At 31.2% G+C, this 282131-nt stretch overlaps 30 protein-coding genes, 2 long non-coding RNA genes and 1 pseudogene across 57 annotated transcripts; 15 read left to right on the forward strand and 18 right to left on the reverse strand.

Annotated features, from left to right (window-relative positions):
• Positions 1-35476: 35476 nt before the first annotated feature.
• On the reverse strand, positions 35477-36509 carry LOC107928311 (uncharacterized). The gene is made up of 2 exons (XM_016859504.2): positions 36414-36509; positions 35477-35683 (listed from the first exon to the last, which is right to left on the reverse strand). The coding sequence occupies exons 1-2, from the start codon at positions 36507-36509 to the stop codon at positions 35477-35479; spliced, it is 303 nt and encodes a 100-aa protein (XP_016714993.2).
• A 3898-nt stretch (positions 36510-40407) lies between these two features.
• LOC107928310 (uncharacterized) lies at positions 40408-41452 on the reverse strand. Its single transcript, XM_016859503.1, has 3 exons — positions 41360-41452; positions 41056-41249; positions 40408-40726 (listed from the first exon to the last, which is right to left on the reverse strand). The coding sequence occupies exons 1-3, from the start codon at positions 41450-41452 to the stop codon at positions 40408-40410; spliced, it is 606 nt and encodes a 201-aa protein (XP_016714992.1).
• Positions 41453-43660: 2208 nt separating this feature from the next.
• On the forward strand, positions 43661-45815 carry LOC107928309 (origin of replication complex subunit 6). Its single transcript, XM_016859502.2, has 7 exons — positions 43661-43760; positions 44545-44660; positions 44778-44810; positions 44991-45095; positions 45177-45239; positions 45344-45431; positions 45590-45815. Exons 1-7 carry the CDS (start codon positions 43661-43663, stop codon positions 45676-45678), a joined length of 594 nt encoding a protein of 197 aa, XP_016714991.2. The 3' UTR covers positions 45679-45815.
• Positions 45816-53390: 7575 nt separating this feature from the next.
• Positions 53391-56853, reverse strand: LOC107928307 (uncharacterized). The gene is made up of 3 exons (XM_016859500.2): positions 56641-56853; positions 56338-56540; positions 53391-53789 (listed from the first exon to the last, which is right to left on the reverse strand). The coding sequence occupies exons 1-3, from the start codon at positions 56734-56736 to the stop codon at positions 53483-53485; spliced, it is 606 nt and encodes a 201-aa protein (XP_016714989.1). The 5' UTR covers positions 56737-56853; the 3' UTR covers positions 53391-53482.
• Positions 56854-61459: 4606 nt separating this feature from the next.
• LOC107928402 (26S proteasome non-ATPase regulatory subunit 8 homolog A) lies at positions 61460-64265 on the reverse strand. The gene is made up of 6 exons (XM_016859626.2): positions 64053-64265; positions 63687-63765; positions 63009-63111; positions 62223-62486; positions 61930-62041; positions 61460-61826 (listed from the first exon to the last, which is right to left on the reverse strand). The coding sequence occupies exons 1-6, from the start codon at positions 64155-64157 to the stop codon at positions 61686-61688; spliced, it is 804 nt and encodes a 267-aa protein (XP_016715115.1). The 5' UTR covers positions 64158-64265; the 3' UTR covers positions 61460-61685.
• Positions 64266-64440: 175 nt separating this feature from the next.
• Positions 64441-67596, forward strand: LOC107912448 (uncharacterized). Its single transcript, XR_001688165.2, has 2 exons — positions 64441-65408; positions 66894-67596. It is a non-coding gene; the product is annotated as an uncharacterized lncRNA (long non-coding RNA).
• Positions 67597-69799: 2203 nt separating this feature from the next.
• LOC107928396 (B3 domain-containing transcription factor VRN1) lies at positions 69800-72928 on the forward strand. The gene is made up of 7 exons (XM_016859614.2): positions 69800-70155; positions 70269-70731; positions 70830-70969; positions 71047-71320; positions 71415-71570; positions 71645-71817; positions 72569-72928. Exons 1-7 carry the CDS (start codon positions 70081-70083, stop codon positions 72821-72823), a joined length of 1536 nt encoding a protein of 511 aa, XP_016715103.1. The 5' UTR covers positions 69800-70080; the 3' UTR covers positions 72824-72928.
• On the reverse strand, positions 71469-77011 carry LOC107928397 (uncharacterized). 3 transcript variants are annotated; one of them, XM_016859617.2, is made up of 5 exons: positions 76569-77011; positions 76411-76464; positions 75233-75358; positions 74440-74643; positions 71469-71799 (listed from the first exon to the last, which is right to left on the reverse strand). In XM_016859617.2, the coding sequence occupies exons 1-4, from the start codon at positions 76935-76937 to the stop codon at positions 74464-74466; spliced, it is 729 nt and encodes a 242-aa protein (XP_016715106.1). In that variant the 5' UTR covers positions 76938-77011; the 3' UTR covers positions 71469-71799; positions 74440-74463. The 3 variants fall into 3 exon arrangements, with proteins under 3 accessions (XP_016715106.1, XP_016715107.1, XP_016715104.1); XM_016859618.2 differs by lacking the exon at positions 71469-71799 and adding an exon at positions 72348-72625 and having other exon boundaries at positions 76569-76994; XM_016859615.2 differs by lacking the exon at positions 71469-71799 and having other exon boundaries at positions 74281-74643; positions 76569-77002.
• Positions 77012-78330: 1319 nt separating this feature from the next.
• Positions 78331-82014, forward strand: LOC107928246 (uncharacterized). Of its 4 annotated transcripts, XR_001692581.2 has the most exons (7): positions 78331-78502; positions 79263-79363; positions 79474-79551; positions 79670-79741; positions 79826-79923; positions 80972-81616; positions 81708-82014. XR_001692581.2 is itself a non-coding variant. In XM_016859430.2 (6 exons), the coding sequence occupies exons 1-6, from the start codon at positions 78479-78481 to the stop codon at positions 81553-81555; spliced, it is 957 nt and encodes a 318-aa protein (XP_016714919.2). In that variant the 5' UTR covers positions 78331-78478; the 3' UTR covers positions 81556-82014. The 4 variants fall into 4 exon arrangements, 2 of the variants coding, with proteins under 2 accessions (XP_016714919.2, XP_040931135.1); XM_016859430.2 differs by having other exon boundaries at positions 80972-82014; XR_001692583.2 differs by lacking the exon at positions 78331-78502 and having other exon boundaries at positions 79257-79363; positions 79479-79551.
• A 474-nt stretch (positions 82015-82488) lies between these two features.
• On the reverse strand, positions 82489-88734 carry LOC107928395 (uncharacterized). The gene is made up of 8 exons (XM_016859613.2): positions 88081-88734; positions 86881-86972; positions 86050-86750; positions 85890-85960; positions 85529-85618; positions 85215-85415; positions 84189-84306; positions 82489-83235 (listed from the first exon to the last, which is right to left on the reverse strand). The coding sequence occupies exons 1-8, from the start codon at positions 88447-88449 to the stop codon at positions 83072-83074; spliced, it is 1806 nt and encodes a 601-aa protein (XP_016715102.2). The 5' UTR covers positions 88450-88734; the 3' UTR covers positions 82489-83071.
• A 1707-nt stretch (positions 88735-90441) lies between these two features.
• On the reverse strand, positions 90442-98107 carry LOC107928398 (protein PELOTA 1). 2 transcript variants are annotated; one of them, XM_016859620.2, is made up of 16 exons: positions 97809-98107; positions 97656-97738; positions 96774-96846; positions 96564-96638; positions 96424-96480; positions 95401-95446; positions 94222-94297; positions 93498-93573; positions 93312-93344; positions 93151-93219; positions 92874-92980; positions 92311-92383; positions 92154-92192; positions 91382-91476; positions 90808-90914; positions 90442-90723 (listed from the first exon to the last, which is right to left on the reverse strand). In XM_016859620.2, exons 1-16 carry the CDS (start codon positions 97857-97859, stop codon positions 90650-90652), a joined length of 1134 nt encoding a protein of 377 aa, XP_016715109.2. In that variant the 5' UTR covers positions 97860-98107; the 3' UTR covers positions 90442-90649. The 2 variants fall into 2 exon arrangements, with proteins under 2 accessions (XP_016715109.2, XP_016715108.2); XM_016859619.2 differs by lacking the exon at positions 95401-95446 and adding an exon at positions 95276-95360 and having other exon boundaries at positions 97809-98106.
• Positions 98108-100958: 2851 nt separating this feature from the next.
• On the forward strand, positions 100959-104642 carry LOC107928347 (probable UDP-arabinopyranose mutase 5). 2 transcript variants are annotated; one of them, XM_016859543.2, is made up of 3 exons: positions 100959-101025; positions 102964-103021; positions 103185-104642. In XM_016859543.2, the coding sequence occupies exon 3, from the start codon at positions 103311-103313 to the stop codon at positions 104370-104372; it is 1062 nt and encodes a 353-aa protein (XP_016715032.1). In that variant the 5' UTR covers positions 100959-101025; positions 102964-103021; positions 103185-103310; the 3' UTR covers positions 104373-104642. The 2 variants fall into 2 exon arrangements, with proteins under 2 accessions (XP_016715032.1, XP_016715031.1); XM_016859542.2 differs by lacking the exon at positions 100959-101025 and having other exon boundaries at positions 102959-103093.
• Positions 104643-107531: 2889 nt separating this feature from the next.
• On the forward strand, positions 107532-110404 carry LOC107928391 (mitochondrial protein pet191 homolog). Its single transcript, XM_016859607.2, has 3 exons — positions 107532-107838; positions 107967-108071; positions 110002-110404. Exons 1-3 carry the CDS (start codon positions 107770-107772, stop codon positions 110041-110043), a joined length of 216 nt encoding a protein of 71 aa, XP_016715096.1. The 5' UTR covers positions 107532-107769; the 3' UTR covers positions 110044-110404.
• An 86-nt stretch (positions 110405-110490) lies between these two features.
• Positions 110491-118937, reverse strand: LOC107928390 (sterol 3-beta-glucosyltransferase UGT80A2). Of its 4 annotated transcripts, none has more exons than XM_016859605.2 (15): positions 118678-118937; positions 118463-118528; positions 117735-117838; positions 116812-117036; positions 115757-115868; positions 115026-115196; positions 114747-114810; positions 114468-114525; positions 114210-114387; positions 113305-113435; positions 112890-112992; positions 112717-112793; positions 111882-111929; positions 111654-111803; positions 110491-110913 (listed from the first exon to the last, which is right to left on the reverse strand). In XM_016859605.2, the coding sequence occupies exons 1-15, from the start codon at positions 118778-118780 to the stop codon at positions 110734-110736; spliced, it is 1770 nt and encodes a 589-aa protein (XP_016715094.2). In that variant the 5' UTR covers positions 118781-118937; the 3' UTR covers positions 110491-110733. The 4 variants fall into 4 exon arrangements, with proteins under 4 accessions (XP_016715094.2, XP_016715095.2, XP_016715093.2 ...); XM_016859606.2 differs by having other exon boundaries at positions 117735-117832; positions 118678-118917; XM_016859604.2 differs by having other exon boundaries at positions 117735-117946; positions 118678-118917.
• Positions 118938-122461: 3524 nt separating this feature from the next.
• On the reverse strand, positions 122462-126813 carry LOC107928357 (uncharacterized). 2 transcript variants are annotated; one of them, XM_016859559.2, is made up of 4 exons: positions 126486-126770; positions 126131-126171; positions 124613-124746; positions 122462-124496 (listed from the first exon to the last, which is right to left on the reverse strand). In XM_016859559.2, exon 4 carries the CDS (start codon positions 124404-124406, stop codon positions 122625-122627), a length of 1782 nt encoding a protein of 593 aa, XP_016715048.1. In that variant the 5' UTR covers positions 124407-124496; positions 124613-124746; positions 126131-126171; positions 126486-126770; the 3' UTR covers positions 122462-122624. The 2 variants fall into 2 exon arrangements, with proteins under 2 accessions (XP_016715048.1, XP_016715047.1); XM_016859558.2 differs by lacking the exon at positions 126131-126171 and having other exon boundaries at positions 126486-126813.
• Positions 126814-128271: 1458 nt separating this feature from the next.
• On the reverse strand, positions 128272-131875 carry LOC107928381 (putative F-box protein PP2-B12). Its single transcript, XM_016859592.2, has 3 exons — positions 131180-131875; positions 130239-130357; positions 128272-129179 (listed from the first exon to the last, which is right to left on the reverse strand). Exons 1-3 carry the CDS (start codon positions 131495-131497, stop codon positions 128684-128686), a joined length of 933 nt encoding a protein of 310 aa, XP_016715081.2. The 5' UTR covers positions 131498-131875; the 3' UTR covers positions 128272-128683.
• A 15749-nt stretch (positions 131876-147624) lies between these two features.
• Positions 147625-149748, reverse strand: LOC107928333 (uncharacterized). The gene is made up of 3 exons (XR_001692594.2): positions 149662-149748; positions 149136-149214; positions 147625-147676 (listed from the first exon to the last, which is right to left on the reverse strand). It is a non-coding gene; the product is annotated as an uncharacterized lncRNA (long non-coding RNA).
• A 3475-nt stretch (positions 149749-153223) lies between these two features.
• LOC107928247 (protein TRIGALACTOSYLDIACYLGLYCEROL 3, chloroplastic) lies at positions 153224-158667 on the forward strand. The gene is made up of 10 exons (XM_016859432.2): positions 153224-153715; positions 154367-154495; positions 155667-155762; positions 155876-155953; positions 156034-156095; positions 156469-156544; positions 156863-156970; positions 157210-157385; positions 157473-157557; positions 158292-158667. The coding sequence occupies exons 1-10, from the start codon at positions 153515-153517 to the stop codon at positions 158328-158330; spliced, it is 1050 nt and encodes a 349-aa protein (XP_016714921.1). The 5' UTR covers positions 153224-153514; the 3' UTR covers positions 158331-158667.
• A 979-nt stretch (positions 158668-159646) lies between these two features.
• Positions 159647-169841, forward strand: LOC107928258 (uncharacterized). 2 transcript variants are annotated; one of them, XM_016859445.2, is made up of 15 exons: positions 159647-159876; positions 161573-161695; positions 162911-162961; positions 163062-163157; positions 163850-163930; positions 164019-164137; positions 164272-164325; positions 164948-165064; positions 165233-165301; positions 165556-165622; positions 166370-166423; positions 166498-166620; positions 167801-167875; positions 169032-169064; positions 169444-169841. In XM_016859445.2, the coding sequence occupies exons 1-15, from the start codon at positions 159859-159861 to the stop codon at positions 169537-169539; spliced, it is 1176 nt and encodes a 391-aa protein (XP_016714934.1). In that variant the 5' UTR covers positions 159647-159858; the 3' UTR covers positions 169540-169841. The 2 variants fall into 2 exon arrangements, with proteins under 2 accessions (XP_016714934.1, XP_016714933.1); XM_016859444.2 differs by having other exon boundaries at positions 159650-159876; positions 164224-164325.
• A 603-nt stretch (positions 169842-170444) lies between these two features.
• On the reverse strand, positions 170445-177262 carry LOC107928267 (protein SIEVE ELEMENT OCCLUSION B). Its single transcript, XM_016859454.2, has 7 exons — positions 176986-177262; positions 176163-176264; positions 174286-174707; positions 173560-173666; positions 173065-173156; positions 172054-172527; positions 170445-171419 (listed from the first exon to the last, which is right to left on the reverse strand). The coding sequence occupies exons 1-7, from the start codon at positions 177172-177174 to the stop codon at positions 170805-170807; spliced, it is 2001 nt and encodes a 666-aa protein (XP_016714943.2). The 5' UTR covers positions 177175-177262; the 3' UTR covers positions 170445-170804.
• Positions 177263-185293: 8031 nt separating this feature from the next.
• On the reverse strand, positions 185294-192467 carry LOC107928240 (zinc finger CCCH domain-containing protein ZFN-like). Of its 4 annotated transcripts, none has more exons than XM_016859422.2 (7): positions 192063-192467; positions 190306-190463; positions 189569-189631; positions 188535-188654; positions 187694-187984; positions 186582-186902; positions 185294-185894 (listed from the first exon to the last, which is right to left on the reverse strand). In XM_016859422.2, the coding sequence occupies exons 1-7, from the start codon at positions 192145-192147 to the stop codon at positions 185613-185615; spliced, it is 1320 nt and encodes a 439-aa protein (XP_016714911.1). In that variant the 5' UTR covers positions 192148-192467; the 3' UTR covers positions 185294-185612. The 4 variants fall into 4 exon arrangements, with proteins under 4 accessions (XP_016714911.1, XP_016714910.1, XP_016714913.1 ...); XM_016859421.2 differs by having other exon boundaries at positions 192033-192464; XM_016859424.2 differs by lacking the exon at positions 192063-192467 and having other exon boundaries at positions 190264-190311.
• A 4079-nt stretch (positions 192468-196546) lies between these two features.
• LOC107928305 (pentatricopeptide repeat-containing protein At3g04750, mitochondrial-like) lies at positions 196547-197227 on the forward strand. Its single transcript, XM_016859499.2, has one exon. The coding sequence runs from the start codon at positions 196547-196549 to the stop codon at positions 197225-197227; it is 681 nt and encodes a 226-aa protein (XP_016714988.2).
• Positions 197228-197271: 44 nt separating this feature from the next.
• Positions 197272-198114, forward strand: LOC107928304 (pentatricopeptide repeat-containing protein At2g03880, mitochondrial). The gene has a single exon (XM_016859498.1). The coding sequence runs from the start codon at positions 197272-197274 to the stop codon at positions 198112-198114; it is 843 nt and encodes a 280-aa protein (XP_016714987.1).
• A 3019-nt stretch (positions 198115-201133) lies between these two features.
• On the reverse strand, positions 201134-201722 carry LOC107928383 (protein METHYLENE BLUE SENSITIVITY 1). Its single transcript, XM_041075211.1, has one exon. The coding sequence runs from the start codon at positions 201720-201722 to the stop codon at positions 201408-201410; it is 315 nt and encodes a 104-aa protein (XP_040931145.1). The 3' UTR covers positions 201134-201407.
• Positions 201723-203631: 1909 nt separating this feature from the next.
• LOC107928342 (RNA helicase aquarius) lies at positions 203632-212341 on the reverse strand. 2 transcript variants are annotated; one of them, XM_016859530.2, is made up of 14 exons: positions 211643-212341; positions 211045-211134; positions 210763-210825; positions 210419-210505; positions 210162-210314; positions 209892-210052; positions 209433-209667; positions 209207-209317; positions 207627-208685; positions 207285-207545; positions 206310-206495; positions 205034-206188; positions 204531-204881; positions 203632-204335 (listed from the first exon to the last, which is right to left on the reverse strand). In XM_016859530.2, the coding sequence occupies exons 1-14, from the start codon at positions 212060-212062 to the stop codon at positions 204045-204047; spliced, it is 4623 nt and encodes a 1540-aa protein (XP_016715019.2). In that variant the 5' UTR covers positions 212063-212341; the 3' UTR covers positions 203632-204044. The 2 variants fall into 2 exon arrangements, with proteins under 2 accessions (XP_016715019.2, XP_016715020.2); XM_016859531.2 differs by lacking the exon at positions 211045-211134 and having other exon boundaries at positions 211643-212313.
• Positions 212342-224045: 11704 nt separating this feature from the next.
• On the forward strand, positions 224046-230917 carry LOC107928345 (probable metal-nicotianamine transporter YSL5; annotated as a pseudogene).
• A 916-nt stretch (positions 230918-231833) lies between these two features.
• Positions 231834-239799, reverse strand: LOC107928346 (DNA-binding protein RHL1). Of its 9 annotated transcripts, none has more exons than XM_041075207.1 (12): positions 239281-239799; positions 239068-239178; positions 237945-238031; positions 237617-237828; positions 236875-236990; positions 236497-236714; positions 235063-235129; positions 234800-234870; positions 234615-234663; positions 233441-233475; positions 232572-232610; positions 231834-232279 (listed from the first exon to the last, which is right to left on the reverse strand). In XM_041075207.1, exons 1-12 carry the CDS (start codon positions 239596-239598, stop codon positions 232244-232246), a joined length of 1359 nt encoding a protein of 452 aa, XP_040931141.1. In that variant the 5' UTR covers positions 239599-239799; the 3' UTR covers positions 231834-232243. The 9 variants fall into 9 exon arrangements, 8 of the variants coding, with proteins under 8 accessions (XP_040931141.1, XP_040931144.1, XP_016715027.2 ...); XM_041075210.1 differs by having other exon boundaries at positions 239337-239778; XM_016859538.2 differs by lacking the exon at positions 235063-235129 and adding an exon at positions 234963-234999 and having other exon boundaries at positions 234821-234870; positions 239281-239778.
• Positions 239800-241386: 1587 nt separating this feature from the next.
• Positions 241387-244859, forward strand: LOC107928404 (uncharacterized). Its single transcript, XM_016859630.2, has 4 exons — positions 241387-241670; positions 242371-243205; positions 243860-244026; positions 244404-244859. Exons 1-4 carry the CDS (start codon positions 241459-241461, stop codon positions 244609-244611), a joined length of 1422 nt encoding a protein of 473 aa, XP_016715119.1. The 5' UTR covers positions 241387-241458; the 3' UTR covers positions 244612-244859.
• A 785-nt stretch (positions 244860-245644) lies between these two features.
• LOC107928354 (alcohol dehydrogenase-like 6) lies at positions 245645-249683 on the reverse strand. Its single transcript, XM_016859552.2, is given in 11 exon segments — positions 245645-245923; positions 246337-246498; positions 246602-246637; positions 246639-246698; positions 246779-246840; positions 246933-247008; positions 247111-247193; positions 247406-247728; positions 247939-247976; positions 249299-249435; positions 249519-249683. Coding segments are annotated over 11 exon segments (1143 nt in total). The 5' UTR covers positions 249568-249683; the 3' UTR covers positions 245645-245806.
• Positions 249684-254812: 5129 nt separating this feature from the next.
• On the forward strand, positions 254813-258449 carry LOC107928353 (26S proteasome non-ATPase regulatory subunit 12 homolog A). The gene is made up of 12 exons (XM_016859550.2): positions 254813-254969; positions 255082-255279; positions 255914-256021; positions 256123-256227; positions 256308-256364; positions 256477-256673; positions 257032-257131; positions 257205-257317; positions 257425-257578; positions 257667-257744; positions 257872-258117; positions 258210-258449. The coding sequence occupies exons 1-11, from the start codon at positions 254967-254969 to the stop codon at positions 258088-258090; spliced, it is 1332 nt and encodes a 443-aa protein (XP_016715039.1). The 5' UTR covers positions 254813-254966; the 3' UTR covers positions 258091-258117; positions 258210-258449.
• A 3735-nt stretch (positions 258450-262184) lies between these two features.
• Positions 262185-266675, forward strand: LOC107928358 (histidine--tRNA ligase, cytoplasmic). Its single transcript, XM_041075206.1, has 7 exons — positions 262185-263309; positions 263536-263715; positions 263852-264109; positions 264419-264553; positions 264767-265054; positions 265631-265765; positions 266053-266675. Exons 1-7 carry the CDS (start codon positions 262386-262388, stop codon positions 266356-266358), a joined length of 2226 nt encoding a protein of 741 aa, XP_040931140.1. The 5' UTR covers positions 262185-262385; the 3' UTR covers positions 266359-266675.
• A 370-nt stretch (positions 266676-267045) lies between these two features.
• LOC107928265 (pentatricopeptide repeat-containing protein At1g25360) lies at positions 267046-269803 on the forward strand. Of its 2 annotated transcripts, XM_016859452.2 has the most exons (2): positions 267046-267688; positions 267770-269803. In XM_016859452.2, the coding sequence occupies exons 1-2, from the start codon at positions 267307-267309 to the stop codon at positions 269671-269673; spliced, it is 2286 nt and encodes a 761-aa protein (XP_016714941.2). In that variant the 5' UTR covers positions 267046-267306; the 3' UTR covers positions 269674-269803. The 2 variants fall into 2 exon arrangements, with proteins under 2 accessions (XP_016714941.2, XP_016714940.2); XM_016859451.2 differs by having other exon boundaries at positions 267046-269803.
• A 723-nt stretch (positions 269804-270526) lies between these two features.
• LOC107928371 (isopentenyl-diphosphate Delta-isomerase I) lies at positions 270527-275573 on the reverse strand. Its single transcript, XM_041075212.1, has 6 exons — positions 275187-275573; positions 274237-274292; positions 272667-272758; positions 271627-271729; positions 271393-271530; positions 270527-271013 (listed from the first exon to the last, which is right to left on the reverse strand). Exons 1-6 carry the CDS (start codon positions 275450-275452, stop codon positions 270763-270765), a joined length of 906 nt encoding a protein of 301 aa, XP_040931146.1. The 5' UTR covers positions 275453-275573; the 3' UTR covers positions 270527-270762.
• Between the last annotated feature and the right edge of the window lie 6558 nt (positions 275574-282131).

The following is a 282131-nucleotide window of genomic DNA, read 5'->3' on the forward strand; positions in this document are numbered from 1 at the left end:
CATAAACAATCATTCTTTGATTCATTCATTCTTTGTATATTCTTTCATACCCCCACTAGTCCCTAGATATCAATGATATGAGCGCTGATACTACAGCTCCTAATTTCTCTGGCGAGCAAGACATGTGTTTAGAGGAACCTCAGGATTTTGAAGATGTTCAGGATTGTGACGTATCTCTCGATCTGTTAAGAATGGTTAAGCAGGAGGAGAAACAAATCATGCCACATGAGAAAGAGGCAATAGAGAATATAGTTCTAGAGGAAGGGAATGAGTTGAAAATCGGAACCCTAATTGGCGTAGACACAAGGCATGGTCTGATTGAGTTGCTTCGAGAGTTCAATGATATCTTCGCCTGGTCATATCAAGATATGCCTGGATTGAGTACTGACATTGTGGTTCATCGTCTTCCGATAAAACAAGATTGTAAGCCAGTGCAACAGAAGTTGCGAAGAATGAGGCCAGATATCGTTTTGAAGATAAAGGATGAAGTCAAGAAACAGTTTGATGCAGGATTCTTGCAAGAAGTGAAGTACTCCGAATGGGTAGCTAACATTGTGCCAGTCCCCAAGAAGGATGGAAAAGTACGAATGTGTGTTGATTACAGAGACTTGAACAAAGCAAGCCCAAAAGATAATTTTCCTTTACCCCACATTGACACTTTAGTAGATAACACAGCGGGATATTCATTGTTCTCCTTTATGGATGGTTTCTCAGGATACAACCAGATAAAGATGCATCCAGAGGACATGGATAAAACCACCTTTATAACCTTGTGGGGCACCTTTTGCTATAAAGTAATGCCATTTGGACTAAAAAATGCAGGGGCAACGTACCAAAGTGCCATGGTGAACTTGTTCCACGACATGATGCGTAAGGATATTGAGGTATACGTCGATGATATGATTGCCAAGTCCCGTACGGAAAAAAAGCATATTGAGGTCTTGAGAAGATTGTTTGTAAGGTTGAGAAAATTTCAGTTGAAGCTCAATCCAGCAAAGTGTACCTTTGGAGCCAGATCCAGAAAGTTGTTAGGCTTCGTAGCCAGTGAAAAAGGAATTGAAGTCGACTCAGACAAGGTCAAAGCCATACGAGAATTACCTCCACCACGTACTCAAAAAGAAGTTTGAGGATTCCTAGGAAGGTTGAACTACATTGCTCAGTTCATTTCACAACTAACCGAGAAATGTGATCCTATCTTTCGCCTCCTCAGAAAGCACAATCAAGGTATTTGGGATGAGAAATGCCAGAATGCTTTTGAAAAGGTCAAGCAGTATTTGTTGAATGCGCCGGTATTGTCTCCATCCAGCCGAGATAAACCATTAATACTGTACTTATCAGTGTTCAGTAATTCTATGGGATGTGTGCTTGGCCAGCATGATGAGTCAGGGAAAAAGGAAAAGGCAATTTATTATCTCAGTAAGAAGTTCACTGACTGTGAGATGAGATATTCACCAATCGAAAAGTTGTGTTGTGCGCTGATTTGGACAACTCGGAGATTAAGACAGTACATGCTATACCATACCACTTGGCTCATCTCAAAACTTGATCCGTTGAAATACATGATGGAGTCAACAGCTCTAAATGGGAGAATAGCGAGATGGCAAATTTTACTCTCGGAGTTTGATATAGTGTACATAAGTCAGAAGGCTATAAAAGGAAGTGCGGTAGCGGACTTCTTGGCTAGTAGGGCTCTAGAGGATTATGAGCCACTAAACTTTGATTTTCCAAATGAGGAGTTGATGTGTATAGCAATGGCTGAAAATTCTTCTTGGAGGCTCAATTTTGATGGGGCTTCTAATGCAGTCGGAAATGGAATTGGGGCAGTCTTGGTATCTCCGAATGGCGATCATTATCCTTTTATGTGCAAGTTGGACTTTGATTGCACAAACAATATGGCTGAATATGAAGCATGCATCATAGGACTTCAAGCAGCTATAGAGCGAGGTATAAAAACTCTAGAAGTATATGGGGATTCGGCGTTGGTTGTTTATCAGCTTAGAGGTGAATGGGAGACAAGGGACCCTAAATTGATTAGTTATCAAAAGGTAGTTTTGGGGTTACTTGAGGAATTTGATAGCATCACCTTCAATTATCTCCCACGAGAGAAAAATCAGATGACAGATGCTTTAGCAACCTTGGCCTCAATGATCAAGGCAAATAAAGAAGAAGAAATAAAGCCAATTCAAATGAGTGTTTACGAGGCTCCAGCTCATTGTTTTAACATTGAGAGGGAAGGAAATGACAATAACCCCTGGTATCAAGATATATTGCGATACGTGAGAGATCGTAAATACCCTGAACAGGCCAGTGAAAATGACAAACGAACCTTGAGGAGGTTAGCTTGCGACTATGTTTTAGACGGAGATATCTTGTACAAAAGACGAAAAGACCAAGTACTTTTGAGATGTGTCGATGCTGTGGAAGCCAAGTTAATTCTAGAAGAAGTTCACGAAGGTGTATGCGGGATGCATGCAAATGGGTTCACGATGGCAAGGCAAATCATGAGGTTTGGCTATTATTGGGCCACTATGGAAGGGGATTGCATCAGTTACACCAAGAAATGCCATAAGTGCCAGATTTATTGGGATAAAATTCATGTACCACCTTCACATTTGCATGTTATAACTTCTCCATGGCCCTTTTCCATGTGGGGCATGGATGTTATTGGACCAATATCACCGAGAGCTTCGAATGGACATCGGTTTATCTTTGTAGTAATTGACTACTTCACAAAATGGGTAGAGGCTGCTTCTTATGCGAATGTTACTAAGTCAACTATGAGTCGATTCTTGAAGAAGGAGATCATTTGTTGGTATGGAATACCTGAGAAGATCATATCCGACAATGCATTGAACCTAAACAACAAAACGATAGCAGAAGTTTGCGACCAGTTCAAGATTAAACATCACAATTCTTCCCCCTATCGTCCAAAAATGAATGGGGCGGTAGAAGCTGCCAATAAGAATATTAAGAAAATAGTGGGCAAAATGACTGAGACCTATAGAGATTGGCATGAGAAGTTACCGTTTGCACTCCTGGCCTATCGAACATCTGTCAGAACCTCTACTGGGGCAACTCCATTCTCGTTAGTTTACGGGATGGAAGCAGTATTACCTATTGAAGTAGAAATACCTTTTCTTCGAATTTTGACAGAAGTAAAATTAGAAGAAGCTGAGTGGGTTCAATCCCGGTATGACCAGTTGAACTTGATTGAAGAAAAGAGGCTAAAAGCCATTCGACATGGTCAGATGTATCAGAAGCGAATGATGCGAGCTTATGACAAGGAAGTTCGACCAAGAGAATTCCATGAGGGAGACCTTGTACTGAAAAAGATCCTTCCTATTCAAAAGGATTTTAGAAGAAAATGGATGCCGAATTGGGAAGGGCCGTAGGTCGTGAAGAAAGCTTTCTCCGGTGGTGCATTGATCTTAGCAAAAATGGATGGGAAAAGTTTACCTAATCCAGTGAACTCGGACTCAGTTAAAAAATACTTTGTCTAAAGAAAAAGAGAATCTAAGGTGAAAACCCGCAAAGGGCGCCTTGAAAAAAAAATCAAAAACGGAGAGGCCAAGGTGAAAACCCGCAAAAGGCACCTTGTGACCAAAAGGTTCTTGAGTTGAAAACCTGTAAGGGCAGCCCAAATTTTGAAGAGTACACAATGATCTTGCTACAAACTGGGGCATCAACAGAGTACTTGGGATCTTTTAAACATATTTTAAACTCAAGAAAGACTTCATGGAGCTGGTGTATAGGCACTCAAGCGGTGATATCTGGAGGATCTAACTTCTATCTTGTTTTCCATCTTTAGATTCTATTCCTTCCTAAAGATAGGCCTTCGAATTAATTTCCTTTGTATTCTTTCTTCTTAATTCATTCAAATCCAATTATTCTTAAAGATTTATTCATCTTCCATGTTGCATTGAAATAATGATAGATGAACTAAATATGTTTACAAACGAAGTTTTGCGCATTACTCTAAAATTTCTAGACAATAAAAGAAACTAAAACAGGACAATTGTTCGAGAAATTCACGTAAGTAAAGGATGAAGGAACTCGAGGAATTTCTTTCATCCAGTCTAAAAGGAAAATGAACAAAATCAATGATTCAATTTTAAGAAAAGATTGTTTTACAGACATCCTCAGTGGATCGTAGCATTAGAGGAAGGGTACAGGCCTACAGGTTGAGCAAGAATAATGCTTTGAAAAGATAAAAGAAGGAATGAGTGGTGACGTCTAAGATTGGGGTCATATTCGTAAAATTTTACATCATAACATGTTTAATTAGGAATATCCGACTCATTTTGATCATGGCATCCTAATTATCAGGCATAATCATTTTACAGGATGACGCGCCTTAATCCCTTAAGCAGTAGGGTAATAGGCCACACATAGCAGATCTCGCCTTCAGATGTTTATGCTGAAGCGGATTCAAGATGGTTTGGCATCCTTGTGGTTACAAGGAGCAAATCAAAGACATAGCTGATTTGGCTTTCACATGATTACGATGAAGCAAATCTAAGATGATTTGTCGTCTCTGTGTCGTCAGAAAACGAATCGAAGTTTGGCATCTTCACTTTGATGGAGAGCAGACACATAGCAGATCTCACCTTCAGATGATTTCGCAGAAGCAGATCCAAGATGGTTTGGCATCCTTGTGTTTACAAGGAACAAATCGAAGACATAGCTGATTTGGCTTTCACGTGATTACGATGAAGCAAATCTAAGATGATTTGTCGTCTCTGTATTGTCAGAGAACGAATTGAAGTTTGGCATCTTCACTTTGATGGAGAGCAGACACATAGCAGATCTGACCTTCAGATGTTTATGCTGAAACGGATCCAAGATGGTTTGGCATCCTTGTGTTTACAAGGAGCAAGTCGAAGACATAGTTGATTTGGCTTTCACGTGATTACGATAAAGCAAATATAAGATGATTTGTCGTCTCTGTATTGTCAAAGAATGAATCGAAGTTTGGCATCTTCATTTTGATGGAGAGCAGACACATAGCAGATCTCGCCTTCAGACGATTTCACTGAAGCAGATCCAAGATGGTTTGGCATCATTGTGTTTACAAGGAACAAATCGAAGACATAGTTGATTTGGCTTTCACGTGATTACGACAAAGCAAATCTAAGATGATTTGTCGTCTCTGTATCGTCAGAGAACGAATCAAAGTTTGGCATCTTCACTTTGATGGAGAGCAGACACATAGCAGATCTCACCTTCGGATGTTTATGCTGAAGCGGATCCAAGATGGTTTGGCATCCTTATGCTTACAAGGAGCAAATCGAATCATAGTTGATTTGGCTTGCACGTGCTTACGTTAAAGCAAATCTAAGATGATTTGGCATCTCTGTATTGTCAGGGAACAAATCGAAGAAATAGATCTTGTAATATCCCGAATTAGGGCCTAATCGGAATAGTGGTTTCGTGACCATAAATTCGAGATAGAAATAATTATTTTATAATTATTTTTAGGTTTATGATATGATTGCATGATTGTGTGAAAATTTCGTGATGAAATTCTATGCCTAAAGTGCTTAAATTGAAAGTAGGGACTAAATCGAATCAGTTGCAAAACTTGCATTCTAGAAGTTTTTAGTATGAAATTGTTTTGGAATATTAATGAGGAGGTATTAAATAGAAATTTGACCAATTTTAAGTTCATGGACAAAATTAGGACATGGAAGGAATTTTTGGAAAGTTTAGTAGTAAGGGTATTTTGGTCATTTAGTTATTAAAATGAATTAAAAACAAAATTAAAAGCCAATTTTTGTCCATCTTCTTCATTAGGCCGAAATTTCAAGGGTTCTCCATAGCTAGGGTTTGTTTCAAGCTTCCAAGCTCCATAGTAAGTGATTCCAAGCCCCGTTTTTAATGATTTTTACGATTTTGAGATCCCGGTAACTCGATAAAGCTTATGTTAGCAATAATTTAACCTAGGGTTTATATTTGGAAAAATACCCATAGGTGAAATTTGTGTATTTTGATGTTTTGTGATAGAATATGAAGTTTTAAATTATGTTAGACAACTTGTACTACTCGATTTTAAGCAAAAACGAGTAAAATGACTTAATCGGTAAAAATACCTAATAGTCACAAGTACATGTTAGAGTGAGAATTTGATGTTGCCATAGAAGAGAAAAGTGATCAGCATGTTGTAAAACATAAGAATAAGGAATAAATTTTAATCCCGAGCCTAGGGGCAAAAAATGTAAATATGCAAAAGTTTAGGGGTAAAATTGTAATTTTTCCAAAATTTGAGTTAAGGATTAATTTGATAATGTGAGTATTAAATAAGCTAAATGTGTTATTTTAGATCAAGAAAGACGTGGAATCGACCTCAATCGAGGAAAAGAAAAGATTGTGGACTAAATTGCAAAATCTTTGTATTTTGGTACCAAGGTAAGTTCATGTGTAAATAATGTAGCATAATTGTTATTTTTAAGTTATTGATATTAATTATGTGTTATGCTGAATTTCATTATGAAATGTATGCTTTGTGGTTAATTTCAAATAATATGTAAATTATGTGAGCTACTTGTTAAATATAATTGTTACCGAGTATTGATTTCGGCATTCTACGGAAGACGGCAAGGATAAGTGTTCGAGAAAAATCCCGTTTGAACCTTAGGAATAGATTAGGATACAAGTGACATGTCACTAGGATGATTGAGCATCCGAACTCGTTGAGTTGAGTCCGAGTTCACTTATGGATGCGAATGTCCGAACTCGTTGAGTTGAGTCCGAGTTCGTGAGATGTAACTAGGCATCCGAACTCGTTGAGTTGAGTCCGAGTTCACTTATGGATGCGAACGCCTGAGCTCGTTGAGTTGAGTCCGAGTTCGCTTATGGGCGGGTTACATGATTGCTTGATTGCATATATGGCACTTATGTGCAAGTTATCCATGTATCCGAATTATATTCCGATGTGTTCAACGGGTAAAGTTCTACTCAATGGAGGAATATTCGAGATGTAAAGAGAAGTATTGGTGAGTGATGTGAAATTGTTATTTTGGACAGGTATGTATTTAACCCTCGGGTTGAGTATTGATACAACCACGATAAGGTAATAAGATGATGAAAAATGATTAAAAATGTGATATGTGTTTTAGTGATACATGCTAATGTTGATTGGTATGACTGTTTGTTATGTTACTTATTATTTGCATATGAACTTACTAAGCATTTATGCTTACTCCCTCCTTACTCATTGTAGTTTTGGACAAGCCAGCTCAGGAGTCGGGATAGGTCGAAGGCTCAGTCACACTATCCGGAAGACTTTTGGTAATGGCTTGTAAATTTAAGTATGGCATGTATAGCAATATATTTTTTTTGTGTAAATGATCTTATGGTATGGTGATGGAATGGTTGAGGAAATGCTTGATAATGATAAATTATGAAAATATTTAGTTTAGATTATATTTGATGTTAAGGAAAATTATTAAGATACTTAGTGCATAAAAACTCATAAAAGGGATGAAATTTGCCATAAACAGAATACTGCAGCAACACTGACGCGAGTTTAAAAATTTACTAAAAATCATAGAAATTGAACTTGGTGATGGAATACATATCAAATTGAAGCTTATTATGTCTAGTTTCACATGAAACAAATGAAACAGGTAAAGGAATTATATGTTACAAGATATTTGAATTTTAGTGAAACAGGGTCATAGCAGTTTCTGAATCCCCTATTCCAACTTTATAAATTCACCATAAATTTTAAAGATATAATTAGGTAGTGTATTTTATATTCTCAGAATCCTTATTGAGTCTAGTTTCATTAGAAACAAACTTCATAGTCATATGGATTTTTTACAGAGAGAAATGTGGTTCGTAGTAAACAGAGGTCAGACCAGTCAAGTCCTGAAACAGGGGTAACTTTAACTAATAAACTGTACTAATTGGCCCAACCAAAAATTCTATAAAAAAATTAGTAGATAGATATATGAGTCTATATTTAGGGAAAATTTACGGATCTTGATTTTGAGTTTCTTAACTCGAGATATGATTTTTCTTGTGACTGTGATGCAAGTAGCTTAAAAGCTGTGAATGTAGAAATAAATAATCCAAAGTTCTAAATATGTTAAATTAAGCTTAGTAACACCTCATACTCGACTCCGGCGACGGTCTCGGGCGTGGGGGCGTTACATTTAGTGGTATCAGAGCAGGTTTAGTCGGTTCTCGGACTACGTGTTGTATGTACGGATTTTGCTATACATGCCATATGTATGAATTGTGATAGTGTGACGACTTTTGACCTTTTTAAATGATTTTTATATAGTAAATGGATCCCGATCCAGCTGTGGCAGATGAAGTAGAGAGTAATGCGCCAGCTCCGGCTGAAGGGGCAGTGCATGGTACTCTGAGTTTGTTCGTACGAACCCAAATGTACGACCTCCCCCACCTCCCCCAATTCCTCAACCTGTACCCCCGATGCCTCAAGGTATGGATATGATAAAATTTCACAGAACCCCCGTTGACAGAATTCGTAAACAAGGGGCTGAAGAATTTAGAGCAAATATTGATGATGATGCAGAGAAAGCAGAGTTCTGGCTTAAAAATTCTATCCGGGTATTTGATGAATTATCTTGTACACCTGAAGAATGTTTGAAATGTGCTACATCTTTGTTGAGAGATTCAGCCTATAATTGGTGGAAGACTTTGATTTCGGTGGTACCAAAAGAGAGGGTAACCTGGGAATTCTTTCAAGAAGAGTTTCGGAAGAAATATATTAGTGAAAGGTTTATTGATCAGAAATGTAAAGAGTTTCTTGAGCTGAAGCAAGGTAATATGACAGTCTCAGAATATGAAAGAGAGTTTGTTCGATTGAGTAAGTATGCAAGGGAATATGTTCCTATAGAAGCCAAGATGTGCCGACGATTTGAAGACGGGCTCAACGAAGACATTAAAGTATTTGTCGGGATCCTTGAACTAAAAGAAATGGTAGTACTGGTTGATTGAGCTTGCAAGGCTGAAGAACTACTTAAAGAAAGAAAAAGGTAGAGGCTGAGACTAGAAATTGGAAGAAAAGACCGATGAGTAGTTCATTTTCACAGCAACCTAGAAAGTCAAGGAATATGAATCCTCGTTCCCAAGCTTCAGCTGGACAATCATATGGGAATTATAAGAAGCAAAATGTGGGTCCTAAATCTCAGAATACTTCTGCAGCCAGTGTAGGGAACTCGAGATTTGTTAAACCCGAGTGCCAGCGATGTGGTAGAAATCATTTTGGTCCGTGCAGAGCAAATGAATGTTTTCGATGTGGTTCTCCGGATCATTTTATTAGAGACTGCCCAGAGAGAGCTGAGAAAGAAAAATTTCAGAATGTAAAAGCTAGTGGTGCAGACTCGAGGGGAAGGTATCCGAGAAAAGTTGGAAGTGAAACAAGCAGTAAAAATGTAGCCAGGGATGCACCGGTTAGACCTGAAGGAAGGGCTCCGGCTAGAACTTATGCTATTAAAGCGCGTGAAGATGCTTCCTCACCTGATGTGATTACCGGTACATTTTCTCTCTATAATGTTAATGTTATTGCTTTGATTGATCCCGGTTCTACTCATTCATATCTGTGCATGAAATTGGTGTCTAGTATGAATATACCTGTTGAGAACACAGAATTTATGATTAGAGTGTCGAATTCGTTAGGCAAATGTGTGACTGTTGATAAAGTATGTAAGAAATGTCCTTTAATGATTCGGGATCATTACTTTCCGGTCGACTTGATGTTGTTGCCGTTTGATGAGTTTGATGTTATTTTGGGTATGGATTGGTTGACATTGCATGATGCTAAAATAAATTGCAAAGAAAGGTTATAGAATTAAAGTGTGAAAATGGTGAAACTCTGCGGGTTGAATCAGATAAATCAGAGGCATTGTCTAGTGTGATTTCTTCAATGCCGGCTCAAAGATATCTGAGAAAGGGTTATGAAGCTTATTTGGCGTATGTAATTAATACAAAAGAAGTTGAAAAGAAAGTTGAATCAGTGCCGGTTGTGTGTGAATTTGCGGACGTATTTCTAGAAGAATTGCCGGGTTTGCCTCCAGTCAGGGAAGTAGAATTTGGAATTGATTTGATACCGGGAACAGCTCCGATTTCGATTGCTCCGTATAGAATGGCACTAGCAGAGTTGAAGGAATTAAAGTCGCAGTTGCAAGAGTTGACTGATAAAGGTTTTGTGAGACCGAGTTTTTCACCTTGGGGTGCTCCCGTGTTATTTGTGAAAAAGAAGGATGGTTCTATGAGGTTGTGTGTTGATTATCGACAGTTAAACAAGGTGACAATCAAAAACAAGTATCCGTTGCCAAGAATTGATGATTTGTTTGATCAGTTAAAAGGAGCGACATGGTTTTCAAAGATTGACTTGAGATCTGGGTATTACCAATTGCGGGTAAAGGAGTCGGATGTGCCTAAAACTGCTTTTAGAACAAGGTATGGTCATTATGAATTTTTAGTTATGCCATTCGGGTTGACAAATGCTCCTGCTGTGTTTATGGATTTAATGAATCGCATATTTCGGCCATACTTGGACAGATTTGTTGTGGTGTTTATAGATGATATTTTAATTTATTCAAAAAATGAGACAGAGCATGCTGAGCATTTGAGGATAGTTTTGCAAACTTTGAGAGATAAGCAGCTGTATGCTAAGTTTAGTAAAAGTGAATTTTGGCTCCGGGAAGTTGGATTTTTGGGTCATATTGTTTCAGGTGATGGTATACGGGTTGATCCTAGTAAAATTTCAGCCATTGTTGATTGGAAACCACCGAAAAACGTAACTGAAGTTAGAAGTTTCTTGGGGCTAGCTGGGTATTATCGGCGGTTTGTAAATGGATTTTCTATAATTGCTGCTCCTATGACTAGACTACTCCGAAAGGATGTTAAATTTGAATGGACGGACGAATGTCAACAGAGTTTTGAGGAATTGAAAAAGTTATTAACTGAAGCACCAGTGTTGGTACAACCCGAATAAGGTAAAGAATTTGTGGTGTATAGTGATGCTTCTCTAAATGGTTTGGGGTGTGTACTCATGCAAGAAGGAAAAGTGGTGGCTTATGCTTCGAGGCAGTTAAAACCTCATGAGAGGAATTATCCTACTCACGATTTGGAATTGGCTGCAGTGGTGTTTGCTTTGAAGATTTGGCGACATTATTTGTATGGTGAAAAGTGCCGAGTATATACAGATCACAAAAGTCTTAAATACTTGATGTCACAAAAAGACTTGAATTTGAGACAGCGAAGATGGTTGGAGTTATTGAAAGATTATGAGCTTGTTATTGATTATCATCCGGGAAAAGCGAATGTGGTTGCCGATGCTTTAAGTAGAAAGTTGTTGTTTGCTTTGAGAGTTATGAACACTCAGTTGAAAATGTCAGATGACGGTTCAATTCTAGCAGAGTTAAGAGCAAGACCGATGTTTTTACAAGAGATTTCTGAAACTCAGAAAAATGATCAAGATTTGCTAGCCAAAAGAAAACAGTGTGAAGCTGATACGGGATCACATTTCAGAATTGGTTCTGATGGGTGCTTAATGTTTAAAGATCGGATTTGTGTACCAAAGAATGAGGAATTGATTCAAAATATCCTACAGGAAACACATGGTGGTTATTTCTCGATTCATCCGGGTAGTACGAAAATGTATAATGACATGAAGAAAATGTACTGGTGGAGTGGAATGAAAAGAGATATTTCCGAGTTTGTATCAAAGTGCTTAGTTTGTCAACAAGTGAAAGCTGAACACCAGGTACCTTCGGGATTACTTCAGTCTATTATGGTTCCTGAATGGAAATGGGATCGGATTACTATGGATTTTGTTTCAGGATTGCCATTGACTCCGGGAAAGAAAGATGCCATCTGGGTAATAGTTGACAGATTAACTAAGTCGGCTTATTTTATCCCAGTACGTACGGATTATTCTCTTAACAAGTTGGCTGAACTGTATATTATAGAAATTGTTAAATTACACGGAATACCATTATCGATTATTTCAGATAGAGATCCAAGGTTTACCTCGCGGTTTTGGCAAAAGTTGCAAGACGCGTTAGGTACGAAGTTAAATTTCAGTACTGCTTTTCATCCACAAACTGATGGACAATCAGAAAGAATAATTCAGATTCTTGAAGATATGCTTAGATGTTGTGTATTGGAATTTCAAGGAAGTTGGGAAAGATACTTACCGTTGGTGGAATTTGCTTACAATAATAGTTATCAGACGAGCTTGAAAATGGCACCTTATGAAGCATTATATGGTCGTAAGTGTCGAACGCCATTGTATTGGACTGAACTCAAGGAAAATCAGATTTATGGAGTTGATCTAATAAAAGAAACTGAAGAAAAAGTGAAGATAATTCGAGATTGTTTGAAAGCTGCTTCAGATAGACAGAAATCTTATGCAGACCTAAAGCGAAAGGACATTGAATTTCAAGTTGGTGATAAAGTATTTTTAAAGGTGACTCCGTGGAAGAAAGTCCTTAGATTTGGACGGAAGGGCAAATTAAGTCCGCGTTTTGTTGGGCCGTATGAAGTAATTGAAAAAGTTGGACCGGTAGCATATCGGCTAGCATTACCACCTGAATTAGAGAAGATTCATGATGTGTTCCACGTATCTATGTTACGTCGGTATCGTTCGGATCCTTCACATGTAGTTTCACCGACAGAAATTGAACTACAACCAGATATGACCTACGAAGAAGAACCGATTAAGATTTTAGCTCGAGAGGTCAAACAACTAAGGAATAAAAACGTTGCACTTGTGAAGGTGTAACACCCCTAACCCGTCTCCGTCGCCGAATCAGGGTTACGAGGCATTACGAAACCAAGCTCACATAAACATAACTTTAATATCTAATTCCAAATGCAAGTCCAATTCATGAACATATATAATCAAATTCAAGCATGGAAGTTAAACTCTTTTCGCATTGCTATTTACACAATAGGATTCAAAATTATCCAAAACATTATCAAGCCTATACATGCCATAAGATCGAGTTCAAATATTTAACAAAATACCAAAAGAAGTCGATAGTGTGATGGACTGTGCTGATGATCCCCGAGCTCGTAACGCGTCTCCAAATCTATAAAAACGAATGAACGAAAGCAAACGAAGTAAGCTTTTATAGCTTAGTAAGTCTCCAGCATAACTAAATGTATAATTATAAACACATAATTATTATAACCTTTTTAATCTATTCTACTGAAATTTCAACTAACACAACCAACTAACATTCATACATTATTCTACTCAGACCATTTCATTTATAGTCAGATATGTATACCTGTCGGATGAATTCAGTTTAATATATATATTATACAAAACAACATTACAATTGAATGTATACCACCGAGCATATATATACATATTATATACATATCAAACCGATTGTATATGTACACTCATGGTAAGTTCTAAATCAATTCAAATCTAACACAAATATATATACATCAATCACATCTTATATTTGTTTGTATATAAATATACTCATTACGAATTTATACCTGAATACCTAGGTAACACATACATTCGAAATACACATATATATATCTCAAATGCATACATGATTAATTATCAAACACATAGGCTCAACATATATATGTTTAACTACCACATATCACCATATGCATTTATAAATTCAGCAATCACATATATCTAATGTACATATGTATTCATTGATTTCATATAATCACAAATCATAGATATATCCATTGTATATTCTAACACAATTTAAACAGATTCACCGGCATTTTGCTTGCTAGGCTTAAAGCCTGATTCAGTACACCGGCACTTAGCCTGCTAGACATATAGTCTGAAATGTATCACCGGCATTAAGCCTGCTAGACATATAGTCTGAAATGTATCACCGGCATTAAGCCTGCTAGACTTAAAGTCTGAATTACTTCACCGGCATTAAGCCTGCTAGACGTAACGTCTGTATTACATTCAATCACTTTATAATAATTCAAACTAACAATTTCATATCTTCACTACCATTCAAAAACTTTTACGTGAATATACATACAAAATCGAAACTTTCACATACATATATAATTCCATACCAAATTTCGATTCAAGAATTTATACATGTGCATTTATACATATTCGAATCTACCATATGAATGTATAATTTCATACTCAATTTCAAAACAAAAACTTGTACATATATAAATGCACAATCAATCCTCGCATACTTATATAATGACATAACTAAATTCAATACACAACACATACATGTATATTTGCATGCTTATTCGACTTTATATATATATATACATACTTATATAATCATTCAAACCATATATATATATACCTATATCTTATACATACCTTTGATTAATAATAATTTATACAAGATCATACTTGTATATTCGAACATGTTATATACAATATCTATAGTCCAAAGTTTATTCAACTATTATACTTTAAATTATAGCTCAATCATAAGATAAAATTAGTATGCATGTATAAATATTAACTTAATAACTTTTAGTTGCTAATAGACTTACCTCGGATATCAGCAAACACGATCGACTATTCGATTACCTTCGATTTCCCCCGATCCAAATTCGTTTTCTTCGTTCCTTGATCTAAACATAGTCAAATTTAACCCTTTTATTCATCAAATCATTCAATTTTATCCAAAAACACTTAAATGGGCAAATTACCATTTTGCCCCAGACATTTTACACTTTTTGCAATTTAGTCCCTATTGCATAAAACACAAAATACACAAAATCTCACAACACTATAGTTAGGCCGAATCTTCCTTGTATTCATACAAGTCCATACATTTCATTTATTTCACATTTTAGTCCCTCAAAAATTTATTTTCACAATCTAGCCCTAAATACTCAAATTCATCAAAATCCCAAGACAAAACATGTTAATCTAAGACATATCTTTCATTATTCATCATCAAACATCACAAAACACAAACATTCATCAATGGCATAACTCAAGATATTCATCAAAATCAGAAATTCAAGCATGGGTCAGGTAGTATTCAAAGCAACGATCTCAAAAACGTAAAAATCATCAAAAACCGAAACCAAACATACCTTAAATCAAGCATCAAAGATGGTCGAATAGCTTGGTTGTTCTTCTTTTATTTTCTTTTCTTAGTTTCGAATAGATGGTAAGGAAATAAAAGATGATGGTGGTCTTTATTTGTTTAAATTATAATATTATAATATACTATATATTATAACATTTGTAATTAATATAAAAACTATATATATTATACACATAATGCGGCCCACTATTCTTTTTAATGGTTAAATTGCAAAACTAAACCTCCATATTAAAAGAACAACCACTACTCAGCCCCTTTTAAAAATAACCAATAAATTTTTATTTTACGCGATTTAATCCTTTTTATTTAATCGGACACTCAAACGGCGAAATTAAAGCACGAAATTTTTACACTAGTAAATTCACACATAATAAACACAAAAAATAATATAAAAATATATTTTTTTTCAGACTCGGATTTGTGGTCCCGAAACCACTGTTCCGATTAGGGTCAAAATCGGGTTGTTACAGAAGGTGTTGTGGCAAAGGCATGGAGTAGAAGAAGCTACATGGGAATCCGAAGAAAATATGAGAAATCAATACCCACATCTGTTTACCGGTAAGATTTTCGAGGACGAAAATCCTTAAAGGGGGGAGAGTTGTAATATCCCGAATTAGGGCCTAATCGGAATAGTGGTTTCGTGACCATAAATCCGAGATAGAAATAATTATTTTATAATTATTTTTAGGTTTATGATATGATTGCATGATTGTGTGAAAATTTCGTGATGAAATTCTATGCCTAAAGTGCTTAAATTGAAAGTAGGGACTAAATCGAATAAGTTGCAAAACTTGCATTCTAGAAGTTTTTAGTATGAAATTGTTTTGGAATATTAATGAGGAGGTATTAAATAGCAATTTGACCAATTTTAAGTTCATGGACAAAATTAGGACATGGAAGGAATTTTTGGAAAGTTTAGTAGTAAGGGTATTTTGGTCATTTAGTTATTAAAATGAATTAAATCATTAGCCATTTGTCATTTTCAAGGGTTCTCCATAGCTAGGGTTTGTTTCAAGCTTCCAAGCTCCATAGTAAGTGATTCCAAGCCCCGTTTTTAATGATTTTTACGATTTTGAGATCCCGGTAACTCGATAAAGCTTATGTTAGCAATAATTTAACCTAGGGTTTATATTTGGAAAAATACCCATATGTGAAATTTGTGTATTTTGATGTTTTATGATAGAATATGAAGTTTTAAATTATGTTAGACAACTTGTACTACTCGATTTTAAGCAAAAACGAGTAAAATGGCTTAATCGGTAAAAATACCTAATAGTCACAAGTACATGTTAGAGTGAGAATTTGATGTTGCCATAGAAGAGAAAAGTGATCAGCATGTTGTAAAACATAAGAATAAGGAATAAATTTTAATCCCGAGCCTAGGGGCAAAAATGTAAATATGCAAAAGTTTAGGGGTAAAATTGTAATTTTGCCAAAATTTGAGTTAAGGATTAATTTGATAATGTGAGTATTAAATAAGCTAAATGTGTTATTTTAGATCAAGAAAGACGTGGAATCGACCTCAATCGAGGAAAAGAAAAGATTATGGACTAAATTGCAAAATCTTTGTATTTTGGTACCAAGGTAAGTTCATGTGTAAATAATGTAGCATAATTGTTATTTTTAAGTTATTGATATTAATTATGTGTTATGCTGAATTTCATTATGAAATGTATGCTTTGTGGTTAATTTCAAATAATATGTAAATTATGTGAGCTACTTGTTAAATATAATTGTTACCGAGTATTGATTTCGGCATTCTACGGAAGACGGCAAGGATAAGTGTTCGAGAAAAATCCCGTTTGAACCTTAGGAATAGATTAGGATACAAGTGACATGTCACTAGGATGATTGAGCATCCAACTCGTTGAGTTGAGTCCGAGTTCACTTATGGATGCGAATGTCCGAACTCGTTGAGTTGAGTCCGAGTTCGTGAGATGTAACTAGGCATCCGAACTCGTTGAGTTGAGTCCGAGTTCACTTATGGATGCGAACGCCTGAGCTCGTTGAGTTGAGTCCGAGTTCGCTTATGGGCGGGTTACATGATTGCTTGATTGCATATATGGCACTTATGTGCAAGTTATCCATGTATCCGAATTATATTCCGATGTGTTCAACGGGTAAAGTTCTACTCAATGGAGGAATATTCGAGATGTAAAGAGAAGTATTGGTGAGTGATGTGAAATTGTTATTTTGGACAGGTATGTATTTAACCCTCGGGTTGAGTATTGATACAACCACGATAAGGTAATAAGATGATGAAAAATGATTAAAAATGTGATATGTGTTTTAGTGATACATGCTAATGTTGATTGGTATGACTATTTGTTATGTTACTTATTATTTGCATATGAACTTACTAAGCATTTATGCTTACTCCCTCCTTCTTACTCATTGTAGTTTTGGACAAGCCAGCTCAGGAGTCGGGATAGGTCGAAGGCTCAGTCACACTATCCGGAAGACTTTTGGTAATGGCTTGTAAATTTAAGTATGGCATGTATAGCAATATATTTTTTTGTGTAAATGATCTTATGGTATGGTGATGGAATGGTTGAGGAAATGCTTGATAATGATAAATTATGAAAATATTTAGTTTAGATTATATTTGATGTTAAGGAAAATTATTAAGATACTTAGTGCATAAAAACTCATAAAAGGGATGAAATTTGCCATAAACAGAATACTGCAGCAACACTGACGCGAGTTTAAAAATTTACTAAAAATCATAGAAATTGAACTTGGTGATGGAATACATATCAAATTGAAGCTTATTATGTCTAGTTTTACATGAAACAAATGAAACAGGTAAAGGAATTATATGTTACAAGATATTTGAATTTTAGTGAAACAGGGTCATAGCAGTTTCTGAATCCCCTGTTCCAACTTTATAAATTCACCATAAATTTTAAAGATATAATTAGGTAGTGTATTTTATATTCTCAGAATCCTTATTGAGTCTAGTTTCATTAGAAACAAACCTTATAGTCATATGGATTTTTTACAGAGAGAAATGTGGTTCGTAGTAAACAGAGGTCAGACCAGTCAACTCCTGAAACAGGGGTAACTTTAACTAATAAAATGTATTAATTGGCCCAACCAAAAATTCTAGAAAAAAATTAGTAGATTGGTATATGAGTCTAGATTTAGGAAAAATTTACGGATCTTGATTTCGAGTTTCGTAACTCGAGATATGATTTTTCTTGTGACTGTGATGCAAGTAGCTTAAAAGCTGTGAATGTAGAAATAAATAATCCAAAGTTCTAAATATGTTAAATTAAGCTTAGTAACACCTCATACTCGACTCCGGCGACGGTCTCGGGCGTGGGGGCGTTACAGATCTGACATTCCTGTGCTTACAGTGAAGCAGATCGAAGATTTCAGCATGGCATCCCTGTGTTTATAAGGAACAAGTTGAAGACAGCGGATTTGGCATCCCTGTGTTTATGGGGAACAGATCGAAGAAGCAGATCAAGAACTCAAGACTCGGCGAGCCCGGGCAAAATTGGTCCTTTTATAGTCTTTGCTCTGTTCTTGTTACACAACAACAAGCAAAGAGGGGCAGCTGTATGGCCCAAATTTTGCCCGAGGCCCAATAAAACCAAACCCAAATAAACATAACTCAACTACCCAATTAAAACCCAATACAAACCCAAAACTTAGCCCAAAACACTAACCCAACCAAAAAAAAAACCAAAACCTAATCCCACCTACTCCACCACCATAATTAGCCACCCACCCCCATTTTTGCTCCACTTGCCTACAATGGAAAAGGCAAATAAATTAAAAAAAAGAAGAAGAACAAGTTGTAAAAGCTTATAAAAAGCCACAATCTCAATGTAAAAAGGGGGGAGAGGAATCTATGGTATTTTTGGAGAGAAAAGATTTTTTTGAGATTCAAGAAGAGATTTTTGAGATTCAAGAGGGGATTTTTCTTTTTTCGAGATTCAAGAACAAAAAATCAGTATATCAATAGCAATCAAAAAGGTTCAAAGGGTTTCATTATATTCACTCCAATCGTAGTAAGAAATAAGGGATAGAATCAAAGCTGCGCGTTTTGGGTCAAAGGGCTATTGTCCGTTTTAGTCCTTCCCGGTTATTTGCGTGTGCGAATTAATCCCCTCTTCTTTTATTTATTACGAATTTGCCCCAAAATATTGCTCTCAGATTCGATTATGTCCTTCCTATTGTTTTTATTGTTTCTGTTTACCTTATTTATATTATTATGTTTGCATTTATCTCTTATTTCATTCTAATACTAGTATTATTAGCACTTCTATTGTTTTTACTATTAATTAATGTATGTTTATTATACATGTACGTATGTACATTTCTATATATAAGTATTATTTTTATTACGTCATTTTAATATTACTATTATATCATATTTACTTTCTGCATTTTAATAATAATAATAATATTATTATTATTATATATTAGTGTGTATTTTTATGTACATATATGTATGTATATACTTTTATATATAGTATTGTTTTTTTAAATTTAATATTTTTATTTGCTCTTTGTATTTCTATATTATTATTATTATTATTATTATATATTAGTGTATATTTTTATGTACATATATGTATGTATATACTTTTATATATAGTATTGTTTTTTAAATTTAATATTTTTATTTGCTCTTTGTATTTCTATATTATTATAATATGGTAGTGTGTATCTACATTATATGTATATATATATTGATATATAGTATTATTTTTGTTTACTTTATTTTAATATTATTATTACCTTCATTTCATTATTATTATTACTATTATTATATTTTACTATCGTTATTTTTCATACGTATATATGCTATTGTTTATATTATTATTACTATAACTACTATATTTTTTACTACCTCTATTATGTATTACTAATATATTATTACTACTATTGTTACTGTTATTATCATCACTTGTTATTCTCATCACTATTATTATAATTTATTATTGTTACTTATTGCTTTACTATTATTATCTAATATATCATCATTACCATTATTTTCATTATAACTTAATAGATTATTATTATTATTATTATTATTATTATTATTATTAGCACTACTTTTATTACTATTATTTAATATATTTTTTGTACTATTATCGTCATATTGTTACTATTACTATTATATTATTATGTTATTATATCTTTTACTATTATTATTGTTGTATTTTTCTATTATTGTTATTATATTTTCCTTTATTTTTGTATTTACTTATATATTATTATTTTATATTAACTAATTTGATAACTATATATTTTTTAGCATATTTATTTTATTTACATATCATTACTTTTATTATTATTTCATCATCTATTCTATTTATAGTTTTTTTTAAATAATTTCAAACATTTAGCTTATTCATTATTTCCCTTTCTTATTATTTATTCGACTCATTTATCTTACGTTCGTATTTATCGTTAGTATTCATATTTGTGTTTATGTTTATCCTGTTATGGTTATCAATTTTTAGTTGTTATGCATTCTTTATTATCTCGTTTCATTACGAATTTAGGTTTTATCCAACCCAATAGTGATTCTTTCACTAAAGTAAATATTTCATATTTGGTAATCCGAGACAATCGTTCCCTAACTTACTGGATTTCGATTTTTTTTTCTCACGTTTAACCTAAATAACGACATATTCTTTTAAATCATAATACGAGTGTTAAATAAAATACTTACTCTCTGATATTTGAGGTGTTGTGTCCTAACTCACTGGATATGACATCTTATTACCTCGAGATAAGATTTTTTTTTCTTGCAAATAAAGCGATGCTTGGTGTTTGGAAATTTCGAGAAAGTAGTGCCCTAACTTATTGGGTTGCCACTTTTCTCGTTGAATTCGAATAATTAAGCACCCTTCTAAGTTTTTTTAAGGTTTTCTAAATGCAAGCCAGTATCTTAGAATTTCAAAGCAATATGTCCTAACTTATTGGATATAGCGTTTTGCTGCTTCGAGATAGAAATTTCAAAAAAAGGGATAACTTAATGTTAATACTTTGACGCTAGTGAATCCCAATTTTCAAAGTTAAAATATTTTAAAGAGGACTACATCTTAATTTTTTTTTCTTTCGACGTTAAAGACATTTGATAATCAATTAGGTACCAATTTTGGGGCGTTACGAGGGTGCTAATCCTTCCTCGTACGTAACCGACTCCCGAACCCGTTCTTTTACTTCGTGGACCAAAACTAATGATTTTAAAACAAAATGTTTTAAAGGTGATCCAATCACACCTAAAAAGATTGGTGGCGACTCCCGTTTTCATTTTTAAAATCGATTCCCATTTTCCAAAGCTCGATTTGAAAATGGTTTCGACAGTCACCGAAGAGCATTGGGTTTCAGTTTTTCAGAACCTTCGAGCTGAAGATGTAACTTGGAGAGCACCGTGGATCCGCCCTTCGGTTCTGTTATACAAGGTTGGAAACCAAGATTAGGTACCACTGCTCGGATTATGGGAAGGAGTAGGCTATGCCCCGTTATTGGCCCAAAGGCAGTTTTCTTCGTGACAATTCATACCCGCCACTAGAGGATTAGCACAGTCTGAATTTGCTTTCGCAGGCGAGGGTTATATGAAAAGGGTCCGAGATACGGCGAAGTCTTAGAAGAAAATTCATCTGATGGAGTTGGCTCTATACGCTGATACTTTCACCCAGGATTATGATGTATGGAGAAAACAACGAATGAATAGTCAGCAAGTCTCGTCAACGAATTATACCTTCCAGAATCTTTTTTTGGAAGAAATGCCATCCGAGCTAGAAATGGCAAGACTGGAATTTGAACGAGAAAAAGCCAAGATGTCACGGGACCTTAGTGCTCTTTAAGAGGAAAATTACCAGTTGAAGATTGATGTTCAAATTGAAAGATCCAGAGCTGAGAAAGTTCAAAAAGAAGCTGAGATCGTAAGAAATGACTTAAGAGATCTTCATCTGGAAAATAAGAAATTAAGAGGCACTATAAAGAATAGTGGGCTGGGCAAGTCATCAGCGGAATGGAAAGAAGAATTAGGCAACATCAAAGGCGGGATGGAATTCTAGAAAGGGAAAACGAAGAAAGAAGAGGGAAAAGCTGTGCGGGCTATGTTAGAGCTAAGAAAGAAGAATGCAGAATACGAAACTGTGTCTACCGAATTAATAGCTAGTCGATCTAAACGTCGAGAGCTGAAAGAGAAAATACGAGAATTAGAAGAGACGCTGCAAGCTCGTCAACAACAGCTAGATATTCTCCTAGAAGCCTTGCAAGAAAAGAATAGTCAGTATGACAGAGATACTCGTGCCTACGGAAGAACCCTCTATGAAAAGGACGAGAAATTGAGCTTTTTGATCAATGAAATTCGTAAAGCAGCCATGCACGTGGTATAACTATCAGATGAAGCCAAAATTCTCAGTTGCCAGTTCCCCCCGAGCCGAAGATCAAACATATCGAAATTCTTAGAATGAGTGAAGAAATATAGCGATATAGCCAGAAAGTTTGTATGATGAAGACAAAATGTTTTGTAAAAGACTCTTTTGATAAATGAAATGCCTAAATAGGGGTTATCTTAAAATCAACACCAAATTCTTGCATATACATTCATGACTAACATTCACTTGACATTTATTCATTCATTCATTCATTGCATGTACATATCACCCTAATCATTCACTGAAGCTAAAACCGTATAATCCGCAGCTGTGACACTACAAGCCTGGAATCACGTCACTCATATAGGATGCGTCGACAAGTTAGAGTGTAGAGGTTGAATTTAACGAAAGGATTGAGAGGATGGAAAGAATACAAAGGGAGTTACAGGAATAGTTGGCAAAGTCACAACAAGAAACCAGAGATCTGATGGTGAGATCTCGAGAAGAATCACTCGAACAAAGGGACCAAATGGCCAGGATGGTAGAAATGATGTCGGCTCTGGTAAAAGGAAAGGGACCTATGAACCCTGACGTTGTGGAACCACAGTCAAGGGTTAACCTCGATCAGGATCCGCCCCATCCTCTAGGATTTACTCCACCGCACGCCCACGCAACACAAAGAGGGTACGCTCAATGGGAACCTACAGGCCTGGAGCAACGACCTGCGCCATCTGCTAATCTGGGGCAAGGAATATTCGTATCAAACCCGGGGGCTAGTCCTGCTGATCCACCCGTTCCAGATTTGGACGATCCAGCAGAGATAGCCAGGTTGAAATTGGATGATCACGATGCAAAGGAGAAATATAGGAGCCTAGAGGAAAGGCTCAAGGCGATAGAAGGCACTGAAATTGGATGTTCATATATGTTATGTACATACATTTTTCAATATTTATTTTATATATATATATATATATTATGTATATATTTTAACATTACTAGTTATATATTTTTACTATCTTATGTATATACTTCAAATACTATATATAGTATATTTCTAACACTATTACTATTTATATATATATTACGTACATACTCTTAATATCATTATTATGCATATATATTCATTGTTTTTATTTCGTGTTTGATACTATTATTACGTTTAATATATCTCATGCATTGTTATTATTTTTTATATTATTGTTGTATTTATTATGTGCTTCGATGTATTTCTAACTCTTTTATTTTTTGTTTTCCGCCAATTTTATATCATTTTGTTATTCACTACCTTAAAGATTTATTTATTCATTTCAATAAATAAGGCAATGAACCGATTTAACATTAAGTCATCGATTTCATCGCTATATTGGGTGAAATTCGTCGGCTCGCGTTAAAAACGGGATATCCTTCTAAAAACTCGAAAACTAAAAATTCTCGTTTTTCGATCGGATCACAATTAAATGTCAAATTGAATTCGTATTTTTGAAAATCAAGACAACACATGTTTAATGAGATACCAATTTTGGGCGTCACGAGGGTGCTAATACCTTCCTCGTGCGTAACCGACTCCCGAACCCTATTTTTCTCTGAATTTTCGCGTAGACTCAAATTCGGCCTTCATTTTTGTTCAAGAATATATTTTCTTTTCTAAAAAGATGATTTATTAGGTGTCCGATCACACCTAGAAAAAAGATCGGTGGCGACTCCCTTTTTTAATAAAATCAAAAGTCGGTTTTCAAATTTTCAATAAATCGCCTCAATTAGCGACCAAAAGCGAAAATTTTACGTCGCTACACCCTCAAAATAGAAACAAATTAAAAAGTCGGCAAAAAGTCACCATTCGAGTAACTATGGCCAACCCACTCCCCCAAGAAGAATAGTTGGCAACCAATGCGGATTTATCAATGTCAAGCATCCGCATTTGTCCATCACAACTAGTGAAGACAATAAAGATGCACACAAAACATATATGCAAACTGAAGAGGGAGAATGCGCATGGTGTGAAAGAGGGAAAGAGGTGATGGAGGGCAAATGGCACCGGCCGGCAGCTGGACAGTCGCTCACACGGTACCGAAAGATTCTCCCATTAGAGCGACAATTGATGAGTTGAGAGAGAAAAAAAAACTAAATTAATATTGTTATTCTTATGTTGGTAAGAAAGAAAAATAAAATCAAACCATTACAATACTTACTACAAATTATATACAACATGATTTATGAAGTTAAGTTGAACATTGAAAAAACACAATTTTTAAAAATATATCGAATCCTAACGCTGAACCTGAATTTAATTATTGAAAACTAAAATTTCAAAATCATCCATTTGAATTTAATTGTGGATTTGAGGTCCAACTTTAATTTTTGGGTTGCTTTTGAGATTTTGGAACACATTATAGATATATTATATATTTATTCATATCATAATTAACTACATTATTATGGTCATTAATTTTGATTTAAGATTTGAAGCTAGAGGCATAAATTTAAATTTCGTAAACGCTCAAATCCCATCATATAAAAAAATAAAAATACTTCATATTAATATTTATTATTTTATAAAAATAATAAATTTTTAATCCTATCTTATAAAAAATTTAAATTTTATAAAATTCTTTTATAGAATAGGATGTTTTAAGTAACATATAATAATAATAAATATAATCAAATAATAAACATTACCAAGAAATTTTCATAGGATATATATATTTATTAAATAAGTGTGCTTAGAATAGCTTAATGCATTAACTTAAAAAAAATAAAATAAAACAACATAAAAACGATTACATTAAAACAATATATTATTAAGTGATATCAGCTAAGTAGTCAATATCTAATTTGAGTAATTTTTCTACTGAAATTGGGGCTTCAGTAAAAACTTGCATCTCATTGTAATTTGAACTTGTAATTTTAGCCATATGATCAACAATTTTATTGTGATCCCTGAGAATATGTCGAAAACATGCTTTCCATTCATGACTTAAGAAATGATGAATCAGTCTTTTGACATCCTACTATTTGCCGCACTGTAAGCTAAAATAAATTTCACTATTAGAGCATTATCACACTCCATCTCTAACTGCCTAAAGTCAAAATCCCATGCTATTTTTTAGGCCTCTTAAAATGGCTCTTACCTCGACCCTAAACACTGATTCCTCTCCAATTTGCATAGTAAAACAAGACCCCCCTCCAATTGAAGTAGATCCATTAGAGACTGAGACTGCTCCATCAGTATATAGCTTAATCCACCCTCTCTTTGGTATTATCCAACGTTCACCTCCCACTCTTTGGATACGATAAACTTCACTCGATTTTGAATTCTCAAAACTAAAATTCAAGCTAAATGGTTGCTTTTGTTTATGGACTCAATACAAACAATTATTAAAAAAAATTAAAAATAGAGTGGGATCTAAATTATAAATTAATAATACATAGTAATTCTATTATAATATATTTTATTTCATATTTAATTATTTATCTAAATATTACACATTCATTTTCGAGTCTAACAATGTATTTAACCCCAAATTTTAGTCGAGTATCAAATTGATTTAAGGCACAGGCAAGCTGAAGAAAACTAATCAAATGTTTTCCGATCAACTAATTGCTACTTGTTATTAGCATTGTTGTAGGCCAATTTTGGCCTATAAAATACCAAACTCCTAAACCCATTAAAACCCTTAACCCATTAGACCCACTTAAACCCACTTAAACAAATATATATTTTCTTTCTAGAAGATTTAGTATTTATTAGTATAATATATTTAGCATTTATTAGTATAGTTTATTTGACTTACTAATTTAGCCTATAAATAGGCTCTTTTACAATCTTAGAATTAAGAGACACCCATTAGATTAGAACTCATAACACATTCAGAGAATTTTGTGTTTACGTTTGAGGGTTCTTTGTTTTTCGGGTTTTCGGGGTTTAGTTTTTATCTCCATCTTTTGTACTCTTCATTCTTTTGCCATTATAGTAAATTTATCTTTGCCCGTGGTTTTTTATCCTCTTTTGAGGGGTTTTTCCACGTTAAATTTGTGTGTTCATCTTCTCAATTTCTTCTACTATTTTTACTTGTTCATTGCTTAATCGGGACGATCCTAACAAGTGGTATCAGAGCTAGTTTAACTTTCATAGATCAGCCCGTTCAGAGATGGCAGCAACAAGGTTTGAAATTGAGAAGTTCGATGGTGAGACAAATTTCAATCTGTGGCAAGTTCGGATGATGGCAATTCTAGTTCAAAATGGCTTGAAAAAGGTTGTTATAGGGAAAAAGCCTGAGAATCTAAATCAAACAGAATGGGAAGAGCTTGATGAAAAGGCCTTGTCTGCAATCCAGTTGTGCCTCGCGAATACAGTATTGCAGGAGGTATTGATGGAGAAGACCTCATTCGCCTTGTGGAAAAGGTTAGAAACTCTTTATGCGACTAAGTCTCTGGCTAACCGTTTAGTGTTGAAACAACGTCTATTTACGTTTCGCATGAACGAAGGTGAGCTTCTTAAAGATCACATCAGTCAATTCATTACTCTTTTAAATGATTTAAAGAACTTTGAGGTTCATATTGACGATGAAGATCAAGCTATGCTATTATTGTGCTCTTTACCCTCTTCATACAAGTCTTTCAGGGAGACCCTGATTTATGGCAGAGACAAACTCTCGTTCAAATATGAAGGGTCATTTGTTGAGTAGAGACAAACTCGACAATGAGTTTGATTTGAATAGCAAAGCAGATAGACAAGCTTCCGTTTTGGTAGCATCAAAGAAACAAGACAAAAGGTGTCGCTATTGCAAAAAGTTAGGTCACGTCAAAGCAGATTGTTATAAACTGCGAAATAAAAGAGCTGCTGAGAGTAACGAGGAAGATGTAGCTGGTGCTAATTTGGTCGATGAAGGCGGTGATGATTTCTTGTTAGTGTCAACGAGCGATAACTCCAAGCTTACGTCTGAGTGGATCCTAGATTCAGGATGTTCTTTCCACATGTGTCCCAATAGAGAATGGTTCTCCACATACAGTTCAGTTGAAGGTGGAGTTGTGCACATGGGAAACGATTCATCTAGTAAAATAATCGGTATTGGTACTGTTAAATTAGGATACACGATGGGACGATTAGGACACTCTCAGATGTCAGGTATGTACCTGATTTACGAAAGAATCTCATCTCCTTGAGTATTTTAGACTTGAAAGGATGCAGAATCAACATCGAGTCGAGCAACATTAAAGTATCTCGTGGAGCTCTCGTTTTGTTAAAAGGTAAAAGAACCGGCAGTCTTTATATTCTGGAAGGTTCTACAGTGACCAGTGAAATCGGGCGTCCCTCGTCCGTTACGGAGTCAAAGTCAACTCATTTGAAGCGGAGGCAACTTGGTCATAGGAGGGAAAAAGGTATGACCGTTTCGTTGAAGAGAGGTTCTCTTTTGGATGCAGGTTTTGAAAAGTTAGGGCACTGTATTCGTGAAAATCAGACCCGGGTTAGTTTTGATTTGGCAGTGCACAAGTCGAAGGCTAGAAATCTTCCAGCTTCTAAGCATAGATTCGACTCAGTTAATTCCCTGCATAGTTCAAGATAGGCCCGTGGCAGGTTTTGGCAAAGATGGCATTGAAAGAATTCGTGTCAATGTGGAGATTGTTAGAATTGTGTGACCCAAATTCTAAGAGATTGCTTGCAAGTCAAGTTAAACAAATATATATTTTCTTTCTAGAAGATTTAGTATTTATTAGTATAATATATTTAGCATTTATTAGTATAGTTTATTTGACTTACTAATTTAGCCTATAAATAGGCTCCTTTACAATCTTAGAATTAAGAGACACCCATTAGATTAGAACTCATAACACATTCAGAGAATTTTGTGTTTACGTTTGAGGGTTCTTTGTTTTTCGGGTTTTCGGGGTTTAGTTTTTATCTCCATCTTTTGTACTCTTCATTCTTTTGCCATTATAGTAAATTTATCTTTTCCTGTGGTTTTTTATCCTCTTTTGAGGGGTTTTTCCACGTTAAATTTGTGTGTTCATCTTCTCAATTTCTTCTACTATTTTTACTTGTTCGTTGCTTAATCGGGACGATCCTAACAAGCCCAAACACTAAAACCCAAAATCAGAAACAAACAAAAAACCATAAATCTAACCCTAGCCACCTCCTCACTTGCCTCTGACAACCTATACCAGCCTCTGCTCCACCGTTCAACTACCACCTGCACAGCAAACAGAACATGCAACAACAGCAAAAAAGATAGGAAATGGACAGCGTAACAAAAGGGGTTGTAAAAGCCGAATGGAAATTTGTAAAAGGGGTTTTTTTTAACATTAATAGAAAAAGAAAAACAGTTTCAAAATACAACAACAAATATTCATAAATCGTGATTCAAACATCACAAAGATCAAGAGAATATCATCCAAACAACAAAAAACGATTCAAAATCAGAAATCAAAAAATCAAGAGGCAAATACCCAAGGTGATTTTGGTTTTCTTTTCTTTTATTTATTTTTTATTTTTTATCTATTGATTTGCATGCATATTTACATTATAAATATATAAAAAACATAATACAAAAAAAATAAAAAAATAAAAAATTTACCTTTTCCGGCCACCTCTCTCCTTTTTTTTTCTCTCCAGCAACACAAATGAATATTTTCTGAAAAAAAAAGGGCCTTATATAGCCTTCCAAAACGACGTCTTTTTGGGGGTTGCCCTTTAACCCCAAAACGATGTCGTTTTGGCCTAAACTCGATCTGTCCGACCCGACCCGCTAGAGGATCCGCGTGCTTTTTATTAATGGGTTATTTATGCTCGCGGTCCTTCTACTTTTTCACTCTTTTGCAATTAAGTCATTTTTTTATTTTTAATTTGGCCCCATAATTTTTCGTGCTTTTCAATTTAATCCCTGATGATGCGCTGCATCTTGAGGGGAAGGAAATATTGCTGTTTCAGTCCCCTTACGTTTCTCGCTTGTTCAAATAAGCCCTTTCTCTTTCTTTTTATTTCAAATTCGCCCCAAAACTTCATTTTCACTTCGAATTTAGTCCTTTTTTCAGATTTAATTTGATTTTTACGTTATTTTTGCCTCTTTTTTATATTATTTATTATTGTATTTGCCATTATTTATATTATTATTATTATTATATATCTTTAATATATATATGAATATATTTAGGTAATATTATTAACAATTGTATTGTAACATTATTATTATTATTTCTAATATGTATATATTATGTATATTTCTAATACTATAGTGTACATTTCTAACACTATTATTATTTATATATATATGTACGTATTTATGTAGTGTATGAATATTTTTATTATTATTATCATTTATAATATAGGTATATATTCTAACGCCCCAATTTTCGGGAATTCTGTGAATGTTGGCAAAATTTCATGCTTTAATTTTGTCATTTGTGAGTGAAATTATGAAATAGGACCTATGTGAAAATGTTTGAAAATGCTATAGGCTAAATTGAAGTGGCCAAATAAATAGGAGTGCAAAATAGGAGGATTTGCATGACAAACCTCCCATTTTACATGAAGTGGCCAACCATCATGTTGTTGTAGACAAAATGTGCACTTGATATCCATAATCTATGGTACAAATTGATACAAATTGATAATGAGTTAGGTAAATGTTCCGTGATAATGGGTTAGGTAAATGTTTCATGATAATGGGTTAGGTAAATGTTCCATGATAATGGGTTAGGTAAATGTTCCATGATGGGAATTTCATGTCTTTTGTATTAAAGAATTAAATGGATGAAATATGAAATTTTATTAAAAAAAAAGGGGTGAAAAGAACAAAGTTTTGTCCATCTTTGTTCATCATAGCCTAAAGTTAGAGAAGAGAAAGGAGAGGAGAAAGCTCTTGAATGTTCGGTCACTTGGGGAAGAAAATTGAAGATAAGTTCATGGTAGTTTGCTTTTATTTTGAGGTTCATGAGTTCTTCTTGATTCTACCTTAACTCTTGAAGCATATTTTGGTTTTTAGTTGTGTTGTGAGCATTTAGTCATGAATTAAAATGAAGGAAATGGTTGTTGTTTCATGTTCTTTTAATGAAAAATAGAAGATAGGTGAAGTTGAGCCAAACAAATGAGCATGCATGTGCTTAGATGCTAAGGGGAAAAATCGGCTAATATGTTGTGCTTTAAAATGATGAAATGGAGATTATACTTAAGTAAAATCATAGATATGTGATGATTGATTGGTGATATACATGTTTAAAAAAAACATGCATGCAAGTTATGTGTGAAAGAGTGATTTGGTAATAAATCTGCTTGGGATAGCAGCAGTAACGTGACTTTGGAAAATCACCATAAATTGTGGGAGATGAGTTAGAAGCTGCATAAATTATGTAATTAAAGCTTAATGAGTCTAGTTTCAAATGGAATAAACGAGAACATATTTTGAATTCTGTACAATGAGAAATTTGATTCGTAATGAAGAGTGGTCAGATTAGTCAAACAGTGAAACATGCGAAACTTTGAGAAAAATCTGGTATTGATTGGCCAAACCAAAAATTCTGAAAATTTTATGGATATAAGATATATGAGTCTATTTTCATGGAAAATTAACGGCACTTGATTTGGAGTTTCGTAGCTCCAGTTATAAATGATTTAGTGACTGTTGCTCAGGAAGACAGCTTGCAGTGAAATTATGACTATGTGGTAAACATTGACAAAAATTTGTTAATGATGGTTGCTTATTGATTTCTTATAAGCTTACTATGATCTGTAGGTGTGGTTAGCCGAATATTGTAAGGGGTTAATATGTAGTTCGTATTTGAATAGTTAGATTAATGTGTTAGTAATCCAATTGTAGGCAGTTCATGTGTGGATCTCGTCAGCATATCGTCGCACACAGGTGTGTAACTAACACCCTCTTTCTTAGTCTAGATCTGCAAAAGTCGAAAATCCAAAATACTGAATACCAGTATTTTGTAGATTTGCGAGTGTGCGAATGTTCGTGAGGTAAATCGATTAATGTTTTTGGTAAGCTGCAATGTTTGGACTGTAAAGTGCATGATTTCTGTGCCCTCGATATTTTTGGGCTTAATGGGCCAAAATTGGAATGATGGGCCAACGAGCCCAATTCGGTAAGAACCCTCGGTACGTGATTCTGTAGTACGTGAAAGGTAAGAATATGCATGAAAAACCCTAAAATAGATAAATTACTGAAATACCTTTAAAAGTGAAAAATTTATAGTTTTACCCCTAGGAGATAAATTACCGAAATACCCTTAGGGTTAAATTGACTTAAATGCATGTTTGACTGTTGTTATTTACTGCATGCCATGTTGTTATTATCTGATGCATGAGATTGGGATATTGATGGAGGAAGTACTGAAAGTGGCTTGTCCACGTACTGGAGGCTTTGCCTCAATTTACTATTAACTGAGCAGCAAGGCTGCAACTGTGGAGTGTTGGGTTGGGTGGGTTGAGCTATTCCCCACATGGAGTGTAGGATTGGTACGGGTGGAGTGTAGTGGTTGGTGGGTTGAGTAGTCTCCCCAAATGGGCTTGCATATGTTATTGATGTTGCATGTATTTTGAAATGGGTTTATGGGCCATACTGTTATCTGAATAAGGGGCTAAGGCCCAGTTTATTGTAATCTGAAAAGGGCTCTGGTCCAGTACCACTGTTACCTGAATGGGCTTAGGCCCAATAGGCTTGAGCTGACTTGGGCTTTGAATGGGTTTTCCTTACACACTGAGTTTCCCCAAACTCACCCCTTTTATTTTCATCCACGCAGGAAATCCCCAACCATAGTGGGCTTGGAGCTGTGAGAGAATTCGGAGTGGCCACCCGTTCTGAAAGTTTGGTTTTCTTCTGGTGAACTGGACATCCTATTATTTACGTTGAGGTTTGGGTTTTTAAGTGTAATAAGACCGCTTAATTATTTTTGATGGTTTTAATATGTATTACTAAGATAGGTATTACTTATTTTAACTGTTGAAATTGGATAGCTTTAGGGCACGTTTTCAAAAAAGAAAAAAAAACAACAATTGATTTCAAAATAACACGACAACAAGCAAAGCTTCCGCAATGAAAGTATTTTCCAAAATTAATCACTTTTCCTAAAAATGACTTAATCAAATCGGTTTCCTAGAAATATACATGACGTTAAGGTGTGGCAATGGCGGTGTGCATGTCTAGGATTGGATCCGAAGGGAGCTTGGTACTTAAGTAGTCCGATAGACTCACCTCCTCTTTTCCGGTTTCCTACCTGGTGCACAGCTTCCATTCACTTTAACCTATAATGAAATTATCTTTTAAAACACTAAGTAGGTTTTTCTGGATCAACAATATAAAATGTTTTGAACGCTTCGATGTGGCATGTCGGATCCGGCCATAACGTCTAGGCCGGGTTTGGGGTGTTACATATATATTGTATATATTTTATATATATTATGTATATATTTTTAATGTCATTAGTTATATATTTCTTATACTATTCCATGTATGTATTTTTTATTATCTTATGTATACATTCTTAAATACTATGTTATACATGTATATATTTTTAATACCATATTATGTATATATTTTTGTACATAGTATTATTTTCTAATTACTTTATTTTAATATTCTTATTATATTATGTTGACGTATACATAGCGTTACTAATTTTCTTTTATTATTATTATTATTTTTCCCCTGTACATATTGTCGTTTATACGTTCTTATTATTACTATATCTATTATTTATTAGTATTTTACTATTACTATTATTAGTATTATTTTTTTAAATCAATACTTATATGTATATATTATGTTTTTATAATACTATATTTTTTAATACCATATGTATTGTGTATATTCTTAATATTATATATTGTATGTATTTTCTTAATAACTATATTATATGTATATATATAGTATGTACGTATTTTTAATATTATTATGTATTTTTATATATATATATGTATATATGTGTGTATATTTATGTAATATTATTAATAATTGTTTTTTAACATTATTATTATTTCTAATAGGCATATACTATGTAAATATTTTAGTACTATAATATATATACATGTTTTTTTATTATATATATTACGTGTATGTATCTTTTTAGTATTATATCTTTATATATGTCATGTATATATTTCTAATACTATATTACATTTTTTTTACATATTATCATACGTATATATATATTTTTAATAGCTATATTATGTATATATTTTTAATACTATATTATGTACATACTTTTAATATTATTATGTATTTTATTTTAATATATATGTACATATTTATGTAGCATTATTAATATATATTGTATATGTTCATTTGATATATATTATGTATATATTTAATATTATTATGTATACACTTTTCATTCCTATTATTACATATGTACTTTAATATATATATATGGCACTATTAGTTTTTTTAATATTATGTTTACGTTACTTCACCTATTGTTATTATATGTTTATGTATATGTATATGTTCGCCTCTATTTCGTACTTAATACTATTGTTATCATGTTTAATATCGCATACATTGTTATTGTTTTTAATATTATTGTCATATTTATTATTTGCTTCGATGTATTTCTAACTCTTTTATTTTTGTTTCCCGCCCATTTTATATCATTTTGTTGTTCACTACTTTAAAGATTTTTATTTATGTTTTTTACTAATTTCAATAAATAAGGCAATGAACCGATTTAACATTAAGTCATCGATTTCATCGCTATGTTGGGTGAAATTCATCGACTCGTGTTAAAAACGGGACACCCTTCTAAAAAATCGAAAACTAAAAAATTCTCATTTTTCAATCGGATCACGATTAAATGTCAAATTGAATTCGTATTTTTGAAAATCAAGACAACACATGTTTAATAAAGATACCAATTTTGGGCGTCGCGAGGGTACTAATACCTTCCTCGCACGTAACTGACTCCCGAACCCTATTTTTCATTGGCTTTTGACGTAGACCTAAACTCGGCCTTCTTTTTGTTTAAAAAATAAATTTTCTTTTTTTTAAAAAAAAAGAGGATTTGTTAGGTGTCCGATCACACCTAGGAAAAAGGATCGATGGCGACTCCCTTTTTAATAAAATCAAAAGTCGATTTTTAAATTTCCAATAAATCGCCTCAACTAGCGACCAAAGCAAAATTTTTATGTCGCTACAAGCATATCCATGCACAAAGCTAGGATTCTCGAATGCGAACTGAGATTGTGCCATGACTGTGCAACCTTGATTTAGATTCGATGCATTGCTAGCATCATCTTGTTTCGAGTTTAGGGTTAGATAATAGAAGACTCCGAAGCTCGAACTTAAAGCGGCGTAGACGGCTCTGGCTGCAAACAGTCCCGGTTTGATAACATAGCAATAGTAGCGGTCGTCACTCGTAGTTACTTAATCATCTTGGTTATTCAGTGCAATATCTTTTAGCAATAGAACAATAGCTATAATATATGTGATCCTGCATTTATATGTCATCCGATAATTTAGTCTTTGAATTTGGTAACATTTTTATTTTAGTTTTTGAATTTTTTTATTTACATTAGTTCTGAAATTTGGTAACTTTTTTTTCAATTTAATCCCTAAATTTGGATTCTGTTAAAATGTGATAACATGACACTATAATATTGTGTCATATCATCACTTAAAAAATTTTAAATTATTTTTAAAGAATTATAATTTCTTTAATATTTTAATAAATTTTATTGTATATTTTAAATTTTATATAATTTTTTAAAAAGTATTTAAGTGATGATATGACCTTTTAAGAGAGTGCCACGTCATTATATATTAATGGAATCTAAGCACTTCATGCGACGAATATACATATATCTGTAATTTGACCCACCTATTTTAAATATGCTCAATGATAGAGGTCTAAGCAGACATTTTATGCCAAAGCTAATGGTAAGGTTGATGAAAGAATCTAATTAATATGATATTGATACGTTGAAAACTCAATTAAAACGTATTTAAATGTAAAGACTAATTTAGAATTTTGGTAATAGTTTAGGGACTTCCAATGAGATTAACCCATAAAAGTTTAAAAAGAAATTAAGAAAAAAAAAGATAAATCTAGAAATAGCATATTTGAAAATTACCAAGAAATAATATAGAAGGTAAGAGCTTTTGTGTGGTTAGAGCTGTGAGATGGATCGGTTCTCCGGCAACAAAAATAGCCGGCGGTGGTATTAATTATGATTTTTCCGATCAAAAGCGTTCCAGCTGAGATTAAGCTAAGACCAAGCGCAGGGCTCTTAGGATATGAACATTTTCCCGAAACATCAACTTTAACTTGTGAAGCCTAAAAAATGAAAAAGAATCAAAAGACAAGAATTTGAAACAAACCCAATACAGAAAATACAATTAAAACCTTAATATTTGCAAAATTAATGTTTTAATTTACGTCAAGTTACCATGTATAGAGGTGTAATTGAGTCGAGCTAAGCTGAGCCTAGCCTAAATACTAAAAATTTCGAGTTCAAGCTCAAACTTGATTAAGCTTATTTATCAATTTTCGTACTCACATTTGATTAAGCTCATGTTTATCCAAACTCAAGCTCGATAATTACCAAATCATGTTTGAGTTTTTTTAGTCAGACTCGAGTAGCTTGCAAGCACTAATATTTAATTTATATCCCTAACCATGTGTTTTTGGTCAATTTAGTGAAATGTATTTCAATTGGAGTTAACTTTTTTTTTGTTAATTCTGTCAAATAATTTATTGTAGTTTTTTTTAACAAGTTGAATATATGTTTTGATAATATCTACTTTTTTTTTAAATAATACCTAAATCTATATTAACAATAATGTTCCTACCAATTGAGCTAAGACTCAATTGGCTTGTAGCTTATTTTTCTTTAATCAGATGATGATATGACATATATATTTTACCAACTTTTTTAACAATTAACCAAAATTTGAAAACACAAATAAAAATAGTAATTAAATTATAATAGAAAAAAATTAGGGTTTAAGATTTAATTTACATAATGCATTATTTTTTTTTATAGAATTTGACCTTTATTTTTTACCTTAACCCTTGTAACTTCAGCAGCAAAGCCAGCACCTGTTGATATTATCCCCAAAAGGACCACCACAGAGCATAAAATTATTCCCTTTTTCTCCATCTCTTAATCTCTCTCTTACACTTTTTCCTGGAAAAAAAATTGAGATTTTCTGTTTGGTTGATGAGAAAGGGAAAATATGTTAACTAGGAAAAAGGAAAAACCGCTGCTGATTCTGAATATTGTCAATGACGGGTCCTTACGCAAATATTTAGGGTTTTCAGCAAACACGTTATATCAAAGTAATTATTTTATTTAATGTAAAAAATATTTTAAAGGCATTATACATATATATTCTTGTTGTTATTTGGGTAACGAAATAAGATAATTATTTTTTTTAGTACGTGGGAATGAAATAATTATTTTTTTATAATAAATGTTAGGGTCAATCTAGAATTTTTTTAGTAGGGTATGGAATTGAATTATAAAATATTGAAACATCAAAATATAATTTTATCATTTATTAATTTGTGATTTTATCAGTTTTTAACTTATAATTCCATCATTTATGAAAGGACTAAATTACAAAATTTCTATTTCTAGAGGCCAAGGGCCTATCTGCCTCCTTAGATTCGCCTCTGATTTATTTTGAGATTAAAACATTGTCATTCTGATGGCAATGTTCTTTAAATCAGACTGGTGGTTGAACACGGTTCACTGATTCAATTAAAAAATTATTAAAAATTAAAAAAAAAAAAGAAATCAGGGTCAATCATCTTGTTCAATCGGTTTGTACTGTTCCTGAGTCCCCCCGGTTCAAAACTCCTATCCGGACCGATACCCTGGCAAGTTTTCGATCCAACTGGTCCAACTGGCCTATCAGTACCAGTTCAAACAATAGTGATTGACGAAGTCTTAACTCACAGGGGCAAATCTAAAGGGGACAGACAGGGGCATTGGCCCCCCCTCAAATGGAAAATTACATTTTGCCCCCTAAAATGAAAAAAAATTATGTTTAATCCCTTAAAAAATAATGAATAATATAATAATGTTTAATCCCTTTAAAAATTTGTTATTCAATTCCGACCCCTCTTAAAAAAATAATTCTAAATTCATCCTTATTAACTCGATTAATATTGGTATTATTATTATAACATCTTTGAACTATGCGACTTCGAATACACTTAAACATGTAATATTCTCACTTGGACAGTTATGGTTAATTAATATTACTAAGCAGTTCGGTTTTACATTTTCTTCTTTCTTTATAAACTTTTAGCAAATAAGTCCTAATGTCCTATGTCTATATATTGTATTATCTTCGTGTCTTCCAAGGCCACGCAACTGTATATTGTTGAGCAAAGGTCAACCTTAGATATCATCTTCTTATTATTCTTTTAATTTACTGATTACTTTGATAGAGTTGACTTCTAAAATTAATTAATCAATTTCCAATAATAGTAAGAATCAATCAATTCAACTGCTTACGGCAACTAATATTCAAGCATTTTGATAATTTAAAATTTTAAGAATTTTAAAGGGTTTAAATGAAAATTTTTCATTTTAGGGGAAATCGAGATTTCTGTCAGCTCCCTTAATTACGCTTTTGGTTAAGGGATTGATAAGTGCCCTTTAAAGGTATAGTTAAATATTAAAAAAATAAAATAGTTGATAATTTTTTAAGGTTACTTATAGAATAAAATAAGTACATTATTAGTGTACCAAATATTAACCATTAAAAAAACCCTTAAAATTTGTATAATAAAAATTATTAATGCATCAAAACAGATCAAACAAGCATGGACAAGGTTTTAAATTCTGATACTAATAGACCCAACTAACAAATTATGGTCGCTTGTTTTCATAAACTAGAAAGCATGAAGTTGGTGGGAATCTAAACTTGTTAATTGCTTTGAATGGTTTATGTTGAATCGAAGTGTTTGACTCTAGTAAGTATTTCAGTTGTCCTGCCTGATTGTAGTGTTCATTTCGGTTTTCAGTGTAAAATTAGTAAGCAAAGTAAACCATGAATACATAGGATTGTTTACGCAATTTGGATTCTTTATGTTTGCGAAGTCTAGCTTAGCGAATAATTCTATTGTCTTTAATCCACAATACAAGTGAATTATGTCCCATCACTCTCTAAGTAATTCTATTGTCCTAAACACTAAAACACTGCCTTCTAAATTTTCTCCGCAATAAATATAACTGTTTACAACAATTACATTTCACAAAATAAGTTCATCAATGAACAATACAATGCTCTTTATACTCTCATACAAAATCTCTACAAAATAATAACAACTACAAAATAGTAAAAAGAAAACAATATATTAATAAAGTTCAATATAAAGTGAACTAATGGACATTCGCTTTTTAAAAAAGTCTTCAATACAATCATGATCTGTTCTCCATAAAGCAATGGTGTAATTAATTGATTCGAGCCAACTTAATCTCCAAAGATAATTACATTAAAAAAATACTTAAATATTTTTTTTAGGGAAAAGAGTAGTTGATGAGAGAATTCATTGTTATAACATTTAAATTATTTTATTTATTTTTATGTGCATTTACCTCTCAAAACTTCTAACCATATACTTATGAACCAAATATATGCCATCATGGACTACACATTTTCAACATCGTTTACTTGGAAAAACCATGTGAACCACACTTAGCAGTCGAAACATGCAAGAGACCCCACAGGTAGCCATGTTCTTACACACAAGGCTTTCATATTTTACACAAAAACATGCTTCCCAACCTCACTTTAGGGGAAGCAATTCATTAAACTTATACGTGGCTAGTCAACTAGCAAAATTTTACATCAACCAATCAAATATATTAAAAATAGATAAATTTTATTTAATTAATTTTTAGTTGATCCATACCAGTTTGAGGGTCAATTGGTTCAACCTCTTTTTCTAGACTAGTACCCTAATTGATTCCCAGCTCAACTAATCCAACCAATTAGTCTAATTTTGAAAACAATGTATTGATGCTATTCATACAATAAGCATACACCTATTTACCATTTAGTATCCGTGTTTTAAATATGTTTCAGGTTATATTTTTATTAACATTTGACTAGAGCAAAGCCTTGTTTAATAACATGTAGCCCATAGAACGGAGGATGGTAACAGCTGGTTCCAAAGTTCATTTGAACAAGGCACGAGACAATCAAAGGTTACAACACAAGCCAACCCCTTAATAATAGGGACTACAATAGCAAAAACAATATACTAATAAAGTCCAATATAAAGTGAATTAACGGAGATTCGCTCTTAAAAAAGTCTTCAATGTAATCTCGATTGGCTCTCCACAAAGCAAGGGTGTAATTGATTGATCCGAGCAATCCAATCTCTAAGGATCATTGCATTAAAAGGAACTTTTCATGAATTCTTAAGTTTTTTTAGAGAATGATTTAGTTGGCGAAAGAGTTCATTGTAAAAGTACGGAAGTAAGATCGTAAAAATTTAAAGATTAATTGAGCTTAAATTATAAATTTAAGTGAGAGTTTATAAATAATTTTTCGTGAATACCTCGTAGACGTATATTGTTGAACCAAATTGTGTAAACATTTGCTTATGTTTAATTATTCTAATTTTTTCATTTATTGTTTCTCAAATTAACAAAAAACAAGATATTATATGAAACAAATATATGAATTAATTATGAGTTAATTATAGGATGAGTATGTGGTATACACAGTGTATTTTTTTATTCCACAAATAGTTTTAAAAAGTTGACATATATTTTTTTAATATATAATTTTTTTATATATTTTAAGACACTTGTTAACCCTTATTTGTGGAACCTAAAAACTTCACTGATAGTGTATCAAATATTTTCCCTTAAATATATCCCAATATTAATCAATACTATAAATTTCATATAAATGTTATTTTAGGGTACACCCTTTTATATTTAACTCCCAAATGCTTCACAAAACATAAACCACCAAATTGATTTCAAGACTAACACAACCACCACTGGAAAAGCCCTACCAAGTGTTTCTCGATCAACTGAATTGCTGCTTGTTCTTAGCATCTTCATTTACAGAATCGGGATTCTCCAATGGGAACTGAGGTTGTGCCATGGTTATGTCACCTTGATTCGGAACCGGCGCATTAGCGTCTTCCTTCCCTTTCGAGTTTAGGGTTAGATAATACAAGATTCCGAAAATCAAGCTTATAACAGCTAAGACGGCTCCGCAGGCGAAGATTCCGGCTCTAACAAGAGAGCAGTATTCCCAGCTGTTCATCACAGTCGGTTCATTGTGTTGAGCTTGGAACGCGGCAGCTTTTAGCAATAGAGTGAGAGCTAAAATAGATGTGACCCTGCATACAATATGTTTATCTGGTTGTATCAAATAAATTATCAATTACTCATAAAAAATATATTAAAAGATAAAAAAAAATCAGTTTAATCTCTCTAAATCGATATCTCAACCGGTCTAATTCTGAAAACCGTGTATCTATACAATTCATTCGATAAGTCTACACTTATTTACCATTTGACACATGTTTTAAGTATGTTTCACATTATATATATGAACTAACCTTTCACGATTAAGCTAATAACGAAAGACGGATGAAAAAATTTGATTAGTACCATATTAATACTTTAAACTCGAATAAAAGATGTTTAAGTTGAGGGAACCAATTACCAATAAATAATATAGAAGATTAAAGCACATTTCTGAGATTGATCTGTTCTTCTTTTGCAGCATAAACAGCCAGTGGAGAAATTAAGGATCATTTTAGCGATCAAAAGCATTAGGGCTGAAGTTAATCCAAGAACATGCGATGGGCTCTTTGGATATGTACATTCTCCAGAATCATCTAAATGAACTTGTGACCTCTAAAAAAAATAAAACAAGAATATTTTTAATAGAGAATACATATAATTAAAAAACCTTAAAGTTCACAAATTTGATGTTTTTATTTTTATTTTTTATTTTTTATGTTTACCTTAACCCTTGTAGCTTCAGCAGCAAAGCCAGTAATGGCTGATATTATCCCTAAAAGGATCACAACCAAACATAAAATACCCTTTTTGTTCATCTCTTACACTTTCTCGGAATAGAAATAACCTGAGATTTTCTGTTTGGAAGATTAGAAAAAGCTGATTGTGACTGTTGTTTGTAGTGGCTTTCTTTTGGGACGTCCTCATGCAATATTTATAGGGGTTTTGGCTAACATTATATATTATGTTAAAAACATATTATATCAAAGTAATTATTGTATTTAATGTTATAATTTTTTTGGCATAATATCAAATTTAATTCTCAACGTTTACATTCTTTATCAATTTAGCTCTTTTTTTAGTTAAATTCGGTCATTAACTTTTCAAAAAGAGGCAAATTGTATTTTTTGTGGAAATGTTAACTAAAATGTTAATTTTTAATGATATTGGCGTGACAATCCACATGATAATTCATATACATTTCATACTAATATGACACTATTTATTTTATATGTCATGTCAAAAAATAATTTAAAAATAAAAAATATAAAAATTCATTAAAAATAAAAAAAAAGACTAAAATTCATTTTAAAATGTTTGTTAATCGTTTTCAATAACTTAAAATTTATTTTAAATAAAGATGAATGTGTTGATATGAATTGTTAATGCTTGATATTTATAACATCAACTGAAATGGAAATTAATTTGAGCTACTTTAGTAATAAATATAGTATCTTGTACTCGAACTCAATGATTGAATAAGGTATGAAGTAGTAATAAATTTTTTTTCATATTATATTCATCTTTTCCAAGGCCATACAACTGTGTATAGTTCACCAGAGGTCAACCCTAAGCTTAGATATCATCTTATTATTATTTTCTCTTTTAGTTTGCTGATTAATTTGATGGAGTTGACTTTTAAAATTAAGCCAAAAAATTTATGGACAACCCAAGAAAATACGTTTTCTTTTTAGTCAAATTAATTCCATTGGTTTCTTAAGCAAAAGATAAAACTAAGATTTCTTATATTTTATGATATACATTTTCCAGTCATGGTATCAATCAATCCAACATTTACATTAAAATTAGTCATTTTACAACTAAATTTCATTTTACGACTAAATTAAAAAGTAAATTAATCTTTTTTATTAAAATTTTTATCTATTTTTATTGTTAAAAATTGGCGTGGTTAACGAAATAATTAGACAAGTAAACATGGCGTGCCACATGTACCTCGTGTCGACGTACATGGATCAATTTTTAATAAAAAAGGACAAATATAAATCTGTGTTTGATATCAAAATATCAAAATATGTGTTGAATATGAATATAACCCGAGACTAGAAACCAAGTTTGACTTGTTAAAATGGTGAATTTAATTCCAATTTCATTGTATGTCGGACCATTTTATTGTTCTTTTATATGTTTTATTAACCGATACATATATGAACCAATGCATATTGATTGTCTTAACCGTGTGTTATAATTACATTAGAAAATAAGTCAAAATTCACTCCTAAAGTTTGCCTCATTCACCATTTGGGCTTTTATTTATTATTTAGAAAGTATTGGTGGTAGAAATTAAATTTCTGAAGAATTAATTTGTTTGGAATTTAATAGAGGAGTGACCAAAACGATTAAAATTTTTAACGGTAGTACATAAATTGATAAAAGAATTAAAATTATCAAAATAAGAATGCGATAATTTTATAGTAACTATCTGCGTAGTTATCCTTTTTTCCTTTTAATGTTCCACACAACGGTCTAGGCCACGGTTGTATATCAATCGGTATATATTGTTTCGACTCTAAATTGATGCTAAATAGGCAAGCTTTTGGTTCGATCAAAATTTTATTGTACGAGGACAATTTTAGTGTTTCGATCTATTTTAACCAATACCAATATGAATCAATGCGTATTGCTTTATACCAATTGATAAAAATTTTAATATATTTTGTCTTAATCATAGAATTACAGTAAAAAATAAAATTTAATCATTAAAAAGAGTTATTGAACTTAATTAATATTTTAATTAAAAAAATGAATAAAAAATAAAAAGGAATCACCTTTCAAATGTTTGTATTTTTTTTATTACTTTGTCTGTAAAAATTACATTTTTGAATACGGCTTTTATAGCCGAACATTACATATTATTTTTTTGTTTTTTTTTTCCCTTGTTTCTGCCATCTACTGCTTAGCCATCGTTTCCTTCTATTTTTCTGTTTCTTATTTCTGCCATTTCCACTATTTTCGCCTTGTCTTCCTTCTTTTTTTTTTTGCAGGTACCATGGTAATCAACGACGACGATGGGAAGCGCACTCTTGCCATTTTGGTGCAATGGCGGCATGGGTGCTTCGGACCTCGGGAAAAGAGCACGTCGATGTGATATGAGGAGCGGCGCCAAAGGTACTAGGATTTCTTTTGTTTTACTAAAAAATGTTTAGGTTATTGGGCCACTCGGCCACTCGGCCATTAGGTTTTTGTTTTTTTAGGCTTGATATTTTGTAAATGAACTGACATACTTTAGACTTATTTATTTATTTTTGGTTTTGTATTTTGTTTGTTTATTTTTAGATCTTGGGTCGGATGAAATTGGACTTTCACATCTATAATTTACATATAATTTTATAAAATTTTATATTTTTCTATAATTTTCCTATATTTCTTATATTTTATATATTCTTAATAACTTTCTATAATTTTTATTTTTTTAATTTTAGCAAAATTTAAATATTTTTCTATATTTTAAAATAAGTTTTATTTATTTTATTTTCCTACCACGTGTCACAACCATAACGTGACGTGTGGTAGAATTAACTGAAAATAAAAATAAATACTGAAGGCTGTTAACTTTAATGGTCAAAGAAATTTTTTTATGCATTTCGACAATTGAAGCACCCAATTGAATCATAATAATAAAATTAATTTCTTTTTTCTTTAAAAGCTCGAGTGCATTTTATACCTTTAAACATTAAATAAATTGTTTGTTATAGTTACGCATCTTAAATACAACTTCAATTATTTTATTTTTCGAAAAATATTTTACTCATTTTCCAGTATTTGGTAGCCTGAAAACCTTTTCCATTTGAAAAACATTTTCCAAATCACGGGTAAAATCCCTTATATTTTGGGAAAATGTTTACCGTTTCAATTTTTGTAAGACATTTTCCCGTGCTTCTCCTTCATCCAGGTAAGGCCCCTTCTCTTGCTGCTGTTCAATTTCCGTTCTCTTGCTGCTGGTATTTCGTTTCCTTTCTCCCTCTCTTTCTCTCTTTCTCATGCAATCTCTCTCTCTCTCTTTCGCAGGCATTTTCCTCTTCCTGCTATTATTTTATACTCAGATTTTCACTAACTTAAGAAAAAATGGTGCTTCAGAACAAAGCTGGATATTAGGGAATTGGGGATTCAATTTGGATGTGTTAGGCTCATACCTTTTGTGAAGAAGGGCTTATCTCTGTAAGATCCTTTTGCATTTCATATATTATTTTTGTTTATCTGATTACGTTTCTATATCATTTATGTGTTTGGAAAAATGCCTGAATGGGTAAGTCCCAATAGATGATCTTTAATTGTTAGGATTGTTACAATCGACGACTCTTCATTTGATATTTAGATGTTATGTTATCTGATTGCTAGGATCGGTTTTTGGCATCACTGCCTTCTTCCAGGCAGGCCAGTGCAGACTTCTCCAAGCCAGTGTTTACTGCTGTGGCATTTTACTTATGCGCTAAAAAACACAAGGTAATGTGCACTTAATTCATCCTATTAAATGTTTTTATTCCTCTATTTGCCTGTTTTTGACATAAATTATCTACTTCACAGCTTAAGATTGACAAGGTTAGGTTGATTGAAGTTTGTGGCATCTCTGAATCTGAGTTTTCTTGTGTAAGTAACATGTTGTTTTATTTTACTTCCCTAAATGTAATCCTTTTATTGTTAACTTATAAATGTTTAATGCACTGAACATTTGCTTGGAACTTTCAATGCAGGTCTCCACCTCCATGAAAGATCTGTGTCATGATGTTTTTGGGATCTCAAGTGAGAAAAAAGATCCCAAGGAAGTGAAAGGAAACCGAGGTAGGTGTTCATTTGGACTTACCCTAGAATTGGTTGTATATAACCATGTGTATGTAAGCATTTGATGGTATTATTTGTAGTACAATTTTAGTACCATATATTGGCTTTCAATACTAGGGAATTTATTTTCTCTAGACTTTGTTTTGATGTGTCTGCAAAACTGCTAGACGTGTTACCTGAAAAAAGAAAATTTGATGATGGTGGTTATTTATCTGATGGACCAGAGGTAACACTGCATTATCTGTAATATTAGTTTACTAAATGTCGGATGAAGTAGGATTCATTGTTTTCTATATATGAATCCTTGTGTTTTGGCTTTTGTAACAATTTCTGCAACATAATCTGTCTATTTAATTGGTTGTACTGAATAAGTGCTTGGAATAATTGAATGAAATTATTGTTTCATGATCTGAATCAATGATGAGGCTTCTATTATATCATTCAAGAGATTAAAATCTTTAATGTCTAAGCTCTGCATGGGTTTTTCATTGGTCTTGCAGCAGCCTTTCTTGGTGATTCTAAGTCTTTGATGCTTAGTAAGGCAGACAATTATAATTTCTAAGAGAATTTGAACCATTTGAGATTTAATCTCAGCACTAAAAGCTACCAGAAGTTTGTGATATTGTTCTTGAAAACAACATTTGTTTATTTTCTTGTGCATCAAAATATTGTAGGGCTAACCTGAACCTCTTGCAGCTTTCAAGTTACAAGCGAGCAAAGAAAATGGAGAAAGCTGGTTATGAAGAGTGGAAATCATCTGTTCTATCATCTAACAAAAAAAGCACAAAAAATTTCTTAAGGTTGAAGATATTGATACTTTTATGTGGTGTAATATTTAGTTATGCACTTGGACAATGTTGTTATTATGTGGTGTACTACTAATTATGCATTTGGATAATATTATTAATTTCTAGTATTAATTGTGGTTTGGAAGCTAATTTATAATTATTCAATCATTGTTTTTTTATTTTTTAACACAATTACAAATAATTTATTTGACTTTGGTTGTTTTCAATTTATAAAGGTTAATATTGAAGCTTAATAATTGAGTATTATTATATATTTAATTTAATTTATTTATTTATAAATAAATCATTGCAATATATGTAAAAATAATTTAAAATATAAAAATTTATTATTATGTATATAAATTTATTAATATATGTAAAAACAACTTTTACGGAAAATATTTTCAGGAAATTTGCCAAACAACAGAAAATATTTTCAGTAAATCATTTTCCAGAAAAATAAATCATTTTCCAAAAATCATTTTCCGAAAAATATTTTACTGGCAAACAAACAGACCCTTAAATAATATCTTATATTACATATCGATAATATACCTCTCTTTCAACAAAACTCCACGTTATTGATAACACCATATATATATATATATAACAAAGCCATGACTCTTGAGTGGGAATTGAGGTCAACCATGGCTATGCAACCAAATTTTTTTTAAATGGTTTGAAATTTAATTATATATTTTTAGATTAGAATAAATTTATTATGTATTAATTTATAATTTTATTATTTTTAAAGTGATTAAATAAAATAGATTATTTTAAAAGAGGGTAAAGTACTATTTATTATCATTTATAATTTCTGTATTGGAGGGGCATGACCCCTGCTTGTCTCCCCTTAGACGCACCTTTGTACGCCACCTTCATTCGGAATCGGTGCATTGTTAGCGTCCTCCCCTCTCGGATTTAGGGTTTGAAAAAGTAAGACACCGGAAATGAAACTTATAGCAGCAAAGCTAGCTCCAACGGCAAAGATTCCGGCTTTGACGACAGGACAATAGTACATGTCGTTTCTCTCAATTGCTTGATCGTTTTGATCTTTGGACACTGCACCCTTCAGCAATAGAACAATCGCTACAATAAATGTGATCCTGTGTCACGTATAAAATAAAAAAACACGGTAAAAATTATTAAAATTAAAAAAAAAATACTCACTTGATAGTCATGTAACTAAAATATGAAGTTGTAATAAACTTGAATCTAATAAAATAATTTTAACAGTGTAACAGTTGAACCTAGAATTTGAAATTTGAAAAATAAAGGGAATAATTTCTTAAAAATAAAAGTACAGGATTAAATTTTAAATTTATAAAAAAATACATGAACTTATAGCATATTTTAACCAAAATGCATTTCATACAAACTTTTTTATGTAGCTGAAAATTTTTAGAAAAAGGAATTATTAAAAATAATTTAAATAAAAATATATTAATAGTTAAAAATATTTAAAAAGTATTAGTATTTCTTTTAATTTAAATGTAGTTCCTAATTTAAAAGTAGCAAGAGAAATAAGTATCCTTATAATTACAACTTTTTTTCACTTTGGATTTGTTTAACCTTTTTATCCAATTAACTTAATGTTTATTTAACTTTTAATACCAAACTATCATCCAAATTTAAAATTGGTATCTAAACTTTAGAACATGCAAATTAAGTTCTTCAAGTATCGATATCATATCAATCAAGTCTTTCTATCTTTCTAACCATCGGTTTAAATATTAAATGTTACTTCAAATTTCACCTGAAATGTTTTTAAAACACGTTGATCAAACTATAAACATGTGTGCACCTAGTGTACGAGCAACTTGGATCTAACGTATAAAAAACAGTGCCAATAAATTTAAGAGGTTGTTTCTTTAATTTTATTTAACACATTAGATCCAAGCAATTCGTACAATAGGTACACATGTATTTAAACTTTGACCCATGTATTTTAAGTATGCTCCATGCCAAATTTAAAACCTTTTCACCAGACTGACAGAATAGCTTGATTCGTACGATAGTGTTTATTTGAGGACTCAATTACAAACATTTTGAAGCTCAAAACAAATTTAGACTTTGGGTGATAGTTGCAATTAACCCATAATATGTGTATGTGCATGTATAAAGGGAAAATGTACTTTTCGGTACAAGAGCTTGACTTCATTGTTCACATTGGTACTTAAGATTTTTCTTTTTCTTTTTTTGCTTCCACCTCTATTTTTGTAAATCCATTAGAATTAAACGGTGTGGATCAATTAAGTTTAGACACGTAGCACGCATGCCATGTCATCAACTGATGTACCCACATCATCCTGCTTTAACTAAATTAATATATGACAAAAGCCAAATTTAAAAGTACAAATTTAAACATTGAAACCTAACTCAAATACCTAAAATTATATTTACTCATGTATAAAATATAAAATGGTATAAATTAGTTGAACATAATTTTTTTTAATATTATATATTTTTTTAATTTTTTTAATTAAACCAATGAAACTAACAAATTAATAACTTAAATAATTCAACCACTTACCTAATTCTAAAAACATTAAGAAAAAGTAATCAAAATTACCAAGAAGTAATATATAAGAGAATAGCTTTATTCCGATTGTAGTTGGGAGATTGATTAGTTCTTTCCCAATGAGCACAACCGGTGGCGGTATCCATTATTATTTTTGCGGTCAACAGCGTTGCGGCTGAAACTAAGCCAAGTACATGCGCAGGGCTCTTGGGATATGAACAGTCTCCGTACCAATCTATCTCAACTTGTGAAGCCTAAAAAAAATTGAAAGTATTTCTTTAGCACCTTCCAACTTTAATATTGAATAAAATATTTTTTCTTATAAAAATCAAAGCAGGTTAACTATTTAATTATATATATTTTAATTAATATAATAATAAATTAAGCCCTTAATATTTATATATTCGATTAATTTAATTTTAATTTTAAAAAATATAAAATTTTAGAAAATTTAAAAATAAATTTTTATTATATCGAAATTATGTAAAATTAACAAAAAAACAATAATGATGTGATTAATTATTTTTATAAGTTCACTTCTAAAATTGATAGAGATTAAATTTTTCTATTTTTTAGAGTAATTAATTTTCTCGATATCAAAAAAAGATAATGATTTAAAGTATAAAAATCCAATGTAGAATATAGAATATATATATAATTAAAAAAAATCTAAATTTTACAAATTTGAAAATTTTTCTTTACCTTAACCCTTGTAATTTCAGCACCAAAGCCAGTAAAGACTGATATTATCCCCAAAAGGACTGCAACCAAGAATAAAATTCGTTTTTGCTCCATCTCTTACTTTCTCTCTTACACTTTCTTGGGAAAAAAAGGTCTGATATTTTCTGTTTGGTTGATGGGAAAAGGAAAATACGTTTACCCGATAAGGAAAACCCTTTGTTTGACTATTGTTTGTGGTGACTTTGGGGTGTCCTTACGCAATATATATAGGATTTTTGGCTAACATTTATGATACCAAAGCAATTATTTTATGTAAATGTACTAAGAAAATAATATTTTAAATGCAATCCTTAATCAAATTCAGTTTTTATATATTAAGATAATTATTGTTCTTACTCCAAAGTTAATTTTATTTGAAATTAACATATTATATATATTTTTAATATCTATTCTATTATTATGAGAATTGTTATCAATGTAAAAGAACATGTGTTTGAGTACGCTGAAACACATTATTCTCTTATTTATAGATTGGAGATGAGCTATAGGTAGTTCTAGATATCGTGTCAAAAAGAGTATATATGATTATAATCTAAGATAACACGGTATTAATTGTCTCTACGATTACTTTTGAGAAAATAAAATGTATAATTAAATATATGTTGGTTTTACATTTTTCTTTTTTTTTATAATATAAAATTTTTTAAATCTTTCTAAAAAATTAAGAAAATAAAAGTATCTAACTATAAAAATGAAAAAAAAAGGAAAAATTGAAAAGAGAACCGAAGAAAACAAAATTATTTCCATTGGGTTCTTCAAGAATCAACATAAGAAACAACATATTTTATAATTTGCATTTTCCAATATTGGTAACAACAAATCAATGGGATTTTATTTTTCAAGTTAATCAATGCAATATTCTAACATTTTCGATACCGTACAAAAATAAATGGATGAAATAGGATAAAAAAATTATAAAAAATATAAATATGTTAAATAATTATAATACGATAAATACATAAACCATAAATTCTTGTCTTTTATTCTTGCCACTTATTTTATCAACTAAAAAAGATAAACAAATAGAGCGAAAATGAACGGAAAGTAATATGGTTGTCGATTTTTCTTTCTAATAATATCTTTAAATTATCGATATTATATCAATTAAGTCTTTTTGTTATTATTACTTTTAATTTAGCCGTTACATGACACGTCAAATCTTATATAACTAAAATTAAAATGAATATTTTAAAAAAATAAGATGTTTTTACATGATTTTTAAAAGTAAAAACTAAAAGTCATGTAAAATTGAAAGAAAAAGAAAAAGAACAAGAACGAACGTAAAGATTATGTAAAAGTTTCGAAAATTTCAAAAGTAAGATTTAAAAAAAAAATCTACTTTTACAATATTCATTTTTTCTTTATTTTTTCATTTTAAATTATATCAAATAAGATTGGACATATTATTTAATGATTAAGTTAATAGTCTTAATAATGAAAGGACATGATTGGTATAACATCAATAATTTGGGGATGTGATTAGAACGTTTTGAAGTTTGGGGACTAATTCAAAATAAGGGTCATAGTTTGAGAATGTTTGGTGCAATTAACTCTAATGAAAATAGTATGTTCCTCGCCTACCTTTCTCTACCTCTCCATTATTCGGGGGTGTAAAGGAGACTCTAGTTCTCGCAAGTTGCTTGAGTTTGACTCAAAAAAATTCGAACTCGATTCGGCAATTATCAAGTCGAGCTCGAGCAGCTCGAGTTATCAATCAATTCGAACTCAAGCTTAGTAATATCTGACTCGAATGGCTTGTGAGCATATAAAATTTTTCATTTTTAATATATATTTTTACCATTTTTACATTATTAACCCTAATTTTAATTGTTATTTTTTTTAGTATTTTAGCATATTTTAGTGATATTTGATGTCTTTAATATTAGGTGTTTTTCAAGTTAATGAAGAACAATAAAACGGATGAACTAAAAAAGTGTTATTTTAGTGTTTTATAATATGGTAAATTTTTGGAAAAATCAATTTAGGAAATAGTGTTTTTAGGCACCGCTAAAGTTTATAAAAATCGATGATGAAGGATGTCTTCTCTTGATCCTCCCCTACCATAAATATCTTATTATAGTCTGAAAAGGTGTCCATGAAGCTCATATATCGGTGGCCTGCGAAAGCGTCTACAAGTCGATCTATAGATGTGAGCGAGAACTGTCTTTTGGGCATGCTTTGTTTAGGTGGGTGAAGTCTACACCCATCCGCCACCAATTTCTAGATTTAGGCACCATGACTATGTTGGAGACCCAATATGGATAGGTGACTTCCCAAATGAAACCTACAGTTAACAGCTTCTTCATTTCTTCGCTAGTGGTTGCGAACTTCTTATCAGAGAGTTTCCTCTTCTTTTCCTTCATTGGTTGAACACTGGAATCCACTCCAAAGGGGTGCTGGATGATTGACGATGGATCCTTGGCATGTCTGTTGTTGTCCAAGAAAAAATGTCTCGACAATCTATTAACAAGAAATTTAAACTTTCTTTCTCTTCGGGGAAAGGATCGAGGCAATTTGAGTGACCTTTTAAGGCTCCTCCTGGTACAAACTGACGAGCTCTGATGCTTCTATCGGTTGTGTTTTGGGGAGTTGAGTCTCTAGTTAGGCTTCGAGACCTTCTAAATCAATTTATGCTCTCCCAATTACATTAACCCCGGCAATAAGATGGGAGTACAATATGCAACAAGCCGGAGAGGGAGGCAAAGGGTTCCGATCTTTTTCGGTGAGCTGCAGGGAGAAAATATGGCACTTTCGAGCTGCCTTCTGATCAACTTTCATATACCCCTCGCCTATGGGAGTAGGAAATTTCACCGTCGTGCAAAAGGTGGCCACCGCCATCTTTGTAATTCTCATGATTGGCCTCCTGGAAATGGCGTTAGAGGCCATCAGGTGGTCAACCACTAAGAAATCTACCATTTATATGGTGGTGTGCTCACCATCTCCCAGTACCACCGGAAGGACAATAGGTCCCTTAATTGTGATAGGTTGGTTGGCAAAGCCAGAAACTGGGCTTGCAAGCTTGAGCTACACATCCTTGAGCCTCATCTGGTAAAAAGCTTCGGCCGTTAGGATATCCACGGAGTTGCTTGTATCAACCAGGATCCTTTTAACTTGGAAAAATGAGTTATTAGCTGAAACCACCAAAGGATTTTCACCTTCCGCATCTAGAATATCCTTTTCGTCTCGCTCTGAAAATCTAAGGTCCCAATGGGAAGGTTTGGGCTTTTTTAATTGTAGTTGAAATCGATAGAACACTTCCCATATGGGCCTTCCACTTCAAGTTTGACAAAACCCATTCTATGTGCTTTCCTCGTACCAGAACATCAATAATTCCTCTGAATGGTTTTTTCCCCTGTCACTGCCCTATGATCCTGATGTCCCACTTCTCTGTCTTGAGTCATGTTCGCCTGATAGGGGTACTAAGCTAAGAATTAGCGCCCCTTCTGATTGCAGTTTCAATGGCATTCTTCAAATGCACACATTGCTTAGTTCGATGTCCTCGAGCATTGTGGTATTTGCAATGATGATTGGAGTTGCAGCGATGCTCACTAAGCGGGAGATACGGGGCTAGGGAGCAGTTAAGCTCATGGTAAGTTCTAAAGTGGTTGTATGAAGATTTAGGTAGTTGATCCTAACTTCCTCTATAATTGCTGATGCATCACACCAACATCGTTAAAAATTTAATTTTTTTTAGTCAACATTTTCGTTTTAAAAAAATAACGATTTAATTTTTTTTGAAATGTTAATGGTCAAATTTAACTAAAAATAAAAGAATAAGGGTGAAGGGCCAAATTAACAGAAAATGTAAATATTGAGACTAAATATATCATTATGCCAAAACAAATATATGAATTAATTATATCCCATAATAAATCAATAGTATAAATTTCAAATAAAAGTTATTTTCAAGTACAACAATGTGATATTTAACCCCAAATGCCTGCTGAATTCCCAAACTGATGAAGCCAGGAAAAAAAAAACCGAAACAAGTGTTTTCCCGATCAACTGAGTTGCTGCTTGCTGTAAGTATATCCATGTACAAAACCAGGATTCTCTTGTGGGAACTGAGGTTGCGCCATGGCTATGCCACCTTGATTTGGTAACGATGCATTCCCTTTCGAGTTCAGAGTTACATAATAGAATATTCCAGCAATCAAACTTATAACAGCTAATATCGCTCCGACGGCAAAGATCCCGGGCTTGACAACACGGCAATAGTACGTGCGGTCTCTAACAATTGCATTTTTATTTCGTTCGTTGAACGCAGCACCGGTCAGTAGTAAACCGATTGCTATAACAAATGTGATCCTGCATCAAAAATGTTTGTGGCTAAAAACTGAGTAAAAATCGAGAAAATCGAAAATTGAAATAGACTGGTTTGGCTTCAATACTATTTTACTAAATTCATATATTATTTTAGGGTTAAATCATTATTTAAGAATAAAATTTAGTAACAATTCTCACATTAAGATTTAAATTTTTATTTTGTCTAAGTTAGTCCTAGAAGGACTGAACTAGGCAATTGTTCTTACATGAGCTTGAATGTTTTTTTGTCCAAGTTAGCTTCTAAACTTGACAATTTTTACCGCATTGAGATTTGAACTTTAGGACTTTCAAAGAAATATATGAGATTAACTTGAAAAAAAAAAGTTTAAAAGTTCAGACCCAAAAAGTGATTTAAATAATTACTTTGAGTTTATGCATAAATTAAAAAAAACGTAATGATTTGAATTCAATTGAAATTTTCTTATTTAATCTATTATTTTTATAATATAAAATATTTTATATTTAAATTAATAAAATAATTTATAAATATGTATTAAAATATTATTTCTAAAAAAATTAAAAATTGATAAATTAAAAAAATTCAAAATATAAACCAAGTTTTTCGTTGATAAATAAACATCTAATTAATTTACCCGAAAGGAGAAACTGGCATGAACTCAAATCATTAGAAAATAATTAAAAAGAATGGTTGCAATTATAGTGAGAAATTTTAAAATAATTTAAAATGAGAATTATGAGAATTAAAATGATTTTAGTCTTTAAATTAAAATAAATGATTTTAAGTCTTAAATTTTGTATTAACCTACTTCAAAATAAAAACAACAACACTCAATCTCCCCTTTTTTTTTCCTTTCACCGTGCAATTAAAGCCTTAATATTATCCCTTATAAAATGTGTGATTCAAAACGACAAACGGATTAAATCATATATATTTCATAATCTCAACTTACTCATACCAATGAAGCTAGAATTTGCTTATTGAATCTTTTGGTTCTTATTTATTTTGATCTAATACAAAATCTAAAACTTAGTATCATTTATTTTGATCTAATAGTTAAAATCATTGCGGTTCTTATTTTAAAAATTTTCACTATAGTCGATTGAATCTTAGTTCGATTGGCATGGATATTATTGTCAATGTAAGAGGACATGAGTTCGAGTGCGCTGAAGCGCATTATCCTCCTATTTATGGGTTAGGGAGAGATTATGAATAGTTCTAGACATTGTGTCAAAAAGAGTATATATAATCAGAACCTATAATGAGATTGTTAAAGGAATAAAATAAAAATAAAAATTCTCACTATAATTACCATTTTATAGACAATTTTTTTAATTTAAAAAGTGTAAGGGAAATTCTAAAAAAATAAGTGTTAAGAGAAATAAAGATATTTATAATTATCTCTTTTTCCACTTTGGATTGAGTCTATCTCATAACAACAAACTTAATCAAGGTTATGTTTTAAGTTTGTGTTTTTATAGGGATAATTCCTTCAAATATCCCCAAACTATTGTCTCTTTTAGAATTGAATTATAAACTTTAAACTATTCTAATTAAGTCTTCAAAGTATCAATATTGTATAAATCACATCATTCCATCAACTTAACTATCAATTTAGGTGTTAAATGACTGCTCATATTTGTCTTTGAGTATTTTAAAAATACATTGATCAAATTACAAATCTGTGTATACCTATCGTGAGAACAATTTGACGCTGAAGTATTAGAAAAATGTCATTAAAATTTAGGAGAGCTTGCCATATCCAAATAGTTCATACAATAATTACACACATTTACAATTTAACTCGCATGTTATAAAATGTTTCACGTCAGATTTGAGCATGCATAACGCTTAAACTAATCACAAGATTGATAAAAAAGAAGAAGATTTAATTGATATGATTCTAATATTTTGAGAACTCAATTAAAATATTTTGAAATTTATGACAAATTTAAAATTGGATGATACTTTCATGTGTATAGTGCCATTAACACACAATACATACATATAGTTGTTTTTAGGTACTTTATCGATGAAATTGAAAATTTTTCTTAATTCGCGTTTTGATGATGATAATTGTCTTTTGAATTATATTTAAAAATTCAAAATAAATAAATAAATAAATATATGTCATCATCTTGACTTTGCTGGTGGATTTTTTTGTGTTTCCTTTGACGTTGTAAATAATAATAGCCCGTATGTATGCATGCTAGAGATGTTCATAGACCAAATTAAGTCGAGTTAAGGCTCAATTTTTAAAAACATTTCAAGTCTAAGTTCGAACCCGACTCAACAAAGAAACTTATTACTATTTAAAATTAATAAAATAATAAATTTTATTTTTATATTAACCTTTACATATTCTTATAATTAAAATTAAATAAAAACATTGTATTTACATTCGGGCCGAACCTAATCGTGACAAAGCCTCTTTATTCAAGCCGGTCCCAAAGTCGAGCGGGCCACCCGACCATGGACATCTCTAGTATATTTATATAAATATAATATAACATGTTAAAAATAATTCAAGAAAGAAAAAGTAAATCTAGAAGTAGTGTAATTGAAATTTACCAAAAAGCAATATAGAAGACAAGAGGTTTTATCTGGTTAGAGCTCCGGGACGGATCGGTTTTCCGGCAACAAAAACAACCGGTGGCGACATTTATTATTATTTTTGCGATCAAAAGCATGAGGGCTGATATTAAGCCAAGTGCATGCGCTGAGTTCTTTGGATATACACATTGACCGGAATCGTCTATCGTTACTTGCGAAGTCTGCCAAAAAAAAAAAACCTCAATATATAGAAAAACATAATTAGAAAACCTTAAAAATTACAAATTTTGATGCCTTTTTTTTAATTTTATTTTATTTTACCTTAACCCTTGTAGATTCAGCTGCAAAGCCAGTAATGGCTGATATTATCCCCAAAAGGATCACAACCAAGAATATAATTATTCCTTTTTTCTCCATTTCTTTACTTTCTTTTACTTTCCCGGGAAAAAATCTGGGGTTTTCTGTTTGGTTGATGAGAAAAAGAAAAGAAGAAAGTCTGTTACCTAGGAATATCTGAATTCTGAAACCAAAAGCTTTGTTGTTTGTGTGGTGGCTTTCATTGGGATGTCCTTATGCAATATTTATAGGATTTTTTGGCTTAACATATATTAGATTAAAGTAATTATTTTATTTAATGTAAAATAATATTTTAAAGGCATTGATCTATACTATTATTAAATTTTTGACTAAATTGATTTCATATGAGTTAATTAAAAATTAATTCAATTAAAAATATTTAATTTTTTTTCAAAATTAAATAAATATTATTATAAATAATTTTTTTATATTTTTATTGAAAATCCATATAAATTAATTTAAACCTATAAAAATATTGATTTAAACTTAAGATACAAAAATTCTGAAATACTCAATTTTATCATTTCAACTAAAGTTTAATTGCTTTTTTTACACACACATATATATATATAATTTTGATATAATTTTTTTCACCGACATCTTAGGTATGCCATAATATATATAATTTATTATTTGATATATTAGCAGTGGAGGTTTTTTAACTACACAAACAAGATGAAAAATTGTCATATGTCTCATTATTTAGTTTTAAATTTTTTAAAATACCAACTACGAATACATAATGAATTTTTTAACCTCGTTTGTGGAGTTCAAAATTTTCACCGCTGGTATATCAAATAAGTTTTCTATATTTTAGTCTCTAATTGAGTTGATGCCATGAGTCTCTTCTCGTTTCATTATATGAGTTAGAATAACCTTTTATTATGTTATATCATTAGGATAAAATAATCCATCAACCTGCTAGTTCTTTTCATGAGGCACAAACAGGAAAATTTATCCTGGAAGCGGAAAAATTATTGAAACTTCACGAAAGCCTCACAAGGCTTTAGGTACAAAGAACGGGCAAGCTCTTATGGATTGTATCCGAAGACAAGGAAAGAGATGTTTTTACGTCAGCAACAGAAGCCCAAGCTCATGGAATTCTGGATCTTGTAGCGGTTAAATAAATTAAATAACAAATAACAATAACAACGATCTAACATCAATCCACAATTTAATTAAGAATCAAACTCAATTGAAAAATGACTAAAAATACAAATTTTTTGTATAAAATAACAAATTTTTTTTATTTTATATAGTATTTATAAAAATCAATTTATAAATAAAATCAGAAAAATATCCAAACTTACATCAATTTATAAATATATTTGAACCAAAATTTTATTCATATTTTAGGTAAAATATTTTACACTTTACATCGTATTAGTACCATAATCTAGTTTATTATTAAATTATATTTAAAAATGAGGTATTAACCTAAGTTTCTGGCCGGCGAAAACGAGTCAAATCTTAAAACTAAAACAATAAATTAGTTTGTAAGTAACTAAGTAGTTTCAAATTATGTTATCTCATATTTTTATAATTATATTTAATGTATATTCAATTATGAATATAAATATAAAAGATAAATAATACAAATTCTTTTTTAAATGATTATATTAGTATGAATTTATACTCATTAAATATTTATATTAAATATTATTATGGGTAAAGTATTTTGTCTCTTGACTTTACTGAAAGTTCAAATGTTTGAAGAGGTGGCAAATTTATAAGGTGAGAGCTTTAAGGCAACGCAAAGGTGGTTGGCAAGTGTCCCAATCTCTTACAAAATAAATCAATTTTGACCTGTTAAATTAGTACGTGATAAAATTGTATATTGGCCTCAAAAAAATGATATAAACTATCAGAATAATGAAATTACATTTTAACTCTTATAAAAAATATAAACTGAAATTCGCCCTCCTCAAAAAATTTCAAACTTTTGCTTTTGGAGAGCTCTTTTGTCGGAACTATACACGTTATACATGATTGGAATTGAAGACATATCTCATGATTGGAATTGAAGACATATCTCATAATATATAGAACATTTATGGGTGAGAAATGATATGTGACGAGAATTTGAGTCTAATCATATTTATCTTATACGATTTACCTTCTTTGGATATCTTTCGCTCCATGAACTTAATTTATTCAAATATTCAAGTTTTCAACTAAGTGGAGAAAAAAGTTCAACTGGAGACCAAAACTAAGGTCAAAATTTACGAAGAACCCAACGCAACAAATTAATTCCATTGGTTTCTTCAGCGAACGAAACAACAAGCTTTCTGATATTTTATATTAAGCATTTTCCAACAATATAAGGACCAATCAATGAAGCTTCTTGCAGCTGTTATATTTCAATACAATATAAAATAATTAATTAAAATATTATAAGATACTATATATTTTATACACACAAACACGATACAAATAAATAAATAATTTAACTTATTATATGCATAATCATAATTTTAGTTTTTAATTTTCACATTTTTTATCAATTCGATATTTATTATTTTTTTAGATAAATTTGACCATTAACATTTTAAAAAGACTCAAAATTTTCTTTTTTTTTAAAACAAAAATATTACTAAAATATTATTTTTTAAAAATAATTTTTGGCATGACAATTCATGTATTTAGAATTTAGCCATATTGTTAACAAGATTTCTAACTTTGTTGCTTTGATTTTCTTTAATTTAACTCGAATAATTTTATTTGATTCAACTCAATTCGAATTTCATTTCATTCTACTCAATTCGAAAAAAAAATCAAATCGAATTAGAATGATAAAATAGAACCCGTTAACTCTACTAACTCAAATTTTTTTCACTCGATTCTATTAAACATTCACCCTTATAATAAAATATAAAAATACCATAAAAATACACAAGCTAAAGAGAATAGAATTTCGTCTTGACAGTTGGTTGATAATGTTACAAAGGTATTAAGCATGAAAGGATAAACTGATAGAACCAAAAAGGAATGACAAGCAATGAAGCTGCCCTACTCTCTTTGAAATGAATAATTGACTTTGTAATTCACAACCTCCAAATTAAACTCATTCTATCATTTTTTTATATATTATAATACAAAGTATATTTTCATTCCATGTTGAATGAGGTTCCAATATTGAATGCTCAAGGTCAACTTCATTTTTTAAAATATATTTCATATTTTTATTTAAAATTTTGAAGTAAAATATAATCAAGGTCAATAAATTATTAGTAAGTTTATGTTTTGGTAATTTAACTTCAAAAAGTTACAAAATAGTGATTGAAATATTCAAAAGTTTCCATTTATGTTGCTAAACTATTCGAAAGTTTTTTATTTAAGCTACTGGGTTGTTGAAATTTTTTCATAGTCTGACTACCGAGCTTCAAGCGACAATTCGACAATTGGTACGTGGATCAATGCTCATCGATGAGTAGAAGAGCATACCTTAGATCAAGTCTATCTGACGAGTGATGTTGGATACGGGAGAAGAAAGCTAATTGGACTTTAGTTCGTAAAATTTAAAATTGTTTTATGAAAAAAACACTAAACTATAGAAGAGAAAAGAAATGAGAGCTTTCGATTGGTATAGGTGCTGCAAATAGAGAATGTCATACAACAACGATTTTAACAATCTAGTAACTTAAATGAAACTTTTAAATAGTTTAATGACCATTTAATAACTTTTTTTTCAAATTGAGTGAATGAAACATAAATTTACTAAAAAATTAGTAACCTTATGTATAGTTTACCGTTCAAGAATTGAATATTTTTAGGAGTCTTTGGTATATTGAAATATACACTAGACGTATATCTCAATGTGTGGAATATGAATATATTAAGTATATACTCGTACTTATTTTTTAAAGTAAATTTATATTGTTGATTGAATTTGATCTCATTTGACACGATAACACTAATTTAATGTATTTCAATCAATTTCAATCAATATCAGTTTGTATAAATGTATAAACGTGTATTAATATGTTGGGTCAATTTTTTTATATTTTAAATCAATTTTTAACTTTTTTTTCTTAACCATATTTTATAATACATTAAAAAATATAATACAATAATTAAAATAAATTATTGAACATTATTGTCAACTTTATATAAAATTTACATTAATGTAATTAAAGTATATTTTCATGTATATATAATATATCAGCATAATAATAAAATTTGCCCTTAACGTTTATCATCTTTATAGTCTCCTAATCGATATTTTTTTAACAATGTCAATCTTACTGTTTCAATTTTTATCAAGCCTGATTTGAAAGGAAATTGTCAGTCAACTAATAGTCAACTTTTTTTGCTGACATGGAATGATATCTCATTTATGCTTTTGTTGATGTGGCATTATAAAAAAATATAAATTCTAAAATTTATTAAAAATTAAAAAAATAAAAAAAATTAAAATTATGATACTTTTTTAAAAATACCAATCATTTAATGATATCTCATTTATGCTTTTGTTGATGTGGCATTATAAAAAAATATAAATTCTAAAATTTATTAAAAATGAAAAAAATTAAAATTATGATACTTTTTTAAAAATACCAATCATTTAAAAAACTTAAATATTTATTTATTTTTTTCATCCCTGGAATTAAATGAGTTATAGCTTCGATTCACTATATTTTTCTAAAAAATATTAAAATAGACTTTTATTAGTTTTTTTTAATTACATCTGTAACTCAACTATTAATAAATTTATAAATTATGATCACTTAACTAATCTAAATCAAGTCGCTCCATCATATATGAAAAAACTTGAAAACCAAAATGCACGCAAATTCAAACACATCCAACATTAGTTTCGAAATCCAACTAACACAGATTCTAGCAATTTGGAAGTTACTAATGTATATAACTAGAAATATGAAATGGAAACAACTTTTTTAAGTTGCATACTGAATGTAAAAAGTAAAAATCCACAACAACAAAATGATGGCAAGTTATATGAATTTTCTTTTAAGAGCAGAAAAAGCAACCACTGGATAGCAACTTGCCTACACAATCCGCTCCAACTCCCTAGCATAGCTAAGAGTTTGGTTAATCAGTTGTAGGGATGGGATCTCCTTACATGGTGCAGAGTCTTTGGCCTTCTGGAAATACACGGATCCATTCTTCACCTCCCAATCAGGATGCTCCTGCGACAAATGTAATACAGGTCCAAATAAGCTTTGTTTTTTTCCTTTTTCTGAATGTCTTTTGATGAAAATGGGTATTATCGATGTTTACAAGAATGCTTACCTCTTTGATGTATTCCAAAAGTTCTTGATCAGATGAGAAAAGCAACATCTGTCGGGCATCGTTAATTGAAAGATAATCATATGCCTTCTCACTGCATCCAGCTATTTCATCTCTGAAAATGACACGTTTATGAATAAAAAACAATACAACATAGAGCTGATTCTACGAAACTGATGTTGAAATGATCTTAGATTCAAAATGGTCACAAATACAACCATAATTTAAAAGACAGTCTACCATGCTTTAATATTGTTATCCCCCAGAAAATTGTCACATGAAATACAATTGCTTACCTCACTGTTTTTGCCAAGAGATCCATGAAATAAACATAAGTTTCATGAGGAGCATTTTGTCTAGCACTCAAGACACGATTGTAAGCCCCTTCCATGAAGGATTGCTCCAGCTCCACGGCATGCTTGATGCAAGGATTCTCCAGGGCAGTGGCCGAAAGCAGTTCCAGTTCAGTATGGAACTCAGCAATTCTGTTCTGGACAAGAAGTCTCAAGAGATTAAGACCTAGAATCAGGTACTCTTGCTGGGATGGTGGAAGACGGCTACTGCTCCATCAGGAAAAAAGAAAAATAATTACCATCATTTCCTTAATCTGAATAATAGAGGCTTCTACATAAGAAATTTATTCGCACATAAGAGTACACACATTGAAAGGAGTGGAAGTTTCCTTAAGACAATTTGTTCATAGGCCAAGAGTTAAAACAAATCCAATACCATCACACTCATACAAGACACAAAATCCATTTTAATTTCTTTATGTATTAAAAGTCTTACAACATATATATACACACCAAAAAAAAACACTTGTAACTTGATTTTCGAATTAGAAGAATCGATATCCATATTTTACTAATGGTTATGCAGAGCTTTATAGGATGCACCTCTTATCTATTCATCTATCTTAACAGCTAGAGAGAAAGGGGAGGAAATTATATCGAGAACAAAAAACTAGACCCAGAAAGAAAATTAGATATACAGCACAACAGCAAAGCAAAGGTAATAGACATAATTTCCAAACTACAGAGCAAAAAACCTTAAGCATAACCCTAAAAAGACAAGCAACTAACCCAGCATCTGTATAATAGGGCTTCAACTGGAAAAAGTCCCTCTCAAAGGCATCTTGATCCTCAATCTTAACACTAAGGACAACAGCATGTTCGTAAATTTCCCCTGAAATTGTCAGTGAAAAAAAAAAGCAACAATTAAAGAACTGATAATTGATAATTTTCAGACAACCAGAGATTCAATTTCTTAAATGGGTTAAAAATAACTTCATATAGAAGCTGCAACATGCTCAAATGTTTAACTGTTGCTCCCACTCTTCATTTTTTCTTGATATATCCATGTCTAACACAATTCCAAACATGGGTATGAGGATATAACCCTCCAATAACTCTCTGAATACATGAAAAAACTTGGAAGAAAATTCAACATACCCACATCAGAAAATTCAACATTAACATCCGAGTCCTAGTAACATAGATTTAACTACAACCGAAGGCACGCAAAAGAAAAGAAGCTTACTGATCCCAAAAAATGAACCAACCTTGCATGTTCCTAATCATATTTGAGATATGTCCTCACTACGGAACAAAGCTACATCTAGTAAGTTACAATATGTATAAGTGCTGAGGTATTTTCATATAGAATCCTTCAAAATATGTGAAAGCTAGTGCTTGATGGACCAACATAGAAATAAAATAAAAATGAGAAAGCAAAACAATGAACTGAGTCATAAGAATTACTTGCTAAGAGCAATTCGTTAACCGCATTAGGGGTGTTTTCAAATAGCGGAGGAAGGCTCCTAAACTTTGTCAGCAAAACCTGCAATAATAAAAAACCCAAAATCACTTGAGCAACATTTCAAACCCATCAATTTCATCGATCCAATTTCCCAAACTCAAACACAGCAGCTAATTCAAATATCGAAAACAATAAAAACACAACAAAACCCCTAAAATCCCTAAACCCTAAACAAAATCAACCATCCAAATAAACTAACCATCTACAATACGGGATCCATCATCTCGAGACGAATAAGAGCCCTAGAATTTTAGCCCGAAAAGAGAGAATGCATTAGGGTTTGAACAAGTTCAAAACAAATTAAAAACCTTGAGTTGAGAAAGGAGATTGGCGCATGAATCGAAATCTTTTCTAATGAATGCAGCTTTGAATCGCTCGAACATCTGCGACACTTCAGTTAGCTGTGGATCCATTTTTTCTCTCTCTCGCAAGCTTTCGTGTTGCCGAAACAATGGAAAATTCCTTTTTTATTTTTCACTTACATAATATATATAAGGCAAAAAAAAATAATAATATGGAGCTCGACTTTTTCTTTTTCTTTTCCGGTTTTACCTAAACCGGTCCTGTCGGTTGGAATTGGGCTGATCAGATTGGGTCGGGCTGTGGTTTTTTAAGGAAGGGTTCGAATTAAAGGGCTCATCGCCTAAGGCCCAGTTCCAATAAAATTTCAAGTCTAGCTCTCTTTTCAAGATGGTCAGACCAGTCAAAAAAAATCGTTTTACTATTTAAAATTAAAAAAATTTGATATTTTATATATTTTTATATGGTCCAAGTTGGGTCGCAATCCTTGTACAAGTCTAAGGGCTCCTTTGGTTTGTCATTGCATACCAGTGAGGTGCGATTGGGGGGGGGGGGGGGAAATGGCAGCAACCGCACTGATCAGCCCTTTGGTTCAGCATGCCAGTCCGGTGAGAAGCAGCCTCCACCGCGCTGGTCATCCCCAAATTAACTGGAGATTGTTGGTCCGGTAAAAATTTAGCAACTCCAGTTGCTTTTTCTTTTCCTCTTTTACCCATATTATTTCTTTTGTTTCTTTTCCTCTTTTGTTTCTTCTGATCTTTGGTTCCCCTTCTTCTCCCCTTTCTCCTTCCCCTTCCCTTTCCCCTTCCCCTTGGTTTGCTCTGTAACCTCTGTTTGCTCGCTTACACAATAAGTTTATAGATAGATATATGATTTTTTTTGTTTCTGCTTAAAAGGTATGTAGAATGATGAATTTAGTAACTAAGGGTCCGTTTGATTGGTGTAAAATGTTTTCCGGAAAACATTTTCTGAAATTTTTGGTGTTTGATTTGTGGAAAATGAATTCCATAGGAAAATATTTTACAAACACGGGTAAAATCCAAAGCTTTTTTTTGGAAATTGTCTTACCCATTTCTCTACCGTAAGACATTTTCCATTTCTCCTTTCTCTTCTTCAACCTTCTTCAACTCCAGGGAGGATTTCAGCTGATTCGCCACGACTTCCCAATGCGTCCAATGGAAATGTACGATCTCCCTCGTCGTCTTCAACTTTAACGTCACCGGAGAGGGAAAAATCAGATGGCCGAAGCTTGCGATCTCCTTCGTTGTCTCCGATGTTGATCCCGAACCCAGATTCATTATCTCTTTTAGCAGCCATGGACTCAACAACAATGCCAGAAACAGAGACCCCATCATCTTCAACAGGTTCTTTACTTATTCGAGCTCCTTTTAACTCTTGATTCTGATTCTAAATATGAACTTGAAACTGCAAGTACTGTTGGCGGGAGTAGTGTCTATAATTATGAGAATAACAGTGAGTTAGGGGGTTCTGAAGAGGGTTTTTTGAGTGGTAATGAGGAGTTCGAGACTGGTTCAGAGAAGGATAGGCCTTTAGATGGAAACCCAGATGAGGGAATTGAATTGGGTGGTGAAAATAATGGTGGGGCTAGTGAAAGGTACAAAATTTATGTGGCTAACAAAGATGATGATGATTTGGATAGCTTGGAGAATTCAATGGCGAATGAGGAAGAGAGCGGTGGTGTTGATGTTCCTGTTGCTCAGGTGTCAATGGATGATGAAGTGTTATTCTCACAACTTAGCACCAAAACTTTTAGTTTAGAAGTAGAATCAAAATAAGGTATGGGATATCAGTATTCAATCCATTTCTTTTATTACTTAAAATTAACTAGGGTCTTTGTTAAAGGTTTTTTTCTGGTTTTGGGGGGTGATTTTGTTTTCCCAAGTCACCGAGTTTCATGGTTTGTTGCTTTGTTTCTCGGTATTTATTTTTCTTCTTATATATGATGCAAATTGAATGCATTTGAGGTCTGAAATGAGTTTTTTTTAGCTGAATTTTTAGTACCAAGTTTTCTTTGAGATAACATGTATGTTGTTGTAAAAGGTATAATCTTTATGTTCATGCATGTTTGAAAGTAATTGTCTTTTCTTCTTTAAACCCTGCCTTTTATGTTTTTATCCTTGAAATCTTCACTCTTTTAGGGAAATATAAAACAATTTCGTAGTTTCATATTAAATAATGAATGTTTGTTTTGTTTCATTGCAGAAAAACTTCATGTTCTTTTAATTTCACTTACAACTTTTAGTTCTATGTTAGCAGCATAGCGCTGGTTTGATTCTGTAATTTTTTTTCTTTGTTTTACTGTAAAAGCTTTAGCTGCATGAATCTATTAGATGCTTTCTGTCCTTTTAATGAATGAGCTGCTTTTTCTTTCCCTTTCAAGTTCCTATATAAACCTTTTTCATGTTAATTCCTTGCTGATATTTGTTTATGAAACATATTTTACCTGAAGATGAAATAAAATTTTTTATATATCTTGCATCATCCTGCCTGCCTACTATTTCATTCATACAATCTTCTTTGCCAGCTATGTTACGCATGAAATCAATCTATATTTTTACTCTAGGGGCTGAAAACTTGTACTGGTGTCCATCTTATGCATGGCAGACGTGTTAGGTTATTAACACATGTAGGATCTTTCCTGTTTTATGCTATGTACCGTTTTGTTGTCATCATCATTAGTCGGATTAAGAAGATTTGAACTCCTTTTCCTTTCCATTTGGTGCATCTTTTTTCTTGTTTGATTTCATCTGATATAAAAGAAAAGCTGGTGTTACTTGATTTCTCCATCATAAAATACAGCTAATGCCTTTTGTTGACCTTCTATGCAGAATTCATCCGATTCTTCTCTTTGATGTGTTATTCGTGCCAAGCAGCAGTTGTTGGAAATTGTTGGGTGATTTAACTTATTCATAATAACAGTGATATCGGTTAAATACGCAGAAAGGTTTTGCAGTGCTCTGTTGTTGTCTTTTGACTCGTAGAATTAAATAAAAGAAACTTCTGCAATGCAAACGTCTTAGAAACATAAAATTACAGGCAAGTGCATTGATTGGCCCGTGCAAGAGCTGGAGTCCTATTGTTGGCCTCCCAACCAGAGCTTAGAGCCATACCAGTCAGGTTCTGATGATGGCAGCAATAGTGTGCAACATTCAGTTCCTAACCTGGAGCGATACTGCACCCTTGATTCATCGTCCAGTATGCAGAATTCTTCTTCGACAGCCAGTTTTTCACCCGATGGCAGTCTTGTTTCGCAGCAAAACTACACTTACCCATTGGACCTTCATCATTCCTCGGAAAATACGTGTGCTACACCAGTAAGTGGTTCTTGTGTAATAGACAATGAAAACGACTTGGGGCTTATGGTGAGACAATGAAGTAGTTTGTTACGACTTTGGACCTGTGTTTAACAATTCACAGTAGTTCAAATTTAGATGCTACTTTCGAAGCATGTTCCTTTTTAAGGTATATTATGCACTTGGACAATGTTGTTACTATGTGGTGTACTACTAATTATGTATTTGGATAATATTATTAATTTCTAGTACTCATTGTGGTTTCGAAGCAATTTATAATTATTCAATACTAGTTTTTTTAACACAATTACAAATAATTTATTTGATATTAGTTTTTTTCAATTTAACGATTAATATTGTAGCTTAATAATTGAGTATTATTATAAATAAACCATTGCAATATATGTAAAAATAATTTAAAATATAAAAAATTATTAATATATATTAATATATGTAAAAAAAACTTTTCCGGAAAATATTTTCAGGAAATCTGCCAAACAGCAGAAAATATTTTACACAGATTCAAACAAACACCATAAAATATTTTCTGGTAAATCATTTTACAGAAAAGTAAAACATTTTCCAGAAATCATTTTACGAAAAACATTTTACTAGCAATCAAACGGACCCTAAATTTAGTTCAACTTCATTGAAAGTGAAATTTAGGAAGATCGTAACTCTCTTTTTGCTTCGTTTCCCTGTTTCATAGAGGAATGATTTGTTTTTTATTCAGGAGATAATAATTTAATTGAATTATTTAAGCAAACTTTTTTTGTTTTAAAAAATAATAATTAAGTTGTTATTTTCATGTAATTTTTAAGCTGTGATTGAATTTTTGTAAATTCAATATATTTTATTAAATTATATATTTTTATTAAATTATATTTAATAATAATTTTTTAATTTTTAATTTTTAAATAATTTTAAAAACTTCTATGATATATCATTTTTAATCTAATGTCCTTAAAAGTCATTTTCTATTCTCACCTCACCGCTACAGCTGCGTTTGAATCCAAACACACACTCCACTGCTATTTCTAATCTCACTGCTACATTATCCAATCTCACCGCTACAGTACCTAATCTCACCGCCACCGCTGTTTTTAACCTCACCGGAGCTAAACACACCGCCCATCCAAACTAAGCCTAAGTTCTAATTGAGTCTATATAAATTATTAATATTGTATAAAATTATTTATATCCGATTCAGTTTGAAATATGAATTGTAAATTTTTTATTTTTTTTTTAAAAATTTACAAGTACAAGCACATATGCGAGCAAAATCACAATGTGTAGAATCAAATTTTTACAACACAGGCAAACTAAGTGTTGTTTGATAAACTCGAAAACTTATGTATTGAAAATTTATGTATTGAAAATTAAACATTGAATTCAAGTTATAAAAATTGTTTGATATATTTCTTAAAATTAAGTATGGAATATGATTAGTTTGTTTGATAAATGTAATTTTTAAAAATTTAAAGGTAAATTATTTAAAAAATAATGTTAAATAAATGAGATAATATAATTTATTGCCACTAAACTTGACAACTAAATTTACTTTGATACTTGTGCTTTTTTTGTCTGCTTTAGTTCTTGAACTTGAAAACTAGATCCATTTTTATCCCTGAACTTAGATTCTATCAAGATTTGATGATGTGATCAATGTTACTGGAACAAGGTCAATATAACGGTTCGAACAAAGGGGTTCAACTGATTAACTAGAAAATTGCTTGAAATTGGTAAAAATCGAAACCGAGATAAAAATCGACAGTTGAACAAGTTAAATTAGTTTCATAATTTTTTAATTTTTTTATGAATTTTTAATTATTTATTTAATTATTGTTGGTCCGACAGTCGGACCGATTGAACTGATTGAATCAAAAACTAATGATCTAACTTGTTCAATCATCGATCCAATTATTAAAATATGGTATGTGACACAATCTAAGATTGTCACATACCATTAATCTAATCAAATGTTTTTTTAAATGAAATCAAATGTCTAATACATAATAATTAAAATAAATGTCCAAATTCATAAAACATGGAAAAATAAACTTTAAAATAAAGCTGATTCAAAGTTTAAAAAATCGTCATTTCGAATTTGGATCTATATAAAATTTTCTACCCATGTATTTAAAAATAACTTATTCATTCATTTAATTAAAATAGATTTAATCATAAGTCGAGTCGATATAAAATTATAGGTAAACTTTTTAGGCCCGTATTTAATTTGAAATAAATTATTTTTTTATATAAAACAAATTTTAAACATATTAAGAAAACAAATAGGCATAATAAAAAAAATTACTCAAGACTAAACAAGTCTTAATTTTTAGCTAAATTTTTTTTTCAAATTTATATTCTTATTCAAACCTTCTCACTTTTCTAACCAACCCAGACAGATAATTCTAAACATGATTAATTACAGCTCATTTATGAAATATCCAAAACCCATTCAACTTACATAAGTTATTTTGGGGACAAATTTCATTTAAGAAAATTGGGTAAAAAAAAGTGTTACAAAACCATGAGCTGGTCAAACAAGTCAAGAGAACAAATTATCCTCATTAGATGTGTTTCTTGCAGCAGTGAACATAATCTCATATGATTAAATCTCTTGTCAGAATTTGTAAATGTAATCACAATAAATATAAGGGCATAATAGAGCTTTTCTTCTTCAATCTCTCTCACTTCCATTGATTTTAAGAAAAGAAAAATGTTTACTTCATCCATGAATCATCCAAAAGCACTTCATTTTTTCAGGATTATTCTTTCTCAAACTCAAAAGCTTGTAATAACCCTTCCTCTTCTTTGCTTCTTGGGCTTCTTTGTTTCTGCTTTGGTTTTTTCTGCTAATTCTAATTTCTCTGCATTTTTTTTCTGAATTTTCTAAATTTGTTGCAGCCCTTGCCGAAAAGGTTCGTTAGTTTATACGGAGACGATCTATCGAATACTGTAATCGTTAAAGCTCCGACGGGGCCAGAATGGAAAGTAGAGTTGATGAAATGTGATGGTGAGATTTGGTTAGCTAATGGTTGGAAAGACTTCGCGGATTATTTCTCTTTGAAGTATGGGAACCTATTGATCTTTAGATACGAAGGTCATTCGCGGTTTTACGTGTTCATGATATTTGATCAGACTACACTGGAAATCGAATACCCGAACGGTATCGATAACCATGAGGTGGAGCTCCAAATACCGGACGTGGAAGAAGTCGGGAGTGAGGATGTGGTTGAAATAGTCAACAACGTATCGCGATCCCGGAAAACAACGGAGAAAACACGTTCTTCGCCTCGTAAGAGAACAAGAATGCAGGGCGCTACGAATGCGAAAAAATCGGAGTTTCGAATGTCAAGCAGAGATGGAAGTATAGTATATATGATGATATAAATTTACTGATTTAATATGTTCTTTTTGAGCTCAGATTTTGTTCACTATTCTTTCGAATTTGATGTTACTCGACAGGTAAAATCGGTCCGGAACAAGCTGGTGGAGGCACGTCTGCTGCCCAGAGATCATCGGCATCGTCAGCTAACCATTTTGGATCGGAAAAGCCATTCTTTGTAGTTAATATACAGCCATCGTACATTACCGCATTTCGTGCTGTAAGCTCTACCTTGACGCATTGGCATTACATATTGAGTATCAATTGAATGAAATCGTTTCGAGCTAATAATTGCAGAATGTTCCATTTACGTTCGCGAGAACTTATTTCACTTGGAAGGAAGCCGATGTTGTCCTTAAAGATCGAGACGGGAGAACTTGGCCTATTCATCTCAAAGTATACAATAAATATCATTGCACAAGCTTTGGCCGTGGTTGGAAGGCATTTGCAATCGACAATGATTTACGAGTAGGCGACTCTTGCGCCTTTGAACTGCTAGAGGGACCCGAAATATCATTTAGGGTTACTGTTTTCCGGAACCCCGAAGATTCAAATGATCGCCATACTAGCAGTACGTACAATACCTACAAGCATCACTAAGTTAAAGATTTGTATGATTTAGTGACATCTATGTATGTTTTTACGATGGCTGATCCGCGGGTCAGCTCGTGGGAGTAAAATAGGTCATGGTCGGCACAAGAGGGAATTGAATGCTCGGATTCAGACTGAATATGATCATTCTAGTGAAAATGAAACGATTAGATATTCAAAGAGGAACAAAGAATCTCATGTTCCGAGAAGAAAAATTAAGAACGGAGATGGTAAGTCATAAGAAATCGAAGAAATTTCCGGAGTGCTGTTGAATCAAAATTGCACCTAATGTTCTTACCTGCAGGAAAGTTCGATGAGGCGATGCAGAATAAGACTTCAGCCCGGCGAGCTATTCAAAGGCTTCCAAGGAAAGGAACTGCCATTGCTAGAGCTCTTGAAAGAGTAAGCAAACTCAGGTCGGCTCATCCGTTGTTCAAAGTCATTATCACAACAAATTTTCTGCAGAGAGGGTTTCCGGTAAAGATCTTATTCCCGTAAATTTGCATATTTAGCTTCATAAAGATAAAAAGGAACATAAAACTTAGCTTCAATGCATGTAGTCCTTTGAATCTTGAAATATCGAATGTTACGATCATATAAACATCTACTATTTACTTGGGAAGCAAGAAACAATCAGACATCAATCTAAGAAACCAGCATACAACTTGGCTTCAATGCCTGCAATCAGTTGATTCTCGAAATATCGAACATTTCGATCACATCAACATCTCTTACTTGCTAAACAAGCAAGCATCAATCAACCATGAATCAGAAAAACTCGCATACAGCTTAGCTTCGGTGCATGCAGTCAGTTGAATCTTAAAATATCAAACATTTTGATCATATTAGCATCTGCTATTTACTTGGGAAACAAGAAACCATCAGACATCGATCTAAGAAAGTAGCATACAACCTAGCTTCGATGCCTGCTGTCAGTTAAATCTCGAAAATTTGAACATTTCAATCATATCAACAAATACTATTTACTTTGGAAGCAAGAATCAGCATTAAATCTAAAAAACTGACAGTTTATTAGCTTCAATGCCATCAGTTAAATCTCCAAACATCGAATGGACATTTTCGATCATATCAACGTAAACTATTTACTTATGAAGCAAGAATCAGCCATCAATCTAAAAAACTCGCATACAACATTGCATCAATGGTGCATCAATCTCGGTTTTCTTTCTTTTTTGTTCACTATCTAAGCATCATCAACCTTATGCAGAGCATCCCAGAACGCTTTTGCGACGAACACATGGAGCAAATTCCGGAAGATGTGACCCTTAAATATAAGCATAAATCATGGCGTGTAAGGATGATTATTTGCTCAGACAGAGCAGGCCGATTTAGCATCGGCTGGCGGGCATTTGTACAGGGAAATAAGCTCAAAGTTGGAGACGTTTGTGTGTTTAAGATGATCAAGAAAACAAATATTGTTTTCGAAGTCTCCATTTTCAGAGATGGTTTAACTCTTGGTTGAACATCTGCTAAGATTCACCATGAATATGTGACTCGTTTTGTGACTCAGTAATGTAAGTTAGTTTTGTTTGTATAAAAATTTGTATGACGCAGTAGATGTCTCAAAGTTTATGCCTTCTCTTCTTGCTTGAATTTGCTAGCTGATTTAGCGCGTAAATGGCAGGATTGACGGTCAAACCGGTCATATTACTGATGCTCAATTCAAGCATAAAAATTTTACAACTAAAAAATAGAAAAAATCAGTTCAACAGGTTTTTTTTTTTTTGCCTGATTTTGAGTGATTTTACAAGTTAATCAATCTTAACCCTTTCTTTGGATTGATACCTTGATTAGTTTCCAATAGTTTCCAATTCGATCAATTAGTCTAGTCGAATTTAAATACCATTAGAAAACTAGTTCACTATAATAATGTCAATATCATAATTTTCTTATTTTATTAAAAGGAAAATTATACAATAAACAAAAATAAGACAATAAAGGGAAATTATACGCATCAAATAACTTCATTTTCTTGAAAACAAATTACAGATGTCTTATATTAATTTTTTTTTTCATAAATTTGTTGGAAAAACCTTCAATAAGTTCATCTGTGTTAATTTTTGCTTATAAAGTTTGAAAGAGTAAAAAAAGGGTCATCTATTATACAAAAAGATTATTTGAAAATTTTAAGCTCAATAATAAATTAAGTGATGACATACTGTATATTAAAATATTAAAATTTTAATATAGTATTGAGTGACATTGTTACATTAGATAGGGTATTGAATCCTTTTGAACAATTAATATAAATGATAATAGGCATAAATCTTAAATTAATATAAATTTCATATGACTATGACTAATACCGTTATCCATATGGTATTATTTTATGCTTACCTACTAAATATACAAATAATTATATTTTCTCAACATAAATATAATTAATTTTTTAATTAAAACATAATCCTTCCACTAAAAGATTAAAAAAAAAAAAAAGAGAAAGCAACTTAACTTGATTATATCCTTTAATCCATTCAAGTATTTTAAACATTTCTTTTTTGTTTTTCTCCACATAAAATTTATTTAAAATTGTTTATTTGTTTCTCAACTTAAAACTTAAAGTGGCACAGTTTGTAAAATTCAATCAAAATACAAATTTCTCTCAAAAAATAAATCATTTGTACATACAGACAGCAAATCAAATTTCTTATATAACATTACACAAAATTTATGTATATTTTGAGAATCATCCCAAAAAATAATTTTTTTTCTAAACTTTGTATAAATTAAAAAAAAATTGAAAAATAGTTCAAATGATTTGATTTTTTTTTCTAGATAAGTGATTTGAAGATTTTATTCAATTCTATATAGATTTTATTTTTAAAAAGTTACAAATTAATCATAATTTTTGTCCAACATCGAACAGAAATTTCATCATCTAAGCCTCACATCAAAGTTCAAACTAATTGCTAAATGCTATGAAATGAAACATTTTCTATCATCAGGAAAAACTCAGAACTACAAAATATACAGTACAGACACTGATGGCAAATGGAGTAAAAACTGTTTTTCGAGATTAGGAAAAAGGGGGAGGGAGGTGTTCAGACTCATTGGACTATGGCAAGGCGAGAATCATACCTGTATATTTCCAAGACCATCTTGTCATTTCTCCTCAAACTCGACATCGATAATTTCTGGTTCGGACTTTTTTGAACCGGTGCGCCTACTACGTCTGCCAAAGAAGTCTCCTTCTGGTTGCCATACAATGTTTCCACAGCTTGCACAGTGTATCGTTTGGTTTTTATAACCAGCAAACTGTTTCCTACAAGCTGGACAAGCACCCTGTCCGATTTTTATCATAAAAAAGGTCAGTTTGTCATTTTAAACTATGTTTTATTGGTAAAATAAAATTGGTTGAATATAATGAACAAAATTCTGCAATGAAGCAGGTTTTAAAAAATATTTGGAATGGTATCGTGAATAAATGCACCCTAGTTTGCTTCTGCAATCAAATTCCCTTTTCAGACCATATACAAAGTCAAAAAATCTACGCAAATACAATACACCATTCTAGTAAAACTAGCACTATCTTATGCCCCAAAATCATCCTATACTTGAAGAACTCACTAGCATAACATGCAAGAAGTTGCAATCTAATTTAACTGTAATCGTAAAAGATATAGTTTAAGAAGGAGCTACTTTAACTGTAATCATCAGAATAGCAAGTACAATAAATGGAAGACTAGACTTTGAGTTTAATCCTATTGTTCCATATGTTACGGATAGACACTACGTAGTGTCACCTTTTACGGGGATGAAAAGCAATGAAAAATAAACAAATTTTACAACGAATCACATATGTTACAGAAAGTCATCGCTTTTATCTTGCATTTATCTGTGCCATATTATAGCAATAAGTGATAGCTGATACCTTAATAACAAGACTATTGGCAATAGTCCCGATGAGAAGAGGCCCAGCAAATGGTAGTATCCACATGGCAAATATTAAGAATCGAAAAAGCCAACCGGATAATGCAAACCAGAGGAAGAAAATCATCTGCAGATGGATGAAAAAAACTCTATCATGAAATGAGGTAGCAAACGAACTATAACTAATCACCAAAGCACACAATACAATATATCCAGATCCTATCCAAGGTTAAGAATTTCAAAAGAAATTCACTCTCATTTTCTCCGCACTGAAGCAAAACACCTTTAAAAGATTAAAGTTATAGGAGAAAGATTTGGGGAATGAGAAATGAGAGTCATAAGCATATTACCTAGAACAGATTAATATACACAGAACCTAACTCAAATCCAAGGCCACCTATACAAACTTGTGCACAAGTGACATGACATGTAAGACCACATAACACTCACCTTACATTTAGGCCCAAAACAACAAATAAGAATAATATGAATATCCCATGGATTCCAAAATGAAGGCAACTAGCAACTTGGACATATTAACTATTCAACCAAAACCAGACTTACAGTAGGCATAAAGCTCAACTTGAATACAAGCAATCTTAAAACCCAATGACAATGATGTCAGATATCCACTGCTTAATAGACATAAGTTGTTCATCCTCTTTAATTCATAAGAGATAATGAAAACATGATATCGAGTATTGCAAATCAAACCCCTTGAACTTTTAAGGAGTTTTTCCTCACTACAACCCATGTTAACATCATATTTCTTTCATGCTAGAATCACTGTTAAACCAAAAACAAAAGGGGGGTGGATGAACATATGGTTTAGTTATCATAAATGCTCTGCAGAAATTTTTTTCTTTTGGCTATGCTTTCTAGATTTCTTGGATATAAAATGCACTGAACATTTTGAAAGATCAAACATTTAAGGATACAACTTTCATGGAAATAAAAATGCATGACTTTACTTCAAATTAAAGAACAATCTTTGGATTAATCCTTGTATAATAGCAAATTACACAATTCTTTTTATCAAATTAGTACATAATTTTGAAGTTCGCTATTTCTTTTGCATTATTGGAGTTCTTTTAGGAGCAACAAGTAACAAAGAAATGGAGCCTACAAAAATAACTCAAGAAAATAAGTAAAATTGATATTTGGCCTAATCTTACTTACAGCAAAACTTCTTCCTAATGGAGTTTCTAAGAAATCATTCAGCTGCTTCCTGTACTGCAACCATATCCAAAAAATCCTCAAACAAAATGTTAGTATAAAAATTCCAAATGAATAAAAGAAGTTCAATTCTAGACCAAGAAATAAAATAAAACACGAACCCTAGGCCAATTCCTACGAAAATCCATCGTAAATGTTCGCCAACGGATACCAATCTCGAGCTCCCGGTCGAGCTCACGAGCACGGTCAGTGGCGGATTGAACGACGGAGGAGAGTCGGGGGGAAACGGAGTACTGGCGGTTTAACCGTTCAGCGGTTTTTTTAGCTTCGAAGACGAATTGCTCGAAGCGGTCGTTGGCCGTTCGCCAAGCGTCCTTCAAGGCCTCGCCGGAGGCCACGCGGCGAGCGAAGGTGTCGAAGTCGCTCCGCCTAAAGGATTGGACTACTAAAGGACGCCGCCGCTGAGGAAGCGGAGGCCGTCGCTGAAGCGTCATCGAATGCCATGCCGTCGACGGCCGAGCTGTAGACATCACTTAGAATTTCAGATTCTTTTTCTGTTTTTCTGGCTTTCCATTTTTATATTCATTATCATATAAAATTATATTTTATATTTGTTATTGGATTATTTATTTAACAAAGTATTTTAATAAAACTATTTATTAATTAATTATATCTTCTTTTATATTTCCTATCAAATTTGTTTATTTAACAAAGTATTTTCATAAGATTTATTAATTTATAAATTAGATCATTTTTGTTGCTAATAAATTTTTTTGTTATATTTATAAAAAAAAACAAAAAAAAAACGTTTGGTTGGTTAAATCATATTAAAAGTAATGCATGGAATAATGTTTTAAGTATATCAATTAAACTTATTTACTATTTTTTTTAAATAAAAGATTTATTACTACAATTATGTGGTAATAGAATACATCCACAAATACAAATACATACCCGAGCAATTACAGTGTAGAATCAAATTAATATAAAGTACAATAAATTAAGAAGTAAAAAGAATCGAACAAAATTCATATAGCATATGGGCATAATGTGATTGAAGAAGCATATGTCACAGTTATGTACAGTAAGACTTGAATTTGATATTTGTAATGTTTCAAAATATTTTTTATATTATAAATATTCAAGTCTCATCATATGTAATTGATTGAAAATAACTTTAAACTCAAAATAATTGTAGTCGAAAATGATTTGAACCCAAATTTAACCTGAAAGAAAATATATAAAAAATCTAAACTCCAATTAAGTTAATCTATCATTTCAAAGAATGTCAATTAAGCCTTAATTTAATTGATAAAATAGTTATTACAATAATTAGTAAGATGCAATTTAAGGGTAGAAAGATTATGCCTAGTAATAGTTATTCTATAAAAAAAGATAATGTAATTTTGACTCTAAACTTAGTAATTTGATTAATTTTAGTACCTGTATTAAAGGGGATAATATAATTTTTGGTCTACTTTAGCACTTGAACTTAACAATTAAGTCTATTTTGGTTTTTAAACTTGTAAAATATAGAGTGTAATGAGTTAACACTATGAGATTGTGCCACATTATCACTTAAAAATTTAAAAATTTATATAATTTTTTAATTGTTTATATGGTATAATTTTAGTGTCATGTTCAGTATTTTAATAATAAAATAATTGAACAAGTTAGATTATTGATTCTCGATTCAATCGGTTTGATTAACGAACTAATAATAATTAAATAAATAATTAAAAATTCATAAAATTTAAAATAAAAAAATTATATCAAACTGATTTAATCTATTTAACTGTTGTTCTTTTTTCTAAATTTTTAATTTTTATTAATTTCAAGATATTTTTTGAACCATTATCGGTCCGTCAACTTTCAAATGCGTACTGTATAAATTATCCAAAAAAATTAAAAGAAAATTGAAAATAAATAAATAAAAAACGACATAACAAACACAGTCTCGCGGATCTTTGAACAATTTCCCCTGTTTATCTCTATTTTTTCTCTCTCTCTTCCCGCCCTGAATTTTCTGAACCTGTTTATCTTATAAATTTTTTAATTTTCTTAACCAAACATGAGCGTTACCCAGTTCGCAATGGTAAATTTCTTCCTCTTAAACTGTCTTTTTTTTTTAAAAAAAATTTCTGGAATTATGTGTAAGTAGTTGAGGTGTTTTCTTTTTGGCTTAATTGGAACATAAATTCGTTTGAAGCAGTCGATAATCATCAATATTCGCTTTCTGGGTAATTATTATTCACCCATAATCATTGATTTTTAGTGTGCAAAACTGAAAATTTTGTTCTTGTACTTATTGTTTGAAGTCAGTTATTTACTGAATAATTGAATGAGTAAAATTATATATTTTGCTATCTCTTAGTTGAATTTTTGTTCTTCATCGAATTATGTATAAATAGTTTAGGCTTGAAGCACTTGATAATCATCAATTTTCGCTTTCTGAGTAATTATTATTTACTCATAATTATTGATTTTTAGTGTTCAAAACTGAGAATTCTGTTTATCTAGTTATTGTTCGAAGTCAATTACTTACTGAATAATTGAATTAGTAAACCGATACATTGTGCTGTCTCAAAAGTTAATTTTTTTTGTTTTTCATCGAATTGTGTCTAAATACTTTAAGGCTTGAAGCACTTGATAACCATCCGTTTTCGCTTTCTGGGTAATTATTATTTACCATCATTGTTGATTTTTTGTGCTCAAAAACTGAAAAATCTGCTTATTTTACTGAATAATTGCTATATCAAAGTTAATTCTTAAAAGTTGCATAGAAATTATATATACCATTTGCTTTTGGGGGTTTTCCAAAAGTAAATTTTTGGTGGACTAATACTGAGATGCAGGTGGAGGAACTGGCGTTTCTAGTTAAGGACAATCTTCCTTGCAAGCATCTCGTTCTGTCAATGGAGGAGGCTTTTATGAATTTCCTTCAGGATGATACAAGGTAACTGAATAACCTCACATCCCAACACAACAAAATTGTAGGAAGTTCATTCAATGTACAAGTCTCATTCAATTATGATCATTATGAATGAAAAAAGTGTTGGATTGCAGCACAGATGGGATCCTAGAGTTGGAACCTATGAATTCATACAATCGGCTTCTCCTGCATCGTCTTGCAGATATATTTGGGTACTTCTCTTTTTTTTACTAGATAGGCTGATAAAATGCAATATCAGTTAAATCGAATTTGGAGCTGTAGAGCTTTATTAGTTAGCTTTTAGTATTGATGTTTTGTTAAATTGGCTAGATTTGCTCATGAATCAATTGGTGAAGGAGACGATCGGCATTTGATTTTGCAACGATGCCCAGAGACATCAATGTACAGAATTTGTTTGCTTATCATTGGTTTTTGGAAAATTTAGTTATAGCGGTGCTCATGACCTGGCAGCATTTTGTCTTGCAGACCTTCCATTCTTGTTAGTGATATACTATGGCAGTGTGATGAGCCTCAGTCTCTCACAGCATGTCACCATATATTAACAAGAGAAGGAACTACACCAGGTGAAGTTCATGTTCATGATTTCCCTATTGAAGCAAGAAGTCATTGGCAATTTATAAGAAATGAGAATAACATGTATAGCTGAGAATATCTATTTTCTTTACACTCTTTTCCATTGGCTACTTATAGAGGATTAGTAAGCAACTAAGCATTCCATACAAGTTACTATGGGCCTTTTCCCATTTGGAACTATACGGAATACAGATAGGGAAAATTGATGAGAGAACGGAATGGGAGGATTAGCTTGTCACTCTTGTTTGGTTAAAAAATGGAATGGAAGGAAAGAGGCACATTTAAGTTTATTTTACAATCATATTCATACCCCTTTTATGTACCAAAGAAAAGTGAAATAAGGACGAGGAAGGATTCCAAGATCTTACCAAGTTGGAGGGTTTAAAAAATGGGGGACTATGATGGGTTTGGGAAGGATACATCTATCCCACCATTTCAATGTCCTCTATTATTCACTTTCCAAAACAAGGGAGTCGGTGCCCTTTCTTGCAATATGCATACCAATATTTTTTCAGTCATTAAGTACAATTTTTTGTCATTGTGTGCTCCAAGGAAAAAGGAGTAGATTTTGAAGAGCATATCTAGCAAAACAAAACTAATTACCTTAATAAAATATCAGTTTGTTCTTTGTCTCTTTTGTTTATGAAATTTGGTTCTCTTTGGATTATCTCCAATGGCTGGAACACACTATTTATTTATCCATTTTATGTCAAGTTGTGTTGGCTAGTTTTTAGTTTGTCTTTCTTATCATTATTTTTGTAATCGCTAGAAATTACAATAAGTAACACGCGTTACTCAACGATTTTCTGAAGATGTTTAATTATTTAGAGGTCTCTCCAGGATTTAAGAGATCCTTTATCTTGATCTGTATTTGATGCCAACAGGAACGAGTAGCTTTTTTCTTTCGATTTTGTTACTTATTATTCTAAATTTTTTTGTCTGCATATGTTAGTGATTTTTCTCTACATTGATTATCTAATAATATGAAGGTGTTGAACCTGGCCGTTAATATCTAAAGGTAACCTTTTTGTTTTTCAGTAATGGAGAAAAACTTGCCTTCTTTTGAGCTTAGTCTTGAGGAAAGAGAAGCAGCTTACTTAGCTGCTCGAGAACGGATTTTTGCAATGGATGTTGGAGAGGTTCGAGAACCTGTTAAGCATAAGCCACGAACTGTTCCTATTGTAGCTCGTCGAATGATTGCACATGCTTTAGGCCAAAGAATTAACTTATGCAATCTAGACAATAGTGCCCGGGATTTGAAAGACCTAGGGAAAACTGATGAACCAAGCGTTCATGATACAGATAAAGTTGATAATAATTCGAGAACAGAAACTCATCAGGATGCTTTTCTTGAACAGAGGAAACCGGTGGATGCATGTAGTAAAGCATATAGCAACACAAGTAAACATAATACTTCGGTAGTTTGTGAGAGGAATGCTTCTGATGAACAAACCGAAAAGCGACCAACCAATGCTAGTATACCAGGTAGAAGTCGAAATAGAGTTAACAAAGAGTACTCGAAAGAAGAACATCTAGGAGCTGCAAAGCGAATGTTTGCTAATGCTTTAGGTTTGCGCTCGGCTAAGGATTCGAGAAGTAGTGAAAGGAAGACAACACAGTAGATGAGCTATTATGGTTTTTCCTATCGGTTTAAAGATAGAGCTCCATTTGAGGAGGAAACAGGTAATGTGAGTTTAGCTTGATTGCTGCTTGCTTGCGTTTTTTCGTAATTTGTAATTGGTGACATTAACGTCTTCTAAGTATTTCCACTTAGGACTGATGAAATTCTGGAAAACGGGTTTGCATCTAACCCGAGTTTCGAGCTTTGGTTTTCATGGAACAGAAGACACATCTAAGTTTTTGCGGGGAGTGAGTCATATTTGCAGGTGCAAAAGAGTATTTTTCTCCCATGTAAGATATCTGTATTGTGTTATGATTCTTGCTTGAGAGATAGGTACGGTGAAGAATGATTTATAGGAGTAGATATGACAATTGTGCATTTGTTTGTGTATTTTCTTGTGTCATAATCTTGTAGGTATTTTATATTTATATAATTTTTGAGGTACTAATAATTTGCATGATATAGATTTTGTCATTTTTGTATATTCATTTTCTTTTCATGTTGTTTTCAGTTCATATTTTAGCTATTTTTCTCGTGATTGCATGGTTTTGGTTATTGTTATAACCCTATTAGCTGATTTTATTTATTTATTTTATAATTAATCTAATTTTTTATGATGTAAAAACAAATATTTTATATTTAAGATAATGAAAATAAAATTAAAATAAAACAAATTTTATATAAAAATGTTTTTTAAGAGTTAATTGATTATTTTTTATTTAGTTCGAAAATTATTAGTTTTAGAAATATTTATTAAAAAATTTTGAAGCTTCATCAAATAAAGTCCAAAATCATAAAAACAAAATTGATTTTGTCAAAATAAAATTAACATGAAAAAATTAAAAACCGAATCAAATTATAATAGACAACTCAAAATATCCAAAAACCCCGTTCAAATCGAACCGAACTCAACCTAATTTAAACATGATTAATATGTCTAATACACATCTTATTTTTGTTTAAAAATAATGATACAAAACATTACAAATATGAATTGTCAAGTGTAACATCAAACATAGGTTAAATGAAATCAACAAATATGACAATGAAAATTTCCTTATGAAAGTGATTAGCTCTCTCTTGCAATCTCCTGGTTCATGCTATATGCTATCTTACAACACAAAACCTTGGTATTCATGGTTTACATAGGATAACAGAACATTGAGCTCCATCACAAATCGACATACAACAACATATTTTTGCTTGCTTCATAAACCAATCACACCAGAAAAAAACTTTCAATCCCGGCAGTGGTGTGGAGTAGGTACACAGTTGAGCCGGAAGAGGCATGGAACATAAAGGACTAGACACTTTTTTCTTTGTACGAAGAATATCAAGGACAGGAAAACGAATAACACGAACCTGTTGAATGCCGGCTCCTTAGGGTGACTGTGTTGAATCAACAGGACTAAACTTAAAACACCCTTTTCTGCTTGCTTCCGGGAAAGGTCTGAAAAGACCCCAGGAAAATCTAGGGATACAAGGAGAGAACATTTGATTGAATAAATTCAGCAATGTTATGTTTGCCTTTCTGTTGTTGGAGATGGGGACTTAGCGGCTAAATCGTGAAGCAAAGACTGGGTGGCTACGAACTTCTCTCTCAGCATGACATTATAGTCATATAAACGCTGGAAATTCTTCTGTATATCAGACAACTCAATCTCCGAACCGGACTTCAATTCTGCATTGAGCAAGGAACGGGACTGAAATGAGTGACTTCGACATAAAATATGTCAGCTAAATAAAATAACTATCAAGGATTTTCGAAGAACACAAAGGCATACAGTTTCAGTTCATGACACCGAAAGGTCTAGTTCATTTCAAAGAACATTACTTGGACATAAACTATACTACTCCAACTCTTTTAGTTTCACTTAAGCACTCGTCTTGACACATACCCAAGTACGATTATGGAGATATGACCCTCTCAATACGTGAAAAACTTTGAAAAATTCGAACATACTCATATCAAGCACATATCCGAATTCAACACCCAAACCTAAATCGGAGTAACATAGACGATAAAAGTGCCATGATAATGGGTCAACATTGGTAGTTTAACTGAGAGGTCCCTCTATTATAGGGACCAGATCAAATTAATCCCTCTACTGTTAAACAGGATCAAATAAGACCAAATCAGAATAGAGTATTTTTAAAGTTTTTATGGTTCTATAAATGAAATATTTTCTTTGGAATTGAATTGCAATTGAAAAAAATATATAATTTTCAAGACCTTTTTTATACAATAAATGTTAATTCTCTTACAATTTGGGCTTATTTAATTCTTTTTAATAGTATAGAGACTGAATTGATTTATTTAATAGAGGGAATAATTTGATCCGGTCCCTATGACCTCCCGGGTACTTTAACCTTCAACATATAGTAAGAAATCATCTTGATGTATTAATTATAGTTACAAGTTTACACGACAATCTTTAAACAATAAAGCAGTGATTCAAAAAACATATCCCCCTAGCCCTCCACGACTTTTTTTCCTTTCCGGCATAGTAGAAAGTATAATTCTAAGTATGACTTGAAAAAAAATCAACTCCAATTATGTCAATCAACTCCAATTATGTCTTTTCACGCAACATGTGATGATAATGATAATAATCGTAATAGCTAAGTTCGTACCTAGTGTCGGAGGCGGTGGAATTATATCATCATCGAGAGCAAATGCTTGATGCTGGAGAGCAAATGCTTGATGTTTCGTCTCAGCCTTAGCTGATCCACGTGTATTGTGTTTGAGGGCCTGCATATAACATCCAAGGAAAACTTGTGATTAGAAACCTATAGGTCCAAAAGTTCGAGCCAGAATTACTAATGGTATTTGCCCAAGGAAATATCAAACCCTTATACTCGGTTACAGGTATGTTCAATTTTTGCTAGGTTTTTTCCGGTAAAAAGATTTCTCCAGTCGCTCTCAATTTCGAAATTGAACAAATTGGTCACTCTAAAAAAGCTAGAGCAATTTAATCCTGTCAATTCAAAAGTGAGCAACTACAGACAATTAATCATGATATGTTAATGTTTTCCATTAATTGTATATGATTTTGATTGGTATAATAATAAATTTAGACCTCAAAGTTTACACATTCTGCCAATTTGATTCTAATTTAACAAATTTATCTCGCAACATTTGTGTAAATATTAAGGCTGAATTTGTTCAATTTTTTTAAAATTAAGGTCAAAATGACAAATATTGTAAATATCGAAGGATAAATTTGTTACTATACCAATCAAGATTATGTACGATTGAAGGGATATATTAACACCATGATTAATTGTCCTTAGTTGCTCACTTTCAAAATTGGCAGGGATTAAATTGCTCCAATTTTTTTGGAAGGGACCAATTTGCTCAATTTCAAAATTGAGAGGGACTGAAGAGGTCTTTTTACCGTTTCCTTTTCAGATATATTTGGAGGATCATTGGATACTCAACTCATGCTAGTACTTCAGTTTGGACAACCGACACAGTTTTAGGTAAAACATTACTTGGCCATTGATAACAGTCATATTACTACAGGTAACTCGATTCTGCAGACATGTCAAATCAATTTGCATACTCGACTCAATTAAGAATGACTAGTAACTAAAATAAATTGCAGACATGTCAAACAAGATCCCTCGTGTGTTAACAAAGATATTGATAGAATCTACCTTTTCACTGGAGACTTGCTTGTGAAAACTTAATTCTGTCTCACGTAGCTGCTTTCGCTTCCTCGATGACCCACCCCCACGAACAGATCCATTACCAGGGCCCGATGGAAGTTGGAAACAACCACAACCAGGTTCTGTTTTAGAGTGGTTGTCAACATCCAATGCACTGCAATTCCACGTGTACATGACATATTTTCTCACCTGGTGAAGGAAAGCACATTAGTTTACTGCAACTGTACTAAAGGACTAAATCAGAGAGAAATACTTGAATTGACTAAAAAATAGGCTATTTGTTCTTATGAGAAAGAAATTACTTTATCCCAGTGTTCTTGAGCTTTTCTTCTATTTCTGATCCTCCGTAAAATGCTATCTTCGTTGCGAAGCCGTTTTATTCTAAACTCACACTACAAAGTACAAACCAAGCAGGTTATATACGAAATGTCAAATACTTTGAGCTCCATTTTTTTTTATTTCGTCATGATGCACAAATACTGAATATAAGCATTTTTCAGTTCATCCAAAAGAAGGGTATTAATAAAACGTAATATCATCAGTTCTTGACAATAGAAGGTCCTCGATCAATCTATACTTGAATCTTTATAATATATCCAGAAAATGAAGGGAGAACGTATAAAGAAAGAATGAAACGATAAGCTCATGAGGCACACAACTTACTTGCACCAAGAGATAGAAAAATATCCCCATACTAATGCAATATAACCCACCAAGATCGGCAAGGAAACCCACTACAAGTCGAATAAAACAATATCGCATTAATACATGGAACAGCAACCGAAATTAAACAAAATACGCACAGGCAAGGAAAATTACTCACCAGCACCTATTATATTTTGATTTTCGGTCTCAATGATGTAGGAAGATAGATAGTTGACGTATAACGTAGTGTTGATTAGTCCATCATTAGCATTCTCAAGTGAGGCTCGGAGCTGAGAAGTGTCACGCAAAGACGACCCCGGGACGAATTCATGAAAGAGAGGTTGAATTAGCCTCAGATTTTTTGCACTGCGGTATATACGGGGAAACAAATTGAATATCAATATGTTTGTGTCTGTCCCTCTGAATGTAACCGGGCTATTATCAAAGCTGCTTCCATTCATCAATGTTCCACTAACGAAACTCACATGATCCCTCCTAATATGATCTTTTGCAGTTACATTGAACTGAAAACCTACAGCACTTGCAGGGCTGTTCGGAAGATCAACAAATTGCCATGAAATGGACATAAAATCTTGATTGAGTCGACAATTGCTGCACTTGAGAGTTATAGTTGGCCCTAAACTTGTGTTATGACATGAAACATTGAGAATATCCAAAATAGGGAGAAATTTGTCTTCAAGGAAACCGGAACTTCCGGAAAGTAAAGTAGTAGGACTCCGTAAATTCGAGCAACTCATACTAGAAACAGCGGTCATGTTAAATTCAACGTCATTCCTGAAGGAAGCTAGGTCAGGCGCATTTGTCGCTTTCACGTTATGTACTTCAATGGTTCTCTTTGCGATGAGTTGGTAAAGCAACCTAAGATAAATCACGAAGACGAGGAGGAAAACATAAATCAATGTTTATTCATATGTCAAAAGGGTTTAAGAAAACATCCATAAGAATTCGAAAATCAAATGCTTGCTTCGAGAACATTATCCTCACTCACGCAGCAAACAGCCCAGTGAAAAGTATCCAACTAGCAATCGAGAAAGTTCCACCGAGTTCTGTTTTCCGTTTCACAACCAATTTTTGATCATCCTAAATAACAAAAGATACAAATCAAAGCTTATCAGGTTTATACATCAAGAAAACATGTTTAACATACTTTTATTCTAGTTCCCAAAATCATAATTGTAATCATTCCTTAGACATACGAATTTCAATTTCGACAACGCCGTCTTTCAACCTTCCTAAGTAAGATCCAAATGACCGGTTTCAACAATAATACACCCGAATCCAAGCATGCAAAAGTTAAATACTTCTCAATAAAACACATTATCAAGGACTTCTTCATTAGCTTAACATAAACCAATACCTGGGTCACTCCAAAATTTTCAAGACAATCTAAACTCGAGCACGCTATCATCCTATACATCTATGTTGCTCTTACTCTTCATTTTGCTTGAAATACCACGGCACATATTTGAACATGGATATGAAATATGACCTTCTAAAGGTCCTTCAAATACATGAAAAACATTGAATAAAAAACTAAATATTCCCATATTGGATACATACCCTATCAGACACTTACATAGCTTATAAAAACACATTAACAAGGACTTCTTAATTAGCTAACAAAAATAAATCCCTAGGTCACCCCAAAATTTTCAAAGCACTCCAAAATCTCAACCATCATCCTATACATCTATGTCGCTCAGACTCTTCATTTTACTTGAAATATCCAGCACATTTTTCGAAAATGACCTCCCAAAGATCCCAAATACACTAAATATACCCGTATTGGATACATACCTATCGGACACTTACACCCAAGTCCAAAACCATCCAAATAACATAGCTATACATACTTATTGACTGCAAAAAAGAAATCCCACTTAGGAAAAACACATATAAATCCATTTGGGCCCCGTAAAGTGGAAAATTTCTGCTTTACAAATTTATAAAATCCTAAATGAATATATGTTAAAATTGTAGTTTGGCACAAAAATGCTAGAATTTCAATTTAGTCCTTCTAGAAACCATAAAGATATAAGCTAATACAACATTGAAATTGCATTTGGAGCATTTAAAAATGCCTCAAGTTCGAATCGTAGAAAGGCAATATGCCCTCTTTTTTTTTTTCACTTTCTAGTACATTAAAAAGAATTCATTACTGTAAGAAGATTAAAAGAAAGGGACTAACCAGCCAATGCCTAGTAGCAAAGCAAACATCCAAACGACTAATCCACCACCTAATCTTAAACCAAACATTTCTTCCATCACCAAGCTTCATGAACCTCAAAAAGAAGCAAAAAACAAGCCAAGAAAGCAGCATCACAAGCGTAGCTTCCAAGAAAACAGCTTGGGATTGAGTAAACTTCTTGATTGAATCAAATGACAAAATGTTCTTTGGAATCGAAATAGCATAATAATCAATCCCAGAATCAGTTTTAATAGCTGAATTCCCAGCATAAGTAATACAACTGTTGGCAGCAACATTGAGAAAACGACCAACTTGACAAGCACAACGGGTACCGTTGTACAAGATTGAGTTTTGAGGACAACTAGCCATTTTTTGTTTCAAAATAGCATGGTTGGAATTGGTTTTCGAAATGGGTTATTTTCAATGGGACCTTCGACGTTTTTTGTTGGGGTTTTTGTGACAAAGATTTGGGGCAAAGGACTTGGTCTGAAAGGGGAAGGTGTTAGACAACGTATGAGTTTGGGGCTCTGGTTTTTCAGTTAAAAGAGAATCAAAGTTGGAAACTTGGAAGGGAAGAGAAAGGGAAAAAGAAACGAATGTTTGAGACCCATCTCCATGTCCATGTGAATATGTGAGCAAAGATCCACAGGAATAAAAAAAAAGCTTCTTTTTTTTTCTTTTATATAAATATATGATTTTTATATATATAAATGGAAAAACTACTATGGAGACGCCTGTATTACTCAGAAAATGAGCAAATTAGTCCCTATACGTTAAATCAAAAAACAAATTAAATAATATCAAATTAAAATAGAGTTAATATTTACTATTTAAAAAATATCATTTATTTTTTAATAGAATTAATATTTTTAATTTTTATGGTTCTGTAAATGAAATCTTCGGTTTGAAATTAAATTGGAAATGAAAAAATAATTTTCAAGACATTTTTATACAGTAAATATTAATTCTATTACAATTTAGACTTATTTAATTCTTTTTAATAATATAGAATATAATTTGATCAAGTCTCTATAGTATAGGGACCTCTCAGGTATTTTAACCCTTATATTTCCAATATTTTGCTTGAATTATTTCTCCTTCTATAAAAAAAAGTGAAACACGTTATGGTTTTCGAATTGGTGAAATGAGTCAAAATCACCTGTTGTCGGTTTAGAATAAATACAATTTGAAAAATAATCTAAAAAATTATAAGAATATGTTGATCAAAAATTTTAACTAGATTCGATCGATTCATATTTGTTTACAAGTAATTTAATTTTGTATCTTTCTTCAAATCGATATTCTAATTAATTTTTAATTCAGTCAATATAATCTGGTTAGTTAAATTTAAATTATACCATAAGTAAAATGAGAAATCAATTTAAATAACAAAATTTGAATCGATTTTATTAATTTCGATTCAATTATTATTGAATGTATTTTGGTTAATTATTCTAACCGAAAGAAATATTTAATTTTAAATTAATAAAATTAATATTTATAAAACTAATCAGAAAAGTCTTCTTTTTTTCGTTTTATATATGTGTTCTTTAATATATATATATACTCTATTTTACTTTTATAAAAGGTAAAAGTACTAAGAAAGTCCCTGTATTTAGGGGTGAATTGTATTTTAAGTTTTTATTGAAAAATAAATAAATCAACCCGTATTAAATTATCTCTTATATTTGTAAAACAATATACAATTAAAAAATCTATTGTCATAATATTTGTAAACTTTAATAACTTATATAAGTACGTATTTTAATATTATATTAATCATGTTTAAAATGTTTATTATTCAAATAATTTTTTAAAATTTTTTGTATTTATTTTTCATATTTGTATGTATGAGTGCCACATGGAGAGTTTGGGGGCCACGTTACAAGACTGTGGATTCAATGAAAACTATTCAACGGTTGAGAATGAGCCAAATACTCTGCAATTTTTTTGGTTTTTTCTTTTATCATTTTATTTAATGTTTCAATAAAATAAAAAATTGAATCGAATATTAACTTTTAACAAAAAAAAGAATATTAATCATTTTCTTCAGTGGTTCAATAATTGGATTGACTTTAGTAAAGAAATTTAATTTAAAATGAAACAAAAATATAATATGTATTAAATGATTATTAAATATAACCAAATAATTAATAAGAAATATAACCAAATTCTCATTGATTTGGTTATTTTATTATTGATTGAATCTGTATTTCATCAGTCGATTAAATCTTTAAACGAGAAATAGAGAAAATTAAAAATCAAAACAAAGTTCGAATCAAATTTTTAAAATTGAATTGGTGGTCTCGATTTCTAGTTTAACTTATCCAACTAACTCATCCATTAAAGATTTATAAAAAATATTAAAATATTTTATTTCCATAACACACTGAATGAAATAATGTTACACTTCTAGAGTTGATTAAATACTAGCTGTATCTAGATATGATACAGTTCAAATACTGATTAACACATTATATATATATATATGAAAGAAAAAGGGGGAGAAATACGAGTACAGTATAAAATCTCGACGCCGGAAACTCGAACATATGCAGAAAATGGTACCCTACATTTCGATGTCTTCCAGATCCGGAAGAGGGAAACGAAGGATTGCCGCAATGCCGGTCAGCTGTGCCAGTTCTGAATATGGATGTGAAAATGAGTGTAACTGAATTCGGAATAATTATAAAAAGAAAAGACAAAATGCAGCAAACGAATACTCACGTTCCCCTGATACGTGCATAGACGAAAAAATGTGAGCAGTGCCCCCCGAATTCTTAACGGAGTTCACCAAACTGACATACTTTTGCCTCGTAATTACGTCCGAATTCCTGCATGCGAAGTCAGCAATTAAATAACAAAAAGCTTTATGAAAGAAAGAAGGCCGACCCCGAGAATGATACAAAATAGTGAACACTAACACCCCCTAACCCTCTAATGTCAGTAATAGATTTGGCAATCCATTTATGCATGTCGTGTCTCTTGTTTTTCCTTTTACTGTGTCACTGTGTAAATATAACATGGTCAAAATCCTAAAATAGGACCATGATGCGTGTACAAAGTGACATATCCGTTCCGAGGTTCTACATATTCATGCATAAAGACATATTGCTGCAGCAAGCAGATAAATTTGAATTGCACAGCAATTTTTGTGTGCTTTCCATCAATCTCACAGTCAAATCAAGAGAATATCAGCACAATAACAGCAGGAAATGGAAAAACAATTATGTGCTACTAAATTCTCATTCAATCTAAACAACTGTCCAAACATATTGAGTTGATCATATGATATACCAACCTGAAGAGATCGTCGGTAATAAGAAGTGTTTGAACTGCCATTCGCTCATGGGCAATCTCCACATGTTTTGGTCCGTAGCATGCACGTGCCGGATCCTTTATGATAAAACCAAAGCAACTATAAGATAAGAACATAGCCAAATAGAAGACAACTAAGTTTTAAAACAAGTAATCGAGCCATTGTTTATCCAGCCAAGACTCCAGTTCCCTCAGCCACTTCCTCAACTAATTAATATAGGCAGTGGCACACACATTCTGTACATATACATCCATTTGCATGTGTGCACATGCATACATGCGTGTCTGTGAGAGAAGTCATTTTTTGGTTACTATTCATGACACCATGAACATCAATTCAGACACATTCATTTTGTGCAGCATCTTCATTCAGAATCATGTCCTTTCGTTTATAATGTTTTAAAGTGTAATAAAATACTTAATATTCACTTCTAATTAATCAACTAAAAACATTGTATACAATTATATATTGTTTGGCCAGCCAGATCATTAACCCAAACTACTTAATTACCATGAAAAGGCCCAAAACACAATTAACCCATAGCCCATCGTTAAGTCACTCTAGTCATTGTTATTGGGCTCTGTTTCATAACTAACCTTCACTTTCACCATATATTAAAAGATAAACCACATTTCGACTTTCATTCTCTTAATGCACGTAAGAACATATTAACAAAAATGAAAGTACCATTAAGTCATTCTAAACACGGAATACAACCAAAAAATAGTGTAGAAACACTAAGTTTGAACCTTACATTTGAAAGCATGTTGAAGAAATCCTTGAGTGCTCGGACCTGGTAAAATTAGGGAAACAAAGCATAAAAAGCTGTTATGAGAAGAAAGAAATAAAAACAAGGAACAACCAATGAATAAAAAAATAAAATTCTTAGCCTGGTATGGTTTTTATAATACCTCTTGCGCTGCTTTGGTGTCTTTTATCATGCTCATAACATTTGGGGCATCCAAGACTTCTCTCAAACTATGCCTGCATTACAGTTAAGTTACACTAAGATCCATATTTCAGATTTGTACTAAAGCTCTGAAATAAAATAGCATCAGTTAGAAAATTTATAAGGGCATCTGAATTCACTAAGGAATATAGGTAAGACAAATGAAGCCATCAACTTTTACAGTCCAGTTACCAGATCGGAGCATTTCAGAATCCCCATATTTTATTGAAGATCACAAAGTAGATGGACTTCGTTCTATAGAGTTCTTAATGTGTAGACTAGTATATTCTAATGCCAGATTTTTCAAAATAGATACTGAATGCAAGGTAAGTAAGTAGGGAAGCAAAGAATATAATGTGGTTCACTAAGAATGTACAAGGAAATTCTCAAGACACAGAATATAGATGTCCAGAAATAATGGAACTGTTAATATATCCCCTAGATAAACGTATTTTAGATGCGAGGCAAATTTACATTGCCCATTACAGTTAGCAGAGTAAAAGCTGAAGCAGAAAGCGAACTTACTTATATCCGGAGCTTGTATGAACAAGAATTATTCGCGACTTATTCTCAATAATTGGCCTCAATTGTCTTCTTTCTGCCTCCAACATAAGATGACGATGGAACTGTTCCTGAAACATATCAAAGAAATAAAAAAGATAACAAAGCCAAATGTAACACATGTTTAAACAGAAAATTGCTGTAAAATGTCTTTCCATGAGTTATTGTCTAAGGAAAATTAAAGTAAACGAAGAATCAAGGCAATTAGAAAGGAAATGAGTTAAAAGGCTTTGTCTCAGACCTTTGTGAAGCCAGGACTAGCAATAACAGCACAGCGAACAACATTGAAATCCACATGTTTGAGGAAAGCCTATTCAAAGATGCACAAAAACAACTTAGAAATAAAATAAACGCACTTAAAATCATATAAAACAGTGATATTACAATTCAAGTATAACTGACCTGTAGAACATTCTCAAAGAACTTCTTCAAAGCCTGTAGAATGTTAAAAAGAAATCAATAAGTACACAAAGTAACAAGGTAAAGAACAAAACCCAATTCTCATTACATGATCTCAAAGGTACAGGGCTTTCTAAATCAGAAATAAATTCCAAACCTATAAGAATAATTTTTTTTAAAAATACATACCGATTCATAACCAGCAATGGCAGGTCCATGCTTACGAGGAATTGAAGTTTCAATCCGTGAACGGGTACTTGTCATACTATTGTACATACCACAATGGTAGTAGGTTAAAAATCTTGTACACCATTAAATACTAAAGAAATTAACATTTGAAAGTCAAATATGCAAGTAGCAGACAGGAACTCGATCAAGCAGACGTGTAACAGCATCTTCTCATGAGTAATACTTTGAAAAGGATGATTTAAAATGAAGGTTCACGTACTTCCTAAATGCAACCTATGATTTCATTCCAAACAAAAAAACTTGCAACTGATGAATTCTACTTCAGAAAGGACTGGTCACTTGCTCCCAACACTCTTATACACTTGCCCAAAATCTTCTCCTGACAATTTACGTCAATACTTAACAAAAGTTTAAGAGACAAAAATACAACCCTGTCTTTTCTAGAAAGAAATGCTACAAAGAGGACTACTACAAACCAGAAGAGATTCTCAAGTTACAAAGCGGAATACTTTAGCATCCTTATCACCAAAAAACTGAAACACCACAAATCATCCCATAGATGTCAAACGCCTTTATTAAATGATTTTTTGAACTCCACATCTTAGATTTCTAGGGATGTCAGGCACCCAACAAAGTAAGGGATAATCTCCCAACTTCATATTATCACCTTAACAAGCATATAAAACAAAGTACCAAATTCATTCTTCAAGTTAGTCGCACATACCTTTTACCAACAAGTAAAATATTTGCTAGCCCTTCTTGCATTAGTACCACAGCCAGATCTGCACTCGCACCAGGATCTGAAATATATTAAGCAGTAATTGCAAAGTTAAATCATTCTCGTTAAAAACCTTTCAAATAGAAAAGTGATGCAACCTAAATTTGCATTACTGAAGTTGAGACACAGAAGACAAACTACAGAGCAAATGAAGATACAAGAAGACAAAACCATATTTTAGGAGAAAGGCAAGAAACAAAAGGGGGGAGAAGAGAAATGCAAACACTTATTCAACGATTAGAAGAGATAAGCAGATTGACAAAGACACTGTGACAAGTAACAAATATAAAGTAGGAATGTCATCATTTTAGTATTTTTTGGTTGAAGCCTGAATTTGTTCCTCTATTATTTCAGTTCTGTTGGTTTAGTCTCCTCTACCTGAATTTTAATGGTTTTATTCAATAAAATGTAATTTAAGAACAGTTGATAACAAGATTAAAGCTTTACAGTTAAATTAGGCCACATGACTACTTTTGTTGATGATAAAACTTTATGAGGTGGTGCTGATTAGTACTATAAATATTTTTAATAAAAAAGTACAAAAGCATTTTTTTGGAATTTCTAAGCCAGGCAGGGTCACTTTAGATTCAAAATCGGACTGGACAAGTTTTTGGGTATGGTGATAAAATGTTAATACCAGGACTAAAACCAATAGCTTTTCCAGCTTTATCTATATGATGACATGTGATAACATTTTTAGACCCATGTGATTGCATGGTGGTACAAGGTTAATACCAAGCCTAAAATCAACAGCACCAAATGAAGGAATCAAACCTAAATTAATGCCACAAACTACCAGTTTAACTGACACAAGATATGCCAGTCTGTTACTAAATAAGAACTCGCAAACAGCCCTAATCATGAACTCTTTAACCGTAGTTGTGAAGCTATAAGAGATTCTTTCCCCTTCTTATTAAAATCAACACTTTAAGCTGGAAGTGCAGAGGTAAATCAGCTAAAAATTCTCTGATCATAGAAAACACTTCTCAGAAACACTAACCAAGATAACAGGAATTTGCCATCAAACACAGATGAAACTCAGAAATCAGCTCTAAGCACAATAATAAGCAACAGATGCTTTCTTTCTGTAGCAATACAGACAATTGGAGAAGTCAGACTACATACCAGAGGCCTGTCGGAGAACATCTAATGCCAATGAGTCCCATATTTTCTAAAATATGCAACAAAAACTCCACAATTCAGTGAGAGTATCAAATACTTTGAAAGAGAGAAGACAGTACGCTTTAAAGAGAAACAATAACAGAAATACTAGTAATAGATGAACAACAATAAGACTAATAAAATAAAACAAAAGCTCTGAAGAACATAATCCAAGCAACTAGCTAATATTATGTGCAGAGATAATGACATTCCATCAGGTCCATGAATTACAAAAGAAGACTTTTGTTGAAGAACATAATCCAAGCAACTAGCTAATATTATGTGCAGAGATAATGACATTCCATCAGGTCCATGAATTACAAAAGAAGACTTTTGTTCAGAAGGGTATAAAAGAAATAACGGCTACGGGGAATATAACCTAGAAGTTTAGTCAGTATTTAGTGTTGCAATAAGGATAGGCAAGAATCACAATTAAGATTTCTCAATGATTTCTATAATTTGGGCATGATTCATTCCACATTTTCTTGCTTTCTATAACTTGAATAAAACTAGATAATATGTGCTTTCTTGTTCTAATCAGTTTCTAAATGTAGGTTTCAATAAGCTATTTTACTTTTCAAGCTTATGTCCATGCCTTTGACCTCTGTCAACTATCCCCTCTCAAAGATTCTTGATGGCCCCCATCCCTCTTTTCTAACACACCCAGCCAGAGACAGAGATACATCTTTCCGGTCAGAAATGTACATACATGGCATATCTCTAAAAAACCCAAAACATGTAGAACATAAACAACACATCATTCATACAATATCAAAGATTCTCTAACTATACAGGAATATGTGCGCCGATGAAGTGTAGCAACTAGAGCAACATTCATAACTATCAACAGTAGAAGTTTGCTTACTGAAGTCTGTGAGAGATGCCTAAAAGCATACAATTTTTATATCGCACAGATATAGCACCCAAAGCAAGAGGACAAACAGGAAAAGATACAATGATATAGACCATTCCAAAAAGGTTAGCTACCTTTCTTAAAACAAAAGGTCGCTGAAGCTCAAGTTCGAGAGTATGGAATTGTCCTATCTGCAACAAGATGATGATGCATTTTAAAAGTAAGAAGAAGAAAAAGGAGGGAAAAAAGGGACAAAATCCTATGGTGCACCTACCTTAACATGCTCATTCTCCAAGGTGTTCTTTCCCCTTATACGCAAGACAGATCCTTCTTTGTCATAATCTATGGCCTAAAGAAATATGACATGATATCAGTACTAATACTCATACATTAACTACAAAATTGAAAACCAACAACGCTGTTAAAACATATTGACAGGTCAAAAAACTGAGAAAAATCAATTGGCAGTCTTAAACAATCATACCTCGACTTTTATTTCCAACTTCAGGGCAACACGCTCTGCATCTCTTCCACCGGCTGTCTCCCTTAGAACTTTCCTATTATGGAATGCACATAATACTAATAAGGTATGACATCAAGAAACTTACAAACATTGACCTGGTTCAATTTTTGTTTTACATGCTAAAAATATCACTGCACTCAAAAGTTATGACCTAGTGTGAGAAAAACCTTCGAATTTGAAGAGGAAGTTTTACAGGACAACAATCAAACTTGCTTTGCTATATGGTATGGAATGTTGGACAGACAAGAGAAACATATACAAAAGATGGGTATAACCAAGATGCAAATGTTACAATGATGTAGTGTGACAAGGGCCGAGTTAGAAATAAGGATATCAGTCTCCTCGTCGGGATGATTCCTATAGAAGATAAAGTGAGAAAAAACCATTTATACTACTAGGAGGATGGAACAAATTAAAGTTGCATCTAGTGAAAGCTTGAAAGGAAAACCAAAAAAGACATGGTTAAAAGTGATAAACAATAACATGAAACTATTAGAACTTGAGAACGGGATGGTGAAGGATAAGAATGGTTGCAAGAGTATTCATGCAACCGACATAAATGTTTTTTATTTCTCGAACCAAAGCTACCATGAGAAAAAAAAAAGTTAATCATCAACTAACAAATAACCGACTTATGAGTACTACTAATTCATGAACAAGAAACACCATATTAACAAATAACAGCAACATTAGAAATAAAGACGAAAATTATAGAATTTAAACTAATCATACGACATAAAAGCTCTGTAAAACCCTAAATTACCTCATCCATAACGATATAAAGCAGCTAAATTCAATTCAAAAAGGAAAACACACAGTTAAATAATGGAACCAAAAAAATACCTGACGGTTCGAGACATAACCCAATCCCCAGTAGCTATCAAATTGTAAGCAAACCAGAGATCCTCTGAATCCACTGGTATCATCTGCAATCAATAATATTACATTAAAAAGAAAAAATCAAAATTCAAAGGGAAAAAATCCCTCTTTTTTTACCTTGACGCTGCCAGGGCCATTGGGAACTAGGTCTCGGTGTACGACCTTCATGATTTTCACTATAAAATCAGTTTTTCCTCCTTTTATTTAAAAAGAATTAGCTTGAAATTGAATTTACCCAAATACGAATATAAACACGAAAAGGGTATAAATTAAAGAAAAAAAAATCAGGATTTGAGATGTGATTGAAAAGAAGAAGGGAGGACGTCGGCCGATGGCGGTGAGGTAGACTATAACGACGCGACGTCAGCGGTGTTGATAGAAGCCGTGATTAAGTAATAACAAAAGAGTAAGCGTAATTAAAGTAAATATTATATATATATACAAATTTTTTTATTTGAAAAAAGCCCAGAAACCCACATAATAATTTAATTTGGATGTAAATATTTATAATTATAAATACATGACATGTTTACATTGAATATAATTAAAACATCAAATCATACTCTAAAATTCTTAAGGGTCTGTTTGAAATTTGGAGTGATTGGGTAAAAGTATAATTATATATATGTGACATGTTTACATTGAATATACTACTTTTTATAATTTTACTTTATTTATTTTTTAATTAAATTAGAGCTTGATAAACTTATAATATTAAATTGTATTATTAAAAATTTGTAATATTAAAATTTAAAACTTTTAAATTAGCACTAAAATTTATCATACTATTAGGTGAAAAAATAATATTTTATATAAAAATTTTGATTTTTTGAGGAATAATTATATTTTTATAATAAAAAAAGAGTCGATGACTTTCTACTCTAATTTGAAAAAATAGGTGAACAAATAAAATGAAATAACTTATGTTTAGTTTTGAGAAGTTGTATGAAAAAATTACATATGTAGTTGATTCAATGAATATATATTTTTTATAAATAGTATTTTACCTAATTATTATATTTTCACCCAAATTACATTTTACGGGGGATTGAATTTGGTATCAGTCTACTCAATGATACCAATTCAATTACAAGATAAATAGAAAAAATCAAATTATACAATATTTTTTTTTATTTTTAATTTTTTAAAATAAACTATTTATCTGTAATATTTTTTAATCAAAATAAAAGTATTCACTACCTATAACAATGACTAATATAGGCGAGGATCAAACATTCAACCTCGTGTTAAGGAATGAGGTGATTATTTATATTATATTTAAGATAGTAATTGGGTTAATGTTACTGATCATTTAGTCTCAGTTTAGTCATAAAATTATAAAATAAAAAAACTTTATTTTTGTAAAACAAATTAATTATTTTGAAAACAAATTTCTCTTTTTATATAAAATTTAGAAAAATACTTGCACATAAGTTAACCTCCTAAAGCATAATAATATTTTCGATTTTACCATTTTAACTAAAGTTACAATTAGTTATTATATATATATATATTATAGAAGTTACTATTTTTATTAGGTTAATAGTAATTGTATGTAGCGAAAGTTGTTGATTTGATTTATGGACTTTAATTTGATCAAATTTAGTCCCTATATTATTTGAATTGGTCAATTTTAGTTCATATATCTTTCAAATTTTCAAATTTTAGTCTTGACCTGAACAATAACAATTAATTTTGTTTGGTTAAATTCAATTACTAGTCTTGTACTTGTATTGTGCATGCAGTTGTATATTTGGTCCATATTCTCCAATTGGATCATTCCAAGTCCTTATATTTTTTTGAATTTTGAAATTTCAATGTTAATACAATAGACAGTTGTTAATCCATTAACTAGAATTTTAGCAAACAATATGTGGAAATAACTAGCTACCATAACATTACGCATATGATAATATGATTGGTGCATCGAATATTAGAACCAACAGAACTTAATAAATTTAACCATTATCGTTTGATGATGACTGAAATTCTAAATTTTGAAAAATACAGATACTGAATCAAATTAAAGTACAAAGCTTAAATCATCAACTTTTACAAAGTACAAAGACTAACAGAAAAAATTAACCATTTTATTAATTAAAACCATTAACGTTTCAATTAAAATGTTAAATTTCAATACTCTAAAAAATCCTGATGACTAATACATTTTTGGATTTGTCTTTTTTTTACATTATAAAACAATGGTAATATTTAGTTTTGACACTGTATACCATGCTGAAACTTGGATTGTACCTACATATTTTAACTTTTTACATAAATAGGTCCATTTATTTTTATAATATTATTAATTAATTTAAATAGTTAAAATTGTTAACTATTGCAATTCCAAAGTCATTGTCTTTTTTTTTCTTTTTTCCGAAGAGCATTATCCAACAATTTTTTTTTTATCATGACAAGTTGAATCAACATTTTCAATATTATATTTTATTACATCACTATTAAATGATTTTTTTTAAATTATAAAAAGTCACACCATTGGTGAAGATAGGGATTCTGCCCCAAAAAATATATTTTTTTTCATTTAAGTCATTATATAATTCATAAAATTGTATATTGGCTTCTAAAATGATAAAAAATTAATTTAATTATTTAAAAATTATAAGTATATAAGTTATTAAAATAATGAAATATAATTCAATTTTGGTCCCTTAATTTTTTTTAAATTTTCACCCTGATTTTTACCTTCAAATTTTTAATGTGTAATTTGATACAAATAAATAATTAACCAAAGAAGCATCTGAGTTCAATTTTTCTACTAAATTTTATTTAATTATTTCCTATTTTTAATAAACACATAATTAATTACTTATTAAATGAATTCTATTCAGTACACATAAGTGGATTGGCATACAATTGTCCATGATACTTTCAGTTGGCATCCTAAGCTAAATCCTAAATAGAACACGTGGCAAATATTTCGAAATTCTAAATTACTAATAAATAAATATTAAAATATAAAATAAAATAAATTATAAAAAAAATTAATAATAATCAACCCTGTGAAGCGGGCAAACATTCCAGTTGTCAAAGGTTGAAGGACGAACGACGGAGAAACCAGTGCAAAAATCTTCTACTTTATTTTGTTAGAAAATTATTTTCATTTTGTAAATTTTTTTTTTGTTTTAGACTCTTAGTTATAAATCGAAGATATTAATTTTAAAAAATATAAATTTACATATAAAAAATAAGCTGTAAGTGAATGAGAACCTCGCCCTCTTTGCTATCTCTGACTATAGATTCAGCTGTTCTTAACCTTTCGAATATCGCAGATCTGTCTCCTCTTCCCGACCATATCGTCATCGATCTCTTCCTGGTAAAATATTATTTCTCATTTTTTCAATTTCTTTTTTGAGTTTTTGTTGCCTTTTGACTTGATGGGTACTTTTAATTTCTGTTATTTTGTGGGTTTTTTTTTCTTGTCTTTTGACTTGATGGGTAGATTTAATTTTTGGTTATTTTGTGGATTTTTTCCTTGCCCTTCGGCTTGATGCAGTGTTAATTTCTTTGGTATTTTGCGGGTTTTTCTTGCCTTTTGGCTTGATGGGTAGTTTTAATATCTTGTTTAGTTTGTGGGTTTTTCTTCTTGCCGTTTGGCTTGATGTGTAGTTTTAATATCTTTGTTATTTTGTGGGTTTTTTTTTTCTTGCCTTTTGATTTGATGTGTAATTTTAATTTCTTTGTTAGTTTGTAGGGTTTTTTTGCCTTTTGGCTTGATGGGTACTTTTAGTTTCTTATTTAATTTGAGGGATTCCCCTCCCCCCCTTTTATGTGAATCTATGAATTCCTTATTAGTTGGGTTTTGAAATTGTATTGTATGTACTTTTGGGCAAACGATTCCTTTGACTTCGATGAGAAAATAGCTAAGTCTTTAGAAAGTTGTTAGTTTTCTTGAGGTATTATTGCCTATAATCTGCATTGTCAAATTTGTTTGATGATCTATGATTTTTGGGTTCCTTTATTTCTTTTCAATATTCAAGTTTATGTTGTGATTCTTAAATATCTTTCCTTCTTTAATAGTAGATTTAAGTCAATTTCAGTGTTATCAAGCCCTCACGCCTTAGCGTCAGATAAAAAAAGCCCTTTAAACTGGTTTAGGTCAGGTACATTTAATCCATCATATGGCGTGTTTGTCAAGGCAAATTTTATTGTAAGATCAAGATGATAGGCATAAAAAGCTTGCTTGATTGAAGTAATCTTCAATTTATTTTACTTTTGATTCTTTTCATTAGATGTTACTTTACTGGTAAGATAGGGATAATGCCAAACTATCTACTGATCAATATTCAGTATTTGACAACGGATTTGGGACCTTAAAAAAGTTATGCATGATGGCCAACAAAATTAAAAGAAAATTTTGCATGTTTCATTGATAAATTGGACCAATCTCTAAAGTTCATTTCCCTAATTATATGTGTTAAGCTTGTTGCATATGTTTACATATACAGAGACATGTATAGAAATACACATATGTACATATTGCCTCAGGCAGTATAGGGTACTAGTGCCTACGGTGTGCTCTTGACAACATTGGTTAATATTTCCTATTAAATTTAAGCCCCATTCTCTATAATACTTTTATGAAAGTTTGAGGCCTTAGGACGTTCAAAGCCACTGCTCTCTCTTTTTCATTTTCAGTTTTAATCTCCCAAGTTCTAGATCATGAAACTCTACTTTGGTAGGACAAAATCATCAAGATTTTGAAGGATTGATGTTAACTTTAAAGTTTTGAAGGTTTGATTATTAAAGTTGGCCATGTTGGGAATCTGGCTATTTCTACGAGTTGAGCATCATTAAAGTTTGTACATGTTTAAAGATAAGGCAACATGATAGCACTTGAGGAGGCTCATGAACCCTTTTCCTCTTTTTTTATCTTTTGGTGCTTTGATGGATAGCTCACATTGCTCTCTCAAATCGCTTATGTGAGAAGTTTTACAATTGCTGCAACCTTTACACTAAAGTTTCTATGTTATGATCATTATTTTCCTTTTTCATGTTCCATTGCACATTGCAGATTTTACCTTTTTTTGTTTTCGTAAATATTTTCCGTCCCCTTCTTTCTCATCTGGATTTTTTCTGTATCTCCTTTTTTTAGCTATTTATTCATATTTTCAGCTTCATTCTTCTGTCTGATTATCTTATATTTTGGTATACAAATCCGGTTCGTCTCTTTAACCTTGTACATTTTATCTTTAATCTCTTGTTTAGTTCTAATGGCATTCATGTTGTAAGATATATTTTCATGATTTGGCAGAGAACGCTGAGAGCTGGAAAGTTAACTGAGAGAGTTCTCAAGTTGTTTATAGATACCGGTAAGGACGAGGTCTTTTCTCTTATACAAGCACTCAACATTCGAGTCACACTTACCCCTGTCCTTCCTACCAGTAAGTCGTTGTTGGAGTTTCAAATATTCGTTTTTCTTTTACAAATGGATTTTGAGTTGATTTCTATGATGAACTTCTGTTCCGTCCGTAGGATGTTCTGAGAAATTCTGAGATCTGTTTAATCAGTGGCACACATAGTACATTGGACTAGAGAGTTACGAACGGTTGCTTTTAAGAGGCCTAGCTCTTTGGGATTGGATTGTTGGTATTTGGCAAGATGTCTCTAGCAATTAAGGATGATGAGGTTGACATTGTAATAGGAGCTCTTCGTTCGGATCTGACAACATTTATGAATGAATGGAGACCAATGTTCTCTCGATTTCATCTCATAATTGTCAAAGACCCTGATTTGAAAGAGGAACTCAAAATACCTGAAGGCTTTAACCTTGATGTCTACGGAAAGCCTGACATAGATCAAGTGGTGGGTTCTTCTACTTCTATTCTCTTCTCTGGCTATTCATGCAGGTATTTTGGATATCTTGTTTCTCGGAAAAAGTACATTATCTCTGTAGACGATGACTGTCTCCCAGCCCGAGACCCTAAGGGCTTTTTGGTGGATGCTGTTGCCCAGCATATAAGCAACCTTACCAACCCAGCCACACCATTCTTTTTTAATACTCTGTATGACCCTTATGCTGAAGGAGCTGATTTTGTTCGTGGTTACCCATTCAGTCTTCGGGGTGGGGTGAAATGTGCTTTGTCATGTGGGCTATGGCTTAATCTGGCTGATCATGATGCACCTACTCAAGCCCTCAAGGCAAGGCAAAGGAATTCCCGATATGTTGATGCAGTTATGACTGTCCCAGCCGGGTCCCTCATACCCATTAGTGGAATCAACATCGCTTTCGAGCGGGAGGCAGTAGGACCTGCATTGGTTCCAGCTCTGAAGTTGGCTGGGGAAGGTAAGTGTAGGTGGGAAACAATGGAAGACATCTGGAGTGGGTTGTGTGTTAAGGTCGTATGCGATCATCTGGGGCTCGGTGTGAAAACTGGACTGCCATACATATGGAGAACCGATAGAGGTGACCCTATAGCAAGCTTGAAAAAGGAGTGGGAGGGTGTAAAGCTGATGGAGGAAGTTATCCCCTTCTTTCAGTCTGTAAGGTTGCCACGAGAAGCTACAACAGTGGAGGAATGCATAGTTGAGGTGGCAAAGGCTGTTAAAGAGCGGCTAGGATCGATGGACCCTGTGTTTGCTCGTGCTGCTAAAGCTATGCTGGACTGGATCAAGCTCTGGCAATCAGTTGGATCTAGCTCATCACGATCCTCAGCAGTCTAGGAACTACTAATCATGATTCAGTGTTTTTAACATATATCCACCCTATATATAAATGGCCAAATGGATGAATAAAAGCATAATTAGGCTCATTGTTGTTGCAGACCTGGCTTTGCTTAGTCTCTCAGTTTTAGTTATGGCTATAGAGACGGATCCGATTGATTGAACTGGTTCAACCGGAAACCAAAGGCTTGTTCAGTTAGACTTTCGGTCCAGTTTTCATGACATTGGTTCAAACTACTCGAATATCATCCTCGGAGAAAATTTGGCTTACTTTATTTTGTGTTAAATGGCATGAATTATCTTTATGCTCATTGTTGTTCAAGTTTTTATGCAATAGTAGTAAGCCTTTCTCTGTCAATATATAGTCATGCAGTTTTTCCCCTTCAAATTTTCTCTTCTATTAAATCAAAAATTAAATTAATCATTTTTTTTTTAAATTTCATCAGTTAGGACTTTTAAAAATTGATATAATTGATGAAATAACTGGACAGTAATGCTTGACATATGTACCTTACATTGACGAATAGGGATCAATTTTAATAAAAATATCAATTTATTTTTTGATCTAATATGTAGAGATTAATTTGTCATTTTTTAAGTGGAGGGGTCAAAATACAATCAACTCTTAATACAAGGGCTTTAATGACATTTTTACTTGGTAAATAATAAAATAATATGATTTTATGTTATCAAATAAGGTTAAGAATATATTATCAATTTTAAGGTAAATTATACAAATGGTCATCTAATTATGATCACGTTTTTATTTTGATTACTCAATTTTAATTTTTTTTTAATTTAGGCATTAATATTTGGATTCTTTCCTATTTTGGTCACTCGAGGCTAAATTGATAACTGATTTTTTTAAACCAATATAATGACATATTTAGTCATCAATTTGATCCTAATATTAAATATTTCAATAAATTTAACCCTTCGTATTTACAAATGATACAAATGGTCATCTAATTATGATCACGTTTTTATTTTGATTACTCAATTTTAATTTTTTTTAATTTAGGCATTAATATTTGGATTCTTTCCTATTTTGGTCACTCGAGGCTAAATTGATAACTGATTTTTTTAAACAAATATAATGACATATTTAGTCATCAATGCTTACTTATTCTATCAATTTGATCCTAATATTAAATATTTCAATAAATTTAACCCTTCGTATTTACAAATTAGATTAATTTGATTATCAAACTTTTTAACCAAAGCTTTTGGCTTTTAAAATGAAGGCATTTCACATATATTAATTATTTTATTTATGGTTAAAATTATCCAATTCGGTATGTAACTATTTTTGTTTATATTTTAAAGAAATTAATGTTAGGATCAACTAAACACAAGTAAAAATGATATAATATTTAAAATTTAAAAATTAAAAATTTAATATATATAATATAATATTTGTAAAAAAAATAATTTCTCTTGACTAACATAATTTTTTAGTTTTTAATTAATTTGGTAAATGATTTGACACTAAATCATATTATTAGTAATACAATTTGCCTATTGCGGATTTAAAAATTAAAAACAAATAATTAAAAATAAATAGAACACGTAATAATCTCTTAATCAGTCTACAAAATTAAAAAAAATGATTATCCATGCAATAAAAGGAATTCAATTAATTCTTTCACTTCTTTTTCTTATGAAAAAAATTAAATGTTCATAAGTTTTAAAATTAAATGTTCATAAGTTTTCTTTTACAATTATTAATTGAACAATTGAAATTTTCAAAGCTATTCTATATTTGTTAACGCTGGATTTAATTTCCAATTTTAAGGATTATTTTTCTGTACCTTGCAAGAAATATCATACTATTAACAATAAGAGCAAACCTAAAGTGTTTTTTTTAAAGGTTTTTCCATTTTCTTTAGCCAAAATTTTATCAATCAAATGATTACGAAAATATTGTGTTTAGAAGAATACTACTAAAAAACAAAAAGAAAATGAAGTTTTAATGAGAGAAAATTATTTTTTGGGGGTTTTACAAATTTATAGACGTGAAATGCCTTTATTTCAAAAGTTAAAAGTTTTAATTAAGAAGTTTGAGGATCAAATTGATAAAATTTATAATTGTGAAAGGTTAAATTTGTTGAATTATTTAGAATTAAGATAAAATTGATAGAATATGTAAGTATTGAGGATTGATGATAAAGGCGTTGCTTTAGAAAAAAGACTTTCTATTATTAATTTAATGCTGAGTGACCAAAATAGGAATGAATTCAAACATTATTGCTTGAATTGAAAAAAAGAATTCAAATATTAAATATATTAATTAATGTGTATTTTTATTGACAAAAAAAGACTCAATGTGTATTTTTATATTTTAAACTTGTTTTTTATTCAATGCAATAGACGAGTTAATTGTATATATTAATTATATTAATTCGTTGAATCAATAAAATCTTTAAAATACAATTTCATCATATTCTGTACATCTCAGCCTCAAACTGCTGTTGTTCAATTCCTCTCATTGACTTCATTGTTCAAATCATTAATAAATGATTCCTTTCATAATTTTAAGGTAAAAAATTAGAGAATAAATTATGCTAAAACAAATTATTTAAGACAAAATTAAAAGATATAAAATAAAAATAAGAAAAATTTTAAGAGTCTGGAATTGATTTATAAAATTTTTGAGATGTTAAAATATAATTTTACTATGTATTAATCTATAATTTTATTATTTTTTTTAAAAATTAAATAGATATTTTTTTATATTTTAAAGAGTCAAAATATAATTTTATCATAGATTAACTTGTAATTTCATGATTTATAAAGAGATTAAATTGAAAATTTTCATTTTGGGCGGGAAAGTTCTTACCAACTCCAAAATATTGACTCGATTTAAATTTAATCGGTTTGATCAGGTATTTAAACACTATGTACCCATAAAAGAGAGTAAGCAAAAAACTAGCAATTTTTAATTTTATAATTCTTCATTATAAATAAATATTGGAATCTGATGGAATGGATAATTTATATTTCTTGAATTAAGAATTAATTGATATATAATTTGAATAAAAAAATTATATTCTTTAATAAAAGATTAAATTGAGAAATGATGATTTGATCCGGTTCACCACCTTAAACCATGGGATTAATATGTATATTATATATATGTATATAACACTGACAATTTCGAACTCTATGCCTACATATAAAAAGGGTAAATTCAAATAATCCCCAAGTATTGACGAGAAAACTGAAGAACCCTACAAATTGAGAAAAAAAAAAGAGAGTAAAAACCCAGTAATCAATCAAAGAAATTTGATCGCCTTATTCACTTTCGTTCGATTTGAAGGAAAAAAAAAAGCCTTATATATATAATTTGCTGGGAAAATTTGGACCCAAAAGAAATTTTTGTTGGGAAATTGAAAAAATGTCAAAATCTTGCAAAGGTTTGGCTATGGAACTGGTGAAGTGCCTAAGCGAATCAGATTGTGTTAAGGTATTATTCTTTCCCTTTTTCATCTACTCTCTTTATTGTTGTTTTTTTTTCCTTTGATTTCCCAATTTAATTTTGCCCTAACGTGAAATGAGAGAATTTTACTAAATTTGGGGATTAATATGGGATAGGTTGAGAAGCGTTCAGTTAGGGAATGCGCTGGAGAGAAAAGCCCTTGTATACCTAGCGAATGTGTTGGACTCAGAGAAACTTATTTCAATTGCAAAAGAGGACAGGTATGTTCAATTATTCTTCTTTATTTGCCATGTTCGTTATCTTGATGAAGATTTCTAATCTTTTATGAATAGGGTTTAGGGTTTTAGTCATGGAGTTGATGATGGAAGTTATAATTCTAATTGGTTTAGGGAGGGCTATCCCTTTTTTTTTTTTGGTTTAATTGCTTCAGATGTTCCAATTTAAAGGCCAAGTTCTAAATTAGTCTCTAAACTTAAAAGCATTCCAATTGAATCCTCAAATAGATGTATTGTTTTAATCAGATCCTTTCCTTAGTCTAACATTTTAACTTTGGCCTTAAATGTCAGCTTGATTTAAGGTGGTTTCATTTTTTAGACACTAATGGATTAATAAATGTTTCAAAACCTGTCCGATCCAAGTTGGTATTAGCCTCAAAGCTGATGGTTAGACAGACGGAATAACCTAATTAGGATGATATTTCAATTTGAAGATTCAATTGGAACGTTTTAGAGTTTAGGGATCAATTTAGATTTTGACCAATAGTTTGTAAATGTTTGGTGCAATTAACCCTTTTTTTATGGCATGAATGGAAATGAATTGGCCTTCTGCTGATATTGATTAGATTGAACATAATTTACAATTACTTTTGCTGCATATAGAGATGGCGAGGACCAGGGGTGAATCCAGAAATTTTTTTGGGGGGGCCAAAATTACATTATAACTTTTTGAGATGTCAAATATATATTTTATCATGTATTGCTTTATTGTTTTATCATTTTTTAAGGGACTAAATACAATATTTTCATTTTTGGGGGACCAAAGCATAACTTCCCCTATATTAATTTATAATTCGACAGTTTATAGAGGGGCTAGAATTGCAATTTTTCAATTTTAGGTGGCCAGGGCCCTGGCTGCCCCCCTTGTATCTGCCTCTGGTGAGCACTAGAACTAGTAATATTTCTATCCTTATGGTGTTTGTGTTGCGTTTTCTTTTTCCAAGTTATAATCATATTTAAAGTGTTATATATCTATAAATTTTTACATGTTAATAATTTGTTTCGTTTTGTGTGACATATTCATGTATTCATGCCGTGTTTGTTTTAATATTTTATGTTTAGTCTCTATTGTTGTGTTTTAGTTATTTTTTTAAGTATTGTATCCAAAACTACTAGGTCTAGTGATGATAATATCAGATCTAGATGGATTGATCCATTGTGAATGGTTGGGATTCCATGATTGTAGATGATAAGTTGTAGACAAAACGAACCAATGCTCAAGGCCTAGAATAAAACCGATTGGGCTACAGTTCTATAACTCTACTAGGTCTAGTGATGATAATATTAGATTTAGGTGGATTGATCCATTGTGAATGGTTGGGATTCCATGATTGAACTACGGTTATATAACTGTAACTACAATGTATATTTTGGTTTAGACCAAACATCTTATTTGTGGGGTTTTCGTGTTTCTTGGTATCAGCTTTTGAAAATGGTTGTTTTCTTCAATTTAAGCTGTTGATATTAGAACTTGGTACAAAAGATGTTTAAGGATGGAATTCACAAGTTTAATGCATAGTTTTGCATGGTTACAGTGATCTATTCATGGGTTAAGTCGGGCCTAAGCCTTATATTAACAAAAATTGTGTCTAGTCCATGCCCTGCCCGAAATTTTTACATGGAAGGATCGATCTCTTTGAAGAAAAGATCATTCTTTTTCGATATCAATCCTCTTAAAATATTTTATCAGTAACAGAAAAATGCGACAAGCAGGTGAGGCTTGAGCAAAAATGGCATGTCCAAAAATACCTCGCAAACTTGGTTAGGACATGAGAAAATACAGTAACACACAATTACGAATTCACAAACTGTTAGGTTTCTTGTAGGTGTATCATCATTACAATAAATCTTATATTGCACATTGTTTTATGATATATAGATAACATGTTTGCTTTTTTTTCCCTTTTTGTACCAGGTTGACATGAGAGCTAGGATCCGTGGGAACAAGGGCTACTAAGTGAAAGGGGGATGCCATCAAATTCTTGAAAGCATCCGTTGAATTGGTTTAGGGTGAATCCGAAATTCCCAACTTTTTTTGTCTCCCTGAATTCTGTGTGATAACGATTTTTGTCCGAGAGTTAAACCGTTAGACGAATTTCCCATGTTTTTTTCAACCTGCTTTGCTTACCATGATTCAGCTTCCTAGCTTTTACTAAAATGAGGTAGATTCCTAACCATACTGTCTTGCAGAGTTAATTCATTAATTCACACTGTTACAATATAATAAGTTGGCTTTGGATTAGTGTTGGATAGAGCCATGTTGCAATACCATTATGCTTAATTTATTCTAAATTTTTATAGTTGGAGAATTAACTGTTCGGACATGTCTGAAATTCTATTATGAAGTTAGCCAAGGATAGCTACTATTTTTGGTGCTTGTGAGATGGGCTAATAAGTAAAAATATAATTAAACCATGTAATTTATATATTTAAAATTATTTGAACCAAAATACAACAAATATTACTCTCAACAACCCCAAAGAGCGAGTGATTAGTGCTCTGTTGGCACTTCAAATCTGAGTGATAATGGTTCATTCTGATGAATACCATTTCAAAAAATGGAAACTCGAAAATTTTCTGTTCTTACTATTTCCCCCATCTTTGGCCACATTGAAGGGAGACAACTAAACATGTTACAACACCAGAATTATGCATGACCAAAACAACGTCTTATCGAGAATACTCCCGAATGATGATGAGTTTGGGTTGTATCAGGTTCGTCCTTAGATTTTCCAACAGGAAAATGTTTATAGAAGGCTTTTACTGCACCTGCAACTCCATCCTCACCTTCCATGGCTCTTGCTAACTCATCAGCACGTTCTTTCACCTGCATCAAACCATTTCCTTTTAAATCATCTATGCTGCAATATTCGGATTTACTAAGCTCAAAACCTGGTTAAGTAATGCAACACTTGAAGCGAACTTATCCATGCTTCCTCTTGCCAACTTATGTTATATATACAAGTTTGTTAGTTTTCCCTTTTCTTTTGCTGGTTGAGGATGTCTCTTCTAGCCTAAACTCGAATTCTTTTGCTGGTTATATAAAATAATTTCTATGTATTTTGAAGGATACCCATGTTCGAATATGTCAAATGTGGGTGTCGGACAAAAGTATATCAAGAAAAATAAACAAACATAGCTTTTTAGCCACTTAAATCCAAGCTTTTCAAAATTGGACCGGTGGTTGAACCGGTCAGACCGCCGGTTCCCAGTTCAACTGGTTTGACTTGTTCAATTAAATAAATTATTGAAAAATAGAGAAAACCAATTCGACCGGCGTGGTCAGTCCTATTGATTCAACCGGTCTAATCTCAGTATTCCGGCCGGTCTGGTTCTGAAAACAGTGCTTAAATCCAGGACTTCTAGGTTAATAAGTAATAAAGCAACCAAACCATTATCAGACCAGGATTAAACCTTCCAGAACCAGAAACCTCGCGATTCTTTTCCAGTTGACTATGACTAAAACGTAAACTAATTTCTTAATCATCCTTAATCAAAACTGATTAATAATGTAATAATTTCAGATAATAATAACTAAAAGTAATCCTAGAAGAAACTCATTCATACCTCAGGTTTCAGCATAAAGCGTATTGCTTCGATCAGCTTGTCAAGTGAGAACTCATCAATCGGAATGGGTGCAGGACCTACTCCTTTGGCATGGACTTGCTCACCCCAGAAAGGCTGGTCCCCGAAGAAAGGAACAATAGTCGTTGGACACTGTATTCAAGAGTAGAAATGACTTCAAAAAGTGGAGAACAAAATTGAATAGATATGCACTTGGAGTTGCCAAGTTACCGCAGCTTTGAGACCAGCAGCAGTAGTTCCAGCTCCACCGTGATGAACCTGCAGAAAACACACAAGGAAACGATCAACAGTCAAGACGAACGGGAGAACCGCAGGTTCATTTTACATCAAAAGGCAAGATACATGAATGACGGGCTTTTCCTTGTATTACAACTTTACGCAAAAGAATTACAAAAAGCAAACCCTCCAAGGCCGAGGAGCTTACACTAGTTTACAGTTCTTTTGTGACATAAAACACACTATCCCTACATATAAAATGTACAAGTCATGATGCATTCAGCTGGGGATGAAGACGAGATACATGAATGGCGGCTTTTTCCTTTGTAAAATGTTTCAAATGCAACTACCATCCATATCGAAGACAAAAACAACTTTGTGCAAAAGAATTACAAAAAACAAACCCTGCGAGGCCAAGGAGCTTACACTAATTTGCAGGTCTATTGTGACATAAAACATACTATCCCTACATATAAAATGTACAAATCATGATGCATTCAACAAGGGATGAAGACGAGATACATGAATGATGGCCTTTCTCCTTATAAAGTGTTTCGAATGCAACTACCATCCACATCGAAAACAAAAACAACTTTACACAAAAAAAATACAAAAAGCAAACCCTCCAGGGCCAAGGAGCTTAAACTAGTTTGCACGTCTTTTTATGACATAAAACACACTATCCCTACATATAAAATGTACAAATCATGATCCACCATGCTCATTGCTAATATCAAGAATCTTTCAAGAGAATGACATAATATATAAACTAAAAACAGAAAATTGTTTCGATGGCCCAGGGAGCTCAAAGTTTTACGTTGCAACTTACCACAGCCACACATCGTTTGAATAGCCAGTCATGGGGGCAGTTGTCTAGTGAGTACACAAAGTCCTTCGGTTTTTCCACTGCACCAAAGATAATTAACCACTATCCACTCCTACACACTGAAAAACACTGAAAATCTAACTAATAAAAGACGAGAAAAGAACAAGTGAAATTACAATCGCCAAGACCACCCCAGCCTTTGTTTATAATGCCTCTTTGTCCAGTTTTCTCTAGAGCTTGTACTATAATCTTGGTCATCTCTCCTGGTTGTTGAACAGGCTGTTGGAAGTTCAAAGCAGTTAGAAACATTTAAGCCCAGATCAACCGAATATGATAAAAAAATAGAATATGTGGTTTAATGAAGCCAATATAATTTTTTATAGTAAAATAAGATGCACATAAATAATCCAATCCCCAAAATTAAAATAATCAATTACATTATAAGGAAATAAATATAAAGAAAAGCACATATACCTCAGACTCTCAGAGATAATAAAAAAAATAAAATATCAAAATTGTGCATGAAGAACAAACTGTTACAAACTCTCATTTTACTGTTTAAAAAAGGAAAAGTTGTAGAAGAAAACTCACGAGACTACCAAAACCAATATAGATAGGCTTATCACCAGCATCGATCCATTTAAGCAGCGACTCTGGTGGCTTATAACTGGATGCCAGGTCAAGGAAACAAAAGCCGACCACGTCAATATTCTTTCCCCAGTCTGCAGGAGAAAACCATACCAGATCAAAACATGCATCCTTCAAATGGCAACAACAAGATCAACAAGCATGACATTTTTTACTTGGACATTTGTTGTTATCAAAATGTAAAATGAAAAGAAAATTTTAGAATTGGCCAAGGATAGGAAGACCTTTAATGGTCAGAAAATAACTCATGTATCAGGGTTTCCCAAGTACCTTTTCAAAATGTAAAACGAAAAGAAAATTTTAGAATTGACCAAGGATATGAAGACCTTTAATAGTATCAGAAAATAACTCCTAGATATCAGGGTTTCCCAAGTACCGACAAATTAGTCAATTTAAGGTACACATACAAGAAGCAAATATATCAGGGTGGTTGACAGCCCTGATAAGTGCTAGTAAGATTGCAGCAATTTACAGATACGACACTCAAACAAAAAGCCAAACAATGCTTGACTAAATTTTAAATTGATCATTAGGATGTAGAATTGATTGTTAATCAAACAGTAGGCAACACGGGAATACTACAAATTGCAAGAGTATGCAGAGATATTTAACTCCATAAAGTAACTTCACTATACAAAGCAACCATAAAAATCTCTATATAGTTCAGAACAAAGCAACCATAAGAATCTCGATATAGTTCAGAAATTTTTCCCTGAGAAACTTTTTTTAACAAAGGCAAAAAGACCTGAAAGTGCTCATCTTGAACCATATCTCAATCATCAATTGTACAAGTATTTGTCAAAATAAATGAAGCGTTTTATCAGTCTAAGGGATGTAAATAAAATGACCTTTTGGTTTGGGAACAAGGTGAGGGCTCCATATATACCCGTAAGGCACATCTGGAGGAGAGCTATAGGATCCTCTCAAATAGGTAACAGGTCTCACCTTCAGCGTTTTCTTCCTGAACTCATTTATCATGTCCCGTATTCCCAGCCATATTAGGGCATCAACAATATGATATGAAAGCTGTATTCAAGATTACCAATATATGAGTAGACCTCAATGTAGATAAAATCCAAGACTGGAGAAGCAAAAACCAGACTCACTCTGTAACCAGCTGCGTGTTTAACACGAGATAAAGGATGGGGAAATTCACTAGTAGGCCTGACAGAAGGTGAAAAAAGACAATGACTCAGTAATTATTCTCAATTTCTGAACTCACACATACAAGAATACACATCAGTCCTAGAAAGGATTGAATTGTCACAAAAAGAAAGCACCAAAGATGAGCAATGCCAGAATAACCGATGCATGCACAATCCAAAACCTATTCATTCAGAAAAAAAAATTTAACATCATAATAATCACAACCAACCAAGACTTACGTCCATGGCATAGTGAAGAATATATGAAGTGGTACATTTAGCGCCTCTGCAACATGTGTATGTCCTGAAAAGCATTTTTTTTCCATTAAATGAAAGAGAAAGAAAGAGAGAGACAGAGAAAGGAAAAGGGCATAAGTCTTATAAGTTTGATGCTTCACAATACCATTTAAATAGAGAACATTGAATATGTAGAGCAAAAAAATGGACAGCTTAAAAATGTTCAATTGTCTTCAGACAAAAACATACAGCTTAAAAATGAAAGAGGTAATAGGCCCTAACCATATGCTGGAGGATTGGCAATTATGGCATCTACTTCAAATTTAACACCACTGTGAGGATCGTTGTCCTTGCATGCATCAAGAAGAGAAAATATTATATCCTTCATTTGTTGCCTCTGAACAGGAATTTCCGAAGGATTTGACGGCAAGAATCCTTTATTCTTGACCATATCTGCAGAAAACTCAGTGATCAGTGCAATACTTTACAAGGTAAAAGAGACTCCTAATTCATATGCCTGGAAGTAGACAAAAGACAATGTCTTAGAATAATTACTAGAATAATGAAAGCAAGAAGATCCAATATTGCCAAATGCATGGGTATGCAACACCTTTATACAAAACCAGAGAATCAGGAACGGGGGGAAGGGGGGGGGGGCAGAAAACAGAGGCCTGTAGTAGCCTCAATTGGAACATGAAAAATACATAAGGCCACTAAACAGACCTTCTGCAGCACTTTTCTCTCACAAAGTGCTTTCAATTGCTCATAGAATCTTCCAGATGTCCTTAAAAAATGTGTTTGTTTAGAGTTTGTTCTTTTTGGTATTTGATGAGAAAGCGTGTCAAAAAATAAATAAAATCAAGATTAAAAATGAATCTACCTCAAACAGGTCCCAGCTGTGCCCATATATATTTCCAGGGCAACTAGATGGAGTATAACAAAGGATCTTACCCTCAATAATAAGTAGATATTCAGTTTAGTAATATAATTAAGATAACATGTAGGTTACTTACAGCCAGCAAGAACTTTTGGATCTCCCCCTAAAGGGTAGAACTCTAACCCAGCATCCAAAACGAAATCTTTAAAATTTGAGTGTGTTGCCAATCTAACCCTATGACCATCTGCCTGCAAGCAAAATTTGAACTCCATCAGCTCAGAAAATTAGAGGCTATGGTTGAAAGAAAAACTGGGAAAAACAGGAGAAAATATAAAAACAACTACACAACCATCATAATTATTGTATAAGAAATAAAATCCTACAGCAACAATTTCTCTGCAACATGCACAGTAAAGAGTTTTCCATAAAATGAATAAAGTGATATCAACACCATTAACTGTTTTTGACATATTCTCTGTTTACCAACGTCACTTCCTTGAATATTACTAAAATCATGGAAGAATAAATTTGATTACCCTTTTCTGTCTTCAGTCAATGTTAACAAATCAGGGTTGTGCTAACTGGATGCCATATCTAAGGGAAAGAAAGCGACCAAAAATTATGAAATTGAAGTAATTATGTTTTAAATTTGAATTAGAACATAAAAAATTCTTTTCTAATTTAGAAAACTTAACGTTTCTAGTGACATTCCCTTTAAGAAATTTATGCAGTTGCCTTTATCACTTTGCTGCTGTCTACCATAAGATTCCAATCCTGAAAACATCCATCCCTTTTCACATTGCTCACTAACCAAACCTCATATCTTATTGCTTGCATCCTCTGTCTTGTCACAATTACCAATCTAAAATCTTTTCTTTACAACATCAAAGTAGCAAGTCTGCACCTACACCGTCTTTAACTCACCACACAATCATTTAGACACGCATAACCATTACAAACATAATGTACTGTATTGTACGGATGCCACTGTGATAGCAATATTTGTTACACCAACGAATAAATATTATAAACCAATATTATGTCATGCAACCAAAGCTTACTATGAAAGCACAAGAACACAGTCTAAGTGCAGGCTCTTTGATAAAGATACCAAAGCTGCAGGCTGTATGAATACTTCAAAGTTCTAAAAGGCTATTACAAGGTTTGCCCAGATGAGAAAAGGAATGTAACCTGTAAACGTTTTCCAATAGCAACAAATGGTTGTACATCTCCTCGTGTTCCCACAATAAGCATTACTATTTGCAGTGGAGGTATATTTGGGATATCTGTTGGGTCTATATCATCTTTCTCAGAGCAAACGACATAATCAAGTGCATGTGGTTTCATATCAGTAGGAAAATGACATTGTACAGTTCCATCATGTTTCACAATAGCAAGTCGAGGCAACCACTTGATCTGCAAAAATAAATAATTTGAAGATAAGGTTTAAAGTTTCATTATCAACACAAAAATGGAGAAGTAGCAAAGTGAAAATTAAAAACAAAATATTAAAATATACAGGGAGGACCTTAAAAGGGAAACTCTCATTGAAATAGCCAAAGTACAATAAGCCAAGACTAAGAATTCGAAATGTTAAACTTCCACCCATTTTGCTTTTAATCAAGCATTATATTCTTATGATTTTGCCTAAGCATGAATCTGTTTCTCAAGTATAAGCTGGAGAAGTTGACCCCATACTGACCCAAACCAAGTTAACCAAGAAAAGGCAACAATCCAAACCCATCCAACCTGAATCAAGTTTGAAGACAAAATTCTGACCCAAAATGAACAGAACTGACACGAACTAAGTTTCTTTTAACTCAAAATGATGTAAGCTTAAGTGACCGACCTGCCCAATTGCCACCTCTATCCACGTAGGTGCAGTAACAGGTTTGCAATTATTATGCTTCCAGTATCAATACAGACGCATTGATGCTGATAAAATCAAGTCACTTCACAAAATCAAAATGCACTTCTCAAATGTAATGGAATCATACCCCTGAATTAAAACTAGTTTAATTTAGAACACTGGTCCTATGACCGTTTAACTCTATGCAAGTATCAACGCAAAAACAAAGAAAACAAAAGTACAACTAAAGGTTAACATCTCATACCTTCTTTGTAAATGGAACTGTATCATCCAAAAATTTGGACGCATATTTAACCAGTTTGCTTTGTGTTAGTCTCCGAGATTTTGATAGCTGATTAGATCCTGAATCTATGGCAGAAGTAGATGCTTCAGCATGCATGTTTTGTCCAGCCAAAGTCCTTTCAGTAAAGCATGGTAGAGTCGTTTTTGTGCAATAATGATAGTATGCATGATTACCTTCATTTGAATAAAGAACACATGCTAAGGCATTTACAAGTAAGATTATTATGATAGTGGATTGGTCAGAACTAGAGCAAGGGAAAAAAAACCCCTAGAATGCAATACAATACAAAAACATAAATAAGTTTCAAACTTTATGGGAAATGACACAAGTTACATGTAATAGTATCTCTGAACTTTCTTATACACATGCTGAACAGGTAGCATTAAGTCATTTGATGGCATCAACTACAAGTTGACACGGACAGGGATAAATGAAGAGTTAAGACTTATTACCAAGCATGTACAGAATTACCAAGTACCAACATTATGTTGGATTTTCTCTAGATAATGCTAATTCACTATATTTCGTTCTCCCAAAGGGCTTAAATTGGCCGATTTTATTCATAATATTATCATAAATATCTACATGTCCCATTTCAAACACAAAACAAACTTTTCTCATTAGTGATCAAATTAAATAAATAAAATAAATAAATATACATATAAATGCCATATTAAAAAAACACAAACCTGATGCTGAAGAACTCTTATCATCTTCAGTGACAATTTCAACATCAGGCATATCACTTGAACAACCTAAACAAATCACATATCTCATAAATCCACACCCGCTTGAAAAAAAAAAGTTACATTCGAAAGCAATTGTTGAATTAAATCACTTAAATAAACAGTAAATCAAATAAACGTAAAAAAAATCCAAAAAATGTAAAAAAAAAACCATAAACCTGAATAATCAGCACAATTGGAATCATCTCCGGAAACATCAATGGGAATATCGCGGGAAACAACGTTAGTGTTCCGACAAGTCGACTCCGGCAAATCCGCCATTTTGGTCAAATGAAAAGAGTTCAAAGAAACCCTAGCAGACAATGATGAAGAAGAAGAAGAAGAATATTCTGAGAGGAAACGAGAGAATTTAAAGGTTTCGTTTTGTGTTTCTTTTTTTACGAGAAACGGAAAGGAAAAAGAAAAAGAAAAAGAAAGGAAAACAAAATGGAGAGACGTTGGAAGGGAATAAAGAAAGCCGGACACGTGTAAAAACCTTGACCGTAGATCTTTTTAGTAAAGAGCGCCAATCTAAAGAATTTCAGATTTGTTATCCAACTCCACCAGCCGAAACATTATGTCAAAACTCGTAAAAGTACAATAATTTTTTTTTTATTTTGGCCGAAAATAATAATTTTTATATTTTAAATTTTTTTATTATTGGTAAAAACCATAAATATTCCCTTAGTTATTCTATTTTTTTAACTTTAACTATATTTCTTTTCGATTTAATTATTTAAATCTTTTAAAATTCTATAGTGTTAAATTTAATCATTAAATTTTTCGAAATTAAATATTTTAAATAACTCACCATTAAGTGAATAATGGAATTCTAATTTAATTTTTTAGAATTTTTGCATAATAATTAAACTTTTATAGTAAAAAATATTAATATATTCTGAGTTGTTTGGATTTAGTAACTTATATCATCTTAGTACCTAAATTTAAAAATCATAAACCAATATTATACTTTTTTAGATATTTGACTAACACTATTAAAATATGTTGCCGTGACACTAATGATCAATAACATGGTGGCATATAACAACATCACATTTTGATACATGAAAAAATTTAAAAAAGAGAGTTTTTTTTGTCACATGTTAAAATATGAAGTTACCATGTGTCACTATGCTATTGTTAATCAGTGCCATGTCAACATATTTTATCGATGTTAATCAGGTACATAAAAAAAATATCAAATTAGCTTATGATTTCCAAATTTAAGTGGCAATTAAATCCAAAAAAAAATTAGATATCTAAATTTAAATACTTTCATATATATTAACCAAAAAATTCAACCTTTTAAGTTATTTGTTATGGTTTTGCTTTAAAAGAACTCATAAAGAAGAGTTTTGAATACATTAACCAAATAATTGACTTTTAAACAATTGAAATTTGGTCCAAAAAAAAGAGCCAATAGCAATTACTCTAGTTTAGTCAAGAGTGTCTAAAAAAATTGAGAGTAAATGCAATTGTTTAAAAGTCAAATATTAGGTTAATATATTCAAAAACTTATTTTTTTTATATGTTTTTAAAGCAAAATGACAACAAAGGTCAAAGTCCTTTTACTGAAATTTTAATAATAATGTGAAAATTTTCAAAATCAAAATCAAAATCTTTTTACTCACTGAATCGCATCAAAAATATTTAATTTTTTTTAAAAAAATTATAATTTAATGATTAAAATAAAATTACTTACACAATTGAGGGATTATTAATGTAATTTAATCTTTAATTGTTTATAATAAATGTATTTAATAAATGATTTGAATTTGCTACTAGCCTCTATGCCTTTTCAAAGGTCATGTTATATTTGTTAGCCTCTATGCCTCTTCAAAGGTCGTATTATATTTATAAGCTCTTCTCTGTTTTTGAGTTTTCTCAAAGGAAATAAAAGGTTTATTTTTAAGCTACTATATTTTTTGAATTTAGTTATTATATTCTTATTTTTAAAATTTTAATTTCTCTTATTTTCAGATTTTAATATTCAAGTTCAACAATTAATATTTTTGTTTTTTTTTATAAAATTCTTTTATATGGCATTTTGAAAATAGAAAAATACTCATTTAGTAGTCATATAATTAAAAAAATGTTGTAACAAATTTTAATTTAACTATAAAATTTAATAAAACTAGTAGTTAAACGTAAATTTTGAAATCTAAAAAAAAAACTAAATTTTTAAAAATAAAAATATAAAAACTAAATTCCAAATTTTTGAAAAAAAACACAGTTTAACTTTTTCTTTTCTCTGTTTTGGGGTTTTATTTTACAAGATTTGATATTCTTTTCATAGTGCTTTGTTGAATTAAAATTTAGGAAATTTTTATAATTTTTTTCAAGGGTTCAATATTAGACGATTAATTGATCCATAAACATGAAAGAAAAATTTCATGTCTGGATGGTAACGTGATCGGCATGAGTTCTAAATCTAGATCAACTTTGCGAAGATCTAAATCCAACTAAATTCATTTATAAATAGTAATTTAAAAAAGAGAACTGAGAAAAAAGTATTGTTCATTTATATGTGGTAAATTGACAGGTGTAGATCACATGCAAGAAAAGCACAATATCTTACCCTTCGCATTTGTAGGCAGCTTTGGTGCACATCAAGGGCGGAGTTCCTTATGAAAAAGTGTACCTTTTTATTTATTAATTTGATTATCGAAGAGCTATATATATATATTCAGTTTTTTAAAAGTTAATTTATACATTTACACGATTCTTAAAATATTATATATTCATATTTAAGTTAGAATTAATATATATTAAACACAAATATCTCGATCATCATTAAAAATCATTAACTGCACACATATATACTGTTACTCGAACTCGAGATAATTTTGGTATAGGTAAAGGGGAAAGCTGGGAATTTATTACTGAGGGATCAAAAGAATGGGGGCTAAAGGTAAAAAAAAAACTTTAAAAGGGCTTAAAATTAAGACTCAAAGGGACTAATATTAGTATTATACCAATTAGCAAAGGGGCCAACGCCACTATCTGCTCCCTCGTTATGCCCTACCAACTGTTACGGATTAAAGTGTAAAGCCTATGACCATCGTACAAGATGCATCCCATAATGGTCTATCGATTAGGTGGGGATTATTTAGTCCAAAAGAATTGTTAAAAAAAACTGTTAGATTGAAGTCTGTGTGACCTAATAATGCAGATTTGAAAAGATAGACTACCTTGGTGAGCTAATCTCGTCTGTGAATATAATTTGATCTAGACTGTTGGTTTTGAGAGAGCTCAATTATAAATAAAAAGTCTCCCCTAATAAAATTCTTTGAAAGCATCTATTCAAACACCTCTCATACATTGTTTTTTGTTATTTTTTTGTTCTTTTATATATTCTTTTGTTTAAGTTATTTCTGCTGTATAAACTGGTGTCTTGGAGGAATTTTTAGTGAAGTAATTCTTGGTAAATCCTCAATTGTTTAGTGATTAGAACGTATTTAGATCAAAAGGATCTCTTAAAGGCGCATGAAACATGAAACGAAAGCTTTAATCCGTGACACAAACAAATACCTTTACCCTCTATTAAAAGTCCTCTAGTGTTCCAAATTTGTGAATTAATCAATTAATTAAATGACAAGTTTTTAAATTTATAATTAATATTGACCACTCAATAAAAAGTTTTTTTTTTGCTTCGCCCCAAGTGTAGGTATATTCAATCTTCCTTTTCAATACAAGTACCAAAAATGTCTCGGGTACAACTATTAGAAACCGGTAAGGCCTGGCCCCAAAAAAATGAAAAATTATATTTCAGTCTCTTTAAAATCATTAAATTATAAAATTGCACTCTAAGCCTCAATGAAACAAAAATTCTGTTCAATCTTTTTCAAAAATAATTAAATCATAACTAATCAAATTATATTTTGATCTAAGAATTTTATAATTCAATTCCGCCCCCTCAAGAAAATAAATGGTCGGATTAACAAAAATTTAATTAGAATGTACTTAGGGAAGTAGATGCTTATTTCTGCAACTAGAAAATGTTACTAAAAACATACAATAAGATTACCAAACAAACATGAACACTGATCCTATTGGAATTTCATAAGCAGGAGAAAAATATTAAAGGAAGTACAGAAATCTTACAAAAACAGGGGCTAAATCAGGGTCAAATTGGCATTGTGCATTTCTTTTGAGAATGTCCTAGTAAATGGCATCTACCACATTGAACAACTCGTTTTGGGCGCTTCAAGTTCTCGACACAAAGAACTTTCTTTTTCGGTCTCCCAGGTGGCCGGCGAGTTTTGGGAGGACGTATCATGATATCAAGATTTGCAGCTCCACCCTCAGTTCCTTCCCTTGACTCCTTCCAGTAGCTCTTATCCGGGATAGGATTTATCATCTGCGAATAGGTCTCTCGGTAGCTTGCCACCGTGAAACAAGGTTCGGCAAACAGATGAACATTCTGCCCACAAGAAATAAGTGCAGCTGCAGCGTGCGCGCACGGTAAACCGTATAACTGCCAACGGCGACAGGAACACACGCGACTCCTAATATCAACTATGTTTGTCCGCTCAGTTGAGACGATCTCAAACTCAACTTCATTTGCTCTAAGTACTTGGTAGCAATGAGCATCTGCAATTGCCTCTGAAATCCGCTTCTCGGCGGAGGGAACAAGAATTGAGGTCCATCTTATTCCTGTTTCACGACGATTGTTAAACCAAGAGGTTAGTTGAAGGCGAATATGTTCCATCATTTGCACAACAGGGAGCTCATGACATTCGAGGGCCCAATTATACAACAACTCGGTCACACCTAGTGTGAAGTGGCCATATCGCACTCCTTCGAAATATGCGACTGCCCAAAGCTGTGGAGGGAAGACTTGAAACCATTGTAAAACATCCTGTGAGATTTCTACCATTTCAGCAATTTTGCTCTCGAACTCGGCAGAAGTGAGAGCATAAACGGCATTCCAAAAGATATTAACCAATTTTGTGTTCTTAAACGTATCACGGAAATTTTCACTGATATAACGTAGACAAAATCCATGAAAAGCGCTTGGAAAATGGGTTTCTACAGCATCCACAATGCTTTGCCGTCTTTCAGACAATATCGTAAGTCTGGGCATGTTTTCAGTGTTCACACCAAGAAGCTTTCTCAACTCTGACACGAACCACATCCAATTTTCATCATTTTCAACATCAACAATAGCAATTGCCAAGGGAAACAAAACATCATCAGCATCAACTGCTGCAGCACAAAGCAATGAACCCAAGTATTTTCCTTTCAGATCCACCTTATCAAGTTCCAGAAGTGGTCTACAAGCACTTATAAACCCGTAGATAGATGCACGGTAAGAAATAAAGAGGCACTGGAAACAATTTTCTTGTCGAGTAGCAACAACTGATGCAACACTTCCTGGATTGGTTTTCCTTATTTGCTCACAGTATGCAGGAAGAAGACGATACCCTTCCTCAAAAGTCCCATGAAGTGCAGCCATACTCCGTTCCTTCCCACGCCAAGCTTGCATATAAGAAACAGCAACTCCATGCTGGTCCTGAATATCTTGCAATATTTCTTTCGGCTTGTACTGTGGGTTATCCCGAATACGTGCTTCTACTGATCTTGCAACCCAACCCACCGATGCTTGCTGATGATGGAGGTTACGAACCCCTTCACATGTATGCTCTCCGTGCAGAGTTCTAATCGTGAAAGTCGGAACTCCAGGACATTTTGCCACATGGACACGCCATGGACAACCTTCTTTGGAACACTTGGCTATAAATCGGCTTCGATCAGATTTCACTATCCTAAGGTCAAAATGCATTGCTATAGCAATATCTTTCAAGGTTCTTCTGCAAGTTTCAACATCGGGAAATTCCTGCCCAATAACTAATGAATGTTCTACAATGGCACCAGAAGAATCGGGTACCACTAAAGCATGATCCATCACCAAAGCAAGAAACAAATGAAACAACAGTCTAACGTGGTTCAAAGGGCTCCCTCCATGCAATAAGCAGATATAGATACTCTTAGTTAGCTGTAGATAACGTGGTAGAAGAAAAAAATTACGGAAATTAGTATATATTCTTCGGGGCTGAGGGGGTTCGGGAAGGTAGCCAAAAGAAACCAGACATCAAATGTAAATAATTATACCAGTATAGTTAATCGACATTGAAATCGAAACAATTTTCTTCTCTATAAAACAGCAACATTGCCAGCTTAATCCCTTTTCAAGCTGTCAGTTGGCGCAGCAACTGATTTAACACCAAAAGGAATAGAAAACACACCTGTGACAGAAAAAGAAACTAATGAGTAGTAGTTTCGAGATGAACAATTTAACAGTAACCCTTCTTTCATAATGGGAAGGGGAAGGGAGAATTTGAGTTTCAAGAACTCAAGGTCGGTGAGCTCTACAAACATCTGTGTAATTTAATTATAACAATAAAAAGAAAACAATCCCAGAGAAAGGGGCAGAAAAGTACAATATTGAAATTTGGAAGAAAAAAAAATTCAAATGGTGTGCGTTGATTCCTATAATTCCTAGACATGGATACCAATAGCAAATCATCAATAAAAACAATGAAGAACAGTAATTTAGCAATTCTAGAATTAATAGGTATTTGCAAATTTTTCTTAACATTACAATGGGAAATTTTCCATCAAAGCAGCATCTCCCTGCTCGAGGATCTGTTCGGTTCAAGGCTAATCTTAAATGGTATCACATTTAAATTCGAAAGACAATGCCGTAAACTTCATATAACTATGATGAATCGCCTGAAAGTTTTCACATAACCAAAATAGATTCAAAGGCCAACAACCGGATTCTATATAACTTGAACCCAATCAACTGGAAAACTAAAAAGACTTAAAACCAGATGAACTAGAAGGTGATCGTTTTTCCTACTTCTGGTAGCGCAAAATTGATAAACCTAACCAAATAACCAACTCAACTAGCCTGAAAACCGACACAATTGAAGCCAAAAACGCCAAAATTCCATGACCAAAATCTAACAAACTCAAAACACCTAAAATAGAAGCCACCATGGCTCACCTGATTGTTGCCTCTCGTTGAAGGGACTAAAATCAGGCTAAACATTAGGGAGAATAAAAATAAAAGATAAAGTTTATGGCTATTTAAAAGAAAGAACAAAAGATGATATTGATGATGTAAAATAGGATGATATAGAGAAAACTAAGTAATCATGTCCCAGGCTCTCTAAGCAATCGCACTCAGAACAGGACAAAAAATGCAATTCTTTGAAACTACAAAATCGATATAAGCTATTTAAAAGTTCTTAAAGAAACAACATTTTTACTTAATATCGGCAGATTATAAAGCGTGATATGCAGAAACAAATTTCACCGGAATTTGCCAAGACTTCAAATCCTAATTATAAAAGTAAACTAAAAGGATACATAAACTAAATGAACAGCATAAAAGGATTCACTAACACATATCTATCAAACAAGGGCCCATAGAGCAGATAGTAACTAAATTCTACTAGACAGCATAAGCACGAATCGAGCATTAATCAAGATGTAAGAGAGACCTTCTGAAAATTTTTACCCTTGCAGCCGAAGATACAAAGAACTTTTCCATTGCATCATAAACTCTTTAACAAGCAGAAAAAACTAGAATAATTTACAGTAAAGGTAAAATTGGGTAGATACCATAGCAAACTAAAAGCTTTCAATTCAATGCCACAGTTTTCCTGCAGTGAATCAAATGCAAATTTATGGACTGCTTAAGAAACAAATGATAAACATTTTGATTCCTTAAAAAATGACTAAATAATTCAATCACCTAAGTTCCAAGTTCAAAAAAATTGAAATTACAAAATGGGATAAATTCAAGGGGCATCATAATTGAACTCACATTAAACTCAATGAAAACTTTTAACAAGATTAATACCTTTTCTTAACTCAGCCAATCAATAATTTTAAACGCATTAAACAAATCAGTTCACTTTCTTTCACCAAAAACTGGAAAATTTAAATACCCAATGGACCAAAGAGAAAATGTTACCTTGAATTAAATTAGGTCTACCTATTTAAAAATCCCGCGATGCCGACAAGAATAAGGCCCTTTTTATTTACCTCCTCTTTTGAGAAAGAAATGGAAGCTAAAGAAACCCTAGAATAAGTGAGAAAGTGGGGTAATTGGTGAAGAAAAAATGGAATTAGACAAAAGAAGTTGTTTTGGTTTGTGTTTGGATGATCGGAAAATGAAGAAAAGCTGGAAAAATGATGGGAAAATTTTCGATTCGTTTTCTCTCTCCTTGTCTGATGGTAAATAGCAGTTTATGAAAGAGAAATAACATTTTTAAGGGATAACGTCTCATTTAGCACCTCTCATTTCATAAAATATCTGATGTAGTAGCTATACTTTGAAAAAGTTCAATCTGGTACATGACTTATCAACTTTTGCATTTTTAATACCTATATTTTTATAAAATTCCAATATAATACTTATTTATTGAAAATATTCAATGCAGTACTTAAATCAATCAATAAAAATTTAACACTTGAATTTTTTACAAATCATAAATTCTATATGGATAATATATACATGAATAATTCAATATCATTCTTCGGACTAATACTCTAATTGTTTTCCAATCCAACTGATCCAATCCATCAATCTAATTTGATTTAAACTTAATTAAATTTATTCAAATAAAAATATATATAATAAAATCCAGATAAAAAAATCTTTTTGCATGATAAGTTTCAATATGTAAAAATTAAACCTACAACAATTGATTCACATATGATAAGATTATATTTGTAATAAAATTATCTAAATGTAAAATTATTTAACACATTATTAAATATATTATATTGCCTTATTTAATTTATTTATCTAAAATGTAAAATTTATTATTTAATTTATAAGATATAATATTACCTAAAAACAATTTTTTTCAAATGAATATCGTTTATTGTGATTTAAGAACAAGATCAAATAAAATGATAAATCATTCTGTAAAAATAATATTTTGAGTAGAATGTAGTGACAAATGGAGTTGTCCATGAATCAGATCCAATGACCTATCTATAAAATAAGAGAGTTCGAGGAAAAATATAAATCTAAAAACTAGACTTAGGTAAAAGAAAAAGACCTATTTAAAAATAAGTCGAGCCTTGAATAAATTTTTTGGCCCAATCTAACCCGAATTTACAATAAAAATTCATGTTATTTTGCTAGTGTTTTTCCACTTTTTGTCACTTTTTTCTACTATTTATTACTATTTTATTATTAATATTTAGTTCTATATGACATGAGTTTTATTATTAGTTTTATCAGTATTTTAAAATATTTACTTATTAAATTATACTTATTTTAGTATTTTTTTAAAATTTATTTTCGATTTGTTAAAAAATATTTATTTTTAAGATTTTTAATATATTATACTCTTTATATAAAAAATTAAAAAAATTAAGAAATAAACTTAGTTGGATCAAAATTTCAAACTCAGACAAAAATTTAAGTCTATTTTTCGACAGAGCTAAGTTTAGATCTATCAATGGAACCCAATCCAAACTTATCCTAACCCATGAAAAACTCTTATAATAATAAATTAATTAATTAAAATTTTACTTGAATAATATTTTAATTATTAAAGAACTAATTAAAATTTTATATTAAAAAACTAAAATCATTCATTGACCGAATGTTCACCAGCATGCACTTGAATTTCTCCATTGTTCATCAAAACTTGGTACAATTTCTTTTCCTAAACAAACTGAATCAACACAAAAAAACAACAGTTTTGAATATTTGTTCATATGAAAATTGCAATAAGTAGTAGTATTATTAAAGATAGTATCATATTGAGAAATAATTTATAGAAAAGGTAAATTCCTTCCCTTACTACAATGCCTTAACAAAGATCATTCAGTGCTAACATGATAAAAAGATGAGGCCTTGAGTATATCATACAATTGAGAGGTTCCGAACCTCATGTCACCCGTTGCTTCCACTCTTCATTTTTTTGCTTCTTTCCAACTCCTCGTTTTTTCCCTCTTCGTTTTTTCCCTCTTCTTTTTTGAGTTCTCTTGGAACCGTAGCCACATGTCGATCAGAGCTAATACTTAACTCGACTCTTCATTGACAGAATCGATGAACAACAAGAGTACAGCATTTTAACTCTCCAAATATATGAACAAAAAGTCGGAAAATAATTGAACATAACTGTTGCCGATTGAAGTCATGGGCAAACTTCAAAGACAAGGCCGAATTTCGATCCCCTGGACAATGAGACCACCCTTCCAATGACCACCATCTACCTCCATAACACTCATTTCTAGTTCCCCATCAATGGATCCATCATTGAAAAACTCACCCAATTCAATTTCCAACCACCCATCTCCTCTAGTTTTTGGGTACTGATCATCACCACCTGCAGGGGCCGGAGGTACTGGCGCTTGCAACCCAAGGAAACGGGAACGGCTAAATAGCCCGATTCGCCTTGGTACGATCTGGTAACGTTGTCGAAGGCCTCTAGCTGCATCCAGATAGACGGTTCTCTTACAACCTTCGGCACCAGCAATGCTGACACTAACCTCTGCAGGTTGGAAATCAAACCCATAAGCCCCAGCAGTTGCTTTGAACACAAGGCAAGCCTTGTAGCGCGTCATGGGAGAAAGCATGGAGATTGCGATCTTCCCACGGATTTCAAGCCAACAAACATTGATAAGCTCTGCTACCTCTTCAAACCTGAATTTTATCATATATCGTAAGGGATGGATTGGGTCGTTTAAGCATATACTCCACTAAAGAGATAAAATAGGAGCCTATAATGGCATATATCAGAGCAACATTGTATCCAAAATACAAAAAACGAAAAATTGGAGCAACATTGTTCTGATCCACGTATCTTCCGAAACTAATCTATCCAATAGATCAATAATAGCATAACTGGATCAGATTTTTCAATTTCCTATAAATTATCCATTTCGAGTTCTTCATTTCTCGACCATGTACCTTTTGAACTTATTCCATCCAATAAATCTATAACATATACATCGATCATATTCTTCATTTTCCATAAATTATCCATTTCCGACATTTAATAGTAGATTTATTCCAACATTAATATGAAGTTAGATCTCCAAACACATAAAACAAGATTAAATTTTCAATCATGCTTGTATCAGCAACATATTCCATTCTAAATAATATTAAGCTATAAACATGTGCAAGCTTAGGATACACAATTCTCCGCTAGGGTATATAAAACCTAGATACCTCGCAATTAGTGCATTTCACTGGTTTAATATACTACATACAGGGGAGAACAATCAGTCCAATTTATCGTGTTTTTTTTTTTTTTCAAAGCGACTTAAGACTTCAACATAAGATAACCGACTAGATATAAATCGACTTTAGTTGATAAAACCAACCAAACAAAACAAAACCGAATTCAGTCCAGTCAATTTTCCGGTTAACCAGCCTTGAGTTATTGCGTTGAGTTTATATGGTTATATATCTATATTATATAGTATAAAATACAAATATATTTAAAATAAGATAAAATAGGTTGGATTAGCGACCTAATTAACTTAACTGATTAAACTGAGGTCAAAAGCAACCAACCCACCGCACCCGACTAAGACAAAACCAAATGGGTCGGTTTATCGGTTAAAACCGAAAATTGCTCGCCGTATATAACAGGTTAATAATTTGTTTCAAGTAAATTTCAACATATTGTATATTCATATCCTATTCAAAAGTATTCACATCATATTCAAAAATAGTAAGAGAAAAGAGAGAAACCTGGACTCAGGTAATGAGATCCATCTCCAGTAGGTTGGAGTGTCACCCCATACAATAAAGAGGTCCCTGGCAGATAGCATGTAAACTTTCTTGCCACTCACTCTTTCCAATTGAAGGCTCTGTTTTTTTTTTCATCAAAGATCAACAGTGTTAATGACTAGGTCAACATATCAATGGATCAACAACAAAAACAACCAAAATTTTGCATAAAAAAAGAAGAAAATATTATTTTCTAGAAAAATTTTGGAATTAAAATGTAAAGCATCTAAAAGTGAAAAATTGAGAATCGAAGCCTTCAAAATTTAACTCTAAAATGGAAATCAAATTAGGTAGCAACTAGCAACCTTTCGGCCAACCATCAAAGATCAACATTGTTAAAAACTTAAGTCAACGTATTCGTGGATCAACAACAAAAACAACTATACTTCGCATCAAAAAAGATTTTTTTTTATTTTTGAAATTGTAACGTAAAGCATCAAAAAAGTGAAAAAATGGAAATCGAAGCATTCAATTTCTCTAAAAGTGGAAATTGTAAATTACATAAAACCCTTCGGCCATCATCGAAGATCAACATTGTTGAAAACTTAAGTCAACATTTTCATGGATCAACAACAAAAACAATAATATTTCGCTATTATTTTTTGAAAAATTTTCAAATTGTAATGTAAAGCATCTAAGAGTAAAAAAAAAAATGGGAACCGAAGCATTCAAATTCAACTGAAACTGAAAATTAAATTACGTGACAACCTTCTCGTCACCATCAAAGATCAGTATTGTTAAAAAATTGAAGTCAACATACTCATGGATCAACAACAAAAACAATCATACTTCGCATAAAAAAGAAAAACATTATTTTTTTAAATTGAAATTGTAATGTAAAGCATCTAAAAACGAAAAAAAAAATCAGAATCGAATTATTCGAATCTAAATTACGTAACAACCTTTCGGCCACCATCGATTAGGATATGATTTTCACAAAGGCTAAGATAAAGTTCTTTCTTCGAAGAAAAAGAGAGCGACGAAGGAATCGAAGCCTGGTGATCCGACGGCAAGAAACTCTCCCAAACGGCGTCGGATTCGGAAGCCGATTTGAAAGTAGTTGAAACGAGTGACAACCGACACGCATCTCGAGGGGAAGTGAATGAAAACACGGTAGCGATGCAATCTTGCGGTAGATCAGTAAGGTTTAAACTGCCATACTTGTTCCCTCCTCCACCGCCGCCAACACCGCTTCCCATTTCAGAAACCTCCGATTTCATATACAGTGAGTAAAGAATTGGGGGGTTTAGTGAGTGAAAAATGAGAATGGATGGGATAGTATGAGTGAGTATTTATATAAATAAGAGGGGGAAAAGAAAGCTTAGCGGTTAAGTCTTGTAGTTTATAAGGAGAAAAAGGCAAAATTCGGCAATGGAATCGAATCCCTAAAAAAGGAGCTTTGCGCCTTTGCCTCTGAGACTGGAACTTCAGGCTCTCGAAGATTCACCGTATCCGTGTCGGTCACCCACACAATATTGGCAATAGATAATGTATGTATATATGTACGTAATTATTATATTTATTTTTTATGGGGTTTATATTTGGTTTTTTAAACCTGTAAATAAAAAGAAATAATATAAGTTTTGACCCTTGAACTTGGCAACTAGATTTATTTGGTACATATATTTTATTAGTCCACTTTGGTTCTTAAACTTGACAATTGGATCCATTTTAACCACTAAATTTAAATTTCGTCAATATGTAATGATGTGACTAGTGTCCTTGGAACATGACTAAATTGGATGGATAGAGAACTGATTGATATAACAGTTTCAACAAAAGGGTTGAATTGAAAGTTGCTTGAAATTTGTAAAAAAAAATCAAGATAAAAATCTATAGTTGAACAAGTTCAATCGGTTTAATATTTTTTATTTATTTTCTTTTTGGATTTTTATGAATTTTTAATTATTATTTATCCTACAGTCAAACCGATCGAACTAGTTAAATTGGGAATCGATAATCTAACATGTTAAACCATCAATCCAGTTATTAAAATAATAAACGTGACACTCTAAGATTTTACCACATCATCATCTGAAAATTTAGATAATTTTTTAATTTTCAAGTGATGACGTGGCATTATTTAAGAGTGTTGCATTATCAAATTTTTATATTTTTCAAGTTTAAAAATTAAAATAGACCTATTTGTCAAGTTCAAATACTAAAAAGTTAATAAAATATATAGATACTAAATTAAACCTACTTACTAAAATTAGTGATAAAAAATTATATTATCTCATAAAATAACATTTTTTTTAAATTAGAAAATGCTAGCTGTATTACTTAAATATCATATTTGATAATGTATGTATATAATTTTATATATTTTTTCTTATGAGGTTTATATTTAATTTTTTTAAACTTATAAATAAATAAATAAATAAAAGCATTTACTTTTTTCTCAATTAAAAAATGCTAGCTAAATTACTTCTTTTTTTTTATTTACTTTTCCTTCATCAATTGGCATGCCATTGACTTTTAAATCTAAGCATTTCCCATATCCACACAAATTCAATTTAGATATTACTGATTGAAAAATATGGATTTTTAAATTATTATTAGTTATTTATAGATGTCCTAAAAAAATTTATAAAATAGTGACGCAATATTATCTATATTTTTTTAATTGTTTAATGATATATCAGTATTTCCATATTGAATCTTAGAATTTTTATCTTGAAATTACTGATGCGATATTAAACTATTAGAATGAGATAATATCTCTATTTCATATAATCATTTCTTGTAGATTTATTGCAATCTCTAGAAAGATGTTGAATATCCCACGAACCTTCATTCAATAAGAGCTGATAAATACGTCTAATGATGACAAAGTTCAAACTTGACAAAGAGGAATTTTGAATGATTGTGACCACCTCCAAACTGTCATTTTTAAACTGCCATTATCAACACCTTGAAGGCTTTATTGGCATAAAAATATCATAATTTAAGGATTAATTTATTATTTGATGGTTAAAATTAATTTCAAAGTATTTTTTTTTCAATTAAGCGATTATATTTTTCTTTCTAGGAGAGAAGTCGAATATTCAATTATATTTATTTTTTTCAAACAAGAAAGACGTTTACTTCATTCTTTTTCAATTGAAAAAGAAAATACTAGCTGTATTACTTGAAAAAATAGTATAAGAAAATATTTTAAAAATAACCTTCTTCAATGGGTATACGCCATAATTAAGAACCACATATTAGTATTTATGCATGTTATGAGTTTGATTTGCTTGGTCTTAAATTAATTACAGATCAATTCAACTGGAAATAAATAAATAAAATGTCAATAATGAAAGTAATATATTAATAAAAAATAGATAAATAAATTTTTTTATTAAATTTGGCTTAGGTGATTTTTTTTTTAATATTCCCATGTTTATCTCGCATAAACCGAACAAAAAGTCAACGAAAAAATAAGACTTTTTTTAATTGACTTTAGTTTTTGAAATGCGTAAGTTAATTTAAAAAAAAACCTTTTATAAGTAATATAATTTTTATAAAAAAATTTAATTAAATCAAATCAAATATTATTATATTAATAATAAAATCTTAATCAAAATTTTAGAATATTAATCTCAAATATTGTATTTTTATATTATAAAACATAATTTCAATATTAAATAATATATAACAAAGTATTAATATAATTAGTATTGTTTATTGCTTTAATTAAATTATTTAACATTATAAATTTATTTTAATAATTCATTTTAAATTAATATTTTAAAATAATTTTTTTAATATTTTAATAATAAATATGTAGATTATAATTTATTAAAATCTAATAAAAATTATTTTATAATATAAAATATTAATATTTTAATAATATAAATATGAATATTTATTTAAATTAATTTTAATTTATTCCTCTCCGTTTTAATATATTGCTAACTACTCCCACACATGTAACTTTTATGTTTTAATTAAGTCTATATAAAATAATATAATTATTATAAGATATTTTTTAGTTATCAACTAGCAATGTTTTTATAATCTTTTTGTAACATATATAATTTATGTTATATTTGTTTTACTGAAAATAACTTTCAAAAAATTATTTCAATAAAATTTTTTGAAAAATATTTTAAAAAGAATCATTCAAATGCAATAACATATTTTTTTAGAATAATCAATATGTTTTTCAAAAGCTTGTTTTCAATTAAACCAACACGAAAGATACTTAATTTGAAAAAGATTTTAGGTTGAAACTTAAAAGGCATACTTTAGGATGACAAATATGATATTGTGCTCATAACACTAGCGTGACAGGCCCGCCCGAAAAATATGAGGTTTGAGTAAAAATATAGGCTCGAAAAATAGGTTTGAGTAAAAAAATGAGGCCCGTTTAGAAAACGGGCCAGGTCTCGGGTAATAGTTTTTTGGCCTAGGCCCCGCCCGAATTATATATTAATATATTTTTTATTTTATTTTTAATCATTTTAAAATTTTAATATAAGCATTTTTTATTATATTGTAAATTTGTGTATTGTTTTAAGAATTATTTTAGTATCATTGTTATTTGTTTTTATGTTTTTAAATATATTTGATTTATTATATTTTTAATTTTTTTTATTTAATGAAATAAGCAAAAAAAATTAATATGGGCCGGGCCGGGCCGGGTCAGGCTCGGGCTTAGTAATTTTATTTCGGGCCGAGCTTGAACAAATTTTTAAGCCCATATTTCGAGCCAGGCCCAAGCCTAATAGATGAGCCTAAAATTTTGTCTCGGCATGACCCATGATCACCTCTAGTGACACATCCTTAAAAACTGATAGTACATTATCCGTGGACAATACTCTCACCCTTACAAGACAATATTGATATTTCTTCAACTAGTATATTGTTGATGCTTGTTATTTTAAGTTTATTATTCATAAAAAATTTAAAATATATATTTTTAAAAAAAACTTTGAATGTATAGTTTATAAAATTTCAAAAAATTAAATTATTTAAAATAAAAAAAAAGTTTAAATTTTAATTATTTAGATAAAAATCCAAATTATCATAAATTATTGATAAAAAAGTACCAACAAATGTTAGATTAATGTTAAGATGTATTGCACTCTAATAAGAGAATATAGGTTCTAACGTTGTAAACAATATTGTTGGAAATTATAAACCCCAAATATAAACAATAAAATAAACATTCCGCTTTAATTTTATTAAAACTTAAAAGTCATAAATACCCTTAGTAACCTTTTATGGTAAAAAATTTAATTCGAGCTTTTCTATAATCTACTTAAGTAGATGTATTCAACTTATGACATCGAATTTAATCACAATTTTTATATACTAGATTATCTCACAATTTGAGTGAAACAAAAACTTAATATTAAATATACATATTTATAAAAAAAATGGTATAATACTTATCATTAAACCTTCAATGATCCCGAATTTAATCCTTAAAGTTTTGGTTTTTGGCTATTTTATTTCATTCCATAACAATAAAATGGATAAAAACAAAAAAATCATTCTATTAATATTTATTACTTTCTAAAAAAATAATTTAGTAATTAAGTTGATTTATGGCACCAACTTAATATGCCCCAAAATTATAGTATAGATAACTTCTCTCTCTCTATATATATATATTTGTGTGTGTTATTTTTTAGTATCATTTATGTTAGTTTTAGGGTTCATGTTCGAGGTGCATAGTTGCCTTAGTAATATCGTCTCCGATGTTTAAATCTGTGTTCTCTCATAAGAAGTATAATGTGCCTTATAATTACATCCAACACTTGTTAATATACACTCATATTTTGTTTTTTAAAATGGTTAAATCACTATTTGTGGCCTGAACTTAGCAACTACTCCCATATTGGGGTTTGAATTTTTTTTGTTTAAGCTAGTCCCTGAACTTAGCAATTGCTCCCACACTAATAGTTGAAAATTTTTTGTAGTCCAAGTTAATCACTGATGTTTCCTTGAAAATCTTAAAGTACCCACTGTGATAACAATTACCAATTTTAGGGACAAACTTGATTTTTTTTTAAATCAAGTCTCAATATGGAATCAATAGTTCAAGCTCCAATATAAAAATATTTATCAAGTTTAATGACTAACTTAAAAGAAAAAAACTCAAACCCCAATATAACAATAATTACTAAATTTCAGACCTCAGATTATAATTTAACCATTTTCTACATAACATAAACGTGTTTAACTTATAAAGAAATGGATATTTTTAAGTTAAATTAATGTGTTTCTAGAATTACATATACATCCTCAACAAATTTATGTATTTATTTAATTGTTTTGCATACCGGCTCTAGAACCTTGTCAAGGTCAAGTGAGAAAAGCACTTAACCATTATGGACAAGAGAAAGAACCAGGACCAGTCTTAACTAATTTTATATTATTATTTATTTTTATTTATTTGTTATCATTTGACTCCTTACATCATATCACAAACTCAATAAAAAACTATATAGTATAAATATAATAATAAAAAAATAGTTGCATCAAATGAATGCATGGCAATTGACGTCCTCACAAATATGTTTTTGAAATTCTTTTCGTTAGGGTAAATTGCACTGTAGACCATTTAACTATAGTTAAGTTTCCGTTTCATCATTTAGTCATACAAAGTTATAAAATGATCATCTAACTAATTAGATTTTTCTTATTAGTCTAATTATTGTGAAAAGTTATAAAATAAGGTAAATTTTGTTAATTATTGTGAACTTTGTGATAAAGAGATTATGTGAAAGTTTTTTTTTATTAATTCCAGTAATAAATTTAACCCTAATTTTTTTATAATTTCTTTCAAATTGACCTTAAAAATATTTTGAAAAATTAATTTATACCAAAGGGAAAAATTATAGTCACCTTGTCCTTGGGATTTTAATTGTTATAAGTTTGCTCACCAAAATTTTTAAAAAAAATTATTATTGACATTTTTCTTGGATATTAATATAATTTAACTTGATGTATTTAAAAAATAGTAAAATTATATTTTATTTTCTCAATCTACTGTTTTATATTAATATTCTGTTAAACAACTTGTTTATTATTTTAAATTTTCACATTTGAGTCTTAAAGTTCTATATGGAATGTTGTTGGTGGGAAAATAAGGGTTTAAGGGTGAGTTGGAGTGGCTGAACCGAGTTCTAGGTAGATTCACAAACAATTAATATATGTTATTAATTCTAAATTTAGACTTGACAATATTCGAATTCAGCTCGACTCGATTTTACTTCTAATAACTATTTTGTACTTTTTTTATTGTTTTGGTGAATTAATATAATTTTTTAATAATTTAATTATATGTTTTGATTATACCTTCTTCTTTTTCTTTTCTTTTTTTTTAACATAGAAATTCATAGCCTCTTTCTCTGACCCATAAATAGGAGGATAATACGTTTCAGCGTATTCAAATTCATGTCCTTTTATATTGACAACAATGTCCATGCTAATCGAGTTAAGACTTAATCAACGATAAATTAATATAATTAGATAACTTGTGGTGTATTGTGCACTTTTGTGTATCAAAAAATATAACCATAATATATGCATAAGTATAATTTACGTGTATATATATTTTGCTTTGTAGAGAAATTATTTTAAATTTTAAATAAAAATTTTGTCGATAAAAGTTTTAATTATATTAAAATTTACAATCGTATATTTATATTTAATTAATGTTTTTATTAAAGAATCCCTTTTACTTTTTAATTGGTAATATTAAATAATTCTCAACTTCTTTTTCAAAGAAAAAGCCTAATTCTTTTAAAAGAAAAGAAACAAAAAGGAAAAAAAAAAGTCTTCTTATCTCATACGTGGTTTCACATTTAAAAATAAATAAATTAATTAAAGATTTGGCTAATTGTCAATCAGTTTTTTAATTTTTAAAAAGTAAATTTTATCATATATTAACACTTAAATTATCAATTTCATCCTTTACTAAAAAAATAAAAATGTTCCAATTTTAGTGGATGTGCTCGAAGGTAGTCCAAAAAAAATGTATTACAGTGAAAATTAAAATTTTATAATTAATATTTAAAAAAAATTAATGCCTACTTCTAAAATATGAAAAAAAATGAATTTTTTAATTTAAGAGCCAAATTTTAATTTTCAATTAAGAAGTATATTTTTACCTTTAAAAAGAAGACATATTTTTCTTGAAAATAAAGAAATTTTACATACATTTTTTTCCTTAAAAATAAAGAAAATAACACTTTTTTCAACCCCATGTTTTCTTTTTCATCTTATTATTAATAAATTATATTGAAAAGAAGGGTAAACTAACCCCAAAAGAAAAAGAAGGCGTGGAAGGCTGAGTCATCAACGTGGTCTTTTCACTCAGTGTACACGTACTCCCACAAACTCTGCACTTTGAATCGGTTTTTAATTTAAATATAAACTAAATATTTTAAAAAATAAATTACATTATTAATCACTTAATTATTATTTTTTATTTTTGTCACTTAATTATTCAAATTTATCTTTTTAGTCACTACTATTTTTAATTTTTGAATGTTTTCATAATTAAAAACATTTAAAACATATTTCGAAGTGTCAATTCCTAAATTTCAAAAACAATTTTATTAATAGGTTATAGACAGAAATAATAAAGAAGAATAGGTGGACATTTTTAGTTAATTAGGCGAATTTATTTTTAAGTAAAAGAATAAGTAAATAATTATTGTTGTTTAATTTAAATTAATGACACAAATTATTATTTTATAATTTAATTTTTATAATATTTTTCAATTAAATTAGTATGGTATTATATTATTAAATAATTAAATAATAATATTTTAGTCAATAAAATAATGATAAATATGATTCAAGTGATAATTCCAATACCAATAATAGAAGACCTTGTATAGCTTGGTTGCTTACAACTCAACTTCATACGTATGAGATTAATCAAATTATCTTAAAGTATTGATTTACAAGAGTTACTAGATTTATTCCACGTGTGTTTTCGCAGAAATATTCGAGTATATTATACTACAAAATAAATAATTTATTCGAGTGTATAATTGTTTCTCCTAAATTTTGAAATTTTAATTATATTTTTAATTTAAAAAATTAATTAGACCTTTTTTGAAAATTATTATTAAACTTAGACTCTTAAAAAAATTCTTAAAATATCTAAAAAAATTAAAGTTTTATTTATTTTGGAAGACGAGAGTAGCTGGGATCTTAGTATTAAATTTTAAGGGACCGTGATTAAAATTTTTAAAAATTTTCACTAAAACTCTCAAAATTTTTAAAAATTTTAATCACGGTCCCTTAAAATTTAATACTAAGATCCCAGCTACTCTCGTCTTCCAAAATAAATATGGTGATTTATTCATACATATTCATGGCGGAAGGCTTATGCCAAAATTTTTCAATATAAAGGCAACTTGATCAAGATAGACTCGATATGAAGGAGATTTTCGAAAATGTTATTGTTGATATTCACTTTTACTCTTTAAAAATTATAAAAATTTAATTTAATTATTTAATAATTATAAAAATATAGAGTATAAAATAATAAAATTATATTTTTACTACAAAAAATATATACAATTTAATTTCGACTTCTTACACCACTATTTATCACAACTCTAGCTCGTTTTGGCAATTTATGTGTACAAAAATTCCAAGGAAAGGAACATATTTTGTTTTTCATGAAATAGTTGCCAAGGAATTTTAGCTTTAAAACAATACTAGGGAAAAATGGTTATCCAACATGCAAAAGGAGACATACACGATAAATGTCGTTTACAAAGAGGTGTTATTATAAGAAAGTCACATACAGGTCAATCATTTTAGGGCAAAAAATAACATTATTATTTAACATATTTATAGTATAACTAATTTATTTATATTAATTTTGTAAAGATAAAAATAATGAATATTGAAAAATATACATATTTATCTTTTAAACATTGCACATACATAACTTTTTAGTATTGCACCATTACTTAAATTACGATTTCAATTTCTTTTATTTATACAATATTATACATTTTAATTATCTTTGGTTGTTTATATTAATTACATTAAATAGAAGATTTTATTAAATTATATAAAAATATAAATGTTTAAAAAGGAGACCAATAAAAATAACAAAGATTATTAATATTAATAAATTAGAAATATCTAAAAAAAATGGAGAATTGAAGCAATGATTCTTCAAAAAAAAAATATCATATCATACCCGAAGCACGACAACGTTGAAAATATATGAAAGATCATTTTAATTGATATTGTTGTTGTTGTCGTCTTCGTCGCCATACATGAAGTTGAAAATATATGAGATGAAGGTTAGAAAAAAAAAAGTAAAACATTTTTTTTTTGTTTAGTGTAGGTTAAAAATATTTTCAACCATTGTTTTTAAATATATTTATTATTTTAGTGCAAATATTTTTCCTTTTTGGTATTTAAAATACATGTTAATATTGTTTTATTTATCGTGAATTATTATAATTGCTATGTGTTGCTTTCTTGTTTTTATTTTTATTTTTATTATATCATTTATTTTCTTACACAGATGGATCAATTTGAATTGAAGGTGGTTCTGCAGTGACAAGGGATATAGTGAAAAACAATGAAGGTGAATGGATTTTGGGATTTAATAGGTTTTTAGGGAATTGCTCCGTTTTTTATGCATTATATATGATTTTGATATAAAATAAATATGTATTTGTAATTTATATAAAGACACGAGTTTAGAGAAATTTTTGAACTATCAGAAATACCCATTATTTTTCATATTTTAATAAATTGATATTTAAAAATAATTATAATTTATTTTATAATTATTAATTAAAAAAAAGTTTGATGTAAACAAAGTTTTGTTGATTTTAAAGTAGAATTATTATTTGAATAGAATTCTAAGTATAAAATATAATAATAACTTTATTATAATTGTAATTATAATTTAAATTATAATTATTAATTAAAATTATTATAATTTAATATTGACATTATTATAAAAACAATAAAGTTGTGCTAATTTATTCATGTAAAATAAAGCTATTAAATTGAATTGAATTTTAATCATATTAATTATCACTTAATCTGTATTAGAGTTATATAACAATTAAAATTGAACTTTAGCTTTATCAATAATATTTAGTAGTTAAGTATATTCAGTAGTTTTTTTTTTGTGAAAATAATATAAAAAAACATATTAGAACCCTCTAAAAGGGCCTAAAAGCTTGGTCTTGCTCAATAACCGAAACCACCAAATCAGGTGGAGCTTCAAGAAGTTGGAGGGATGCCTTCCAAGAGAGGCTAAGTTTTGCCAGTTGATCTGCAATTAAATTACACTCCCTGGGAACATACTTGATTTCTCATTGTCCTTCAGAGTGCATAAGTCTTTGAACTCTTCTGAGGACTGTAATACTAGAGTCCACTGCCACTTCCATAGTCAAAGCCCTTATCGCATCAAGGTTATCAAACTGAATTCGGACTTTTTTGTAGCCCCTGCTCAGAGAGACGAGTATACCATCCAAAATGCCCTAAAGTTCTACCTCAAAGGGGGAACATCTACCCAGGTAGTGAGTAAATCCCAAAATCCAATTACTGCTCCTATCTCTGATCACGTCTCCCGCTGCTGCATTTCCTGAATCTCTGGCGACTGCTCCATCCACAAACAAGTGAACCCAATTCTCAGCCAAGTGCTGATGACCTTCATGAGTAGTTGTAGGAGATGTAGCTTTAGTAAGAAACGGTTCAAAGTGCTGAGCCCAGCTGAGGGAAGACTTAATAATTTTAGAAGCCGACCAATTGATGTTTTGGAAAATGAAAATATTCCTATTCTTCCACAGTCTCCAAGCGACTATACCAAAGAGGCACGACCAAGTAGATCCCTTATCCTGCAACTTATTATGGCAACAAAGATTAGAGGAAAACCAGAATTAAAAAGGGTCAGAAAAGAACCTGAAATGTCTTTCAGCAGGAACAATGAGCATCCAAGCTTCCTTAGCCATCTGACAATCGCGTAGAACATGCAGAATATCCTCAGAATCATGCCCACAAAAAGGGCGCACACTACTCTACCCAATTCCTCTCTTCAATCGCTCAACATTAGTAAGAAGCCTCTGTTTGGCTACAAGCCAAAGAAAAAGACGAACTCTTTGCGGGCCTTGGTACTTCCAAACATCATCAGAGAGACCTCATGAATTTTATTTTAAGGTCCAATAAGCACTTTGGACGGAAAAGGACCCTGAACCAGAACGCGCCCAGATGATCCTGTCAGTACCCCCGTCAGGGTGCGGATGTGGAATACTAACAATACGCACAGTAATATCTTCAGGCAACCATAAACAGACCAAATCCAAGTTCCAAGTACCATCAGGTAGAACCCAATCTTTCAGATTGCACTCCAGATTAATACTAGAATGACATGTAGCATACGGCAAAAGATGACCAACCTCAGGAATCCAAGCGTTTTTCTAGCTACGAATGGAAGAACCATCCCCAAATGAATTGTCTCGCAATCTTTTCAATCTCGTCACACACCCCTTTGGGACTAGAACAGTCTGCATGAAATAGTTAGGAATGGCGAGAAGGACAGATTGAGCCAGCATGACCCGCCCTGCAAAGGATAGTTTCCTGGCTTCCCAATTCTGAAGTTTGCGTTGCACTTTATCAACAATAAAATTAAGGGTATTCTTAGTAACTCGATTATGTGAGAGAGGAACTCCCAAATAAGAACCCAAATTCTGAACCTTCTAGAAGCCAAATAAATAGCTAATCTGGTCACATAAGCTCTCATCGACACCTTTGGAAAAGTACATATTGCTCTTTCTAGCATTGACCTTATGTCCAGAAAAGTTACAGAAGCTTTGAAGAGTTTCCTTAAGCAAAATAGCCTGATCCATCTCAGCTTTGACAAAAATAACAAGGTCATCAGCAAAAAAAAGGTGGGATAAGCATGGACTTGATCTAGAAAGTTGAATCAGACGCCACCTTCCTGCAGATATCTCAGATTGAATAAAATGTCCTAACCATTCCATGTAAAGGACGAAAAGATAGGGTGATAAAAGACATCCCTGTCTGATCCCCCGCACAGGCCTGAAGGATTGAGACGGAACCCCATTCCATAGGATTTGCATAGATGAAGAAGATATAGCACTCATAATTACCTTTCTAAGAAATTCGGGAACCCCAATAGCTAGAAGAGTCATATCAATAAAGTCCCAGCAAATACTGTCGTAAGCTCTCTCCAAATCCAATTTAATGGTCATCCAATTCCTATCAATTTTCCTACTACGCATCGAGTGGATAACTTTTTGTGCAATTAAGATATTGTCAGAAATGTTGCGACCTGTAATAAATCCTGCTTGCTCGGATGAAATATACTTCGGAAACACCTGTTTGAATCTATTGGCAATCATCTTCGTGACCAATTTATACATAACCGAACATAAACTGATTGGTCGAAATTGGCTGAAATCCTCTGGACACTCTTTATTAGGAATAAGCATGATTAAGATGTTATTGAGATCCTCTTCAATCTTATTACCAACAAAGATCCCCTGGACCCAATTGCAAACCGCCTCTCTAACGGAATCCCACTGACTCTGAAAAAGTTATGCGTGATACCCATCACTTCCCGAAACCTTCAAATGAGCCATATCAAAAAGGGCATTCTTTATCTTCTCATTTGATACCGACTTTTTAAGAAAATCAATGTCTTCATCCTTGAAACGAGGAAATACATCTAATGGAAAAGCACTCATGGGAATAGGAGATTCACCATATAGTCTCTCAAAAAATCTAGCTGCCTCATCACTGAGAACACTTTGATCAGAACTCCACTCTCCATTACTTATGCGTAAAGCCAATATGTGATTAAGTTTCCTCCTTTGCATGATGCGACTATGAAAGTACTTAGTATTACGATCTCCGAACTGAGGCCAGTCACATATGGCCTTCTGTCTCCAAATGAGCTTTTCATGATTAAGAACATTTTCCAGGTCATCTCGAACCTCCATTTCCAGATCAACAAGTCTACTAGAAGATGACCAATCCATAGCCTTCTGAATATTCCTAAGTGACTTTATGAGATATCTCTTACGCGTTCCTAAAAATCTGTCCTAAAAATCCGTAGACAGACCTGTTCCACTCTTTGACATGAATAATGAAGTCAGATAAAGAGTCAGCCATATTACCTGTAAGTCTCTATTTAGTACAGACCAACTCTTTGAAATTTGCGTGTCTTGTCCACCCTGCAAGAAAATGGAAAGGTCACCCTTTTGGAAGGCTACGAACAGGGTTAGTAGAAATAAGGATAGGTCTATGATCCGATTTAATACGCGAAAGATGATAAACTAAAGTATGCGAGAAAGTAGAGATCCAAGAATCATTTGCTAAAGCCCGATCAATCCGTTCATGAATGTTACCTCTTTGCCAAGTAAAAGCCGGACTTATGAATCCAAGATCCTGCAGATTACAAGATTCAACAAAATTCCCAAAAAGCTTGCATCTCTTTCCTGTTGACCGATCACTCTTTTTATCATTAGGTGAGAGAATAGCATTGAAGTCTCCTAAGATAAGCCAAAGTAATGGGTCGGGAGGTAAAACTTCTAATAAATCAGTCCAAAGAGTTTTCCTCTTAACCTTGTCAGAACTACCATACACAACAAAAATATAAAAAAGAGTTAAAAACAATGTTGCCTTGTACAAGTAGGAGCATAAATTGAGGATGGTTATGCATAATATTGATGCGAATATTATCCTTCCATCCAACCCAAATGCCCCCTGCAAAACCAATAGACTCAATGCGATGAGAGAAATCAAAACCCAACTTTTCAATAATAGCATTAGCTTTTTTACCACTAATTTGTGGCTTCAAAAGACAAACAATATCTGGATTATGCTCAAGATTATACTCACAAAAAGCCCGTAAAAATTTACTACTCGCGCAACCTTGGCAGTTCCAAGAGAAAATAGATAAATTTAAATCCATAAATAAGAGATAAAAAAGAACGAAAAGAGTAAAACTCTAAAAATTAAAATCAAAATATCCAAAAAAAAATGAATCAATCTTGGATACTATTACCTGAACCTTGACCAGCCTCCTCCGAGTTAACACCTCGCAAATTGGAAACTGTCTGAGCTAACCTGATCATAGAGTCACTCAAAGGAACTTTAGAGGAATTTTTATTTTTAAAATTAGTCCCTTTCCCATGCGTAACTTTATTTATCTTTTTATAGCCCCATACCCTCCATCTTTAATAACCACTGACTTCCCCAAAGTACGTGGCTTATTACCTCCAAAATCTGTCGTGTTCTTTTTCCTTAAAAAAATCCCTCCAGCTGATTCCTTCTTGTTGAAAGATACTGCAGTATGTTTCTGAGGATCTAAGCCTCCAATAGGATCGGTGACTTTAATTTCAACCAATTCTGGCACCATCAAATCAGCTTTGTTTTGTATGCTTAAAGCATCACCATCATTATCCTCCTGTCCAACAAAAACAGGGTTAAGACAAGAATTATTCATATTCAAAGAATTAGCAAAATTTGGAGATGAATTAAAACTTAGAGCATCGGTCGACGTGCTAATAACATGAGCACTTAAAGATTTAGAAGATCCCCCTGTAGTGTCAACTTGAAACTCGAATTTAGTGTTTGGTCTGTCCAGCACATTAATTCGACTTGACCCATTGCAGGTAATGACCTTATCCGATGTGGCAGCACCCAGGCCTCTTGCACCATTAGCCTCAACATTAGCAGCAATGAAAGGGACTATTGGGTCATTCATAGCATGCCTGCTCACTTTATAAATCTCAGGCCCGACACTCTTTTTAACTCCCAATATTCGCTCATTTCCCTTATTATTTTCCCTTATCTGCTCTGTAACTTTTCCAACATCCACCGCTTGACCCTCTGTTCCCTTCTTTGTTCCAACATTCAAATTCAGATTTTCCATATTTGTCAAGGCGTCAAAACGGGAGCCTGATTTTCCTTGGTCCCGAAGATTCTCTTTACTAGAATTAATGTTCCTAGATTTGCGCCTATTTTTATTCTCGACAACCATCCATGGCCCGTACGCTGCTCCGTCTTTTTCGGTTGCCCTTTTCGTCGGAATATCACTGATTTGTTTCTTTTCGGATGACAATCCCAGTTGCTCTACGACACAGAGCTCTTTAGTATGGCCATATTTTCCACAAGTAAAATAAATTGTGGGTAGAGCTTCATATTCAACCTTTTGATGTAACCCGTTTACAATGACTTGAGCAGTCAAGGGTTTATCGAGATTAATATAAACAGCCATTCGGGCAAATCTTCCCCTAGTTCTGCTGTCTGTATTGAAGTCCAAACAGACAACTTTGCCGATCATACCCCCTATTTCTTCTAGTATTCTCCTTTTATATAGGAACCCTGGAAGACCTGGTAGTCTTATCCAAGCTAATACCATGCTTGGATATGCTTGAGATGGAGTGAAGTCCTTTGTCCAAGGTTGGATAGTCAGGTATTGTCCATAAATCATCCAAGGCCCTTGCAACAAAACCTTAGCATAGTCATCTGGGGATTTAAACTTAGCAAGGAAATATCCATTCTCAATGTCCATGAGATGGAAAGGCATGGAAGGGTTCCATAAACTGCTTATGCGGTTGTTTAATGCTCCATAACCAATATTCCTTCCAAATAGTTTTATGGCAACTGTTTGCTCCATTTCTTTATATAATATTTGTTGAATCCTCTCAGAAAAATCAATCTCAGGGATTCCATTTGTAACATCCCCTAACCCCAAACCGTCTCGAAAGAGAGTTATGGAGCATTACCGGAGTTTACAGAATAATTACACACAATTTCATTTACTTTCTTATGTTCATGTCAAAACTGTCTTCTTGAGTAACAGTCACTAAAATATTTATATCTAGAGTTACGAAACTCCAAATTAAGTTCTGTTAATTTTTCTTAAAACTAGACTCATATACCTTTCTACCATAAAATTTTCAGAATTTTTGGTTTAGCCAATTAGTACAGTTTATTCCTCAAAGTTACCCCAGATCTGCTGTTTGACAGTTCGGCCTTTCTTTACTAAAATTTAATTATCTCATAGCACAGGACTTGGATAATGTTCCCGTTTATTTCTCTTGAAAATAGACTCATTAAAGATTCTAAGCATATAAATTATAGCTTGTAATTATTTTTATACAATTTTTAATGATTTTCCAAATTCAGAATAGGGAATTCCAAAATCAATCTGATATTGTCTCACAAAAATTCAAATTCATACCAAATTAGTCAAATCCTATTTTATACCATAGCCAAATCTAAATTTATTTATTTCATCCTTACATTTACAATTTCAAAATGACATACACATAAGACATCCTAGGTACATGCCATTACCAATAATTAACACACTTTACCTTAATGAATTCGGGATCGGACTGAGATGCTGATTCAACGTACTATCTTTACTTAACCTGCGCACGGAAACAAATCGTACGCTGAGTATGGTATACTCAGTGGTATTTCTATAATCCGAACACTTGATAATATAACAATTAAACTTAAAATCACAATGATAAATATAACCATTCATTTATTTATTTTATCGATAAGTTTCATTTACTTACCATAAAAATTCTATACAAGCCATATAACAAACACAACAACATATTTGCTCAATTCTTTTCATTTGCTTACTGTATAAATTCTTTCAATATATTCACAATTCACTTGTATTCACACTTTACTTCTTAACAATATACCATTTTAATTCATTCTAACATCAATCATCATCCATTTGAACTTCACTCATTTCATGAACCTTTTGGTTCATGTTTTCAATCTCATATCTCAATTTCAATTCTCAATTCAATTTCTCATTTCATTCCAATAATTCAATCAATCAAATTCAGTCGATTTATCTTTTCACTTATTTACCCCTATTAACAAACCCGGACTTTGACGGATACACGGATTCCAACCCAAACACACCAGTACGGCACATTGTACCTAAAACGATACACAGTACCTGATCAATATACGACACATAAAGTGCCTAAAATGACACACGAGGTACCTGATACGACACACGAGGTGCCTGATACGACACACAAGGTGCCTGAAATACGACACATAAAGTGCCTGATCGATAAAGCCGGCAAATCCCGTACACTTCCAGATCCTATGGTATGCCAATTATATCCGACTCAGCCCGACTAGTTAATAGGGTATTTTATTCACTTTCTCAATTTAATAATTCTTTCATCAATATCTCATTCCGATAATTACACATATTTACCCATTTTCACAATTCATACAATATCATTCAATTCAACAAATATATTTCAATTATGCACATTAATTCATAATTCAATACAATTCAATTCACTTTTCATTACCAAATATTCAAATATCACAATCTCATATATTCATATCAATTTCCTCATATTTCCAATCAATATATTTTTCAATATAACATTCATTCAATATTCAAATTTCTACATAAGTCATATATATTATATAATTCAATCAATATAAATTCAATCAAAATAATTTCAATCAATATAAATTCAATAAAACAGATATTCATAAATCAATTCAATATAAATTTATCACACACTAAATCAATTCATTTCAATTATAAAGACACAATACAAATAATTCCCATCTTAATTATTTATCATAATATTTATCCAAAATTCAATTATCATAATTGCATAATATCTCATTCACACACACACACACACACACACATATATATAAATATATTTATAATATATAATTCAATTTAATTCAATCAATATAAATTCATCACATACCAAATTAATCCATTTCCATTATAAACACAATAATTCTCACTTCAACATTTATTAAATGAATTGAATAAAAAAATATAACAATTAATAACTAGGTTCGGATTATAGAAATACAAACCGTATTTTCTCGAGCTAACTCGCTTTGTCTTTGCCATTTTTTTTCCTTGCTTAGCCGAGGTTTCCGGAGACAACATTAGCTACGGGAATTAAAACAATTTATATTCGTTAATTCACTACTAATTTATATCTAATTAATACAATTTTTATTCAATTTCTACTTTAATTTCAATTTAATCTTAACTAGATTTACTTACTTTTTCTATCTCAATTCATACTTCATTTCTATTCAAATTTTGTCCAAACTCATACTTAACTATTAAATTTCCAGCATATTTTCATAATTTCGAATTTATTTCCATTTAATCCCTAAAACTCAAAACTTATAGCTTAGTTTACGATTCAATCATTTATTCAATTCCAATCAAAATTTCTATCAAGTAAACCCCCAATTCTATCATTTTATTCAACATGAACCATACTTAGAAATCTAATGACTTTCAAAATTTCTACTTAAAACAAGTAGTATTTATCTCTAGGATTCCAAAAACTCAAAAATCATAAGAAAATAGGCTAAATTGACTTACCAAATTAACTTGGAACATTTAAAACCTTATTTTTCCCTTTTTCTTTTCTTCCTTTCTCCCTTCTCTGTTTCGTCCCCTGCTATTCTGTTTTTTTCCTCTTTTTATTCTTTTGTTTCTTTTATATATATATATATATATAATGACAATAATAACTATAATAAAAATCTATTTAATAACAAATATTTATTTAACACTTGTACCAATCATTTTTATACACTTGTTTTTCTTCTTTTTTTTATATATACATATATATTTAATAATTTAATGATATACATAATTCAAGAAAAATCTTGATTTTTCTTCCATTCACCGCCTCATTTCATGGGTATGGCTTAATTGCCATTTTGATCCTTTTATTTTCTATTACTTTAAAACTAAACTTTCACATTATATTCAATTTAATCTTTTATCCAATTATCCTTAATTAAGCTAAATTTACTTAATTAAACTTTAATTAATCACTCACTTAACTTCATAAATATTTTTACTTTTTTTTTTATAATCTAATCCATTTTTCAAAAACGGTGACCCGAAAATACACTTTTCTAATAACCTTAAAGTTCGGGTCGTTACACCATTGACCATAGATCTATGTATGTCTCCCTCCAGAATTTCTATGTCAACATCGACACTGAAACCAGAAGAGACCACTCCAACCTTCTTCAGATCCCCAGGATTAGTCCCCAACAATTTGTCCTTCCAAGAGATTGAAGAACTAGCTTTTGTTTCCACCAACATATCGGTGATTTCCCCATTATTATCTTCTTTGAATCTAACTTTCTTTGTCTTAGTATCATCGTCCACCCGCACTCCGCCACCATCTTCAACCACCGACAGAGAACAGATACCATCAACATCCAGAGCATTTTTCATTTTTTCTAATTTTTAGGGCTGTTACCCAATAGTTATATTCAATCAAGTAGCATCTACAAAAATTATTGGTAAAAAATGGAAATTGTTAGCAATCATAAGTTAGATTTAGTGTAAACATCTTTTGTATCTATTTTTTTATATAGTTCCAAATTTGTATATTATTTTAGGATAAATTGCACCTATGGTTACTTTAAAATAGAGTTTGTCTTATTTTGATCACTCTAAATTTTTTCTTAATTTAGTCACTCCAAATAAGATAAATGTGTGAGTTAGGCACTGCCGTTAAAATTTTCATTTTCTTTTAACGAATTGTTGATATGGCACATTAACCCATTAAGCAGCTAACATGTGACATTTTTTGTTAACTTTTGATGATTAGTTTTTTCCCCTCAACTCAATATAAAATATAAAATGAAGGCGCTTAGGACCTTATTTGGTTGAAACGTTCACCATCACGGTCTTTTTTTTTTTTTAGAAAAATGGTTAAATTTCAGTGTTGATCCCTTTATTATGCTGAAATTTGTGTTTTAACCGTTACACTTAATTTTAGGAGTATTTCTTTTGTCATCTATATTAAACTCAATATAAAATGAAGGCGCTTAGGGCCTTCTTTTGTTGACACGTTCACCATCATGGTCCTTTCCTTTTGTTTTTCTTGTTATTTTTAGAAAAATGGTTGAATTTCAGTGCTGATCCTTTTATTATGCTTAAATTTGTGTTTTAATCATTACACTTAATTTTTAATATAATTTAGTCATTTATGTTTATAATGTTATTAATTAATCCAAATAGTTAATATCGTTAACTTTTCAATTAAAATGTTTCATAATTATATATAATTTGAATGCCATAAGAGTCTTAGAGACGAATACAAATCTTTACATTTTTTTATATTTACTTCACTTTTTTTTTTACATTGATCAACTTTAATTTTAGCCCCTATACTATGTTGGAGTTTATAATTTAATCTATATACTCTTTACCCAATTTGATCATTCTAATTGTATAATCTCATTAGCTAGTCTAAATACATAATTTGTAAACTATTTCAACCAAAACATTAACGTCAATTTGTTTCAGGAACATTATTTCAACCAAAAAATTTATTTTATCATAACAAATTCGAGTAGATTTTTTTAAGAAAAAAACCACAAAAACATTCAACCTTTTTTATTGGTTAGATTACTATTAATTGATTTTTTTTTTCAATTTCAAAATATCACACAAATGGATTTAATAGAATAAATTTAACAATGATAACAATTACCGAAAAGTAAAAGATTTACATTTCTAAAAATAAAATAAGAGATTAAATTTTAAAAGTATAAAATGTATAGAAATTAAGATATATTTTAAGTTTTAAAATTTTACTTCACAAATTCAAACATATAAATAGTGAACAAAAACTTGAAAGTCATACTGATTAGGGGACAGCTGACATGGGCTGCCTTTTGAGCTACTTTTTGGTATTAATTATTTGGGCATTAGTTATGTATTGGGCTCTTTTTAGCTAAAACCCAAATTTGAGGGTTTTATAATTGTATCGATAATGAAATTGGTCAGTTCATTCATTCGTCGATTTATAAAATAATCCAATTTTAAAAGAAAATTCAAGTCCAAGCTTGATTTGTACAAATAGCACAGTTAAAAATAATAACTTTTTTATTTAATAATTATTTTTAATAATTAAGTAACCTTCACAAATAAATTTATTTATGGATTAGATTACCTGTCAAAATTTCGTTCAAAATTTAGAGGAGTTTGAGTAAAAACATTAAGCTCGAAAATGAACTTGAGTAAAAAGTTAAGCCCATTTAAAATATGGGTCAAGATCGGGTTTGAATATTTAAGGCCCAAGCTTAACCCAACTTGACTCATTTTTTTTAGTTTGTAATGTTTTATATTATGTTATTTTTATATATTATGTAATTTATAACACATAAAAATTAAAAAAAATGTCAAGATACCTATATATAAAATTTTAATAAATAAAAAATAGTATAAATATATATTTTAAATTTTTTAATAATATGAGTAGGCTTAAAATGAGCTTAAGTTAATTATATAAAAAAATGAACTTGCTTAAAAAATTTTTAAATCTTATTTTTAATCAAATCGAACTTAAATAAATATAAAATATATTAATATTATATTTAAAGTCAATTCAAACTCGACCCGACCCGACTTGACACACCAATACCTCGTATATACACACGCTTCCACCAACCAACTGACCATTTAAGCCGCCAATCCAATGGGCATGTTCTTCACGCTTCTAATTTCTAATATAGGTGAAACTACATAAGAGATTCTTATGTTATAAAGATTACATCAAATTAGTCCCTTTATTATTAAACAAATCAATTTAATCCCTATATTATTAATAAAAAAATTAAATAAGCCAATTGAAATACAAATAATATTTACTATCTAACATAGTTAATAATGTTAATGTTTTTATAATTTTATAAATGAAATCTTTTGTTCGAAATTGAACTATAATTTATTTGATTCTTTTTAATACTATAAAGACTAAATTGAGTCATTTTAATAAAAAGAGTGAGGGACTAATTTGATACTATAATTATAATACAAGGTTCTCTTAAATACTTTAACCTTCTAATATAATACGAAACACCCCTTTTTTTTTTGTCCCAAATTTCATTTTTCATTTTTTCCTTTTTATCAATTTATTCATTAAGTTTTAATTAGATTTTTGGCTCCTATATTCCAAACCATTTGCCCACTTCAAGTTTGGGGGACTTCATTTTTCTTTGATCAATATAAACCTATCTGGGTATTTCTAAGATTTCCTAAATCTCTATGAATCCGATTCTGGGTCTTCTCCAAATTCACTAATTTTCAATACCCAGATTTCCTTTTACAATTCTCTTTGAAATTTCGTTGTCAAAAAATGATGGGATTCTATTAATATATCAGGGTTTTCAAAGTTTTTTTTTTCATTTCTCTCAAAGAAAAAATGACTAGTGCGACCTTTTCATCAAGTTTATTGGGGTCGTTCCCTGTAGTTACATCAACTAGGCATTGTGATTTGGGCAAAGAAAGGAGCAAATTTTGTTGTTTCAATGAGAAAAAGGAGCAAAGAAATGTTATCTGTGCTTGTATGGCTCCTCCTACTAGAAACCTGGGACGTGATGAATTCCATGGAACTAAATTTACTGTAATTATTTCTGCAATTTTTTTTCTGTTCTTTTATCTCTTTTTTATTTAATTTAAAAGGATTTTTTTATGGAAGTTTATTTAGGTTGACTTGAAAATTTTTTGCTGTTTGTTTTAATGGAATCTGCTTGATTGCTAGAAATGTCTTTGCTTATATTATAGGACTTGCTATTACTTTCTTTTTTTCTTGTTTTTGTTTTATGCTTCCAAATTGTTTATAATTTGTTGTTTCAAGGTAATTTTTGCATCCAAATTATGCTTATATTGTCTCTTGCAATTGAACCGTGTAAAATTATCCAACTCTTTTTTTAGGCATTTAGAGATTTTAGTCTCTGTTTCCTTATTGCTATTTGTTTTTGCTTTAAAAAAAGGTAGCTAAGACGCAGAAGTAAAAGGTAGAACATTAGTGGACAAATAAATAAAATGCACTTCCATTTCTAACATAATTGTTCTATTTAAGTATGCAATTTTAATGTTTAATTGTTTAAAAAATTATTATTTTTGTGTCCAAATGAACATTTTGCTTTTGGAAGAGGAAACAACTAGCAAAAGCAATAACCAAATGAAGCCTTGGGAACTCAAAGATTTGAGTTTACATGTATTATTTTTAGTTTCTCAGTCTCAACATGGTGATTTTTGCATTTATTTTTAGGAATCATCCAAATATGGGAATTTCAGCAAGGAAGTGAAGCATGAGAATGATTCTGATGTTCTCATTGAATGTCGAAATGTTTACAAATCATTTGGAGAAAAACATATCTTGCGAGGTGTGAGCTTCAAGGTGATTTTCTTGGCTTTAGATATGTTTTATGTTATTTCCGTGAGTGTTTGGACTACATGTGAACAAATATTTATGGATTGTACTGCATGAGGGTTGTTTCAAGTTCTTAGAAGATACTTCTTGGAATTACTGTTTGAACATTTTTACTCATAGGAAGAGTTTTCCGTCCTATAGTTTCTCGAACAAGTGCATAAGATGACATGGAGTTCTATATTACTATGCTAGACTTCACTATATTCGTTCCAATTTATTTCATCTTCGCTAGACTGAAACTTTTATTTTCCATCACATGAATAAAAACCAGCTTTCTTTCATTTTATTTTCCTATCAGGAAAAGAAATTGGGTTTCTATTTCATGTTTATTTCCTTCTTTACTGATTATTTTTTCTGGTTTATAGCTGCAATGGAGATGGTGATGTAAATGATCAGTTTTAGTTGAGTGTAGTTGATAGTCTTTTTTGTTGATTCTTAAAGGGGATTAGTTCCATTTAGGTGTATGGTTTTAAATTTCACTAGTTCTATTGTTTCCTTTCATTGTACTATCTTCCTACTTCAAATCTAATTTAGCTTTTTGATAACATATATGGTTTAGTTTAGGTGGTTTTTAAGGATGTATTCTATATAGCCCCATCTTGATTTTAAGTTTCTTCAACTTCGGGGTCATGAATGAGAATCGGACCTTATGTCTGGACTGCATTGAAGTACTTCTCTCAAATTGAACAGAACTAACTTTGTCTCGAATGATTTAAGGACTTCATAATTTCTGGGTACCCAAAACATGTTCAAACATGGACGGTTTAAGGTTGCCTCGATCATACCTGACACCTTAGTCGTAGACAAAATGGGATATATGAGTACCATGTTAGCCTTAACTTGGTGGCATCCTGAATTAGTTGTATCAAGTTCTTATTTACAGTTTACAGTCTTAGATGTATGTCTAGTGTTCTATAATGATATGATGTATCCATGTACTTGTATCCTCATTTTGGATCCCTTTTTACCAATTCCCCATGTCCAAAAATATGAACAAAGGTGAGTTAGAAACATAAATTTTCTTTGTGTACGATCATAGCTCGGTTTTTTGCCATTTCATGTAGTAGTATTCTCTATTATTATCAAATTTTTTTTTCACTTTTATCCGTTGATTCCTTATGTCTCCTTTGATTAATAGATTAGGCATGGTGAAGCTGTGGGAATTATTGGTCCTTCCGGCACTGGGAAATCTACGATTCTGAAGATTATTGCTGGACTTCTTGCACCAGACAAGGTGGGCAATGCTTATTGAGTCTGTCTTCATAGTTTTGGCAATTCGTTTGTGTTGCATATCGATTTATTACTGCTTAGATCCTTATAAAAAGAATACATAACTCTCATGTGTAGGGAGAGGTATATATTCGAGGCAAAAAGAGAATGGGTTTGATTGGTGATGATGAGATATCTGGTCTTCGAATTGGATTGGTAAAATTTTATTTAAGCTCTAAATATGATACAATTTATCAGTGGCATGATCCATTTCTTTGTTTACTCTTCTCTAACAGGTTTTTCAGAGTGCAGCACTTTTTGATTCTTTGACCGTTCGTGAAAATGTTGGTTTCCTTTTGTAAGAGACAGTATAAATTCTTTCCTACAAATACTGCATTTTTTCCTTAGCTTTTAGCAATGTTTTTAGAACCGGACTGGTGGTCGAACCAGTCAGGTCATTGATTCGCCAGTCCGATTAAAAAATTATTGAAAATTCAAAAAATAAAAATAAAACAACCTGGTTCAACCGGTTCCTGGTCTAAACCAGTTCAAGGCCATTCTCCAGACCGGTACCCCGGCCGGTTCCCAGAACAACCAGTTCGACTGGCCGGTCCAGTCCGGTTCAAACATCATTGGCTTTTAGGAGGTTGTCTTGGATTCTGATTTCCTTTTCTCCCAAATAAAGAAATTACTTCGAGTTGGTTGATGACTTTGTGCTTATTATTGCATAGATACGAAAATTCATGCATGTCTGATGAACAAATTTCACTGCTCGTGACGGAGACCTTGGCTGCTGTTGGTTTAAAGGTATGCTTGTGATTCCACTTTCTTTTCTTGGATAGCGTAGAATGTTAATTAGCTGTCCTGGCTTGGAACTTTTTGGCTTGATTCAGAGTTTTCCTGTAACAAACAAGTAAGATCTTAGCAAGATGTTGGGTCGGGCTTAAGTGAAAATCAGTGTAATGAACAGTTGGAACTTGTTTTCCGTAGTTAATTGTGGAATCTCAGTTCTCATAGAATGTAACAAGTGTACGCCTTTACTTCTGTCACCTCTTTCTGCACTGTAGGTGCCTTAATATTTAAGTTTCCGGCTGATTAAAAATTCCAACGCAATGTTCTCTTCAGGGAGTTGAAGAAAGATTACCTTCTGAGTTGTCCGGAGGAATGAAGAAAAGAGTTGCTTTAGCTCGTTCTATAATTTGTGACATCTCCAAAGAATCAATTGAGCCAGAGGTATAGTAAATTTCTCTTTGAAGTTAATGGATGTGGATTGGAAGTTGTAATGTTGTATAACTGCCTCGGTTTTGTATCTTAAGATAAACATTAAATTGGTCTTCCTTTCAAGTTTCAACTAGTATCCAGCCGATCCTATTTGCTTTCAGAGTTTAATCCCTAACTGTAGGACCATAAAATTTAGTCCACATTCCCACTGGAGTATATTCCGGCTTGGTCACCTCCTTTTATTTCTCCAGGTGCTTTTATATGATGAACCAACAGCTGGCCTCGATCCAATTGCATCGACTGTTGTTGAAGATCTCATCCGCTCTGTCCATACAAAGGGTGAAGATGCATCAGGGAAACAAGGGAAGATTGCATCTTATGTGGTTGTTACTCATCAACATAGTACCATTCGAAGAGCTGTCGACAGGTTTACCCCAAAATCATGATGTTTTTAATTGGTTTTTTGCTATGATGTTGGATGCCATACTTAATGAACTTCATCTTTACGTAATAGGTTATTGTTTCTTCATGAGGGGAAGGTTGTTTGGCAAGGAATGACCGAAGAATTTACAACGTCGACAAATCCAATTGTTAGACAGGTAATGACTGAAACTAGTTGCCATGAACTTAAAAGAGAATGCAGTGTAATTTATCTGATGCATATGGCAATGAGTATGGGGATATGCCCCTTTGAAGTCCCTCGAATACATGGAAAAGCTTAGAAAATAATTGAACATACTCGTGTCAGTCACATCCCCTTGTTTGATACTCACATCGTAGTTTGAGTAACATAGGTACACCTTGTCTCTCTCTCGTGAGCAAGAACTAAGGGCAGTCGGTTTAGGATCTTCATGCATATGTTACTTCTTAGATCATTGTTTTTGGAACTGGACTGGACCATCTGGTCAGACCGGTAGGATTGGGACCTGGCCGGGGCAATAAGGTGTTGGATCGGTTGGCCAGCAAACCAGTTGAACCAGCCGGTTCGAATTGGTTGAACTGTTTTTTTTCTTCTATTTTTAAATATATATTTTTTATTTTTTAATAATTTATTCAATTGAACTGGTTGGACCGGTCGAACTAGGAAATGGTGGTCTGAGCAGTTCGACCACTAGTCCAATATGAAAACCTTCTTAGATGAGTTAATACATATGCTTGTGTCTATATATGTAAGAGAGATGTCCATATACTTTTATGTCCTATTCACATATATCATGCAGGTTGAATTTTGAGTAAATTAAATGTTATATATATCGATAAATTCAACAGATGGATTGTGGTAATAAATATACCGACATCTATGATCTTATTTAATTGCCCTTATGTTTTTCAGTTTGCATCTGGGAGTCTGGATGGTCCAATCAGATATTAGAGGCACATATATACAAAGCTTTCAAAAGATCAAATTTGGTCATTGAATTTCTTTTTAGCTAGGATTCTCAGGAAAATCAAGTAAAAAATGTCAATTTTCAATGTTTGGCATTGTATTTGCAGGTCAATGTTGTTTTAGATCAGTGTAGCTCTTTTCTTTTGGGGGGTTGGTTACCTTTGCTATTATCTTTGCAAGTGTACTTTCCTGTAAAAAGACTTTATTTTCTACAACAGAAATTAAAAAATCCTGCACTCTGAGAACATACCATTTTTTTAGTGTAAAATGACAATTATTGGATGCAAAGAAATAATCAAAGACAAATCCGAAGCTTAATTTAGTTGATTCGTAAAGTTATTCTTATGGTTTTGCCTTTTAATTATATCATTATTACCTTATAGTGATATTTGAATTGGATTGGATCGGTTGAGTTGGGAACTAATTGGTATATCGATCTAAACATAGTGAACCAATTTTTGAGTGAATCATTCGGAATTTATAAAAAAACCAAAAACTCATATAAAAATATACTGATGGTTGGATTAATTTTATAAATTTTATAAATATTTTTTATTATTTATAAAAAAATATTTATTTATTTAAGTTTTGTTGCACCAATGATTGAATCGAGAATTAGTAGTTTGAATCTTAGAGATGACAGTGTTAGGAAAAGTATCTTCAAACGTTGAACATTTGCCGTAAATAATAAAATATTGGTGTGGTTATTAAAACAATATCTACTTTTTAGAAACTATATATTTGGTTAAAATATGTTATAGTTTTTTATACTCTTCACAAATTTAAAATTTAGTCATTATACTTTTACTTTTAAGAATTTAATCTCTACTTTTTATATTTTAAAAATTTAAATCTAACTGTTAATAGTGTTAAATTGTTTTTAATAACCAATCAGTGGGTATTGATCTATCGTACAATTGTTAAATCGTCGCTTAGACTAACTAAATTTAAAATAAAAACTTAACAATCCAATAGCTTAAAATAAATACTTTCAAATAATTTAATAATTATTTTGTAATATTTTAAAATTAAATGACTAAAATGTAAACTTATTAAGAGTTTAATGACCTTGAGTGAGTTTAGCCATAATTTATTAAAAAATAATTTAAATTTTAATAAATAAATAAAATCTAAACAGAAATATGAAAATTATGAGCGTGGGAAACGGACAAAAATTTTACGCCAGTTATTTCTACCGCGTTCTTCGGTTTCTATTTTTTTTCGTTATTTTAATTATTATTAATATTATTCTAAAAAATATATATATAAATTTTAAAAAAATGTAAAAAAATAAAAATTCAAAACTGCTTCATTTTCATGCATTCAGCCCAACTCTGTATTTAAAAAAAAAAAATCTTTCCTATCATATAATATATATACAATCCTTTTCATGTTTCTATTTTTTTTTTGAAAATTTTCCTGGAAAACGTTTTCGTTTCTTGTCTAAGGACACCCCATTTTTAAGCTTCAAGCCAGAAGCAAAAAGTTGTTTTTGTTTTCATATTTCGTCGATATGAAATCAGTACATTTTGTAAGTTTTTTTTTTCTTTAATAATAAAAGTTGATAATAATTAATTCCGTGATTACCTTTTCTACTTTTCTCCTCATTTTTTCTCGTTCGTGCAGAATCTTATTTATCTATGCTTAGAACTAGGAATTTGTATGTTGGAACAGTCATGGTTTTTTTAGGCTCTATTTTCATCTTTATTTTTGTTTTTTTTTTCAGTAAAAAAAGTAAAGAGAGTAGAAAAAGTTTGAATTATATTTGAATTTGAATTTGTATTTGAATTGAATTTTAATTTTTAATTCTGTGAAATGTCATCTAATTTTATATGCAAAATACTGTCTTCTTTTTTTATTTGCACAATTTTCAGGGTATTCAAGTTATCTGTATATGTGTGTCTCTGTGTATATAAAAATATATTGGAAATTGAGTTTCTTTTTTTCTTTTTGCTTGATGCATTTGTTGCATGATGTTGGTATGCTATGAAATTCATTGATTTTATAAAGAAACGGGGAACTTCTTCATAGTCTCTATGCCTCACACTTCAATGAAGCTTATTGGTTATTCACTTAATTTTGAAGTTTTTTTTTTATTCTCCTCTGTTTTATGGTCAATGTTCAGAGTTTATGGCTGTCCCTCCCAATAATGTCATCTCCAAAGTTTGAACCTATATCTCCTCTTGAGAATGCAATGTGCCTACCATTGCACCTAATACTTGTCTGTAATTTTGGAGTCTTTTGATTCTTACCAGAGACAATATTAACGATTAATATGCTTTGTAGATGTTTATATTTGGATTCACTAATGTTTCTGATGTCATAATTTGAAATTATTTTTGTCCCCTCCTATATGCTTGTTGTGCAATTGCATGTGATTCTTTAGTTAATTATAGAAGCTGCATTGATGTTTACATTCATGAATCACTAATATTTAATCTATTATAATTATAGAAGCTGCTTCAATGTTTACATCCTTGAATCACTAATGTTTACTCTCATAATTTTAGAAAATTTATGAAATCCAATTTGCTTGTTTTGTTGGCTTTTAATTCCTTTGCTAGATATCAATGTTTATGATTATGAATCATTAATATTTCCTATGTCATAATTTGAGAATATTTGTGTCCTCATATCTGCTTCGTGTCCTATTACATATAATTCTATAGTTAATTATAGAAGCTGCATTGATGTTTACATCCGCTAATCACTAATGCTTACTCTGTTATAATTATAGAAGCTGCATCAGTGTTTACATTCTTGAATCACTAATGTTTATTCTGTCATATTATTTAAGAATATTTACGAAATCCAATTTACTTGTTTTGTTGGCCTTTAATTCTTTTGTTAGATATCAATGTTTATGATTATGAATCATTAATGTTTACTATCCAATGACTCATTATTTCGATGAATCATTTCTTTTGACAGAAGAAAATTATATAAACACTCACTCGAAATCTTCATATTACCCTTTGATAGAAATAGAACTTTACTCAATTTCATCTTTGGTAAATTTACCAAGGGCTATGCCAAAATTTTGGAATATTTTTGCTCCGCCTATCCCTCTAATTCTTTATTTAGTCATAGAATCTGCATCAATACTTATACTTGCTGATTACTAGTGGTTACTATGTCATAATTTGAGAAGATGTGTGCGCTCCAATCTGCTAGTTGGATTTCTAATTGTTTAGATCGTTATATGTTTGGTTTGTTATATTTGACAGATACCTCTGATTGCTGAACGGAAAGGTTGGGGTTCATGTCTTTGTAGCATCGTTCCAGCCACTGCTTTGCTTTCTATAATTTACCTTCTAGGGTTTTCAAATGTAGAAACAGAAAATAGAGAGGTATATTTTCCATTTTAGATCCCATATGATATGAATTTTGTTGCATTATTTGACTTTCTATATGTGCTATAGCGGGTCTCTCTGTATGGTTTTCTTCATTTACATCATCTAATTAATATTCACACCGTTTAATATTCTGTGGATTCCCATCAGCATACAGTTGAAGGTGCTATTGATTTGTTTATTACATTTTTCCCGGCTATTTTACTAAATTGATCCAAAAATTTTTTATATTTATAAAAATGACCTAGGTTCAAAAATAATCACCAAAATGACCTGAAATGAATAGTAGAATTGGGTTTTGGCCTGTCAATGGCCGGTACTAACTCGTATTTTACACCCATGATTGCCTGATGATTGTATCAGGCTTTAAAAAATTGATTTTTTTAGTTTTGGCCTGTCAATGGCCGGCACCAGGATATTTTTTTTTAAATCGTATTACTGTGGTATACAAGAATACGAGTTTTTTAAAAAAAAATTTGGTGCTAGCCTGTCAATGGCCGGCACCAAGTACAAAAAAAAATTCAAATATTTTTTGTGCTGGCCTATCAATGGTCGGCACCAAAATACTAATTTTTAAATTCGTATTACACTGGTATACAAAATACGAGTTTTTAACAAAAAAATTTCTAATTAATTTATATTATTTTTAAATTTAAATTTAAATTTTTTCTTATTTCATTTAAATGTTCTATTTTTGCCATTGGCGACCACCAAAAAAATTTGAATTTTTTTTTTGTACTTAGTGCCGGCCATTGACTGGCAAGCACTAAATTTTTTTTTAAAACTCATATTTTATATACCAGTGTAATACGATTTAAAAAAAATACTCTGGTGCCGGCCATTGACAGGCCAAAATTAAAAAAAATAATTTTTTAAAGCCTGACACAATCATCAGGCAATCATGGGTGCAAAATACGAGTTGATACCGGCCAAAACCCAATTCTACTGTTTATTTCAAGTTATTTTGTTGATTATTTTTAAATCTGAATTATTTTTGTAAATATCAAAAAATTTTGGGTCAATTTAGTAAAATAGCCCATTTTTCCCCATGGGTTTAAGTTTGAAATTTGTAGGTTGTTTGTTATCTCCAATAATTTAAAGGTCGAATATGAACCTTTTATCAGTTTTTCTTTTTGGAAGTCAGTGCCATATATCGAATAGAAAGAGATATATTGATGGATATCTAGAATGAAAGTTGTTCCCTTTGTGCAGACATGGGGATTAGCTGATATTTTGCAGAGCTCAAATGTTGGTAATTGCAAGGTTTGTTCAGGAGACTTTAAAGATTTTGCTTAATCACATCCTTATTTATGAAAATGTTTTTCTGGCAAACAAGAATCCATTTTCTGTTTCATATTTTTAGAACCAGTGCAAGCCTCCCGGAACTGCGCCATTACCTGAAGGTATCATTGAAAATACATCAAACTTAGAGATGCGACCTTTATGGGGCTTCCCAGAGGTAATGTTCTAATCAATGTGATTGAGCATGCACTTTCCCGTAACCAATATGAATGGGCACATAACCTTGTAAACATGTTTCTCACTCGAATTTTGAGAATAGAATTTATGGGGTGTACACTTTCCCATTTGAAACAACTCCATGGAAAAGACTGCACCTTACTGTAAACTTCTGGCTGCGTAAAGCACATGCAACTTTAATTAAACATACAACTTTGATGAGTTTTATTAGTAAAGTTGGAATTGCACCATTGCAGCACATTCATGTCTCTGGATATTCTTGAATCGCAGATAGTTTACATTTGGTTGATTTGTTGTTTGGATTTAGATTAGAAGGATAGAACCTCTTTTTAGCTAATAGAATTCTTAATAATTCTTTGTGCACTTTTGGTTTTGACAATTTCTATTTTCTCAAATAGAATAATGTTAATTCATTGGAACTTCAGAACTATGTTGCTCTGACTCTATTTTTCTCAAAGTACCCGAGTTTGACGTATATGCAGGGTATGGGTACATGAACATCCAAGGGTCCTCCAAATACATGGAAATCTTGTAAAAGAATTAGCACATGGTGTATGACTTTCATGTCAAAATTATCATGCTGCTAATTCCTCCAGGGGCAATTCATTTTGTTGATGTGACACTGACACATCTGGCCATACTAATTTTACTATTGCACTACTGTTTGGACAGAAGGACAATACTTCTACCAGCTTATTTGCAGTTGCTGTTGGAATAAAGCAAAAAGATCTAGTAGACAAAATGGTTAAGATGGTAGATGATAATTCCTTTGTTCTTTAAAGTATACCAGTTGCTTGTATATATTTTTGAGTTTGATTGCTCTTTGTTTTCTATTGTATAGTTTCTATCTAGTGATTTTGTAGTTATGCTTTTCCATTATGATGGTATTGTTGATGAATGGAAGCATTTTGAATGGTGTGATAAAGTCATACATGTTTCTGCACGCAATCAAACTAAATGGTAAGGAATCTTTCCAATCCCATAACAAATTATAGGGAAGTAGCATTATTCTAAATTTCTCCTGAATTTTATTTCTGGGTGATTAGGTGGTTTGCAAAGCGTTTCTTACACCCTGATATTGTTTCGGAATATAGTTACATTTTTCTCTGGGATGAGGACCTTGGAGTTGAACATTTTCACCCGAAAGTGTACGTTGAATGTGATTATCCATATTAGAACACGGATTATATGTTAGAAGCTCTCTGCTCATTTCTGTCAATTTGAGAAATGAAATCCTTTTATAGTTCAAGTAGAAAAATGTTGCTAATAAACTTATGCTGTGTGATAATTAAGATGCATTTAAATAACTCAGAGGTTCTGAAACGTGCACAAATGTGGAAATTTATGATGGCTTTTGTTGAACAGTTCTACTAGTAGTGTAGCAGTGATAGCCATAGACTACTCTTAGTTATACCCTGTCTATAGAATTAAGAATGACTGTGGAGCCTGATGGAGATGGTTTGCGTCAGCTGATGATATTCTACCTGCAGTTGAAATTGCTTAATGCTGTATGTATCGATGTTCAGTTTTTGCCCTTTCAGTTGCAGTTTCAAAGTATAGTTCTATCATGTGTTGAAGGAAGTATGATAGTTACTGCAAAGCTTATGAAGTTGTTTGTTTCCTTTCCCATGTCTGCTAAATTTTGCTATATGCTTATTTAAAAGGAGAAAGTGTTTTGGCTATTAAATAACTGCATCTTATTTAATTACCACTGATATTCTATTTTATAGATTCAAAATTTAAAATCTATAACTTAATTTGATAACTCAGATATGTGTCAATTATTGAGCATGAAGGGCTAGAGATATCGCAGCCTGCACTTGATCGTTCTAAATCAGAGGTACACCATCAAATTACTGCACGTGAAAGCAAATCAATAGTGCACAGGTTCTTGTAGTCATTTATTTCTCGATATCTACTCTGAAAGCTACTTGTGCTATACATTGCATATTCTGAATACGCTACTTTTGTAAACCATGCACAAATTTGTTTAATACATAGTCTATTGAAACTAGTGACTTAATTTGCTTCATTGTGTATGATTTTTCATTGCAGGACAGCTTTCAAACCAGGTGCTAATGGGAAGCATTGTGATGCCCATAGTAAAGGACCTCCATGCACAGGGTAAAATATCAGTAAAATTACTAAATATTCTCCATTGGTTCTTAGAATTTACTTATTCTTCACTAAATAATTAAGTTAAGAAACTGTCATTTTAATTCTATTGATGTGAGAGGGTATTTTTTCTACTGAGATTCACAAAAGAATCTATGCTTACAGAAGCTATTATTGTGCAACTCAACGAAATTAATGAATTTGAAACCCCTGTCAAATTTTGGTTTTGCTTACCAAATCTAAGGAACAAGAGAATGTGACAGGTGGATCGAAATGATGGCCCCTGTTTTCTCGAGAGCTGCCTGGCGTTGTGTATGGTACATGATTCAGGTTTGCCTTTTAGACTGTGGGATTTTTACATCCTTATTCTTGCCTCTTTTCTTTTCTTAACTTCTTCCCTCTTTTTTGGGTGGAGCATGGTGTTCAATTGCTATATATCTTTGCTATCATACCATTTAATGCTAAATACGAAATGATACATCTATAATATGGAGCTGAGTTTATCTGAAACATGATTTTTAGGTTAACTGAATGATTGATGAGAAGGAGCTGGTTTGCATTTTTTGTTTCGTTAATATTTTTGAGATTTGTTATGTGTACGGTGTGTTTGGAAAGCCATATAGTAATTGGATTTGGGTGTAAGTGCTTGTAATTACACATGTGTGGCATTTTTGGGTAGCCATTGTAATTAGTAGGTCGCACTAAATTGAGAGGAATTGTAGCACCTCAGTTACTTGCTCCAATTCTTACGAGGGGGTTGAGAATTGGGGGAATTGCACAGGGTAATTAGCCATGATGACTTTCAAACTTTTTTTAAAAATTTTTTATTCTAGGAATTAGAATTCCTTGTAATTACAAGAGGGTGTAATTACTAGTTTAGTAATTAAACTTTCTAGAAATTACTCCATAGTGTCCAAACACACCCTCAAACTTTGCTCTAGTTTTGCAAGCCTGTGAATGTTCCTTGGTCATGCTATTTAAAGGTTTATAAAATTGCCTCATACATCAGTCTTTCTTCCTCTTTTAATGTCACATCCTTATCTATTTACGTTATTTTATTTATTTATCTTTTTCCAGAATGATTTGATCCATGCCTGGGGTATAGATATGCAAGTTGGATATTGTGCACAGGCAAGCTACTTAAAGTGGGTTTTCATCTTATTTTGCTAAAGCAATAGAATTTTGCTTAACCTGTATTTTAATAGGGTGATCGAACCAAAAATATTGGTATTGTGGATGCTGAGTATGTAGTCCACCACAATCGTCCTACTCTAGGGGGCATAGGTGCAAAAAATCGCTCTACTGCTGGAGGTCGACGGCTGGACAAGGTTAGAAATTAATATCTATTTCCACAAGATCTTAACAGGTACATTATTTTCTGTATTCAAGCATTATCATCCTTTAGTAATGGTGGTAAGCAATTTTGAGAAATGCTTTACTGTTGTTGTACTGATTACTTTGTGGTTAGTTGCATCTTATGCCAGGCTGGTTAAGGCTTATTTTGGCATTATGGTTGATTTGCAAAACTGTGGTTCAAACACGGTGATGCATAAGATGCAACTAAATAAGCCTTAATATCAAGAAGTCCAGTTTATGCAACTAACATATTCAATTGTTGTGGTGCATAAACTAAAATATTCTTAGTGGTACCGATGCTGGACTTGAGTTTTTTTTTCTCTAAAATCTACATATTTGGACATTTTAAGCTTATTTTTTTTTTCGTCAAACAATAACAAGGAATTTCTTAACGAAGCACATAAAACACTTGAGCTCTATACCTTTAAACCACAGCTTTGCTATTATTGGTGATTTAGGCCCTCAAGTACTTGTGTGTTCATATGTGAAATTAACATTTGGAACATGTATTTGTTTAAGACATATGAACAATTTTTGTAGAAAGGGTTGCCAAATGGTGAAAATCATACATTCACCGCAGAAATCTTGCATATTAAAGTGTAAACATATGTTCTTTGGTATTAAGTTCTTAGCAAGCCCTCTGGATTTAAGGAACAGTAGATTGATGCAGACAAATGAATTAAACAAAATTGGCGGCAGAGCATATTTCTTATTCTGTTTAATTCTTTTCAGCAGTTCTTTAAGGTTAAATTGCTACTGCTATCTGTTAGTCCAATTTAAAATGTGTGTTTGAAATCTAGAAGTTCTGAGCTTTTATATGTTGTATAAGAGGATATCTAAACTCAAAACTACAGGCAAGGGATTATACACCATTACCATTGGTTTTTGAGAATGTCTTACATCGCTCCATGAGTTGCTTTAGTTACTAGTTCTTACCCTTGAACAAAGATCATTGCAATGCAGATGTTGTCTTTAGTCACATGAGTTGCTTGCTTTAGCTACATGTGTCAAATTTTATGTAAAAATTTAACCTGTTAAACACAATTATTATACAAAAATTGGTTATTGTGCACAAGCAAGCTATTTAAAGTGGGTTTCTCTCTTATTTTGCTTACCTAAAAGATTGTTGCTTAACATGTTTTTCTTTAATAGGGTGATCGAATCAAAGGTATTGTTGTGAATGATGCATACATACTGCGCCACTATGTTAAAGCAAAGAAAAAAAAGGTTAGAAATTTGATATCTGTATCAGTAAGATGTTAGTGGTACATAGCTTATCCACCCCCACCCCCCCCCCCAAAAAAAAAAAAAGAAAAGATTTTTATGGTTCATTATTTTCTTTATTTAAGCAAATATCCTTGAATGATGGTGCTCAGCAGTTTAGTGATTTCTGCATCTCTGCTCTAGGTTCCTGCTAGTGCTTTTCTGCTGTTGTGTCGATTACTACATTTGGAAAACTGTGTTCTTTTAGCCAATCCTCTCTCTGCTATTACTGGTGATTAAGGCCTTGATGTACTTGTGTCCTTATGCGAAAGGGACAAAATTTATTGGGAACACGTATTAGGATATAAGGACAATCTTTGTAGAAGGGATAGCCGAATGGTGTAGTCATATACAGTATATATATACATGTGTGTGTATATAACACCACAGCTCCATTTTGTATTTCTAAACAATTTCATTCAGAGAAGAAAGCATGCAAAAACGTATGTGCTCTGGTATTAAAAAGATTAAATATTAATATTATATAAGTATCGTAAATATTTAACAAAACTGTGTATTTGACTAAATGTAAGAATATTTAATATAAATTCAAGGTTTAATTTAATGAAAAGAATTAAAAAAAAGTTTAAAACGGTTTATAGGGATTTTGTTGGTTTTTCTTTTTTAAGTTTCTTATTGGTTCAACCTATTTGAAAGATACCCGGTTTAATGATATAGGGCAGTCCAGTCTGATTTTTTAAACACTGCTATTATCTGTCATCTTGGAAGTTCAGTGGATTTCTTGTGCTGGTTTATTGGTTGTTCAATGCTCCAATGTTCTTTTTTCATCTTTCTGGTATCTGATTATATGTTGTATAAGAGTATTTTTAAACCGAAAACTACCGGGAACGGATTATAAACCGATACCGTTGATTTGAGAATGTCTTAAAATCTCTACATGAGTTGCTTGCGTTAGTTACACCAAATCCGAACCCCTGAAAAGATTTATTTTAGATAAAATGTGAATTAATTGGTTAGCTTGTGCAAATATAGCGGCCATCGCTATCTGTGAATATGAAAACTATGAAAATGTATGGCCTGTCGTATTCTTGCCCTAGTCAATTGTGGTACCTTCGGTATTTTGTCTTGGCTAACTATTTGGTCTGTTTCTGTATTGCAGAAACCTCGTCGCCCACAAGATCCTAGAGTGGAAGTAAGTATCTGGGTTTATTGCTTTGCATCATCTTCCTTATGGTATGCATTATTGATTCTTATCGATGTTTGTCTGCCTCATGCATTCTCGATCCTTAATGGAAACTTAGTATATTCATCATCCTGTACCAAATTGGGAACCGTCTTGGATTTACAACATGTGTTCTGTATAAGTCTTATGCATGGTACTTTGAGGTGCTGGCTTGGAGATTTAGCCAAAGGAGAACTTATTCGATCCCTTGTTGATTATTTGTTGTAAATAGAGTTCAAATGTTGAAAATATCAAAAGATCTTTTTCTAGGCATTGACTGACTTGGCAATCATTTAATTGCACGAAAACACTGGTTATAATTATCGGAGTACGAACTTGATTTGTACAGGTAAGGAGGCAGTCCTACGTCGAGTTGTACTTTTTCAGACAACGATGGGAGAAAGCTGCGAAGAACGATAAGTGCTGGGTCGATCCATATCACTAGCAAGAACATTGACTGCATTCTCCGATTTTGTTGGCTCAGGTAAAACTGTGTAAAGTGTTGCATACAATTGTGCATCATAGTCATAGGATGTTGCTAAATGGGAGGAAGAGATTAAGCAGGTACTTTTTCCAAACAAAAATGCGCGATCCTCGTATGGAGCTGAGCTCGGTGCCTGGTTCAGTTCATTTGTTTATATTCGATATAGGCACCGGATTAAATCATTCGATTATTTAGTGGAATAAAGAGAATATAATGTTTTATAGGAACTGGGAGGAAAATAATAACAGCCTTCTTTTAGCTTACTGATTTTATCTGTAGTGTCAACTTATAGCTTCTTGCTTGGAGCCCAAAGCCTGAGGATAAGACAATGATGCAGATATCTAGATTCAAAATTTAAATTTATAAGGGTAAATTTTATTAATAGTCCCTATGTCTTTTTGTTTTTCAATTTAACTATGAAAAGTTACAAAATGATCACCCAATTATTCAATTTTATTTTTTTATTACAAGCCAATTAACATCAAATTGGAAACACTAAAAAGTTAAGTTAGTTGGGTGACTACGGTAGTCCCTTTGTACATCACTTATGACCCTTGTTGGTGAAACCAAACTAGATTGATTGGATGGAAAACCGAATGTGACAAAAGAATTGAATTGATTTCTAAATAATTTTTAACTGTTTATTTAATTATTATTGGATCGACAATTAAACCAATTGAATTGGTAATCAATAATCTAACTAGTTTAATTATCAATCCGTATTTTAAAACATCTATGAGATACTCAAATTATTTCGTATCAAAGACATGCAACATGAGAACAAAAAAAAAAATAGAAGTTTCCCTCTATTTCGTGAGATTTTTTAGAGAACATTTAATTATAAAATCATAAATGACCATTCATGTAATGTAATATAAAATTATATTATATTATATTATTAAAATAAAGAGATTTAATCTAAAATTACAACAACATAAAAGTGGTTAAAAACACTCTTAAAGTATAGATATAATATAATAGTAGAAGATTTGTCCCGTAAATTGACTTAAAGTGATATATACCTCTTTAGAGGTTTGTATTTAAACTATTAATTTTATCTTCTTTTATCAAAAATATTATTGACCAATAAAAACATGACATATGGCATGTTTTTATCGGATGCTGTAATTTTTTGATAAGATAAGATAAATAGATTAAATACCATTGACAAAAAAAGGGACCAATTTGAATTAAGGTAGAGATATTTAGTCCCGAATTTAAACAAATCACTCATCACAACAACGATACGTATAAAACATATCCATCACTTTAGAGCAATCGGGGCAAACCATAATACCCGGAACCCGACCCAGGACTGGCAAATGAACCTTGATGCAGCCATGAACATCCCTCGATATCACCTCTTTGTAATGCTTCACACCTTCTAAGAACCGTAGTCCAGTAGTGTCTTGTCTCCAATTCAGGTAATTCGACATGATGGTTAAACCCGTTTCGCCGTCGGTTGTTACCATCGGGTCGGGTCCCATCGAGAAAACGGCCCACGATTCGCCTTTTCCGCCATGGCCGACCACTTTCAAAGCTTCATGGATTACTACATCAGTTTTATAAGCGGTGGTTGTTTTGCCGTGTCGGATTTTGGCGTGTAATATGCTTTCTAGTTTTGTCCAGAACCGCCACCGGATCTCCGATTCGATGACTTTGATGTCACGGCTGAGGTCGGTTTTTGATAAGCCTAATTTGGCTTTGTTTTTTCCGACGAAAACTAGTTTTAAGGTAACGCCGGCGGCGTAGGCGGCGTATTTGACTTTCTCGGTGAATTCTTGAATCCATGAAATGTCACCTCCGCCGAATAAGCAAACGAATGTTGTTCGATTCTCTATCTGATAAAATCATGGATCAAATTAAATGATAAAAGAAAAAATAATAGTTAATGAAATTGTAAATTTTGAACACAATTCGATATTTGATTCCATAAATCAATTTAATTTATGAAAATTCACGATCTCTTAAACTCAAATTTGAAATAAATAAATAATCTAAAATGAGCTAAACTTAATTGTTAGACTTGAATAACAATTTGAAATATTTGACTTGAAAAATCCGATCAGAAAACTTGAATGATTTAAACGGTAAATTTGAACTTTTTTTATTTAAGTTAATCTTTAAACTTGACAATTTTTTCTGCATTATAGCTTAAATTTTAGGGTTTTCAAATAATATCAAGGATAAATTTGAACAAAAAAAATTTTCAAGGCCTAATATAAGAACAATTGTTAAATTTAGAGATTAATTTTAAAAAAAGTTCAGACCCTAATGCAAAAATAAATATCAAATTTAGATCCCAAAAAGTGATTTAACCCTTTTACCTCGTTAATTTAATTTAGTTTGAATTCAAATTAAACAATAAAAATTATTTAATTAATTAATTTTAATTTTAAAATTTATAAACATTAATATAAAATATTTAAAATATATATATATATGAAGAGAGTTTTATGAATGTATGCAACGTACCCATGAACGTAATTCGGGGACAATGAAGTCATCAAGCACCAAATCAAGCTTCCAACCATGTCGTTCATCTACAGAGTTCCATAGAATCTGCTCGGTTTTATCACTAAATGGGAAAGCCGTGTTCCCCCAAGTCCATAACATGGGGAGAGCATTTTGGCACACCACTTCCCCGGCCGAAGTCATCGACACTGCGATCGCCTGCCTTATGAAATGCCACTCTTTCTTCACAAACTCGACGACGTCGGCCTCGACCCTTGTTGGCTCCACTGCCACACTCCATTTCATCAACTGTTTAAGCTCCCAAAATCGTTTCACATCGTACGACATCGACAAGTCGATGATCGGGAGCCAAACGATCTCATACATTTGGTCGTTTCTTTCGTACAACCAATTGAGAACCTTGATCTCATCGATAGAGATGTCGAGATCCGATACGAGGAACAAAAGATGCTTGTTTCTTAGATTTTCAAAGCCCTGTTTGTTTATTCATGTCGGAAAAGAAATCATTAATTGTCGAAAGGGTTAATATTTGATGCATGACAATGTATATTTATAATTTAGTCTCTTTACTATGTTCAATTTTAGGATATAATCCTTCTATTTTAATTCGTTATAATTTAATCCTCTATTTTTATAATATTATTAATAGGTCTAAATTGATAACATGGTTAGTTGCTACCGTAAACTGATGCTTTGACTTCTTTTTTTTTTTACTATTATATGGTCATAATTAAAGTCACATGAAAATCCAATCAATCATATTTAAGAATATATTTACATTGCAGATGAATGTTTAAAATAGTTTTAATTTTTAAATTACATCATAATTTTAACGGCAGCAACTAATAGGGTTATCCATTTGGACCTACTTATAAACATTATAAAAATAGAGGATGAAATTATACCTAATTAAAGTAAAAGGACTAAATCACAAATTATATCATAGTAAAGGGACTAAAACCAGAATTGATCCAGCAATATTAGATGAAAACTGTAATTAAACCAAATTACCTGAATCCTCACGTAATGCATGATTTTGTCGATGAATTCTGAGATGCTGATTTTAGTAATACGTATGGTTATATCTTCATATGTGTATTTTTCTGCATGCCATTTCCATTATATGAACATTCACAATATTTTTTAAAAAGGAAATAATTACTTCAAATTTGGATATTTAAATGTATTATCTGAAAAAAATAAAATAAATTATAACATTCAAAATTATTATATGTAAAAGAAAAACAGATTCGGGAAAAAAAATCCAAAGGTTAATACTTCATTTCGAATCTGTCGTAAATGATAATTATAATATTTGAATCGGTAATAGTCCATAAAAAACAATATTAACCTACTGATAGTGTATATATATTTACTACAAATGAATTAAGTTATATAAAATTATAAAAAAATTGAACCCATTTAATTTTACCATTTGAAACAAATGTTTATTTATTATATAAATTTTTAATAAAAATATTTATTTGTGGTATATAAAAGGCTTACCAGCATCCCTTAGGCAAAGGGTTAACTTCTCTTGAAGGATGTTATTTATATGGCTAACTTCATTTGCCAAGACATTTAATTCTTGGATTGTGGATTCAAAATGGTCCCTGAAAATAATTTTAAAAAATATTTCATAAATTATATTTCATGCATAATAATATATAATTTATGCACTATTAAGTCAGCTGAAATGAAGATAAATAAATTTATTTTTAAAAATTTTAAATAATGTCATCTTTTTCTATTTTTCCAAAAGGCAAAATAGTAAGGTTTTGTTTATGATTTGGTCCATAAATTATACCTTTTTTCTATTTTGGTACATAAAATTTTTTTTGTCTCTTTTTGATATTTGAACTATTATTTTCAACCCTTTTTACCCCCAAAATTATCGGTGACCCATAAGAATAAATCACGAGTCAGAAATTTTTCTGGGGGGTTAATTGGGAAGAAAATGATAGTTCATGTATCAAAGTGTAGAGGAAAAAAGTACAAAATGAAAAACAGATATAGTTCAGAGGTCAAAAGGTAAATTAAGCCAAATCGTAATCAACATACAGTGGCAGAACTAAATTAGAGCCAGAAGGGACCTTCCCCCTTCCCTGTTGGTAAAATTTTAATTAAACCCTTTAAAATATTAAAAAATTTTAAATAGCCCCAATACTCAGTGGCTTGTGCCGCCACTACAAACATAATAATTCTCAAATATTAAAAAACAAAAAAGCTTACTTCTTTTTGCTTAAAATGCTTGTGATTTGCAAAACAATCCGAAGGATCTTGTATGCAGCTGTGGGGAAACAAGCAATGGCATCTTTGATTGAGTGGACCTCTTTGGGAATGCGAGAAATGGAAGGGGCCAAAAAGGCCAAGTTGGTGTTGGCGACATCGATCATGGCCTTGAAAAGCCCGATGCGTTCGAGCACGGTGAAATCCGTGGTGGTATAACGGTGGCCTTTGAGGGTTTCAACGTACATGGCAATAGGGTCGGTGTTACGATGCTTGACAAGCATTGACGACTCACCAACACTGCATGCGAAAGCGGCCATCGCCAACACCACTTTGGCGTTCCATGAATAGTCTTTCAGCCTTCGGAGCATTTGCATCATTGTTTCGTCCACACTGCTTGCCATTGTTGATACACAGCATGACATCTGCATTTAAAATAGTAAGTATTTTCCGTAAAAGTTAAAAATTTTGAGATTAGGTTGTCATTAAAATCGTTAGATTTTTGTTAAAATTAAAAATAAATTCCTCCTTTTTTTATTTAAAAATTTTAATCCGGTTATTAAAATCATAAATATTTTTTATTAAAAGTTGTCAACCTAAAATTTTGCTTAGGCTGTCAACATATGATTGACACCAAAAAAAAATGTTAAATTTTGATAAAATTTTACAAAAATATCAACGATGATAATGACTGGACTAAGCTTTTTAAATTGAAAAAGTAAGTATATGAGCCAAATCTCAAAATCTATACAACTACAGGGACTAACAGTTAGGGGTGTTCAATCGGCTAACTGACCCAAACTACCATTAACCGAATTGATCGACACTTTAAAACCTTAACCGTTAACCGAATTAAACTTTTTTGGTTAATTCGGTAGGTTAACTGAAATAACCGAAATTTATATGTTTTTTATTTTTTTGGTTAAAATAAATATAAATCATATAAAAAAATTAATCGAATTAACCGAATTTAATATATGTAAAATGTATATAAAAAATATAAATTTTCAGTTAATTAACCGATTTCGAACCGAATTAACCATTAGCCAAACTTTCAAAAAATTATTAACCAACCCTAACCAAATTAATTCGATTAACCTACCAATTAACAGAATTCCATTAATTAACTGAATTAATTCGGTTTTACCTGAATTTTGCTTACCTCTATTAACAGTACATTATAACCTTAATTAAACTTTTTCCTTTTTTGAGGTAACCTTAATTCAACTTTTTAGTAAGTGGTAGTATTCAACGTATACATTTATACACCGTAAGGTGAAATAAATATAAATTTTTATTATTAATATTTAGATTTAATATGTTGTTAGTGTATAAACTTACATAAACCTGCAATTCATGGATGCTAATGGATAATAAATAAATAAATTATTTGTATTTATTTTTAAGTTTTATTTAATAAAGTGTTTGTTGGAAATAAAGAATATTTCAAAAGAATTTATTTTACTTCACTCAGTTAAATCTTTTTTTTTTATAAATTATAATCAAGCTTTTGTGCTGGACTATCCAATTTTTCGATTCATACTGCAAAACTATTTATGTTTAGATAAAAAATATTATTTATTATTTTTATAAAGAAAAAAAAAAGTAAAAGGTGGCTTCGATTTTTCTAATAAAAGTAAAGTTAAATAAAATTTTATTATATATTTAGTGGGTCAAAAGTTTCTCTTTATTAAATCTAATTATTAATATTATTATTCAAATACTCAAGCATAAGATAATGCATCACTATTCTCAATTCATTTTCTATGTGAATTACACCATTTAAATTTAAATTTGAAATATTTCAATCTAAATAAAAATAATTGAATATTTATGGATATTCGAACCCGTAAAATGAAAATAGAAAAGTAACAATTTACCTCACAAGAAAGATTTCGAATATTTTCCAAAGCTTGATGCATACCGTCCACAGTTTCCAGCTTATTGATCATATCGGTTAATTGTGCATATTGTTCAACACCCTAAATCGAATATCATAAATATATATCATTTATCTTGTAATAACTGTTAGTGCTGGTAAATTATATATATATTGTCAAAGATAAGATCTTAAGTAAGACCCTTAGTACATCTGGCATATATTTGAAGGGGTTTTATTTTCCAATTCTATGAGAGTTGAGTGCTTGATAATTTGAAAAGGCGATAGATTTCAAAGAGTAAAAACGTCTCTTGGCTACCTGAGAGTGCCAATTATGCTATAGGGCACTTATGGATAAAAATGCTACTACTTGAACTAGCTCTCAAACCTACGCCCTATAACATATAGCAATGCGCATGATTCACCTTCTGAAGCACTCAACGAGACACTCTCTCTATGTCAACTTGTCACTTCTAACTTTGGGTATAGTTAGAAGATGAAATCTCCCCCGTTAAGGGTGAATTTAAGGGGGAAGGGAGGAAAAGCCCAAATAAAAAATTACTAATTTAGTCTATTTATAAATAATGAAATTATAAAATAATATATATGATAAAATTTTATCTTTGACTCTAAAAAAAAATCTTTTCAATCCCTTAAAAATGATGAAACTATAAATTAACAAATAATAAAATTATATTTTAACCTCTCAAAAATTTATAATTAAATTTTAACCTAAAAATTCTAAATTCACCCCTACCCACCGTACGTGAATAATACCGGTCATCTATATTATATATAGAGAGAGAGACAGAGAGAGAGAGTACCTTTGAGGAAGAAACGGCAGCGTTTTGGAAAATGCAGGAAATGAGGTTAACAAGATGTTGAAGATCAACATGGTGGGTTTGATAAGAAGAGTGAGTGCTCACAATTTGCTCTAACAGTCCCTGTGGTACCCATAAAATCTGAGTACCACCAATGCCGTAGCTAAGGCTGGATGCTGCTGTTGCTGCCATTTGTAAGCTCTGCTCAAAACTCAAACTTCAAACTGAAAGTGAAAGGGAAAGGGAAAGGGAAAGAGTGAGTGTGAGTCTTAGATTGCATATTTGTTCATATATATATATATATATATATATATAACAAACTCTTAAGGATTGATTCTTTTCCAATTAAAGCATATTATTGGGTTCTTACCCCAAAAAAAAAACATATCGGGTTAATTTCACGGAACGTCCTCAAAGAGTTTGCTTTTGAACTTGAAAATGTTTTTAATGGAGTCATCAAATTATCTTTATCATATCCGATGATGGAATGTGACATTAAGTTTTGGGATCTACTTAAAAATTTCAGAAAATTTTGAGGTTTAATTAGAATTTTTCAAAAATTTAGGGGGTTTAATTATTTTTTTATAATAAGAAAATTAATGAGTATTTTCAAAAAATTTCGAGAGTTTAATTAAGATTTTTGAAACTTTTGTAAGGCTTAATTAAAATTTTTAAAATTTTTGAAGGATTTAAATGAAAATTAAAAAAATATTAAAAGGCTTAATCACAATTTTCTAAATTTTTTAGTTCTTCTTACCTTCTGTCTTGATCGTATCAATCAAGTTTTTTGGTTAGCTTAAACATTAGCTTGGGGTTTTAAATGCCAACTCAAATATGGCACATAGTATATTTAAAACAAACGGAACAATTTATAAGCACTTGTATATTTATTCCGAGAACAACTTGGATATGATGTATTAAAAAATAAAATAACCCTCCTAAATTTCAATAAATTTATTTATTTTAAATAAATCATTCAAATTATCCAATAAGTATACATGTATTTGTAATTTAATTTGTGAGTCATACTTCATGTCTAATTCAAACTAGCACATTTAACATTTAAATTCACAACTAAGCTAATAAAAGGACCTAATTGAAATAACAATAATATTTTAAGAACTTAGCAAGAACATCATAAAGCTTTATAATAATTTAAAGTCCAAGTGCGGACGTTTAGTGCAATTAATCTTATATATGTGAATCACATGACTAAAGCAAATTAAAGCATTTGTTTGAGTTAATTAGAAGCTAGGCTGAAGACTGAAGAACAGCTAGCATTTTTCATCAGTTCAAACTTCCTACTTTTTATTTTTAATTACTTGTTGTTGACATTTAGCATCACCCCCATTAATTAATTATTTTCTATTTTATTCCTTTTTTTTAATATTTTAATAATGGTTAAATTAATTGAATATGTCAAAAAAATTAATTGGTCGAACAAATCGTTTTATTTAAATTTAAAGAAATAGTTCGTTTTTAGAGAGGATTTGTGAAGAAAATTCGTCCAGTTTGACGCATTTTTTCTTACCCAACTGAGTACGCTTTTACATTACTATGAAAAACACGTACCTAGTAAAACGTGCTTTCACACAACTCTCTAAAAATAACTTATTTCCCTCAATTTTTTAAAAAAATTAATTTATTTAACCAATAAACATTTTTTTTACATATATGACTAATTTAACTTTTAATAAAAATGAAATCATTTGAAATTTAAAAAAATAAATTCACTAATTTTCACTCCGATTGATGATAGTCACTGTCAATGCATCAAATTTGTATATATTTGCCGAATTTCATTTTTTATTCTTGTATTATTCATATAAATAAAAAAATTATAATTATTATTTTTACATTAGAGGGGATGAGAAACTATTATACGAAATTATTATTTTATCTTTGTATATATATTAATTATTAAAATGTTAAAAATATAATAAAATATTATAAAAATTTATATATTTTATGCTCAAATATTTTTCTAAGAATTATGTTTAAATATTTACATGAATTTAAAAATATTAAAAATATTAAAATAAATAGAAAAAAATTAAACTAAAGCAAAGCAGATGGAGTGGGAATTGATGCATCTAACATCCATAGATATAGTAGTGGATTTCAAGATTATAAATCCACAGTGGAGCGGGGCAGATGTTGGAGCAAAGTGTACCAACTGTAGAGTGGCGGTGGATTTAACAACATTTACCCCATCCTGCTTTACTTCATTGTCATCCCTACTCGTTTCATGTTATGTTTTAACAAAATTGTTTCTCTACTTGGACCATCGACTTAGGCCATGAATAGGTTTTATTTGTGTTGAGTTTGGTGCACTTGAATGTAACATATTTGACAAAACTAGAAGCATAGGTCGACTAGGCTGTTAAGACTCCCAACTGAATTACTTGAGATGATTGGATAAGTATGAAAGTTTTATTATTAAAAGCTATTTTTTATAGATAAATATTAGATTTTTTAAAGAGAGGTTTGAAGCAGTTGGAAGACTGATTTATGAACATTTTTATTTGATAAATACTCAAGATAACTAGTATGACAGTTTCAACTTTTAAATAAAAGTTTAAAGCTTATCAAAACATTGTTGATTGACCACTTGAAGAGGCCTATAAACAGATTGTTTTGTGCCTCACATCAAGAGTAATTTTTTAGTGTCTTTGTCGACAGTTTTGCTGTATTTTATTGTGGTTATTTTGTGACTTTTTTTAGGTATTCACTTGAGAATTTATTGCTAGTATTGTGAGACAATTGAGTGAGTGATTTGTGACAATTGAGGTTGGTATTGGGGTTACAATTATTTTTTTGTGTAAAGCTAGATTGGCCTTAAGCCAATAGATAATCTGAACGATTGTTGAATAAAATCATTTACTGAATGAGACTCTGTAGTTGTGTTTAAATTAAGTTAACAAAGATCGATTCTGTCAGCTATTTTCTGTTCTTATTTTTTTACTTTGCCTATTTTTGTTCTAACTACTATTACAATAAAATGTTAACGAAAGTTCATTTATCATATATATATATATATATAGACTAATTATTTTTCATAAAACAATAATTCAATTTATAAAAAATATAATTATTTGATATACTTTGAGGTTAAAAATTATCATGCATCTTTTAAAGAATAAAAATTAAATAAATTTATTAGAATAGAAATAATATTTTAATAGTCATCAAATTTTTTATTTAATCAATTCAACAATAATTAAAATTTTCATAAAAATTTAAAGAAAAAATATTCAACTGATACAGCCATTGATTTCAAACTGTTTAATAAAAAACTATTCAATTCCTACATCCAAATCAATATACCGATTTGATTTTCAATTTAACCGACTATGTATCCCGTCGGTCTCAAATAAGAGCACGAGCTTCGTGCAAGGGAAAAAAAAAGCAGCAGTTCGACAGCATCGATAAAATAAATAATTGCTTTTGCAGACAATTATGGTGGTCGTCGTGACCTGCTTTTTTCTCAAGCGACACTACTTTTTCTTTTTCATTGTTGCAAATTCCTTTTGCCATTCTTTTTATCGAATTATACATCTATTATTATTATTTTGTATATATTATTTTATACTAATATTTAAACATTTTATCGAGTGAATGTTACTTTTAATCAGATTAATAAATTAATTATATATTTATTTTAAATTATAATTAATAATATTATTATAACACTTTTTTCTTTTTATATTTTAACATCATTTTTAAATAAAAAAATTACAAATTATAAATATAGTAATGGAAAATGCGTTAATAATATTAAAATATTTTTCTTATGCTAGTGTCACAAAATCTAGTTCATATATGCGAATTTTTTTATCGTATTATAATTGAATTTTTTGCGTGAGTTATTTTTATGTTACTTAATTATGCGACTATAATCCTATTATAATTGCATTAAAATAAACTTTTATTTCAAATATCAATAATCATTTTCTTTTATGTCATTTTGAGTTTTCAAGTTAAATTTTTTTACCGTGCAAAGTGTGGATTAGTTAATTATTAATGTTGTGTTTAGAAAGTCGTTTAGTAATTAGATATGTGTGAAATTATTTGTAGTTACATAAAAGTGATATATTTGGGCAACCATTGTAATTGATGGATTCCATCGAATTAGAGTAATTATACAAATAATTACACCCAAATTCAATTTTAAAAAATATTTTTATACAAGTTAAAAAAATTATATTATAAGCATGAACACGTCTAATTCTCAATGGAAGAATGAGAATAGGAGTAATTACGCAAGTGATTACACCTAGATTTAATTTTAAAAAAATATTTTTATAAGTTATAAAAATTATATTATAAATATGAACATGTACGAGTCTTTGAGATAATTATGACAAAAAAATTTCTTATAAAATATAATTCACATATTATAAATGTGATATAATATATTTATTTATAAAAATATTGTAGTTTTTTTATCATTTTTATAAAAAAAATAACTTTCTAAAATTATAGCAAAAAATTATATTATTTATAAGAAGTGTTATGAAAGGTATGAACAATTTATAATTTTTTTATAAAGATTATGTATTATAAATTTTGTATTATTTTTTACTTACGTTAGGTTATACCCCTTTTTATAATATATAAATTAAGTCTTTCTCCACATTAGGTTTATATAATTTTTTATAATTATTACAAACTCTTTGGACTATAATCCTAAATATTATAAAATCGATCTAATTATGCAATAAGAAATGTTTTCTTGCACCATATCCTCGAATACGATACTATTTGAGAGAAAAGTGCTAGACAAAAGCACCATAGATAGTTTAAGAACTTTTTAATTTGAAACATTAAAAGTTTCGAAATATGGTTGAAAAGACATTGTTCTTCCAAAAAATTATTTTCCATATTAACATCACCTTAATATAGCATAAAAAAAACTTGGGTCGTATTAGCATATTGCATATTTCATAACTTCAATTATAGGTAGAATTAAAATGATCCATACTTCGAAGAGTACGTGGAAGTAAATCTTTATAATTTTAATGATGCAAATTCAAATTCAAATGATGATGAACTCGGTTAAAGACCAATAAATGATGATAAAGAGCATAGGTTAAATATTAAAGAGTGAACAACCCAACAAATATAACATAATACTTATAATGGTTTGATTTTAATTTTTGTTATTTTTTTAGAAATTATTTTTATCATACTAATAATTTTTTATAGTAATTATTTAAAAAAATGAATTATGTAACTATGTAATTACAAATTGTACTACCAAATATGATATAGAAAATTACAATATAATTACACTTTGTCAACTAAACACATCTAGGGAATTACAATATTTTGTAATTATAAGAGAGTTATTTTTACCAAAGTAATTACACTTTCATTCAATTATTTGTATTATCCAAGCATACCCTAAATTAAATTATTCAATTCAATACTTGAAAAACTGATTCTAATAAAATAATTAAAAATAAATAAATCTCAAAATTACATATGAACTTTGTTCAATGTGCAATATTATATGTAAACTTAGATTTTGTGCAATTTTATTCATGATATTTTGATTTTATTCAACTTTTATAAACAATCAACATCATTGTCACTATAACATAAATTTACGTTTACGTATTTTATGCACAAATAATTATATTTACCTGATATAAAAATAAATTGATGAATTCATTTCTTTAAATGTATACAATTGAAAAAAATCAAAATTTTTTGTATACATTTGAACCAAAATCAAGTTTACTATATAAGATTGCACAAAATCAAACTTCATATATCAAATTACAAATTAAATCAAAATTCATATATATTTTTTATACTTACCCAAATAAAAATTCCTTTGTTTTGGAATAGCAAACTTGTTGATGAAAAAAGGAAACTCTTGATTTAAATGCTTTATAAGGCTAAAGGGTAGATTCCATGACAATTCCAAATCATATGATTAAGTGAGGCCTTTAAAGTTTTCAAGTTGGCTTTTACTTTTTCTAATACTTGAAATGAAACCTTTTTCTCATTACCATGTAGAAAAATATGAAAATTTGAAACCTAGATTCATTTTAGCAAATGTACTAATAAAAATCCTTAAACTACATTACCTTCTATTTAAATAAACCTTTAAATTATTTTGTAGTTAAACGATTTTTACTCATAAACCCTTTGATTTGATTTTGATTTGATTTTGATATTGAAGTAAATATATTTTAAATTTCTAGATCCAATCTAATTTTTTATTGATGTAATAGAAATTATATACACTTTTAACATCAACATAAAATTTAAAAGAACAATCAAAAATTTCAAAATACTTCCAAAAAATATTTAAGTATGTGTACTTTCAAAAAATTGTGAAATATTATTTATTTCCAAAATTCATAAAAACATGTCAAAATATAAAATTACTTAACTGTTTCTCCCTTCATTACGAATTGTAGTGAGAAAGAGAATCAAGAAAACATCATTAAAAAAAAATCATAATTGGTACATTAAGACTGAAGTTAACTCACAAACAAGATTAAAAGACTTTCACATGTTACATTTCTTTCTCAATTCTTTTTTTTTTTTAAACATATCTTAAGTGATGGATGTCACTGGCTAATCCTGTTTGTAAAGCCTAAAAACATCAACGATAATAATCGAGATAATTTCTGTTGGAAAGAAAAATGCAAGATGAACCAAATACATGATAGTAGTGAGTGAAGGACACAAGATTGTAGCATGAAAGATCAGATTTTCTAAACCAACATATTGATGACAAAAGAATCATGAAATCAAACATAGTAGCGAGAAAAAAAGAACCTGTTGTCAATGGCCAGCTGTTCTTATTGAGACCACAAGCTCGATATGAAGCTTTACTTGGTTCCTCAACTTTGGTTTTTAGCAGTTTGGTCTTTTATCCAATAAGCACCCTGATTATCCATAATCTACAATCAAAATGGCAACATGCTTGATCTAATGTTGGATTAAAGAATGCATGATCCAAATTGTTACCCAGAAAACGGAAAGTATTTCATAACATGTTACATGGTCAGCAAACATGAGGGTAAGTGTCAGATATCGATATTTATTCAACATGGGTATGCTCAATTTTTTTCATGTATTTGAATGATGATATAACTAAGTAATTTAATCCCTATACAGAAATGTTGGTGCAAACAACTAAAATTGATAAACTGCGTTCACAGAGAACAGTTTAAATGCAGACCTGAACTTCTAAGACAATATAAACTTGTAGATAGAACTGATGCAGTAAGATAAATTTCTTCTATTAAAGGACAGGTTTTGTCAGATTTCAAAAGTCTGTGTTAGCATGTAGATGGTTTGCCGAACATGGCATTGAATAAGAGTAGTCCAAAGAAAATGAACAGTTACAGTATCATAACACACAAGGAGCTCAAACATTCTATATCCTATAATATCTGTTTGTAAGTAGAAAACAGAACTACCAAGGTTGCAATGAAACACAACCATTACAACCTAAAGACTTGAACTTTCCAAAGAGATCCAGCAGACAGTATTAGATAGAATTAGATTGTCATGAATGTAAAGTTGCAAAGACACATCAAACATTGGCACGAAGTAGAAGCTTACATTTGAAAATAGTGAATTTTGCCAATAATTTCAGAACTTCTTTCTCCCTAAACAGACTATATATATATTATACATATATATATACACACACAAATAACACACAGAAACACACAAGTTTGTACGTTAGAAATTATACCTGAGATGATTTTGTCAAGTGTATTTGATAGAAATCTGGAATATTTTATTCAGAAGCCTTCCCGCAAAAACAAGAGTGATTCTTGGTAAAGATACATTAATCCCATAAAACATGAGATTCTATTGGAATGACTTGCAGACTCATCTTCAGTGACTCGAGTATAATGAGGTAAGATCTTCGGGAGTTTCGAAAGAGTTCAAAGAATTCATCTGACAATATACATAATAATGTTCCACTTCTTTTTGCAGAAAAATGAAGTGTGTACTCATTTATACTTCAGGTTGACAATTTCTCTCACATATGATAAAAAAGGAAAAAATGAGAATTACTCCAGATAGATGAATATAGCAATTATTACCTCAAGTAACAAATCTGAGATTCGGAAATGTCTGCAGATGTGAGAACCGAGAAGAAAAAGGAGACAGTAGGAAGAAGTATGACAGTACAATATGAATGAAGAAGCTATGCTGTATGGACAAAGCAGAGTGGCTGAACATTACTCGATCAGGCATTTGAAAGCCAGGCTTAGACTGGAAATCTTAAATAGAGCAGCTAGATGAAGATTCATGAAAAAAACAAGGGAGAGGCTTAAAAACTGCAAAAGCAATGCCTCGTATACCATACTGTGAAAGAAACATAACACAAAAAAAAAAAATAGAAAGTAAAAGGAGTTTCGGGACAGATGAACTGTTCACCAGGTTTTACCAAATGTGGAATCATTTTCAGATTTATACAAGAAATTCAGATGACACAACTGTCAACTGAATTGTGTATTTTAAAAGAACATAATCAACTTGACATTAACTGTGAACATCTCCAACAATGGGAAATAAATTTATAGATTACTCTGCCTCATCAACTAAAAGATTGTCAACTGTAATCAGCTCCTATCATGTTGCAGTGTTTATCCCTCTGCATCAATATTTTCATCACTAGAAGACAATTGCCTATTCTCTGAAAGCGAAATTCGCCTGGGCTTTGTAGAGCCTGATTCAACAAGCCCCTCCGACGACAGGTTTAACCCAGAAGTTCCTGAAGAAGACCCCAAGAAATGGTGTACAGGGGCACCGGATGGAGATGATATGGAGTAATTGTACGTGAAAATTCCCATAGGATGGTTAAACTTGCAACTTGAACCAAACTTGCAGATTCCATATCGAGAATAGAAATCGCATAAAGGTTCTCCCTGTTAAAATTCAAAAGTAGCAATATCAATAATGTAAAAGATATCAGGTTAGAAACAATGAAACTAGTGTCTAATGACATCATGTGCACCGTAAAATCAATGGGAATATTGCAAGGAAGACAATGAAAAGACAAAAGCTAACCTCAAACCTCAATGAATATGAGAGATGAAGAATCAGATACACAAAACATTCAAATCTTGGGAACTAATTCTTAATTCCAGCACCTTTCACAGTCAAAACTCAATGCTGTCTAATAGCCTTAGACTTTTTGATCCACAAATAATCCCTAAATCCTGATTCACTAAAACCTCAAAAAAGATGCAGGGTGATCATCCTTTGTCCTACGTCAATACACAACTACTTATTTTGTACGCCAACTACGTCTAATCTAATTTAATATTTTAGTATGGGAACTACAGAATGACCAATTGCCCAGCAACAGTATCAAAGTAAATATCCATTTTCTAACAAGCAAGATTTATTAGATTGGCTCTAAATAAAACCCTACAATTAGGAAACCAAGCTTATCAAGAAAAAGAAAAGGCCAATGTAAGGTGGTAATAGGAAGGGAATGATATATTTTTACATAGCATAAGGCTAAGCTTTTCATAAGCAGCCTAATAACTTAAATGGATCTATATTCAGAAACAAACTGAGATGGAGTTACCACCAATTGCAAAACTCACCGGACGTAAAGGGAGACCTATTGGACTCAACAAACAATCAGGGGCAGGAGGAACTCTCTCTCGTGGGTGATGAAACCTACAAACTGCTCCAAATTTACAATCTCCGGTCTTCATGTAAAATTGGCATTCGGGCTGGCCAGGTCTCTCAGGAAATACATTCTCCCTCGGCAATGCATAAAAGCCTATAGGGACAGACCCAGAACGAAATTGAGAAAAGGATGCTTGAGATCCTCCAGTCACCGATTCATTCTGGTTTGAGGTTCCATAGATTTGATTATTTCCATTTGTCTGCTGCAGGTTCTCTGAAGAAGAGACTGATGCCTGGAGAAATGAAAAGTATAAGAATGGTAGCACTTCTTTTCCTAATGGATAATTAATGGTGGCACTTCTCATTGATCACAACTTCATGCTGCATAAATGCTTATTAGTCCAAGGGAAAATAAATTACAGAACCCAAATTCTGTACAACTTCTATCCATAAACAAAAAACAATAGAGTAAAAGTATGCTCTCAGGCATTTTGATACAGTTACAAAGTTAGAGATGCCATCAGGCCATTTCAATCAAACTACTAGGGGGAAACAATCAGCTCTAGAAACAGGCATAAAAGTTCAGTTACAATAAAATATTTGTTCTTCAATTGAAATACATGTGTGGACAGGTTCTGGTTTATAGCATACATTGGATAATGTAATCACAAGGTGATAGATTCAAGGCCTTTGTAGAAACAAGCAGCCAAGCAAATAAGTTAAAAATTAAGCTACATATTTTCTGATTCAATTTCATTTCTTTCTAAATAGTCATGTAATTCAACAATCACAGATACAGTTTTAAAAGAAATTTCAGCATCATTACAGTCTGCTCCAAATGCATTCTATTCGGGCCCAGGAGAAGCTAAAAAGGTCATCAACAATAAAAGAAACTTCAAAGAAGGCTGGTAATGCTCAGCTTGACTCAAGAAACAAATATTATTATTTTCCAAACACCAAGTATTAGCATATTGAAAACTATAATTCTCATAATTTGCCTCATGTATCACCATTAATGTTAGCCAACCATGTGTAAACACTAAACAGCCATGCACACTAGTAATAAGCTAGAGGAAAAACTTACGCTGTAAGCATTCCACCCTGGAACTGATACCATCCCTTGGGGTAAAATCAGAGGTGCATAACTTGAAGGACCTTGCCAGCGGGGGCTAGGAATGAAAGATGCTCTTGACCAATTTGTAATCCCTCCTGGATATGACTGCTGACCAGGAGTGGTTGGAGAAGCGACAGTCGGGTAAATAGGAGAGCCACGCAATGAAATCATCATATTAGTTGGCTGAGGATGATGGAATTTACAAGTGCTCCCAAACTTGCATTGTCCGGTTCTTAGATAATAAGCACACTCAGTCTCATTCTGTATGAAGGAAAAGAGAAAACAAGTTACATTAAACATATCAAACATCAATAACCTTGAAAAACTCCACAGGTTAGAAACCAACCATTGAAAAAAAACATCTTGACCAAATGAGGTCCAAAGTTATACAACAACTCAATATCAATCTTGACGCCAGCAATGGTCCAATTCAGCAGTGTTTTTGTTCATGCAATCCATATTTAAACTTAAGGACAGATTCATAACTCAACTAAAAAGAGGAAATGTTCAAAGCAAGCTATAAATTTTATTTCATAATCCTTGTCTGTGTGTGCATTCTACGTATTGGGTCTAAATGTTAAACCAATTAACATTAGTTGATAGGACTGTACAATTGGACAAGCTTTACAGAATGGTATCGTTTTCCACCTTTTGCTAAAACTAATCCAACTAAAAAATTTGGAACTTTTTTTTAGAAAGACAAAGTAAAATACAAAAATAATGTTAGAAGAGACCTGAGATTTAAAAAGAAAAATATATATCATTAAAAATTGTATTGCAAGGAGTAAAAGTTAAAAACTGAAATCCAGACCGGGCGAAAAGGATAGCCCAAAATATTTAAGGAAACTCTCCCAGCTATCCCTGCTTGTTCTCTAGGATGATGAAACTTGCATGTAGCTCCAAATTTGCAAGTTCCTGTTTTCAGGTAGTACTGCACAGCAGTTATAAGAGCAAAATGTCAGTTTTCAGATCCAAGCATGCATAAAAATGAGAGACATAGAATCTCATATGTTATATAAGGCAATGAAAAAAGAGTAGCTTCCATCGAGATCAGTTCTGTCAAGGGTACAAGGCACACTCTGGGCACTAGAGCCCTTATATTGCCCATGGAGCAAAGTGAAAGAAAAAGCACTTGCCTGACTTAAGTGAAATGCAATATGTATATATGCGTGCTTTTGTATTATGTCCATGTGTATTATTATTAATAACAATAATAATAAGCTCTAAGTAGTGGTCAAGTTTAACTATAAAACATACAATTTTATTTTTCTTTTGTTGGCCAATATACAAATTTCCGTATGGTATGATGTCTTTTGTTTGAATATTCAAATATTGAGAAGTAGAAAGTTCCATATTATCTTCTTTCTCACTAGTATAGACATAAATAATTAAAAATAAAGTTAAAAATAAAATAAATTAAGAGAACTTCAATTAGGCTGGGTTTATATATATATAGCCTTATAAAAAAGCATGCCTAGATGGACCAGGCAATCACCAGATCAAAGTGTCTCACCCAAAAGGGTGTAAGGCACTTTTGTTAACTGGCACGCCTAGATGTACCCCTTGATAACACCAGTCCAGACTGAAATTGAGCTTCCAATGCAATAACATCAGAAAGAGTGAAAATAATATACAAGAACAAAAAGGAAAAATCTTAGGATGAGCCAATCATCTAAACCAGTTGAGGGTTCAGACTAAAGTTTGATTGCTATGCCAAACTACTAGAAAGAGAAATAAACCTTTTACTTTACTATACTTCTTGTTAATCATACATTGCACATTGTAAATCGCATGTAAAAGTAGCAACATTGTCAATACATGGGAAAACAGGGAATAAGTACATGCCTGACATTCAGGTTGTCCTACTCTTTCTGGAAACTCTCCTTTCATTCTAGCAGCGGCAATAGCCTGAAATTTGATACAGTCTAAATAAATATTTTAAATGACAATTGATATCTAAAAAGTCATATGAGTAGTGGGACAAAGTTGAAATGAAATGACAGTAGCAGATGAAGTATACCCATGTTGGTAGCAGCAAGTGTTTACATGTGTGCATATGCGGAACAATCTTATCTCTTGAGGATCTAATACTCTATAAATTTTCCTACAATGAATTCTGTTTTAGAGTGATTTAGTAGAAAAGACCCTTGTTTAAAAGTTTCCTGTGTCAAAAACTTCCAACTACCAGTGAATAAAATCATGTAAAATATAATAATCAAAGGTTTCTAAAATGAATAAACTTATGAAGCTCTTTGGCATTTACCAATAATAGACAACATGAATAAACTTGAGAAGCTCTTCGGCATTTACTAAAAATAGACTTGGTAATACTGAATTTGCAATGCAGTTACATAATGAGAATACGACACAACAAAATAATAATAATAACACAAGCACGACATGAATACATGAATACGCCAAAATCTATATAGCACGAATTCTTAGTGTATCAAAATTTATGTAAATAAATAACGCCTTAAACACAATTATGATAAGAAGAATGCACAAAAAAAAAAAAAAGAGATACTCAAAGAATTAACTCTGGATTCATGAGAATTGTCCAAACAAACCATGGTTTATACCAGCTTTCTGTTAGGAGGATGATTAAAACGACATGTAGCTCCAAATCTACACAGGCCCGTCCTAATATAATAAGAACAATCTGGTTCCCCAGGACGCTCTGGGTAGTAACCAGATTCCATTGTTTCACTGGATCTTAAGTTCATTTGCCACATAACATCTGAAATAATTTTTAAAAAGTAGGTTCAGCAAACACATGAAAAAAAAAAAGAATCAAAGAAATAGGGGTATCAAAAATTTTCAATTTGTAAAAATATTCACTTAACATACAACAAGCAAGGTTGTGGCATGCAGCAGTAAGAAACTCACTCTGACCTTTGACTTATGCAAGCCCCATTGGCTAAATTATTCGAGGAAAAAGACACTATTCCATATTTTCTAAGGCATCAATAAAAGGCCTTATGAAACTTTTTTATATTCTTTTCCTCCTTTCGTAGATTGAAGCTACTTTTTAACTAATTTGAGAAAGTTTACAACAACAAAAATTTTCATTTTTCTAAAACTCAGTGTTGAAGAAAGCATGAAGATTAACTATGCTCATTGCAAAAAGTTCTAAAGAGAAATAAAAGTACCAATATTCTGTTAACTATAAAGATATTTTCTTAGAATATTGGTACATAAACCTGTAAATGGTCCCACCCGTGGTCCCTCTTTTTTTTTTTTTTAAATTTTGCTTGCTCAAATTCGATTTGGGTCAAATCCAGACCAAACTCAAAGTTCATATTATTATTTTAAAAAATTAAATACTAGAAATTAATTACAAAAATTCTGTCCAAATCTAATTCGAATACGAATAGTCTCGTCTAGTGAACAATTTTGGTTCAATTGATACAGTGCTTAAAACTTAAAAAAGTACTGACAAATGGAATAGGTAAAAGAGTAACAGTTCAAAAGAGAGTTAAAGTAAAATCATTAAACTAATGAATCCATTTAGAAGAAGCTACAAGCAACAGAACACAACAATGGGTTTAACTAAAGAGAAACGTTATCAGAGAAAAGAGTTTCAATTCACCACCCTTTTGGAACCTAATACATGTGATTATGTCTGGAATAAGCTTGTTCAATGTGAACTCTCCTTTCGATTCACCACTATCTCGTTCTTTAGATATTCATCATTGATGTTCACCATAATTGACCACTATATAGAATCTATTACATCTGCAATCATGATAAATGCTATACGACCACATATACGTCTACAACCGCAATTTAAATCCTTATTATCCACGTCAAAATTAAACCTTTTTTGTCATTTTTAAAACTTTTTAACCATAATTTTGCTTTCTATCATATGCTTGTTCAGACAAATAAGTAGCACTGAAAAAGCAGTAAAAGCAATAATCAAAATAATCCTAATAAAAAAAAGAGTTTAAGAGCTTAAGCTGTTTTCTACGTAATAAAGCATAAATGAAAAAAATAAATCAATAAAGAAAAAAACCCTCATAAGACAAAAATCACCGCAGAATTTGCACTTTTATCACAATAATTTAACTGCAATTAAGAATTTTAGACTAATTATTAAAATTTAAAATTTAGCGAATAACGGGATTTTAACAACGATGAAACTGGAAAATCACCATTGAAGTAAAAATAAATGGCAATTCAAATAACCAAGAGAATCATATGAATCGCAATATTGCATTTATCTCAAAATAAAAGCGAAAAAATAATATAATAACAATTATAAAAATAAATAAAAAACATACGATAATTAAAAAGAGAGGGAGACCTTGATTCAACGACGGTGAAAGCGAGGTACCTTCAGTCACAGCTACCGCCACTGCTGATGCTATTCGGGACATCGAAATTCCTGCATCGAATAATGATTTCCATTCAGCAGCCATCTTCCTCCATCACCACTATTGTCACGTTAGCACCACCTCCACGCCGGAACTCTTATTCCTCCGTCTCAAAACCACGCCGTCACTTTCGCAAAAAAAAAAACCTCTGCCCCCTCTCTCCTCCTTCGTAACAGAAAAACCAGAGAAACCAAAAAACGGTTATTTTCAGAGAGATTTTTTTTTTTTTACTAAAAAAGAATTTGATTTTTTGATAAAGGCGAAATAGCGTTGTTTTCTCTTCTCCACAAAAAAAAATAAAACAAAAAATAAAAATAAAAGCCAACCATCCAAACAAAACCCACTAACTTTTCTTTTTTATTTGTTCGCTAATATTTTACGCAGACCGACGACTCGATGATCATATGGAATCCCATTTGTGTTCACTGGTTTAATTCTGATTTCAGTCCCTATACTCTTCACTTGTTTGAATTGGTTAAATTATTTTGTTAGTCAGTGTACTTTGACAAATTTTGATATTTAGATTTTGTACTTGAAAAGTTAAAAATTAAGTCATCTTACTTTTTTTATTTAAAATTCTCAGTCCAATCGTAAAATACTTACCAACATATCAAATTGACAAATTTTGACAAACACTACAAACGACAATAATGGTCGGACTAAAATTGTAAATTGAAAAGTATAAGACTGATTTTTTAACTTTTAAAGTACATGAATTAAATCTCAAAATCTATATAAATACAGGGACTAATAGTACATTTTAACCGTTTGAAATTTGTTCACTATTTTTATTTAACAATTTAACTTTAATTAATAACAACGTCAAAAGACTCGTTAAATTTGATAGCGTGATATTTTAAAGTAAAAAATCTACTCACGTAATTAAATTACATATATGAAGGACCAAATAAAAAATATATAAATATTGAATTTGGGGTTGTAAAGTTTACAATTTTGATTTCAAAGTTGCAAGGTACTTCAGTACTATTTCACAGAAGAAGCATGATTTATTTTGCTTGTCTAGCTTTCATGTGACTTTAAATTGTCATTTGAGTACATTTTTTATTTTATGTTGTCTAGTTGAACGAAATTATTTTTATGATATTATAAATTGAACTTTAATTATTAAAATAATATAATATAATAATTAAATTTCTAGAATTAAAAAAGAAAAAGACTAAATTTCAAATATGTAATAAATATAGGGGCTAAAAGAAAAAGTAACCCTATTTTCTCTTCTTTACTCCTGGGCAGTACGTGGAATCGAGTCGGACTTTAAGTCCTTCAAAATTTGACTTCAATTTTATAATTTAAGCGTAGACTTGTTATTATTAGTAAACTAATATTAAACACGTGGGAATATCACACATATAAAAAAATAATTAGCAATGGTAAAATTGTACTTTAACTTCCCCATAATATTAAAATTTTAATTTAATCCTTTAAATATTATAAATATTGTTATTATAATATAAAATCAAGGGCTTTCATAGATAAAAAGTTATAGATCAGGGCATAAGGACTTGTTTAAACAAGGTATAATAGTTTAGGGGCTTTTTTAGCATGTTAGCCTTATTTTTATTTTACAAAATGGCTTGTTTATTTTACATAGTATGTACGTCATGCTTGCTTATTTGTTTTTGAATGAGATCTCTTTCTATTGGCCGTCTAAAATTTTGTTGGACACGTGTCATCAAATAAAAGCGAGTGTGGATTTTGGAACCGGAGTTGAGTAAGGTGCCATAGGAAAGGTCAAATTTGGTTTTGGGGGGACCAAATTTTAAATTTGAATAATTGCCTTTTAAGCCCTCCTTATTTATTATTTTCTTTTTATTCCCCTTCAACTCACTATATTGTGTTTAAACAAACCATTAACCTGTTTTTGTAGTTAAATAAGCCCTTTACTTCATCCGGAGATATTACAGCAGCTTCATGAGCTGCATGCACTTTAACCAAAAATATCACAGCAGCATGGTAGGCCAATTTTCAACAATAAGATGTGAATTAGTTTATATTTTTGACTAAATAAGCCATTTACTTATGGTTTTTACTCATAAAAGCTCTATATTTTAATATTAAAGTAAATATATTTTACCCAAAGTAAAGCTATTTAAAAAAAATATAAACTAATTCACATCTTATTGTTAAAAATTGGCCTACCATACTGCAGTGATATTTTTGGTTAAAGTGCATGCAGCACATGAAGCTGTTGTAATATCTCCGGATGAAGTGCATGCAACTTGTAAACATGGTTGTTTAGCTGTAATATCTCCGGATGAAGTAAAGAGCTTATTTAACTAAAAAATAGGTTAATGGTTTGTTTAAACAAAATATAGTGAGTTGAAGGGGAATAAAAAATAATAATAAATAATGAGGGCTTAAAAGGAAATTATCCAAATTTAAATTTTGGTGCAGCCACACTGCCAAGCGGCACCCTTGTCCTTCCTTTTCAGCAGCCATTTAAATTGCATAACAGGTCCCTAAATCTTTTAAATCATTATTTTTTTATTTTTTTTACTGGTTTGGGTCAGAAATTCAAGGTGATGCCGCCTATGCACCACCCTCCACCAAGTCAAATGTACCATTTTGGTACTTAATTTTTGAAACAACCTGTTTTGGTATTTTATTTTATTTTTTATATTATTTGGGTAAAAAACCCTATTTTAGTCCTCTACTTTTATAATATTAATGATTAAAAAAATTAACACAATTAAGTATTTTGCTTAAAATATTGTTGTGGATTTTATCTTAAAAAATCCCTTCCAACATAAAAAAAAATTCATGTTATTATGATAAAAGTTAGAAATTAGTGTTTTTAAGAACAAAATATATGTTAACATTTTAACCGAAATAGATAATCATATTAATTATTTAAATTAATAATGACATTAAAATTAAAGAAATTAAATTATATAAAATTAAAGTATAAAAAAGTGTAAAAGAATTTAAATTCGAGTGCGCTAAAACGTATTATCCTCTTATTTAAGAATTAAAAATAGATTATAAATAATTCCATACATTGTATAAAAAAAACATAATAACAATATCAAAGCTAGAATTTAAGTTTTAAAATAATACGTTTTACCATGCTGGTGATCTTAATTAATTTTTTTTCATTAAGTTCTTTTTATTTTAACAATGATTTCATTCAAAAGGAGCCTTAGCTCTCAAGAATTAAAATATTAAATAATAGATTTATAAATTAATATATAGTAAAATTATATTTTGACTAATTTAAATAAAAAATTTATATTTAATCTCTTCAAAATGGACCTGTTCATGGGGCTAGGTTGGATCTTAAAAAATGGAAGGGTTTTGATAAAAATATAGGCTCAAAAAATAGACTTGGAAAAGAATATGTTGTTTTGCTACTGTTTTGTTAATGTTTTATTGTCATTTCACTATTATGATGTTATTATTTAGATATTATAAAATTATTATTTTATTGTTAATTTTGCTATTATTTTAGATACATTTGTTTGTTAAATTACATCTATCTTAGTGTTATTTAAGTATAAATATTTTTTAAATTTATTGTCAATTTGTTGAAAATATTTATTTCAATATTTCTAATGTTTTTGATGTATTATGTTTTTTTTGTTTTTTTATATAAAAAATTTAATACGAGTGCATCGAGCTAGGCCTGAGTTTTAGCATTTTTAAATCGGATTTAGATAACATTTTAGGCCAATTTTCCAACCGGTTGAACTTATCAAATGGGCCTAAAATTTTATTAAGACCCAACCCATAAATACTTTTAAAAATAATAAAATCATAAATTATTAAATAATAAAATAATATTTTAACCTAACAAAAATTTATAATTTAATTTTAACCAAACTATACAAAATTTTGGATTTAGCTTGTATAACCCTATACAAAATTTTGGATTTAGCTCGTATACCACTAAACTATCACAAAATGCTTAACTTGTAGATAAATATATCTTACAGATGGTGCGAACACACATTTGGCCAATCCCCAAATGTTAGGATTCTTTACGTCCATTTTGTTTCTCTTCAACCATAATATTGCCAATCATTTACGCCTCTAACAATGCAAGCTCTATCCAATTCAGAGCCACTAAAATGGTTTCCACTTATTGTTTAACCCCAAATACCCATCTAAAAGTCCCCACCATTGTTGTATTTCTGTTGAAGAAACTATCTCCCTTTCATTTTCATCACTGTAAATTCTATTCCCACCATTCTTTACCTTTCCCCAGAACTAGTTCCCTTCACGTTAACGCTATAAAAGATGGTTCCTTTCAAAATTTAGATGTGGCTAACCACTTATTGAACGTGTTCGTGAAATCTAAAAATTTAAACCATGCATGTAAACTGTTTGATGAAATGCCCCACAGAGACGTTCGAACTTGGACGATACTGGTTTCTACTTTTGTGCATGTTGGTTCTAATGGGGCTGCGTGGAACTTTTTAAGAACATGCAAAATGAGGGTATTAAACCAAATCAATTCACTTTGTCAAGCGTTTTGAAGTGTTGTTCTAGCTTGAGTGAGCTTAAGATAGGGAAAGGAGTTCATGGTTGGATTTTAAGGAATGGGTTTGTTTTTGATGTTATTTTGGAGAATGCCCTTTTTTATTTTTACGTCAAATGTGAGGATTTTGGATCTGCCAAATGGTTGTTTGAGTCAATGGAAGACAAAAATAGTGTTACATGGAATATAATGATTGGTGCATATTTGGATACTGGGAATGTGGATAAGGCTGTTGATTTGTTTAGAAGGCAGGGTTTGAAGGATGTTTCTGTTTGGAATACGATTATAAATGGCTTAATGCGAAATGGGTTTGAAAGAATTGCATTGAAACTACTCTATGAGATGGTAAAAGATGGAACTTTGTTTAATGAAGTAACTTTTTCTATAGCTTTGGTCTTGGTTTCATTGTTGAAAGATTTAGAATTAGGGAAACGAATCCATGGAAGGGTGTTGTTATCGGGAATCCATGTTGATGGTTTCTTGAGGAATTCTCTTATTGATATGTACTGCAAATGTGGGGAAATGAAAATGGCATTGAAAGTTTTTGAGAAAATGGATACGTATTTCGGGAGAAATGAAACTCCATTGAAGAAGTCATTTCTTGGAGTTCAATTATTTCTGGATTGATTCTGAACGGTGAGTTTGAAGATGCTTTTAAAACATTCACCTCTATGGTTCGTAAAGATGTCGACATAGATGTGTTTAGTATCACTAGCATTGTTTCTGCTTGTGCTAGTTTTGGTGTGTTGGAACTTGGCCGGCAGGTTCATGGCCTTGTTCAGAAAATCGGCCATAAATTAGATGCTTGTTTGGGATCCTCATTAATTGACATGTATGCTAAATGTGGAAACTTGGATGATGCTAAGAGGATTTTCAAGCAAACTAATTATATGAATGTTGTGTTGTGGACTTCAATGGTATATAGTTATGCTTTACATGGTCGAGGAAGGGAGGCCGTCCAGCTATTTGAATTCTCGATGAGTCGGGGACTTTTGCCAAATGAGGTAACTTTTATTGGGGTTTTAACTGCTTGCAGCCATGCGGGGCTTGTTGAAGAAGGTTGCCGATATTTCAGGTTGATGAAAGAAGTTTATGGTATCAAGCCCGGAGTTGAGCACTTCACTCGCATGGTTGATCTATATGGACGAGCTGGTCGGTTTAAGGAGATAAAGAAGTTCATTGATGAAAATGGCATCCATCACTTGAGAGCAGTTTGGAGGTCGTTTTTATCCTCTTGTCGACTTCACAGAGATATCGAGATGGCAGAATGGGTTTCTGAAAATCTACTTCGTTGTCAAACACTCGATGCCAGACCTTATGTTTTGCTATCAAATATTTATGCCATAAAACAAAGATGGGAGGAGGTTGAAACTGTGAGAAGATTGATGCAAAGTAGAGGGGTTAAAAAGCATCCCTGTCAATCTTGGATCCAGATCAGGAATCAAGTTCATGCTTTCATCATGGATGATAGATCCCATCCGCAAAAAAAACGAGATATGTGCGTATCTATATAAGCTAATCGGAAGATTGAGGGAAATCGGGTACTCATCTGATGCCAAACTGGTAATGCAGGATGTTGAAAAAAAGCAAGGGGAAGGGGAAATGTTACTTGGTTTCCACAGTGAAAAGCTTGCCACTGCTTACGGTATCATTAGTACTGCATCTCAAACACCAATTCGGATAATGAAGAACCTTCGAATATATGATGACTGTCATAACTTCATGAAATATACTTCTCAGCTACTAGACAAGGAAATAATTGTGAGACATCCACCGATTTCATCATTTTAAGCATGGCTGCTGCTCCTGCGGAGATTACTGGTGATTGAACTGGTTCATGCACATGTTTCACAGTGCTACCAGTATGGAGACGCGTCCAGTATAACATGACGGGATGTCCTTTCTCAAGAGATGGCCCTGGTTGTGCTTGAGCTTTTGTGTTTAGCCGACTTTCCATTGCAATCACGGCCATCTCCTCATCTTGCAGAGCTTGCATTGTTGATGCCTAAATTTTAGTTAAGCCACTTCCTCTTCTTTATTATACATTGAAATCTGCTTTAGCATCACTTTTTTAAATAGGATATATAAATCTTTATTAGATTAAAATTTGATTTAGCATCACTTTTTTCAACCGAGATATCGATCCAAAAAAAGCTTTGATTTACTTAACTTAAAAATTGATACAAATCTATTGAATCAAATAATTGAACCCAATTTTTAAATTTTTTTTACAAAATTTGTAATAATATATTTAATCAAACTGAACAGACTCAGTTCGGTTTGATAACCTTACTTTTTCTATGAATTTTATGGGATCCGAGTAATCAAATCCAAAACTTGAGATGAGTGTAATCAAAGCATATATGTTTAAATATTTAAAATAATTTAATTAGTTATTCATTATCTTTAGCATGTTTTTGGTACATTATAAATTGAGAAAAGATTACATCAACAAGTGTCATTAAGGTATCAAACAAAAGGCTTAATCACTGCAACTGTAGAAATTTTTAATGAGTTTACAAGTATAATTACAGAAAAATATCTACAGAAAATGAATTAAGCAATTTGCTTGCTTACTACTTCCCTATATTGATAAAAAGAAGAAAGAAAAAGAAATTATATGAATGTGAATTTGAAGGGCCTAGAATCCTTTCTTTCACAAGAATAACTGTTTGTAGTAAGATAGTAACAAAGAAGAAACTCTAAAGCAAGATCTTCAACAATGTTGCTCGGGACTCTTTATCTTTCTCCAAGTACTCGTGTTTAAAACCCACATGAGATGGGTATCCAAACATAAGACCGAGGATATAACCTTCCCAGAATCCTCCAAATACGTAGAAAAAATTGAACATACCTATATTGGGAATATACCCGTACCGACACTTGAATCAAAGTCGAAAGTAATAGAACAAAGGTTTTCAGTCAGGCTGACAAGCAAAGTAAAAGTGAACATGAACAATTACTAAGAAATAACCCTTCCTGACCACAATCTGATTAGAGGCATAAATGAGCTACTAGATTTGCAAGCTACTCAAATCCAATTAGGTTACTATCGAACCAAGCTAAAGTAATTCGAGCTGTTGGTTGAGGCACGTTTATGATAATACTCAATTCAAAGAGCTCAGAGCCCTAATTTGGCTTTTCATTTATAACATATTTTCAATATTGATTTATTATTTTTACCCTATATATGTAGACATATTGCACTTTTTTTCACATCCCTACCATCTTTCTTTCTATCTCACCTTCTCTACCTCTTGCGTTTTAAGTGTGTGCATTATTTTTTAAACTTGAATAGTAGAGCTTAATCGAATCGAGCTCAAAAAAATCGATTTTATCTCAAGCCCAGCTTGAGCTCAGCTTGGCCTGATTACAACCCTAAATCAGATAACAACATGAAAGTTCAGGCGTGTACATTACTTTTTAAGCTCTAATAATTTAGTTTAATAAAATCCAGCTTGAATAATTTGACTTTATATCAAGCCAAGTTCAAGCTCGGCTCGGCCAATTACAACCCTAAATCAGATAACAACTTGAAAGACAAAGATCTAGTAAGAAATAACCCCTCTTGACCACCATCATCAGATTACAATTCACAAGCATCAAAGTTCTACCAAGAAAATAACTCTTCAAACCACCACCAGATAACAACATCAATGATCGATCACGTTCTAACGTTACACAAAATTATAACAAATTCATACAAAAAGCAATATAGAAGACAGTAAGCTTACCGATATGAAGCTGTCATCGATCCAGCAGCAACATAATTAACTCTCAGCAAGATATGACCTACCACACAGACCACATTCAAGACTTTGAGTACAAGGCTATGGGTAAAAAAAATAAAAAGAAACATAAAAGTTTCGAACAATTACAGAACATTTTAACACTCAATTACTAGTAATAACCTATCATAGTAAGCAATAACATAACATTCATAAATACAATTCCAATTTTTATCAAAATGAACACCAAAAAGCAGCAATTAAAACTTATCTGTTCCAATCTTGGAACGCACATTTTAGCTCTCTAAAAATCTAGGGAAACACGGTAAAATTACTATTGAGGCTCTTGTTCTCGAAGTCGGATTGTATTTTGCCCAATCTACTAAAAGATAGTAAATTAATTCCTGCATATTAGATCAAAGAGCAAAGGGTCCTTCTTTTACAAATTTCATTTATTTCTACTGTTAAAAATTGGTCCTTGTACATCAACATAAGGATTACTCTTTGATCTAAAGAGTACAATAACTAATTTACCCATTTTCTGAGTAAAGAAGATAAAATGCAATCTGACTCTTAATACAGGTTACCCATGCCATGGAAACACACATTTTTAGCTCTCTAAAAATCCATTCTAAAGGATCCGAACACATCAACATGCACAATTCTCTCATTATTGCATAGTTATAGAAACTAAACCCTACATGCTATTGTTCTAAGCTTTAGCTACCCAATCCTCTAAAATAAACAAATTCTTGAACAAACAAACAAAAACAAGCATATGTTAATATATGCCAAGAAACATACATACACAAACATTTCAATTAATGGATTAATATGTATATATCATCATAATCATCATCAAGGGAGATTTTCTAAATAAAATCCAACCTTTTTTTCACCTAAAACCCCCTTCTTTTATCTTTATCATCGCTACTACCATCATAAATAGATACAGAACAAATAAAAATAAAAGGAAAAAAAAAAGAAGGAAAAAAAGAACCAAACCCATATATTTAAAAATCCCCAAAACGCCAAATTTATCCAGAACAACAATTTATTTTTATTTTCTAATTATTTTATCATTTTCTAAGGCTACCCCTAACACCAGGACGAGGCTTAGATGGCTCAGCGACATGAACAGCATGACGATTAAGAAGCTTAGATTCTTCAAAAGGAATTTTGGGATGTTTGGCATCATGATGGATCTGCATCGATTTCACATCGGGAGCGGTTGTTTTGCAATGAGGACACTCGTATTTGGCATGTCCTCCTTTCTCAACCCCAGAACGGTCAGCTAATCCGGCTTTGCCGCCACCACGGTTGGTGGTGGCAGCGTCGACCTTGGCGGCGAGTTCCTTGGCCGTGTGCTTCTTAGGCTTGGCTTTTCCGGTCATGATTGATTGATTGATGATAATTATGAAATCGAAGAACCAAAAAGGAAAATTGGAAAGCCTTTGGGTTTTTTTTCTTTTTCGGAGGGGTCGGCGTTGGCGTTAGAATAATTGCGGGAATAAGGGAAAAGAGCGTAGGAAAAAGTGAATGTAGCTTTAACTCCCTCTCACTGGATTAAATTAATATTTTTAGGGATAATTCAAATTTATTCTCCAATATTACATTTTTTATCATTTTAATTTTAATTTTTTAGTTAAATTTAACTATCAACTTTTTAGCAGATTAAATTTTAATTTAATTGGCATGAAAAATATTGACAACACAAAAAGACGTGTTATTGAATATATTAAAGTATATTACTCTCCTATTAATAAACTGAAAAGAGACTATAAATAATTCTAGATTTTGTATAAAAAAACAGATATAATCATATTGTAAAAATAAAAACTATTAATTTTCAAAAATAGTTAAAATCATTCTTTTATAAAAGATATACTAACTAAATATTAATTTTTAATATTATTGGTGTGAAACTCAAAAAACAGTTCATATATATTTTATAATGATATGACACTAATTATGTTATATGTTACATTAATAAATAATTAAAAATTAAAAATATGTAAAAAAATAAAAATAAAAAAAATATTTTTTTAAAATTATAATCAAATTCGACTTTTTTCAAAAAAAATTAAAGAACAAACTGAACTGAAAAAACCAAATTAACAATATATAAACATTAAAAACTAAAATTATCATTATCTCTAAATTATTTACAATTTAACTTCTAGTAAAAAATTTCATTTATAAAATTATAAAAATTTAATTTTAATGATAATTGATCATATTTAATTTTTTTAATAATATATTTAATCCAATACTATAATAAAGCCACCTTCCATATACTTTCGAAGGAAAACAAGTGGGCAATTTGTAGGTTTATCTGGTGCTTTTAATTTTGTAGACTAATACAATCACTGGCATAAACTGTCACTAAGGGCAAGTTCTGCATTGCTTTTCGAAAATATTTTTGGCTCTAAAAGCACTTTTGAAAGAAAAGCTATGCAGAACAAGCTGTTTTTGGCTGAAATTTTTAGTTTTTTAGAAGTGCTTTTGAAAAGTACTTCTGAAACGGAGAAGTTAAAATTTTTAGCTTTTCCTCTCCCAAAAGCACTTTAATTACTTTTCACCCCTTCAATAATAGAGTACTTCTCTTTTTTTTTTCTTAGTACTTAATTACAAATGTGTTAAAATCATTAATTAAAAATAAAAAAATATTTTTTAAAATACTAATTACAAATATTTAATAGTTATATTTAAATATTTAAAATATAGTTTATATACTCTAATTAAATTTTATAAATAATTAATATTTATTGCTTAAAAATATTTAAAATTTATATTTTATATATTAAAATATTAACAAGAAATTATAATTTATTTTTTTATATTCTTACTAAAATATAATAATATTAACTAATTTAAATATTATTTAAATGTATATTTGTTACTTGATAATAACATGTCTAAAATTGACATTTTATTTTTCAAAAACACTTTTTGACAGCAATACTAAACACTCAAATTTTAAACTAAATTTTTCAAAAACACTTCTCAAAAACACTTTTCCACAACACTTTTCAAAAACACTTTTCAAAAGCATTACCAAACTAACCCTAAATAGGTTGAATTAATTTGAAGTGGGATTAATTTGGATGGTGTAAAATTAGATTTTAAGATTTTTTAAATTATTTTAAATCGAATTAATTTTAAATTTGGGTTAATATAAAGTTTAAATTACTTTAAATCAAATTACTTAAATTTAAGTTGACACGTTTCACATTGAATTAATTCAAGTTATTTTTTTATAATTAAATTGAATTACATCAAATTCAAAATTTTAAATTCGGATAAAAAAAGGGGTTTATTTTTTATTTAAAAAGAAATTAGAGACGGATTATGGAACGACAATGTTTAGTTATATAATCTTTTAGAATATAAACTAAAAATCATTAGTAAAAATTATGTAAAATAATATAAAACAACTCTAAACATTTAACCCTCAACAAACCCATTTGCAAGCTTTCAAACATGGAATACGAAAGGATTTAGAACCCTTTACCTCTCAACGTGTAACCCTCTAATTCCGAGAAAGCAGAACTATATTCGCAGCTTGATAAAGCTCCCCGCTCGAAGGGTCCGTTGCTAAGTGGCACCTGCATGAAAGTCAGCAGTGCTCTATGGTTTAAGATGGAAGCAGTTTGATTGCCGATGCGAGCTGGCTACTACCTTTGTCACTCAAGGAAAGTGGTTGGGATCATTAACTAGGTCACCGTGTTTTCATCATTTGTGCTAACTTGGGTTTCGTTTTCCGTATTGGGTTGGTCCTCTGAAGGTAGCACCCCGTCTTGACCATTTGCATGATCCTCTCCATCTTCTTTAGCTTCCCGTCCGTTGCTTTCGTGTACATCGTTATTAATTCCACCATTTTCAGCCACTGAGGTATCAACTTCCATTGCCTGGTTTGGGGACGTTGAATCCTGTTCATTGTTTTGCTCCTCGGATGTTCCCATTAATTGTTCGGAATAAGCCATGTACTGGTACATGGCTCGTGCCTGGAGAATAAAAAAAATGTCAAACTTAAGAGATACAGCATTAGAAATTATTAGGTCCTAGCACTCCAACATCTTGTGGTGCTCGTGACAGGAAAGCTATTGCTATTATTGCATGTCATAAAAAGAGCAAAGGAAACACTAAAAACCAGATACAAAAATAACAGATTCAATATATCATCAAACAAAGAGACACACCTGTTGTAATTGATCTATTCTCCCAAAAACTATGTTAGCCATCTCCTCAACACCGCTAACAAGATATGGATGCCCAATGTCATCAACATGACGTTCAGTAAATGATGTGCCCTCGTTCAAATTTAGAGCAAGATGATCAGGTCTTTGAAGCAGCCGCTGGAAAGTAGGTTGGAGTTCATAACACTGTTCAAAGAGAGAACGGCGACAAAAGACATACAAGCCAAGGCGAGCACGTGACATGGCAACCACCAATCTTCTAACATCACGAAGGTGCCCGACAAAGCGAGTACGAACAAGAGAAAGCAAAATGAAATCATTTTGCTGCCCTTGAAACTTATCAACTGTAGTAACCTGTAGAAAGGCATATTAATAAGAAATTCGAGCAATATAAGAACCTGGTACTGAAAAAAAAAAAAAGAAGCCATGAAGGCAGGCTCTTGCAAGATTACAGCAAGAGATATCTAAAGAACACCTTGTGAGAGGTAAAATCAGAAATAACTTACCTTACTTGGTGGACCAATAAAATCATATGGAAGGCATCGTCTATTGATAACATCACGAATTAGAAGCTTCTGACCATTGTAAGTTGTCAAGATGGAAATTTTATTTGCAGGGTAGCCAAGCAATCGCATGTATATATAGACACTGACAACATATTCAGCTTCGCCTTCATTTTGATAGAACCAAGGAGAGGGAGCAGACTCACCTCTCCCATGGTAGTCAGGTACATCCACTAATTGGTAATCATAGGAAAATCCAGCATTTGCTCTATAGAAGATAGCTTCCTCTTTCACCGAAGGAAGGTCCCCCAAATCCCGGTACCTCCAGTTGTAAAGTTCGGCTATACTTGGCCTGGCTCTACCCTGGGCATTAAGCTCAATGTAAGGAATACCTAGTCGAACAAATCTGGTAAACAAACTTTGATCCATATGGCTATACTTTTGGAAAGCCATATTTTTCACAACAGGAGGCAGCTGGTGATGATCACCAATCAATATGCAGCGTTTAAGTCGTGCATAACCATCCTCCTGCCTTTGGAGCAACATTGGGATGAAAGTTTCAATCTCGAGAATTTGAGCACTTTCTTCCATCAACAAGTTGTCATACTTGAAACCAAGTTGAAGAAAATCTTTTCTCTTTAGGGCTGCATGGGTACATGTCATTGCCACAATCTTTGCCTGCTTGGTCATCAGGTAATTGGCTCGATCAGCTGTTGATTTGAGCAATTCAAATGCCCTGCACTCTTCAAGCTCTTGGAACATAGTCTTAAGATGACGGAAGCAACCCTTGGCTGCCCGCATGTCTTTCTCAAATGATTGGCCAGTAAAGACTGCCTGAGGGGTGTTGGAGAAGAACTCTTTGAAAGGGAAGTGGTCTTGGACAAATGCCGGTTTATCTTCATTACCCGCACACGCAGCAATAAATTGCTCCCAGCGTGAATATACATGGAGCAACCAAAAATATCCAGCAGTTTCACAAGTATACCCTACATCTTCGGGAAGTTGTAGTGACCTTGCAAACCTCTCTACCTCACTAAGCAGTTCCAGCCGTCGAACAAGCATTGCATTCACACGGCCCTGCCTACTGAAGTCCAAGTCAGTTGCTAGCTCTTGCTCACCCTGACCAAGACGAAGAAGATAGCGAGCAGGCACATCTCTCTGCAACACAGTAACATAGACCAAATAAATTTGCACAATGTATTGCTGAATTTTACAGAGCATAAGCTTAATACCGGATGGAGGAAAGAAGAAATTGCATCCATTAAAATGAATAACATACCTCCATTATCTTCTCAAAAAGGTCATTCAAAGCTTGATTAGAATGAGTAATTATTAATGTTCTCTGGGATGGGCAATTGTGATAGAGAACATTCAATATTTGCACTGCCGTATCAGTTTTCCCCGTTCCTGGTGGACCCACAACCATAGTTAATCCAGGCTGAATACCTGATATGATTGCTCCAATCTGCACAAAAAGAAAGGGAGGATTACAAGTGGTTCAAAAACCATTCCAACATTTATAAACTCTTAACTTATGATTAATATTAGCCAATCAGCACCAGCTCTCTAGAAAAACCTCTCTTTGCTTCTAGTCGTGAAGAATTAACATTTCCCGACATATTCATGATAAATTGAACTGCAAGATGATAATATTTTCTATGAAACATTCTATTTCCAAAAAGAGAAAATGGGAAGACAGGAACCAAGAAAGAAACAAATAAATTGAAAACAATAACTCATCATAACAAAAATTTTCAATTACTCCATTCCTAATAAAGCTGCACTATTGAAACAATTCTCCAGGCATAATATACTGAACGACTTTTCTATTTTACTAAAAGTGAGAGCTCTTCAGAGAATGCAAGAAAAGAAAAACAAGATGAATGAAATAAATACAAAATTCATGGAATTATCAACTTTTCTCAAAAGATGAAGAATTGAATTCCAGGACCCTAATTACATATCAAAGCTAAAATATTGAGTAGTTTGCATGCATCAAGAAGTAGTCATCATCTACTAGATTTTATGAAATAGATACCTCACTCACTTTGATATCTTAGGTGGTATTAGCATATAGGATCCCTAGATAACTAATGTGGTGTTAGCATATATGTCGCATGCAGCTAGAAGTCCACAAATTATCAACACATTAGTTATTGGAATACAAAACCTCCCCTCCCCAGTTATCTATCTTAGAAACCAGAAGATAACAAATCAAATTACATTCCAATAAATTAAAAGAGTTGGCTGAGACCTGAGTAGGTGTAAATCTAACAGAGTTCTGTTTTGGTTGATCTTGAGGATAAGGACCTGGGTCAGGAGGGATATATGCTTCAACAATTAGTTTTTCTTTCTCAACACAAGCATCTACCATCTTGGCATCATTGACACCAGTATCAGATCTTCCATTTTCTGATGGAGCATGAGTATCACTTTTAAGTGACCGAGGAAGCTTGATGCGGAATGGTGGTCTTGGATCCAAAGTTTCCCTACCATCTGAATCAACAAAGCAAACCTAAAAATAAAACAAGAGAAGGTTTCAGTACTCCCAGAACACATCAACTGCAATAGTAAAAGTAGAAACACTGATCAGTACCTGATAATGTGAAAAACTCTCTTTCAGATGGCCTGCATTAAGAAAAGTATCTTTGAAATCCACTGTCTCCAGAAGATCAGGCATGTTTATCCACTGTGCAGCAGAAGGATGCCCATAGCCCAAAAATATTTTATGCAACCAATCAGGAACAATACAATATTCATTCATAAGATCTCTGATAGACTCTAAAATTGCTTTGAAGTTATTTTCCTTAGGCTTCCTCCTCATCAACACATTGAACGTCCCGTAAACATCTTCAGCACCTTTTTCAGCAATGTCAGTGACATCCATGTGATACTGTGCAGCATCTAAAGCAACAGTCACAGTTCTCAGTTCACCTTTTGGTGGCTTCCATTCCTCGCGTTTAGTTCTTCCACTGAAATCATTCATGAGAGTCCCCTCCTCATCACGAATCTCAATAATTTCACATCCTCGTACATACTGCAGACCAAGCTTCTGCGGCACACTAGCCTTAGCCTCTTCCTCTGCACTTAGAGGTTTAAATGAGGGGCTAATAGATAGCAAAAATAAAACATCATGCTCCTTAAGGGCATCCCATTCTGATCTTATTTGTGATTTATAACTAGAAATGCTGTATGTAATCGCTGCAGTTACAGAAGCAGGCTTGACTTCTCCAATATTTGGCTGCTTTACCTCAGTGATCTTGAATTCTCTAATTGGCACAGCCATTCTTGACCAGCCACGGAAAGCAGTTTCTCCCTCATTATTGATATAGGAAAGAAGGTGAGGAATGGCTTCCTGGATGTCCTCACGAATTTCATAAGTAGACTCCAGACGGAAGAGATTGAAATTCCTTAGAAGATAATCATGGAGTGTTAAGAATTGCAGGTTCAGCTTAGGAAGAGCGAGACAACCTTCACCAGAGTAATTAATACTCGGCACAACACTTTCATCCCACATAATCTGCTCATTTGGGTAGAGAGGAAGAGCATTTATGGCTTCTTTTTGAGACTGGTGCTTCTCAAAAAAAGAGACCATAACCTCAATAAGAAAATCAACCCTGTCTGACCAAGGATCTTCATTTGAAACCAGTTTGAGCTGAAAAGAAAATTGGTAAATGCATTATGGAAATTGGTTATAGTAATGGTAGTTTCGTTAACAGACAGGTGAGCATGCACTGCAAGCATATCACCAGCTAAAACTCAACCAAAAAATAAAACAAGTTATGGTCCTAGCTGAATAAACAATAAAGCAAAGAACATGGCAAAAGCTAAAATAAGGATGTACATCATCTTGTACCAGACGAAGCAAGAAGGTCATGAAACTAAAAGAACAATCCAAGCTGTTCAATGTAGTATAACCTGAGTGGATCTCCATCACTCATTAGACCAAGAAATCAAGTAATATATATACTTCACTCAACTAAGCTACCACGAAACATGTTGTAATAAATGCATTCACAAGAGAACTAAAATTACAACCCATAAACAATGATGACACTACAATAGTTGCGGTGAACATCTCACAAAACTTCATTCTCTGAAAATCCTAGTTTCAAATTAAGTACCAAAATATATAATGATAATAGCAAAAAACAAACAACTTCACAACCTACAAACCTTAGAGCAAACCAAGTCCTTTAATTCTTCAGGAGAAAGTACAGACAATTTCTTTGAGAGATCCACCCGCTTGTGTATTGCACCAACATTGGCCAGTGCAAGTTCTTGCAACTACAAGTACCACAGAAGCAAAAGGAAATAAAAGAGTTAAAATCTGGAACCTATGAACCGTGAAGATAGGAACTTTCTGCTAATTAGACGCATAAACCAACCGCCAATGACAGACCTTGGGAACTTTCTTAAAAGCAAGCAGTTGGAAGGATTGAAAACGATCATAATGAGATTGGAGCACCTCATCATCCGTCAACTGAGTGCCAACATGATCATTTATCTCAAAATTTTCATAGAACTGTAACAAGTCCACAAGTTGTGCAAAGAGTTTCCCTTTTTCATGTCTATAAAGAGCACTTATATGGCATTTGGCAACTACAGCTACATCAGCCACAAGAGGCCTCAGATACCTGTACCACAAAAGAAAATCAGAAATGGAAAAAGAAGACAATGAAGAGAAGGTTCAAAGAGTACTAAATAAGCAGATGAACAAGGAGTTCAACATGAAACAATAAGACATTTGTTAACCACCCCCTTTTTTTCCCCAGAAGATGCAAATAAATAACCAACAACAAAAGAAAAATAAATCAGTTAAAAGCTAAGAGGATAGGATCCTGTTGCAGGGCAATGATACCTCCTTGTTGGCAGCTGACTCAATAAATCAATGAGAAACTCCATAAACCTTTCACAGTACAAAATAGAAGCATCATCAACTTGATCGAAAATACTAGAAGCATTAAGCTCATCATCTTCACTGACAGGATTCTTCTGGGTAAAAACCTTATGATCAAGAACCTAAGTAACATGAAAAATTGGCAATTAATTGCTGCAAAATCATTGAACACCAAACCCCCACCCACCATGAAAAAAAAAAAAAGAAGCAACTTATTCTCCAGCATAGTACCTCAAGAAACTCTTCTATCAGATTTCTCAAGAAGTTAACTTCCAATGAAGATAAGGGATCAAGATGCACTCCTAGCTTCTTGGCATCATCAGATTCTTTCTTTATCATTCTTTTCCATTTCTTGATCAAATCTGGATTTAGACAAAGTTCCATCTACGGAGAAATAATAATGATGATGATGATGATGAGAGAGAGAGAATAAAATATCCACCAGCAAAAGGAGACTGCAAAATACAATTCATTCAATAAAATCTTACCTGAAAACGACCATACAACAAACTGTGCCAAGATCGCAGACTTGCTAATCTAAGGACAGTTTCCCTGACAATTTCATCTTCCAAACTCTGTCTCATTCAGCAGGTACAGCATTACAAAATTGATAGTAGCTCAAGAATGCAGTTCTATGTTTACACATGTATTATGAACTATTGCTTATCATCTTCAGCTCTATTATACTGTTTTAAGGTAAGAGAGTATGCAAATCAAGTTCTTCCATTCAACTGTCTGAGGTTATATTCCATAGGAGCAAATATTTGAGAGATGCATGAATTTGTAACATCCAAAAGCATTCACTAAAATGAATACTTAGGTACTAGATTACCTGAAAAGCATTGATCATGAAAACCAGATAATTCGTTTTCTCTGCAATGGTTAATTCTCTTCCCTGCATCCAAACCAGTTATCAAAGATTTAGCCTATTTGTCATCAATTTCTGAACAAAGAATACTGAAGTACTACATCTAGTGCTTTTTTTTGAAGAAAAGAAACAAATATTACCAGATTTATGAGATCATACGTAAAAAGAAAATAGCATGTAGAGTTCTTCTGTACCATTAGACACTTCCTTGAATTAATTCTACCTAAAAGAGATAGCAATACAAACCTCCTTAAGCCGAAGAACCCTCTCAAGGAATCCTGTGAATACATCCTTCCTATCATAAAAGCATCCCCAAGCAGACACATTCTCTCGAAACTGCAATGTTCAAAGATAAATTGTCAAAAACTGCTCATTAAATTACCTCATGCTGCATATGAAATTTCTTTTAATCTGAAAAGGAACATTTCATAAACTAAAACTTAGTGCATTCAGAATAGTTTCATAGGCATCAGTCTTCAAAAGGGGTTCAATACAGTCTGGACGACAAATATGCCAAAGATCATTAAAACAAAAATCCCTAAGGTTCCGATGTAGTTAAAACTGCTGCAAATGAATGTTGCTTTTTACTTGATCTTCCTATGAAGTTACAAAAGCCAAAGGCAAAATCATAATTGACAAAAAAAAAAGGAATATTATCAACAAAATATGTCCTACTCCTACTTCTTTTATCACCAACTCTAACATAGATAAATGCAAAATATAATTTGCTTAGAATAAGAAAGAAAAAAAAAAGTCGCAAAGCAACAAGCAAAGAGTAATTCAACAAGTTAGATCTATCAAAGTTATTTAAAACAAATTTAATTTATTTAAAAAAGGGCTTTACCTTCTCATTGACCATCAAAATCATGGACATGACATGCTCATACGAAGCCGTCTCAGCATCAAAATTCGGCCATAAGTAATTCTCCAAATACTGACTAACCTCCAATATCATAACCCTCTGCAACGGCACAGTTTTCCTCTGAGACTTCCCTTCAGACTTCACCGTAAGCTCGGTCTCATAAATCTCCTTAACCAGCTGAGGATCGAACGGCTTTTCAGGCTTCGAACCACCGCTCTTCAGCCAATTCGCGGCTGCTATTCTAGTCAGCTGGTCCCGCTGGATTTCAGACAAAGTAATAGAGCTCGGAAGGGATGAACTGTGAGGAGGTTTCGTTTCCGGTTTGTCGGCTAACTCAACCGGGTACTCCGCCACATGGTGGCGCTTGAAGTCGTAAACGCCGGTTCCGTGAACCTTCGTCATTGAAAAAAGTTGAGGAGCTTTAGGGTTAGGGTTAGGGTTTTTCGCGGCAATTTACAAAAGTTGCGAAAAATGAAGACGAATTTGAACTGGAGAAAAACAGGGATTAGCCGTTGGATCTGCTGAAATTGTAATGCATAATTGGAACAAAGTGTTAAAACTTAGAAGGCTTTTGATTGTGAAACTTGAAGTGGGGGGTTTGTGAGGGGTTTTGGTTGAAGCTGAAGATGAAAGTGAGCGCCATCTCAAGTTTCACCCCATAAATCAAATTTGTTTCATTTTCTTTTAAGAAATGGCCCAAAGGCCCAAATCACAAATATAAATGTAAATTTGGTGGACTTAATACATTGACCTTTTGTAGAATTGGATCTAAACTAAATTATCTGGTAGCATTTTGTTAGCGACTGATAGACAATTCGCATTACAAATTCACATATCCACCGGTATTTATTCCATTTTTTTTTGTGTATTTAGATAATATTCGAATTTGGGTTTTAAAATTATTATTTGTTACGGATTTAGAGAGGATACGAATATTCATTATTTAGCCCCATATTATTTATTTGGATAATGTATGCGAATTCAAATATCATAATTAGGTGTTAGTAGTACTGGGCATATAAATAATTATTGATGTACTTGGACACATCGTAGCTTGAACCACCACCGTTGGTTTTATACACAACTTATTTGCAAACCTGCTACCACTTGAGGTGTGTACCTTTAATTGTTGAGGTCCAGGTCAATTATCTAAAGGACGACACTTTGAAGGCAATACTTTTCATAGAGGAGTCAATTCCCCCCCTAAGTTGTCTTCCAAGTGTTGTCCTCTGGGCGACCAACTCGAACCTCAACATTCAAAGGTATTACCCCCGTGTCGGAGTTTTGTCCCCAACTTTCGCAAAGAGTTGTGAATGGTTCATAGAGAGAGTACTTCGGTTGGTGGAGATCAGTACCTGCAAAACTTAGGATAGATGTTAATTTTGGGCATGTGAATAATTATACAAGTACCTAGGTGTGCCATAATTCGAACCACCAACCTTGGCCTTATATGCAACTTATTTGCTAACCCAGTACCATTTGAGCTTTGCACACTAAGGGTGTTCAAACAGTCGATTCGATTATTAACAGAACTGAAGTATTAGTAATCGAATTATTCGAAATGTAAAAATCTTTAACCGTTAACCGAATTAAAATTTTGTTCAAACACATTAATTGAACCGAAATTTATATGTTTTTGTCTTTTGGTTAAAATAAATATAAAACATATAAAATATACATGGTTAATGTTCAATATTTTTAATAGTTCAAAAAATATATTATATATAATATATATTGTTTATTTCAATTAATATAAAAATAATAGTTAAAAAAACACATTGCTAATATAAAAAGTATATTATATATAATATATATTATTTATTTTGGTTAATTCGATTACTTACTCAATTTCGAACCCAGTTAACCGATAATCGAAATTTGAAAAAATTATTAACCGACCTCCAACTTAACTAAATTCGGCCATCGATAGATTAACTGAATTAGATTGGTTCGATCGGTTAATTCGATTTTAACCGAGCAATGAACACCCCTAATGTACATGACTCTCTGCGAAGGTTAGGGACAAAACCTCAGCATGGAAACAATACCTTTGATTTTTGAGGTCCAAGTCGACTACCTTGAGGACGACACTTTGAAGGCAATACTTCTCTCAGATTAGCATTTTCCGCCTCAACATTACCAAATTCGAAATTTCATAAATGATTGGGAATTTTAAAATCTTTATTTTTTTCAAATTCAGATATCCGACAAATAATAGTTTTTATTTTAGATTCAAATTTGTATAATAACATTCAGATAGATTGTGGATAATAAAATTTTTTGAATATTTAGATAGATTTGCAAATTTGGATAATTCAAAAAATGCAAATATCTATCCTGCAACCATTTCTATATGAGACTTAACATACAAGTGATTAAAAATATTTCAAAAATGTTAGTGATCAATTTATAACCTTTTATAATTAGGTGATCGAAATAAAAATTATCAATAATTAAGTGACCCCTAGTGCAATTTACTCTTAGTTGATGACAAAAAGACTTAATTGGAATAACAATGTTAGTTTGAGAATTAAATTAAAATATCCTATGGTATAAGGATCAATTAGAATTTAATCAATTGTTTGAGGATGCTTAATCCGATTTTTGAGGATACTTAATCCAATTAACCCATTACACTTAATAAAGAAAATATATAGAGAGTGTTAATTAATAAATAAATTATAAGTGTATATTTTTACAAAATTAAGTTGAAATTTAATAAAAAAAGTGAAGTGAAGTAATCAGTGGAGCGTAGTGGAGACCATGGCCTCATAAAATGGTAAATTTTTAATTTAAACTATTTATAATTTTATAAAATTTTAAATTAGTAACAAAAAAATTGTACTTTGATTCTCTAAAAATGATAAAAATTTGATTTAACCTTTTAAATATTATAAAAATATAGGTTATTAAAATAATAAAATTATATTTTTACAATTGTAAAAATATATAATTTAATTTCGGTCTCCAAAAAAATTTTCAAACTCCACCACTTGTGGCAAAATAAAAAATAAACTATAAATGTTATCAAAATTTATGAAAATAAATGTTTTTTTAATTAAGATATTTACCATTGATAATAATAAGTACTTTTCTCATTATAAGTGCTTTCTAAAGAAATAAACTACTAACCATCAACATCGATACAAAAATCGGAAGAAGATGGATATATCAATTCTTATACCATCATGCTCAATCTCTCTAACTAACATGCCGACCACTATAATTGGAAGGTACCCTTAATCATAACAATTTAGCATAATAATCAAAATAATTTATTTTAAAAAATTATTTTAATATTTAATTTAACTTTTAAAGTTGTGTTGTTTGTTAAATAACCAAAAAATGAATGAAAAATTTAGTATTTATTAACTTTGCTGACTTGATATACATGTGAATTTGTTACGTGGAAGTCACATAACCAATTAATTAAATTTTTAAAATTTAAAAATTCAAAATAATGCAAAACTAGTTTCAAAATTTATTAAAGAATATAATTTTTTTAAAATATTTTTATTTTTTATAAATTAATTAATTACGAATGTGACATACACGTGGCAATTCACATATATGCCATGTCAGCAAAGTTAACAAACTTTAACTTTTTCTTCTACTTTTAGGTGATTTAACAAATAATACAAGTTCAAATACTAAAAGAGACAAAAAATTAAATGGCAGGTTAAAATGATTATTATAATTTGAATGGCTAAATAAATCATTATACCAATTAATTGCATATAAAAACATCTAAAAACATGAAATATAAGGAGTGAAATATTAAAATATTAATTTTAGACTAATGTAAAGGTTAAAAGAGAAGAAAAATTAAGTAGAAAGTTAAAATGACTTTTAAAAATTGAAAGCTCAAATAAGTTATTATACTGATTAATTACATATAAAAACATCTAAAAAGTGAAATATAATAGTGAATTGTTAAAATATTAATTTTAGACTAATATAAAATCAACCCTACTGCAGTTATTAATTTATTGACTAACAGATAAAATTATAATAAATTGTTGACTCTAATGGAGTCTTTATCTCCTTTCTTGTTGGCAGATGCCAGTGGGGCTTATGTGTACCAATCTCTTTATAGTGTGATTTCTTTTGATGTTATGTTTGCCCCTTCTTCAACCAAAAGAAAACTATCATTTTTTTCGTATATATTTACCGATAAGTGTTGAAAGTAGGGTGAAATCACAAAATATTTTTGGCGGAATTAAATTATATATTGTAAAGTAAAAATATAAATTATTAATTTAATAATTTATATTTTTATAATTTTTAAAAAATTAAATTAAAATTTTATTATTTTTGAAGAATAATGTATAATTTTATTATTATTAATTTAAAAATTTATAAATTACAAAAGGGTCTAAATAAAAAATTTTCCCCTCCCAAGTCTCAACTACCTGAATTCGCCACTAATTAGAACAATGGGTGAATTTAAATCACAGAAAGGTCTGAAAAGTCTTGGTGTCATTGAAAATGAAAAAATTATTTAGAGCTTCTCTTTGAATTATAAATTAATATATGGTTAATTTACATTTTGATCCTCTCACCAATTTTTTTTAAATTCTTTCAAAAATAATGTAATTGTAAATTAATACATAAAATTATATTTTGACATCTTAAAATTTATAATTAAATTTTGATCCACTCTAAAAAAATTATTAGATTTGCCCTTGGTTGGGTGCAATGTTAAAACATATTGCATTTTTAAAGAAATATTCGAGTTCAAACTTTGTAAATGACATTGATGTGAGGGCACAATGACAAGCCCTAAATATGAACTATAAAATGAACATGAAAAATATAAATATGTATTCAACCATTAATTTTTTTATGTGGAATAGATACTTACGACATGTTTGATTTGTTGAAATAAAATAGAATAAAATAACATGCAATGGGAATGGAGTAGAATTACATTGTTTGTTTGATTGATTGAACTGAATAAACGAGTAATAATATTACATTATTTAATTGGATAAAGTGATGTTTAGGAATATGCAAATAATAAATATAAAATGATATTATTATCCTTATTCAATTAAATAACTGATAATATATTTATATTATTATTCCATAACTAAATAAATTGAAAGTAATTGTATTTAATAAAAACTTATAAATGTGTATTAATAAAAATATTGCATTAAAAATTAAAATCTATAAATATTTCAGTAAATTAAAATTAAAATAATTATTTTTAATATAAAATATTAATTTAATAATAAAATACATAAAATGTTATTATTATAAAATAAAACAATTTATTCTTATCATAAAAAATACTAAATATAGGAAAATATAAAATTAATTTATGTTAAATATTATATTTATTTAAAACTGATAAATATATTATATTAGAAATCCTATCATGCTGTATGTGTGAAGAAACTATGAATTTAAAATAAATAATAATAAAATATGTGTGTTTAAAAATAACATACAATAAATAATAAAATTATAGTTTGAAATTAACTAACCATGATAACAAATGAAAGATGTACGATTTTTAAAATAAAATATAGATTAAATTGTGAGTAGAATAAAATTTAAATACGTAAATACATCATATAAACAATATTATATGCATTACAATTATTTGTCATGGTTTTGTTAACAAATGCGAGTTGGTGTCACAGTTAGTGTCATGTTGACTTGTGACTCAAACTCGATTAATATAGATACAATTAATGGATATAATAGCTTGTGCATATTAAAATAAAAATGTATAAAATACATTAAAATAAAGCTTTGGTTCAGTGGTAAATTTATAATTTTATTAATTCAATTGGTGTTGGTTTATCATCATGGGCAAATTTTAATTGATTTTTCTTAAAATGAAAATACTAAAATACCCTAAAATAGTATAATTTTTTTTAAACTATGGAATGACATTTCCGTAGTTTCTTGAATTGCTAACTTGGTTGAGGGTGACAACAACTAGTAAAACACTTAATAAATAGTAAGTGTAGATATACAACTAATGGAGATAATAACTTATACATATTAAAATTAAAATGTATAAAATACATTAAAATGAAGCTTTGGTTGATTGATAAATTTAAAGTTTTATTAATCCAATTTGTGCGGATTTAAATCTTATTATATGCATATTTCAATTGGTTTTAGTTAAAATGAAAAAGATTAAAATGCTCTAAAATAGTATAGCTTATTTTAATTACGGAATGACATTTTCGTAAATTATTAATTGCATTAGTGACCTGGTTAAAGGTGACACCGACTCAACTAAACACTTAATAAAAAAATAGTATAGATTAAATGTAACTTGTATTTTATATTTAAAAATATAAATTTAATATAAAATGTTTCTATTGTCTCATTTCTCATCTCATTTTATTGGTTCTGATTATATTTGCTCTTTTTAATACAATGGCTAAAACTATTTATAGTCTCTCTCCAACCTATAAATAAGAGCATAATACGTTTCAACATGCTCAAACCTACGTTTTCTTGTACTGACAACAATACACATACCAATCGAATTCAGATTATTATTAATTTTTTCAAAAAAAAACATTTTAATTTGAAATTATCTTACTAATTCATTATAAATTCACAATTCAGCTTAAACCAATTAAATAATAATAATTTTTATTAAGACTCAATTCATACAAATTAAATCTATTCAATTGAATAGAAACTTTTTATCCTTTCAACATTTTATTTTTAATTTTTTTTTAAATATAAGTAACAAATTTCATGACTCTCAGACAAGACTGATAACTAAATCTCCACAGTTTGGAAAAGAATTTTGGTCACTTCCACCTTTACGCCTTTCCGTGTGGACCATCAATTTCCTTGTAATCACTGTCAATGCTCTTTATCTAATACCTCTTGTCTCGAAATGTCCATATTTAATTGCATTCGAATATTTTAATATTTGATTAAAATTATTTATTTTAAATTTGTATTAAAAAGTTTTAATTTAAACTTGAGTTTAATCTTATTCGACAGTCGGATGGTGAAACCGAATTAGTAAATTCAAATTAAATAATAAAATTTATTTTTATATCAGATAATATTTTTTAATTTACATTAATTATAAAATATATTTTATTAACATATATAGGTTAAAATATGTCATAAATCTTTATACCCTTCATAAATTTATAATATAATTATTATATTTTATTTATAAAAACTGAATTCCTCTATTTTCCATATTTAAAAATTACAGTTTATATTAGAATAAAAGCCATAATTGGAAGTGTTTAGTCCAATTAACTTGATAATAATCCTAATTCTTAATCTCGAATGAACCCATGAAAGTTATCAAATTTGTTGTCAGTTGCGTTTACCTTTCAAACCATCATTTTATACATATTAAAAGGTGTTGACAAAAATAGAATCAATTATTTTATAATAAGTAATGTAAAATATAATCATTATCTTTCAGTTTCACATGTAATAATATATTAAATACTTAAAAGTTAAAATGGTTGTCTCATGCATTACAGGCTGGATTTATATTAGATTTCTAAGATTTTGTTAATCAATTATTGTTTGACGAATTGAAAAATGAAGTCAGTAAAATTTTTAAATGATAATATAATTTTTTTAAAATAATAAAATAAAAATATATGAAAATATCTTACATTAAGTAAATATTTATTTATTTATAGCTTTTCACATTTTTATACTATTATATAGTTTTTATTATGGATTACCAAACATATTAAAAATATTAAGGAGATAATATTTAATGCACTATTCAAGGGTGAAATCAGAAAATTTTTTAGGGGATTGAAATTAAATTGTATATTTTTACGATAATAAAAATGTAATTTTACTATTTTAATAATCTATATTTTTATAATTTTTAAATAATTAAATTAAATTTTTATCATAATAGGGAGTCAAAGTGTAATTTTACCATTAAAAATTAAAAAAAAATTAAGGGGTCTAAATAGAAATTTTCTATTTAGGGGGGTTGAGGCCCCCCTGGGTTCACCACTACACTATTAGTAGATAAGATCCATGTACCATCAATGAATAATAATATGACACCTATAAAATAATGGATGATTTATAATAAATACCAATAATTTTATTTAAATATAATTAAATAATAGTTAAATTATAAATAAGTGCTAAAACCCTAAACTCTATATCATAAACTTGAAAACATAGATTCTAAACTTTTAAACCTAAAGTCTCAAATACAAAAGTTATTATTATTTATTTATAATTGTTATAATTAATATTTAATTATGTTTAATTAAGTTATTAGAATTTATTTTATAAGTCTTCCATATCTTTTTGTTTAATTTAATGATGATATATCATATGTCATTATTTATTATTAATGGTGTATGAAACTTATGCAATGATGGTGCATTAAATATTATTCTAATAATAGATCATTGGAAATATTTGCTTTTTTATAATTTTTAGATATTTTTATTTTCTAAAAATTATTTTCAAAATTTTCAATCAAATATATTTTCCTTGGTGTTTTCCATTTTCAAAAAGAATAATGTGAAAGCAAAGAAACAGTAATTTTCAGTTCATTTAAGTTTTTTCAAGGATTGCCAACAAGTCTTTCCCATTCTTCTCTAAAGATAATACGATGTCAATAAATATATGCGTTCCAAAATTTAAAATCAAGGCACGATTTCTTTTTATAGTGTGTTTTGGGATCTAGGTCAAGGGTAGCTTTTTCAACATTGTTGTTCTTGTGAACTTGTTCATCTTATCGTAAACTTGATTAAGGTCTCGTTCAGCAGTGCTTTTGAGATGAGCTTTTCTCTCAAAAAATATTTCTCACTTAAAAGTATTGTTAAACAGATATCAATTGAGTAAAAATTTCAACTTAAAAAAGTGTTTTTTGGCAGATGAAAAATTTGAAAATTTTAACATTTTCTTCATCCAAAAGTGCTTTTAACCTTAATTTATCTTTTTCAAAAGACATGTACCTATTTTTTCTTTCAAAGTTCTTTCCTCTAGTTCTCTTCTCTTTTGTTCCTTTTTTAATTCCTCCATCGGTGAGTTTCTTTTTTTCTTCTTCTCTTCAAGTTGTTCATTTTTTCTTCTCTTTTAGTTTAGTTATTTCTGATTGTTTGATTTTTACAGAAATTGATTGTTTGATTTTACAAAAATTTTATAGAAATTTTAATACAAAAAAATTTACAGCATAAGTTATAATAAATTATTTTTTATATTATTACTAAAATATCATAATATTAACTAATTTGAACTTATTTAATTAAACGCATATTTGTTATTTTATAATCTTATATTTAAAATGGACATTTTATTTCTTAAAAAAGTACTTTTTGCCAACAATACTAAATACTTAAATTTTAAACAAAACTTCCAAAAACTACTTCTGAATAACGTTTTTCAAAAGTAATACTAAACTAACCCTAAGTAACCTTCATTGGTTATGGCATATTTGAGGTGCTCGTGTTGCAAGATTATCATATATATAGGTCTAAGCACCCTAACTGTCTGTTTAATCTCGTCATTCTACCATCATTGCACTAAAATGATGATCGAGTGAATGCTAGTAGCATTTGTCTAGTTTCAAGTAAAATGGTCTTAGTCTTACTCTTTATTAGCTAAGAAATACCCAATGAACTGACTCTTCATCTCACTGAAGTTACGAGTGAATCATGCTGGGAATGAGGAGTACTAGGTTTTGCCGTGATTTCTGAAGGTCATTGGGAACACTCTACATTTTACGCATCCGAGACTTTCAGAATCTCCATATACAATCGTCATATTGTTCAATGTGCTATTCAGGATCTTTGGTACCGTGGCACTTTTCTTTTGTAGCTTGAAGTTGTAGGGGAAAATGTATTAGCTGTTTCAATCGCTAAAAGGTTGTTAGAGCTTTGGACTCAGCTCGCCCCACCTGGCTTAGCAGTCTGCACGTCGTAGAGTGCTTACCTTAGCTCATTCATCTTGCCATCTAGGTATTTGCTTTGGCAAGGAACCATTTGAATAACACACCCATCTTCATTTCATTGGCGTGTTGGTCTACGGACTGGTTGTCATTGCTTTTAGTTAAACACCAGAGTCATGACATTTTTACCACCTGCTTGTCACTACTAATAGGGGGCTCGTTGAATGACCATCAACTCCCTTATTCGTTATTGGAGGAGCATTTGTCGCTGATGGTCGTGGTCGCGTTCATATTGTTATTTTTGGAATTATTATTGTAGATTGCGAAGGTGTAGGCCCTATCAGGGATTAGATCAGTTTTGATTTGGGACTTGAAGTCCCTTAGCTAGGGAGGGGTATCCAAAATAAGGGTTGTAGTATCCTAGCGAGTGGTCATACTTGGGATGATATTATTATTGAGTGAATTGCCTGTGAGAACCTAGTGTTGTTAGCTAGAGTTCTGTCTAACTATGCAAATTTTGGTTGTTGGGGAAAGCTTGTGATGTTTTGAGTGTAGGGGTAAGTCATTGTTTTTAGTTTTGAAGGTTGAAACACGCACACCACACCAATTGTTGATGCAAGATCGGTGATGTAATCTTTTGTGATAGTTCATCTAGTGGATAAAAAATTATAAATGATTAGAATATAGGCTCCTTATGATAACCAGATAGAAGAAGGAAATAAATTATTGAGAATACCCTAAAATGTTTATGGGTCTTAAAAAAGGGTTTATTAGACTTTGTATGTCGTCCTATATTATTTCTAGACTCACAATAGCCTAGCCTGCAACCTATTGATATCCTATCGTCGTAAGTACAATTTGTCCTGTTAGGACAAATAAGTACTTGTGGTGTACGAAATGGCACATATCCTATCCATGTCAAGGGTACAGTCCCCTGGTGTGAGCTTGCGGGGACCTGGCCTTGCGAGGTCATGGGCTCACATGATTCTGAACTTGTAGGTTTAGGTCTCATAGGTATTGTTAGCTCACAATAAAATTAAAATTTAAACCATAAAACCTAAAATCTCTTTTTGGCCATGTGTTATAGCTAAACTATCACATTAGTACTTGTACTATTTTTTATTTTGGCCTTAATCCTGTAATCCTCGTTGCCTCAACCTAAATTTCTGTTAAAAATTTTAAAATATAAAAAACTAAAAAAACCATTAAAAGTCCCAAAAAAATCATATATTCTTTTGAGAAGTCACCTAAAATCTCTCAGGAAATTATAAAAAAAAATCAATAATCTATTTTTAAAAATTGTAAAAAAATTAAATTTATAAATATGCAAAAACTTCAAAACATTTAAAAATTTGTTTGTTTGGAATTTTAGGGTTTCTTAAAAAAATTTGAATTTTATGAAAATGGTTTTAAGATTTCTATGGCATTTTTTGTGCTTAAAAAATTCTTAATTCCTTAAAAATATAAAAAAATTTGAGATTTTTTATGATTTTTTTATTTTTAATAATATTAAAAAATTTAAGTATTTTTAAAAATTTTTAACACATAACAGCGCGTCATTAGTTGATTTATTTTTTTAATAAAATTTTTTATTGAGATAACACAATATAAAAAATAAAAATACTTTAACTAAACTGATAAAAGAAAATATAAATGATCAAAATGATAATTTAACTATAGGCTAAAAGCGGTATTAAGAGGTAAAATTCAAAGGTTTAGTCATAAGCCAAGCCTAAAAAATATTAAAATCGACATTTATGTCAAATCATTTGAAGAGTGCGTGGAATGAGACCTTTACATCATCTGCCCAAAATAATAAAAAGAGTAAAAAAGTGTTTTATATCCGCACGTTCACGCCGTTCGGAGATTTAACATTGACCCACTTGTTGGCAAACCGACAATTAATGAATTAAAAAAATTAAAATAATAACATTTAAAGAAAATTGAAAACTCCATTGAAGCTCTTCTTTAAATTAGGAGACAAAAGTTGATAGTGACAACTTATATTAAAAGTGTTTCTATTAATGTGAAAGTACGAAAATAACCTTATATTAACATAAATGTACATAAATTCAATATATGATTAAAAATATATTTATACCCTGATTGCTTACATCTTATGAAAGAAAAATTCAGTGTAAACACATCGATTAAAATATGTTAAAAATATAAGTAAAGGTTTTTGCGCTTAAAACAAAAATTATATTTTAGCCTCTTTTAAAATTATTAAATTATAAAATTTATATATGGAAAATTTGTATCTTCATATTTAGAAATAAAAATATTAATTTTTTATTATTTTATGATGATTTGATAAAAAATTATAAATTTAAGTATTAATAGAAACGAAAAATTAATATTTAAGAATTTAATATATGTAAATATATTTATGATATTCCTATATTTTAATAATTTATTTTTCCGTGTGATCTTTTTTCGAAGTTTAGTTTTTTCCTGTCTGCCAAACACTTTTTCCTATAAAAACGAACCCACTTTCAATAATGGATATTCATTTCAATTTATAAGGATAAAACTTATAAGATTCCTATAATTTTACCAAAAAAGAAAAGTAGGCAAATGGATGGGCATGGAAGAGATGAAGATAAGGTAGGTAATGGATTCAACCATGAAGAAGAAGAACATGGCGGTCGCAAGAGCAGTAACAATGGAGCTGAGTACGAGATGTCGGTGGAACAAATCTTCGAGAAAAGGGAAGTACCGCCATGGAAGAAACAACTGACAATGAGGGCGTTCGCCGTGAGCTTCGTGTTGAGCATATTGTTTACTTTCATAGTAATGAAGTTGAATTTAACAACCGGAATCATCCCTTCCCTCAACGTATCGGCTGGTTTGTTAGGGTTTTTCTTCGTCAAGACGTGGACTAAATTGCTCTCAAAATCCGGTCTCCTCAGACAGCCCTTTACCCGCCAAGAAAACACCGTGATTCAAACCTGCGTCGTCGCCTCCTCCGGCATCGCCTTTAGCGGTACGTTTTTTTTTCTTAACTTTCCTTTTGATTTTTGTTATGCTCTGAAAGAATTACTCTCTACAAATCAGATCACTTAGTAAAAACTGCCCCATTCTTGAATCTAAAGCAAAAATTTAGGGAAGGTTTAATTCTAACCACAAATCCCTATACTCTTCAGATTTTTAATATTTAATCCTCTGCTTTCATTTCCCAAAAAATAGTTTTAGAAATTTAAAATTCAAAATGTATTTTTATTAAATTTGAACATGTATCATTTTAATAGTCAAAGTCTTTTTCAAAATTAAATACAGTCTATGGGATTTTAATTTTTAAACTAGACAAATAACAAGATTAAATTCATAAAACCAAAAACAGAGGGATTAAATTTTAGAATTCTGAAAAGTATAGGGGCTAAGAGCAGAATTAGACCTTTAGGGAACTCACTGCACCGGATATTTTCCCTTTGCAGCGGAGGGAACGAGGGTCAATTGAGTTTGGTATTAAATTACGACTTTGTTTACCGTTTTAACTTTTTCTTTTTTCAAATGGAGAAATTTAATTTACTTAAATATATAATAGCAATCTATATTTTTATTATAATAAAATAAAATAAATATCTGTAATTAATAAATATTAATTGATATATAAAATAAAATTTATATTCCGACGGTCACTTTCACCCATACATTATATTTCGTGTATTAATTTTAATTTGACTATGACATTAATTAAATTTGCCCTAAATTTGTTTCGGAAATTCGTTGCTTTACAAGTAACTTTCACTTCCATAAAATTTTATTTTTTTAATTTGTATTTCATAAAATTTAAAGGATTAAAAATATTATGTTGTGTGGGAAACACAAGTATAAAACACAAATACATGTTTAAAACTAACACATAATAAAGAAGGGAATATACGCTTGAAACTAATTAATCATAATTATACATGAAATATGTATGATATTAAAATTAGAAAAAATAAATTTAATTGTTTATCATTGCGTTGTTATCAACATTGAGTTGGTGTCAAGTTAATTTCTGATATCAATTTAATCAAATACATTATTAATATATACAATTGATTGAAGTAATAAAGTGTGTATGATTAAAATTAAAATATATAAAAATAGAAAAATAAAGCTTTAGTTGAGTAGAAAATTAAATGTTTTATTACTATAATTGATTTGGGTTCAAATTTCACCGTTTGCGTATTATTAATTTTTTTAAATGGAAAAATTTAAAGTAACTTCGAATAATATAATTTATTTTAATTACGAAAAATATTTTTAAAATTTAATAACTAAAATGGTCATCCAATTAAGAGTGATATAAACTCAACAAAATACTTAAATAATAGTATAAATTACATAGTACTATTTTTGGAAGACCAAGACTTTTTGCTTGTGTTATTGTCTTCTCCCTGAATAGTGGTAAACTGCCGTGGATTTAATCTTAATTTAAATTTTACAAATTTGCATTAGTGGTTAAAAATGAATATTATTTTTTAGAAGATAAAATGTAATTTTATTGTTATATTAACTCGTGATTTCATAAATTTCGAAAGGAGCATAGAATGAATTTACTATTTTTGAAAAGTCAAGGCTGCATCATGTCTTTGCCACTAAGTAGTGTTGGACTTGTTGACTGAGTTTAGCTAAATAATATAATTTCGCTTATTAATTTAATATGTTATTAACCGTTTTCTTAAAATATATTTTAATTAATTTATTGGATTAGTGTTATGCATTGGTACTTTAATTTTTTATAATTACTTAATTGGTGTTTCAATTTTATAAAAAGATTATTTTAATTCTTTATTTAATTTTTCACAATTTTTTAACTCTTAAACTTGTAATTTTTGTCAAATACTTTAAAACGAATGAAAAATTATTATTTTTTAACTTTGTTGACGTTACATACATGTGTCACGTAAATAACACGTTAATATTTAATTAATTTTTTAAAATTTAAAATTATTAAAATTATTAAATTATAAGAATAATTTTTTTATATTTTAAAATTTTAAAGTTTAAATAAATGGGATGTATCATTTACCTGACAATATATGTTTATACGTTATCAGTAAAATTAATAAATGTTAACATTTCTATCTATTTAGGGGTAATTTGATTATAAAAAAAGACAAGTTCAAAGGTTAAAAGAGATGAAAAAATAAATAGAAGGTGTAAATGAATTTTTTTTAGTAAAGTTAGAGGGGCAAAAAGGTTATTAACCCTTTTTCTTTTAAAACATTGTTGCTTTAATTTTTTTTAAAATTGATGTGTACCATTTATTAGTTCGACTTTAATAATATTTTGTAAAGGGGACGGGTGAGTGACAGTGAGTGAGGCCAAGTTGTTGCTTTGGGGAATGGACTAATGATACGGTGAGATGATATTGAGATCGAGGTCATTAGGCGTGTTTCGGAAAACTGAATAAAGTCAATAAGTCAACGATACAACTTTTTAGACCATTTTAAAGTGGGGACCCCTTTTAGGATTTTTTAATTTTATATTTATAGCTGTCTGTCTGTCTCCATTGCTTTTACACCTTTTCAAATTTGCTAAACTCACGCTGACACAATGTTTTCATATTAATCTTTACTTAGCTTTGAACTGCCCATGTTCTCATTGGATGATTATCATGTTATTTATGCTAATCATTACTTTGGTTTAATTTTTTAAAAAAGATTCTATAAAAGAAACCCGTAGTATAAGGATAGAAAAATTTGTGTTTGTGAAGTTATTTAGTAATTGAACTTGATTATTTTGATCTAATTATTTGTAATTCGATACCTATATATATTTAGGTAGTAATTGTAGTTAGTCTGTCTCATTAAATCGAGTATAATTAGATAATCTCAATTATATTATTTAATTTTTATAGGAGTTGAGAATTGAAAAAATTATGTCAGTAACTAGGTAGGATTTTTTTTATTTTCTTAAAGATGTAATTATAATTTAGGAAATAATTACAGTTACTTTATAGTGTTAACCCATTCTACAATGGAATCTAAATTTTATTTAAAACTGCCTCTGAACCTCAAAAACTTCAGTTAAAAACCTATCTATCTCGCTCTGAATCAAGTTAAATATTATATATTGCCCCAGTACCTGGCTGATTGGGTTTTATTTGCCAACATAAATGTCTCCTTTTAACAATGGTTTATTCATGGATTCATCTAATTGTCATTAAATATTTCTTTCTTGAAAGGGGGACATGTGCTATATTAAACATTACTGAATGAATGCTCAACGAAGCTGGTGTGAGTGTTAAAACCATGTATGTTAATCTTATTTTAAGTTTTTCTTTTATATATTTAAAAGGTTTTATATCTGTTCATGAGCTAAGGCAAGTAATGGCCCAACCCTACTTAATGATTCATTTACACTATTCAAATATTATAAAAATATTAATTTTTTATATTTATATTTATATTTATTTAAACTTAAAATTAAATAAACATATTTTAATTATTTATTTTAAATTTAGATCAGACTAGCCCAAGTTAGAATTATCTAATCCAAGTTTGACTGCTCAATCCATGGTCTAGTCCATGGGTGATTTACTATTATGAAATCACTCTCTCATCTTTGACATGGAATTGTGTGATACACTATTCATATAAGACCCAGAATCAAAACCACAAAAATGCTATGCTGTAATCTAAAGCATGAAACTTGTGGTTGCAGTACATGTTTTGAACTGAAAATTTTGTAAAGCATGTTGTGTTTATAATTGATTGAAAGATAACATCATGTAATTACATAACAAATTTCATTTACCGCATAAAACTTGTGGTTGCAGTACATGTTTTAAATTGAAAATTTTTGTAAAGTATGCTGTGTTTATGATTGATTGAAGATAACCTCTTCATTCATTTTGCTTAAATTACAACCTCAACTGGTTTGCAGAAGCTTTTACTTACTTTTACCTGCTGACAAACAGGGGGATTCGGGAGTTACCTCTTCGGAATGAGCGAACGTGTTGCAAAGCAATCCGGGGATAACGGCGGTTTCAAGAATCCATCACTCGGATGGATTATTGGCTTCCTCTTTGTTGTTAGCTTTCTCGGTCTCTTCTCCGTGGTGCCTCTTCGGAAGGTACACTCTGCTTTGCCCCTGTATTGAAGTTGAATGGACATAGAAATCCCACTTTCTAAATATATTGTGTCTATAATAATATAAACATTATGTTTATATATAGGATTTGAAATCGTTGAGCTAATAATGAAATGATATTCTTTCAAGGAAAGGTTCTTTTTGCCTATGTTAACTTCCATTACCAACTTTTTTGTCCTCTTGTTTTTCTCAGATCATGATCATAGACTTCAAGTTGACATATCCGAGTGGTACTGCAACTGCACATCTCATCAATAGCTTCCATACTCCTCAAGGAGCTAAGCTAGCAAAGTAAAAATTATTATCATAGTTGCAGTTTCTAATTAAAGCCGATGATTACGATGTTTATTCGTTCTAATCTTTTCATGTTTCTTACTTGTAGGAAGCAAGTGAAAACATTGGGGAAGTTCTTTTCTTTCAGCTTTTTATGGGGTTTCTTTCAATGGTTTTACACTGCTGGAGACGGTTGTGGATTTATTAACTTCCCTACGTTTGGGCTTAAAGCATACGAAAACATGTGCGTAGAATCAGTTCAATTTCTTCCCTTAGTGAACTCGAAAACGAGTACTAAGCGACTTGTTTGCTAATATTTCAGGTTTTTCTTCGATTTCTCAGCAACATATGTTGGAGTAGGGATGATTTGCCCCTACATAATAAACATATCAGTGCTGCTTGGAGGAATACTTTCATGGGGTCTAATGTGGCCTCTCATTGAAAATAGAAAGGGTGATTGGTTTAATGCAGATCTTCCCAAAAACAATATGCACGGCCTAAAAGGTTACCAGGTTAGTTTCCGTTAAGACCAATGAAACTATAGTTTCCCAACATGGTAACATCGATCTCAAGATTCGTTATTCCTTAAATCCAGGTGTTTATTGCCATAGCCTTGATCCTAGGTGATGGGCTATACAACTTTGTCAAGGTGTTTACTAGAACCCTCACAGGCTTGTTTTATCAATTTCGAGGACGACAATCTCTCCCTGTTGCAAATCAGCATTCTTCTGATACCTCAGACTAGCTATCATACGACGACCAGCGCCGAATCCAACTCTTTCTAAAAGACCAAATTCCTACATGGTTTTCTGTTGCAGGTTATGTAACAATTGCTACCATCTCCACCATAGTTCTTCCATTCATCTTTCCCGAACTCAAATGGTATTACGTATTGGTCATTTACATCTTTGCTCCAACATTGGCTTTTTGCAACGCATATGGAACTGGATTGACCGATTGGTCCCTTGCTTCGACCTATGGTAAGCTAGCAATCTTTACGATCGGAGCTTGGGCTGGTCCGAATGGTGGTGTCCTTGCAGGTCTCATAGCATGTGGTGTAATGATGAACATTGTTTCAACAGCTTCTGACCTAATGCAGGATTTTAAGACCGGTTACTTGACCCTTGCTTCTCCTAGGTCCATGTTTGTTAGCCAAGTGATTGGCATGGCCATGGGCTGCATAGTTTCACCTTGTGTCTTCTGGCTGTTCTACAACGCATTCGATGACCTTGGACTTCCCGGCAGTCAATATGCCGCTCCTTTAGGAATCGTTTATCGCAACATGTCTGTCCTGGGAGTGCAAGGCTTCTCTGCTTTGCCGAAAGACTGCCTCTTGTTATGTTATGTGTTCTTCGGTGCAGCCATTCTAATAAACTCCATTAAAGATATGCTGGGTAAGAAATGGGGATCCTACATTCCACTTCCGATGGCAATGGCAATACCTTTTTACCTCGGCCCGTACTTTGCCATTGACATGTGTGTTGGAAGTTTGATTTTGTTCGTTTGGGAAAAGTTAAACAAAGAAAAGGCTGCTGCGTTTGCACCAGCAGTTGCCTCCGGTTTGATCTGTGGTGACGGTATATGGACTTTGCCAAGTTCAATACTTGCTCTAGCGGGGGTTCAACCACCAATTTGCATGAAATTTCTCTCAAGGGCAACAAACGCTAGGGTCGATAATTTCTTGAACTCGAAAAGTTGAATGCATTCGTACAAAATCTATAGATGGTTACATTAGACATGTAAAACAGCATCATCAAGTATTTATAATTTTGTATGTTATGTGCATGTTATTTCTCCGTGTTTTCTTTTTCTGCTGGTATCGTTGGCACAACAAAGTGAAGTACGAGTAATGGATCATCGGGTATCAAAGAATTGTGATGTCTGTTATAGGTGAATGAATTAATGAAAAGTGACATATAGTTAGTTCATACGGTCTTTGTTCTAGCATCTGTGCTGTGTAAAATACTTAATGTCGCTAGGTTTTTTAATTGAAGTTATACTGAAAGTTGGGCTCATTTCCTGATATTATCAATGAATCTCTCTATGTTTGTTTTTTTTTTTTGGTTTTTACGAATACAATTACAGGTAAATATTGATATAGTATAATCATAATAAATAATACATGTAGGAGCAATTATAATTATAACAAAATAATATAAAGCACAATAAGATCGAAACATGGAATGCATTCAGGCAATGTTCACACGTAGACTTGAACCCACAAAATAAATATGGATGGGGAAGAATTCGCAGATGGTAAGAACCAAAGTTGGATATTCAAGGATCTTGAAAAGATTTGAAGTCATTCCTCCCAAATTATAATTATTTGAATTAAACTGAAATTCATTTATTATTATTTACAGTGTAAAATATTTAAAACTAGAAAACCATACATTGACCTTCACTTGTATTTTCTTTTGCAAATTTAAATCAAACCATTTCAAGTTTTAAAGAATATAGCTTTTGTATTCAGCAATAGCTAAAAACATAATTTAAAGGAAAATTAAAGATGTTGGGATTTTTCATTTAAAATCAATATATATATTTTCGTGCACTATTAATATCCAGCAATATATGCAATATGTATGTATACGTTGTGCTTATAATTTTTAATATAATCTAAAACTAATATACATGTTTAGTTCGAACAAATAAACTCAACATCTAATTTTAAACTAACTAGAGCACAAGTCAAACTTAGAACTAAACAAACGTATACAAACAATGAATAACTCATTGAAGGTCAATTCATTTACAAGCTAATGGATTATATATATATATATCCACAGCTTGAGAATGAATAATAATAGTAATAATAACAGATACTGAGATCCAATCCTTGCTATCCCTTAACAGATAATAACCAATTAAGCAAGAGAAATCATTTTATTGGATACTTGACCCGACTCCTTGTTTGGAGAAACCCTCCACTTCCAAATGGTGTTTTTTTTCATGAAATATAAAAAGTGAGATATTAAGTTCAGCCTTTCACTAAGATTCGAGAAATAGCTGTCCTGAGTTCAAGTTGATTGACAGAAGTAACATAATTTAACATGATAAGTTACTATTATGCTTCTCCTAAAGGCTACCCTTTTTTCTATTTGATATAAGCAACAAAGTGAAGGACTAATGACAAATGTACTCAATGTAAAAATCTAAATTTCTAACATAACTGACCAATTTTACATATCAATTGAAAATCTGAGCCCCTCAGAAAACATACCGTCATTGTCATAGTTTGTCGATTTTTCTCATTGTTTGTTCCTTAATCACTTCAGTAAGTGTCTTGCTTGATTTTTGCTTTTGTTATTCCTTATATTTACCATAGTGGTAATATAATTTTATGTTGTCCAATCTTCATCACTTCCATTAGTATCCTAAATAAGATAAAAAAGAATAAATCAGTATCATGGACAATAGACATCCCATTTCCGATGCTTAGGCTGGAGCTAGGCATGGGTAGAAAGGCTTTTTTAGGATTTTATTTTTTGTTCTTATGTTAACTGGACCCAATGGTGAGTGTCAGGATAAAGGTATGTGTCCAATATGGGTATAACTACCCCAGACCCATGTCTGAATATGTGTCGGGTATTTTTAAGGAAGATTAAGAGTTTGGATAACATAGCTTGTTTTGCACAACTATTGTAAAAGCTGAAAACGAAGTCTCACCTGTGATGTGCTAGAGATTTCTTCAATGTCATCTTCGACCTACAAAGTTTGTTTGCAGTATTAACCACATTGAAGAATAAAGAAAAAAAAGGCATTGCAAAGAATCACATTCACAATCAAAACTACATAAAATATGAAAGTATTTCGACATAGATAGGTCCTTAATCCATGTTACAAGAAAAGGGATTTCTGTATTCTGAACTTTATGTATGGATTCAAAAGAGTAAGAGACAAGGGAAGATCATAAGAACACAAAGGAATAAGTGGTTCGACAATAGTAGCCAACATTCAAAGGAAAAAGGTCCCTCAAAGTTATCAATGTTACCAAACAACTCTCTACATAATGGTGAAAATTCTACAAATCTTTTTCTTTGCATTGATGAGATTACAAATACTTCCATTTGTAAGAGTTTATCTATAATTGCTTAGACAGGAAAATCTCATCGCAAGACAACACAGATGGAATCTAAATTTGATAAATTTGGAAATCATTTCATAAACTCAACACAACAACAGTAACTGATTGATGCTGTAGGTCCCTCAAAGTTATTATAATTTTTTTGAGCAGTAAATCATATTACAAAAAACATAAAAATGTGCACAAAGTTATTATAAATTTACTTCAACTTTAAAACCAAACATGATTTGTCAGCAGGCACAAGTAAACTGGTAGTGTCTCATAAGGTTAGTGAGTTTTATCCGATTCTAAGGGGCAACATGAAAATAAGGAAATGTGAAAATGACATTAGATAATATGTTTGAGACTAGGAGAATGATTATGACACTACTATCCTAGTACATGGTTTAGTTGATGCAAAAAGAAAGTACTTCATAAGAAACACTGGAATTTTAAAATATAGACATGATACCTCAGATTCTTCCTTCTTTCTTTTGGTTCCTGCTCCTGCAATTTTAAAGAAGACTCCATCAAAATTCTTAACCAAAAAAGAATATGCCAAAGGTAATTAAAAGTAAAAAAGAGATAAACTAGCGCTTTGAATAAGTTCTGAAAACCATAGGAAAATGCAAACTTGAAGCTAAATTTTGTGAGATGAAGTACATAATTTTTGCACAACAATTTATTCCCATATTGTTCCGACTCTTCATTTTTCATTTGAAGTACCCGTATCCAACAACCATGCTCAAACATGGATATGAGAATATGACCCTCCAATAACCCAAAATACATTAAAAACTTATAAAAAATTCAAACATACCTGAGTCCAACATATACTTGTATCCACACTCACATCCAAGTAACAGAGATTTATTCTATATAACCTACTTGTTCAACTGCAAATTGATAGCAAAATGAACCCCTAACTTCTTGAAGCTGAGGATAAAATACAAAGCATATGCACAAAGGCCAAAAAGGGAAAGCAGCCAGCAGTAAAAAGTTATTCTGCCTTTCAGGATATTAATGACATTTTTCATGATAATAAATAACTAGATGATCTTATTCAATTAGGAAAGGTAGATGAACAACTTCATAAAATCAAACAACCAAAGTATGGAACCTAATATACCTTTCAGTACCCTTTCATAAAGGTCAGCTAACTGTCAGTCAATCAAGCAAACAAAATGAGAGTTATCATCACTGTAGTTCCTAGTGTAATACACAGCTTTATGTTTACAAAGCGTTGACCAAAACAGAGGATGGTTTTGTGCACTAGCTGAGATAGTTGAAACTCATACGCATGGACCTCATTACAGAACTAAAACACGTTTTTCTGAACCTTATAAATAAAGCATTATCCAACAGCTGACAATGCTTCATCCTTCTCCATAATCAATACTTCAGCCACAGGCGATAGATTCGCAGCCTGATCCAACCCATGCCCTCCTTTTTCACTCATTCAAATGATAGATTCTATGAAAATGATATGTACAGTCCCCTCCAGTTTACATGAATAGGTACTAATGGTCCGTGGTGAAAAGTCATGACAACTTACATTAGACTCTTGTACTTTCTCATTGAGAGTACATCAGTCTATTGCACATGCGTGCATCAATATGTAGCAAGAAAGGAAAAGAGATTATTACCACTGGTTCTTCCTTTAATTACTTTTCCCTTTTTACTAGATCCATCATTCTGCGACATCAAAAGCAGATGCTGTTTGTCAGTTACTACTTTCAACTACAATAATTTCCCAAAGTTTTCATACGGTTAAACAACAGGCAAAAAGTTGGAAAATATAAATGTTTTACAGAAATTGGGAAAACAAAACCTTATCCAAGCTCAATTTAACCTGACCAACCTTCTTTTCCGATTTCTTACACCGCGACTTCTTGCCAGAAACTGGATGGAAAGTGCACAACAGGGTTAAAAATCATAAATATTTAATGATCTTTCACAATATTTTATAATAAGAAAGCAGGAATAATTGCAACCTTTTGAGGGAGAAGATTTATCTGAACTTCTTGGTCCCTTCAGGAATTAACGCAATATTATTAGTACATAAGAACTTTTAATATTGAAAAATACACTTACGGCCAAACCAACTTCCCAGAGAGTAATTATACAACTCGGTGGCAAAAATAAATGCATGATCCATTACCTATCAAGGAAATCAGAAAGCGCCTATTAGGATTGAGACAGCATTGCTTGGCATATCTCAACTACATTGTTTAAACTTAAGGTGAAATATTTCTACTTTAGCATTACTCTAGGAACAAAGCAATTAACTTCATGGAGTAGAGGCAAATTCTTATAGCAACATGGCATAAAGTCATGGGCAGTAACAATTATTATGCTCAAGATAGAAACCTACAAGGAAAGGGAGGGGGAGAGAGAGAGAGAGTTGATTCTACTCTTTGAAGTAATGCTGCTCACCCAAAGGGAGGAGGAAAGGTATAAGGATGCCTATGCAAATCTCCGACCAGAATTTTACACATAAAGCACGCAAGCAATGCTTGACATAAACTCATGCAATTTCGACAACTACAAAATTCAAATTTTCACCTTATTAGACTAGAACTTTGATTAGGCATGGCTGAACTTGAAAGTATGATTATATACCCAAAAGAAGTGAAAGGATGGTTGAACTTGAAAGCATGGTGTCACCTCCGTACTTCCTTACATAAACTCATGCAACTTTGATAATCACAAATTTCAATTTTTCACCTGATTAGAAGTTTGATTTGACATGGTTGAACTTGAAAGTATGATTATGTACCCAAATGAAAATTGATATATGCAAAAACATGTTTCATATATTTGTTTTTGAGGTTCACCTATGCACTGCACAGTGGCCCATACACTTTTATGCTTCTTCATTTTTTGCTAATTAAAGGGATTAACTATCTAAGTAGCCAAAAAAATTGATGCGCAAGATTATGGATGGTTATGCAAAAGCAAAGCTTGTCTACAGGCAAATGATTGGATAAAGAGGCAGGAAATTTCTTATGCTTTTAATAAAATCCGTGGAAGGCTTAGGTAATAAAAAATGTCTAGCACATGGAAGGATACAGACCATCTAAAATCTAAATAAACGAGAAATATGTGATCGATAAGAAAATTAGATCTAAATCATCACTATAAACAGTCAAGTCCGTATGATAAACAAGTGGAAACATTCCTAAGAACATGCACAGATAAAAATGTCTAGCACATGGAAGGATACAGACCATCTAAAATCTAAATAAACGAGAAATATGTGATCGATAAGAAAATTAGATCTAAATCATCACTATAAACAGTCAAGTCCATATGATAAACAAGTGGAAACATTCCTAAGAACATGCACAGATAAAATTAGAAAGTCCATGATGCAACTAACCACAAAAACCTCTCGGTATGCTTCCAAATTCACTACATAGCCAGTAACATGCCATATAATCAGGTAAGAGGAGAAAAAGTGTACCCAATGAAGTAAAACTAAATAACACAACTTCTCTTGTCATAATAATGATTGTTTTGCCTTACCTTTTCTTCTGCTTTCTTAAACAATGTAGATATGGTAGCTTGAACAAGTGAACCGTGACTTGTGTTTGAATTTTCCTTAGATTTAGTCACTGTAACACTTGTCTGGGTTGGTTTTTTAGACTTGGTCACTGGAATTAGATTAGTTCGAATTTGTTTGGAGACCTGATTATCTTCTGAATCATCAGAACCAAGGACCAGGGGGGCAGAAGTAATAGGCTGTAACTATCAGTTAAGGAGCCAAAAAAAAATGCTGTAGAATAACTTAAGTAAATAAATAGACAAAAAATTAAAATACAACATCCTAACCTACAGAAATGAGGCAACAGGAATATGCAATTGGATAATACAAAATAATCAAGATATGCTATATCAGGATATTTGCAACAATATCATTGTCGCTGAAATCAAGTTTCAGGCCAACTTTCTTTTCTTCTCCATCTGATGGTTCAGCATCACTTCTGACAGTGTCTTCCTCGGAAGAAGCCTCAGCAAATCTAAATTAACATGAGAAGTCAAAGATGAACTCAACTTCCAAAACTGGTAAAACATATATAAATGCTACTTAGATACTCTTAAGCTTAATACATAGATTTATTTACAAAAGAGAAAGTATGGACTAGGGGAAGCACAAATAGGACCTCAATAAATGGACAACAAAGTTAGGTATTGGTACTAGAAGAATGTCAATAGAAGTGCATGACAATCCCCAGGAACCTCATGTGACCAGAAATGTGTTCTATGTGCTCTAGCATTAATAATCAATAGAATTGTTCATGACACTTCTATCATACAGATCATAATAGTATTCTGGTCTAGCAATCAGTCACTATAATACATTACCATATAAGAAGAGAACAAATGTAGCCATCCTATAAAGCTCCATAGGAAATAAATTATTTCTATGTTCCACTACCTCCATATTAATTGCTTAACAGAAAATCTACCAATTGGATCAACCAAAGAAATACTAGTCAGTTCTACAGGCATAAATTAATACTGAATTGATACATTCCTATATTCCACAGATACAAGGATTGAATAACTACATACATCTTTAAACAACAACAACAATAATAATAAAGATTGCATGTAAAATAAAACAAAACATGTAGAATTGTACTTGAATCTTTTTCCAGCATTTCTTGCAGAGTGCCGAGTTGGTGTCGCTTCCATCTTAACTTTCAAGTTGCTTTCATCATCTGATAAAGCATCTTCAGACTCAGTATCGAGGGACTCCGTATCAGCCTGTTTCATTTCTGTTCTTGGAATGCCTTGCTTGTTAATAGATGTCACCCCAGCACCACCTTTAAAGTCATATTCCATCTGCTGTCCCTGAAATAGTAATTTACTTTAATGAAGATTAACAAGGGAGCTTATCCGCAAGTCACAGAAACACTCTAGAGTAAATAAGCATTCAAACATAAGAAACTATTATAAAAAGAAACAACCTCAAACAGTTCCTTTGGAAAATCAAGTCGCACTTCGTCTGGGTTCTCATCTTTTTTTCCAATCCACCATGCATCAGAGAATACAATCTGAAAAATATCATATTGCTGTGATGATTTAGGGAAAAAAAAAATGAAACATGCTCCAAAAGATATAGTTGAGAAGAATTAATAGGATAGCTACTAGCATGGAAATACGAAGAAGTAATGATGACTCATGAGGAAAAAGAAAAACAATATATTGTTAGACCCAAGCTACCTAGAACCTTTATATGGAAGACAACATTAACATATTGAGCCCAATGGCATTCTAAGCACTCAACCAAGTAAAAACTGGAAGGCTATAGTTTATAGGTAACCAAACTTAGAGCATATAATCTCCTCTAAGTAGTAAAGGATGTAGAAAAAGTAATAATAAAGAACAAACACAACTAAGTTTTTCCTTTTTGACATTTGGCAACCCCATGAAAAATAACATTCAACAAGAAAGAATAAAAACCAATTAAAACTTCCATTGTATACCTAATATTATTCACCATGAGGAGATAAAAATCAGACAGTATAAGTCTCAACCAACCAAAGCCCCATCAGTTCAACCTCCAGTCCAGTTACAAGAACATTGAATTAAGTGCTAATGAGTATCAAATTGTTCAAATTAGTTATCTGTACTGTGAGACAATGTTAGCATTGCCCTGCAACCCAATATTCATCCACATCACTTATAACATCAACATCTCCTAATATCCAGAAAACACTGGTAATTAGAAGGGACTAGTAACCTGAACGTCTCAACTCTTTAAGTTTTTTCTTTTCCTGAGTTACTCAACTCTAACTAACTAACTAACTAACCAGCCCAAACATAATTTAAAATGATGAGACTCAAACCTAGGCGCTCGAGTTCCTAGAGCCTCAACCTTTACCAACACAACCAAAGCCTCGTTGACCTCAACTCTTAAGTTCAAACATCGAAATAATAGGATGTAAGCTATATGGAAAGAAGAGCAAACATTCGTTGCACATCCAGAACCCGATTCTTCTCACATGTTGAAAGAATTGAAAGAAACTTAGTGATAAATAAACACCACTGATTTGCCAATACTCCAGAAGCATGAAAAAAAGTACGAACCATGTTGTCAAAGTAATCATCGCACATAACGTTCTTTCCACCACGAGAGAACAGCAAACTCAAATACCTATTCTTCGGATACACAATGGTCCCAAACAACTTCATTTGACCCTATAAAACCCCCCAAAAAAAAACAAATTCCACCATTAGATTTTCCTACTCTAAAGCAAATCAGAAGAAAATGAATTGAAATTAAAATTAAAAATTTAAAACCTGAGGAAAATCAAGGTAGAGTATAGGGTTTTTTGATCCCAAATTCTTGAGCTCACCAATCTTGCCACCGGAAATAGGAGCAAGGAGACCAGGGAAAGAGAAGAGGAAACGGTTTTTCCTTTGAGATTTCCTGAGAATATCTTTGCCATGGTGTTTGATTACTTGTTTGGATGGGCTAAGAGGAACATAAGATTTAGGGGCCGCCGGTGTGTCGGAAAGTAAGTTGTTCTTCAAAGCTAATTTCTTCAGTCTTCTACGCTCAGTGGCTTCTGGGGTTTCAGCAATGGGTGGTTTCTTTGAAGATGAAGCTTTCACCATTTTTTTTTTAAATTTGGGATCGATTGATCGAGATCTGGAAATGGAAAACAGTGTGGTTTCAGTGATAATCGTTGCCGCTACAATTTGCGGGTAAGGCGGGAAAATCCGATTGGTTTTTTTGCTGCCTCTTTTCAGGCTTTTCTCTTGCTTACTCGTTGCCTTTTTTTTTCTTTTCTTTTAATTTATTATATTCGCACTACTTTTTCATTATTTAATTAAAAAATTTATAATTGCGACACTAAAGTTTCGGAAATATCTTTTTAGTGGTATCTTTTGTTTGTATAATAATAATTTTAGTCCTCATATTTTATTTTTATATCAAGTTAACCCTGATTCTACATAAAAAAAAATTAAAAAACTCAAAAATATTTAAAAATATAAAAAAATTCTAGAAAAATAAAATCTTAAAAATAAAAATATTGTTGAAGAACTAATATGCATGGGAAATAAAGAAAATTATCACTCAATAGAATCTAATAACAAATTAAAAACATAACAAGGTAAAAAAAAGTCACATCATTACATACTTTCTCGTTGCCTCGAAACCAATTTAATAATATCTTCAAATTAAATTTCATATCATTGAAAAACATCTAAAATTGATATTAGAAAGACTTATGAAATTGACTTTGGTGCTAAGGTCCCTACCTTTAAATAATATTATTTTTAATGTTTAAACTTATAATTTTCTCTTAAAATAAAACATGTTTTACTATTACACCCAACAATTATTAATACGAAAGAGCATTTCTAATTTCTATAGGATCTGTCCATGCATTTAGGCTTTAATTAATCTAATCAATAAATTACAATTAGAGAATGCATATATTACGAGTAAATTAGTTGATATTTCGATACAAAATAAGTTTAAAAAATTAGATAAAAATATGAATCTGTCAGAGTCAAAAATATTTTAAAATTTTAAAATTTATTACTAGATAGACACTAATAAATCCACAGATTTAAGAAATTATCATGAATCTTACATTTTTAAATAGTTTACTACTCAATTTACTACAAATTCTAATTTTAAAATCCTATTTCCCAAATGCTACTTATATAAAATTATCATTTTTATCCTTATTTATATATAAATATTAAAAATTTAAAAATATAATAATATGTTATACGAGAAGCTTTTGTAATCTATAATGTGTAATACGATAGCAGATTAGAAATTTTGAAATCTCAAATTCAAGTTACTATTTGTACAAAGCTTTAGTAGATTTGATTGAACATTCTTTGATTATAGCTTACTATTTATGTTATAGGACAAAGATTATAAATTTCATGATCTCAAATTAATTTTTTAAATAAACTGCCCGTTAGTTTCTATGAGTAAATTTTTATTTTGGTTATTTAATTAAAAGAGTTACAATTTAATTATTAAAATTTTTAAAAGTTTTCATTTAAGTTATTAAAATTTTTAAAATTTATTATTTAAGTTACTAAGTTGTTAATGTTTTTATTTAAGTTTTACTAACGAGCTTTAAGTGATAATTTAAAAACGGGTACAATGAATCAATACGTATTAAGAAGTTAAAGATCAATGCTAGAGATTAAAAAGAAATTATTTAAATTTTAGTTCATAAATTTATGACATTTAAAATTACTTTATTAAAATAAAGTATATTATTAAAAAAAAAAAATTTCGATTGATACATATAATACAAAAAATTATATGACTTCGATTTTAATAGCCTAGTGAATTAAATGATACGTTGAACAGATTATAAATTTTTTTTAGGTAACTTATTTTAACCTTTCCTTAATTTTGTAGATTACAAAAAAACTTATAATAGAAGAGTTAAACTAACTTTTTTGATCCAAGTAATAAAATTTTGGAGAGATTTGACGATCATGAGAAATCAAGGTAATCGGGAACGGCGGAGCATGGAGGCGGAGGTGGAAGCGGCGAAGAAGAGATGCCAAGAGTTGATAGAAAAAATAGATTGTTTGGACGTCGCCACCATCAAATCAAATTGCAAGCACACACTCTTGAAGTTTGCCCATTCCGAGTTCTCGTTCCTCTGTCGCTTCCCCATTCATCTAGCTTCTTCTCAACCTCTCAGGTTCTTCTTTCTCTTTGTTCACCATCGTTTTTTTGTCTTCTCGTCTATTTTACAATTTAGCTCCTTGTACATGTATTTGATAATTAGAATAATAATAATAAAAGAATCATTTAATAGTTGTAAATAAAAGAAGTTTTTCATTAAATTAAGTAGTTAAGAATTAAAACCAGTGTTTTTAAGGGCGTAAAGCATGGTTTAGGTGCTAGAATCCAGCACAAGATGCAAAAACCCACTCACAAGTCAAGAGATTATACTTATTTGTGCGTAATTTTGCAGGTTTGTTTATGTGTATTTATGAAATGAGCTTAAAATTTGAAGAACGGTCCAATTCATCTTACAAAATCATGCAAATGGTTTTTGTTGGGCAATATGCATGATTTCTTTATGTTTATGGTGCCTTTTATGCTGTTGAATATTCAAAATTTGAGAAGTATGGAGTTTTAGCCTTCTTACTAGCGAAGGTATGGTTAATGAGAAAGATTAAAAACAAACGAATTGCCTAGGCGTGTGCCTGATCAAATGCGATTTGCTCAGGAGGATTTGGGGTGCTTTTGTTTTCTATCAGTAAGCTGCAATGTATTGGCACACACCTTAAAAACTCTGTTCGAACATCACATATATTGTTTCGTATGCATGTGTAACCTTAATGGTAAGCATAAAATTGATGAAAGGTTTTTGTTATCTTGTTTGGCATGAACAGCGTCAACCTTGGGCACCTGGAAGCCATTGTCTACATTCTTCAACAACCTTTTATAACTGCAGTTTCTCGTGTTTGCAAGCCACTTCCTCTCTCATTTTCAAGTAAACATAAAACCCTTTCTGCTGCTGCTTCTTTGAATTCCATCCATGTCCATATTGTATGTAATCTCAACAAAAACCCAGTTTGGGTTATTGTTTCTGATAGAAACCCGAATTACATTACTTGGCATTCAAATAACAAAACCAAGGGTTTGAAGTCTCGAATTCAACAAGTTCTTGATGCAGCAAAGTCAACCAACACCTTAAGACCTTACTCTATTATCCTTTTCTTTTCAAATGGACTCACCATTTTTAACCATCAGAAACTTAAGGATGAATTTGGTGCCTCCAAGCTAGCTCTGGAATTCTCTGACTCTGATTTTGATTTTGCCGAGGAAACTGAAGGTGAATGGGTTCATGTAATTCCAGGGTTGTATAAGGAGGCATGTGTACTTGAAATTAAGGTTGATCATGTTGTGAATAATGTCATAAGTTCTGAGCATGAGGTGAGAGACTCATTTCTGAATGTATTTCCTCCTGAGCATCAAGGAGAGAACGTGAATCCTAACTTAGGCTCTAGCAATTCTTTTTCTGCTCTTCTTTCACAAATGAAAAAGGTGGAATCTACTAAGATGGAGGATTTTTCCCATGACGATGATTTTATCAACTTTGATACAACAGCTTTGATAGCTATTGTATCAGGAATTAGCAATGGTTGTGCAGAGGAACTTTTGAATAAACCAGAGGTTGAACTGCGGCATCGATTCAAGGGAAATTATGATTTTGTGATTGCCCAGGTAAAATTTTCATTAAAGCTATGTTCTTTGCACTGAGTTGATCAATATGGATAAATGAAATCTCTTCCTCAATCCTCCTATCTTTGGCATTACCCTATGAAACCTTGTGGTCTAAAACAGGTTCTACGCATGGATATTTAAATTGAAAATTATGTTTTTTTGAAGTTCACTGTATGTATACAACTTCTGATGACTTTTTTTTTTTAATTTATGGAGTACAGTTCACTAATCTCTTGTTTGCTCTGGTTCATGCGTTGCCTACACATTAACTTAAAGATGAGGAATGACAGTGAGGAATATTTATTGTTAAATTAATTACAATGAAATGAGTTGGCTTGTTGCGGAAAAGTCAGATGGCCAATTATATCTCTTCACCCCCAGCAAACCTTACTAGAAAAGTTGAAAAGATTATAGAAGATATGCCATTTTCTCAGTAGCCAACTGTCTTTCCATCGTAGTAGGAAAAGCAAATAGATTTTCAGTTACATGTATAAATTTTCTCTCTTCTTAGTAAACATCGGTTTTTGTTCTACTTTATGATGCTAACTTTTTACGTCTTCTATTGTTAGCATTATTGCTGTTTTGTTTTATGCCTTATTATATCTTAAATTGTACGTAGAACTTTCTTTTAACAAGGTTTGTACCTCTTGCCAGGCAATGTCTGAACTTCAGTACCCAATACATGCGAACCTCAGTGCTGCTGTATCTGGGAAGAGGGGCATAATATGTGAGAGTGTTCTTTCAGAGTTCAAGGAGCTAGTATTGATGTGTGGAGGAGCTAATGAGAAGCACAGAGCTGATCAGCTCCTGAAATGCCTCCTGTGAGTTTTCTGACAACTATTGCTAAGTTAATGGTGAAATGACATGAGTCTAAGGATTTAACTAAGTGATAAGTCATTTAGGTTTGTGGTAGCAAATCAAACTAGCACGAAATCTGGTTTCAATTCTGAAATCTCAATTAAAGCTGCAGAATTTTTAATAAAGAAGAAAAAACTAAGATTCGTTGCTAGCTTTTCATTGGAGTCATAGGACTCATTTCTAAGGTTTACTGATTTACAGTCAGAAGTGCATACTGCTGGAAAATCACAGGAAATAGTGCCCTTTTTGTGAAACAAGTTGTTATGCTATATCTTAGATCCTAGGTTATACTTGGAGTCATATGACTTATCTCAACATTTGTATGTATGAACCGTAACAGGGTCGTGCGAGATAGCCCTTCAGAACGACTGATAGGCCTGCCAACTACAAGAAAGCTAGCACTGAAAAACAAGATTGTGTTTGGAACTGGTGATTACTGGCGTGCCCCAACTTTGACTGCAAATATGGCATTTGTGAGAGCAGTAGCACAGACAGGGATGTCTTTGTTTACTATTGAGCATAGTCCACGGGCTTTAACCGGTAACTAGCTGCACTAACCAGTCAGACATGCCGGTAAGAAGAGATCCATTTTTGGTGAAAGCACTCTTGGGCTCTGTTTATTGTTGTTACCTATAACTTGTATACGGTTAACCAGACTTGCTTTTTTACTTACATTTTGGCCGTTTCAATTAATGAAAGGCACAGTTAGAGAACATTTTAAAGGAAGATGGCCACTTTTGCCCATTAGATAGAGACAGATATATATAATAATTTAACCAAGTAGGCTTAAGCTTAAGAGACATTAGCCTTTATGCTTGATTATATTCATATTATGGTTAACTACATACCCTAGAAGCTCTGAAGTTGCAGTAATAATTTGCTGATCCTCTTCAGTTAGAAGCTTGCCCATTATTTCGCAAACTTTATTATATGTCCTTGTCACTAGGGCTGAAGAGAAAATTGTAAAAACCAAAATGAACTGCAGTGTTCAGTTTGCTTGTGTATGGCTTTCAGCTTTTTTTTAAAAAAAAAGGATTCACAATACTGCATATTAGCTGGATTTTTACTCTAGAAGAACTGAGTCAAACCGTGATTGCTCTTATTCTTCACTTTTGCTTGATAGTGTAACGAAGTTTGAGTTGGTTAGATGTTGTGAGAACCAACCCATAGAATAATGGAATTGGTATGATGTGCAACATTAAGGCTTTGCTTTTATGTTATCATTTCAGTTTGGAATGATTTGTTTTTATGTATTAAGGTAGAAAATGGCTATCTCTTTCATCTCATTTTTCAAAGAAAATTATGTAAAAGCTATGTTTATAAAAAAAAATTCATGTAAAAAATCAACAATTAGGCTTTAATTGAAAGGGTAGAGTTGAGGTTTTTGAAAATCTTATTGTCTTAGGTTCAAATCTAAGATTTATTTTGGGTTTAATTTGTTTTTTTTATATATATTAATTTTATATAAAAAGACAGAAATACGTTTATAGTAATATTTTTTTTTAAATGTCTTTTAAATTTTTTTATAACTAAATTGGTGTTCAATTAACTCATGAAATTAACTCAGTCAAAATAATAATATAGATAAAAAAAATATAACCTGATAAAAAATACAATAGGAAAATCTTACACAAACATAATACATATACAAATATTAAAATTTGTATAAAATAGGAAAAGTACACGAATTGCCCAAGTCAGGGAGATTTCCGCATTTATTGATACAATCCCATAAATGGAAAACTAATTTGGCATGTGAATGACACACCGCAAGCATTTTCCTTCTCTCATCAGAGTGAAAGCTTTGTTGATGTCCTCAAATGGCAGATTATGTGTGATGAACTCATCAACCTGTATTTCCTGTGAAAACAATGATAAATTTATATATAGATAGATAGATGTATGGAACCATGCTTGTATGTACAAGATAATATAACATTCACAGACATGCATGGTTGCCACCTTCAAGCTTGCTGAATGTTTTGCAGATTCACAACCATGGAAAATCAAGGTTTATTTGAAGCACTCAATATATTATACTCACTTTGGTGATTTAGTTTTTATACTTTAATTTGACATGATTTGGCCTACTATTATTAATGTTTATGCCTTAGCTCAAATCACCAATATTGTTACGAAGTTCCATTAATCGAGTGATGTGGAATTACCCCCCCCCCGAAATTTTTGTTTTAAAAATAAGTTATTTTTTCACTAATTTATCAATGAAGTAATAAGTACGAATCAATCTAACAAGATGTTATGGAAAATCTTACCCGGTTCATGTACTTGTTTACTAATGAAGGAAGATCAGATTTAGGTTTCCATCCTCCAAATAGGGACCCTTTCAATGTTTTCCCAGAAAGAAATGCTGAATAATGAGATGCTATTTCCGGGTTCGTTTTTGGTACACCGAGCGTAACTGTTAAACCCCATCCCTATGGAATGGATGGAAAAGAAGCTGGTGAGTTTCAGTTTTGATGATTAAGAATCTTCTTTAAAACAGAGAAGGATTATCAAATCATGAGTCAAGGAAATTACGTCACAGCATGATTGCAATGCAGTTGTTACCATTCCCGGTGTTGCCTATGCATTCAAAGGAGTAATCCGTCCCTCCACCAGATATTCGCTTAATAACCTGAAACATACTGATTGAGTTATAGTTTCTTATTGCATAAGGTTTTACCTATTGAACTTTGTTGCTCTTTGAATGGATACCTGTTGAATAGGTTCGTTATACTCGTTCGGATTCAAGAAGTCCGTGACTCCAAAACACTTTGCTACAACCGTAATGATAAATTTGTTTTCAGAGAAATTTCAACAGGCTCAGGACTCAAAAACCTGGAAATTGGAGGTGCAATATTGAACTTACCTTTTTCATACTTTTCGGGATTAATATCAACACCAATTATCTGAGATGCTCCCCTAAGTTTGGCACCTTGAGCAACCTTATCATACAAGCGTATTAATGATTAACCAAAATGGAGCAAATATGGCTGGCAGGTCATTACAGCACTGAGCTTTTACCGAAACGTTCAAGTAATACTTACAGCGAGGCCTACAGTTCCGAGTCCGAAAATCACCACGATTGATCCTTCAGAGATATCAGCAACATTCCAAGCTGCACCAAGACCTAAAACCATAGGCTAAATTATCAAGTGTAGTAAAACAAGATGTACTTATAAGGCTCAAGAATGTATTAGTTAGCTAAGAAACTAATGGAAACCCAAATATTCATACTTTCATACGAGCATCAATTGTCCGTAAAGGCTTCAAGATACGTTCCTACTACATAGTTGAAAAATCGAGATTGAAAGAGAGTTTGGACAGTGAGTTCTGCAATACCTGCAGCTACTCCACAACTCAGTAGGCATATTTTCTCCAGAGGTGCCTGTGGGCTGACTTTAACGGCACATCCAGAGTGCACGACCGTATACTCACTGAAACTTGAAACTGCACAATAATGATAAACGGGTTTCCCTTTAACCGAGAAACGCGTACCCTGATCGCTGTGCATCACACCTCTTCTTTCTAAGCCTAAAACTTGGCACATGTTACTCTTTTTGGATTCACAGTGCTTGCACGTCTTGCATTCTCCGGTGAATACCGTAAGCACGTGGTCCCCCTTCACGAATTCAGTCACTCCCTCGCCCACACTCTCGACAATCCTGCAAAGAAAACAACACTAAAACTAAAATCCAAAGTAATGCTAAACACGACAATGGTATCACTAGTCGGTAGCATGTACAAATATTTATTATGGGTTTAACTAGTTTCTCTTCGACATTTTATAGAACAGATGGAGAAACAGATTGAAGTTTTAAAAACTAAAAGAACTTATAAAGAATGCTTAAAACCAGAAACGGTGCTGAACTGACCCTGATGCTTCATGGCCGAATATCCGAGGAAATATAGCCTGCAATCAACTAGAGATTTTAGTGCCCAAATTTGATATAACATTCTCATTCGACATTCATTGAGCATGGCATCTATGTTATGTTATTGGTTTAACCAATATTCCTTAAAATAAAATGACTCAACTATTATATTTAAGTTTCAAACGCACTTCCCCGGATTCAAATAAGTGGCAGCTCCAAAAATACGATTTAGAGAGATTTCAAATACCATGTTAAATCCGGCAACCGAAATTACTCAGATTATTATATTTAAGTTCTAACACTGTTAATGACAAAGATTCAACACAACTCAATGGGCAATGAACACAAACTTCAAAAGCTAGCTTGTAAGACAATAAGAAAAGTTAGTAATTATACTAGTGCCCCTAAATTACAGCCTAAATTGTAAATTAGTCATCAAATTTCAAAATATTCTAATTAAGTCCTTAAAGTATTAATATCATATTAAATAACCATGATCAAATTTTAGATTGGATCTCACGGAAAACATATCAAGTATCTAATGTCTTAAAAGAAAAAAAAAAGATAAATCCCAAAACTATAAACAAATTTTGATTTTGTATGGTTTTATACATAAAATTTTGATTTGATTCAATTGTTGTAAAGAACTAATATCATTTTCGATAAAACATTATTTTATATTTAGATATTTCTTACACAAATAATTATACTTAACCAATATAAAAAAAATTATTATGTATTTATTTATATAAATGTGTAGAACTAAATAAAATTAAAGTTTTATATATACATCTAAACTGAAAATTGAGTTTAATGTGTATGATTACACAAAAATCAAACTTCATTTATTAAATTGTATCAAATTATATATTAAATCAAAATTAATGTATAAATTTAATATTTACCCCTAAAAAAATAGTCTACCTCGATTTTAAAAATATTAGCTTTAAATATACTTTACGTCTTATTCAGCTGATATTTAACATCCATTTGGACGAGAGAAGAACTTGATTAATACAATAATGATACTTTAAGAGTCCGGGGACATATAATATATACATCTAAACCGAAAATTGAGTTTAATGTATATGATTACACAAAGATCAAACTTCATTTATTAAATTGTATCAAATTATATATTAAATCAAAGTTGATGTATAAATTTAATATTTATCCCTAAAAAAATAGTCTACCTCGATTTTAAAAATATTAGCTTTAAATATACTTTACCTCTTATTCAGCTAATGTTTAACATCCATTTGGACGAGAGAAGAACTTGATTAATACGATAATGATACTTTAAGAGTCCGGGGACATATAACGCAGTTAACCCATGAAAAGAAAGAAGAAGAAAGGGCACCTGAGATTCCCAGGCAGTAATGTCAGTGCGGCAAAGAGAGGTACAAATGACTTTAACCCTAATTTCTAGAGGCTGAGGTGGGCTCACTTCCACTTCCTCCATAACCAGATCTTTTCCAGCTTCCCATGCCACCATTGCTTTTCATTTTAAATCAAACATCAATGAAACCATAAATACCCACATCGAAAAAAATTTGAAAAATGGGTGTGAGAGAATTTACCTTTGCAGGTGATGACATTGGGTTGATCAATGGAAGATGATGATGACATTTTTATTTTTATTTTTGCTGATTATTAGTTTTCAATTTATTTCAACTGTTTGCTTCTTTTTAGTTTAAAAATGGAGGAGAAAAGGCAGAATGGGAAGTAGTAGTTGTGGATGGAAAGGAGCTGTTGATCGGTGGGTTGGTAGGTAAGGTAGTAGGTGAGTTGACTGTTCTTTTTTGTTTTCAACGAGTTGACTCAGTTCTTAAATCTCAAGTTTGGTTAATATACTAAATAGATAAATATCAAATTCATACATAAACTTTAGTCTAATGTGCAATTTGATACATAAATTTTGATTTTATATAATTATATACATAAAACTTAAATTATGATTCATATGAATATATAAATACATTTATTTTTTATATTAGATTAATATAATTATTTTTTATATACAATGTATCAATACAAAATGGTGTTAGTTTGATAATGATATCAATTATTTGTGAAATTTGAATCAAACAAATTTTCATATATAAAATTGCACAAAATCAAATTTTACATAAGACATTCAGCATTGGATCAAAGTTCATGAATATTTTTATATTTATCTATATACTAAAAAAACCTTAAAACTATTATACATTATTTAAACAAGTTATTATATTGTTTTCGTAGTTAAATAAATCCTAATCTTCGATTTTCACTCATTAAAACTCTTCATTTTAATAACACAATAAAAAATATTTTAAAATTTTAAATTAATTTGCAATTTATGTTAATTTGTATTTGATAAAAATAGTTTATTAATAAAACAATAAATTATTCTTTTAAAATTTTTAAAAATTACTCATATATAACACTTAATTACTTTTTTTAAAATATTGATTTTAATATCAATAAAAATATTTTAAAATTTTAAACTAATTTGCATTCTATGTTAATTTGAATTTGATGAAATAATTTGTTAATTAAACTAATCTTTTAAAATTTCTTAAAAGTGTTTATATTCTTAATCATTCTTTTAAAAATTTTAATTTTAATATTTAAAATTTAAATTAATTTACATTTAAGTTTATTTGAATTTCACCAGAATAATTTATTAATTAAAAAGTAAACCAATATTTTAATTAATTTGCATATATATTTTATATATATAACACGGTTAATTATTCTTTTAAATTTTATATTGTTATTAAAGTGTATATAATTTCTATTGCATCAACAAGAAATTCAAATAAGAGCCTCTGATTAAAGATATGTTTAGATTTAAATATGATAAAGTCTCTGCACTCTTTCGAATTTTAAAATTTAATCTTTATATCTTAATTTTGAGACACTGAGTTCATATACTTTTTTTTTAAGTTAATAATATCAATTGCAAAATATTTTTTTTAGCTCTAACATTTTTAGTTTTTTTTTTGTCAATTTGATCATTTACATGAAAAATTTTAAAAGTAATTTTTTCATATTTTAAATAAATTCCTAAAAATTTAAAAAATTGTAATTTTTAAATAAAAACTCTTTAAATTTAAAAAAACTTTTAAAAATACAAACAAAAATTCAAAAATTCAATGTTATCTAAACTGGACCTGGCCAGTTAGTCAGAGAATCGGTTGGGGTATCAGTTCTGTGAGAGGTAAAAAATCGATTGACTTATGAACTGATACGGACTGATTGAACCAGGCTAAAAAAACTAGTTGAACTGACAATTAAACTGGTTTTTATTTTTTAACTATTTACGTGATTTAAACATATCAGACCAGCTGTTCTAGGAATCAGTTGGTCAAACCAATTCAAAATAGCTTCAACCAATTTTTTAGCTTTATTCAACCAGTCCGTACCAGTACGCGGGTCAACTGTTTTTTACCTTTTGTTTGATCAATACCCTAATCAATTCCCGGTCCAACTGGTCAGTCCGATCTAATTTACATAACATTGAATTTTGGATTTATTTTATTTTATTTTTTTGAATTTTAAGGAGTTTTTTCATTATTTTTATTTTAAATATTATTTTTTTTTATTTTTTTAAATAGGAAAATAATTTTTTTTTTTGAAATTTTAAGTACTTTTAAAGGGTAATGACCAAATTAACAAAAAACTATAAATGTTGAGAGCTAAAAAAAGTATTTTACATTTGGCACCATTAATTTTAATGAGAAAATTATACTAACGGACCAAGTTTAAAAAAAAAGTACAGGGACTCAATGTCTCAAAATTAAAATATAGAGATTAAATTTTAAATTCAAATGAGTACAGGGACTCAATGACATATTTAAACCATAGATTTAATTTAATATTTAAATTAAGAGCTTTTATGACTAAAAACCATATATTAGGGCTTATTTAACCATGAAAATAGTTGAAGAATTTATTTAAACAAAGTGTAATAGTTTAAGGTTTGTTTAGTATATTAACCTCAAGTTATTTATTTTGATGTAAATCTCAAAATACTACAAACACATAGGCACTCGTAATGTGACAGTCCTAATTTGGCCCTAGTCCGAAAGTGGTTTCGGGACCACAAAACCGAGTCATAAAAATAATTAACCGTTATAATCTATGCTTACTGTATGTGTACATGCACGTGTGAAAGTTTCATATTTTAATTTGGTCAATTGTATGTGAAATTATTAAATAGGACTTATGTGAGAAAATTCTGAAATGTGATAGGTTAATCTTAAGTGGCCTATTAATGCATGTGACAAAGAGGATGAACTTGCATGTCAAATATTCATTTTATTTAGGTAGTGGCCGGCAATGATGATATGTTATATAGAATATATGTATTATTTAATTATAATGGCTTTATAATTTTAATTTAGTAATGAATTAATAAAAAGAAAATAGGTGATGAAAACAAAGCTTCACCTTTGTTCTTCTGGGCCGAAATGTAAGAGAGGAAAGGGGAGAAAACTTCATTCGGTTACCATAGGCTTAAATCAAGCTCAAGAGCAAAGAGGGTCGAAGTTGGATAGGGGAAAAGAGAAAGTAATTGAGTAGCCTTTCTGCAACCGTTCAAGTATATCCGAGGTAAGTTTTGAATAGTCACATTTAGTACGTAATTGATAATGTCTTGATATGTGTATGATAACTGTACTGCGATCTATTGATTCTATTTGAATATAGTTGAGTGACAAATAATTTATGTTTAAGGCTTAAAGCCGAATAGACATTAGAAGTTAAGCTTGGAAAGTAAATGGACATATATTCTTATGTATGTTATTGAGCCAAAAGTTATATGAATGGTGCCCATGTTATGCTATTATTCGAATGGAATAAATGAACTATGATTGTGAAATGTTATGTGAATTGAATTTTCTTGCGAATAAGTATGCATGACATTCAGTGATGTATATCCGGACTTAGGGTCTGCAGGCTATGTGCTGGAATTATATCCGGACTTAGAGTCCGTAGGCTATGTGCTGGAATTATATTCGGACTTAAGGTCCGCAGGCTACGTGCTTGAAATATGTCCGGGCTAAAGTCCCGCAGGCTTCGAGCTGGTATTATACCGGGTTTAAATTCCCGCAAGCTTGTGCTGGTAATTGGTTTCAAGTCCTAAGACCTAACAGGCTTAATGCCAGTAAGTTAAGTAAGATTACGATATTGAATGTTCGCAGTAAACCATCGTCGAGTAAGTACTATACATTTAAAATGTTCAGGTACGTATTACTTACTCATCGGTGAATTGATTTCGAAGTGAATCATTAGCATCAAAGAAGAATATATATATAAATATGATTGATGGTTATATTTGTGAATATGAGAATGATTTAATCGGTCATGGTATATTTGTATATGAATTATATGTTAAAATTTCTTTATGTACTCATGTACATTCAGTCAATGATTTTTGTGAATTATTAGTACTAAAGAATGATACTTAAGTGTGAATGAATGTTTCGATTTTTGATAAGTCTTTAATTGTTTGTGATGCTTAAAACTTACTAAGTTTTGAAAGCTTACTCTGTTCTTTATTTCTCTGTTTTATAGATTGTTGATTTTGGCCACCGACTCGGGGATCGTCAGCAGTTCATCACACTATCGATCTTTTTGGTATAGTTATATTTTGGACTCGATATGGCATGTATAGGTTAGGCTGATGATAACTATGTTTTGAAATTGTAAATATTTTGGCCATACGAAAATGGCGTATAACTTAAATATCAGTATGTATTTAAGCTTGATCTCTGTTTATGTTTATTGACACTGTGAATGAGATAATTAAATGTTTAGTTCGGTAATACCTCTTAGCCTTAATTCGGCGTTCGAATTCAGGTTAAGGGTGTTACACGTAAAGTAAATTGATGGTTATAAATAAAATAACATCTAACAAAAATTACTAGTAAAAAGGAAAGAAAGATAGTGAGCATTAATAAGTTAACATTATATATGTATATAAAGAATGAAATATTAAAGCAATAGTTATTCGAGGAGATATTATCAAATCATATTTTATCAGCAATGACATGAAGAGCAGTTAATTATTATTTTCATCGATGTTGAGATAATATAATATCATGATATTATTTTTTTAAAATTTTTTGTAAATTATTTATACAGTGTAAAATAAGTATTCTTAAAACTGTTTCTTTTTTTATTTATTTATCTGTTATTTATTTGGTACAGGTAAAAATTAAATTTCTAATAAAATTTTAATAATTATTAATAAACGTGTTTATTAATTTAGTTTAAATATTATTTGTATTTATCATGAACTATTATTATAATTGTTGTATGTTGTTTTACTTATTTTTTATTCCAAATTAGTAGTATAGATTACTTTGTTATATAGTTCAGAGTGGGTATATTATTTAAAAACTACAAGAAATTATCACTATAATTACAGATAACAATAATTAAAAATTTTATTTAAAAACTATTTAAAAAATAAATGCATAAAATTACATGCAATGCATGTGATATTAAAAATTTGTTTAAATAAAATATGAGTTTAGATTATTTTTTGAATTGACAAATATAACCTTCATTGTATTTATTTTAAATATTTTTTATATTTATTTTTATTAACCTTCAATTTTTAGTTAAATTATTTAATTTTAAATCGAAAAAATTAATTAAACTATTAAAATTTTAATAACATTGATATCCAGCATGACAATTTATATATATTTCACTGTAAAGTTTTTTTAATGGCATTAAAAAAAATAAAATCGGGCCGTACCTTGATCGGACCGGCCCATGTAGGGTTCAATGAAGAATGCTCGGTTCATTTAAAGTGTTTTACTCTTTTTCTTGTGCATAAAGAAAGGAATAAAAAAAAAGCGACCCTATAAAACGGGCTTTGTTGAATTTAAATACCAAAACCCGGTTTAATGGTGGCTGTCCCTTTCACGGCTTTACAAGACTTTTTTTTTTAATACCTATATAAAAAAGGGTCTCACAATTCGTCCTCCTTTTTTCTCTCTGCTAGGTTTCGTCACTTGAAGGCTGAAGCTATGGTAAAACTTCAAAATTTTGTTAATTATATTTTTTTTTCAAATCTAAAATCTCTATTTCCTTCTAAAAATTCAATTTCTCACTTTTTTTTTCATTTTTTGGGGAATTTTGCAGGAGGGTAAAAATGCGAATCTGGAAGCGGCGATCGACCAGTTGCTTAATGTTGAGAAGCAGATGCGGTTTGCCGGCGATGTGATTGGCACCAAGAAAGCGGTCTCTGACATTTTGCAGCTCTGCTTTGAAGCTAAGGATTGGAAGTCTCTCAATGAACAGATCGTTAATTTGTCTAAGAAACGTGGTCAACTTAAGCAGGTAACTTGTGTTCTTCTTGTGCGTGTGCGTTTTCTATTTGCTGGATTCAATTATCGTTTTACTTGCTTTGTGTTTGGAAATTTAGGGTTTATGTGTATCATTTTTGGCTGAATCTAATTTGATTTTTTGTAAGTGGATGTGCATCTATTCTGAGCGTTTTAGGGTTTTTTTACTTATTTGATTGCTGTAAATGCTTCATTTGGTAGTTGTAAGTAGTGCTTTTTGAGATGTAGGTTTATTGGTATATTTGGCATTTTGTCTTACATTTAGCTGAAGTTCATTGTTGTTGTGTGATTATGTTTATGATTCTATTATACTCATGTTAATTAGAACAGAATTTCTATTTTAATGGTTGTTTCCATTGAAGTTAGAACCACAGGACATAGACGAAAACCCTTTACTGAACCATATTGTTTAGTGAAGTTCAGATCTTTTCCTCATGATTAAGCCCCTAAATATAGATTTTTTTAGCCCTCCCTTCTAGTTTTATAAAGTAGTTTTGTCTGAAATGTTGACGCACTGCAACGGCTATTTGGTTGAGGGTTTTTCACGTCCTTGTTGAAGTTTTCTACCGAGGTTATGATTAATCAATATTATTACTTACTAGAGTTGTTTATTTTTCTGCACTCTGCAGGCAGTGACTGCAATGGTTCAGCAAGCAATGCAATACATTGATGAGGCACCAGATCTTGAAACTCGTATAGAGCTTATCAAGACCCTGAACACTGTGTCTGCTGGAAAGGTAAGTGTTTGAATTTGAAATTAAGTTTTCTTCTTATTTGATGTAACCAGTTTAATGTTTTAACACTTTCTCGAAACAAATTTATTTCCCTTCATCTGTAGATTTATGTTGAAATTGAGAGAGCAAGATTGATCAGAAGACTTGCAAAGATTAAAGAAGAACAGGGCCTTATTGCTGAAGCTGCAGATTTAATGCAGGAAGTTGCAGTAAGTTTCCTTTATAAAAGGATTATAGCTTCTTTGCCATTTATCCCCTTTTTCTAATATTTGTTTGGTTTGATCTGCAGGTGGAAACTTTTGGTGCCATGGCAAAAACTGAGAAAATTGCCTTCATTCTTGAACAAGTATGTGCATCTTATTTTGATCATTGCCCCTATTGTTTTAAATATTACTGTATCTTTTAGATTAAGATTGAAATAATAATTGCGTCTATGTGCCAATAATTAAACTATGCAGGTTCGCCTCTGCTTAGATCGCCAGGATTATGTCCGTGCTCAAATTCTGTCAAGGAAGATTAGTCCTAGAGTATTTGAGGTCGATACCTCCAAGGAAAAGAAGAAACCCAAAGAAGGTGACAATGTTGTGGAGGAGCCTCCTGCTGATATACCTTCACTATTGGAGTTGAAGCGTATCTACTATGAACTGATGATTAGGTATTTGGCTTCTTTGCTCTCTGGCTTCTATATTTTTATACTCGACTAGCTTTGCATAGTAACTGTAAAAAATAAAAACCAGAACCAATGTAAGAATGAGGATCATAGTTCTTGGAAAACTTTTAACCATTATAGCTACAGTTCTCAAATTTTCATTGAATGTAAGAATGAGAATCATAGTTCCTGCTTTGGATTTTATTGTTGAACTGACTTACCATTATAACCAAGCAACTTAAGAAGACATATGAACCATCTTTACTTCACTGTAAAAACTATGTGAAATGAATTTCTTGAATTACCTTCTCTCCTGCTATGTGTTTGGAATTGTCTTACTCATGAGGTTTACTTTCCTCTGTAGGTATTACTTTCATAACAATGACTACCTTGAAATTTGCCGTTGCTATAAGGCAATATACGAGATTCCATCCATAAGAGAAGATCCATCTCAGTGGATTCCGGTAAAGCTCATCTCAATATATTTCCTTTCAAAGTTCTGTTGAGCTGTTCTCATGTATATAGCTTTATTTGCAGGTCTTAAGAAAAATCTGTTGGTACTTAATCTTGGCCCCACATGATCCAATGCAGTCAAGCCTTCTTAATTCCACATTGGAGGATAAGAATCTTTCTGAGATCCCAAAATTTAAGTAGGTCCTTAATGAATTTAATATTCACGAATACTTTGAGCTCTTGGCTTGTTGTTTATTAAATGGTATATAATCTTGTGACCAATTTGCTTTATCTTCTGTTACAGGTTGCTATTGAAACAGTTAGTTACAATGGAGGTTATCCAGTGGACATCCCTGTGGAATTTATACAAGGATGAATTTGAGAATGAGAAGAACATGCTTGGAGGTTCTTTGGGTGACAAAGCTGCAGAAGATTTGAGAATGAGAATTATTGAACATGTAAATTTTCCACCCTCTTGCTATAAAATTCTATTCACTCATTAATTTCTTGACCATTTTTCATTGAAACCAATTTATTGCTTTTCAGAATATCCTTGTTGTTTCAAAGTACTACTCGAGGATTACATTGAAGAGACTTGCAGAGTTGTTGTGTCTCACTATCCAGGTTTGTCCCTTTCTGTTTTCCTTCTCCCTCTTATCTGTTTTCTTGAGAAACCTTGTCGCTAGTTGAGAAGCATGCCACCGTGCCATTTCCATGTTCTGTGCTAATTATAATTATCTTTTCACTCCAGGAAGCTGAGAAGCATCTTTCTGAAATGGTTGTCTCCAAGGCACTGGTGGCAAAGATTGACCGACCAATGGGAATAGTCTGCTTCCAGGTAGCAAAGGATAGCAATGAAATTCTCAATTCGTGGGCTTCGAACTTGGAAAAACTTCTTGATCTTGTTGAGAAGAGTTGCCACCAAATACACAAAGAAACCATGGTTCACAAAGCTGCTCTGAAAGTATGAAAACGATGAACATTCACCAAACTACAGGTAATCAGCCTTCCTTCGTCACATTCAACTTCATATCTTTATGTTCACAGACAAAATGGACAAATCCATGACATCAATTTCATAATCTACAGGTTGTGGCCAAGTTGAAATGTGCTTTTTGGAGGCAAGTGGTCTAATATGATGGTAAAAAAAAGTATGTTGCTATGACCTTTTCTATAACTGAAATTTGGTTACTATAGGGAAAACCAAAAGATGGTGCCTGTTTTTTATAGCAGTTGGGAAGAAAACAATTAGGTTTGTTATTTGTATTCTTCATCACTATTCGACAATTTCGCATCTTTCACATTATTTCACCACTATTTCTTCGAGCACTTCATTGCACTCGTATTCTTGCGTCACTTCGTCTTTGATGATTTCCGTGCGCCTGAGTAATTCGTTTTAACAAAGCTTCTTTATCAGTTTACTCCCATTTGGTATCTTTAATTGATTGCATTGCTACGATCTGTTGAAGGGGTATGAGATAAAAGTATCATGCAAGTTTCTATATTAAAGTTAGATTACGTCTTTTACTCAAAAAATAGAAAAATTAGTTTTTTCTATGATAGATCAAATAGTAAATTAATATTTTTGATGAAAAATTTATTATTTTTACTGTTAAAAATTAATTTTGCTTGCAGAATAACAAAATCATTACACATGATGTATTATACGTGCCTTAATGCCTAAATTTTTATAATTTGTCATTTTTTAATAAAAGGGCTAAAATATACTTTGATTCTTGCTACAAGGTTTTTATGGTACTTTTGGTAATTTTTTAAGGAGGCAAGATCATGGTAGCAAGCAATTGTATCAAATTTGGGCCAAGTTAGCTCAAAATAAAAATTATGTGAAGCTCATACCAAGAAGAAAAGATTTATGTAAAGCTCATCGGTGTTGGATTATTATATATAATTAGATATATTAGTGTTGTTTATGTGTTTATTTTATTTTATTTATAATATAATTATTAATAATCTTTGAAAATATGTTTATTTATTTTAAAATTAAATTATGTCAAATATAGTAAATTATTGATAGGTTTTAATTTTAATTTTAAAAGGTTATAAAATGATTGTTGAACACAATTAAATATAATTTTAAATAAATAAATTTATACAATTATATTTATATTATTATTTAAGTTCTTAATTAAGTTGATGTTATTTTTAATCGGATCATTAATTCGGTTAGAAAAATTATGAAAATGTCATTTATTACTTCCATCAATTATATTTATATTTACTAGGTATTAAGTGTTTTACAGAGTTTGTGTTGTCCTTAATTGGGTCATCAATTTTCGTAATTAAAATAAGTTATATTATTTGAGGGTATTTTAGTTTTTTCATTTTAATAAAAAATCAATTAAAATATGGATATGGAAGAATTTGAACTTGCAACAATTATTGAATTATTAAAATCTTAAATTTATCATTTAGCCAATATTTCATTTGAATGCATCTTATACAATTTTATTTTAATATGCATAATTTATTATTTCTATCAAAGTGTTTTACTGAATTTGTGTCATCCTCAACCGGATCACCAACTTAGTTAGGAAATTATAGAAATACTCTTCCATAATTAAAAAAAAAAAGTTATACTATTTGAGGATATTTTAGTCTATTCATTCAAACAAAAATCAATTAAAATATGCATGATTTAAACTCTCCCCGATGAAAGTTGTACAACATTAAAATTACCACCAAACACAAGCTCCATTTTAATATATTTTATACATTTTTATTTTAATATGTATAAGTTATTATCTCCATTAGTTGTATATATTTATACTATTGTTAATTGAGTTGTATCTCGAGTCAACTCATACTAACAATTGTTGGCAAAATCATGATATATAATTGCAGCGCATTTAGTATTATTTATCTTATGTATACGTTTCAGTATTTATTGTATACTATTTTTAAACACAAATTTATGTTTTTAACCTGTAATTTCTACACGCATATGCGTGCGATAAGATTTCTAGTATAAATGGAAAGCCCTAAGGTCTTCCACAATGGAACTTAATTTTTTTTTTTGGGCATGAGAACATTATAAGTAAATTTCAATTCCAATTACTTTTTAGATTATAGAAGTGGTTAAATTTCATTTTGATTATTATATTTCACTCAAATTTGAGATTTAGTTTATATACTTTAGTTTTGATATAATTTAATATCTCAACTTTTATAATGCTGTTATTTAATCTAAATACTTTATTCTAAATGACATGAATTTTAAGAATTGTTACCATCGTAAAAATTTATTATTAAATTCATGTTCGTTATAATGTTATTATTTTTTTGTTTTGTAGGTTCCAAGTTAATTTTATTTTTCAAAATGCCACACCAGTATAAAAGAATTCTAACAATGTTAATAAATGGACTAAAAATTTTTAATTAAAAAAGTAGATAACCTGAATTCTTGAAAATAAAATATGGAAATTAAATTCCAAATATACGAATAGTACAAAAATTTTGAAAAAATTATAAAATTTAAATTTATAATTAATTAATTAATCCAACCCACAGCATGAATAGAAATAAAAAAAAATTAAAAAAATTAACAAAAATAAATCCAATAAGTATAAACTTAAAATTAAACAAAAATCGTTCAAACTAGATTGATTTATAAGTCTAATCAAATCTTCAATTCAAACTTTAGTCAAAATATGCTCTTGTTAAAAAAGGTTTTTAACTGTTGAATTTGATAATTAGATTTATATTAGTGTTTATAATTTTTTTTTCAATTTTAGTATTTGAACTTGATAATTAAGTTTATTTTAATAATTAGAATTGTGTCTGTTATAACAATTTTACATTTTTCGAGTTAATGAGTCAAAAATAGATTTAGTAGTCGAAATGAATAAAAATATATAAATACTAAATTGAACTTAATCCGCAAGTTCAAGGCTAAAATTACATTAACCTTAACAATGGCTAACAAAAACAACAAAGGCTAAAAAAACGAAAATGGTAAATTACATTCAAGATCACTAGACTATTAGTGAATTTATCTGTTCATCACTCGAAAATTACAAAATGATAATTGGATTAATAAAAAATTTTCATTTAAATCATTGGACTATTAAAAAAAAATATTTAAGTTATTAGGTTTTTTTTAAAATCCGGCTAGCAAGTTCTAAGGGCCAATTTGATTATCAATATAGTGGATCAGTATCCATCGAGGAGTAAAACATACCTAGGTCCAAGTTAATTTCATGATCAATGCCAGAAATCAGAAAAGATTGTTGCTTGTATTTTCGTTTGCAGATTCATGATATTAAAAGTTGTTTAAAAAAATTTAAACTGTAGAAGAGGATGGGAACGAAAGCTTTTTATTAGTATAAACAGTTTAAATAGAGAAGGCCATGCAACAATAATTTTAACAAGTTAAGGATTTAAATAATTTTTTTTATAATTCAATGACCATTTTATAACATTTTAAAATTAAGTTATTAATAACTTAGGCCTCCTTTGGATCCAAATTTTGCATCAGTTCAGTGCGTTTTCTATTGATTTCTGTGCAACTGCTGCTTTGAAGCTCTTTGGATGGCCAACTTTCAGTGCAGTGGAAGGGAGTTCATCGCACCACACCCCAAAATTTCCACTGCTCTATTTCTGGCCAATTGAAAATTCAAAACTCCAAACGTAGCTGTCATTCCTTTTTTACCCCTTTTCATTTATTAATAAATTAAATAAAGAAAAGTAAAAAAAAAAACTTTGATGGAAAAAATAGAAAACGTTGATGGCTAAAGGAAAAAACATTTTATTATAAATTTATATTTTAATATTTTATTAAATAAATTAATAAATTCACATATTTTAATAATTTTAAAAAAGTAAAATAATTTAAAATTTTTTTATTATATATCAATTCTAATATGATGTCCTTAATAGTCATTTTTTATTCTCACCTCACCGTTACAACTGCGTTTGAATCCAAACACATACTTCACCGCTATTTCTAATCTCACTGCTACAATATCTAATCTCACCGCTATAGTAACTAATCTCACCCCCACCGCTGTTTTTAACCTCACCGGAGCTAAAGACACCGCCCATCCAAACTAAGCCTTAATCACATTCGGTGCAGTTTACCCAAGCAAAAATCACCAAAACCCTAAACTGGAATTTACTCGCGCAAAAACGCTAACAGCTCAAACGCTCTGTTTCATATCACACACTCCATTTTTTCGCCGTTATTTCGCAAAATACTCTCGCAAAAATACCACGGCGGTGGCCGGCGTAAACCAAGGCGGATCCGCCATGTCATCCTTACTTGAATCATGCAAGCTTATGGACCAAAGCTCCTCAGCTCTATCCACCGTCGCCATAGCATCTGCCGCCCTCTCCTGCGAGGCCGCAAGGGCTAACTTATCAGCTTTCGACTTGACCGATTCCGGCGACGGATCCGTTTCCAAAGAAGACATCGGGGTTTCTAGCGACATCAAAGTCTTACTTAACAGTTCCAAATTGGCAGTGAGTTCTAATAAAGGTGATGATAAAGTTAACACAGACTCGTTTTCTAAGATCCCTGTTGTTTATGGAAATGTGAGGGAAGCTGTTAAGAGCTTGCATTCTGTTATTCGTGTGGTTTCGAATTCGGGCGAGAAGTTAGGGGGAAAAGTACTGCATTTGTGCTTTGAATTGAGGAATTTAGGGGAGGATAGTTTGGAAAGAGTGAGATCGAATTTGGGTTCAGTTGGTGTTGAGGGTTTAAAGGGTATTTTTGAAAAGGAGTGTTTAAGTGAGGAAAGTTTGAGAAATGGAGTTAAACTGGCTGTGGAAGCTGGGCTGGAGAAAGATTATGTGAAGTTGGTGAAGGATGTGGAGTTGGTTTTGCGGATTGTATGGAAAATTGTTGCGTGGGAGGCTGTCAGCGCATTTTTCGTGCTTGAAGGTGTTGAGTTTTTGAATGAGAAGACTGGTGGAAAAGGAGGAGAGTTTGATGGAGGGAATGTGAAAGCGGAAAAGAAGAAAAAAAAGAAGGTTTTGCTTGGGAAGGGAACTAGTGTTATTGTGGAGATGATAAAGGATAGGTTGATGAGTAAGGGAGAGGGTTTAGAGAAAATAGTTGAGGAATTTTTATCATTTTTAGATCCAAAAAGTGCAGATTTTGATGGGTTGTTGAAGAAGGTGAAGGAGATTTTGGAGAGCAATGAAAGTAGAAGAATCCCCAAGACCCCTAAGGTAAAAAGCTGAACCATAATTCTTATTTCATATTAGCTTCAGTTATCATTTGTTGGAAATATTGCTTAAAACTATAACTAGAAGTAGAGCATTTGCATCTGGGTTGGTTTAGCTTCATTGATATTATAAACATTAAGAGAAGGGGAAAGAGTTTAAATCATTATAATGCAATAATCGTATGCCTTATTTATTCAGCAGAGTGTTTATGTTTCTTGGATGTTTCTAGGGTACTCGGGATTTTGCGAAAGAGCAAATGACAATAAGAAAGAAAGCCTTTTCTATTATAACAAAGGTTTTTGAGAGGCATTGTGCCACTGCCCTGGATACTCCTGCTTTCGAATTGAAGGAGACTCTTACCGGAAAATATGGGGAGGATTCAAAATTGATTTATGATCTTGCAGACCAGGTTAGTAAGAACTATCCATTAAATGAAGTCTTTTTCTTTTGTGTGAAATTTGTTTATTATGGCTGTTCCATGTAGAGAAGTTAGATGTATGGTTTATGTAGTTTTAGCTCTAACTTTTTGTCATATTTGTTTACAGGGTGGAGAGCTTTGTTCTCTACGATATGATTTAACTGTTCCATTTTCTCGGTATGTGGCAATGAATGGTCTCACCTCATTTAAAAGATACCACATAGATAAAGTTTGGAGAAGGGATAACCCATCTAAAGGGAGATATAGAGAATTTTATCAATGTGATTTTGATATTGCTGGTCAATATGAAAAGATGGGTCCTGACTTTGAGGTTGTAAGAATTTTGTCTGAAGTACTAAATGCACTAAACATTGGGGATTATGAGGTAAATTTTTGGTACTCTATTCACTGTCAGTATTCGATATTCAGCTTCTTGGTGTTAATTAGTGTGTATTTCGGTTGTTATACCAAACTTACAATTTAGGCTGACATACCTGCATGAGCTGTTATACCTGAATTTAACATTTTGCATTTTTCCAACTTAAAAAGATTTAGCATGTTTGTAAATTTCGATGTTTCATTTTTACAATTTTTGGTGAGTTGGTGCAGTTTTAGCATTCATTTTCACTAGCTTGCTTCACTGCTCGAAGTGCTTTCCAAATTGGTTAATTTACTTTTTATCTGCTTTTGACAGATAAAATTGAACCACCGAAAGTTACTTGATGGAGTGCTGGAAATCTGCGGTGTGCCACCAGCAAAATTTAGAACTATTTGTTCAAGTATTGACAAGCTAGACAAACAATCCTTTGAACAGGTTAAAAAGGAAATGGTGAGGACTGCCTCTATCTAGCATCTAAATTCTTGGAGAAACAGTGTAAATATACCTCCGTTCAATTATTTTTTCATGACATATACTAACTGTTCCTTTTTCTCTTTTTATCAGTGGATAAATTATGTGTGTTGCATATCTTCATTTTTTAGTTATTATCTTATTATATGTTATGATGGTTTCAATTTGAATTGTTCAATTATTACTTGCTAGGTGGAAGAGAAGGGGTTATCTGTTGAGACAGCTGATAAAATTGGCACTTTTGTGAAGATAAGAGGACCTCCTCTGGAATTATTGTCAAAGATTATGGGAGGAACTGAGGGTAGTGAGCTTCTTAAACACAATGCTTCCAAAGAAGCATTAGGTGACTTGTCCATTTTATTTGATGCTTTGTATAAATCAAGGTGCATAGACAAAGTGGTTTTCGATTTGAGTCTCGCCAGAGGTCTTGATTATTATACTGGTGTCATATTTGAAGCTGCTTTCAAAGGAGGTGTGCAGGTAAATATATTTTCTGCCAGGGGGCTATGAATGCTATGTACATATACATGAATTCTGTACTGGTTTTGTTTTGTTTTTTTTATATATTATCAAATATGTTAAGAGCTTTATAGTGGGTCAAGCCATACTCAAGTTTGAACTTTTATGTGATAACCATTGATGGTGAAGGTCGAAGGAACTACTTTCTGATTAGGAATTCATCTTTGGTTTATTCTTTGGAATTCTAGGCGGTTCTTTTAGATCCTCCCCCATCTCTGCTTCATAACCCAGGGTGATAGAGACTCTTACTCTGTTCTATTCCACTGCAAGAGTATGAAACTACGTAGAACTGTTGTACATGTGCGTATGTGCGCTTCATCAGCATAGGTTTTTAAGCCCATGAAAAACAAAAGAAACGGAGGTCAATAAGTGCTCCCATTTCCTAGTTTTTCTATAGACCTTTTCCCAAAAATTTCAAGAATGCTGTCATCATTGGACCTTTTGAAAATGTAACTTTTAACTGCAAATGTCATAACTTTTCTTTTATTTTGTTGGTTGTTAGCTGCCCCTTGATAATATGATCGAACTTTTTTTCAGGTTGGTTCAATTGGTGCTGGTGGACGTTATGACAATCTGATCGGGAATTTTGGCACAAAGCAGGTTCCGGCCGTTGGCATGAGTCTTGGAATCGAACGAGTGTTGACCATAATGGAAGAGAAAGCACAGAACCAGGTGATTTGTATTCCTAAGATGTTTGAGATATATATCCGTTAAGTGGGTGCGAAAGGATTCTCTTAGTATCATTTCCTTTGTTGACTCATTTCTTTTTGAAGTAACCATGTTTGACACCCATGTCCTATGTATATTAGGATACGGGTATGGTATGATCCTCCAATCATTGAAAAAGCTTTAAAAAAGTTCAGCATATTCGTGGCAAACACATACATGTATATAACACTCACTCGTGAGTCTACCACACACTTGTACTGACATACATACTTTTGGGACGGCACTTGCAGGCAGTCCGAGCCACGGAAACCCAAGTTTTGGTTGCTATCCTGGGGGATAAACTCGCTGTAGCTGCAGAATTGGTCAGTGAGCTTTGGGACGTAGACATCAAAGCAGAATACAAGGTTCATAAAAAGGTGATGAAGCACATCGAATATGCCATAGACTCAAAGATCCCTTGGATGGTGATCGTGGGCGAGCGAGAGCTGAATGAAGGGATCGTAAAATTGAAAAACATCGAAACTACCACCGAGGAAGCGATTCCTAGAAGTAATCTTGTTGGTGAACTACAGCAACGATTGAAGTTGGACCCATGAAAAAGGGGTCTCTTTTCCCTCTCATCATAATGCTCTTCTATTCTCAACAAAGGTAGAGATTCTCAAATATTTGTCTGAACATACAAATTTACTTTAGTAATTGTTGTACTGCAAATAGATCCCTGTACTCATGCTTTTGATTTTTTTTTTATTTAACCATAATTATATTTGAGGTTTTATACATTTTATTTTACTTTTGTGAAATTAATATTTCGTCGTCCATTGTAGGCTTTAACGTTGTAATAATTTGGGTAAACCTACTTTGTCAGTCAACTTTTACTTTGGCTGGGTGATCTAATATGTTTTTATTTTAGTTACTCAACTGTTAATTTTTTAATAATAATTAACTTGTACATGTTTCATTATGTTTATATTTTTATTTTGGTCATTTAATTTTTAGGTGTTTTCATTTTAGTCATTAAAAAAATCCTTATTTTTGAAATATTGGAGTAAAAAATTTATAAAGTGAATAAAGGTATAAAATAAAATAATACATTAAAAAGTTGTCAAAAATTGTATTTTTTATCACATTATTAAAAATATAAAAATTAATTCAATAAATTGTTGAATTTTTTTCTTTTAATAATGTTAATTCTTTTGTTATTGTAATCTTAAAATTAATTAAATTAATAAATATTATTCCTAATGAAGTTAACTCAATAATTTATATTTAATAATTGTTTATAAAATATAAATATTATATAATCTTGAATATTTTTAGTAAAGAAAATTTGTTACAATTAAAGGTTGCCATATGTGGAGGTACCAAAAATTTAGGAACACAAATGAGTTGTATATTTTAAAAGCTTCTAAGGAGCTTGTCTCCCTGTTGGCTTAAGCATGGAGACCGGGGGTGCTTAGACCAGTGGTCGCGGCAGCTTGCTTGCTAAGGTGCGAACTAGTGCTGGTAAATGAACGAACCTGTGAATTCTGGTAAATCAACTGACTATGAAGGGTTCCGATTTTATACGTACTGTAGCTAACCGTTACGCTTCTCAACTGCAACTATGTTACCCCCAAACTTTGGCCTCTTTTTCCTTAGCCAAAACCATCCACTCTCACATGATAACTTTTGGTTTCCACCCACGTGGCCACCTTCTCAACCGTCTCATTGATGTTTATGGTAAATCATCAAAGACTATCTATGCTCACCACCTGTTCGATCAAATTCCTGAACCGGATATAGCTTCAAGAACATCTTTGCTTTTAGCTTATTCTTTATCAGGCGACGTTAAAACAGCGCAGAAAATGTTCGAAGAAACTCCTTTGAGCATCCGAGACAGTGTTTTCTACAACGCGATGATCACAGGATATTCGCGCAATGAAGATGGTAATTCTTGTATTGAACTGTTTCGCCAGATGTTACGTGATGAATTTAGGCCCGATGATTTTACTTTCACTACTGTTTTAGGTGGATTGGCTCGTGTTGTCAATAAAGTAATGCAATGTAAGCAATTGCATGGCTTAGTTTTGAAGACGGGTACAGGGTTTTTTACTTCGGTTTTAAATGCACTAGTTTCTGTTTATGTTAACTGTGGACTAATGTTTGAAGCTAGGAAGTTATTTGATGAGATAGATACGAAAGATGAGTTGTCATGGACAACGATTGTTACAGGGTATGTCAGGAATGATGAACTTGATGCAGCTAGAGAGTTGGTCGATGGGATGAGTGAAAAGTTGGCAGTTGCTTGGAATGCAATGATTTCAGGGTACGTACATTGCAATCGTTATGATGAAGCAGTAGATATGTTTAGGAACATGTATTTCATGGGAATTAAAATTGATGAATTTGCATATACCAGTGTTATTAGTTGTTGTGCTAATGCTGGATTATTTCATCTTGGGAAGCAAGTACATTGTTACGTTTTGAGGACAGAGGCTAAGCCTACCGTTGATTTTTCGTTGCCTGTGAATAATGCATTAATTACATTGTATTGTAAATGTGATAAAGTGGATTGGGCACGGCGGATTTTTGATAACATGCCTGTAAGAGACATTGTTTCGTGGAATGCAATCTTATCTGGCTATGTGAATGCCGGTCGTATTGATGAAGGCAGGTTTTTCTTTAGTCAGATGCCTGAGAGGAACCATTTAACATGGAATGTAATGATATCAGGATTAGCACAAAATGGATTTGGAGAAGAGGGTTTGAAGTTGTTTAACCAGATGAAATCAGAGGGTTTTCAGCCATGTGATTATGCATTTGCAGGAGCAATCAGTTCTTGTTCCACTTTAGGAGCACTAGAAAATGGACGTCAACTCCATGCTCAACTTGTTCGTTTGGGGCTTGATTCAAGTCTCTCGGCTGGAAATGCGTTGATTACAATGTATGCAAGGTGTGGTGTTGTGGAAGCTTCCAATCTACTTTTCCTTACTATGCCTTATTTGGATTCAGTCTCTTGGAATGCCATGATTGCAGCTCTAGGCCAGCATGGGCATGGTATTCAGGCATTAGAACTTTTTGAGCAGATGTTGGAGGCAGGCATATCTCCTGATCGGATTACTTTCCTAACAATCCTATCTGCATGTAGCCATGCAGGTCTAGTGAAAGAAAGCCGATATTATTTCAATTTAATGGATAGGCTTTATGGAATAACCCCAGGTGAAGATCATTATGCCCGTCTTGTTGATGTGCTTTGTCGAGCTGGAAAGTTCCTAGAAGCAAATGATGTGATTTCATCAATGCCTTTTGAGCCGGGTGCAGCAGTTTGGGAGGCTCTTTTGGCTGGATGTCGGACTCATGGAAATGTAGATTTGGGGATTCAAGCCGCAGAACGACTCATTGAACTGATGCCACATCATGACGGAAGCTACGTGCTTTTGTCTAATATGTATGCTACTGCTGGGAGGTGGAATGATGCCGCAAACGCACGAAAACTAATGAGAGATAGAGGAGTACGCAAGGAACCTGGGTGTAGTTGGGTAGAGGTCGAGAACAAAGTCCATGTTTTCTTGGTTGATGACACAGTGCACCCTGAGGTGCAAGCAGTGTACAGTTATCTTAACAAATTGGTGCCAGAAATGAAAAGATTAGGTTATGTTCCGGACACAAAGTTTGTGTTACATGATATAGAGTCCGATCAGAAAGAACGTGTCTTGTCTGCTCACAGCGAGAAGCTTGCCGTAGCTTTCGCACTAATGAGGCTTCCTCGTGGAGCCACGGTCAGGGTATTTAAGAACCTTAGGATCTGTGGAGACTGCCATAATGCATTCAAGTTTATGTCAAAAGTGGTGGGAAGAGAAATTGTTGTAAGAGATGCAAAGAGGTTTCATCATTTTAGAGATTCCCAGTGCTCTTGTGGTGATTACTGGTAGGCACAATTTTTGTGAAATATGATTCATTTATAACTTTAATTTTTAAAAATCCTTGTATTAAACCATTAGATAAATTTATTTTAATATAATTTGTTTAAAAAAAATTCATGTCCTATTTCATTTTAATTTATGAAGAATATTTTTTTACTACTAATAAGTTGAGCATTAAGTAAATTTTTACATTTGCTATTGAACCAGATTATGTCATCTTTCTATTTAAAAATAAGCATAGATAATTATTTTTAATATTTTTAAGGGAAATCTTCTGAAGAGAAGAAAGAAAATCAAAAACACATTGAAAATATAGTAAATCTTGAAAAAAAAAAACGTATTGATTATTATATTATTTATTAAGTTGTGTCACACTTAACTGAGTTATAACTCAATTATAAAAATACAAAGATATTATTTTTTCAAATTATAATTAATGTTATTACGATGTCATTTGTCTTTTCATAGTTTTATAAAAGTTTTAAATGAAAAAGTTAAAATTATACATTAAAGGATTGAACACTTCCAATAGTATTAGAATATAAGTTTATTCATTATTGAGAAATTCTAAAAAAATATATTTTTTAAGATAAAATATTCATTTTAGTGTTACAAAATCTAATGTTTGTTAAAAATTTTCTACAAAATCGCATTTTTATATAATAATAAATAAATTTATATCTTATATCAATTAAATAAATTTAAATAATTCAAAAAATACAGATAACACAAAAAACACAATCCAGCACATGCTTCTACCTTTTTTCAGAAAAAAAAAATCATATCTGCGCAAAATCCATAAAATAGCAATTCGAAATTTATCATCCGAAGCTACAGTAAGAAGGGTGCTTGATCATGTATATAAAGAAGTAACCTTTTATTTTATTGAACTCAAATCTAAAATACATGCCCTTATAGTTTGCAACATTTAAGTCAAAATTTAGCAGCAACATGATCTTACAAACATTAAGCAACCAGCATGTCTAAGAACTATTTCAAACCTGCAATTTATTGGAATTAAAACCTTTTTTTTTTTCTTTCTGGAAGTACCCATTGACAAACTTTGTTTCATGTCCTTTTTGCTTCTAAAATCTTAAATCACAGCTTATGAATGGTTTCCATGTCACTTACTTCCTTAAGGGTCCCTTTTTCGACATGATCCCACCACTTGAACAAGAAATTATCCACGACAAGTCTGAACCATGGTGACAGTTTCAAACCGTCTTCACCAGCATCAGCTTTACGCAGTAACTCCTTCAGTTGGTCACGGTTCACGTATTTAGCCTCTGCTACCTCATCAGGGTTTGGATGAACATTAACATCTCGGACAATGAATAGGAGGTAATCAACTGCAAAATAATGAACAGGGTCATGTATATATACACAATGCCAATTGGTGGGCCAAGAAATGGATACAAAATAATTGTAACACCAGCTATTGAAATATTTGTAAATTGTAAACTGTAATAACTTTCCATCAAAACTTTTTTGTGGTTACTGATTGAGCATTAGCTCAGTTGGCATCGTTGCTATTGCAACAATTCAGAGGACGTAGGTTCGAGCATGCTTAAGCACGTATCTCCCTTAGATTTAAAGGCTAGGGGGTTATAGGCAAAGGTATGCTTTGTATCCCCAAAAAAACTTCTTTTGCGGTTAAAAGACTTGGAAGTAACCAAATACGCAAAACTTAGTGCTGAATGTTAAGCAGAGAGAGAGTGTAAGTATTACGTTCATGCTCGCCCCACTTGCCGTCAGAAGGTGCCTTGTAGAGCATGCGGCTCAGTGGGACGAACTGATCAACAGGAACATCTTCAGCAGGAATACCGAGCTCGTCCAAAAGCTTCCTTTGGGCAGCATTCCTCACCCCTGTAAGCAGAAAATTAAAGAAGGAAATAGGAAATTTTTATCAGCCACAGTAAGAAAAAAGTGCAGGTAGATTGAACAGGTGCAGAAGATATATACCAAGATGATTCTCAGAAATAAGCTCAGATTCACGATATAAAGGATGGCTGCAACAGGTGTTTGTCCAGACAAGAGGGAATGTTACCTTTGTTGCAGATCGTTGCTGCCAAAATACCCGAAAGGAAAGGCAAGTGAAAAAAACTTTCCACATTGAATATTTACAAAGCATAACTAGCATATGCGATGATGCTATCAAGCATATACATTTTGAATTGGCACAAACAAGAACAAAAAAAAAAAGCTATGCAATGTATTTGGTGTCATAGCTGGAACCAAATAGAAATTAAGAGTGGAGTTAGAGGTGCTAGCTCTCCACTAAGAGTGTGCTTGGTTAAACAGAAAAGTGGAAGGATGGAAAATAGGAAATATGACACCGCTCTCTCCAAATGCATAAAAACAAATCATTCCAAATTGGAAAGATAAGAGAAGAGAAAAAGAGAGATGTAAGTTAAGTGTTCAAAATTATGCATTTTCTTTTTTCTCATTTTTCAACTATACCAAGCAATGAATGAAAAAAAAAAGTACTTTTTTCTTTTAATTTTTTTTATTTTTCCTACCAAGCACACCAATAGAAAGAACAAATATATTCTTTTATCTTTCTACTTTACTACACCTTCAATTTTCCATATTTCCATTTTTCTTTCATCTTACCAGGCAAAGCCAAAGACCAGGAATAATATCCTGCTCCCCACTTTTTTTTTTTTTTTTTTACTTTCTCTTATTTGTTTTAACAACCATTCCATAAGTAAAAGCAACTGACCCTACAGAAATTGACTTAATAGTGGTCAGCCTGTCCAACTTCGAACTATTATCGATTCTCCTTTTACTTTGGGGTTTAGGACTAGTAAGGTTCTCTAAATGATAAAAAGGACAGCGATTTAGATTCCAAAAGCATGATTTCCAATGAATGTAAATGACAAAGAAAACAAGGTGAATAAATACACTCAATGGCATAACATGTTTGCTTCATGGTCATTATAATGCTGAAGTTTGAAACAACAGTTCTAAATATCTCAACTATCCATATTCTATCATGTTACCTGAAGGAGCAACTCATATTTTGTGTTAAACAAAAATACACTGAATGCTCTATGCAGCATCTTTCCAGTTAGAATCTTTTCCCACAAATGACCTGTAAATTTTCAAACCGGTTTTAAAAATGCAAAAATAAAGGCAACATACTGAAGAAATTGACTGCAGAAAAAGAGACTAACGTCCTTTAATTCCCATAATGCAAATGTAAAACACAAACTCAAAGATTCAGCATCCAGGCCAGAGATTCAAGCATTTTTTTTATCTTCACTTCTTAAATGATAAACAGAATAAAGGACCCACATGCACATGAAGTGATTCATCTTAGAGCCTAATGAATAAGCTCATTGGATTTACATAACAAAAGTTCTTGATAAAGATCGATGTTAAAGGTTTTTCTTTTTAATGTTTATAAAAGAAATTAAAAAGCATTAAATAATTCAGGCTCAGCCAATTGTATAACCAGGGTTTTGCAAAATACTGAATAAGTCTAAGGCTCCAGTGTACTAAGAAATTTCTACAAACAAGCTTTTCCATCTTATACTAATTGAGAGATCATTAATAGGCCCATTCTATATGAAAGTCACCGAAAAGTTTAATACTGGATCATCTTTCTTATTTCAACACCAAAACAACAATAATATGATTTCCACCATCAAGATAATATGCCAACTTAAAAATATTAACACTCAATAATTAAATATTAGGAGCAAATTTATCACAATCTCAACATCAATATACTCAGTAACAAAGCAGGACTACATTCAACCAGTGTCCCATATTTAATATTTGCATACAATCTCTGCTCAAGGAAAAGTGAAACTAATTAAATATTAGGAACACAATAAAACCATGCAGCTTCCTTGTGTCCTTCTAATCTCACATATAAAAGGAGGGCTCTTTTATTAACCATTTATGGAAGTCCTAAGTATAGCAATGGAGCAAATATATCATAATCTCAACATCAATATACCATATCATAATCTCAACATCAATATACTAAGTATCAAAGCAGGACTACATTTCAACCAGTGTCCCATATTTAATATTTGTGTACAATCTCTGCTCGGAGAAAAGTGAAACTAATTAAATATTAGGAACACAATAAACCATAGAGCTTCCTCATGTCCTTCTAATCTCACATATAAAAGGAGGGCTCTTTTATTAACCATTTATGGAAGTCCTAAGAAATTTTACCAGCTTTCATATGAACGTTTTACAACATATCACAACATAGTCTTTTTTATCAGTGATGGCCACCACAGAAGCTAGACTCAGCGGTGCAAATGCTATATTGTGCCAAACAAGAAGAAATTCAGAGGAAATACATATAAATAATAGCTAGATAGAGAAAATGTCATAATTCAGTTAATAACTAATCTTGTGACTGGACGGTTAACATAGCTATTTGGTCATCAAAATAAAAAGTTTCTTTCCATGACCAGATTACATCATATGCAGTCCATTGAACTTCAGGAAAGAGAAAGTGAGCATATACAACGTAGAAAAAGGGAGTACAAAAATAATGAAAATCAAAGTGCTATGCCATGGAAACTGCATCATAGACATTTTACTTACAGTTGTACTTCGATTCATGGCCAACAACATTATCACTCTCGTCCACTAAAATACATCTACAAGAAGATCGAAACAAAGGCCAGTAGGTTACATACAGTATGGAACTGATAAAAAATTCTGAAGCATATGTTAGCATTACATACAGTCAGGGTGCTTCTGTTTTTAGGCTTCATAACTGCCATAAAAAATAGATAGCATCCAAGATAATAATAATATTATTAACTAATTAATATGGGACTAGCTAGCAATATCATCCTATTCATTTTTTGCAGTCGATATATCCAGCCGTCAAAAGATGATCATCCAATAATATGAATAAAACTATGGTCATCGTATCAGGAATTTAAAAAATATTTTTCCCTTTTTTCGCTGATGTATTAAAATAATTTTCAGCAGTCAATATACAAATATGGCTCAAATTTTAACAGGCTCTGACACAATGAAAGAAAAGGGAAATTATTTCTCTGTTACAAAAGAGGTTCCCCAAACATTTTCCCTTTGAATCACCAACCAGAGTTACAAAAATTCCAATCTCATAAATCATTAAATCATGTAGCTAAATAAATTATCAGTTTAAGTCCACTTTCAATGCTTACCAGCGTTGAACACACATATACGTATGCTTTATTCTATACAACAAGTCTATGTGAAATTTATATGTATTGATAAAAGAAAAGGGGCAATTAAAACTGGGTTTCAATCAACAAACTTATTAAACAAGCTTAAATTTCAGTTACGTTGGTTGTAAAACGATAACATAGATTTTCAAAAGATAAAAAGAAAAAAAGGGAACCTAATGAACTCAGTTAACTTTAGCTTAAACTTCCCTTCTTTTATCCATCATTTTCCTCGGTAATCAAACATAGCATCAAACAGAAGGCAATGGAAAAATGGCAAAACCGTAAATAAGGGCGAAAAAAAGGGGAATCGGGGAAAAGTGGAAAACTCACTCATCCTCAAACATGAGGCGTCTTTGGACAGCGTCCATGCCAACGTCGGGAGCGTCACCCATGGTCGCGGTGGCGGCTGAAGCTTGGGTGCGAAAAGACGGGGATACCCTCGAGGAAACGAGGGAGGAATGGGGGAATCGAGGGGGAGGAAGGGTAAAAGTGGAAGAAAGGAAAAGAAGGCGGCGCGTGGGAGGAGAAGGGAAAGAGGAAGAAGCTAATGAGCGAGAAAGTGAGAGGGCGTATGGAGTATTTAAAAGCATAAGCATTTGTTGGTCTGTGCTGCTCTCTGCATATGCTCTACTCTGTCAATGGAATCGGCCAATTTGTTGTTTAATGTCTTTTGCCTATGCTTTATTCATTTTTTATAGATTGAAATTTTGAGTCTTAATTTCTTTTTTTCTTTAAAAGGGTAAACTATAATAGAGTTCCCTCAATTATGATTTTTTTTCTTTTTGGTCACTTAATTATTTAATTTTATCTTTTTTGTCTTCAATCGGGTAACGTAAATATTGAAACACCCAAATTTTAAAGAATAGTTGGGTAATTATTTTGCAACTTTTTATAGTTTAATGACCAAAAAATAAATTTACTAATAGTTGGGTGATAAAAAAGAAAAAAACCATAATTGGATGACAGCTAATATAGTTTACATTTTTTAAAAAATAGATTAATATAAATTTTAGTCCCTAAAATTGGTAATTAAGTCTACTTTAGAACATGGTATTAAAATTTGTAATTAGGTCCATTTTGGTTCTTAAACCTTAATCCTATCAGAATTTGATGGTGTGACACTCAGAAATTGTACTACATAGTCAAAAGTATACATTTTTTTAAATTTAGGGACACAAATGAAATTAATTGTCAAGTTTAAGTACCAAATTGGACAAAAAAATATAGGCACCAAATCTTAAAATTCATGTATTATTCACAAAAAAAAGTTAATTAATGTCGTTAACAATTTTGTGTCAATATTTAAATTTGAAATTCAAAAATTATAAGGATTAGGAATAATCCAATTAAAGAACATAGATTAAATTTACAACTTTTATGCATGATATAAGACTAATAAAAAAATTTTAATTGTTACCAGATCAATATTGAAATTTCAAAATTTACAAAATACATAAACTATATTTGAAATGTATAAAAATTAAAATTAATTAAATTATAACAAACTTGAATAAAGTATAGGAATTGATAGACTGAATTTTTTAAAAGTGAGAAAATTATTTTTGATAAATTCAATGATTGAAACATTATTGAAACTAAATTTAGTCAAATATTTTATAATAATATATAAAATTAATTTTAAGCAGTAAAAAGGTTTTTTCATAACTTCAAATGAAAATTAAAAAAGGGTAAATTATATCATTAGTTATTAAATTATGGGTAATTTTTTTTGTTATTTAATTAAAAAATTATAATTTAGTCACTGAATTATTCAAAAATTTTCATTTAAGTTATTGGGTTGTTAAAATGGATGCTATGTGGCTTTCTTTATTCATATTGTCTGCATCAATCGAAAGTTCTTTCTTCCTTTCTCTTTTACAGTTTAATTTTTTCACGAAAACACCTTTGGAAGTTACAAATCTGCAAGTCAAATTTAAACAACTTTTTTCTTCGGTCTCTGACACTAATCGTTAGATCGACTCAGGTCTAAGGTATGTTTTTTTACTTATCAATGAGTACTAATCTACCATACTGACTGTTGAATCGTTGCTTGGAGCTCGCTAGTAGAACTTTAAAAGAAAAAATTTAACAACCCAGTGACCTAAATAAAAAACATTTGAATAATTCGTAAACTTAAATGAGAAATTCGAATAGTTTAATGACTAAATTGTAACAGTTTTTTAATTAAAAAATCAAATTGATAACCTATAATTATAGTGACTAATTTATAAAAAAATTCTTAAATTTTACTGCGACAGCAAATATTTATTTAATAGATATATTGAAATAAATTGTAGCTTTACATCACGTTTTATTTCACATGCATATTTATATCATGTCATGTTTTAAATATTTTTATTATATTTGTATAATATAACCCACATCACATTAAAATAACAAATCTACTTCACATTATTCAAATAGTTTCATTTTTTTTTTGTCTTTGAAAATAGTTTCAATTTTTTAATTATTCTTTTTATATTTAATTTAATAATTTTATATACATTGTATCCAATTGAAAGTTTATTCAAAATTTATCTTAATTATTCTATTTAAACCCTTTTTTTATTTTAATTTTTAATTAATATAATTTTTAACTCTAAACTTGATAATTTTAGTACTGATTTTGGGTCCGCAATGCTATTTGAAATTGGCAAATAAGTTGGTTTTGGTCTCTGAATCTAGATCCTGTCAAAATTTAATGAGATAACAATTTAAAGGTGTGCCACATCGTCAAGGGCAAAGTGAGGAATTTCTTTGAGAGGGTCGGAATTAAGTTATATATTTTTACGATAGCAAAAATGTAATTTTACCTTTTTAATAGCTTATATTTTTATAATTTTTGAATGACTAAATCAAACTTTTATCATTTGAAGAGGGTAAATTGTAATTTTACTGTATACTAAATTTAAAGTCCATAAATATAAAAGAACTAAAAGTCAATTATTCTATTTTAGGGGGGGCGAGGCCCCTACCAATCCCCTAGCTCCGCCCTTGCACATCATCAACTAAAAATTTAGAGACTGTTGAGAGTGGGTCAACTCCTTCAAGAGAAATCTTTGAAATACCGTCTGCCAAGCAGTTGATCAAGCCCACAACAATCAAAAGTATTGTCCTCATGTTGAGATTTTGTCCTCGACCTTTGCAGAAAATAGTGTACAGTTCACAAAATGGGACGGCTCAGGTGGTGAAAATACAATCAAGTAGCTCAATTATTATTCACTGACCCTACACTAATACCTCTATCAAGTTTTATAGGTCATATCTCCACCAATCGAGCACCACCTTCAACATACACGACTCTCCACAAAGGCCACGGACAAAATCCTGATATAAGAACAATATCTTCAATTGTTGGGGGTCTAACAAATTACCCGACGGGCGACTTATTTTGAAGTAACTTGTTGTCAATTTATTGTACCGAAATGAACAAAAAAACACAGATACTAAAATGAATTGATTGTTAAATTGAAGGACCAAAAATTAAGAAGAACGATATAATCGAAACAATATTAGCATATTAATAATTAAATCAAATCACACATGGTAGTATTAGGTGTCATTTTTTGTCGCTTTCAATCCAGAAATTTCTGATTAAAACCGCTGACACTCTCCACACAAAATATTGGGTGCGATGCCATAATTTAAATTTCTCCCAAAATCCAAAATTTCTTTTGTTAATTTAGTGTTTAATTGACAAATGAAAGAATCATTCAAAATAGACCAAAAAAAAATAAAATTGGTGAATAGTTTTTAACAGCAAATGGATCAAAAGTGGCAGCTCCTATCTTTGCCCAACCAGCTTATTCCACGCTTTGTTCGTTTTGTCTTTTTAAGGCTTAATTGACGATTTGGACTCTAAAGTTTACACATTATTTATTTTGGTATCTAAAGTTATTTTTTAATTTATTTTCTGACAGACGTTAAAGAAAATGTTATAGCCAATTACGAAGTGTCACGTGACATCTTTATGTAAAAAATAAATATCTTTTTATCAAAAATATACACTATAAAAAATAGAAATAAGTATATAAAAATTCGGAATATATATAATTTAGAAAAAATATAATTTATAAAATATATAATTTTAAAAAATAATTGAAAATAAATTAGTTGAAATTAATAGTATTATTACAAAAAATGTAAAAAAAAAACTGTAAATTTTTTAAAGTTTAAAATAATTTTTTATAAAATTCTAAAATATATAATTCTAAAATTCTAAAAAAGCATTTAAATTTGAATTTTTTTTACAATTACTTGAAATTTAAATATATATTTTTTAATTTTTTAACATTTTTCAATTTATATATATTATTTTAATATTTTAAATTTATAATTATATATTTTAGAATTTTATAAAAAATATTTTTAAATATTTTTAAACATTTTTATATATTATATATTTTTATATATTTAATCAATATAATATATAATATTTAAAAAAAAAGTAGCATAGAGTTCCTTATACTGAAACTCAAATTAACTCTTTGCCCTTTTTATTGAAAAATAGGTAAATTGATCCATATATATTAGATTAAAGAGTAAATTTATCATTTCTATTAAAAATTTCATCAATTTCTACTATTAAAACTGATGTGGCTCATGTTGACGTATAAAGACTAATTTTTAACGGTAGAATTTGATAGAACTTTTAATCGAATGATTAATTTACTATTTGTTCTGATAAATAGGGACTAATTTATCTATTTTTTAAGTAAAAGGAAAAAAATAAAATCTAATTTATAATTTAAAGACCTCCACATTGCTTTCTTTCTTCTTTTGTTTTCATCAAAAGACCTCTATATTACTTTCATTGGTTAGAGAAAAGGATTCTTTAGATTTAAATTCGAAACTTAGAATCAATATCTTTATTTTATCAGGGTAGAGCTTAGAAGAACGAAATTTTCAGATCTAAATATGAGATTTAATATCAGCAAATATTTAAACAATATAAATAATTTATTTTTACAATTTTTTAATTATTCGGGTTTTTTTAATATATCAAATAAAAAAAATTAGAATTTTATATTAATTTTTATATTATTTAGAGAAGTGGACAACTTTTCAAAAGTTAGAGCAAAATCATTATATATATCAATTAATGATTTTATTGTAACGCTGATGTGTGTTATTTTTTCTTAAAAAAATATTGAAAATGTTTAGTGATGATTTCACGAGAGACATTAAAAAACTAATTCGTAATAAACCCGTCATCTAACATTTGGTTTCTCTCTCGTCTCTCCCACTTTTAAAATTTTATCTTACCTTTTCTAATAATCTAAAATCTTACCTAATTCCTTAAATAATTTAATTATTTTATTTTTCAAATTTTAAATTTTAGGTCTAATTATTAATATTATAAAAATTATTTTGTTAAATTTAAGTTCATCATAACATCATTATTTTAGTTACATGTTTACTAAGTTATTATTTTTATTATTTCAAAATATCACATCCATAATTTTAACCAAAAAATAAATTTAATTAACAATTAGATTTAAATTTTAAAATCTAAAACACAAATTAACTAAATTCCAAAAAATAAAAATATAAGGACTAAAATTTAATTTTTTGAAGAACACAAAAACTTATCACGTTTATGTAAATTTATTATATTTATTTTACCACCAAAAATGTTTTACAATGGATAATTTTTTTCCGATAAGTTCAAAATAGACTCTCTCTTTTTCTTTTTTTTTATCCCTTGAATTTTTTTTCCAATAGTTTCAGAATTCATAAATCTCGAACTAAGTAAAAAAAAATTATTTTTAATTTCGAAAGATATAATAATTTTGTTATATCTCTCTATCGTGTGAAAACGTGTCAACTTCTTAAACAGAGTTGACCTATTATTGACTATTGCCAAAAGAGATGTTCAATTAGACCACTCTCTCGAAGTAAAGGAACGGCACCCTCCCATTATCAAGGTTGAGTGTTAGGTGAGAACACCTCTCAATACTCTTGATATAATGAGGCGTTTATTTAAGTCTCGTACCGATAAGATCTCATAATATACGCTTATGAATATTCTTTATGTATTTGGCAAGATTGAATGCTTATCCTACCACACCACACTAATGAACAAGTGAATCTCTCTTGTAAATATCTTCTTATTGAGGAAGAAGGGATGATTTTCTAAATATTCTAAAGTTACTCTGAGCAACTATTCTCTTTCAAACAATCAACTTATCCTTTTGTTATTGTCTGACTCTCGACTTTTTTAAATGAACCGATATTCATAAAACCATCACTATCTCTTCATTAGCTTTTACGTTGTTGAACTCTACATCAACAAGTTTGAAAAATAATTAAGAATAATATTGTAATAAAAAGCCTCAAAATGGGGGTTGAAAATTTAGAAATATTTATTTTCGGTAAAGTGTTGATTATTTAGATGGAAATTTGTTTGTAGGAAAATAAAAAGTGTTATTTATTTTAAATAATAATAATTTTAAAATTTTATGTATTTTTTTAAAAAATAAATTAACTTCCAAGCTTAAAACAAAATTGAATAATTTGTTTTCTAACCTTGAAATTTAATTCAATTGCCAAGTAAAGCTCTCATTAGCACCTTAAATAACATGGATTTAGATATTAATTTCTCAAAAAATATTTTAGTTTAATTCAATTTGATCCTATCTATAAACAATTCTTTATCACGTGAAGTTGGTGGGTCAAAGAAGATAATCATGCTGTACAAACAGCAAAATGTTGTACATGTGAAGGATTTGTCCCCATTCCTTATTTTTATTTTTATTTTAATAATTATTGTTATTTTTTAAAAAATAATAATAATTATGGTCTGGATTTCACAAGATTTTTTTCTGAAAAGTAAGTAAACTAATCTCATAAATTATCCAAATTACAACACAAAAGTTGGAAGAGAATATTTTTTTTTAAATATTGAGAATATTGAGATCAAACTTTATAATTAGATAGTGAGAATATTTCTAATTTATTAAAAAAATTTAGAAAAAGTTAAAATACGCAATTAGCCCTATACTTTGAAAATTTCGAGATTTAGTCATTGTACTTTAAAAGTTAATACTTTTCTCAAATTAAAAATCTTAATCTATTCATTATCATCGCCGGTAATTTTCGTTAAAATCTAATAACTTAATGTGTTTATTTTTCTTCAATCGCATATCACATCAGACGAAAACAACCTAATCAACTTGTCAATTTGGTAAAATTTAAAGAAAATACATCTAATTTTAATGATTAGACTAGGATTTTTAAGTTAACAAAATAGATATAAATTTTTTAAAAGTAAAT

The sequence above is a fragment of the Gossypium hirsutum genome, chromosome A08, assembly GCF_007990345.1.
Source record: "Gossypium hirsutum isolate 1008001.06 chromosome A08, Gossypium_hirsutum_v2.1, whole genome shotgun sequence".
Lineage (NCBI taxonomy): Eukaryota > Viridiplantae > Streptophyta > Magnoliopsida > Malvales > Malvaceae > Gossypium > Gossypium hirsutum.

Excerpts from the sequence above, each read along its gene's own strand:
- LOC107928398 (XM_016859619.2), bottom strand. The coding sequence starts at position 97,859 with ATGAAGGTCGTACACCGAGACCTAGTTCCCAATGGCCCTGGCAGCGTC. Across the intron at positions 94,298-95,275 it reads GGCAAATTCCTGTTATCTTG|ATCCTGGTGCGAGTGCAGAT; the intron begins GTTAGTGTTTCT and ends AATATATTTCAG. Across the intron at positions 93,220-93,311 it reads TCTTTGAGAATGTTCTACAG|GCTTTCCTCAAACATGTGGA; the intron begins GTCAGTTATACT and ends ATCTTTGAATAG.
- LOC107928391 (XM_016859607.2), top strand. The coding sequence starts at position 107,770 with ATGTCAAAATCTTGCAAAGGTTTGGCTATGGAACTGGTGAAGTGCCTA. Across the intron at positions 107,839-107,966 it reads GCGAATCAGATTGTGTTAAG|GTTGAGAAGCGTTCAGTTAG; the intron begins GTATTATTCTTT and ends AATATGGGATAG. Across the intron at positions 108,072-110,001 it reads TCAATTGCAAAAGAGGACAG|GTTGACATGAGAGCTAGGAT; the intron begins GTATGTTCAATT and ends TTTTTGTACCAG.
- LOC107928353 (XM_016859550.2), top strand. Across the intron at positions 256,365-256,476 it reads TTGCCTTCATTCTTGAACAA|GTTCGCCTCTGCTTAGATCG; the intron begins GTATGTGCATCT and ends TAAACTATGCAG. Across the intron at positions 256,674-257,031 it reads TACTATGAACTGATGATTAG|GTATTACTTTCATAACAATG; the intron begins GTATTTGGCTTC and ends TTTCCTCTGTAG.
- LOC107928397 (XM_016859617.2), bottom strand. The coding sequence starts at position 76,937 with ATGTCTACAGCTCGGCCGTCGACGGCATGGCATTCGATGACGCTTCAG. Across the intron at positions 76,465-76,568 it reads TTCGTAGGAATTGGCCTAGG|TACAGGAAGCAGCTGAATGA; the intron begins GTTCGTGTTTTA and ends ATATGGTTGCAG. Across the intron at positions 75,359-76,410 it reads CATTAGGAAGAAGTTTTGCT|ATGATTTTCTTCCTCTGGTT; the intron begins GTAAGTAAGATT and ends ATCCATCTGCAG.
- LOC107928310 (XM_016859503.1), bottom strand. The coding sequence starts at position 41,452 with ATGAACAAAAAGGGTATTTTATGTTTGGTTGTGATCCTTTTAGGGATA. Across the intron at positions 41,250-41,359 it reads CTGAAGCTACAAGGGTTAAG|AGGTCACAAGTTCATTTAGA; the intron begins GTAAACATAAAA and ends TATTTTTTTTAG. Across the intron at positions 40,727-41,055 it reads ATCTTCTATATTATTTATTG|GGTCACATCTATTTTAGCTC; the intron begins GTAATTGGTTCC and ends TATTGTATGCAG.
- LOC107928240 (XM_016859421.2), bottom strand. The coding sequence starts at position 192,147 with ATGGCTGCTGAATGGAAATCATTATTCGATGCAGGAATTTCGATGTCC. Across the intron at positions 188,655-189,568 it reads TAGGACAACCTGAATGTCAG|TACTACCTGAAAACAGGAAC; the intron begins GCATGTACTTAT and ends ACTGCTGTGCAG. Across the intron at positions 185,895-186,581 it reads TAGGTCTCCCTTTACGTCCG|GGAGAACCTTTATGCGATTT; the intron begins GTGAGTTTTGCA and ends GAATTTTAACAG.
- LOC107928342 (XM_016859530.2), bottom strand. The coding sequence starts at position 212,062 with ATGACGAAGGTTCACGGAACCGGCGTTTACGACTTCAAGCGCCACCAT. Across the intron at positions 210,826-211,044 it reads GGGTTCTTCGGCTTAAGGAG|GGAAGAGAATTAACCATTGC; the intron begins GTTTGTATTGCT and ends GTTTGGATGCAG. Across the intron at positions 210,315-210,418 it reads TGTTGTATGGTCGTTTTCAG|ATGGAACTTTGTCTAAATCC; the intron begins GTAAGATTTTAT and ends ATTTCTCCGTAG.
- LOC107928304 (XM_016859498.1), top strand. The coding sequence starts at position 197,272 with ATGGTTCGTAAAGATGTCGACATAGATGTGTTTAGTATCACTAGCATT.
- LOC107928396 (XM_016859614.2), top strand. The coding sequence starts at position 70,081 with ATGTTTACTTCATCCATGAATCATCCAAAAGCACTTCATTTTTTCAGG. Across the intron at positions 71,321-71,414 it reads AAATGATCGCCATACTAGCA|CTCGTGGGAGTAAAATAGGT; the intron begins GTACGTACAATA and ends TCCGCGGGTCAG. Across the intron at positions 71,571-71,644 it reads AAAAATTAAGAACGGAGATG|GAAAGTTCGATGAGGCGATG; the intron begins GTAAGTCATAAG and ends TCTTACCTGCAG.
- LOC107928402 (XM_016859626.2), bottom strand. The coding sequence starts at position 64,157 with ATGGATCCACAGCTAACTGAAGTGTCGCAGATGTTCGAGCGATTCAAA. Across the intron at positions 63,112-63,686 it reads TAACGAATTGCTCTTAGCAA|GGGAAATTTACGAACATGCT; the intron begins GTAATTCTTATG and ends TGACAATTTCAG. Across the intron at positions 61,827-61,929 it reads TTTTGGAATACATCAAAGAG|GAGCATCCTGATTGGGAGGT; the intron begins GTAAGCATTCTT and ends CATTTGTCGCAG.
- LOC107928258 (XM_016859444.2), top strand. Across the intron at positions 163,158-163,849 it reads CTTTATGGGGCTTCCCAGAG|AAGGACAATACTTCTACCAG; the intron begins GTAATGTTCTAA and ends CTGTTTGGACAG. Across the intron at positions 164,138-164,223 it reads GCACGCAATCAAACTAAATG|GTGGTTTGCAAAGCGTTTCT; the intron begins GTAAGGAATCTT and ends CTGGGTGATTAG.
- LOC107928265 (XM_016859451.2), top strand. The coding sequence starts at position 267,307 with ATGAAGGGTTCCGATTTTATACGTACTGTAGCTAACCGTTACGCTTCT.
- LOC107928358 (XM_041075206.1), top strand. The coding sequence starts at position 262,386 with ATGTCATCCTTACTTGAATCATGCAAGCTTATGGACCAAAGCTCCTCA. Across the intron at positions 264,110-264,418 it reads TAAACATTGGGGATTATGAG|ATAAAATTGAACCACCGAAA; the intron begins GTAAATTTTTGG and ends TGCTTTTGACAG. Across the intron at positions 264,554-264,766 it reads AACAGGTTAAAAAGGAAATG|GTGGAAGAGAAGGGGTTATC; the intron begins GTGAGGACTGCC and ends ATTACTTGCTAG.
- LOC107928347 (XM_016859543.2), top strand. The coding sequence starts at position 103,311 with ATGTCTCTAGCAATTAAGGATGATGAGGTTGACATTGTAATAGGAGCT.
- LOC107928307 (XM_016859500.2), bottom strand. The coding sequence starts at position 56,736 with ATGGAGAAAAAAGGAATAATTATATTCTTGGTTGTGATCCTTTTGGGG. Across the intron at positions 56,541-56,640 it reads CTGAATCTACAAGGGTTAAG|ACTTCGCAAGTAACGATAGA; the intron begins GTAAAATAAAAT and ends TTTTTTTGGCAG. Across the intron at positions 53,790-56,337 it reads GTCTTCTATATTGCTTTTTG|GATCACATTTGTTATAGCAA; the intron begins GTAAATTTCAAT and ends TTTTTGATGCAG.
- LOC107928346 (XM_041075207.1), bottom strand. The coding sequence starts at position 239,598 with ATGGTGAAAGCTTCATCTTCAAAGAAACCACCCATTGCTGAAACCCCA. Across the intron at positions 234,871-235,062 it reads TCTGGGAAGTTGGTTTGGCC|TTTCTGGCAAGAAGTCGCGG; the intron begins GTAAGTGTATTT and ends CTTTCCATCCAG. Across the intron at positions 232,611-233,440 it reads GAAAGAAGGAAGAATCTGAG|GTCGAAGATGACATTGAAGA; the intron begins GTATCATGTCTA and ends CAAACTTTGTAG.
- LOC107928247 (XM_016859432.2), top strand. The coding sequence starts at position 153,515 with ATGACTAGTGCGACCTTTTCATCAAGTTTATTGGGGTCGTTCCCTGTA. Across the intron at positions 156,545-156,862 it reads TGGCTGCTGTTGGTTTAAAG|GGAGTTGAAGAAAGATTACC; the intron begins GTATGCTTGTGA and ends TGTTCTCTTCAG. Across the intron at positions 157,386-157,472 it reads ATTCGAAGAGCTGTCGACAG|GTTATTGTTTCTTCATGAGG; the intron begins GTTTACCCCAAA and ends TTTACGTAATAG.
- LOC107928246 (XM_016859430.2), top strand. The coding sequence starts at position 78,479 with ATGAGCGTTACCCAGTTCGCAATG. Across the intron at positions 78,503-79,262 it reads GCGTTACCCAGTTCGCAATG|GTGGAGGAACTGGCGTTTCT; the intron begins GTAAATTTCTTC and ends ACTGAGATGCAG. Across the intron at positions 79,364-79,473 it reads TTCCTTCAGGATGATACAAG|CACAGATGGGATCCTAGAGT; the intron begins GTAACTGAATAA and ends GTTGGATTGCAG.
- LOC107928311 (XM_016859504.2), bottom strand. The coding sequence starts at position 36,509 with ATGGAGAAAAAGGGAATAATTTTATGCTCTGTGGTGGTCCTTTTGGGG. Across the intron at positions 35,684-36,413 it reads CTGAAGTTACAAGGGTTAAG|GCTTCACAAGTTAAAGTTGA; the intron begins GTAAAAAATAAA and ends TTCATTTTTTAG.
- LOC107928267 (XM_016859454.2), bottom strand. The coding sequence starts at position 177,174 with ATGGCAGCAACAGCAGCATCCAGCCTTAGCTACGGCATTGGTGGTACT. Across the intron at positions 176,265-176,985 it reads CTGCCGTTTCTTCCTCAAAG|GGTGTTGAACAATATGCACA; the intron begins GTACTCTCTCTC and ends TATTCGATTTAG. Across the intron at positions 173,667-174,285 it reads AGCATTTTAAGCAAAAAGAA|GGACCATTTTGAATCCACAA; the intron begins GTAAGCTTTTTT and ends AATTATTTTCAG.
- LOC107928395 (XM_016859613.2), bottom strand. The coding sequence starts at position 88,449 with ATGGCTAGTTGTCCTCAAAACTCAATCTTGTACAACGGTACCCGTTGT. Across the intron at positions 86,751-86,880 it reads TTCACTGGGCTGTTTGCTGC|GTTGCTTTACCAACTCATCG; the intron begins GTGAGTGAGGAT and ends GATTTATCTTAG. Across the intron at positions 85,619-85,889 it reads TTTTCTATCTCTTGGTGCAA|TGTGAGTTTAGAATAAAACG; the intron begins GTAAGTTGTGTG and ends TGTACTTTGTAG.
- LOC107928309 (XM_016859502.2), top strand. The coding sequence starts at position 43,661 with ATGGGAAGCGCACTCTTGCCATTTTGGTGCAATGGCGGCATGGGTGCT. Across the intron at positions 43,761-44,544 it reads TATGAGGAGCGGCGCCAAAG|GTAAGGCCCCTTCTCTTGCT; the intron begins GTACTAGGATTT and ends TCCTTCATCCAG. Across the intron at positions 45,240-45,343 it reads CTGAATCTGAGTTTTCTTGT|GTCTCCACCTCCATGAAAGA; the intron begins GTAAGTAACATG and ends CTTTCAATGCAG.
- LOC107928390 (XM_016859604.2), bottom strand. The coding sequence starts at position 118,780 with ATGGCGGATTTGCCGGAGTCGACTTGTCGGAACACTAACGTTGTTTCC. Across the intron at positions 114,526-114,746 it reads TTCTTCACTATGCCATGGAC|GCCTACTAGTGAATTTCCCC; the intron begins GTAAGTCTTGGT and ends ACCTTCTGTCAG. Across the intron at positions 110,914-111,653 it reads GCTTTATGCTGAAACCTGAG|GTGAAAGAACGTGCTGATGA; the intron begins GTATGAATGAGT and ends GGTTTGATGCAG.
- LOC107928383 (XM_041075211.1), bottom strand. The coding sequence starts at position 201,722 with ATGACCGGAAAAGCCAAGCCTAAGAAGCACACGGCCAAGGAACTCGCC.
- LOC107928305 (XM_016859499.2), top strand. The coding sequence starts at position 196,547 with ATGCAAAATGAGGGTATTAAACCAAATCAATTCACTTTGTCAAGCGTT.
- LOC107928381 (XM_016859592.2), bottom strand. The coding sequence starts at position 131,497 with ATGAAATCGGAGGTTTCTGAAATGGGAAGCGGTGTTGGCGGCGGTGGA. Across the intron at positions 130,358-131,179 it reads TAATCGATGGTGGCCGAAAG|AGCCTTCAATTGGAAAGAGT; the intron begins GTTGTTACGTAA and ends AAAAAAAAACAG. Across the intron at positions 129,180-130,238 it reads ATCTCATTACCTGAGTCCAG|GTTTGAAGAGGTAGCAGAGC; the intron begins GTTTCTCTCTTT and ends GATAAAATTCAG.
- LOC107928404 (XM_016859630.2), top strand. The coding sequence starts at position 241,459 with ATGAGAAATCAAGGTAATCGGGAACGGCGGAGCATGGAGGCGGAGGTG. Across the intron at positions 241,671-242,370 it reads GCTTCTTCTCAACCTCTCAG|CGTCAACCTTGGGCACCTGG; the intron begins GTTCTTCTTTCT and ends TGGCATGAACAG. Across the intron at positions 244,027-244,403 it reads CAGCTCCTGAAATGCCTCCT|GGTCGTGCGAGATAGCCCTT; the intron begins GTGAGTTTTCTG and ends GAACCGTAACAG.
- LOC107928371 (XM_041075212.1), bottom strand. The coding sequence starts at position 275,452 with ATGCTTATGCTTTTAAATACTCCATACGCCCTCTCACTTTCTCGCTCA. Across the intron at positions 272,759-274,236 it reads CCATGAATCGAAGTACAACT|GTCATTTGTGGGAAAAGATT; the intron begins GTAAGTAAAATG and ends GAAAATTTACAG. Across the intron at positions 271,014-271,392 it reads CAAGTGGGGCGAGCATGAAC|TTGATTACCTCCTATTCATT; the intron begins GTAATACTTACA and ends ATTATTTTGCAG.
- LOC107928357 (XM_016859558.2), bottom strand. The coding sequence starts at position 124,406 with ATGGATCATGCTTTAGTGGTACCCGATTCTTCTGGTGCCATTGTAGAA.